Consider the following 204,286-nt stretch of genomic DNA (forward strand, 5'->3'; position numbering starts at 1 on the left):
TTACCCGCTGCCGATTTCACGTCATCATAGAAGCTTTCGACTTCCTGGTCATCATGACTGGATGTAGGGGTATAGACCTGTACGACCTTCCATTTGTACCTATTAAGTTTCACTACAAGACCTGCCACCCTCTCGTTAATGCTATAGAATTCCTGTATGTTACTAGCTATATCCTTATTAATCAGCAATCCGACTCCTAGTTCTCGTCTCTCCACTAAGCTCCGGTAGCACAGGACGTGTCTGCTTTTTAGCACTGTATATGCTTCTTTTAATTGGCCTCCTAACTTCAGTGAGCCCTATTATATCCCATTTACTGCCCTCTAATTCCTCTAATAGCACTGCTAGACTCGCCTGACTAGATAACGTTCTAGCGTTAAACGTTGCCAGGTTCATATTCGAATGGCGGCCTGTCCGGAGCCAGTGATTCTTAGCACCCTCTGCTGCGTTGCAGGTGTGACCGCCGCCGTGGTCAGTTGCTTCGCGGCTGCTGGGGACTGAGGGCCGGGGTTTGATTGTTGTATTCATATAGGAGGTTGTGGCCAAGTACTGCACCAGGGTGGCCAATCCTGCTCTGGTGAGAGAGTGCGTTACTGGTTCTGGTCACCGGGATCAGGCCGCACTCCAGGCCTGTTTGTGCAATTTTCTCAACACACGGTTTTTTTTTTATTTTCCGGTGGAGAATTGCGCGGCACCGGGATTTGAACCACGGTTCTCTTGCACGGGAGGCGGATACTCTACCGTCCCCGCAGGAGTTAAATTAAAAAATTAAATTATGGGGTTTTACGTGACAAAACCACTTTCTGATTATGAGGCACGCCGTAGTGGAGGACTCCGGAAATTTCGACCACCTGGGGTTCTTTAACGTGAACCTAATTCTAAGTACACGGGTGTTTTTGCATTTCGCTCCCATCGAAATGCGGCCGCCGTGGCCGGGATTCGATCCCGCGACCTCGTGCTCAGCATTCTAACACCATAGCCACTGAGCAACCACGGCGGGTCCTGCAGGAGTTGTGCGCCTCATTTCACCTACAGTGGTGCCCTATTTGATCAGTCAAGGTGGACCAATCTGAGCTTGGTTATACCGCACTGATGGCACTCGGCTAGAGAACCTGGTATTTATGACCTGCACATGTGTGGCCATATATAATTGACCATATATATCTTTTTTTTTTGAAGGAGGGTTCCCGTACAGTGATAAAATAAAGGAAAAGACATTAAAAATAAAAAAAAACATTTGGGGGGGAAAAAAGGAACATAAGTGGTGATTTGAACTCGTGACCCTTGGGTGTTGCCCGGAAAGATAGCTCAGTCGGTTGGTTCGTCAGGCCCCAGGTTACTTTCAAGCGCCATAGCTCCTGCTCCGAGCCTCATACTTACGTGGAAAGGGACTGACATTGTCCGCGATAGTCGCTTTTTGTTCCGAGTTGTTGGAAGGCATACTTTCTTGGAAAAATGGCCGCCCGAGGAAAAGAGCGAACTTGAGCGGCTTTAGAGAGACTAGGAAAACTGCCTTAAAATATTTAGACTTGAGGGAAAGCTTCGTTAACAAACTATAACACGGCAATCAGCACTCGAATACGACGAGAGAAATTATTGAGACGTGGAAAACTCCCTTGAAATAAATATGGTTTGCAAGACAAATGCTTGTAAGTATTGAATCTCTTAAAAGATGAGGGGGAATAAGCGCTCACCGAGAGGGCATCGTCCGCGCGAGACCACCACCAGGCACCTTACTGAGACGGGGAGGGCTCTGCGGCCGGAACAAAGCCTCCCTTCTCCGCCGGCCAAGAGGGGGAAACGCGCTTTCCGATCGCTCAAGGTTGCGCGGACCTAGTATAACTCTAGCGTCTAGGAAAAGCTTAAATAGGTGCGAGGGCGGCACGCATAGCGTGGGAAGCTAGCCGCCAGAATAACTATCTCAGGGACTGCTGGTGACGAGGGCGAAATACCTTCGTGTAATTATAATAACCCTAATATGACTATTTTCGAAATAAAACGAAACGGCCCAGAGGGCTATACTACGAGAGCTATGACTGATAATTTTCTGTGTATATATATATACATATATATATATATATTCATCTCATCTATGGGATCGCATGCGCGCGCTGTTGCTTTGTCTCTGCATGTAGTAGTTAAGAGAGCCAGTTTAAGGGCGGAGAAGAAGGAAGGAAAGGAAAGTCTCTGAAGCAAAATTGCAGCGCCGTTGTTTTAAAGCGCACCCGGGGTAGAGAAACGGAAGGCGATATAAGCGTGCGTGGCCATGATACGCACACGACAAACTGCCTTAAAATATTTAGACTTGAGGGAAAGCTTCGTTAACAAACGATAGCACAGCAATCAGCACTCGAATATAATTATAACCCTAATAATAATTGTAAATATTCATCTCATCTATGGGATCTAATGCGCGCGCTGTTGCTTTGTCTCTGCGTGTAGTAGTTAAGAGAGCCAGTTTAAAGGCGGAGAAGGAAGGAAAGGAAAGCAAAATTGCAGCGCCGTGGTTTTAAAGCGCACCCGTGGTAGAGAAACGAAAGGCGATATAAGCGTGCGTGGCCATGATACGCACAGGACAAACTGCCTTGAAATATTTAGACATGAGGGAAAGCTTCGTTAACAAACGATAGCACAGCAATCAGCACTCGAATATAATTATAACCCTAATAATAACTGTAAATATTCATCTCATCTATGGGATCTAATGCGCGCGCTGTTGCTTTGTCTATGCGTGTAGTAGTTAAGAGAGCCAGTTTAAGGGCTGAGAAGAAGGAAGGAAAGGAAAGTCTCTGAAGCAAAATTGCAGCGCCGTGGTTTTAAAGCGCAACCGTGGCAGAGAAACGGAAGGCGATATAAGCGTGCGTGGCCATGATACGCACAGGACAAACTGCCTTAAAATATTTAGACATGAGGGAAAGCTTCGTTAACAAACGATAGCACAGCAATCAGCACTCGAATATAATTATAACCCTATTAATAACTGTAAATATTCATCTCATCTATGGGATCTAATGCGCGCGCTGTTGCTTTGTCTCTGCGTGTAGTAGTTAAGAGAGCCAGTTTAAGGGCTGAGAAGAAGGAAGGAAAGGAAAGTCTCTGAAGCAAAATTGCAGCGCCGTGGTTTTAAAGCGCACCCGTGGTAGAGAAACGAAAGGCGATATAAGCGTGCGTGGCCATGATACGCACAGGACAAACTGCCTTAAAATATTTAGACATGAGGGAAAGCTTCGTTAACAAACGATAGCACAGCAATCAGCACTCGAATATAATTATAACCCTAATAATAACTGTAAATATTCATCTCATCTATGGGATCTAATGCGCGCGCTGTTGCTTTGTCTCTGCGTGTAGTAGTTAAGAGAGCCAGTTTAAGGGCTGAGAAGAAGGAAGGAAAGGAAAGTCTCTGAAGCAAAATTGCAGCGCCGTGGTTTTAAAGCGCAACCGTGGCAGAGAAACGGAAGGCGATATAAGCGTGCGTGGCCATGATACGCACACGACAAACTCTCTTCTCTTAGCGTCTGCTTATACACGTCACCTACAATATTTCGTGAGCGGGAAGACGGTGCGCAACAAGCCCTCATCCTTCTGGACTCACCTTCTCGCTCTCCGTCGCATTCACAGCGTACGGGGTGCATGGCGCACTAAGATCACAACAGAATCTTATCGCACTAGTACTTTACGCGGAACATCACGCCAAAGGTGGCGCCGACGGCGCAAGTTACCCTGGAGAGCTGCCACTAAAAGTATAACATTACGCAGTAGATCGCGAGCGCCATTTCTCCTTATATCTTTGAGTTCTGCGTTTTCAGGTATTCGAAAATGTGGCATTGTTTATTTGCCTCATTTACTTGTCTAATTCGGTCTTCTTTGAGAGCGTTTTAGTTATAATTGCGAAGTTTCGCTTTTAAAATTTTAATTTTGCGCGCGTGGCGCACCAGTAGCTTGTAGCGCCGCCTGGCGTCATTGCAAACAGACTTGTGACGTCATACATAAATACCGTTTGTTCTTCAAAAATGAAACCGTGAAATGTATATTACAAGCTAGTAGTTGTCATTATTTTTACTAATTAATATTTTGAGCTCATGCACTTTATTTTATTTAAAGCATTTGTTGCCTGTGGCTTGGATTGACTTGAAACGTATTAATGTACAATGCCACATGGTTGCGGAAAACAAATGTTCATACTCCTTTCACAAATAATAAATTTTGTCGTCTACTCCTTTAGTGGCAAAAAAATATTCCAGTTTTTTATTCTTAACGTAGCTCCTTGCGCCAAGTTTGTTACGAGTATTGTCGGCGTGACTACGGCGTCGCTGTCACTGCGACAATTCACTTTTTGATTGCGCGGAGACCGAAGAGTGACGGAGTGACTGTGTGGTTTTCTCTGAAACGTGTGTTCACGCTGCCTCTGTTTCGTGGCTTGCTTCTTGCCCGACCCCGAACGCCAGTGCATACACTGTCGTTTCCACTCTTCGTCGGTTGTATTTCCTCGCCTCGCACGAGCCCGCCGCGAAAATAACGGCGAGTGGATTGCCGGCGTGCCGACAAGACAACTGCATTGCTGCAACCTACATGACTTGGTAGTTTATTCACCGCTTCGAAAAGGACCGCGTCCATCGAATTTCGCTCGCACTAGCAGCGTTCTCGATATCAAAAGCATCATCGACACGATTCATCATCCTTGGCGACGATGTACAAAGGTTTGGAGGAACCGCTTTCTTTCTTGCAAAGTGTCACGGTCGAGCCTCTCGCGGGAGTTTCTCGGAAGCCGGTGACGTTTCGTACCGTTATTTTTCCCACAAAATACTCTTTCGACCTTCTGTTAATGTCGCCCCATGTAGGAGATTGAAATAGTGAACGAGTAATTTAATAACCTAACTACGTTGTAACTCAGGTGAGAATTCTGACGCTGGTTGACAATTCGTACTAATTGATCCGTTGTTTGGATCCTACGGAATCAACAACTGCAGTTAGTGCGTCCGCATAACAGTGCTGACGTAAGCATGAGGCAGCTCTAATCGATTGCGACGTTGCGGAATGTTTGCACGCTACTGCTCTTCAGGTAGGGGGCACCAAATGTACGAAGTTGGCGAACTGTTCGGATTGAAAATCGTGCGATGTCATGAAAACGCGATATTTACTGGCCTTGATGAATACCCGCAGTCATCAGAACTGTGACCAGCATGCGCGTTAGTTGTCACTATCAAGCACGAAACGTAACGGTTTCAATGACACCGCGTTGAGCACACAGTAGGTTTGGCTTGTCGGTAGTACTTTAGCCGTCTGCTTGCTTCGTGTGTTTGTGTCTCCGTCTGTTTTTAAATCTGGTCACCGTTTCAAGTCTTTGAAATTGACGACCATCTAATTATTGCATGACGTGTGTAGTTGAGAGTGCATTAAAGCCGACCTCATTGAAACTGACCCCATTAATCGATACGTGAAGTTACGAGCTCCACAAATGAAGCTTTTGTCTCTGTTTGCTCTGACGGCACACAAAATACGGCGCATGTATACAAAAGCAGCACCTCTTAGTGCGCTAAATGGCTTGTTAGAAAGCCAGCAAATTTTGATAAATGACCAAAAGAATGCTGTGTGTTGGACACGATCGAACAATGAAACAATCAGTGGTCATCACAACACCTGAGTAACGGCTCACTGCTGGCATTTTATGTGAACTTGTCAGGGACAACTCATTCATTGCCCTGATATGCAGACTTCGTGCACTTTAGGTGGGTGCAGTAAAGAAGTTGCCTAGAAGAGGGAAAGAAATGTTAATAATAAAATGCTAGAAAATTTTCTTGCACACCTTTGTCCAGTGTTTGAAGTACCATCATATCAGTAAATATTTCATTCATTGATATGTGTGTAATCTTTTCATTCATGCTAAACAGCAGGAGCAACCCAAAGCAAGGATTAAAAAAAAACTAAACAAGCAGGCTTGCTTGTGTTATCAGTTTTTGTTTACATATTGCATTCAGTACTCAGGCGTCAACCAGCTAACTCACTGACTGATATTTGGCTGGGAGGCAGTGCATAACACATGAAAACAAAGAAAGCACCACAACAGTCACTGCAACAAACTTTATTGCCTTGATTGTTTACTCTACATCGTGCAGCAATACCAGAAACAATTGCAGAAAAATGTTGTACTAGTACCGTCTCCGAGTGTAGAGCCGTGGCCAAGCTGGTAGTTAAAGGATCATAGAGGTCATCATTTGTTGCATGTTCAAGGAATTGAGGCATCATACTATGAGTCAGCGGCTATATAACAAAAATGCAACGCATGAATTTTGTGTTCCTCTTTAAAGTAGAATGAACGAGTATGCCTTGTCACTGACCATCAAAATGAGCAGCAGGGGACATCAGTGAACAACACTTTTCCTCAAGAGTATTTGCAATTTCTGTACGATAAACACTATTCATCGACAGTTAAAGGGTTAAGTAATCTGCACTAGTTCCAAACCAGGGATCAGGTTAGGAAACTTGTAGGCATAGGATGGTATCGGCTGACATAAGACATACATAGATAGAAGGCCGGGAGAGGCCTTCTATCTTCAGTTGACATAAAATAGTGTGGTGACGATGATGATTGACCGTGTTCACACTCTTGCACAAATCTGTTACAGTCAAGGTGAAATGGGGCAAGGAGACGTACCCCAATGTGGAGGTGGACACCCGTGAGGAGCCCATGCTGTTCAAGGCGCAGCTGTTTGCACTCACGGGCGTAGAACCTGACCGTCAGAAAGTGCTCGTCAAGGGCTCCGTGCTTAAGGTACAGTTGAAATCTAGCCCTTCACTCATAATAAAGCGACCTTTGCAGTAGCACTTACTGCTTATTCGGGGAGCAAAAAAAAAAAAAAAAAAAGAAAGCTTATGTCAATCGGATGCAATGTTGGAATCCAAGTGATGCCAGGCTTGTTTGAGTTAGCATGGTAGCAGCAGTAGCAGACGACACGACCACAGTGTCGTTGCCTGTAGCTGTTAGCTGTCTGCATCACAAGGATGAAGACGATGTACGGTGCTTGTTGCAAGAAAAAATTTTGATGAGAGGTGTGTGCAGAGAAGTACAAAACATAACTAAATACATTTAAAGCTTCGTACCTCTTGTGTCATAGGGCCACATGCGTCTTTGGGTATTGGTCAAGAATCCGCGCATACCCATCGACCCAAGTTGTTCACTAGGCCAGACAGTAGTCAGCAGCAAGAGGAGAGGGAGGGGAAACAGAAAGAGGAGGGAGTTAATATACAAAATAAAAGAAAGCATGAAATTTTACAAAGACTCAGGGAGTACAAAAACTGCGAAATACAGTCAAGCCTTAATGTAAAAGATAATGAAACATCAGATATAATCAACCAAATGCAGGAATCAGACAATGAAGCCGGATAAGCTACCATGGATACTATCCCCCTGTCCACTTTTTTCGGTGCAGTGGAATCTCATTAATCCGGACCTGCCTAATTCGAATTTTCGGTATATTCAAGCGTATGTTGTGGCCCTGTCACAGTGATGTGTATTCGAGTGTGTGCAAAGTCACAGTAATTTGAATACAAAAGTATTTCAATGGCTAATTTGAACGTGCTGTCCCGCCGACCGTGCTCTCAGTGGTGTGCCAAGTCATGCAGCGGCATTTCCGACCGAGCAGAATGCTACCGTTGTTTAAAATTTCAGCTCAAAAGAGCTAGTATTTTAGCTGGGGGAGTCGGGTATACTTGGTGCACCTATCAGTGGAACACTGATTATGGACATTTGACTATGGCGAAGCGTTTGTGTGGTTTATGCCACTCGCTTAGATTGTACTATTAATAGATGTTAGTGGCAAGCTTTACATGTTTTCTCACTCATTACATGTTGCAAAATGGGAAGAATTAATAATGACATAGGCTAGACACAAAGTGCTTTAATGTACCTTTTCACAGCAAGTTCTGTAGGTTTTCATGATGGCTGTGCTGCACAAAATGTAAATAATTCATGTGGCTATAAATTAGATGTAGATAAATTCCTAACGCAAGTTTTAAAAACAAAATCTGTACAGTCCTTGGGTTGTTATAAAGTACATGTTAAAAAACAATAAGATGCAACCAAATTAAGATTTGTCCAAATTAAATTTGCAACCAAATGAAAATTAAGAATTGTCTAGAATTATAAAAGTTTGAATTCTGAGGTTTATGTTCCAAAAAGTGTGGCCTTATTCCTAGGCATGCTGTAGAGGGAGACTGGATTAATTTTGACCGCCTTGGGTTCTTCAACACACGCACTTAAATCTAAGTACGAGGTCGTTCTTGCATTTTGTCCACGTCGAACTGTGGCAGCGAAGGCCTACCCATGACCTCGAGCAAAAGTAAAGGGGGAAGAAAAGTTGAGGAAAGTTATAAATGTATAGTAAAGTCATTTATGGCAAGATGGCAAAGAATAAAACACTCGTTAAAAAGAAGTTGCAGTCAGTTAACAGCTGTTTGCTGTGTCCCTTTTGCTGTTTCTGAATGGCTGCACAAGCTTAGAAATTTTTTAAAAGGCAGATACAGTGAGCACTGCAGGGTAGGACATGTCACACAGGTGGTACAGCGGCTCAGTACTTAGCAAAGGTTGCACAAACGTACACAGATGGCAACAGCTAGCTGCGTGTCTTGAAAGCAGCAAACTCCTCACAGAATGGCATTCTGATGGGATGCCTGCAAAAAGAGTTAAGACAGTGGCAACTGAGGAACACAACTAGCACTCTAGGAAGTGGCACAAATCGGCAACTACAACTGGCTTGTGTATGAAAAATGCACAGTATGCCCAGGCACACGCTTCGTGACGATGAATTGGGGACAACAGTTGTCTGGTGAATGAGTACCAGTCCCTTTTTGACAAGCACTTGCTGCGGCATTCTTAACCTGTCTCAACCTTAACTAGCCTCATCTTCAGTCTTTCTTAACCTGTTGCTGACTGTTGTTTAACTGCTGTTTACTGCTATGGGTCGCTACATTGTTGTCGTCGCATTGTACCTTTGCAGGACCATGACTGGGGAAATGTGCAGCTCAAAGATGTAAGCTCCTGCCTCCTGCCTTGTTTGTCTTCTCCTCTTCTTGCAGTCTGTCGTGTGTTTTGCGCTCCAGTTAACAGACTGCAAAACAAGTGTGTACGTCCTGTGTGAACAGATGCAATTTGTGGAGCACCTGCTGGTGATCGTGGCCAAATGATTTTACTCGACACGTCACTTAGAGATCGCGAGTACACAGGAGAGCCCACCTGCATCCTGTAGCAGCAAATCCGACTTCACTTGGCACTGGAGATCTTGATAACAGCATCATGCTAGGCTGCGGGCATCCAGAGCCGTAATTTTTTGCTGGCAACATGTTGTTCAATTAGGAGCTGTCCTCTGCTTTGCCAACGTTGTTCAGTACAGTCAAAACCACTTATAACGATATCGGGTTTAACAATATATCGGATATAACAACAAGCAGCCGATGCACTGTCAACTTTTGTATGTGCTCTGTCGTAAAATAAACCGCTTACTACAATGCTCCAATGCCGTGTTATCGGTCATAACAACTAAATATGGCTATTGGGCATGTGCGTGTGCTGAAAGGAAAAGAAAGTGAAATTCTCGAGAAAAAAACATTGCGAGCCACTTGTCACACCGGCCTGTGTGTTGCGCACCCCGCAAGACACTTTGTCGCCACTTTGTCGCATTAAAAAAAAAAGAATGCAAGCCGCTTTGCCAGACCTGCCTTTGTGCAGTGCACCCCGCATGGCATGCCTTCATCACATCGCATTGTCAGCCTCGCGCCCTTCCTCGTCTTCTTTCCACCCTTTCGCTGATGCCGGAGGGGGTGTAGAGAGAGGGGCGACAAAGGCAGGGTGCTGAGCGCGAAGGCAGATATGGCGAAGTGGCTTCTACGTCCTTTTTTTTTTTTCTATATTTTGCATTCCTTTTCTTTTCGGCGCAGACATCCAGTAGCCGGATTTAATTGGTATAACCAATAATGCGGCATGGGAACAGTGTAGTGAGCAGTTTATTTTACCATAGAAGACTGAAAAAGTTCACAGTCCAGGAACTACTCATTGTTAGTACGGGTATAGTTAAAATCAGCAATGCTTTAAGTGAGTTTCACTGTGCTTCTTTCTGTTTAATTAAAACGTGTGAATGTTTGCCCCCTCTGATTTTTCCGTGCCACCTGGTTATAACAATTCCCAATTATAACAGTTGGATTTCATTGGCACTTGAATAATGTTATAAGGGGTGTTGATTGGAAAGGCTTGAACTCATGTCAGCCATTCAGTGATGAGAGCTGGCTTCATCATCTAGAGATGTGAGGAAGAAGGCTCTTACGACCAGCATGTGGTGTCCTGCCTTTAAGCTGCCAGGATGCTTTTTCTTTTCTTTTATTCTGGAGGCTGTTGCGAAAAAAAATGCCATGCGCTTAAGCAGCATCACCAGCACCTTGCAGTAGCTAGCTGAACTCTATCTTGGATGCCAGCTTTCAGCCAAGCCTGAGATATCTTCACGCTACAATAAGCAGCATTTTAATTTGTGGAGGAAAGTTCTGTCAAGGTGAAGTATTTAAGTAGTGGGAGATTCATGCAGGCGTGAGGCTTGTGTGATGTTGCCCTGATGGTGTTGGGGCTATGTTCTGCGCTCGGAGTCCTAGGAGAGGGCAGCCGCCCCGGTTTGCCACTCCAAAATCCATCTGAGGAAGTGAAGGGTCGCATAATACCATAGGTTTTTCGGGAGTTTTACCGAATTTGCAGCCGATCCCGCGCAGGCGTTGTCACCAGCATCTTGACAAGCAACCGCAGATTGCCGAGGAAGGCGTTTGCCCTGCATTTGATGTTAATATGATGATTACAATGATGATGATGATGCTGATGATGATGATGCAAAAGGTTGAAGCATGCATCCACCCCCTCTGGCGTTCCTCCGGCCAACTGCAAAATACGGTGCCTTTCAATTTGCCAGGGTGCTGTGGTGCTGCTCATGGGCACCAAGGAAGCGCTGCCCTCGGAACCTGCCGAGAAGCCAGTCTTCATGGAGGACATGTCCGAGAGCGAGCTGGCCACTGCGGTAAGCCTTGCGCAGCACGTTACCTGTGTTTGGGGAAACCGCGGGAGGAAGCCAGAATTAGTTTGGCGACCAAATGTTTCCTAACCCCTTCAGGCGCCAAGTAATTCTGTTGATTGGCAGTTTAGTTTCACATTTCTTCAAACTCTAAATTACAGGCACACAGCCACAGAATAGATTAAGAACTTGCAATTTTTCTAGGAGTTCTTTTCAAGGTTAGAGAATGTAGACTCTATGCATACCTACCAAGTCTCCCAACTTTTTTGTAAAGTTGTGATATTACAAATGTTGTCAAGTTTTATGAAGAAGTGTTGAAGGATGAGGTGGCTAAATATTTGAAAGAACACATACAAAAGAGAAATAGCAATAGTACCTGTACATTCCCTTTGATGAGGGAGACAGCAGGTAAATTTTCAGATTTACTAATTAATTAATTTAATTTAATTAATTTCAGCCTTACTGAGTAGCCTAGCACCTATCACACCGTGCCTCGAAATAGCCGCAGCCTTCGCTGGTGCTTGGCAGCCTTTTTCAATTCGCAGTAATTGTTCTTCAGTGGCACAAACACTTGCTTACATGTCGAAACTCAACAACGAAGTGACTGTTTTCCATTTCACTAAACACAGCGCACCCGTCCGCCTAGCATCCACTCGGGACTATTCGGGAGTATTCCACGTGAGCCTGATCTTGTGTTATCGTCGCAGCTGGACCTGCCGGCAGGCCTGACGAACCTGGGCAACACATGTTACATGAACGCCACTGTCCAGTGCCTCCTCACCGTGCCAGAGCTCAAGGAGGCGCTCAAGAAGTGAGTACTGTTCCGTATACTCTGGCCTGCTGCTTTTTCTCCATTTGTGTAGTTGCAGTGAACGTCCAATTTTCCATACTCCCGAAGCACAATGAAAACGTCTGAAAAATCTGCCAGTCCCAAAAAACAAATGCATGCTTTTTACTATCGCTCGCTCCCTCGCTCCTGCTACCGCACTTCCTTACTACAGCATTTAAAGAGTTTTCGCTATCATTGAGTGAGACGTGTTCATGTCTACTTGTGCGTGCCTGACACCATGCTTGTTAATTTATTTAGTGAGTGAGTCTTCAAAAGTTTATACGGCAGATACAACTACTATCCTTACTTTTCGTATAGCTGTCTATTAATTTGCTATCATAATCGATGCTTCACCTTTCAGGCGAAACTGCAACTTTTTTTTATTTATCGCAACTTTAGTGCATTGGGAGTAAATCCTTAGTTTCTTCCAACTGAGAGAAAGTTGTATTTCTGTATGAAAGAATGAGGTGTGCGGTAATGTAAAGGACATTTCTTCTTTAAGTCACGGCAAATGGGTGCACGTTACAATCGAGAGCGCTTCTTTTTTTCTTTTTTTGTGGTCATGGAAAACGGGTGCGCGTTACAATCGAGGACACGTTATAATCGAGTAAATACAATAATGTGTCTCGGGGCTGTGGCCCCTTTCCACTCTTAGTATGCTTCATCTGAATACATTGTATATGCCTGACCGCGTAACACCGCTGTACTGTGGCGAAGCTGACTTTTAGAAACCGACTTTATGCTATGCTTCTGAGACTTTTGAATTGCTTTCTGCGCTTCAACGCTACTGGCAAGAATGGTGAAGGCGGAGTCGGTACCATTGCTGACAGCGGCGAATTGTTTTGGCGATAAACACAGCACCGAGCAGCACGAAGCTTTGTAACGAGTGTAACACGATGGCCGTGGTGGTTACGGCTGGCTACTGCTGCTAGAAGATTGTCATGCGAGAGTGTTGGTTTGAGGCGGCAAGATAATCAAAATGGCGGCGGTGGAGGCTTCAGCTGGTGGTTTCGGACATATAGTCACAGCAAAAAGTCGGGAAAATCAGACAATCAAGGGTTTCAGCATCTGAAATTTCTGGTGTCCTTATATATTGGATGAAGGAGTATGTGGCGGTATGCTAGAGGCATGTGAATTAGCAGGCATGTTCAAAAAATTGGGCGTCCGAAAAATCTGGTCGTTGACTCTATTTACCGTATCTTTATGTGTATAACCCACGCCAAAAATGCTAAATATTTAGCAGTAAAGTCAGCGTGCACATTATATGCGAATTCCACCTTTAGTTGTGGCTCGCGCTGCCATAAAGCCACATCTCAAGGCAAGGTTCTTTGCCATTCAAAATTTCGTTTTCTCCTAGATAGCCTTGCTCTCTCCACACCCCTGCGTGTTGAAGCTCCCTTCTCCCTTCTTTCATGGTAACCCAGTCTTCTCCTCTTTATGAGTTGCCACATTGTGCTTAACATCTTCAGGGGGGGTCATAGGGCAGGATAAGGCAAGTCGCGTGTTTTTCATTGCATTTCTGTGACAATGTCATCACTTTGAGGCTCAGTTCAGTTTTTTTCGTTGTCATTATATGTCAGATATGTATTAATTAGTCTTGATAAAGTTTGAAATACAACAAGTACCTCATCTTGTTCCTGCGAAAATTCCAGCCCAGAAACTACATTGAAAGCAGTTTGGAAATGATAGTTTTCTTAAAGGTTTTGTTGAGCCAAAAAGTGCAAACTGAGAAAAATTAGCTCGAAGATTTCAGAACATGCTATCTTATTTTAAGACCAAAAGTAATTAAAGTGCCCTGCTCCATAGGTTAGACCCTTCTCTTCAGTTCGACCCTGCTCTGCAGCAATTGCTTCAGATTGTCTTCGCTTTTTTTTTTTTTTTTTGGTCCCGGTTTAGAGCAGTTTAGCGCTCTTGTCTGCGCTCGCAAACAAGGGCACCGCAGCCAGAATTAAGCCTTTCCTTTTTTATTAGATTTTTCTTTGCAGTCTGCTTTACTCTCGATGGAAGGTCCCTTATGATTAAAATGTGTGAAAAACTATCTTTCTAATGTGGAACTTCGCTCCGTGTTCGGTTGAATAAAGTGTTCATGAGCGCTCTCGACGGCGAACGCGCGCCACTGTCTGGAGAACAGAATTCATTTTCTTCCTTTCCACAGCGCAGATTGCAACCCAGCTTAGCAATGAACTTCTTTATCCACAGTGAACAAAATTATAAAATGAGCTTTTCTGGTGGAAATCGCAGTTTTTCTCCCCGCATCCCCCTTGAGAGGAAACTTTCCCCCATATCGCTGCGTATGCTATGCACTGCAGTCACCAGAGTCGCCATTATCACTGGCAAGGATACGGCCTTGTGGGTGAAACATATTCATTTCATCATTTATTCAACTTTGAGGGCCCAAAGGCATTACATAAGGGGGCGTGTGCATCAAAGTTGTACAGCTTCATAAGAAAGTAACATAAGAAAGTGCACATTGATTGTAATAGGTACAAAAAAAGAGAGAATTACAAAAAAGAAGAAAACGGAACATATACACAGTACCAACGAGGCAATAAGTAAATATTAATAAGACAAGTGGGGTATTTAGGTGGTTATGTTGGCATTATCAAAATCGTTTAGTTTTTCGTGAAATGTTTTGCGGTCGCTGCATGAAACAATGTTATCCGGGAGTGCGTTCCGAAGTGTTGTGGCATGGGGGAAGAATGAGCTGCTCATCGCCGTTGTCCGGCACTTTATCGCCGCCAAGGGGCGACTATTAGACAAACAGGATGATGTTCTGAACGGGCATCTTAAGAGAGCATGTCCTGATTGGGTGAGATAAAAGAAAGTGTGATGAAGGCAAAGACGAGAAGTTACGCGCCGTGAAGCAAGCAATGGAAGAAGCAAAGTTTGTTTTAAGGTGGTTACGCTGATACGTCTTGAATATTGTGGCGTAATGAAGCGAGCAGCGCGGTTTTGTACAGCTTCTAAGCCATCGGTGAAGTAAGCTTGCGAGGGATGCCAGATGGATGATGCCTACTCAAGTTTGGTTCTCACATACGTTAAATATGCTAGTTTTTTTTATTTCGGTCGATGCTGATATTAAGTTACGTCGCAAATACCCTAGTGTGCGTGAAGCTTCACAGCAAATTGTTTGAATGTATTTCACCCATGAAAGTGATGGCTTCATGTGAATTCCTAGATATGTGTCAGTTCAAGTGTGGCCAATAGGAACAGAGTTAATGCGATAAGTGGGGTGTATGGCAGTGTGTTTGCACGTGAAGGATATTACTTTGCAATTAGTGAGGTTTAGAGGCATGTTGGGGGGGGGGGGTCATTTTTCGCACCAAGAAGCGATAGTGTCAAGGTCGTGTTGTAGGGCGATTGCGTCGTTAGATGTATGAGGGTGGTTATAAAGAACGCAATCGTCTGCAAAAAGCCACAGCTTCGTTGATATGTTAGGGGGAAGGTCATTTATGCAAATCAAAAACAATAGAAAAGATAAACCTGTGCCTTGGGGAATACCGAAAGTTACGCTGGTATTGTTACACTGAAAATTGTTAGCATAGGTAAACTGAATGCATCCTGTTAAAAAACTTTCAATCCATTTGACAATCTCGTGGTGGATACCAAGGGAGGACAATTTTGCAAGGAGATGGTTGTGAGACAGGCGATAAAAGGCCTTTGAAAAATCCAGGAATATTGCATCTATTTGAAGGTGATCGTCCATGTGTAGTAGTAGGTCGTGCGTAAATTCGGCTAGTTGAGTTTCGCAAGACAGACATTTACGAAAACCGTGTTGTAAAGGGTAAAAAAAATTGATTGATTCTAGGTAATTCATCAGGTTATATGCTATAATGTGCTTAAGGAGCTGAGAAAGAACACTGGTTAGAGAGATCGGATGGTAATTAGTAGGGTTATCGCACCTTCCTGCTTTAAAAATGGGAACTACCTTCGCTTTTTTCCAATCGTCGGGCATGTTTCCTGTGTTTAAGGATTGATTAAATATAAGGTACAAAAATTTAGTACAGGGAGTTATGGTGCTTTTAAGTAATTTGGTGTTTATGTCGTCACAGCGTGCTGAGGATGATATTGCGAGGAAACGCAGTCGGGGATCCACTTATAACGACCCCACACATAACTATTTATAGGTTATAACAATTACATCTTACTGTATTTATGGTTTTCCAACCCTGCCTATTACACCTAGATATTACAAACATTTTATTACAGATGTTTCATTGTGAATGAAGATGACGTCCCACTGTCACGCAAAGTTGCAAAGAGTTAGCGGTTGCTCCGTTATTATTGAGAGATCAAGGTTCGTCGATGCTTCGGTTAAGTTGCTGCTGATAGCAGTTCGCGATGGCATTTAGTTTTTGAACTGAGCACTTTTTCAGCCACAGCAACATTGAAAACGTAACTTCGCAACTCCCAACGCATGTGTAGCTGATGCTGCCGTCATGACAGCAAGACCTTTGCAAAATATTGGCGTGCTGCAGTAGTTTCCAATTGGAGCCGACTAGGACGCTTTGGTGTCACATGCAGAATCCACTTGTGTCCTACTGGCAGTAAGATATGCCACAAGCTCTCGAAGAAGAAACGGTGGCGGCATCGCTCGTAGTTTCGAAATGGCTCGTGATCTGAACCAGCCAGGTTCCGTTTTGAAGGCTACAACGCTGCACATCGTTCTTTAGGTTACCTTTGTAACGGAAACTTGCGGCTAGGTGCGGGAAAGTGCCGGAAACGAAAGTGAAGATGCAGAAAATCAAAATTTCCGACCAAAGTTGCGTGGAGCCGTAACTGCCAATGCCAGCTTCAGTGTCGTTAATCTTTCTGTGTTTTACAGGCTGAGTTCACTAGTAACAAACTACAGATACGACAGATACTTTTCATGGAACTTGTTTTAAGCGGGTTCGACTGTAGTGGAAATAAAACACGCACTGAGGAAGGACGCGACACAAGCGAGGACTTCAACAATGTGTTCTATTTGTGCTGTTTTCTTGCCATATTTTATTCAGAATGTTTCTACCTATAAGATAACTTAAGATGGCTGTGTCCTCTGCAACGCATGATTAATGTGCCTTCATGGAATCGAAAGCGAAAACTGCAGCTTGAAGATGCATGGCATATGAGGGTAATGAACACCTGAAGAAAAGGAAGCAACAGCTTCCTAATAGAAAGCGTTAGCAAATGCTTATGCAGAGAAGGCACAAGTGACCAGTGACAGTGACAGTCAGTCAGTAAATCCAACAGCTTTAGGAATGCTGCTAAAAGGTGAAGACCAAGAAATTTTTGGCATCAGAATTCAAAAATAAGAAAACGGCAATGTCACCTCTCGTAAGATGCAATGAGAGTTTGTTCTTTGGATCTACTTCGTGCACCAAAGGGTAATTTCGGTGTTTCAAATGGTAGAATACTAATGGAACACGTTGTACCATGTACGTAGCCCTTGAATATGCGAAGACCCATCCTTGAAAACCCTTGAACTTTTGTTTTCCAAGCCAGCATCAACTCTGAATACTAAAAGAAGCCACTCTTAGTGTGAGAGGCTTTTCTCATATATGAATGAAGACGCAAGAACGAAAGAGTTTCAGTTTCAGTTAAAGTTTCAGTATCAGCGCTGTGGCATGGATTTTAACAGCATATGCTCAGGCGTAGTTAATTTTGTTATTGGTAAAGGTGGACTATAGTGTATTCTAAAAGAACAAAAGACTGAAATTAGCAAGCTTCAAAAGCTTTTACCGAGCCATAACTGCCGAAACATGGGAAAAAGAAGCTTTTAAATCTGTGATGTCATACTGATGTTCCGATGCTATCATTTTGGTGCGAAATATTTGAAATTGAGCTTTGGCCTTTCGTTTTTCTTCTGTACTTAGTTTCGTATTTAGCAGGTATCACTGCTAAAGCTACACAAGTTGGGTGGTTATAAAAAGTTCATTCCATGTGTTTCGCACTGGAGTTCTTTTTGATCTACTATATCGTCTACCAAACAACTATATCTTTTACACAGTAGTCCTCATTAATTTGGATTTCACGGTGCGAAAAGAAATGTCCAAATTAATTGAATGCTGAATTATTGAGGGTATCAAGAAAACAAACAAAAACTTACTACATCAACATGCCTTTATTTATTGAATGAATCGGCAAATCCTCTTTCTATTTTGCACTAAAGCAGTGTGGAAGCTGCAGTTCTCGTCATCTCACGGCTGGTTAGCGCTCGCAACAGTGAAGTCCTTGCGACTTCCACCATAGCAGTCTTGGAGGCGTGTCTTGATCCAACACCAGCAAATATGCTTGCCAGTCGTCGCATGCTGCATTCACAGTTGTTGCCCCCAACCCTATTGTGATAAGCATGTTCACCCACCTGTCTGACAGCACGTGTGGCTTAGTGACGTTGGAAGCATACTGCATGCTTTTCATAGGCCATACATGCCGCAGTTGCCTGCTGCAGGCAGCACGATGGATCTGGTGGCATCGCATTCCGGTGTCGCTCAACAGTTCGATTTCGCTTTGATTTTTGTTTGCCCTCAACAGGAAAACAACTAAGTGCATCTTGGGTTAATCGGTTCCAAAAGCCTGAAAAGTTTCAGCAACGATTCTCGGGCTGCTGGCACCCATCCAGCTCAGCATGCATGGGCATCTCGTGCTGCAACGATTCTTGCAATGCTTCACTTTACGTAAAGGTCAACTACAGTTGACCAAGTTATTTATTGACTTTGGATTGTGTGTTTTCCCGGTTAGTACGTTTTTTTCTCACATATTTTTCCGATACGTATGAACGAGGTTCTTCTGTATACGAGTTCTCACTTCAGTGCTGACGCAGTTAGAGGTTAGAGGTCACGCAAGAAATTGAGCGCCTGATGTTGCATTGATAGATGGCGCCGGAGACCTAATGGATGCGCCTAAATGTTGTCCTGGCAGGTTCCAGGGGGAACTGTTCCTGATGCGGTCATCTGGCGTGAGCCCGCAGTCCGTGACTGCTGCCCTGCGCGACCTCCAAGGTCTCATGGAGCGGTCGGCCGTGGTGCCCCCCATCGTGCTGCTGCAGGTGTTGCACACGGCCTTCCCCCGGTTTGCCGAGAAGTCCGAACAGGGTGGCTTTGCCCAGCAGGTAAGCGGGAGCGAGGGGCTGTCATTCGGATATTTTGCCAGAGCACCTCTGTTGAAGCTCCTAGCAGTCCTTGAAACATCCCGGAAAAGCTAAAAAAATGAAATGATGTTTTCAAGGCTTTGAAAATCCTTCAGGGGTACCCGGCTCTTTGGGACCGGGAATCGGCCCAAAAAATCAAATTTTCAATTTATTACTTTCTGCATTCCTGATGCGTTTTGGCACCTATCTCTGAAATTTGGTTACAAAATACCTCATATTTCTTCCGTTGTTGCGATCTGAATCTGTGAGTCCTCAAGCATTGCCTTTTAAATTGGGGGAAAATTGTACCTGGTCCTGTTACGCATAACTTGGTAATGACGCACTCTGCCAGCGTCCTTTGGTATTATTCGAAAGCTCACGTTTGTGGCTTCTTTATTCATTGGTCGGCAACATTGTTAGTGCTGCAGTCACAGAAGAAATCAACAGCAAAATAAATGCACCGCACATGTGGCTATTGGCCAGTTTGAGCATGCGACCAAGTTTGCAAGTTATGATTGGCTTCGAGGAACATGAGCGATGAAACGACGAATACAGCCGCCGTGTTGTCTTGGTCTCTTGAGTGCGGCACTGGATGTGCTTGAACGTCCGACAAAGCTTCGTTCCGTGCACCGTTACAGACGGAAACGTGCAAGATGCAGGAAACTTCCAAAAGCGATTCTGCCGTCGCAGTCTGTACAGGATACCCGGCAGCTTGCTGCTGACGTTGTACCACCACCGAACACTGACACCTCGACTGCTCTACCGCATCACCCATCCCCACACGCCGGCTCCAGTCACAAAAGAATTGACACGACTGTCATAACTGGAGAGGAAGTGGATAACGTAAGAGTACATGGGCATGCTGGCCAAGGAGCAAGAGGTTTGGCGTTTTGTTGAAGATCCCACCGCTGGTAGTGCAGCAGCCTCTTTCGTGTAGCCCGCTGTTCTTTACATTGTCATCGAACTTGCAGCAGTGAACACTCTTCTCGGTGTTCTCATGCGCAATACTTGCGGTGGTTCTGTGAAACTTCCACAGAGTGAATGGGATTACGGTCTTGCGACAAAACTAACTGTATTTTGTGAGAACTGAAGAAGTTGCGTTGGGATGAAGCTCATGGAGAATTGAGAGCTCGAAAAAGTGTAATTCTTTTTGAGTGAATCCACTTGCAGCGCGCACTTTGTTGTTGACTGGCAACAGCCTAACGGCCAGGAATGATATATTTGCGGCTGTGGGGTTGTCCTGTCGAGGAATGCACAAAAAGAAAAAAATGTTTCAACAGCACCAGGAAATTGCACTGAAGCCTGCTGCCATGTAAGCAGCTAACACTACAATGAAAGGGTGCAAGGGTAAAGCAGCAATGATTTATGAAGATTTGTGCTTTTGACACAAGAACAACATTGCCATATGCTACGATGGCACATGGATGACACGGGGCCATTAGTCACACATTGGTGTTGGAGCTTTTTTCTGAACTTTTCTCGGGCTATGTGTTAGACTATAAAGTCTTGTCAAACTTTTGTTTGGGCTACAAGGTAGCTCCAAAGCCCAGCTCCAAGGGCCATGAAGTCTGGAAAGAAAGGCACCAATGCCAGACGAGTACCGAAAGCAAATCGGGGCAGCTGGAGGTGGAAGCAGGCCTCATTTTATTTCAAAGATACCTGCAGAAAAACAACCTCTGATACACAACCATCTTGTGCAGTGGTGTCGGTCGCACTTTTGCATATATCAAGCCAAGACCTATGGCGTTGTTGGCATGTCGAAAGGAGTACTGCATCAACCATGTGCAGGAGAGAATGGGTACTGCACTTTGGAACTTGGGGCACAAGCAAAAGACTGAAGATTGGCGAAGTCTTGGAGGCAAAGCTAGGCTGACGGCTGATCTGTTAACAAAACTGAGCTTGTACGATGAGCATGCTTTCAAAATGCGTAAAGGGGATGTGGACGTGATGCAGCGAGCTGTGATGGCAACTTGCTATCACGTCACATCCACAGACAAGTGCCCTTACCACAGTCTCCACCCAAGTGACGAGCAGTCCTGGTGCCGGCACAATGCTGCTACAGCCAGAGGAGAACTCACGCCAAAACAGAGGTACAACTTGCCCAAGGATGTAGCTGAAGGACTACTGGCTGTGTGCAAGTGCCTATCTGATAGAAGCCTGTTGGAAAGATGCCGCCGAGGGCCAACTCGGAACTCAAATGAGAGTTTTCACTCTGTGATCTGGAGTTTGGTTGCCAAAGAGAATCGTTCATCGCTGTTTGCTGTGGAAGCTGGAGGTGCTGAAGCTGCCCTCCGGTTCAACACTGGCAACCAGCATTGAGCAGCAGCAATCCTAGGGGGACTCAACATGAATTTGCCAAGAACTGGCTCTGGGAGAGCAGCAGGAAAGGACTTGTGGCATAGCATCAGCTATACTAAGAGGCATGCAGCTTTGCGTGCGCTGAAGAAGATGCACAAGACGAAAGCAGTGACATCATGCACTTCTGTTATTCACCTGGTGCCTTTCTTTCGATGTATCAGTTGCAAAATGTTTTCTGTTTTCTCAAAACCACAATTTTGATGATGATGATGACACCATGTTGGAGGTACAATGTCTCTGCTTCTACTTGTGCTATCACTGTTATTTTTGCTTTCTTTCTTCTTTTCCTTTTTTTTTTTTTGCCAGAAGGATACAGCTGTGGAGATTGCAAATTCACCAAATAACTTTGTTGCATTTATTAGAACATTTTTGAAAAATTATTCTTTTTTTTTTTGAGTAGTTAGGTGGATTTCTGTCTCTCAGCTTTGAATGCTCTCAGTTAGAACACAGTTCTTGCTAATTTGCACTCTTTGTTAGTTCCACATTATTTTCTTATGTCAGTTTTAATTGTGCCATGTAAAGTTTGTAAATAGCTCACATGCAAACTAGTCATGAAAAAAACTGATTTTTTTTTTTAATTTCTAGGAAGTTACTTGCTGTGCAATAAAACTGAATGTATATTTAAAATTAACACATTGAATACTAAACTCAGCAAGTTTCGTCAAAATCAATCAAGAACTAATAAGAAAGGTATTGAAGTGCAGGGTCTGTACACCAACAGCAAAGTCGATTACACTTGGTTACTGCTTTATTAGCTTTTTTTTTTTCAGGTTATTCTCCATTCAATAACAATGAATAAGCAACAAATAGAATAGTAACAAATAGCATAGTAACAGATAGATACTTTTGTTGTGTTAGCTCTTTATTGTGGCAGTAATCCTCCGGCATGAAGCAAGGGCCGCAAATGCGTAGATACTGGTGCCAATCGGATACTGACAGCCCGGACTGCTGCAGCCGCTTTGCTCGCCTGTCGCCTTTCAGAGCAACACAGTGTCGCGGCTTGACATGTCGCCAATTGCTCGGTTTGCAGTCCACAACACAGCAAGGGTGATTGGGGGTCCTCGCGAAAAGAAACCTCGAGAAGACTAATACTGAACATGCAGCTCGTGTCAGCATAGAGCAGGTTGCGACACAAGCAGACGACACTTGCCGTGTGCCGTAAGTGCTTGCGTGTGGTGATAAATTGTCGTTGCGTATTGTCTTTAAGTTACTTTTTTTATAGAAACAAATGAACCAATTTTCCAACTATTACAAACAACATTTTTTTCACCATGAAGTAGGATAAATTATCGATGAAGCAATGTGGGTAGCTGTTCGGATAGCTCGCCCGACTGACGTCATGCACACCTGCTACGTAGATGATGATGGGGTGACTGACAACTCGGGGGAGCGGCACCACTGTGAACGGTGGTGATGCACATATTTAAAGCCATGTAATAAATTACACGCTTTGCATGGAGCATTTGAATGTGTCACTAAATGATCAGAAGGACCTACCTTAACGACTCAGCACGTTTCTACAGTCAAAATTGTTTCCGTGTCTCTTCAAGGCCACATGTTGGAAGCTACCCAAATAGCCACCATTGAAACAGAGAGGGAAACGGGACACCGCTGGGCTTGAAACATGCAGATTTTTTTATTCATTGACGCAAGTGTGACGCAACTTTGCAGGATGCCAACGAGTGCTGGACAGAAGTGGTGCGAATGCTTCAGCAGAAGCTGCCGCCCATCGACCAGCCGGCCTCCGAGACCGCGCCCGCACCAGTGCACAAGTACACCAACTTTATCGACCAGTACTTCGGCGGCGTCTTCGACGTCACGTATCCTTGCCTCTACCCTCTTGCACACAGAGAGCAATTAGTTTATGCGATGTCGGACATTGCCCGAGGACCTTGGTAACAGCTGTGACGCTGGGTCTTGGTGCAGCAGATGGCATATTCAGGTGATGGGCCGTGGGTCAGGTGTAGGCCGGTACTGCCAGTGGTGCGGTACGTGTGCGCGTCAGGACCGCACGTTTCGTGGAGCAGCCAGACAGAAAAACAAGTGATGGCACTGGTAAGAGCGTTTGGTCCAGGTTTTGTTCAAGTCAGAATGTGCTGCTGGTTTCAGTATTGCAAATGTATGCGTTGCCGGAGAAAAGAACTGCATTTAGGAAGTTTTAGTTGCTTCAGAAAACTTTTTGTGCCAACAGATAACAGCACACTGCCGCAGCTTTCAACAGCGGTCTCATTAGGTGTGGTTAAGAACAGCCTCTCAGCATGTCACTGCCACCGCTTCACTTCACGACCTCATCCCTGTGTTAAAAAATGTTAAAAAATGCCCATACAAACTTTTGTCCCTGGGTGCATCCTTCATGTTTGCAACATGGCGTCAGAAGAGGTGGCTAGCAGCAGAAGCAACAATAGCTTAAGCTGGGAAACTTAGTTCATCTTGCTGATGGCATTCTAACAGGTTAAAAAAAGTTGAAAACCAACGAAGGCAATGTGAAAGTGCCAGTTATGTCATCTTTGTGTCTTTCCACCCTTTGTGCCATTACAATGCATTCGGCTACAACAGAGTCCACTGTGTCGCTCAAGAGCCACAGCAAAACAGGAAGTGTCAGGCTTTAATGTCTTATACTGCCTGTTCACATTCTCTCAGCTAATGAAACACTGGTCTCGCTAAAATAGGCAGGCTTGAAAAAGCTGTAACAACATTCCACAACTTGTATCGTACTTGCCTGATTCTAATGTTGCCTCCATGTGCACCCAAAATTTTGTGGGTTATAAGTTCAAAAAAAAAAAAAAAAGGTTTGTGCTCAAATCAAAAGTGTTGTCAACTTTTATTTTAAAAAAACAAACGAAAGAAATGTTGCCTGTCCCTGATTTGTATTATGAGAGACAAACATAATATGGGAAATTGATCTGACACGGCAGAAATTGTAACACATGGGCAATTTTCAAAACCAATTTATGAAGCAACCTTGAAATATCGAACCCCCATTAGGTAAAGGGACACTGTAGAGAAACTATACAGTTCAGAGAGGTAGAGGGTTCAACTAAAACTCTATTTTCACTTTTTCAGCACATACAGGAGGGAGGGCATCAATGTAGAGAAAAGAAAATTTAGGCCAAACCTCTCTTTCTAGAATTTCATTCATGCCCATTCTGCATCATTGATAAACCAGAAAGAGTTCGTAGCCAGCTAGCTGGCAATCACAGAAGCATTTAAGGACAAAAGTGTGGACATCCTTTGTCTTTTAGTGCTTGTGTGTTTGGCTTTGTTCTGGCTGGGCTGTGATTAATTATTGATTTACCCAGTCATTTGTTTTTATCAGAAACGGTTGTCGTGCATAAGTATGCTGTGACTCTCTCTTCAGTAGAGAGATTCCAGTAGAGAGTTGGCACTATGTCCCATGTGCTTCACTTGCCATCTTGTCTATGCCATTGTGTTATGCCAATGAGTGTTATGCCACGAACTGGTTCCCGCGTGCACTCTGGCGCATTCCCTGTGACTGTCACAGGGGACCATATTCTGTAAGGGCTCTTTTCCTCCAGTTGCATTCATTTATCGTCGTCCATCGGCTCACCTGATCGATGAATCGGCGAATCGCGTATATAGTGAAAATCGAAAAGCGTCATTGGAATGGAATTTGCAGAGTTGCTGGTTTTGCCATATTGTGTTCAACCTTGACGGCTAGGACCCGCATGATGGCACAGGCTAAAGTGCATGGAGTCCGAGGAGGAGCCCGAGACGCGGACCAAAGAGCACTTTCTCCAGTTGAGCTGCTTCATCTCTCAAGGTCAGCACAGAGGGCGCTATATTTTCTTGTCAAGGTAACACCAAGTAAACCGAGGAGGCTGTGTGTTTTAGCTTGCTCCAAGCAAGGAAACTGAAATGGTTCATGTCAAAGTTCTTTACTGGGCAGGTTTTATGCACCTTTTTGAATAGACGAGAAAGCAGCAAAAAATATGGGTATGCAAAATAAGTGGGCAGTACGAGTACTGGATCTTTTTTTTTTTTTTCTGCACCCTTTTTCGTAGGGCATGTTATGCTTAAATAATTGCGTACGGTCCTTCCTGAAGAAGAAGTATGCATGACCCCCTGTGAAACATGTCATCCATAGTTAACTGCTTGTAGTCCGTGGGCTGGTCTGTCCGTATCCCAAAAATTGACCCTCTAAGGGCCAGGAACCACCACTCTGTACATCCAGCAAAGTTGAAATTTTTCTAGCCATACCACGTCACAATTTATATCAAGAAAGGTGCAGTGTAGCTGCCTGACTAAAACAGCTACCATTACGGATAGAGGTACTTTGAATGTTTAGGGCTTATAGCAGAACCATAACAAGAACAAATACGAAAACGGCCTTTATGCTTGACGAGTGGGCGCGATTCACAGCTGCCACCACAGACAGACCTCCACTCATGCAGCACTTTGTTTCCATATGGATGACATGTGCGGCTCTGACGCCATCTTGTAGCCATGGTTGCTGCAGAGTAGTCTTACATGGTAATACACTTTCGTTCTTGCACTTGTGTCATGCGCTCCTCCGCTTTCTGCCTCGTGCTCTCTTCGCAGTCGCAGTCTTTCATCTCCTGCTATGCTTTGCGTTCGCTTTCATCCTTCGCTGTGCTCGTTCACTCGGCTACGAGGGACAATGCCGACGTTCGCCGCAGGAACGGCCGCCTGAGAGCTGCACTCTAAAATAATTGAGAGTATCGGACTGTCTTACTGTCAAAATGGTTGCACTCTTTTTCTGTGAAAAAAAGAAATGTTACGCTCACACATCTTTCATGGCCCAGCTTTCTTATGTGACGTGCTCCTTCCCTTCCACTTCTTTCCTTGTGCAAGCATCTGTTTGCTTGATTCCTGTTCATTTGCAAGTAGTTTTCAGCTCAGCTGACTACAGGCACACTTTATTAGCACGGTTCAGTACTTTGTTGGCACAGTAAACTTTATTAGTACAATTCGTAGTGATCTTTGAAGGCCTTGAATGCCTTTCAGTACCAAAGCACCACTTTCAAAGCCTTAAAGGCCCTTAAATGCTATGCAGAGCTTTGAAAATTCTATAATTTTTGTATGCTAAGCTTCAGATTTAAGAGGAAGCTTTAGCTCGGACCAAACTCTGATGCGGCCTATTCAAATACATGTAAAACGAAAAAAAAAACATTCTGAGATAACCCCTGAACTGATCCTAGTGAAATTTGTTGCGTTTGAGCGAGAAAGTTAAATTCTAGTGTCTGTTGGAAGCGGAATTTCGATTTAGGGCCTGCATTTTGTTAAGATATTCAAAAATTTGAAAGTTTGAAAAAAATAGAAGCACGAAGTTTACAAATTAATAGCTCTGCACCAATAAGAGATATTGCAGTTCTGTAAATGGCACCCATTAGATCATTAAAAGTGGACAAATTTTTTATGTCATCTTATATCTTACGTGAATTTCCTACGTTGTGTACAAGGGTTCTGCAACAGCTGTATTTTCATATTACTACATTTTTTTTTAGATTAATATGTAACATATGAATTTTGTCCGCTTTAGATGTGCTATTAGATGCAATTCACAGAATTGTGATATCATTTTTCATTGTCGAGTTACAGAGTTCTGAACTTCATAGCTTCGTTTTCTGAAAATTTTCTATCTTTGCCAATATTTAATAAAATATTGGCGACTGAAATAAAAAAATTTGAAACCAACAGTCACTAGATTTTAAGTTTTTCTTTTAAATGAAACAAGCCTTGCCAAATTTGGTACAGTGGTTGCTGAGAAAAACAAATTCTTCTTTTGCATGTATTTAGATAGGAGCACCCGAGCTAAAGCTTCCTCTTAATGCGACGACATGGCCATAAAGTTGATGCCATCCAAAAGTCAAGGCAGTCTACCTAGTCATCTTAGTAAGGGCTCTGTTCTAGGCACAGTCAAACTTGCTTTGCTCCAAATAGCTCACTGGGTGGTGGCGCCTGTTTTGATTGGCTCTAAATGCAGACATGGCAAAATTTAAGAATGACATGACAGAATTTGAGCATCTCCAGTAGCATCCCAGGATCGTAATTGCTGGTGTTGGTGCATTCACTAAGCCATTTGCCTTTTTTCGTTCACGTGCAATTAAATGCGTTTCTTTGTGGGAGGCACTGTTCTGTTTTGGTGCTGTGGAACATAATGACACTCATACTTTTTCAATTCTTAAGGAAACCCAGGATTCCTATTTTCCACAATTGCAATGAACCCTAAAACAACGTGTGCAGCACACTGGTTATTGTAACCACCTGCATGTAGCAGAATTTTTTATTCCTTACGGAATTTTTTATTTCGAACTAATAAAAATACCACACACACTTCATGCTTATGTTTTGACGTGAATATGTAAAGTATCAGTCCAATGATTATGTTTCTAGAGTAGGCTGCAAAAAAGAAAAGAAAGAGTATTGCATATTTGAGCAGACCAAAGGTGCATACATCAGATCATAGCTTTACACAGTTTCAAACCACTTCTGTTTGCTGTTTATTGTGCTCACTGAATGCTAGGCTGGTCAAAGCCCCACATCAAGCAACTCAAGCATTCAATAAAGCGAATAGGTTTTTATTGGCTCCCGTTTTGCCTGGTTGGGTGCCGGTGGCTGGGCACCTTTCCAGAGGGAAAGGGCGATCATTAGTAATGGAGGTGGGAGTAGAAGGGAACACTTGTTGATGGGTCCTCGCCACACTCCGCGATTGGCCCACGTCGGCACATCTGTCACAACTAATGTCACGGTTAAAAAAGTGAGTGTCGGTGCTGAGCTTAGGGAGAGGGCAGTTGCGGGGCTCTTTCATTGCCAAAGATACTATGGTCAGTAGTGGTGATGGGTCGCATTCCTCTGTCGCCTGGACATACAGTTGCAGGGTGCGTTCGCCGTCTAAGTCTGTTACCCGCGTCTTGTCAAGATACACCACATTATGCTATAGGCTTTGCTGTGCGCAATGTCAAAGAATGAGAATGTCATGCTCGGCAAACGAGTGCGGTGGACGCCCGTTGATGTCAGGCCAGGCTATTCGCTCACTTAAATAAACACCTGCGATGGTTTCTGCATGAATTTTAATTATTGAGTAGAGACGTTATACTGCACCTAAAAAATATACCATGTGGTCGGAATTAATTGCAAGTTAAAGAGCTAGCATTCCCACGTTTGTTAGCGTATCCAAAGCCCTACGCCCTGCTTGCATTCTTTTGTAAGTCCAGGCTTTTGTGTCCCCAACTTTGCTGGTGCCAAACCTAAATCTCCCGATTCTAGAGCCATCCAGAGCAGCGCCTCTCATGGTGTCATGCTGCTTTGGAAGCCAAATGCCAGCAGTGTTATGATTGGGGGTTCAATCCCATCGCTCATGATCCGTTGTCAAGATTGGAGTCCGGCATGAATTAGAAGGTAGCTGGCCCATGCCGTCGTCCAACTTATCTACGCTGAGGACGTTGATGAAGGGAAGGACTGCTTCGCATTGAGAACGAGGAATATGGGTTTATTTACGGTGTTTATAGCAGTCTAACATGACTGTTTGAGAAAGTACATCAGTCTAACATGACTGCTTGAGAGAGTGTCCTGAGCAGCCGCACAACAGTGGTCTTTAAACACTCAGTCCTCTCCCGATACAAGGTGACGCGAACGTTCGTTTATATCATAAGAAGCCAACAAACACTGACACCAAGGACAACATAGGGGAAATAACTTGTGCATAATAATAGAAATAAAGAAACGATAAAGTAACAGAAATTAAAGTGGATGAAAAAACAACTTGCCGCAGGTGGGAACCGAACCCACAACCTTCGCATTTCGCGTGCGATGCTCTACCAATTGAGCTACCACGGCATCGTTTTCCCATCCGCTTTCTTGGGTATTTATGTGTCCTAGTAGAACCCTGGGAGTGTTAGCCAGCGCCACCACTCACAGACCTTGGCGGCGGACGTGGAGGTTGTGGGTTCGGTTCCCACCTGCGGCAAGTTGTTTTTTCATCCACTTTAATTTCTGTTACTTTATCGTTTCTTTATTTCTATTATTATGCACAAGTTATTTCCCCTATGTTGTCCTTGGTGTCAGTGTTTGTTGGCTTCTTATGATATGACTAATAAAAATCGGGCCCCTCGGTTAGCCCCCTTTCTTCTCGTTCATTACATAACGAGGGTCTCGAATCCGGCAACATTGATGCCTTCAGGTAGCATATGTGGGTTTATTGACCAGTTGCCTTCACCCTAAAAGATCACGTTCTCGTGACGCCTGCGGCAAAAAAGACGTTCCACGTCCGCCGCCAAGGTCTGTGAGTGGTGGCGCTGGCTAACACTCCCAGGGTTCTACTAGGACACATAAATACCCAAGAAAGCGGATGGGAAAACGACGCCGTGGTAGCTCAATTGGTAGAGCATCGCACGCGAAATGCGAAGGTTGTGGGTGTGGTTCCCACCTGCAGCAAGTTGTTTTTTCATCCACTTTAATTTCTGTTACTTTATCGTTTCTTTATTTCTATTATTATGCACAAGTTATTTCCCCTATGTTGTCCTTGGTGTCAGTGTTTGTTGGCTTCTTATGATATGACTAATAAAAATCGGGCCCCTCGGTTAACCCCCTTTCCGAACGTTCGTTTAGTCATTTTAAACAGGCCGCCTCTCTCTGGGACGGGTTACACACACACATGCACACACGCATACACACAGGTGCGATGGTCCGGAGCCGACGTCAGAGGGCCTTCGTAGAACTCGGAGCCGTTCCGGGTAGCGCGTTGTCTTGTGTCTTGGTCGGTGCGTAGGAAGAACCCTGCGTCGGCATTCCCGCGTCAACTCCCCCACCCGTAGCAGATCAGGTCGGCGTTGTGCTGTTGCGCACGAAGCCTGTTTCGTCGAATGCATCCTAGCTGAAGCGACGGAGAGTGGAGGATGTGCGTATTGTTCATGACACAAAGTCGGCTTAGTCACGCCGTGGCTAGAGGTTGGCGGCGATGCTCCCGGGATGTTGCCTCCACAGTCGCAACTGGTTGGCAAAACTTGCACTGCAGCTGGCCGTTCTTAACAGCAGTCACTCTCCTTACTAGCATGTTTTTATATTTTGGTGCTCTGCAGATGTCTTCCTTCGTCATTTGGTTGAGAAAACTGCAATATATTTTTGCCACTCTACGTGTAGAAAGAAGGTTTGACCAAAGTGAAGGCCTCATCTCAGCTGAAAAATTAAAGAAAGCACTGAAAATGTTGCAGGCTGACCCCAAAACTGCTGTGTGTTTTAAATGAGCAAAATTGCAAGTTGTCTGCGGCGTGTCATTGTTGTCTCGGAGTCATTCTGGAATGGAGGTGGGGGGGTTGTCAATTGTCATTGGTGTTGTACTGCAACAGCTCGATACAAAAGTATTCATTTCATTTGTACTAATCTTACTGTAGTTACAGTTGAGCCTTGTTATAACGACATGTAAATACCTTCATTATACTTTATATTCGTGATAACCATATATTAGTTTCAAGCTGATATCGGCAAGAAACATGCTAGATTTACTTCGTAATATTCAATATTACGGAATATTACATCCATGTTTGTTGTTATGAAGGTTTGTCTGTATAAGCAATGACTACACTTTGCAGTGGTGTTGGAGACATTGAAATAGCGCGAAAGCCCTTCCAAGATTTGGTCACATGGCTATTATCATATGCTTGGCCATCTCACACTTGTCCTACGCTCCTTGTCCTTTCAGATGTCAAGTACATGATGGCTGGCCTTAAAAGTGTGAGTACGGTGACAGAATTTCTGTATGAATTTCAAGTACGTTTAATTTTGCCCGTCTCCTGACTTGCCATCTGTTCTCTTTTGACTTCACAGAAACTGTCTGAAACTATTAACAAGATGTCACCCACGTTGAACAAGGATTGTGAATACAAGAAAACGGTAAGCTTGGACAGCCCGGTTGTTTAATGTTTGTCACCAACATCAAAACATTGGTTTCTGGAGGCTTTTTGTGTTAAGACATTGTCTTTAGCCTGTGTTGTTCTTACAGTATAGATCATTTATAATGAGGTCACCAGAGATGCAAATTTTACTTTATATGTAGTACCACCCTACAAAAAAAAAAATATACAGTGAAATTTCAGTAATTCAAACCCGCTTAATTCAAACTTCTAGTTTACTTGAATTGATGCTGTGGTCCTATCAAAATTATGTGCATTTCACTCTGTAAGGATGCGCAGTAACTCGTAAGCATTTGTGATGATAATTCGAACATACCGCGGCACTTTGGACCCGGCAGTGAGGCTTCGCGCTGGCTGCTGCTTCCGTCTCCCGTTGCAAGGTGTGATGTTGTTAGGATCGTCACGTTGCAAAGCGTGTGACGCGAGGAAGATGGAGGAGACGGTGCATGATGAGCAAACACACAATTATATTAGACGGCACGTGAACACGAAAAAAATATCTTAACCTAGACCCACACATACAAGGTTGTTCGTAAGTAGGAAAAAATGCAGTCTCACGAGGTTGCGGTTAAGTCCGGAGTGTGGTGACACGTAGTCCTTGACGTGAAACGCTTGTTCGTCGAGTGATGACTGGCGTGGAATAGCAGACGCAGCAGCACGGGCAGGAAAAGGTGGACGGCCCACAGCTCCGTAGACGAGAACAGGCCACTCGGTCGCCCGGTCACTCGAACCTTGCGCGTAGAAGCGGGTTCCAAGATGCCGGCAGGCCGACCTGGGGCCTCGTGCAAGGCAACGACCCGAGGCGCTCCTCGTCTCGACGACGGACGCTCGCTCTCCCGAACCTCGCGTGTAGATGCGGGTTCGAGGCTGAGGCAGGCCGTTCCGGGGTCTCGTGCCGTGCAACGACCCGAGGCGTTCCCTGTCCCGAAGACTGACGCTCGGTCAGGTGAACCTCACCGGTAGATGTGGGTTCCGTAGGCCCGGTGGCCCTAGTCGCGCCGGCGTTCCAACGATCTCCGTTGCGCGAGACCCTTTTCACCCGCTGCACGAGCCTCCCTCGTCTTTCTTTTCCTCTTGTTGAGGCGGCCCGCAATGTCGTCTGCTCTTGCGCTCGGTAGTTTGCTCGGTACCGAACTTAGGTGTGCATAGCCCGCACCAAATATTCAAAAGATTTAACAGTAAAGTTGGTGCGTGGGTTATGGGATAATTTTACTTTCAAGTCAGGCTTCACAGCAGCATGCAAAGGGCTGCCGTGATATTAAAAGTCGAAGAGCGTTGTAATGCGCTTGTATGTTAAACCATAGCACACAACAAAAGCACATTTCCTGTGCCATCAAGCGCTGTTGTTGCCGTACACCAAGATGGTGACGGCATCCATATTGAGGATCGCATTGTTATTGCTACAAAAAGCCATGCTGATGCGCTTGTTGGTTTTTCTATTTTGCCTTCTCGAGAACGCTGTCATTTTTGCTCTCCGTGTGTCCTGCGTGTTTTGCGGTATATCTAGTAACATTAGCGAGTTGACCTATAACAGCCGAATTGGGCACTTATTAAAAACAGTGATTCTGCGGAGCCCCTGAACCAATGTTTCAGTCGTGGGATGGATCTGTCATGGCCAAGTTCAGAAGTGCAAGTGTTTCTGCCTAGGTCTTTTACCATTTTCGCACTCAGTACAACTCATGAGTCGTAACAATCTGCTAGTGGGGTGTGCCGACTGAAGAAGTAAACGTTTTGGAGAATTGATTGTCTATTAAGCACATTATATGCTTGAATCATTTCATACTGAACCGCTAACTGTTGTTATATTTTTCGGTTTGGGTTCCGTTTGGGCTTGGTTCCGGCTAAATTTATGGTTTGGTTTGATTTTCGGTTCGGGTTCAATTTGACACCCTAGTTTTAATACAACTGCAACTTGTGATAGTTGCATATTAAGTTATTTTTGAGGAAAGCATCTCAGATCAAAAACAATGGATGGCACTTTGAAACGTGCAAAATGAGACATGTACAACTTCACTTGCATAGCTTCCCCAGAGTGTCATGCTAAGTATGAGACGGGGTATGCAAGGCAAAAAAGAGATTGTAATGCAGATCAGGACTGTGTATTATGGCCATGACTATGCTTCCTCCGAGAAAGTAGTCTATCATTTGCTCAGTCGGAGAACGCACTCACACATTCCTTTGCTTCTGAATGTCCTATGCCTACCTTTCTTTTCTTTTTCTCTTTCTTTCTCTTTTTTCTTTCTTTGATTTGGTCACCATATGTAAGACAGCTTGGCAGCACCAGTCAGTGTAAAGCAGGTCTTTGAGCAATGAACTGAGTGCTTGCGCTTCCAGAGCACCATCAGCCGGCTTCCCGCATACCTGGCCGTCCAGTTTGTCCGTTTCTTCTACAAGGAGAAGGGAGCCGTCAATGCCAAGATCCTCAAGGTGAGCAACGCCCGCACATCTTCGCACTCGTCCTTGCGCAGCGTTTTCTCAATCCACTCGTCATTGCATCCGCTTGTTTCCCCGCCGCAGGATATCAAGTTCCCGCTCCAGCTGGACGTGTTCGAACTCTGCTCGGAGGAACTTCAGCAGAAGCTGGTCCCCATGCGGACCAAGTTCAAGGAGCTCGAGGACCGCAAGATGGATGTCGAGCAGAAGGTACGTGTTCAGAGCACTTTCTCTAACTCCCTCTTGCTTCGCAGCGATAGCCTTTGAGTCTTTACAGTGATAGCCATTCGGTCCTTACAGTGATAGCCATTGAGAGTCCACGCTTGCGCAAATAATGAAATCGATGTGCACTTAGTTGCACCATCCTGTTCCAAACCACCAGGATTGCACTAGCCTGCTCTACAAGACAAACTTTGATAGGAGCAGCTGAATTTGGTGGGGTATAGGGCTTCACTGGCAACCACACAACCTTAAAAAATTACGAGGTTTTAACTTTGCGAAACTGCACAGTCGATTGTGAGGGTCACCATAGTGGAGTGCTCCGGAGTAACTATGGCAACCTCTGAATCTTTAACACGCGCCCAAAGCACAGTGCGTGAGTGTTTCTGCCTTCCGCCCATATCAGAATGTGGCCAGGCATTGAACTTACGACCTTCTGCTTCTCACTGCAATGCCATAACCACTGTATCACCTTGGCTGGTCTCATAAGCACAGCCATAAACGTGTGGGGGTTAGAGTTTAGCCTACAAATCCAATCCATAATGGCCTCTTCCACATAAAGCAGGTAGTCAAATGCAAGAGTTGACGGACTGCAGAATTTCATAAAAGAATAAATACATTTGCAGCCTGGTATTTTTATTTGTAACCTGTACCTGTATATGGGGGGATCAAGATTTTTCTCCGTGGCTTCACTGGTTGTGGTCACAGACTGCTTGCAAATTCAACATATTCTCCGACCCCACACACTGTAGACATGGTCCACAAACCCCATGAGTTAGTCAGTGAGCTTGTAGCGACCTAAAATGGCTGTCAATTGACCAACTCCATTTTCATGAAGATGTGACTATTAAAATTTTTACTTGCTCCACCACAACAAGACTGGCATCAATTGCTATCATTTATTTCTTCCAATAAACGTTACAAAACTAAATTTTACAAAAGTTGATTGTCTGTATTATGCAGGTATTGTGGTACTTTACTAGAGATTTTCGTTCGAATACTAAATGCCAGTGCAGTTGTCTGTCTGTACTGCTTGTTAATCACCTCAAATGTTTGCTTTTGAAGGTTTATGACTGACAGTATCAACATAACCTGTCCTACTTGGGCACCATAGCTGCCTGCAGTGTAGTGGTAGCTGCCAGAGTGCTGTTCTAAATGAGTATGACATTTTTGACTTATTATTATTACTATTTACAATAAGTGAATTTTCAAACCCTCTGAACCAGTACTGGCAAGCATCAGAACACCCTAAATATAGTTTACACTATAACACTGTTTTCTATGAACCGATTTCACTTTCTGTACCCAGGAGGTGAGCACGTTATGACACTGCAGTACATTAGCTTGCTCTATTAAAGGGACACTAAAGGTTACTATTAAGTCAACGTGGACTGTTGAAATACCATCACAAAAACCTCGAGACGCTTGTTTCGTGCCAAGGAGAGACTTATTTTAGAGAAAATGCGTTCTGAAGCGTCCGCGTACCTCTAGCCCTCCGATCGAGGAGTACTGACATCATGGTCTCATAGTGACGTTGCGCCATCGGTGAGTAGAACGGCGTCCGCAGACGGCGCTACGGCTTTTCTGCGCAAAACGTGAACGCGTGGCCAGAAACAGAGCCAAGACAGCCGACAGCAGAGCCGACAGCAGAGCGAAAGCGGGAGTATGGTGGCTAGCAGAAGGAGAAACGAATTACGTCCCACATTACGTCCCACGGCACACGGAGAGTCCGTTTTCGTTAAACTATAGGCTGCGGCGAGCTCGCAGCGTGGTCGGTGTGGTCTGTGAGAAGCGACGAGCCTTTTCGCACTCGCAACAGGGCATAAAAATGTGCGAATCGACGCAAAGCTCGGCCTAGAAACGTGCTTCGTCACAGCCAGGGCTCAATACGACCCATGCTGGCACGACCCAGATGTCGTTTCCCGCACCGCCACCAGGCGCCGCTACTATACCTCAAACTCCAGCGCAAGACGCCCATAAGCTGGTACTTCAATCTATGACGCTAACTTCGACGCTCGTCGCAATGGACCCTGACACCGACAGATTGGCTCGCGATGGTGGGCTCAACTTCAGTGATTTGAGCACCGACGAGCGCGACCTGCTGCTGAGGGCTCGCACTGCCGGCGTCGTTGCGTACTACGACGGTGGCCTCGACACCGGCTCTCCGGAGCGGGAAAGCAATGAGGGCTTCCCACGACATCACATGGACGGGGCATTCTCGCTGCTTGTTCCAAATGAAAGTTTCGCGAGCCAGCAGGACCCTCACAGCACGACGCGATAACGAAACTACTGAAACTCCAAAGCGTGCGCGGCGCAGAGTCGAGCGCGCAGAGTCGAGCGAAAACGAAACCTTTCGAACACCCATATTACTGAAGGGTAACGTCAAAATGTTATTTTTTCTTAGAATCGAATAGACGTAGACAAGTAACATTTTTTTCCGTCTTATAATCGAATGAAATGATATTTTTAATACGAGTAGTTGAGTATTAGTAACACAAATTATGAGGAGTCCTTTCGTCATCGGGCTAGTACCGGAATGTCGCTGGGGGGTCTCAAATCGTGTCATACATTTACCTCAATTTCTCGGTTACTAAAGCTCGGTTCGCGATTATATTGACGCCTTAGACGTTCTAGAACATTGCTCTACCACTTTAACTTGAGTTTCTGGTAACCTTTAGTGTCCCTTTAAAGAAATAACTGATGCTGTCAAATGCAAACACAGCCAGAAGAAACCCACACAGCATGAGCGATGTTATCACACATAGCCTTATTGCTACACCATTGCTATCTTGTTGTCTTCTTGACATCATGATATTCTCCATGATGCCAGGGCTGGCATTTCAGGGTGGTTAGTAGCAAGTTAAAATATAAGAATTTTCCAACCTTCACTCTTGCTAAGTGCAGTCCCTGTAACAGCAAGAAGCATGTGGTAAAGTTTGTTCAACAGTACACAAAGCAAAGGAACTCCCTTAAGGTTTTATTACATGTGTTCACCACTTCATGTCATTGTTATTGTTATTGTCTAATATACCTGAGTGCTCACCACTTCTCTTATCATCATCATCCATCCCAGTACTTTCACTCCCCTTCCCTCTGCCCCAGTGCAGAGTAGCAGAATATAGAGCGCGCTAGCTCAGGTCGACTTCTCTGTCTTTCCTGTCAATAAATTCTATCTACCTACCATAAAGTTGATGGCATGGTGAAAGCATATAACTAAAGAGGAAATGGCATAGGTGCAGTTACAGTGACCATGTTTTTTAATATTCAAGTGCACTTGTGTGTTGGAGGTGGAGTTTTGTTTCAACCGGTGACCTGCTGCACATGTGACATGTAAACGTTTGTCGCCTCCTTTTCCCACCTGCTCTTGCAGCTCAAACTGCAGCACCCTGATGATGCAAACAAGCCACTCAAGGAGACCAAGCAGGAGCCGTTCTCCTTTCCAGATGGTGGGCACAAGCATGTTTTGAGCAGTATTTTGTGGGGAAATTCATTGGCTGTCTAATTCCTTTTTTTTTTTTTTTCTGCTGCCTTTATTCAAGGGTCTCTAAAGAGCACTGCTAGATCGCTTAGGCTGGTAGGATAGCCTTTCCAGAATCTATATTGTTACGGTGGGAAAAGAGAACAAGGTCGTTGATGGTGAAGAGGACGAAGTGGCAAGAGCCTCTTGGGATTCTCGGCAGCTGTTTATATATGCTTTATAAACACACCGTGTAAATAGTTTTATACCTGTGATATTTTGGTGGAGGTGTGGGGCATAAAACTATTCATTCCATACCTGTCAACTCTCCTAAATCTTCTGTAATGTTTACAAATTTGGACTCATTCTATGATTAGTGTCATTAGTACTCCGTTAAAACTTTTAAAGGAACACTAAAAAGAAAAAATTATTTAAACTGTACTAGTATACAACCCTTCTTCAATGGTGAAAAAGCCACTGTTACCGCAAAATGGGAATTGGTGAGCCAGGAAAGGCACAAAAAATGAATAGCTGAAGGCAAGGCCATCTTGAAGCTCCCACATCAACTCGCATTACTTCTTGTGTTTTTTACGGCACCTGCCCGCGCCTACTTAAATTTTCCTTGCTAGAGATGCACTACATTGTAGTATTCTAAAAAATCCAAAGACGGAACTCAGCCAGTTTCGAGAACCTTTACTGTGCCACAATCTGCTAAATGCGACAAATAGTTTAAATTCGTGACATCAATACTAGCGCTGAAGTTTCAGGGCAAGTTTGAGAACACGGAATCTTGGTGTTCATTATCTCTTCTAACAATTTACCCGTTGCCATGAAATTAATGAAAGTATAATTTTTAAAGGATATCTCATCAGTCTAAACTGATATATTGTTTGCCTTTAATGTCCTTTAATTAAGGGTATAGATGTAGAGTGTCTTGTTCAACACTATTTCAAAGAATTAGTGAGTCTGGAACAGTGCAGGGTGATAGCATAGGTTCTAATGCTGAGCATTCTCGGCCATACTGCACTCGCTCCAGTTTGATTGGAACGCAAGACAGAGTGTGGAGAGGTTCCAGCACATAATGAAGCCCTCTAGGAGGCCACACTTCGGAACAGTTCTTTTCTTTTTGCTCTGTTCATTCCTCATTATCTGCCACACCGATTTGTTGATTTCGGCAGCGTGGCAGTATGCGAGCCTATGATCTGGGGGACCAAGAAAAGAAAACATTGCAAATCTAGGCCCTATTTGCTTAAAGGGAAGCTGAAACGCTTTTCGAAAAAAATGAGTTCTCTGCGGCATTCTACAGTTTTGGGTCCCCTGAACATGAATATCTGGTTCAAAAGGGGCGGAAACAAACGCAAGCGGCTGTTTTTCCAAGAAAACGCGCACCAGCGCCTCAGGGCATCGCGCGAACGCCGCTGTTGCCCGTGATTGGTCGGGGCCGCTGTGACGTCACTCGCGGCAGTCGCCGGTCGACGCCGCCGTTTCAGAGCGTAGCACGCTGTTCTGTTCTGGCTTCATAGCTGAGTTGTAAGCATTATGGAACGTTCTCGCTGTCACGGACAGCTTATAATTTCGTCGTACATGTTCGAACCGACAGCCGATAAGGAAAATGATGGCGGCAACGACGATGTTGAGTGTGCCAACAACGAGAGCGATTTGTGCACCTTCTCACGCGTTGGAAATCTTAGCTGGTACATATGTTTTTTTTTTTTTTTTTTTTCATGTAGCTGCACATTTCAATGACGGGAGAAAAAATGCGCTAAAGTGTCACTGGGAACTTGCTGCTGGAAGAATGCCGAAGCACTAACTTCTCATTAGATTGTAAACACGGGTGCAATTACGCGATGTCAAACACCTTGCCGCTGCTTGTCTAAAGTTACGTGGTTTTTTGTGTGTTGGTACACGATCGCGAACATAAGTGCCGCGTTTGGCTACTTCAAACTCTTCAACATTATCTGCCTGTGTCACACTGGCTGCTTCAAACTCTTCGATTGGTGATGGTAGTAGAACAGGTTCATCAGGGGCTCGGTTCTCTAGGTGCTCTACTAGAACCTGAAAGAATGCAAGGCATGGATGTCATGAATTTCAGCAAATCATGCATATCAGCAAACATGACAATAGTTGCATTACTTCCAATAATTGAAATACTTTTTCAGTAATTTATGTGATGGATTAGTTGTCTAGTGATTTAGTAATGTAAATTATTTGGTGTCTGTATTTCATGGCTGAAGTAATTTATTAATTGCGTTAAATATGCACCAGTAAGTTGTGTACAGTGCCAGAACGTTGATAGTGTCGTTCGGTGTCGTGGAGGAACATGGGGCATGAAATGTTGGCAAGTGTGTGTTACCTTGAAGAAAGGTTGGCGTCCCTTTAAACTTTGCTTTTTGCTTCTTGTATGCATGAAAACTTTTTGGAAGCAATCGTAAAGTAATACCATTTTTGAAAGCAGTAATCGGTAATGTAATTCAAATTGATGATTGTAATAAGAAAGTAATGAGTAATGTAATATAATTGCTTTTAAATAATAATTTTGTCATGCCTGATACATAGCTAGTTGTCTAGGTGCAAAGGCAAGAAAACATTTTTTGTGCAGCAGCGATGCCTGTATTGGGCTAGACGACATCGAACGCAGACAAGTTCAATACCTCACAACGTTACTTCATTATTTGAGGCCGTTTGCCTTGCCACAAGCGTGGCTGTGCCGACGCTTGTTTTTTCGGCATTTCGCTGCTGGTAGCAAGCTGTGAGTGCGAAATCTACGGAACAAAGTTTTTACACGCCAAGTTCAACTACTGTATCGCGAGCATGAAAATATTACCGTAACACCTCATGTCGTGCGATTTGAACACGAATGCTGAACAGCTAAACCTGCGGGCACCGCGTGGTAGGACAAATAGCAAATATCACGTAATGCAGAAACGTACCCCTAGTCAGTTATTTCACCGTATCAAAACAGCACCGAACAAACAGCCGTAGTACAGTGTTGCGTGACACAGCGGAGGGGAAAAACAGAATGAAAACGGCAAGCTGTTTGCACGCATGTGCATATTCCCGGCTGTGCCTCCACCTCGCTTTGTCAAAGGCCGCTGTAAGGCGTTTGTTCGACACTCAGGTGATCATCTGTTTAAAACATTGCCCGTGTGCACATTAAAACTCTTACCTCACCCTTTCTCCTCTTGGCGAGGGCCGCTCTTGGAGGTGGCGAGGTGTTTGTCTTGTGGGAGAATATAGACGGAACAACGCCGGGCTTCAGTCACGCCGATTTAATTGGAATACCGATTGCCCGCATCGTTGTCAAGCTCCGATGATAACCACTGTCGCGGAAATGGTCCGAGCACAGCACAGTTGATTTCGTCGGCACGAAATTATCTCTCCTCACCGCACGGACCCACTGCACTGCAAGTTTCTTGTCCTTCGGGAATATGTGAAACACCACATCGTCTCGGCCGCCTGTGTTCGCTCAGCCGAATGTGCACAGAACGAGGGCAGGTTAGGCGCCCTTGGCTGTAGGCACTCACGCAAGACAGAAAGGAAGCACAGTTCACGAAAATCGCAAAAGAAAACAAACGTCAGCGGCGGCATATCTTTCGTAGCGTCGTTTAGTAAAGCGCAGGACGGGAAGAAACATGCCAGCACATGCCAGCACGCCGGTCCGGCAGTACGGTCCCCGCGAGTGGCATCACTCTCGCCGGTTCTCTCCTCTGGCAACCACCTCACTCGGCGCTCCGGGAAGCGACGGGGGCGTGTCCGTGGGGGGGGATTTAGAACGCTATTTCTGCCCCTTGTATTAACAAAAAAAAAATTTTTTCAGAACCGCAAATGAATAGGTCTGTTCTTCCCAACCCCAGCAAGTCATGGAAATTGAAAACTGCTTCAGCTTCCCTTTAAGTTAATCTCAAGCCCTTTACTGCGTGCATTCTTTGTAGCTCATCCGTGGATATGAGTTGTGAAATTCATGAGACAGTCAAATTTTGTATTAACTGCTTAGTGTAAATCTATAGACTGCTGTCTTGTGTTCATCTCTCGTAGAGGCTTTGTCGTATTGCGCTGATATTCATTAATCACGCACTCAGTCAGAGGTCCTCCTTGCCATGTTATGTGCAGACCCAGGCTCAAACAACAGCGGCTTCTACTCGCTCCAGGCTGTGCTCACGCACAAAGGCCGGTCCACGTCCAGCGGTCACTACGTCGCCTGGATCCGTAGGAAAGAAGGTGAGTCTTGTGGGCGGCATTGAGGTCATTGAGTTTTACTGGGCTTCATGCAATCAAGCAAAAGTGAATCAACACGGCCGCACGCGCTCAGCAGTAGCGTGCGGCCGTGTTGATTCACTTTTGCTTGATTGCATGAAGCCGAGTAAAACTCATTTTGACTCCTGTCATGATTCACAAAGGCGAGTCTCCTTGTCGGAATGTTGGCTCCAGGCTGAGGCTTCTCTTATTCCTCTACTATTGATTACATGATACTTCGTGCTGGGAGCAAATCAGTATATGCTGACAAATGACATAGGAAGACACATTCAGCGTGTGATTTGGTGCGTGAAACGGCTAACCATTGGTCTGTTATGGGGTAACAGAAGGTCCAGTCGTAGGCTTAGAGAGAGGACTAGGTGGTGTCATGAGATTAGGAAATTAGTAGCAGGCATAAGGTGGAGTTGCCTGATGCAAGACAATTGAAAATGACATCTCTGCTTCTACTCTGGCCCTGGTTGTGCACATCCTATCTTGGAGGTAATGTGTGGTGGGTTCGAAGGCTAGCCAACCTGGGACAGCTGATGGCTTTGTGTGCGCTGTGTTTTTGCGCACCTAGTTCGTGTTGAAGCAAGAGGCAGCATGAAGGGGAATTCGCTCGCTGCTGTTCTTCGTCGTGCCAGCGTTCTAACAGCAAGTGTCCACAGTCATAGAGTGAAATGTGTTCATGTTTGCCTGTGTGTATATGTGGCATCATGCTTGTTAATTTAGTTAGTAAGCGAAATTTTGCAGGCATTTATACAGCTGATGAAACTACTAACCTTACTGCATATACCTGTCTAATAGTTTACTATCGCAATCAATGCTTTGCCTTTGAGGCAAAACTGTGACTTTTTGATGGCTGCCTCATGTGAAGTGGCAAAAGCGGAAATGAAAGAATGCACTGTTGTTAGCTCTAACTTGCACAGGCCCTACTTGCCTATAATGTTCCATTTCTCTGTTTTCTCAAATTACTTATGTTGAGCATGAGAAGTGCTGTTTGCAACCGTGACTCATTTCTTTACAATAGACAGATGACAGAGTTCTAGTATCTTGAGCTGTCACTAGCTTGACTCCAGATAAGGGGTAAATGTGATAATTTTTTGAGGTGCAAAGCTTTTAATGAAATTTGTATTGCTAGTTGCATGATTTCTTCCGCAAATCAATTTTTTAGATTGGTATGCACAATCAAGCCTACCCTCATATTACCTCTGCTAGCCACCTTGAGGTGTCAGAATTGGGGCAGCAGCACTGATATTGTCATTTGGCGAGCTCTTCTTTAAAAAAACGTCTGTGCAAGGCTCTATTGCCGTGATCAATTGTGTTCGACTTATCTGGTAGCATAAAAGCTTTGACAGCAACGTAACATGTAACCAGGAGTCCAGAATATTTTTACTGCCAAGAAACTGTGCGATGTAAGAGCGTTTAGAATTGGTTTCAAGTTTAACACATTGTCTCATGGCGGCTACTCCTAGTACATGCAAATAAACTTTTTCCTGCATTGTTTTTCCCCACTTGCCATTTTGAATGGCACATTCAACAATTTTGCATTTGGGGCGCATTAACAAAAGAAATTCAAGCCAGCGACGCAGCTTACTGTGATTGCCGCAACTCACTGGGATAATGAAATGCACAGCTTGCCACTGTCAAAAAGTATGCTAAACGCTCGTACAATTAAACCCTGTGTCAACCAATAGCAGCGCTTCCTGTGTGCATGTTACAGAAGTAACGAATCACAACGCCAGTTTGTCCTCTTTTCGCATGCTTCTTTCATTTTTAGTTTTGCATGGCAAGATGAAGCACTGCTCCTGTCTGTAGCTCCAATCTCTCTTCTTTGCGATGGTACCAAGATGGCGATGTTGCGTCAATGGATAGCCACACAAATCCACAGTGCGATAGAACCTTCCGCACACTAGAAAGTGTGATTTTCTCAGCTTATGCTTAGATTTCTTTCTAACATTTTTCTACGCAGTAAGGGAACACGTGGCAATCACAGGGGCAAACAATCAGAAACTTCGATCAAATCTACCTTCCCCATTGCCGAGTCCTCCCTCGAAGGTGTGGGTGGTAAAACAGAATGGTGGGATGGTAAACTGAAGCAGTGGGCGGAATTTCCGCTCATTGCGTAGAGAACCCTGCTACGTTCTTACACAAAATTGAACTTTATTACATGCGACAGGGCGTAGGAGGAATCCAGAACCACCGCTTATGTCCGGCACGGTAGAAAAATCGCTTGACAGACTTGCCCCTTTAACAGATATTAGGCGGCGATAAGATTTCAAAGTCCACATTGATGCATGTTTTTGCTTTTCTATGCAGTTTAGAAGGTGCATAGTGACTTGCATGCATGCTTAAGCATTATTGGATTATCGTGGAGCATTGATCACGCTGTTGGGTCGTGTTTGTCACGCAGATGAGTGGTTCAAGTGTGACGATGACAAGGTGTCCGTGGTCACAACAGAGGAGATCCTCAAGCTATCTGGCGGAGGTAAGTGCAGGCCCCCCTTCAGAGTTCATCATTGTCAGCCTGCTGTAGTGTGCAGTGCTTGGAACAAGTTAAAGTTGTTCAACAAACAGCTGTGTTAAAGGGACATTACAGAGTAGAGGTGTGTGAATGCGAAATAGCAGATCTTTAAATTGAATGATCAAAATTTAATCAAGAAAAGAATGTTGAAAGTCGAATATCAAATGTCTCCAAAATTTTTACCAAATTGAATGCTTGCAAATTTTGGGAAAGCAAACACGATGCCGCACATCCTTGGGTGTCTCCTGGCATTGCATGGCAAGATTGTAGAAGAAAAGCAGTCCGTAACTTGGGTACAAAGTAATATATAGTACCGTCTACTCTTATTAAAGGGAACTTCAAGTTAGTGTTGCCAACACTAACTACAGCTCGGTTCTAGTATATATGAGGGTCTATAAAATATTTTTGTTTGTCAATAGAATCTCTGCTAAACAGAATCGAGCGCTTGTTTCCCTCTGAAGCTAAAGAATTAGAGGCATTAGGCTGTATTGAATACCCATGAGGTTCTCAGTTTAATAGTCAACCTGTGTTTTATCGCAGTCTTTGATGGCATAAGAAGTCTCGCTTTCAGGTATTTCTCCAGAATACAATACGGAAGGACTTTCCCATCTTTACGGCAGGTGGGTTATCATAAGGTCAAACTGCAGGACACGAAAACGTGGACTGCATATTACGTGACTCGATCACCGCTCCGCGCGCAGCCATCATTGGCGCTGTGCGGGTCGACAGCGGTCAGCAGCCCCGTTAAAGAACAGGCACCGTTTCATTGTAAGGATTGCCTTTAACTTGCCACTTGTCAAATATTCTGAAATTGAGAGGGTCACAGCAAGTTCACGTGACAGTCGCATACATGACTGCCCAGCTGCATACATTTGCACCGTCCACGCAAATGTATGCAGCTGGGCAGTCATTTCGTTATGGTCACATGACACTTTCGCACCTGCTGTGTATATCCAAAGCTCTCTTGGGACTGATTGCTCAAAGCTACGCAAACAGACTGATGTGTATCTACAAACAGCATCGGGAACGAGAGGCCACCGTACGGTGTGTCGCAAAGATGGTGACCGTGAGCGACTTTGTTGCGAACTCTGGACTCTGAACTCTGGACTCTGGACTTTCATATGCGATGCGATTCATCGGCTTTCCGAGTGTCGTGTGGCTGTTGCAAATAGATCTGTGTCGATTCAGCACAAAACTAACCTCAGTCGCCAATGCCCTGTGAAGCAGCGCCAAAGTAGACCTGATGGCTTAGGCAGTATAGTATGGCCATGATAAAAATTTGCCACTGGCCAATGTGTTAATGCGTCGCAAGTCGTCATAGAATTCTTGCCTCTAATATGTTCGTACAGGTGGCTCTTCAGTGATCAGTCCAGAGATCATGCTTACATGTCCAACACAATCTACATGCCTTCTGGCAGCTGATCAGCTCAATATTAGCACAAGCTTCCACGCTTTCTGTAACATGTGCTGCTTTTGTTGCTGTTCCCTCTGTCTGGCGTTGTATTATCATTGCAATCGGTCCTGTCGACATGGACTAACCTTGTATCGACAAAGGCGACTCTGGCTGACACACCGTCGTTCGGCCTGTTGTGGTGTTCAGGCGGGATACCGCAGTCACGGCCCAGTGGGTAGGACACCCAGCTCGGCTGCACGGGGTGCGTGTTTCGATCCCCACTGCCGGACACCCACCGGTTTATAAAACAGGTACAAGCAGTCTACCGGCCAGGCGTCCGGCTTTCCAGGGGTGTGGTGCTCGGGAGGTGTTCTTGAAAACCACTATGCTTGCTGTGCAAGAACTGAGACAAAGTCGCAAATAACTCTCAAATATTGCGATGCGGTATTTCCGCATTGGGCCAACGTTGAGGAGCATATGCACAAGAGCAGAAGAGCTCACAGAGCCAAATTCTGCAATCGTGTCAGCTGGGGCAGGTTGGCCCATACACTATGTGCTCAGTTCATCATCATCATCATGATTTTTATTTTCACCACTCGATACAAGGTGAAAAAGGGAGAGCCGGAAAAAAAGCCGAAAATTCTTCGGCTTGATAAAGCTCCGGTCTCCCAGATAGGCACGGTAGCGGCTGGTGTAGCAATACAATCACTCATAAAGTATGGATATAAGAGTATGTTTAAACAGAAATACATAGACATTTTCGTGTTATTACATAGAAACTAGTTATAATACAGCTGCGTCAAATAACTCCCAGTATACAATTACAATCTGTTATCTTGCATATTATTATTTAACACAGACTCAACAGACTCAGTCGCATATATCATAAGCATGCAAATGCAGTGCATACACACACACACATATATATACATATATACACATACACATATATACATACATACATATATATATACATATATACACATATATACACATACATACACATACATAAATAAATATAACAAATTTCACAGAAGTGTACAACAAACAGAGTAGAATTTGCACCAAGAACAATGAAATGAGGTGTATGAGGGGCTCCGTAGCGCACGCAAAATGCGGCACTGCGTGGGTCTCTATACCGAATATTCGAAAGATCGAATATCAGATATTCGATTCGCGAATCCAATTATTGGCACGTTCACTATCTATTTCAATTCAATGATATTCGAGTAATTGCAAACCCCCTATTAAAGAGTAAAATAATTTCAGTTGTATTAGTAGATTACCCTTCTACGATACCAGAAACACCACTCTTACTGTGATAAGAAGCTTGGTAATCCAGGAATGACGCAAAAGTGAGAGTTGGGTGGCAACACCGCCTCGAAGTTCCTGCACCAGTTCGTCCTGACATCACAGATTTTGACTACCTTTTCTCGAGCCTAGTCAGCTTTTTATCAACCATAGAATTTCTCACTACATTACCTAGAGGGCAATGTGGCGCTGCTGCGCTGTGGTATGCATGGGAATGCCGGTTTGTTGTGACTTCGGATTGGCATCGTTCTCGGAGAGACAGGACACCTTGAAGATGCACTTGGCAACCACCGTTCCATCCGTCACAATGATTCATTTTCTACTGAAACGGCACGTAAAAAGCTGTTTTAACTTGATTATTACGCAAAAACATGTTTTGTTTAACTATGAGAACGTGTTATTGCGTGTACGATTATATGTTGCATAAAAAGTATCAGCGGGCCGCTAAAGTTGGAGGACAGACGACAAGGTTCAAGCTCTCTTTGAAACAATTTGTCATCTGTTTTTGCTTTTGTACGCTTGGTCATGCATTGCAGGTAAGTAAAGATGTAATATGCATGAATGGAAACAATTCATGAAGATTTTACTTTGAGAACGCATTATTTGCGTAGCCATATCCACGTTTTAGACAAAGCCTATTACAACACCAGCCAACACGAGCCTCGCAGACACATATACCGTCATTCCCATGACGGCACGATGCCCCCTTAAGAAACTCCCATAGACGGTGGCGCCAGATTTCCCTCTAGGTGTTATAGTGAGAAACTCTTATGTTATCAGCTAAGACAGACTATGTTGCATTCTAAAAGAACCAAAGACTGGAGTTACCAAGATTCGAGGACCTTTACTGAGCCACAATTTGTGAAATATGGAAAAGTACTAGGGCTATCTTTTTTACCTACACTGGCTGCTCAAATGTAGCCAGTGTAGGAAGTCGCCATTTTATTTCAATCGATTTAAAAAAAGTATAGCTCCGTCGACCTACACGAAGCCATTTTTTATAGCAGAAGTGTAGAATGAAAACTACACTTCCCATACCGCAGGTTCGATGAATGTAAGTGGCAGTCGCCAGACCAGTGAAAGAAAGAGCTGGCTTGGGTTGCCCGTCTCCTCATCACAGTGCAGTTCCAGCCAGTCAGCGATGGCTGAAGTGGGTAGTCCATTGGACTCATGGAAGGAAATGTTATAAATTACCAGTGCTGACAGCACACAAACGCCTACTTTGTGTGGCTGGTTGCTACGGTATTGTTTTGAAGTGACATCTCTTTTAACAAAACCTGGGTTATTGTGCTTATGCACAATAACCAAGGTTGCATTGTGCAAAGAACCAAGCGAGTAGCAGACATCCACCACTTCCTCGAGCAGAGACATGCCTCAGGTTTATCACAGCAGCGCCTCAGGCGGCTGCTCAACAGAAAAGCTTCACGCTCCCTCATATATTCACTCGCCACTTTGAACTCTCCCAGTATTTTCTACTATACTCTGTTTTGTGGTGCGCAGTGATTATTCGTCAACCAAGCCTTTCGATGGGATTAGCATTCTTAGGATACTTCATGTACTTTCCGGTGTCATCTACCTATCTATCCATGTTTCTAACTGTTTTCCTGACAACTTGGGTCACTGTGTAGTCCGTGGTCTAATGGCTAGAGCTTCATGCTGCTGTGCTGAGGGAACCTGGCTATATACCAACCTTCAGACCTACCTACTTGGGTCACTGGGTATATGACACTGGGTATGTGACTCTGGGAATGCGCCGCTTTTCAGTGAGCTTTTAACACCAAGTTGAGTGATTGGTTATGTGCCACTCATCAATGAACCCATTGACGCCAATTCAGGTCAGTGGGCACGTGGTACTGTGTACGTGCTGTTCATCAGTGACAAAAAAAGATCCTTTATAATTTCTCCGGTGTTGGGCGGCATCGAACCCACATCAGTAATACGATGGACTTCTGTTGATTTGACTACAATCCTGACCGAAAGTCCTGGTTTGCGCCCATGCATTTCTATGGGCCCAAACTTTTTTTTCATTTTGATCCTATAATTGGCATTCACTGAATAATTCGAACTTGAACAATCAGCATGCACACGTCTGACTTCTATGGTGACCCCACTAGTGACCCCTTTAGTGGCAGCATGTCTCGGAGGTACTTAGGAGACAGTGAACACACATCTCCTGTCGAAAACGCCTATTTTCGGCTTGCCCTAGGAAAGTTTTCAAGCAATAACGGTGTCGCGTAATGTCTGTCTGATTACGATTTTAACGCACCCCTTCTTTCTTTCGTTTTTTTTTTTTTTTTCAGTTTGGACAGAAAATTTTCTGCATGGTGCAGTCAAATACAAAACCAAAACCGCCTTTGCAGCATTCGTATGCTTTGCCTCATAACACGGCTGCTGCGGCGAAGCTCACTTGGAAGTCAGTGCAGCGAAGCTGACTTTAGGCAACCGGCCACCATCTTTCAACACATATTAGACGTTTTACCATTTTTCGTTCTAAAAAGTCGGGTGCACATTAGATTTCTACTTTTGTTAGGAGCTTTAATGCCATTTGTACATCAATTTTGTACTTTGTATGCATATTAGCAGGCATACATTTGATGTGAAGGCATGTTAGAATCGGACAAAATGTTACCAAATAAATCGGTGTGTTTCGATGCTTTTTCTGCATCTTGCTTAATTCAACCCTCTGGGTAATTCAACCAATTCCGTCGGTCCCGTCAAGGTCAATAACGGAAGTCTACGGTATATTCAAACAATCTTGTAAGATTGTAAGTTGACACACATGCCACAGACAGACTTCCCGGTGCCGCTTCTAGATGGCGCAATGCGTCTAGCGGGAAGCACAAGAGAGGAGCCCGAATAGCACACATCCGCTTCATACATGACGCGTTTCAGCTTTGGTACAACAGTGCATCACTACATTGCTTTAATGCTAATCGCACTAACGTTGTCATTCTTCGTGAGATGCCTTCTGCTGGAACATTTTGTTCCACCACTCTCACTTCATCTTTATCATACTGTGCCCTCACAAAGGGCACTGGCTGATGTTTCCTTGACGAGACATTGGCTCACTATCAATATCAAAACATAACAAATATTTCTGGCTAACATTTCCAATTTGTGTAAAAAATACTGGGTATAATGAAGATATTTTTGGGTCAGATGCGACTCTGATACGATTAGGTTCAACTGCATGTGCATGGGTGGCCTGGACCTACCATCGCAAGCCCTTTCGATTGCGGTTTTATGTGAAGAGTCTTTTTTTTTTATGTCAGTAGTTTTTTTTCACTATGACTACAGTCTCTCCTAAAACCTGCATGTTCCAAGCCCATGCAGAGCTGTAAGTGTAAGACTTGTTATTTGTGTGTTTCTTCAGGTGACTGGCACACGGCGTACGTACTGCTATATGGACCCCGCATACTCGAAGTGGAAGCGGATTGATCTTCAAGCCGCTAGGGAATCCAACTTTCAAGATGCCTTTCCGCCGTCGCCACCTCCCAAAACACCAGTGCTGCCTGCCTGCTGCCTCTTCCTGCCCCCCAGTGTCACTCTGTCGTCTCCCTTTACTCCCAACCCCCTTTATTATTACCTCTTAAGCTGCGCTTTCCAAGACATCGTGAGAGACTGGAGCTTAGACTGTATAAATAAAAGCCACAGAAAGACAGTTTTGAATGCCCAGCATGCATGGCTGGCTTTTTACGACCAGTTTGACAGGAGAGAGTGAAAGATGGCTCGTGTGGCGTTGTGTCAGGGCAACGGGGGAAACTGGACTCTTTATTATTATTTTTTTTTTTACCGCCACCCAATGTGGTGTAATTGACTTAAAAAAAGAAATAAAAAGCTCAGCCTAAGGCTTTCAAGCCTTGCTATTGCTGAATCAAGGTGATGTATTCTTCTTTCTCGCTTTTCCGCCTTCGTTTTTTTTATGCATTCACTGTGTTGCGAGTTCTGCACGGTTTCGTGTTGAATATAGAACCTCATAGATAGGATCTCATTTCGTATAATTTCCTGGCACTGACATTCACTATTAAGAACACAAAAATTGACCCAATGCAGTTACTCTTCTTTTTGTCGGTTAATATGTTTTCGGAAAACACTGTCTTTCTGCACCAACGTTACGCACATCGGCAAACTGTGATTGTGATACGTTTTCCGCCTGTGAACAAAAAAGGGTGCAAGGCATGCACAAGTAGGTAAGTAGGCGCCCACAAAAAGTTCCACAGACATGCAGACAGGTGCCCATCACGGCAATTCCTCTGCAGCCCATGTCACGTGAAAATACTGACACGCATTCAGTTTCCTCTTCCTGTACTGGCAAATCTCCTTGCAGGTCGTCGCTTGTCGCATTCTCAGCTATGCAATAAGCTTCTTTACCTATCTCTTTCACAGTGTGCGTGGCGTAGTGCCGTTTGGAAGCATACCGCATGTAGTAGGTGATAACCTATGCAGACATGCTGCTGTTGTCTGCTGCAGACGGTGCGATGTGCATGTCATGTTTGGCTGCATGTCATGTCATGCTGGGGGCATCGCAGTCTCAAAACGCCACACAATTGGATAATGACAGCACACATATTGGGCTGCTCAGGCATCACCGGCTCAATGCCTGTCGGCGTTTCCTACTGTAAGGTTTCTTGCCGAGCGGGCGTATCAAAACTTCCCGCCAAGATACCCCTCCCAAACAAGCTGCTGACCCAGGCCGAATTCGAGGAGCGCAAACATAAGCGTGTTGAAGCTGCGAAAATGGCAATGCGTGTCACTGGCCGCTCAGGCCTCTCTCGCACGTCGGCGCCTCGTGCTGCAACGACTTGCGCAATGCTTTGCATTACGAAGATGTCGACTACTGTCGAGTCTGCCAAAGATTTTATTGACTTACCGGTGTGCCACCCCCTGGCTACACCACGGCAGCACAGCCTCCAGCTCACATTAGCTCCAAAATGACTGCTGTGGTTCTGCCCAGGAATGTGGGCTATTTAAAAAAAAAAAAACGAATACTCCACTCACAGACAGCTTTCTGTGGCAGTGGTGGCTAGGGGGGGAAATGCACATGAATAAGGACGTTTCTGAAAAAAAAAAAAGAGAAAGTTCCACATTCTTGTCTGCATTGGTTTAGGTTGGGGAAAAGAAACGTCTCGTCAACAACAGCTTAAAAAGGCCAAGTACACCTATTAGGGTTAAATTAGACTTATTTTTCCTGCTTTTATTTTCAGTGTTTGGATAAAATACGAAACCATCGCACGTGGAAACTTTGCTGATTAAATATCTTGCAAAAAATGCTAAATCAGCACAGCTTCCATGTGCAGCAGAAGTGCTGTCGGACGATGGCTTAAAACTTCGTGCAGAAGCTTCACCACTGTAGCTTTCCCTTGACCGACTCACGGCATCAGACTTGGCAGGTACATTATTTAGCTCATGGATGGTTAGTTCAGACTGCCGCTACTGCAATATCTTGTGAGGAGGGCCTTCTCACTTTTAATACAGGTATGGTGTTGCTATCTATAGTGAGCCAATAGTAAGGGCCACTAGCAAACGCAGCATTATAACAGGCTTGGCGATTTCAGCCACCATTTTTTTTTTTTTTCGAAGGTAGCACTCGTACTATTGATTCAGTCAGCAGACAGTATGACCAACAAAAAACTTGCAACTTCGTGGCAGTTCTGCATATGCTACAGTTCTGGCAATGAAATTTGCACAGGAATTGCAGAACTGAAATGTTTTGGCACTTTTTGGGTTTTTTGTTGGCAAAAGAATGTAGCACCCAGCCATAATTGCATGGTGTATCATGCCTTCAGCTGGGACAATCCCTATGCTTGTACTTCCTATTCCCATTCTTGCTGAAGCCCTGCTAAAGAAGCACACATAACACTAGAAAATTTCCTTCTAGAACAGGTTTTGCAAACTACAATGGCTATCAAGATCAGTAGGGTAGGTATGAAACAATGGGAGCAGCTTCCCCTTTTCTCTTCTGCCTTGTCACCGGCATGATGGCCTCAACTATTATGTCCTCATTTATCTGCAGAATGAATTTGGCCAGCTTTTAAAGTAGACAAAGAGGCCACAGAGTTGGGTGGTATAACTTCTATTAACAATATTTTTTTTTTCAATGAGTTGTGTGTTATAACAACCAAAGGAATCGCACCTTTGCAGTGCTCATTCCTGTGAGCAAGAAGTGTGATTTTTTTGCGTTTATTTACAAATTTATACACACTTGAGCACATGGCCATTTTACACGTGACAATGCTGTCAGAATACATCCCGTCGCTTGGGTTGGTCAGGATTGGCTGGCAGGCCTTGGATTTCGCGCAGCCCCTGAAAACACAAGATGTGATGAAGCAGTAATACTGTTTGTCCAAAAATGAAAAATGCTACACACCTGTCATAGAATTTAGCCTTTACTGAAATAAGTGTGGAGTAAAAGGAAGAAGAGATGATAAGCTGCAGCTGTCCTACAAAAGGGGATACATGAATAGGGCATACACTGCAAGGATGCAGGCTTTTCCACAAAATTTGGCTGTCCTACACAAGATGGCCGACTGCCAAGCTCGTAGCACCATCAAGTCGAAGGTAGGCTTCAAAATGGCTACCATGTATTAAGGAAGGGATGGTGGCAGAGGTGACGGTACGAGCTCCTGCTTTATCTCCACCTATAGGGCAACATCCAGCATCTTGTGTAGGTCAAACTACTAGATGTGCGGGGATGCGCATTTGCAGAATTTCGCATATCACCCATTGCCTAGCATTCATCTTTCACGGTCCTTTATTCATTTTCTACACTGTTGACGAGTGATGGAGTTTAGAGAGGCCCAGCAATGCAACCCAAGAAAGCTTGCGGGGCATCACCAATTGCATCATCACTATGTGGCAATTTGTCCACTTTGTGCAACAACCCAAAAAGCTTACGGGGCATCACCGATCGCATCATCACTATTTGGCAATTTTGTCCACTTTGTGCAACTGACGTGGTGAGGTGATTTCGCAAACTTCACGCAAAGGACATGTGAGTAGCCTGCTGCACAATGGTTCCCGGTTAATAATTTAATGTACAATTTTGCATTTTGCAAAATATCATGAGTACTGTGAAAAAACTACGATCTTCCGTTTTAGTTCTTTTAATTGTCATCCGATCATCACGACAACCACACTATCATCAAACGAAGCAGGGTTTGGCAACCATGGCGCACCGCTATGTAACTGACGTTACTAGTTGTTGTAGTTCACTCGAGTCATGGGTGAGTAAACCGTAGCATCCTTAGCTACAAAAATTTCAGTCAACGGTAACTTAGGTTTGTGTGTATTATATATCTCATAATTACACCTGCTCTTTCTTTCTTCGAATGCTAAAAGCAAACCTAAAGCAAAAGTGGCAGCCTTCAAAAAGTGTTGCAGGACTCCTTTAATTGAGGTTTACAGCTGCCCTTTGTCCAGGAACACAAGCACAGGAGCAATGATGAAAAAGCTAGGTGTGCATTACCGCACGCTACCCATATTTAACATGAATGTAATTTTCGTGTTTGATGTGAACAGCCTAAGAAGATATGTTAGGCCTGAGAACAAGTTGCATTTGCAATCGACACATATTGCAGTCTTTCCATTTAGCATAATGTGCTCACGAATTACTCTAAAAGGGTAGGTCAAAAATATGAAGTACCAAGCTCACAAGCAATGTACGTGAATGTTAGTTCATCCATTACTATTGGTAAGTAGTTACTCCGAAAACTTGGCAAAAAAAAATCGAGCTCACAAAATCTCCATGTGAAAGTAAGTTGGTCCCCTGCTATTGATAAAATATGCTAGAGGTATCGTGTCTGTTGAGAAACTTGCACATTTACACAGCTTGAGGGGCAGTGATTAGTGCAGAATGATTTGATAAAAAAGCAATAATGGGGGTAGCTTCTTACTTTTCCAAGCCTCTGTACTGACTGAATACCTTTATTCATATCATAAACTCAATGATAACAACTGTCGTATCACATATCTAAACCTCAAGAAATATAGCATCAATGTCGCAGCATGACCGAACATGCACTTTAAAAACAGAAAAATTACTATATTTCTAGCCCACGCTACATACAATAGACTTTGGGGTGTGACACAGTGGAATGCTTCGGAATAAATTCGACCCCCCAGGGAAAAATAATTTCAGCTATATTATTACCCTTCCACAGTATCAAGGAAAACACCACAAGAGGCACAGTAAGAAATAAAAACGAAATACCGTACAGGTGGAAACACCGCCTCAATGTTTCTGCACCTGCTTGCCACGATTCATCCATTTTGATGGCAACTGCTCGGGCCTAGTTAAAGTTTATCAGGAAGGATGTAGTTCATATTCTAGAAAAGGCAAAGACTGAATTCGGCAAGTTGCAGGAACTTCTACTGAATCACAACATCCTAAACACAGAAAAAAAACTTTAAATCTGTGAAATCGCACTAGTACCGGCACTGATGATGCAGTGCAAAGTTTAAGAAATGAAACTTTGATCTTCATGCTATTTTCCAAGAATCAACCTCTTATCGTAATATCAATGAAAACTGACGTTTGAAGAAAAAAAAAATTCCAGTATAAACTGCCAGTATAAACTGCCAGTATAATGCCAGTCAGTATAAGGTGATGTAGTGCTTCTCCTTAGTGTCCCTTTAAAATCTGCACTGAAATATTCACAAACTAGTGCTTTTGCGTCATGGTCGAAAAGATGTGCACTTGCAACTGGGTAAGCAACCTGTGACCTCGCGCATGGCAGCAACGTTGGCACACCACGGTGTGACTGTGGTTTCCATCAATGAAGGACAGCTTCGAGCTGTGCAGCTTAAATGACTGTAACCTCACTTGTCGACTAAAGACAGCGCGGTGCTTGATGCACACAACATGAATTCGTCAAACGAGTGAACCGTCCTATCATCTCTGACTTGTTGCTGCCTGTTCCATCACAGGAGAATATATTTACATCCTACTATGCAAATCTTGCTTAACAAAACTCCACAGTGTGTTGTCCTCAGCATTCGTTTGCAGCCAGATCCTGTCCTCGGAGGATATCAGCATCTTGGTCCAGTGCTTGTAACGCACTGCATTTCGTCCCTCGCATACCCATTGGTCGCCCTCGTCTGTCTGATGCAGCCTAACTTATCAATTTAGGCACTAGGGCCACGGCTAAAAACACTTCGATCGATCGAGTACTGACCTGCAAGACCATCTGGATGTGTGCTTTTATGTTGGCCGACTCCTTGGAGACCCGCTGCAGCTCGGCTTCAAGCACTGCTTCCCTGCGGCTCACAAACCACAGCGTCTCATCATGCGTCAGCTCCACAAAGAAGCCCATGCCGACTTGCACGAAGATTTTCGACACGTCTGGCCTGAAATGGGTTCACGCGACGCCCATTAGAATCCAAGTGGCAAATGTGTGCTGTAAGGTATACGAACACTGAGACGGGCACAGGTGCTGAACGGCAACTAAATCTTTGTTGCTGGTTTGTTGGTTCGTCAATCGAGTTTTACGCATCTGATTTTGATAACGATGACTCGATTCCATATTTTTTTTTGTTTCTTTGGGTGTCTGGTGATGTTGTGGCTGGATTCGTTGCCGTAATGTTTAAACACTTTGATGTGTCCCCTCACTGCTTTCCAGCCACTGCACATGCGCTTTAATCTAGCATATAGATAAGCGCCCGTCTCTAGAGGTGCGCTGCCTTTACAAAAACAATGGGCAGCGAACTAGTCCACCAACAGCTGCTCGCAACTACCTCGTATTGTTTGCACAGCAAGGATCACGTGTGACGTAACACATAAATGATATGCATCTACTTCGGAAGCATAGAGGGCCTTGTTCTTTTAAACTAACTTTACAAGAAGATTTCGAGCTCATCGCTGCATTATTTTTGCTCAAATGTCGCAAAGATATCGCTTTCTTTCTTTTTCTTTTCCGTATGGATCGTTAATCTGTTACACAAAAGACTGGCTTACGTACACGACGGCTTGGACGTAGAAGTTGCAGCCCAGATCAACCTGCGTCCGAAAGGTCTCCTTGTTCGCTGCGACTTCCTGCGGAGGTGGGTACAATAAGTGAGAGCTGCTACGAGAAAAGCCAGTCCCGTACGCTTGCAAAAGCTTGCCTGAATTCTTTCGACGACAGTCCGCAGTTGAAGCAGCTCGGCTAGTTTTGCGCAGATGCGATCGCGCTCCTCGAGGCATCTCCTGGATTTTAAAACAAACGCACATTGCTACAACGAAGCGTAACACAGCTGTCAACAACGAACCTCAGGTCCTCCTTTAGCACGTCGTTCAGGAAGGTTTCGTACTGCAGAACCTTCGAGCGAATGTCCGCCATAGAGCACCGTGTTGTGAATGCACAAGAAATCACACATCAACGAACGCAAGCACATTCATTCCCGCGAGTCTTGAATATCGCCGAGCAATCCTCAAAAGCTCGGATATTCTATATCACTTCAGTCACTCGCGCTACTTGAACAGCACCGAAAACGTGCGCACGAAAGCAAAACAGCATGTGAGTATAGAGGAATGATTGCGCTTTGAGTGCAAAGAGGAATGATAATAATGTCTCCAGTCTTTTCAATGAAACGGGAGGTAGGACGTGCCACCACATCAGAGCTTGCAATTCAAAATATGGTGCTACTTTAAGGTGATGGCACAAATTTAACTGCTTATCCGCTTATCCGCTGATTCGGTAAATATGCATACAAATTATCTTCTAAACTTTGTTTGATTTTGCTCTATCCCTGCTCCATTACTATTTCGGTTTCGGTTTCGACAGCAGCTCTCGAGTTTCGCGCACCATTTAACTGACTTTCTCGCGTATGGGCCGTAGTTTTCCTTTTTTTTCTGTGAGGGAAGTTTTGATGCCACATAATATTGTCACATGTAACCCTCACACAGGGCACATCCCGGACGGCCGTACGGCGCGATTAGCGGATTTCTTTTGCTTGGCGATAATGGGAACCCATTATCGGCGTTGCTCTTGTGCCTTCATGACAGGCGGAGCTAGACCTATAAGAAAGTAGTCGTTCAACTTCGACCTTCATTGTCTTTGCTTCTGAGACAATGCAGATAACTAAATTACCCTAGAACCAAAAATGAAGAAGTACGACGTGATGAAACCATGGCGTCCAGAAACGCAAGATGCTTTACGCTATATTTAAGTACGCCTGTACTAATATTGGTCTAGCAATGCCATTTCCGAGCGCGAGCAAAGGGCCACTAAACAAAGTATCTTAAAAAGTGAAGAACGAAATGTTTACCGTCGTTAGAAATTTGAGATCCGCCGTTTAATTTGAACAACCAATAACTCGAAGTCATTCACCAAGTTTTGACAAGGTATAATTACTGGAAGTCAAACATCTTTCCCCGTCCTAGCTCCCGCTACAACGAATCCTTCCTTTTAACAGCTCGACTTCCCTTACCCGACCAACACCTTACAATGTGTACTTGCCTTCTCTTTCACAATTTGGAGCGAGGGGAGGCGTTGAAGAGAGGCAGACCAAGGGTTGCCATTAGGGGGCAGGGGGGAAGGAGACTTATCGAAACACACAAAGAAAGAGAAGAGGAAGAGAGGGGAGTCCTCTCCACATCGGCCAGTGGCTGGAGAAAGGCATACAAACACTGCCTAGGCACGCATACCAGGGGCCCTATAACGTAAAACTATTCCAATACGTTTTTATTCCGATCTTCTGACGTCAAATCTGCGTAACCGCCGACTCAATCATCGGGTGGTGACCCGCAGGGTTGTCTGAACACACCAATCAAACGCTGTCCTAGATCATAGGAGGTCACTTTTGTTTGCTTGAAAAACGAATAACATTGCCTACATTGAGCGGCTTGTCGTATCTTATTGGCTGACAAGAGGCGAGCAGCACACTCAAGTGGAGAGGGATTCGATGGGGCCGAGCCACTGCACTGAAAATCGAATTTAAGAATGACACTACAACGGATCCTCAACAAAGATGCGTTGGTAGAACGAGGTCGTAAACATGCCGAAAGTGCTCGAAAACGTTACACGACCACGCAGAAAGCTTCATTATACGCAAATAAACCCATGCCCTCCGGCAGGTGCGAGTAGCCAGTGCCTGAGTCACGATGGAAGAATACTGAGTGATTGGCGGCTGCGATCTTTTATTCCTTTCAGAACGGGGCAGCCTGCGTTTATTCAGAAGAATATTCAGTTTTGTTCGGCATATTAATGCATCTTTAATGCGTACACGCCACTTTGACGCGGTGAGTTTCCGCGGTTTTGTGACGTCGGTTGACAGGCAGATGAAGTGGGTGCAGCCCGAAAACTCTTGACCAATAGCCGAGGGCTAATGTTGAAAAGGCGTCCAATCAGAAATAACAATTTTTCTTTCGTTCGGTCAAATCAAGCATGATCAGTGTGTACACGCCATATCAGATGGGGAACTATCGCGGTTTTCGGGACGTCGCGTGACAGACAGGCGAAGGGGGGGTGGTCCAAAAAAGTTTTCGACCAATCACGTAGGGCTGATTGCAGAATTGGAATAGAAAAGTTTGGAATAGCTTTACGTTATAGCGCCCCAGATGCCCTGTCGAAGTCGATCTCCTAGCTTGTAAAAACGTTAAGTCCGGGCTGCGGTTTCCCTTCTCCGGCTACTGTTCATAGTGTTAAGCCTCGAATATCAATGAAGTTTTTATTCAACGAAGGTGGCACGGTGACCTACTGAGTAATTGGGATTTGTGAGCCACTGAGGAAACCAGCTGCGACTTAATTCCCGAGTGATTCGTGAATTCATTCAAAGGAGACCGGATGTTTGGGCAACTAAAATTGCCGTATTGGGCACGTATAAGAAGCACTAAAGCTGCCATTTAAGGCGTATATAGGCACCAATTACTGTCCTCTAGGCATGTATAGGTTCCATTAATAAGAACTTTTGCTGTGCATCTGAGGATGAATTATGATTTTCCAAGCTACGCAGCCCACTAAACCCCTGTTTTGTAAAGTTCATTTTATTTTCTATATAAAACGGGATGATGCAGGTTGCATAGGTTACAAGTTTTACCTGAAATCTAGTGTGACTAAAAACCACATCAAAAGTTGTGAAAGCAAAGACAAAGGACCACCACCCCAAGGTTTTGAGGTTTCGATAGTGTCGTGTTTTTTGTTTGTTTGTTTTTTGTTTTGTCTTATGAGTATTATTTTGCATGAAGAAAAGGGACGCTCAACATCTACTGAAGTTGGTGGCAAGTACTTGTACTTCGGAACGTTGGATGATCCAACGCCCTCTGCAATTGCACAATGTTTGCCGATCAGAACCCTTGACAGTTATTTCAGTCCAGAAAGTCCGGGATTTTTATCCGAGAGAGATTGAAGTTTCGAACTAACTCTATCAGCAGCAGGTCCATTGGGGAGGGTGGTGACCCTTTTCTGAACCTTCCAGACCGTAGTTACGATCGAGCATTTAAGTTTTTCGGTGATGTCGGCTAAAAAAGAAAACTTTAAGTTGGTGCACAAGTGAGCCCGATCAGCTTCAGTATATCGCAGAGCAGATTAAGGTCTTCTCATAGCGATGCTCTCGTCTGCTGCAAAGCTGTTAAGAACTGCCTTTACACCAGAAAAATGTTCGCGGTAATAATCGGCTGCCTTAAGCCAAATTCCCCAGCGTGTGATAACAACACAAACAAAGTAAGCCTAGGATAAAAGAAAGAAAAAGGCATTTTGAAGGCTTTGCAAATTCAATAAATGCACAAACATCGAAATGAGGCATTTATAGGCGCAATAAAAACACCGGTAAAGGTTTTCTAGACCCAAAGTTCGTGCTTATAATATGCTACAGAGGTATATAACATAAGAACGTAAAAAAAAATCATGGGCATTTTTGTCTGAAGTTCCGGTCCGTGAATATAAGCCTCCTGAAGAAGTGGCAAGGTCTGCGCTTGAACTACTTCCTTTCCTCGCGTGCCTAGGTTATGCTAGAATTGTTGTATATGCTCTCTACGGGAGGCTCCCAAGAGGAACATATACAGTAAGTGTGGGTTATGCCAGAGGACAACACCGTGCAGCATATCTGACCTTCCGAATTTCCGTCTGCTATCTATAAGCCACGCTTGTAATCGTAGCCAAAAGCAACGTTGGGTCGAGGCGAAAGCAGAAGAAATATTTTCTTTGCGTTTGCAAAGCCAATATGCCTTCCGCTTTGGCGACAGGAGTCTGCTTTTTTTTTCGCAGCACCAGCATGCGTTTATTCGCTTTCGGTAATAACGGCATGAAAAAAGCCGGCCGATCCCATGCCCTTTGGGAATTGATGTTAAGCGAAGCAGTGTGCAGAAAGCCTACCAAGTTAACGAAACGACCATGAGAGCACCAAGATGTAGGCGGCTCTTTCATGACCTGCATGACACGCATCTCATAATATTGATGTCATGACCTATAATCTGTGTTCGTCATACACTCTTCTCATATTATGCCAATTTTAATACATACCAAGTTAACGAAACGACCATGAGAGCACCAAGACGTAGGTGGATAGATAGATAGATAGATAGATAGATAGATAGATAGATAGATAGATAGATAGATAGATAGATAGATAGATAGATAGATAGATAGATAGATAGATAGATAGATAGATAGATAGATAGATAGATAGATAGATAGATAGATAGATAGATAGATAGATAGATAATGTCAAAGTGGCAAGTGTTCGCCGAGAAATGCTTCGCAGTTAAAGTACGCTTGCCCTCTCTCCTGCTTGGAATGTTGGTTTGTAATGTCACAGAACGCGGAGCAGGCAGCGAAGAGGCAGCAAATTATTCCTATCTAGAGTTACTGTATGTGCTATATGCTACCTACAGTAGCATATACAGTAACTCTATTCCTATCATCATCCCAACGCCGCCTGGTGGAAGTTCTATATGAGCATTTACTACTGCTGTTAAAGAGTACTCACGGTTTCATATTTAAAACTACCGTACGCCCACTTCTAGAGTATGCTTGTGCGATATGGGACACTTGGCTTCGGAATCGCATAGATAAATTGGAAATAGTAAGAAATAGTAAGAAATAGTAAGAAAGTAAGAAAATAGTAAGTAAGTAAGCTACCGTATCGCCGTCGACAACATCATATGCGCAGCCTATAAAGCTGCAACCACCGTCCACCACGCACAGTGGGCTTCGCGGCTGTGCCACCACACAGACCGCTAAGCAGTTCATCCTGATCATGCAGGTTAGTAGTTGGTATCAAGCTCCTTCTAAAAAATCAAGTGATTACTTTTTGGTGGAGCTGCCAAGCCCACGGTGCTGCATTTTACTTATTTCTGAACGTATTGAAGTCATACGCGCCTTGCTACTGCTATCAGGGGACTTAGAGACAAACCCCGGTCCTGAAAAAGCCGTCCTCGACGAACTAAAAGAAGTGTCTACTGGCCAGGCCACACTAATATCCGAGATGCAGAGCCTCAAAACCCAGCTAACGAACACAAACTGCACTATTGCTAATCTAAGCACCCGCCTCACAGACTTAGAAAATCTCTGCAAAAATCTTTTAGCTCTCCGAACAGAAGTTGACGCCATTAGCGGTCAACTAAACCATCGTATGTGCGATATTGAAGAGCGCCTTGACGACCTCGAGAACCGTTCCCGGCGCAACAATTTAATATGCTACGGTCTTCCTGACACTAACCCGAAGGAAACATACGTTCAATAGGAGCAAATAATCATAAGCCACTGTCTTGAACGCTTTGGTCGTATACAGTCGAGCCCAAAGATATAGAGCGAGCACATCGACTAGGGCGTTACACCACTAACCGCAAACGACCCATCATAGTGAAGCTTTCATCCTTCAAAACTAAAGAATCTATCCTCTCAAACGGTCCAAAACTAAAAGGCACAAATTTCAGCATTGTGGAAGACTTCACGCGTTCAGTTCGAACCGCCCGAAAACAGCTCATTGCCTTTGCTAGGAGCAAATCCGTACCATTTTCATTACGTTACAAAACATTGCATATTGGAGCCCAGCGATATATCTTTGACACTGCACCAGGAATTGTCAAAGCCGTATCGTAGGGATCATGTCGCCGTCAGCAACCACGCCATCAGCACCATAAATGCGCAAGAGCGAATCTTTCATTTTCTGTACTTTATACTAACATACGTAGTTTTCTTCCCAAACGCGTGCTCCTGTCTAATCTAGTACAATCAACCGGCAGTAGTATACTGATACTAACAGAAACATGGCTCAATGACGACATTTCAGATACGGAGGCACTGGCTGACTTGCCGAACTTTAACGTTTTTCGCCACGACCGCAAAAATGCACGTGGCGGGGGCGTACTCATCGCCACTAACAAAGAACTGTCATGCTCTCTAATCATTACATCTTCACAACTGGAATCGCTATGGGTAATGTGTCGGGCCCCTCCCGAAGCAATAATACTTGGGGTATGCTACAGGCCCCCTCGAACTGATCCAGATTTTGCCCTCGAACTTATAATGAAATATTATCCCAGCTTACTAAAAAACGCCCCAATGCACACATCCTCCTTTATGGAGACTTCAACTTCCCTAGCGTTAATTGGCTCAATCAGGCTTCACCAACTTCAGGAAATACCGAAGCAAGCGAACTTATCAATGTTTGTCTCAACTTTGACCTCATCCAGCAAGTAACAGAACCGACGCGCGTCACTTGTGAATCCTCAAACATTCTAGACCTTGTACTAACGAATAACCCCGAAAGCTTGGAATATATCGCATATTTACGAGAAATCAGCGATCACAAAGTCATTCATACCGCTTTTAACTTCGTCCTTAACCTCGTTCGGCAGAACAATTCACTTGTACGATAAGGCTTAACTGTGAAGCAATTAATAATGAATTACCAGATTTTCTGCCTGTTTTCCAATGCAATTTCGGTTCCCGTTCCCTCAATGACAACTGGCTAGCGATTAAAGACAAAATTACTGACCTGACTAATAAATTCATTCCCACGGCGAGCTTTCTTGCCAATAAAAATAAACCATGGTTCTGTAAAAAATTTAAAAAGACTCGAAAATAAGAAAAAGCGCCTTTTTCGTACTGCGAAATGTGATGGAAGTCCGAGCGCATGGGACAGGTACTATTCTGCGGAAGACGCTTATTACGCTGCAATTCGGAAAGCGCAAGAAACATTTTTTCATAACGACTTAGCTAAAATTCTAAAAACTAACCCTAGAAAATTTTGGGAAGTCATAAACCCGCAACAAACACATGACGTCACACTTACAAGCGATAAAGACGAAATTATGAGCGACGCTGTTTGTGCTGACACTTTTAACATCGCGTTTTCATCCGTGTTCACTGAAGAAGCCGACTTGCCTCTTCCTACGCCACCTACTGCGACACTGCCAATGATGGCCCCTGTTGAAAATTTTGTCGTTGGCATTTCATCCCTCATTGACAAATTAAAACTTTCATCAACGGCTGGTGTCGACGATATTAACTCAAAACTGTTAAAAAATACTAAAGAAATTATTGCAGTGTATTTTTCGATGCTCTTCTCACTTTCACTTGAAACAGGAATCTTACCAGACGACTGGAAAGAGGGCAAGGTCATTCCAGTCCACAAATCAAGTAACAAACAATCCCCCCTAAATTACCGCCCCATTTCTCTAACAAGCGTCCCATGTAAAATTATGGAACACGTCATATACTCTCACATTATGCACTTCCTTGACACTAACAATTTTTTTCATCCTTCCCAGCACGGATTCCGTAAATCTTTATCTTGTGAAACCCAGCTTGCCATATTTCTTCATGATCTACACTCTAATCTCGACCTCAACCTTCAGACCGATGCAATCTTTCTCGACTTCGCAAAAGCATTCGATACAGTATCACACAAACGCCTTATACTAAAACTCTCCCAGCTGAATTTGCACCCTAACGTTTTCGCATGGATCGTAGCATTTCTCAACAAACGCTCCCAGTTTGTTTCAATTAAAAGTAGCCGCTCCAGCTCCCTCCCTGTAACATCCGGCGTCCCCCAAGGATCTGTACTCGCACCCCTCTTATTCCTCATATATATTAACGACCTGCCTGTACATGTATCCTCCCATATCCGTTTATTTGCCGACGACTGTGTCATCTATCGCACAATTACAAAGATTTCTGATCAAATTGCACTCCAACATGACCTTAACCTTGTACAACAGTGGTGTGATCTTTGGTTAATGAAGCTTAATCCTACTAAATGCAAGCTCGTTTCCTTTCATCGCAAACTTAATCCCCTATCATTGTCATACCTAATCTCCCACTCCACTGTCGAAAAAGTTCAAACATACAAATATCTAGGCGTCACCTTATCCTCTGACCTTTCATGGAACGCACACATCAGCAATATCATATCACCCGCGAACAGATCCCTCGGTTTCTTAAAGCGTCATTTGCGTCGCGCACCATCAGACATAAAACTTCTCGCGTACAAATCACTCATCAGATCGAAACAAGAATATGCAGCGCCCATCTGGAGCCCGCACCAGGCATACTTAAGAAACGAACTAGAATCTGTACAAAATCGTGCCACTAGGTTCATCCATTCTTCATATTCATGCGACATAAGCATATCATCCCTAAAACGTAAAACTGATCTTGCTAATCTTTCTGTGCGTCGCCACATCGCCAGTCTTTGTTTGCTCCACAAATTATTTCACAGTCCGCTCAATCAAGCACCGCGTATCATCCCACCGGCGCGCATATCCCCCCGTACGTCCCATCCTTACTCAATCGCACGCGCACGTGCTCGCACCACTACTTTTGCGGCCTCATTTTTTCTTCGCACAGCAGTGGACTGGAATGGCCTTCCCCGGAACATTGCAGCCATCACGTGTTCATCAACTTTTGCGGACAACTTAACTACATTTGTTTCTCATGAAGATCACTCTCTGTAAGCTTGATTTGTAAACCCACCCCTTATGTAATACCCCCTAACCGGGGTCTTTAAGGTAATAAAGTGATGTGCTGATGTGAAATTCAAGTCGTTACTTTGGAATTTACACGCCGAGTTTCAGCCTGTCTCTTGCTAAGGGCACTCTTGGCTCGGAGCTGCTCGCTAGGGCTTTAGGTGTACATTCAAAGATTGAGATTTCTACATAATATATATTGCACTATAAAGCTGGCATAAACCATGCGACACTTATACTTGTTTCAACCAATTTACGCGTCTTTGCGCAGCCACCACATGCTGAAAAGTGATGAAATTATATTGGAGAACAGATTTGTTAAAGAGAGAGAGAATAAACTTTTATTCTGAGCAAGCAAAGTGTGCGCCCTAGGTGGGCGGCCTCCTTATTCCAGGTAGCCGCGGGCCACGGCCATCTCTCGTGCCCGTTCGATCAGGCTTTTTTTTTTTAGATCTATAAAAGGTTGGAACCAACAGCCTAAGCCGAATGAGGTGTTGGCGTCATTATACTGCGATGTGTTTCGCGACTATTTGCTGTTAGTCACAACTGTTGCGGTCCGTTTTGACCAGCTTGTATTTATATATGATCGGAGGAGATAGGAGAAATTTAAATGTCGCGTCGCCATGGGATCGCGCAACGCTTACGTCACGAGCCCTGCCAAGCCTCTCTCTCTCTCTCTCTCTCAGGCCGGTGCGTTTCCAGTGGTGGTTATAGCTTCGCATTGGATGATTTCCCTAAGACACGTGTCAATAACCAGTGACGTTGCGGGGACTGCGTCTTGCGTAGAGGCGTCGATGCGTGTGCCCTTGATAATCACGCAGGAAGCGAGGCTCTCGAAGGACTCGCAGGTGTCGGAAGCTTTCGTTTGAAGTGTCACCCAAACAATGAAACGATTCTTTCCTTTGAGCGCTTGCTAACCTTACGTGAGGCCTCCTTACAGCAAAGGACCGATGGAGGAAGCAAGCGTACTATGACAGCTCCCTTCACCCGTCCTCACGTAAAAGGAGCGGTTGCCGCATGCCTGGGTTCGAGATTATCTCTTAAAAGCTTTACGCGAACACCATTATTCAATAAAAAGTGTTGTGTCGTCGCACAATCTTTAAATTGAAGAGCTAATATAGAGAAGCGTGGACGCTTTCTGCTAGTTTTGTTTACTAAACTTTAAAAAAGTAGCGCATTACAGTGCAAAACTTGATGTGCTCCATCAACGCTGGCACACCGGCGTCGTGCAACGCCTATAGCAACGCCTAGCAACGCTTTCATGCCGCACGCGTGACTGAAACGAACATGCCTGGCAAGACGTACCGTGCCATAGCCACCGTGCTCGCGCTTCTCCGCAGCTGGGCGACAGCGCGCATGCGCAAGCAAAGGTCCCGCGGTTAAGCAGTGAGGTGAAGCGCTCGTTCAGGGCCAGGAGCGGCGTAAGGACGCATGAAGGTAGCTTTGGAGCTACCTTATGCTGAGGAAGCACCAAGGAAGCCTTCACCGAGGGCCCCTCAGTAAGGAAGCTTTCAGAGTGACATAAGGTAGCCTCACCGCAATGAAGGCTTCCTTACTGAGGTAACGAAGACCCATTTAAGGTCTGCGTGGCCGTACTCGGGACCGCGAACGTCGTAGTCCACTGTAAAATCATTTTCACCATCAGAAGTGAATAATAAGGGTGCAAATCGTTGTATAACACGCACCCTAACGTCCTTTTTACGCCACCCCCAATAAAATAAAGGTATAATGGTGTGAGTTATAAACTAATATACAGCGTTATTCACTCTAAAGGTGTAAATTATTTTACAATGGGGACGGCGCCTTTACGTTGTTCCTCACCATGGCTGTGTGATAGTGCTGGCTGGTTAAGGGCGCTGGTGAGAACACATGGACACAGCTAGAACCTTTGGGCTAGTATGTAAACTTAGACCTGGTTTCCATGAAAACAAGCAACCATTTTCTTCCTCTCTCACTTGCAGTGATGTAACTTGTAGGGCACAAATGATGTCGTCAGTTCGAGTCCAGGCCGCGGCACGGATGCGACGACAGGGACAAAATAGAAGAAATCCCGTGTGCTGAGATCTTGGCGCGTTGTATTGCTGAGTTAAATTTCCAGAATACCAGAAATGCCATTCTTGGAGCGGAGTCGTGTAATAGATGGGCTCGAAGTTCTCGCGCTCGTTGCACATGAAACCATAAAATTTGGACATAAGTTTGGTCGGATTAAATTGCACCCGAAAGGAACCAAGAACAAGTTCTAGTAAATTTGGTAACTTCTTTTTTTGCCTGAACGAATAATTTCGAAAAAAATGCCCGAACATACGAGTACACTTCCAAATCCGTTACGTCATACTAACGTACCGGTGCGCTGTGTTTCGGTAGCCAAACTCAAGAATAAACATTTTGTTTTCTGTTTCGTCCGCTGTAATCAACTTAAGCCTTCCAAATGATGGTAGATCTAACCCAAAAACAGCACTTCAACATGAATGTATAAGAATCGTTGCTAAATTAAAGTCATTTTAAGCGGTCGAGATTGATATGAAGTTGCTCAGCTGCAGCGTATGTTCCTCATCAAAGCCTACAATTTATGTCGCAAAAAAAAAACATATATTAACTGCATAGTTCGACGTCACTCAATATGCGCAATTGAAATGCATAAATGCAAACACGCAAAATATAAGCAAGTCACACACAAACTATACTTTCAACCAGCACCACATTTATTTCACAAGTTGTACCTCGGTTAAGGCAATCATTCAAAGAAACATATACAAACTCTGTGAACGAAAATGTACGCGAGCTAGAAAAATACACGTCCGAAGAACACATCCGTGGTTTTCTTCTCGTTTTTTTTTTTTATGTTTTGCGAAAAGGCCGACGTGGAGGCTGATCAGCATTTCGACAAATTAGTCGTTGACTGCGAAGGCAGATTGCAGTCACTATACGAATAAGTGAAATCTTTAAGTGCCCCGGATCTCACCGTTTAGCCGTGATATCACTTCGTCATTCATTCACAGTGATCATGCATGCATGTCGCCGCCGCCATTTTCTTACGCCGGCAGATAACTGGGGCACAACTGTTCAGTGAAATAAATTACCCTCGTGCCATGATTAAAAAAGCAACACAAGATGGCGCCAACTATTAGTATGCGCTCTAATGACGGTGTTCTTGGAAGCTTGTTCCGCTGGACAGGACAGCTCAGCGAAGGCCTTTGCTGTGACGATGCGGACAAGGACCTCAGGAACGTGCGTTAGAAGCCAGAGAAAAGTGCGCTAATCCACAATATGTGCAACAGTTTTACGCTTGACAACGTGTACATACTTGTTCACTCCAATAACGTATACAACAATTGCGGTCAGAGTGGCCTGTCTATAGCACGCATCGCACACACAATACGGACACCGTATGAGGCTCCGTAAGCGACAATTAAATAATCATAGATCGGCCTTGTTTCGCGTCGTTCGATCCCTCACAGTCGTCAATTCCAGGTGAAATCGACCTGAAATGTAGTGGCAAGCTTTAAGGGCTTACGAACGACGGCTTCCCTTTTCGGTCGCCTAATTGCTGGCGATTCGTAGAGCTATGCGTACAATGTACGTTTGGACGCTATACATTAAAGGCCATAGCTTGTTGTTTCAAGTAACAGTGATAAAGGATTACAAAAATACAAAGGTTGTAAATAATCAGCAATGGCACATCACAGGCGTAACATTAAACCAGTTCTATACATCTATGAACATTCCATCAAAAGTTATATAGCAGACGACATACTTCTGGAACGGGTTCCACCTCCTGCGCTTGCTGTTGGCTCTGTCAACAACAGTACTCGTCGCGGAGGGAAACGATTGTATGCGTGTTGTGCACGCGCGCTGCTTGGACAACTGTTGTCGACGCCGGGAAGGCCAACGGGGCCCCGCATTAAAATACAGGGTGTCTCAGCGAACACTTTCAAAATTTTTAAAATCTTGCCTGTGGCAGACGGCACAATTCTATAGTCTGCAGTGTGGTCTACTCGAGGAGGACGCGGGCATTTCTTGCACAACAAATTGAAATGCGCATTCGACTAGTTAACAAACAATCACTAATTAAGTTTTTAACTGATTACCTTATGACACGTACTGCAATTTACAAATTCTAGCGGGTGAAACTGCCGGGCTCTTCCACTTGAAAGGAATTGTGAGGATGACACCATTTACGAGATATGCGCCGTCAAACTCGCGGTAAAAAATTCACTGCCGTTCCACTTACTTTCTTAACAAAACGTTGTTTTATGAATTGAAGCACAAACGTAACCGGAAGGTGAGTGCATTTCTCTGCAAAGTTCGCGAATAAATATTTCGAAACCTGTTGTCATCCTGAGAATTCGGTCCGAGTGGATCCGCCTCGAGAACTGCCCGGCTAGAATTTGCGAATTTCAATGAGTGCCGTAAGGTAATTGGTTAAAAACTTTATTTGTGAATAGCTGTTTGTTAGTCGATTATGCACTTCAATGTTTTGTGCAAGTAATGTCCGGGGCCTCTCCGAGTAGGCCAGCTCGTGGACTAGAATTGTGCCATCTGCCACATGCAATTTGAAAAGAACTGTGAAACTTTTCGCTCAAACATCCCATGTTCGAGCAGCACTGGAGGCCACTTAACGAGCTTATCTGCTGCGTGTGGTCTTTCTTTTGTCATTGTCTTTATAGCCCTAATTCAGATGGCGCGCTTGTCATTTTTCATGTTGTTCACGAACATCCGTCGTCCTTGTTCTTTTTTTCCACCGAGTGTGGTGCTCAATCCTACAGCCGGTAGCGAGGCATGAGGCGAGCCCAATATAGCATATATCTCTACAGAAAAGTCAACACATAAATTATCACAAACGTTTAATTGAAGTGTACCCACTAGAAACAGCTATACGTTCGTTATCTATTTTTTTGCTAGAGCCCGCCAAATGATTGCTCAAACTATTTAAGAGGTCGCATCAGTAATAAATCTGGCGCGTGTTTCGAAACGGCTCAGCACATACCTGTATACTATGCAGTGCTTGCTTTAACCACGTTAACCTGTACGCCCATTCGCGGCTCAAGTACGACATCCCATGGACTACATTTTGCTATGCGCGGTGGCACGAACATGGCTGTTGTCACGGTGCGCGTTATCTATTTTTTCTTCGATATGTAGCGCATATTGGCAGGGCCTGCAAACATGGCCGACGTGATGCGCGGTTAGACGCTAGTACAGTGCAGAGACATGTATACGAGAAAAACAGAAGCGTACATGCACACAGCGGTGTACATGCGTGGGCCCGCTCCAGTACGTTTCGTGTTGCTGCACTGTATTATGTACAAGACTAATAACTGTGCATCCCTAACAGACGCCAACTGTCCGGTGAGGCAGCTTTAGAGAATACCATTCGCTCCGCCCTGTTAGAAGAACACAAATCATGTAACCTCCGTATCCAATAATACCATATATTGCTCACGCGTGCGTTGATTATTATTATTTATTATTATAATTTTTTTCGCCTGACCGCTCTACCCAAATTATCGCTGTTTCTCACGTTATCGCTCGTCGCGAGACGCGCGTTTTGTTTGTATTTTTGAAAATTTTATTTGTAAAGACGTGCGGTCCAACGCCATACGAGGAATCTGTATACTTCTGACACTCTAGCAAACCGTACTCTCTCTATGGAAATTGTCAAATTCCGCCGTATTGTCCATTCCGCCATCTGTCAGCTCTGATTGGCTGACGGGCCTGCTGGGGCCCCTCTGATTGGCTCAAAACGCCAACATGGCGGAATTCGACGATGTACAGAATAACATCTCGTGTTACCCTCTCTGTCTTTGGCCGTTCTACTTCTCTCTCTCTCTCTCTGACATCCTACGCGGTACGACACGCCATCCAAAAACACAGCAGCTATAGGCTTCTATTATAACACAGGTTAGCCCATTCACCGCCATCGGAACGATCGATCTGCCAATAGCTGACGTCATGTGCAAGTTTGGAAGAACGCCACGCCACGTCAACGCGATCTTCGTCGGTAAAGTGCAACAGGTGTCGCCTATAGAGTGGGAGTCCGCTATATATATTTACTGAAGGCAACCAGCGAGGGACAAACGGTCATTTCAAGTACAGAATGTAGGGACCATCAAACGCGGTTACACGTACACTGTTCGCTGCAGCGTGCGTAATTCAATTGGCCACCAAATAGTCCTCGAGGGAAAAACAAACGCTTTACGAGCTCATTGTGATCCATCGAAGGCTGCGTTGTGTTTCCCGGCCTGCGGCTGATGGCCTCGCATTTGCTACGGGTACCTTTCCTCGCCAACTGTGCAGACAGTCGCCGCAAGCTTTAGCTCGGGTGCTCCTATCTAAATACATGTAAAAGGAGAATTCGTCTTTCTCGGCAACCACTGCACTAAATTTGACTGAGTTTGCAGCATTTAAAAGAAAAACTTAAAATCTGGTGACTGTTGGTTTCGAATTTTTGAGCTAGGCCGTCAATATTTTATAAAAAATTGACAAAAATTGCAAATTTTCAGAAAACGAAACTATAAAGTTTACAACTCTGTAACTCAACAAGAAAAAATGATATCGCAATTCTGTGAATTGTATCTGATAGCACATCTGAAGCGGACAAAATTGATATGTTACATATGAATCTCAAAAAATGTAGTAATATGTAATTACAACTTTTGCAGAACCCTCGTAAACAATGTAACAAATTCACGTAAGATGTAAAATGACATATAATATTTGTCCGCTTTGAATGATCTAATGGATGCCGTTTACAGAACCGCGATATCTGTTCTTGATGCAGAGCTATTAGTTTGTAAACTTCATGCTTCTATTTTTTTCAAACTTCTGAATTTTTGAAAATCTTTCTAACAAAATTCAAGCCCTAAATCAAAATTCTGCTTCCAACAGTCACTAGAATTTATCTTACTCTCTCAAATGCAACAAATTTCATCAAAATCGGTCCAGGGGTTATCTCAGAAAAACGTTTTTGCGTTTTTACATGTATTTGAATAGGCCGCGTCGGAGTTGGGCCCGAGCTAAAGCTTCCTCTTAAGGTCGTAAACACGTACACACTCCACGACGATTAGAACGACACTCACACACCTGCCGCCGAACGGTGCCAACAAGAATGGTCCGCTTACGTCCGCCTGCCACCATGGAGCGACACATAACCGAGCCTGCAAGCTTCACGCTTAGTTCCTTGCAAGCAGACCTTCCGCTATTTATCTTCTTTTTCTTGCTTCCTTGTCTCCGGTTTTCACGAATATCGGCCGTTTAACTTTTATTTTTTGGCCTGGGCATGGCGTTATAGTATTGTGTAGGTATACGTCTGGTGAACGCCCATAATTGACTCGCTATTTTACTTTATTTTCTGTTGAAGGTTCATTGTCGCTGACATAAACTAACTGGTTTTGACAGATAACTTTCGCTTGAAAGCGCATTCTCTGGTGTCCGTCTGTGATCACGATTCCGGCACACGTTCGCGAAACATCTGCGGGAAACACGGCTACTGTACCCGCGATGACCGCCAAGTTACGGCAAGGTCAACCACCAAGATTTTCATTTAATTCCACCGAGAAACGCGCATGGTGGGCTCGGGTGCGCTACACGCTCTTATACGCCAGGTTTTCGACAACGTTCCCGATCTCCCGTTTCCGTCCGCACATCACAACGAGGTAAAGCACTGTGCCGCACACGCCTACCGAATGTAGACCTCTCCTAATCCTCTGGGCTAGTACGCCCTCTTACAGGCACAATTCTTTTTCGATCCCCCTCGTTTGCGTCATTCAGAAGGAGCGAGCAAATGCCCGTACGCGTGTCCTAAGCTCGAGGAACATGACTCTGCCAGAGTCTTCCGCTTTCGGCCGCCAACCCCAGCGGGACACTGGGTCACGCGTGCGGCTCGTGAGCGACATCGGCTACCCGTTCCCGCACACCGGACGACCGCAGCATCGCACGCCACAAGTGGCCGCGGTCTCAAACGAACGATCGAGTCCTAGCCTCGGGCGCATCACTCAGTCCCTGAGCGGTTGCACGGCGGTGATCTTCTCGGTGACGGGCACCCTGAGGTCGTCCTCCTCTTCCTCCGGCGCTCCCCTGGATTCGCCCACGACGGGGGCGTACGGCTCCTCGTCCTGCCAGCGCGGGCACAGCGCGGCCAGCATCAACGCAGCGGCCAGGAGGGAGCCTCCGCTGCAGAACATGCAGAGGCCGGCCAGGCGCCACGGGTGCGGCCTCCGCACCAGGCTCGGCGGGGCGGCGTAGCCCACGCCCAACGCCGCGACGCCCAGCAGGAAGAGCAGCGCGCCCAGCCACACGGACACGCTCCAGGCGACGCGGGCGGACCGCCTCGACCCGTGGCGGCGGGACGACGACGAGCCGCCGTGGCCGTGGCCGTAGCCAGAGCCGCAGCCGGAGCCCCCGTGCGAGCCCTCGGGGCAGTCGGCGTAGAAGCGGTGCAGGTGGCAGCGGACGCCGAACAGCCGCCGGCTGCTCGACTTTCGCCGTCCGGGCGGCCGCACGGGGCAGGGGACGCTCACCTGTCGGGGACGCGCCGCGGTGCGGAAGTTGGGTTTTATTTTGTGTTATTTTATTACGTTCAAGATGCGTCACACAACTCTTTCTTTCCTTGAACAATGACAGACGACTAACTGAAATGTACCAAATATTCACACTGTGTAAACCTTCTGAAGTATTATCTATGTGTTCTGTGTTTTACCCTGCAATGTTTGTTCTCTCTCTCTCTTTCTTTTTGTTTTTGCCTACCCTGCTTGGGCCCGTATAGGACCTCCAGCGTGTAATAACTGAATAAATATACTGTGGTCTGAAAGACCGTGCAGGTGAGGTTACAGAGGCTCAGTTAACGTGTTATTGTTGTAAAATGTTCCCGAAAACGCCGACGTTTCTTAAAGCTGGCTTCTCCTCAGTAAGATTCACCGTGTGGAGAAGCTCGCTTTACCTATTCCCTTCATTTTAGGAGCGATAGGTGGCGCATTGAAAGTATCTATCTGGCGTGCGTGTATTGCAATTGAAAGCGTTTTGCAAGGCAACCGGGGAAGCGGTGCTGCAAAGCAGTAGCAATTAGACAAATTCGCACCAGCCGGGTCCAATTTGCGCTTTTCTAGATTCCGAAACCAACGCTGAAGTATTGCAGCACGATGCACAACGAACACTCTTGTAGGCGACTTCATAACGCATTCTCTCGTGACGCAGGATGCTATGAACGGTCCGCACTGATGACTCTGGATATGCCTGCGGCGTTTGGTGGTGGAATAGTGGTGCCACGAACGGGGGCGTACAACTGCCAGAAATAAGAGGCGCCATTTTGGACGAAGCGTGCAATATGAACACTATAATCCGACGAGCGCCACAATGTGATGCGATTATGACGTGCAGTTTTGCTGTTCAGGCTTGCGTAAATTTGAGATAACCGGCTCTAAAAAAAGCCTACCTTTCAATTTTCCTTCAGGTGATTATAAAGAGAGAGTGAGAGAGAGCGAGACCTGCGTATAAAGGAACTTCACGACGTCGCCGCTATTCATACACACTCTACAGGCTTTATAGAACGGACAACTAAAAAGGACCTTATCCTGGTCTTAAGTATCCTGAAAGGGGTATTCTGTACCTCAACAACTGCCGCCATTCCTCTCGCACAGCTCCTCGCCTCCTTTCAGTATGGCGTTCTATTCAAGTCGACCCTGTACGCCGAAGAAAGTATGCGCGAAAGAATGGGAGCCCTTACTGTCGTAAACTAAACATTTATTCAGTGCATAAGGAAGCGGAGAAGGAAAAGGGCAACACACGTTGCAAGGCCAGCGAATTAAGACCGCAATGGCGAGTCTTTGAAAAGGAGGCAAAAAAAAAAAAAGATACGAAACGATAGAGAGTATTCTTGGGACAAAGTCTTTCCTGACACACAGCCTTTGGAAAAAGAAGAAAGAAAAGAAAGAAAAAGAAACGCATCTGCGCGCCAGCACAAAGGGCTTTTCAGATAATCCGAACACGCCTTCGCACTGTTAGGTTTCGAAGGTCGATATCTCGGTCGTCAAGAGCTACCGTAGGCTTTTTCTCCCTCGGATGTCTCCTAAAGCGCCGCATTTTTCTTGCTCGCACGAGAAGATATGTGCGTCTTCGAGCGAACCCCCGTATAATCGATATAGTTTCACGGATTTCTTGCGGATTTACTACAAAGCGTAATGCTCATCTTCTGAACTTATGTCAGTCCAGCAGAAGAACACGTGCGTTAGGTGTGAGTTTGCCGCCTCAAAAGCACAGGCTCGATAAGACTGCATACATTCGTCACGTTGCCGATTGCAACGCATATCCTTCTGCACCGTAAACTAATTTACATCATTAAAAGTACATAAGGGTGTAAATCGGTCCATATCCCACACCCGTACAGCCAAAAAGGGTGTAAGAGTGCGAATTATAGATCGATTCACATCCTTTCGCACACTTAGTAGTGCAAATTGGTTTACAGTGTATATGAAGACAACGACACTGCATATCCGAATGTAGTAAGTGATGTGACGGTTGGTCAAGCCACAAAGTGTTAGACACTTTTTGTTCCACGGCTATTATCGTCGAAGGTAAATGATGAGAAAGGTCACATTCTAACGATGACGTCGCTGTCGAAACTTTACGCACGCGGCAATAGAGAGTGCACTTGGATATAGCAATGTGCCCTTTCTGGTTCAACACTTCACTACAAGGTGGGGCTACCAACCCGGTTGCTCACGTTTGCGTCTCTAGTAACCCCGGCATTCCACAAAGGGCAATACATTTAAGGGCACGTCAGAAGCTAAAGACGGCTAGGATGAACACCCGCTAAATGAAACTGTCGGCTCAACATGTTTCATAATTGCTATGGACGTATGGACGACGCTAAGGGGACTTGCATCATCCTCTCCGCTCCGCCACCCCCATTCTCGCAGTAGCGTAAAGAACCAATTCCGCCCACTACTCACACACCTGTGCCAATAATGAAACGCCCACGTGAGTTTTTGTAAAGAAAGGAAAGAGAAGAAAGAAGCAGAATCCATTGAAAAATGTATTTCCCAACCTAAAAATTTAAATAGTTTGCACTTGATTACTGCAATGTGGCCTTTGCCTTTAATCGTCATAGGGCACGTCTGCTCTCCCTCTCCTCCTTCTCCCCTCCCACCCACTGTGGCGGCGCTAAGACAATAATATATATATATATATGTGTGTGTGTGTGTGTGTGTGTGTGTGTGTGTGTGTGTGTGTGTGTGTGTGTGTGTGTGTGTGTGTGTGTGTGTGTGATGTTCTTTACTCCTAGAATTATTTCTCTGGACACTGTCCAAAATATATGGTTGCTCCACCGTTGAAAAATTTCTACTGGTTTCAAGGTCATTCTGTTGCTAAATTCATATGTTATTTTTTCATTCCTTTTACTCTCCTTCCCAAAGTTCCGTTCTCTTACAGTAGGAATCAAACGTCTTTCTGAATAGCATCTTACTGTTCCATCCCCCATAGTGGGTACGCGCCATCAATATAATAACAAACTAAAGCAAACTCACTTTGGTAAAGACAGTGGTATTTAGGTTGTCCCACGTAACTCCAGCCAAACTTTAAGAATATGCGAATGCCACTTGGCTGGACAGAGCCAAGGTAATGTTGTTTGTCGTCGCTTGGACATACTCATATTATTTATTGAATTGTGCCTAATTACACAATTCGCATAAATTAATTAACCAACTTCCCAAATATTACAATTAGATTAAAAGTATCAATAAGAAAATTGCAGAGCAACATGAAAAACTCCCGATACAGCTTTCCGTTTCTCAGTATGTGCTACATAAAAGTGTTTTTCCAAGCATGAAAGAAGCCCGCGAACGCACAAAAAAATGCCGCAAATTTAATCGAAATATAATATTTGAGAAATCGATTGGTTAATTAAGTAAGACCAATTATGTAACTAGGCGGAATGCAAAAAAAAAAAAGAATAATCTGAATATCTCCAAGCGACGGCAAACAACCTTATCTTAGCTCTGTCCAGCTAGGTGCGTGGCATTTGCGTACTTTTATTGCTTGGCTCAAGTTGCGTGGGTCACCCGGTATTCTTCCAGGATAAATGTCCGTGTGGTTTCGAAACACAACAAGCACGTCCGTTGCGTGTCGCGACGGAGCATAAAATTATAGCTTTATTTCATGCATTGTGTTATTTTTATTTAATGCTGCTGTTTGAATACCAACGAGCAAATCGACCGGCCCAGCGCGGTACAGCTGTCTTGGTCGACGGCCGAGCGCTCTTTGGTCTCAAGCGATTTGGCGGCGATCGATCCAGCGTTTATCGACTTGGGTACAGGTCGATATAGCGGGCCGGGCATGATGCATGCCGCACCGTGGCTTTCGCTGGTCGGACGGGAGACAGCGTCACTCTTTCACTTCCGGTTTAGCCACATCAAGCCATAGCCTCCTATATTTACGATCAAGCGAAGCGCGACCTTCGTGTCCGCGTTGTCGATGATAGTTTCGTATGAAGTCGGCCGCCGGCATCTAAGTGGCTGGAAGCTCGTTATGAGAATGAGTATGGAAATGAGCCAGCGAAATGTCTATGTCGAACAGCCCGATGGCGTTCCAGCGGTCTTAATACAGGGTCAATTAACGGGCACGTTTGACTCGTCGGGCAGGTGTGGTCAGGTAACTTCCAGCTATTTTGTTGATGGAAGCTCGCTGTAGTTTCGTTTTGTGCTTATTATTATTATTATTATTATTATTATTATTATTATTATTATTATTATTATTATTATTATTATTATTATTATTATTATTATTATTATTATTATTATTATTATTATTTCATTTATTATTATTATTTCATTTATTTATTTTCTTAATGCCAGCACATCGTTTGACGGCGAAGGAGCCTCGTAGAGTGCAACGGGTCAGCTCGCGATCGGTGGATACGACCGCTGGTGATCAAGGAGAAGCTCGAGCTGACCTGTAATAATGACCGTTACTGAGGTTTAACTTTCCTTATGCTGGGCACTCAGACTGTGAGTGACGCCGTAGTGAAAGGCCCTGGATTAGTTTTGACCGTTTGGGGTCCCTTAGCGTGCACTGGAAGGACGGTGGCATTTTCACACCCTCGAGCTCGTGCTCAGCTGTGTATAACGGAACCACTGTCCTCCCCCGCCCTGATTTTTCGACTCGAGCAGTTCCTCGATGCAAACAAAACTCGAGGGCTTGTCGGATTCACGGAGATTACTTAATTCTCACTCTTGGTTGCCTAGATTGTTTCGGTTCAACTCCGGATAGATGTCTTAAAATTTGTGACCTGTGCTAGCATGTGCAACGTACACCCCATGTACTACAATGAAAGAAGACGAGCCCGAATGGATGCCCTACGGCGAAGACGCGGGCAAGATATCCGGACGTCAGGTACACCGGCGCAGCCAAATGCCCGCAAAGAAACGCTTGCGCCCTCAGCGTCGTAGATTCCCAGGGGCGGAGCGTCTGCCACAGTCATCGCGCAAAACCCTGAGACTGCAAAAGAGGCGGCGATCACCCCAGCAACTACCGCGAGAATGGACGCAGCTGTCGTCTTTTTCCGATTCTGAAGCAGCTGTCAGGAACTACGCTAAGGATCGCGTGTCGACAGAAGCCCTGGAGGTACTGAAGCACTGCAGCGTTCCGATCCCCTATACGCATGCGTGACGTGGGTTCCTGGGTTCCGGGGTGACGAAGCGGCACATGTCGCGGGCCAAGGTCACGCCTGCCGGGCCAACCCTTCCTACTCTCGCGGCACCCGGTCTGCGTCAGCGGGCACAGAGACCGTGCCCATCACCTACTCAAGCGATCTTTCAACATCACAGGCTGGAACGCAGGGTGCACCCACTGACTTACCCAAAGCTCAACAAAGAATAAAGTACCATACTCAGAAGACCTTCAAAGTAACACTCACGCCCACCGAATACTCATGCACAGACTATACCCAATGCTACAAGGACACCACTGCCCAATGTGCGGCGTATCGGACACCCTGGCGCACCTGATCATCGAGTGCCCATGGCATCTAGTCACAGACGAATCGCCCCCACCGGAGGACTGTAACGCCAGACGAGAAAGCGAAGACCTTATAGGAACGTGAGAGGCCAAGCTCGTCTCCGAGGACCTGGAACAACAACGACGCCTGGTCGTTACGGCCAAGGAGGCAGTGAAGGCCAGGAGGTTCCTGGAATGAGGAGACCATCCCACCTAGAGTAGAACCGGGGCTCAGCCCAGTACACTGTTTCGAAAGTAAACGCTCATTGCTCCTCCTCGTGCCAAGGAAAAGCAGCTGCACAGAACATGCGCAGCTTCCTCGTTGTAAGTTCATTTGTACTGCCTCGCACAATTCTACAGTAGTCGTGGGCTCTACAGCGGATATATGTAGTATTAATGTTGTCATAAACGCAAGATAATCTTGATCGCTTCCGAATAACGGAAGATAATGACTTCTGTAGGTTGCGCCGCGCACGATCATACTCATAACTAATAAGGGCAATAACTTATTTCATATGGACCTGTCAATTAAAAAAAAAAAAGCGGTACACCTACTACACACAGCACACGTTCTCAAGAAACTGGTTTCTTCCAGCACCTCGAACGATCGAAATATTTGCAATTCACTCGCACACTCCCCTGCTTATTAAACAAATATTCAGACTTGCATTGACCTTACTTGTCTGACACGGGAAACGTTACAAAATATATTTCTCTCATTGACTCTCCACAATTAAGATTGTACGTTGAAGTGTTTTATGTGCTCTCTCTTTCCTTATTCTGCTGCTGCGGTATCCGATCGTGTTGCGTCATTTCGTCTGCATAATAAGTGATAGCAAAACAGTAAGCTTTATTATACGGTTATTTTTCTTCCAAAGTTTAGCGATCGCATATTTAGCATAATCAACAATGGCTTTCGCATGTGATTGCGTAGCCTCATTACAAAATCACGCCGTTTGTTGATTCTGCTTGTATTCTGAGGTTTATGTCATATAAAATGGAAGCTCAATTCCAGAATCACGCAGCATATAGTTTAGCGCTTGGCAATGCCGTTCCTCGTAAACGTGCATAGTCCGTGCTTATTATGCGCTGTTTCAACGCTATAACAAATGCGAAATGGCCCGAATTTCCGTTCTTCTGAACGAAATTATCTAGGCTCGAGGCGATCCCACGGTAACAAAGTTAATTATTGCTCGAGCGTCCTCCATGTTTGTCCAAACCAATTGCTCGTCGGTACACGGTTAGTTAGGCACCCCCGCCGCATGATTTAGTCGTGTCGACTGCGTGGCCGTGCTTATCGCGGCTGAGTGCCACGTGGGTTCGGAAAGACGACTGTCGAAGGACAAAGCGAGATCGATGTAAGCGCAGCGCAAAGATGGCGCTCATAAAATGGCTGTCCGGGAGTGTGGGGATTAGCCGAAGGATTAGCGAAAGTGCACGCTCCCGCTAATCCTCGCAGCGCGAAAAAAAAAAAAAAAATGGCCACGCGTGGCTTATGTTGCGGAGACGGCCATATGTGTTCGGTGGACTGGTGTATATAGACCTCTGTAAACGAAGAAGAAAAAGAAAAGAACTCGTGCCCACTGTTGTCGTGCCGGTGCTGTCACGGTTACAATATGGCTCTGTTGGGAAGCACAAGCTTTACTTAAAGTAACAACCTAAACAAATAACACTGAATAAGTTTACACAGCTCGAGGTTTCTTTCAAAGCTACTCTTATCTATTTCTCTGGAAAAGGTTGGCTACTATAGCGCAGAGAAACGAAATCCAAGGTGCCCACTTTTTTTTATTATTTCGCGCCAAAAACTTCGTGCCGGTATGCCATAGTGACGTCATGGATTTTAAATTGCTTTCTAGTATTTGGGCCTTTTCCCAGTGGAGTTAAGCGGCAATTATAGTGCGTGTGTGTGTGGGTGTGGGGGGGGGGGGGGGGGGTGCGTCTACTCAACCCTACTCGGATATGCATAAACATATGGTAGAATCTTTTCATTCTCACCTCTGCATTTGGATTTAGAAGGGTGAGCGGGCTTTTCTCGGTAAAAACGCAACACCCTTCTCTCCGTAGTCGCCATTCTGCCCACTAAGAATTCATTATAGTATATACTACCGACATGCTTTGCGGCAGCTGTAGCGCAGTGCAACTCGTGAAATTAGTTCCCAAGTAGCGCTTTCCATAACTGGCCGGTCGCCTTCGCTTAAATATACGTCGTACATCCCAATTAGTCGGCATGTGCTGTGACAAACAGTTTTCCAGCGTAAGAACTTTATTTAGAACCGAATATAAGGGCCTCAGATTGTCGAACTTTATTTAGAACCGAATATAAGGGCCTCAGATTGTCGAACTTTATTTAGAACCGAATTTAAGGGCCTCAGATTGTCGAATACAGCAGGCGACGCTGCTAGCTGATCCGTAGCCGACGCACTCGACCGCTGTGTATTAGACAAGCGTGATATTCGACTCGCTCGAAAACCCAGCGCGATCCCAGTACGACACCCTACCATGTCCTTCAGCCAACACGGAGCTACATACATTTCCCCTTTCCCCGGTACAGGGTAGCCATCCGGAGATATCCTCCGGATGCAACATCCCTGTCTTTCCTTTGACTCTCTCTCTCTCTCTCTCTCTCTCTCTACGCATCATAGACACATGCTGTTGACGCGTACCGAACTGCTGGCGGAAGATGACGACGATGATGAAAACTAATTATTTATACAGTGGCATCGCACCAATTAAATTAGAGTTGCCGCGATAGTCGCCTATAGCTCGTGTGAGCTACTTTGGTCGAGAAACGGCACCCTGCAGCAACAGCGCCATGGAGCCATGTATGTGGTGACCGGCGGTTATGTGGCGTGAAGCTGCGATCAACCGCACCACACTGGAAGCGCTGTTACGCCACTCGCCTCTTCTAGCATTCGTAAAAGAAAGTGTACAGTAGCGCTACCATGGTCTCCGAACCTATCGCCTCGATTCCACAAAAATACTTCGCGACGAATACCTCGCTGTTGAACAGTTTACGCCAGAAGTAGATTTCACGTTCGGGACACTGTCGGCCGTCGCACTGAAAATTCTGCCCGCGCCGATGAGACACAGCGTCGCAAGGTGTCCGCCACCGACACAGTTACTCGCGTCTATAAGTTTACTCTTCCCCAAGAACGCCCAAACACGCATGTTACAGTTGGTATTTGTTTACTTGACAACCGTGTCGGATTAAAGTCACTGTACGTTAACGTATGTAGATCTGGGATACATATCAAGTCAGGAGAAAGTAAAAAAAAGAATAGAGCAATTCATCGCCAGCGCACCATTGCCCCTACACGGTGCCTCCATTAGGCGTCCCTATGGAATACTTCGCCTCGTCGTGGCGGGAACGGGAGGTGCTGTTCTTTGTGCACTTCTCGAATGCCGGCCGGCCCGCGTGGCCTCTCCGGTTCCTGTTCCCGCAGCTCTGTCGTGCAAGCGAGCGCTCGTGCGTAGCACCGCCCACGCGTTGTGTTGCGCATACAGTATGCATGCACGCACCGCAGGTGACCCAGTGCTATGCATCAAAAGGAATCGAGGGGGCCGCGGTCTTCCCCACCAGTCCTATACATTATAAACACGATTTCCTTTCGCACAGAGGCGCCACACTTTCCGAATAGCGCGGGTATAACCGGCACTCTCACGCTAGAAATTATGATAACGTCCGCGCACACTCGACGTTTCGGTTTTGGTTGGGCTGCATGCCCGCTGCCATTGATGAATGGAATAAAATCCCGGACAACGTCGTTAATGAGGGTGAGAGGGAAACCGAGCAATTCAAAAGTCTATAGTTATTACTCATTACAAGTGTTAATATGCTTTATTCTGCATTGTGCTGTACGTATATTAATTGTTTTCTGTGTATTGTAACCTATTGTTTTCTTTGTTCTGGTTTGTAACCTTTTTCTTTCTATAGCTTTGTGCCTGCGTCTTTCTTGCACTTCTCGTTTTACGACATTCCTTTTGCATTCTTCGTTTCGCCTTGCGGCTCCTCACAAGCTGAAAGTCGTCATCGGAGAAGTCCTCACTGCTAGGCGAGTAGACACTGGTATCGTCGCGGTCGCTGTCGCTCTGGAGGCCTGTTCGCTTCCTAAAAGCTCAGCCACCACTGAAGTCCCCATCCCCAGCAGAGGCGCGGGGACGTCAAGTTGCATCCGTGCCACAATCCATGCCGGCTCCCCCGTGATATACACAAAGATCAGGTGAAAATAGCTGAGCTAGAAGAGCCTATACCTGTCTTCAAGCACGTCGACTATGGCACCAACTTCGAATACTTCAGCCAGTATGATTCTGTTTGTACCGGAAGTCGCTACCGACTCCTACCTGAGGCGACTCAACAGACAGTCTGTCTCGGTGCTTGAAGCAGTGACGCCAAATAAAGTCGCGGACGTCAGAGTCAATACACGAAAAAATGTATTGACTGTTGACGTTGTACATGAGGCTGCGCTGCGAACTTTGAGCGAACTTACGGAACTTGGCGGCATGAAGGTCCGCTCGTATATTCCTCTGGACAGTGACACCACTACTGGTGTCATCTAAGATGTGGACGTCTCCATCTCCAGCGCTGACCTGCCTATTCTAGTGAAGCCACCCATTGATGGCTTCGCCATAACTCACATGTCTCGACTTGGCGAATCCCGCTGTGTGAAGGTAAGTTTCAAGGGCGAATCTCTTCCCTCATACGTCAAGGTGGGCCACTTTAGGCACCCCGTGCGACCATTCATCCGAAGGCCACTCCAATGCCACTCCAATCGCTGGGCCACGTGAGCGCTGTGTGCGAGAACACGAGAGTTTGCTCGCGCTGCGCAGAGCCCCACGCTGCAGACTCCTGTGTAGCCACGGTTCTCAAATGCCCCAATTGCATTGGGTCCCATGATGCTACCTCAAAGGACTGTCCCAAAATGAAGAAAGAAAGGGAGGTCTTGACGCAAATGGCGAGTTGCGGCCCAGAAGCGACGCTCCCGACACCGCCGGACTTCAAAGAACACAGATGCCTCCGTGAAGAGCCCGCCACATCCGACAACTCCTCCTCCTCTGCCCGCTAGGCTTGGCGGAGTCGAGTCCAAGGTCGTGCCGCACACTACCAATACTGAAGCTTGGCCCGCGCTACCAAAGCGACAGCCCCCGCCACAGCTGAAGCCACAGCCAAAGAAAACACCGGAGCTACAGCCAATGGCACAGTTGAAGCCACAGTTGAAGCCACAGCCGGAGCCGCAGCCGGAGTCCCAGCCTAAACCACAGCCGGCGCCACGACCGATGTCACAGCCGGAGCCACAGTCACATCAAAGGATACAGCGCACCGGGGCCGAGTCCACAATGCCGGCTCCCGATAAATTGTCCGAAGAAGACCAGCAAGTGGTTTTGATGCTTCGGTCCCTCATAAATACCCTTCGTGTATTTCTCAGCAAGTTGCATACTCCGTTAGCAGCGAAGTGCATTGCAGTGCTAGATGCTCTTAATCCAGTGATTGCAACTCTCGAGTAAGCCCCATAGCTCACCCGCCGCCTCCTATTTGTGCAAGGACCACTGGCCCTTTGGTCGTCCCAGATGTGATCAACGTAGATCACCAGCTATGGAACTCCACTTTGTTGTCACGGTGCTTCACTGCACACAAAACCATCCACTTCCTTTCTCTTTTCTCCTTTCTATTCCCCCTTTCCCTTCCCACAGTGTAGGGTAGCATACCGGACGCTCGTCTGGTTGGCATCCCTGTCTTTCCTCTCTTTGATATCTCTCTCTTTTTTTTATTACTTGCTCCCTCCTTATGCGCGGATCCCTTTTAAGTTGTAAAAAATGCATGATGATGGTGTCAATCTTAAGTTAGGCCTCCTTACATCAGCGGCTCCTATTTAAATACATGGTAACGGAAAATTCGTTTTTTCTCGGTACCCACACCACCAAATTTCATGGGACTTGTTGCATCATTAGGAGCAAATATTAAAACCTGCAGACTGAGGCAATTGTATTTTTTTCTCATGTTGGTCATCGATTTCGTCAGAAAAATTCTTGAACATTTCCAAATATTAGAAAACTGCAATATCAAGTTTACAGCTCCGTATCTCAACATGGAAAGACAATATCCTTATTCTGTAACCTTCCGTCATTAAGACATCTAAAGGGACCAAATATGGTCATTATACACAACTCTGAAACGTACCACTAATTTGTCAGTGGGACTTTTGCAAAGCCTTCGTAAACGTTGCAGCAGTTTCGCGTAACCTGTGTACTCAAACACCACATCTGTCCCCAATTCACAACCATCATAAGAAAGACTGCTAATTCCATTAACGCCGCCAATCATCTTCAAAGAAAGAAAGCGCCGTCAACTTTTTCTTATTTTTTAAATTTCGCGCTGGAACCCCAGAGCGGGTACGTCACATAGTATGACGTCGCCATAACTTCAACGCCCCTTCTCGCATTTGGGCCGTTGCGGCTGAGCAAAAGTTCTTGAAACTTGCCAAGTTCAGTCCTTAGCTAGCACAGTGTATATAGTCCATCTTTACCGATAAGGAGATAACTAGGCTTGAGCAGACGACGTCAAACTTAGTGCCGTCACGGTAAGCTGTATGGTTGGGGTTACCTTCAATTGGCCTCGCCTCCAGTCTTTCGTTTTCCCGCGGAAGCACTTGTTTTCTCGAAGTTTTACGCAGACTTCAAGTTCGCGGGCACTATACGTCATCGCCCGGCAAGGCTCGACACAGGACAGCTCGCATATGTAATACGAGGCGACCATCTCTACCAACATTGCATGCGTACCAATTACCCGCTCCGTTCCCGACGTAATCACGCAGCGACATAATAAACACACCTTAATCAGCGCACTGGCATGCAAATGCAGTCAAGATTATATCTTCACGTCTATAGGTCTTGTCCATAAGCACTCTTCTTTTTTGAATGAATTGAGCTGAGGCACGGCTGACGCATGCTTTGTGTGATTTAACACTGTAGGCATCAGCGAGCTCGCGAGTGAGTTTATCGCTGTGTTTTGTTTAGTGCAGTGTAGTAGCTATTGGCAAACTATTGGCAAAATTAGCTATGTCGAAAGGAGACCTCGTGTGTTCGAAGGCACGGCAAAAATGGAGATTATACGGAGACACTATGCGAACGCGCCGCGGATGCTTATGTGTAGCTGTATATATGCAAATCGCCTCAAATTGAAAAAATAAAAAAGATAGCTCTGGAAGAATCAGTTGTCCGTGGGCTGCAAGTAGACCAAAGAGCTCTCTCCGTCGTAGCGAGCGTCTGCAACCCGCATCGGATGGACAATCGCTCTTCGATCGACTGATTCACCAGCCGTTTTCTTGAATTGGATCAGCAATGGCAGACTTATTTATAACCATCGCTGGCAGTTACGATGGTGTTGCTTCAGCTACGGTTCCGAACGTTATCAACAGACGCGCGTATTCCCCCATTTATATCTAAACCTCTTAAATACACAGAGCTTAGTCTGAACTGCCTCTTTCGGTGCTATTTCAATTGATCCAGTCAATATTACTCGAAAGATTTCCGTGTTATCTCACAGGTGCATCTGTACAAAGCGACGGTCAAGGCATTTCTGCAGCTTTCTTTTGCCTTTCGGTTGAAATACGAATGTGTTTTATCCAGCCTCATCAACAACTGTGGAGCTATAGCAGCGAGTGATATGTTGCAATGAAGTACGTGCAAGAAGAGCTAATCTCGCCGAAAACTGGCACCATCACCGACTCCCGCGCTGACCGTAGCAGACAGCAGAGCGGTGACGCTGAAGTTGTGCGTCCAGCATTATTGAGCCTGCTAATAAAAGTACACCTCGTGGGCCATACGGGGTCATCCCTTGACGACCATGCAATGGGCATCTTCGCACGTATACGTATCGCCGAAAAAAAAAAAGAAGAATGAAATAGGTAGTCGGCTGGCTGCAATTTGTGTCCACAAGGAACTGCGATTGCCCGGAAATTTCGCGTAGGCTCGATGACGCCCGTCTGTTGATTCGTCGCTATACCACGTCACTCAGTACCCAGGCTACATATACAGTGTGTTGCAGATGGAACGTTTCCGTCCCGCGTTCATGGTCACGGCTTGCGTCCTGCATTCCTTGAGCAGCGCACGTCCGTACTGCGGGGATGTGGTCTTCTAAATTGGCCTGCGGCGCCCGGACCGCGACGGATGTCTGCATGGGTCCCAGTGTTTGTGCATCGCGACGCCATCGGGCCCCTCTTTAGTTTATTCCAAGAGATACTCAGTTAGCGTCCCGTTCGTTGCGCATGTTTGCTTGCTTGTTTGTTTACGAGTGACGAGACCTGTAGCCATCATCTCTGCTGTGTATGAATCTTATACAAATTAGTGCGACCTGCATTGTTGTGTTTCTGTTCCTACTGACACAGTTCACTCATTGTCCTCGTCTTTCTTCAGCCCTCGTGTTCTGCATGTTATCTTCTTTCTTTCTTTGTTTGTTGTTTCTGATATTTATTTATTTTACTTCGCAATACCTCTAAATGCTCTCGAAAGGGTATTGGATGGCGGGGCGGGGGGCATATACATAAAGAATAAGGCGAGCTTAACGGGGACCAAAATGTTACACAATAAAACACAATACAAACAAAGCAAAGTGACAGGCGAAGATAATTCGTGGAAATAATTGCGCAGAAACCACCCATAATGATTGGCAGTTTAATCCACTAGCCCAACTCTTTGGGGAGGCCGTTCACTTTATTAAAGAACCACTAACCGGCACATGTGTAGCGGTTCCAGCTCCAATTCCAGCAGTCGCCAGAGGGGGAGAGGGCGGCGGGAGAGGCGGGTGACTGCCCTTCTCGAGCGCTCCACCCCAAGGCTCTCGAGCGACAGCATATGTGCATCGCTTAGCCCGCACGACTCGGTTATAACGCTTAACGCAAGACGTTACGAAGGCAGGTCTTCAAAGGAGCCGAGCTCGACCTTGGCACTGTCGGCCAGTTGCCCATCTTTCAGAACCTACGCAATGGCCTCAGATGCGTAATGGTTTCTTTAGGAAATCTCTGTTTCACCGTTACAAGTGCTCTAGCTGCGGTAGAATTCGTGAGTTTTGTGAGAACTAGGTTTGCATCGAAGATTATTTGTTTTAATCTGATATATTCGCTGTTGTCGTTCTATCGTTGACTATCGCACCCTTGGCATGAGCGGTGAAAGCCTGACCGCCGCCGATGATCAATCCACGAAGACGAAAGGAAGGCATTAGCTTAGAAAAAGGTTACAAAAAAGTGGCAAATATCATATATGGGCAAAGCTGCAATAACGTTTTAGAAAACAAATTAAATACAAAGTAGAGAACCATAACAACAAAACATGGCGATCAAAAATGAGAACAGTCACTAACAGATACATCTATATTTCCAAGGCACACACACACACGCACGCACACACACACACACACACACACGCACACACGCACACGCACGCACGCACACACGCACACGCACACACACACACGCACGCACGCACACGCACGCACGCACACACGCACACGCACACACGCACACGCACATACACACACACACGCGCGCGCGCGCGCGCACGCACACACAGCGACGAAAAATTTACAAAGATGGACTTACATTGCGGAAGTGTTTCGACGAAGTTAGTAAATACTTTCCAGAATCTTTTCCCCTCAGTACTAACATTAAAAAGTAGCACACTACATTTTAGGCCATTATGGTTTTTAAGAATATGAAATACCAATGGGACACTAAAAATAAATAACGAAAACAGTAAGCAGGGCCGCTCCATAGTGTTTACTATGCAGCTGTCATTACGCAATTGCTGATAGCCTAATGAACGGAAATAACGCGAAACGACCGCGCTTAGCGGCTGCAGCAGTTTCAATTCTTACGATTATTCATTTCCGCCACCCTGTACATGTTTCACGTTATGAGGTGGTTTGCCGCACAAAAAAATTAAAATATAATAATAATAATAATAATAATAATAATAATAATAATAATAATAATAATAATAATAATAAAGAAAGAATGAATGAAAGAAAGAAAAGTGTAACGGAAACGATGTTAACGCTGCAGACCGGCAACGAAATTGAGGCACTTACCTTGTGATTTGTTTTCAGCAGCAACCGCTCGCTCGGCGAGTCCATTCGGAACTGCAACAAGAAAAACAAAGCTAGAACTGCGAGTGATGTAATATGTCGTGTCGGGTCTAGAAATCACCAGCGCGCGTATTTGCGGCAACCACTTGTCGAACACGCACACACTTCTCTGTGCTGCAAAACTCATCGATCCCCGACGGAAGGCAAGCCCGCAGCCCTGGCCGATTAGGCGAATTACGAAGAGCCACAGTGCATGCTAGTGGGAAGCCACGCACGCCAGCCTTATTGAGTAGCACTGCTTCTCCGCAACAGCTTGCCCGCATGCAGCGAAGTCAACCTTCAAATATTCAGGGGCACCTTTCTCCTTACCGCGCTGTTTTCGGCCTCGCTTTCGTGCTTCGACGACGAGAAAAAAAACCACAGGATCTTGCATCGCGGACGCCTGCTGATTCGTATTGACATTCAGGCTATCCGCGACAATATATGCCGCCTACGCAATATCAACAGGCGATCGAAACCTTTACGCCGCGTCTGACAAGCACGGACAGACACTCGAGAGAATGCTCGGTTTTCCCCGTACGGCTCACGTTGAAAGACAATCAGTCCGAAGATTTCGGATTGGGCTTCTCCCGCAAACATCTGTGCCATGCTGATGAGTACTTCGTTCTTACCTTGGCGGTTGCCTAGGGCTTCCGCTCGCCCGGCCGCGATCCGAAGAGTTCGAGAGCAGTCATGTCGTGGCCGTGCGCCACTCCACTGAACGGCGCCCAGTGAGAGAGAGAGAGGAGAGAGAGATTAAAGAACTAAAGGGAAAAAACACGGGCGTATTAAGCTTCTAGGGCGCTCGTAGCGGCGGCGAAGGGAGTATAACGCCGCTGCGCCTCGGGATGCGGTTTTGTAGCCTTTTGACATTTTGCGCCTCCGCGTCGACCTCAGCGCTCCCCTGAAAGCTCATTAGCCCGAGGCCATTAGCATATTGAAGCAAAAGACGCAGTCTTTCGCTCATCTTCATTTCTTTATTGCTCTTTGGCTAATGTTGCCAATGAACGCGCGCATGGAAACGACGAAAAACGACGCTCTTCCACGCTGTCGTCGCGCGAGGTTTTTGATTTTGGAAGCTGCCGCGCTAAGGACGTCTGATATATTTTAGCTGTTCAGTCATTTTAAACAAAAGCGCAGAGTAGTCTAGCAAAATGTTTCCGGTTTCGTTTTCGACATATCACATTAGCAGTGGCGGCCGCACTGCTTGTCGGGCAACGCTGAGCGAGCCGCATCTCACCGACGCTCCGGATAATCGTCCGCTTTCTTGTTTGAGTGAATTACAAATACTTAAATAAAGGAACTTAATGCTTCACGTTTTGCAAGCAAATATTGCGGCTTAGTTTGAAAACGTTTAGTCATTCAGCTCTTGAGCGCTCAGATGAGAATTAGGCACTCTTACAGAACGAACTACTTCGCGACGCCATCTTGTTGCGGAGGGATACCCTCATCTGTCTTCGGCCTCGGCGACCAACCAGCGCCTCGCTAGCCTCGCCTAGCCGGACGGCGCTCTGTGTTTCCGTGCGGGCCGCAGCTCGGAGCTGCTAGCTTGGTGGTCTGTGTTGTAGTTGGGTGTAGTTTTGCCCGTGGCTGGCGCTTGTGCGTGTGTGTGTTCATGCTTGCCGTGTTTCATGTGTTCGTGCGTGCTGTATGTGCTGCGCTCCGTGAGCTACCGTGCCAGGCCTATCTAGCCATGGACGACGGTGTTGGCCCGTCGATGATGAACGCGGCGGGCACCGCGCCGTCGCGCTGACCGAGCGCGAGAGAAGCGGTCGGCTCTTGCACCTCTTCGTCGCCGTAATCGTCTGCTAGGGGAAACCGGGAGGGGACGCCATCATGGGAAGCTGCTTCAGCCGATCGGCGGGCTCCAAGTCGACGTCGAAGAAGGAGTCGGTGCAGGCACCCGTCGACCGGGGCGACGTCGCCTCGATCAATATCGGCCCGGTGACCACCCACGAACCCGTGTCGGGCCGACCCGTGCACCACATCGAGCTCGCGGGCGGCGGCGGAGGCGGCGGCATCGGTCGCAATGGTCCCACGGTGCCGATCGCGGTGCAGCCCGACGTCGAGACGTCGGCGGGGCCCGTCTCGGGTGCCAAGATATTCGTCGCGCTCTACGACTACGACGCGCGCACGGACGAGGACCTGAGCTTCAAGAAGGGCGAGCACCTCGAGATCCTCAACGACACCCAGGGTGACTGGTGGTTCGCCCGCTCCAAGTCGACCAAGCAGGAAGGCTACATTCCGTCCAACTATGTGGCCAAGCTCAAGTCCATCGAAGCCGAACCGTGAGTCGATCTTGTTTGCCGCCCGCTCGGGGTTTAGTTTGGTTGTTTGTTTATTGTTTTTCGCCTTATTCATCGTAGTCGTTTCCGTTCCGGGAGTTGCCCTGCAATTCGCGGAGAACTCTTGTCATCCCCCCTCCCCTGTCTACAGAGAAAAAAAAAAGTCATCGCACCCCCCCCCCCCCATTCTCTTTGTCTTTTCGGTTTTGTTTTGCGTCACTCGCTGTCGCTCCCCAATCGTCGTCGACTTCCGATATATATATAAATGTGTGTGTGTGTCTGTGTGCCTGTTTGCGGTGCTCGGTCGAGAGTCAAATCGAGCAATCGCGTTGGTTGCGGCCTGCGTTGGTGCCCGAGTTTGCCCGTTTCTGTCGCTGGCTGCCTGCTTTCGTTTCGAGGTCGTGTGCGGCCGGGTTTGTGCATTGCCGTCTGCCTCCTCCGCCACCTACTTTTCTTTTTCTTGTCTTCTCGTGAGTCGACCGCGTTCATTTTACTTGTCTCCTTCTTCGAAATTGTTTTCTTGCCTCGCTTCGGTCTTAGTACTTCGAGGGTTACCGCCGTGAAAGAAAGTTACCCGTAAAGTATGCACACTTGACTACGTTAACAGCGGTACTTACACGCGCCTAAGCAGCCTAAGTATTCCCTTCGTCGATTCCTTCGGGGACACCGGTCACGGCCTGTCAAATTTGGAATCCGCAGCACTTTTTTTTTTGTTCTTTTCCAGCACCTCCCACCCCATTTCCATTTTTCTAGTCGGCGGGTTTCCTTCGACTGTGGGATTACGCCACTCGCTGTGACGACCGCGGTTCCCCCCTCCCCCCCTTTTTTTTCTAAAATATTTGTTTGTTTGTTTGTCTGTCTGTCGTGGAGTTGCGCGGATTGCGTCAGGGGTCCCCGATGCCAAATATTGCGGGCTTTGACCCACAACCGAGTCTTTTCGGGTTTCCTCGCTTGCGGGTACGTAAACCGTTATCCCGTTGCTTTCTTTATAGACCGCTTTCTTAAATTCATTTTTATTTTATTTTTTTGCTTACGGTATGGGATTACAGTTGCCTTTGGGCACTTTATTTTCTCATTGGAAATTGGCGACGCTTTTGAGCATCAGACTACTGAAATATATATATATATTGCGGTCTCACATAATGGCTCAATAAACTGGCGTTTTCTTTTACTGTTTTTTTCTTAGAATAGAAACACACGTTAGACATTTTATATAGCAGATAGCGCAATTCCTTTCCATCAGCCGGATTACTTAAAAGGGCGAACGTTACCTGCGCAGCAATTCGCGGTGTTACCTTACCTAATTAAGTGCTCCACAAGTTAACTTACCAATTGTTCACTTTAGTGTGCACGCATCGATCGTGGAATTTAAGCCGTGAAACAATGAAGTTCCGTTTATCAGAAATTATGTAATTGTAGCTCGAATTCGTAAAAATACGTCCAACAAGTTTTGTCCCGAAATGCCTTGATGTTCCAGGTAACGCTCATCAGAACTGTGTAAACATGTATGTCTTATCTGCTTTGTAATGGGTAACTCCAATTGTTAAAAACATTCGCAGCAAATATATATATATATATATATATATATATATATATATATATATATATATATATATATTTCAATTTTAGAACACACTTGGAAGAGAGAAAAAAGAAGTCATACAGATCCAACGCATCTCTTGGAATCTATGCGAAGCAAAGCATTCGTGAAACGGTGTTAATCTAATGCCATAAGGTTCACCATTTCGTTCCTGCGTCTTTGGCTTAAAATAGAAACTGCCGTGAAGCGATTCTATCTTCGCAGTCACATTTCATTCAGACGATCTCACATTTGAAAGACTTGTATGATCAGAGAGACTTCCAACCGGGACTGGTGCCCATTGTTGACGAAGTGTATCGTCTTTTCGCTTCCATTTTGTGAACTGTTTATACTTTGATAATTTTACTGTCAAGTGTTTGTTTTTCGTGCTAGTAGACGCGGCTATGGCTGTTTTGGCTGCCGTGTACATAACTTGCGCACGCTTGTTTTTATCCCAGCTAGCTGAGCAGGGTTGGTGACTGAACATGTTCCTAGGGGTGGGCAGCGGAACCCGGACGAATGACAAAGGAAGTTGACGGTACGAGCGCTTTTTGTATGTCTTATGCAGGTAATAAATACCACGAAAGAAAAAAAAAAAAACGCGATTGTGGCCTAATGGGTAGAACATGGGGGTTGCGGTGCAAAGGAACCAATGCTTGATCCCACCATCGGACACGCAATGAATGTTTTTCTTTTTTTTTTTCTTTTCTTTTGGGGGGGGGGGTGGGGGGCGCTATTCGCAGAGACAGCAGCACTAAGCAGCCGACGGGTTGTGGGGTTGAGGGAGGGGGGCGGAGATCAGATATGTCTGGTCAGAAAACTTCCCCTTAGCACCACTCTGTTATTTTGCGGCCTGTACTCTCGTTTGTGTGGCGTTGGCGCGAAAATTTTGGACGGCGTTTTTATCTTGGGTGTAGCGGCGAAATTCCTGCTTTCGGTGAGTCTCGCGTCTATAACCTTCAGCGCTCGACATTTTTTTTCCTGTTTTTTTTTGCGACACCGATAAGGCGCTTCGGAAAGCGAAGTTATCGCAAGCTGCAGCGTGAGCTATCGATTTGCCGCCTCGCGCAAACGCAAACAGCGGCGTGAATAGCATATTTATCAGCGCGAGACCGGCCATACCGAGCGCTATGGTCTCCCGTATATATATATATATATATATATATATATATATATATATATATATATATATATATATATATATATATATATATATTTCCTAATCTTTAATTCTTTCAAGCAGTGTGTGTGTAATGTATCCGCTCCCGATTACTACAAACTCGTGGTATATAGAACCATGCGTGGACGTGATCTTGTGGCACGAAATCACTCCGACAGAAATGTCTCCTTCGAGTGAAGGGAAATGGACGCGTGGCTTAGGCATGCATCGCCAGTTGTCTTGATGTGGAATGCTTCTCTTCTCAGTCGAGCGCGCTGCGCTCATCATGGCAGTTTGACAAAATGGTGCGATCTTTGATTGTCGCGAGACTTTTGCAACAGCAAACAAGAGTGAGGCAAAGTCAAAAACTGCTGAAACAACGACTTTCCCGACTTGCGTCGTGGAGGAACGCGATGGTAGATCCCAGTGCGTACGTCCAGTGGAAAGTTTTTTAGCTCGTGTCTCAGATAAAAAAAAGAAAAAAAAAAGAACAGTTGAAAGATGAAAATGAAGAAAAGAAACTCACTTTCCCAGGAGCTCCAAGCGCGTCCAAAAGCAACAAAGAAGTCTCGAAAATTCTGTGTAAGGAGGGCACTGAAGGGAAACGCCAAATGAATTTCTACTAAGTAGTCGTCAAAAACTCTCGTCGTTCTCATTTCTTCCGCTCAAAAAATATTGGGCACTGGCGGAGAAAGTTGAAACAAAATGGACGCTAAAGAGCAGCCCCATAAGTCAGTTTAGAATGGCGAAATATTCGGTGAAGCTTCCCTTCTTGGCGGGATTTCGCCGGTAAATTTTGCGTCGGTAAAAGAAAAAAAAAAATGAAGGAAGAACCGCCACTAACTCTTGCCGAAAGTTGCGCGCGTGCACCAGGGACGCTCAACTTTTCGGCCTGACCCTCCGAGATATCGGGTGGCGTTCTCCTCACGTTCGCTAATCCAGAGGAGCCCGCGTGGTCTTCTTCCGTGCCATTTGAAGGCGTCTAATAAGCTGGAAACTAGACAACTACCAGTCCTGCAGCTTTGTCGAGGTTACTTCAATGACTTGCACTCGATAGCTTCACCACTGCTGTTTCGTAACAGACGTGAAATATCCTTGCATTCTTGGTTCGTAGAAAGTAGTGGAGCCATAGGTGATACGCAAAACCGGCAAGCGCGCTTCTCCGCTCAGTTAGCCAGGTGTAACCAAGATGGCGGAGGTCAGGCTGGAATCGTGATTAGAAGTTACCCACGTGGTGCGGGCTGGCGACGTCGCCCCTGCCTCCCTCTGTTCCATGCACCGTCCGGGCTTTCGAAACGCAGGTCTGATTTAAGCTGCAAGTCATCTTTGACTGTGTCGAAGACCTTTTAAGAGAGAAAAGAGTGTGCGCAAACACTATGTACACTGAATGCTGCGACCATCATTCTTGGCGAAAATCGCAGCTCCACGCTCAGCAGGGAAGCCACAAGTATACCCGCCGCGTTAGCTCGCTGGCTGTGGCGCGGTGCTCTCGAGCGGGAAGTCGCGGGTTCGATCCAGGTGTTGGCCGCCGCATTCCGATGCGGGCGGATGGAAAAAAAAAATAATAAACGTGTAGCGTGTATTGGGTGCACGTTTATGAACCCCAGGGGGTCAAAATTAATGCTACAAATCACACACGCACTCAGACACACGCACGCGCGCACACACACGCGCACACACACACACGCACACGCACGCACACACACACACACACACACACACAAACGCGCGCGCGCGCTTCTCTCCGGACTTTCGCGGTTCCCTCGCCGGTCGTGGCGTCAGCAGAGTCCAGCGCGTGACCTCACGAACGTCAAAAACTATCGGTTGGTCAGTTGAGGAGGCGCAGGGGGCGTTCGGTCATTGCGCTCTGCCGATTCCTTCGCAAAGCTTCCGTTCAGTCGACGTTGAGCCGAGGGGGTGATTAGGGGCGGACAAAAATTAATCCCAATTCACCCACTGCGGTGATGATCGCGTGTGGTGGCCTTGGCACCCGAAACCCGAGAATTCCTCGCCTCCCGAACCTGCGAACGTAATGCGCCGACTACGTTCATTTGCGGAGAGATAACGCGCGAGTAATTTGCGCGTAGAGAAATGTCGGCGTATCAATTCGACTCGAAGGTCGCACTCTCGCCGCGACCGCAGGAAGTGACCGGCGGAAGCGTGCTGGGCGTCAGCCCGTCACCTGTCAGCTGTCAGCTGTCACCTCACGCGACAGCTTGCTGGCCGAGGGGGCGTTCCACCCCCGATATCGCGCGTCGCCGCGCATTCCCGTCAGCTGTGGGTTGCCACCCGCGGATGAGCGTCCGCTTCGCGCTTTCATTACGCTCGGCGTCGGTTGTACAGGGAAGAGCACGCACGGTTAATGCCTTCTTCTGCACATACACCAGCACCAACCTGTGGGGCTGAGACTCGCCGGATGTGGAAGAAGCTTGCGAAGGAGCTAAGCGGGACCACGCAACGAGCGATGGAACGAGAAATGATGGAACGAAGGAAAAAAAAAAAAAGGAACAGCTAAGAGGCAGGACGACAGGAGGGGGTGGACTGGAAACCCGAACGTCGGTAGGGGACGGCCTAGCTGCCGGTGAAAAGGAAGTGGAGTGGCAGTGGTCGCTTAATGCGTGGATTTTGAGAACGCGCAGACGGACACACACGTTTGCATGATTTCTCTGTTGTGCCAGTGCATGTTGCTGCGACGTCAGCGTGTTCGCAAAATCAGCACGAACCAACAAGACCAATCTATTGCTTTTTCTGACAGTAATGCGTAGACCGGATAGTCGGGGATCTGCGAGTAGAGTAAATAAACGGGCGGAGGGAAGGAAAACGCAGCATAGAGGACGGAATGAGAGGTAATGGATAAGTGCGACGAGATGGGAAAATTCGCACGCATTGAATGCAGTTTGGCGCGGGACAGTGGTAATCGAAAATTGCTGGGAGAGGCGTTCGTACCGCAGCGGGGAGATGAAAGAGGCTGGTGGTGACGATCGCTGCGTTATACCGGTAGCCAGTGTATCTGAAACTTCCGAGGCCAACAGTGGATCCACAAAAGAAGCCGGAAAGCACCCACCGCGGCCGATTACAGTGTTCTGCGGTCTCATATTATTCGGTTTTACGTGCCATAACCACGCTCTGGTTTACGAGGCACGCCGAAGTGCACGCCTCCGGATTAATTTTTCACCGCCTGGGGTTATTTCACGTGCGCCAGATGCACGACGCAAGGGCGTTTTCTTTTTTTTTCTTTTTTTCTTTTTTCATATCTCCACCATCGTAACGCGGCCGGGATTTGATCCCGCGACCTCGTGCTTAGCAGCGCAACACCACGGCGATTAAGCGGCCACGGCGAGTATTTACTTTTTCGCGAAATAGGTCAAAACGCATCAGCGCGTGCGACTTGCTTGTGAACTGACTCGTGTTGTGTGCGGATGTCAGAAATTTTGTGTAGCAGATATACAAAAAGCCGGCAGATAGTCCGATAGCGGCGCGAAAGTTCGTTCGAGATAGTGGGCAGTAAAACTGGCTCGAAGCAGAGGAGGCGGATTAGATTACACGTAATTGTAAACATCGCTGGAAACTTTCAAATGATTTGGCCTAACTTGACAAAGCTCGAGCGACGCTGAAGGCAGCTGCAAGGAATTGGGGGCATTCAAAAAGACTTGCACCACAAAGTATGTTTCTTTTTCCTTTTTTTTTCTTTTGGGGGGATGGGTGGAAAAGGTTGGGGGGCAGCGTTATTTCTATCTGTTGCCGCACTACATCGGTTCAAGGACAAAAGGAACTGGTGCTGTTGTGGCCTCAAGGTGCGGATCATACCTACGGGGGGTATTGGCCTATGTATTATTATTATTATTATTATTATTATTATTATTATTATTATTATTAACTGTGTAAACGCATCGCATCACACGCGGAGTACGTACATTGCAGACGAGAGCCTAGTCCCGGTGGAGATGAGAACTACGTACTAGAGATAATAAAACAAGCGAGCAATTTGAATGAACTCATTAGGTGACGCACTCCCAGTAAAAGCTCGCTTGACATACTGCAGAATGACATCGCACCACTGTCGTCGACGCCAGCGGCGCACTCTGTCGGACGCATTAATTAACCTCAATGAGGACTGGCTGACACCCATCTGATATATACATCGAAATGCACTATGTCTGAGGTCGATCAAGGTCAACTGAGGTGACTTTTATATCATGGGAGTCTTGGTTGGTTTTTGTCGTTTAGGTCGCGGCATGAAATCCCTTGCCGCGGCGGCCGCAATCAGATGGTGGCGAAATGCAAAAGCGCCCGTGTGCTAAGATTTAGATGCACGCTAAGGAACCCCACGTGGTCAAAATTGATCTGGAACCCCCTGCTACGACGTGCCTCATAATGAGATCGTGGTTTTTGTCCACGTAAAACCCAACAATTCGTTTTTTATTTGTAATTTTCTGCTTTTAACGCGAACGCGCCGCACGAAGGGCAACGTAGAGTTGTCGATTCTCGATATGGCGAAAATACGATGTAGGTATGAAAATTGAAAGAAAGAGAGAAATAAGTAAAATAAACGGCGATGCTAAAAGCTATGACGCGCAGTCAAAGTACCACAATGCCATTGGTAACAATTATATTACGATAACAGTTCAGTGTATTGATTTAGACTTATATGACACGAGTGGGAGTCACCTTTACAAAACAAAATGTTGTCGATGTCTTACAAGTTTGTACTCGCGTCTCCGACTTAAATCTGATTTTTTCTTTTTTCCGGTCAGCGCGCTGAAAATGAGGTCTTACACGCGGTAATCTGATAAGATTTGTAAAAAACTTTTCTCCGCTGAGTTCACGCGCCGACGTTGAAGATGTCGGCATTGCGATCTCGGGCGCGGTTACACTGCGTGCTATCCCTGGTGTCGAACAGGAAAACTTGGGACCGATCACGAAAGGGCGCTGATCGAGTCCGGTGATTTCCTTCTTTTTTTTTCTCCTATTTTGCAAACCCAATGGCGTTTGCGTCCTTTGCCATAGCTATTTTGTATCGGCGTACACACCGCCTAAGCACGTGAACTCAAAGGCTAACGTTCTCGTTTATATAAGCTGTTAGCTGGCTGACCTTTGGCTTCAGTATATACCGGGTGTAATTTTTTTTAACAGCGTTTCTAAAAGTCGCCGTAATTAACAGAGTTTCGCCAAGTTCTTAACTTACGGCCGTTATCCCGAAATTAGGGCACATATAACGGTTTATTAATTGTTACCGGTGAAATTGCAAGGCATATTCACTCGGAACTCATTCTGAGAATGTCACCGGTTTCTAACGTATGCTGTTGTTCTGCTTACAAACAAACGAAGCGCCGCTTTACGCACTGAAGCCCAAGAATAGCCGGAACGCCGATGTATATTGTAGTGCACTTCCAGAATTAACTTCTCGAAATGGGTGTCTTCCGCAGAATTGGCGGCGAGTGGATACGTCTTGCGAACTCACCGACTGCAATTCGCAAATTTCGCAATACGTGCAAGTTACTAGTTAAATAGTCCATTAAGGAATGCTTATTATTATTATATTTAATTCGGGGATTACATCTTACGATTTCCCGTGAAAGTAACATCAGCCTCTTTGAGTAATGCATCTCAAGTACTCGAATCCTGCTGTTGTCCACGTGGCTCAAGCTATATTTAAAGATCTGTGTACTGTAAAAAAGGAAAAAAAAATCTTGACGCTCAGTATAGATGTTGAAATCGTAAGCACCTCTCCCTGGTTCGGGCCCTAATATAGATCAGCTGCCCTGATTTAGTCTTGGCCGTTTGGATATTCCGTTGGCAGGGTACGATAGGGGTACGGACGACGTTGGGCCTAAAACGCGAAATCGCTGGCGGCGCAAGTGGGAAAACGAGAGCATGGCGGCCGTTCCTTCGTTCCGCGAGGACCTATCCGTCGTCGTCTCCTTCTGCGAACTTTCTGTTCACTGAACAAGACAAATCAGTTCTGCGGAATCCCGCAAGGTGGTGGGGAAGTATCGCGAAAGGGAGGAAATATTGTCGTGTGCGCACACGTGTGTCAGTTTCGTTTATCCCTTCCCGTGGTGCGAGCGGTACGGCGCTGTAAACAGAACGCTGTCATGACGTCCTTGACGTTTCGAGCGACAACTGGTCCGTTGCCGGTTCTGAACGTGCGACGCCCACGACGGGGAGTCGTGCGAATGAGACTTGGGAAAAGTGTTCAGCTTGACGACCTGCCTCATCTTTTTCAAGTTAGGAAAAGTGTCCTAGTCGAAGTGCCGTGCTGTTCCTCCCGTGCGCCAAGCGCAACGCGACACCGCCGCGACACTTCGGGGCGTGCCACCACGTGATCGCCGTTGAGTCTCCGATGGCAGGCGCTCTCCTACGCTGGGGCACCGGGGGAGAGATCCGCCGCATTGTCCACCGTCTGCCGTCGCCATGGCGACGACGGGGTCCGGCGCTGACATTTTTTTGTCCCCGCACTGGCTTCGACCGCTCGAGTTTCTTCTGGTGCTGCGATCGCTTAGCTACCGCGAGAATGGGTGCGTTTTCCAGTGTTGGCCAGCATCGGAAGACGGTCTCATTTTGACTGCCATGGTATACGTAGGTGGCTTCGAGCTCGCCTGAATGGGAAGACGTCTGTGCGATGGAGTTTCGTACCATTGGTCTCTGCCACTTGACGCCATGCACCTCGCTTCGACCAGAACAACAACAACAACAAAAAAAAAATCCTTTGAAATAATCGCGTGTTATCGCAGTATTTTAAAGCGTTCAGTGTGCGAACCTACGAAAAACACAACGGAGAGCTTACATCAAGCGCATAAGCGTGACTTTTGTGTGCGTGTGTGCGTGTGTGCGCAGATGGTCTTCCCGTCTAGTTTCCAACCATTCCGCTCAGCCGCCATCATCTTTGAACAGCAAAGTAGACCGCATCATTTTTTTGTTTTTTTACTTCCGTGCTGTCTTCCCGAAACTGTCTCCTTTGCCGGCTTCGTCAGAATTTTAACGAGACTTAAGATACCCGCTGTCCGCTTAGTGGAATACTTATCCGCCTACGGCGAATATTGGCAACACAGCCAATGATAGACAGTGCGTGGATTTGTCGTAGCTTTTGCCCTTGTGGCTTTATATGGTAGCCATTATCTGCTTTTACTGGCTTAGCAATCGCAATCTGCTTTCAAGCGTACGAAGGCAATAAAATTGTGCGCACATGCACAGAAAAATATGCATTCTTGAAGTTTTCGACGCAGTAGTATCTTGTTGAAAAAGAATAGATTTCCAAAGACCAGAAAATCGTTTAAAGCGAGAAGGGCGAAAAAAGGCTAGGCAAATCCATGTGCCAACCGCTATGTCCATACACGTTGGCATGAAATTTACTAGCGCCAGATTTCCCGAATTTTGCACGCAGCGACGGTCTCTTGGAGTGTCGGAAGCCAATCTCGAAGGCCATGCATTTGAGTGACACAAGCGGTGGAATCGATCGCCGTCGCCGGAAACGCCGTCATGGTGGCCGTGCTTTGGAGACTACCCAAAATTCGCGAGGACTCTATTGGCTTCGACCGTGGCCTCCTTGATTTCCAACCACCAAAATGTGCGCCTGCGGAATTTCGGAGGCCACGCTTTGGCGAGGCACGCGAGGAGCTGCGTCGAGCAAGCAGGAAGGAGAGCCGAAGCGAATCGGATACGAAGGGTTGCGTCGACGACCGGCAATCGTCGAATGACGCCGGCAAACTTGGCATTGCGTGCGCTGGCAGCTCGCTTTTGGCAGCGTCAGAGTCACCCCGACGGAACGCCCGTGTATAGCCGAACAATCGACGCCCGGCTATAGTCGATGCGTGCCGAGAGGTTTCCTATCGCAGTGTATAGGTGCTATTCACTGCCATTGGCGACTGTCTGCGCCTCAGAAGCGGGGCGTGTTTCTGCTAACGTGATAGGTTGTAGTGTTTGCGGAAGCGGCAAGGAAACTGCGGAAGTGAGTGAGGTATGTGTCTGCCAGGGAAACAGACAAACCACTGTTGTTGCTCCTCGGGGAAATTTGAAACCGGCAGCGGCAGTGGTATGGCGATTGCCGCCGCTGCTCTAACCGAGGAAATTGACTGGCTCACTTCTCGGACTACAGATAGATTTCGAAGAAGAAAAAAAAAAAAAGCGTCTCGGGCGATCTTGATTTCCGGCTCTTCGACAGCGCGCAGTTTAGAAAGTGAAGCCGCCACGAGAGAGAGAGAGAGGGATGGAGGAAGGGCGTATTTTGTATGTCGTTCGCGGCTGGCAGTGTTTACAGAACTTCGGTCGGCAGGTGTTCAGGTTTTGACGATCCCGATAGAGCAGCAGCGCCTTGTATAGAAAGCGCTGCCAATTGTCGCGTTTGCCGATAGCTTTTGAACTTTTACTTGTGTGTTGTGCATTATTTTTAGTCTTTTCAAGCGCGGTTTTGTAGCGGGAGCGGGGAACACCCAGGTGACGTCAGTCGGGATGCATGGGGCCGGCCTCCTTTGTGACTGGAGTGTTGCGTACAGATGACGCGAGCGGTTGTCGAGCCAGTTCAGATGCGCGCTTACCAAGACGTTCGGAAAACCATGGCGCTGCGTATTGGGGCAGAATCAAATAAAAGTACAAGAAATAAGCGCCGCATTCGCCACCGTACTTCACTGAACCCGAGACGCCGCTCAGCTTACGCGACGCCGCGCTTTCCGGCGACACAGGGCGCGAAGCGTCATTGCCTCCGAGATCGGATGGCCGAAGCCCGTGCGCGCAACCGTCATCTCGGAGGCCACGACGCACGGACGCATTTTCGTCGCGCACCTGACGTAGTAATTAATGCAGGGATCCATCGCGTGCGTCCATCGCCCGTAACGGCCCCTTCTAATACTATACAAACATCTAGCATCACGCTAATAAAGATTTGCAAAACCGATCCATCGGACAGCTGCCGAGCATTACTCCGCCATTTTAACGCATTGTAAATTATACTTACCCCGGACGTCACGGCACGATACCTTGATATAAATTTTAGGAGCAACGCATCGGCCGACTATAAATTATTTGTCCATAACCATTCGGACATTTTTACTGCGTTGCGCATATCATCCATTTGCCCTTCATTGCTGGTAGCCTCCGAATTCTAATTTCTTTCTTGGTTAATTTTTGTTCTTGTTGTTGTAATTTTATTTGGAAAGCCCCTTTTCAGTTATTTTATAACTAGCGTTAAGCCCGGTACACCAACGGATCGTCCGGGCTCGCCCTCACATTTAATTTTATGTTATTTTATTCCCAATAGGAAAAAACACTTTTCAGTGAAAGTGCCAAAAAGGCTATATAGGTGACGTGTTCAGTTAGGTGTGCGCGCATGCGCATAGCGCGCGAGTGCGTAGCCAAGCCGTGTCGTCTCGACGCGTACACCTTCTAACGGCCTTCATTCAGAACGCCATTTGTCGTGGACACGCCACGATAACCGAGGCAACTTAACTCGCCGCCAGTCTGATGAGCCGAACGGAAGACGACAGAAAAAGCGACACCCCGTCAAGCAGCGCCGTGTGTCGCGCGCGACGGCGACGTATTACGCCGTCACTGGAATGCGGTTATGTAGTTCGCCCCGCTCGCACTCCTCCGCCTTCTATCGCCACCGCACTGACAAGGGTCTCTCTCTCTCTCTCTCTCTCTCGTTTCTCGCTTATTTTCTCGCCTTGGCTGGCGTTCAAAAATAGCGGCCGGAAGAGCCGGGCGAACCGACCGCTAGCTCCGAGAGAAACGGCAGGGACGTAAAAGACCGTTCGGGCGGGGGAAAAAAAAAAAGAAAGAAAGAAAAACGAGAAAAGCCGTCGTCGGTGCGGGTACGAGGACTGGTGTCTCTCTCTCTCTCCCTCCCTGTGTCGCTTTGTGTGTAGTACATACGTGTCTCTTCCTTGCACGCGAGAAAGAAACCGCTTTCCTTCTTCCCCTGTTTCTATATTCCGTTTTGTTGTTGTTTCGTCGTCATGTCCTTGGCGCACGTATTTGGAGATATCGGGATGTTGGCGCGGCCTGCTCGACTTGCTCGGTTCTTTCTTTTCTCTCGTTTTCTTTTTCTTCTTTCTTTTGCGGAGGCGAAGCGACGGCATGGCGTCGGTTTGTCACACGAAGGACCACCAAAGAGATTCGCGGAAGTAGTTTTGGACGGGCATTCTTTCCGATTTGTGCTTGCGTTGTTGCACTGATAGAAAAAAAGAAAAGAAAAAGAAAGCATGAGTTGGTTATTAGATGGGAAAATGAGCAGATTTTCATTTTTTCGCACCTACGTGGCAGTGGCACGTCACTTATTTCCAGGTCTTCTTAGTGCTTTTTTTTTTTTGGGCCGTTACATTGCAACGTAGGGAACATCAGCAAAAAAAAAAAAAAAAAAAAGAAAGAAACTCCCGTCGCATGTACCCTTTTGTGTGTGGGTCTTCCTGGCATGCCAAGACATGGCTCACGGCGAGGTGGATCTGTCGGATGCGACAAGTCTAACCTAGACTGCCGATCGACCTTAATTATCATCGAAGTGACAGGAGAGAGAGAAAGGGAATTTAAGAAATCTGAAAGACTTGATGTTCTCGACTTCTCTAGGCGGCTACTCTGTCCCTGAGAGTATGGGGGTGGATGGAGAAGGGGCGCCGACGAGGTTCTGGGGCCGCTTATCATTACGCCAGATGCTTCAGCGAAGAGTTCAGAGGAGTACGGCGACAGTCTATCCGAGGGTTGGATGGAATACACGCGTGTTTGGAAGTAGCCCGCTGGGGTCGAGAGAGTTCCCATCCGTGTTCCCGTCCCCCCCACCTTAATCTCTGACGTACTCCACCTCGCTCTCAGGGGCACCTCCCTCGCACCTTTGTCGTGGACTTCTCCAGACGCTGTCGTATGCTTCAGAACAAGCTTATTCCAATTAGGGCTACACCCTTATGCGCGCCCGCCAGTTCTGCGGCACAGAAATAAGCACGCCGACTACGGCGTCGATTCGTTGTTGTTTATTCGCAGCAGAAATATTAGCAAAAGTATATTGTTTCAACGCACCTGATTGTTAGGCCTAATTGTGATTCATTCCGGTACCAATAAGATGAAGAAGTGTATCGCACGCTAAAGCGACTCGTCGACGCGAAAATTACGCGGAAAGCCGAGGCAGGCTGATCGACAAATAACGAAGAACCTTAATGTGCTACTATGTGCTAACTTACGCAAGCAATTCAGTTAACCGGATGCAAAAAACAACGCCTTAATTGAAGGCACCCAACGCATACGTGTATACCCGACTAGAACTGCCAACGTCCATGCGAGTGAGCGTTCCTGCTGCGGTTGTTCTGGGCGCGATGCCTCTTTTCGTTTTTGGCGTTTCCCAAGGGTAGGGTAGCCGATCCGAAGTGACCACTGTTGTGCCCTCCCCACCGTTCCTTCTTCCTTGGCTCTCTCCCATACGAGGCGGTTTTCTGGGAAGTAGAAGGTACTTTTGTTGCCTTCGCACTAGGCTGCAGGTTAAGGAACCGTGCGCCGAGCTCCGACGTGATGCGAGACCGAGCTGAAATCGCGAGTAGGATTACATCCTTCCGCGTGCGCACATCGAATCCTTCCTTCCTTCCTTGCTTTAATCAATCAGTCAACTAGTCCATCAATCACTGGAGGAAGTGTAACCAAGGAATGCGTGGCGGCAGCTTCGAACGTTGTGGCAGAGAGCGTGGAGATCGCAGACACGCTTCATCGCGTAATAACGGAGCATACGGAATGGACAAGAACGAACGAAGCGCCTTCTGTTGGTAGTTATTTCCAATTTGATGATGATCATCCTATTAAACATGTACTAGTCGTGAACTAATTGGCTGCGGGGAACGCGGTAAATATCGTCCACGAATGGAACGGACCCGTAGGAAAAAAAACGTAAAACTGCAGGAACAAAAGAATATGAGCTGGAGTGTGCAGTTGCGGGTTGCACGTTTTGGTAAACTTGGAAAGCATTTTTTTAGCGCCAGCAGGTGGCTAAAAAAAAAAAAAAAGGGGGGGGGGGTGGCGTACGTAGCCTTCTCTCCTTCTTTGCCTTGTCTGCCTGCGCTAACGTGTGCTTTGTCTATAATTTCCGAAGAATAGCGCTTAACCGAGTAATCGGACCAGATGAACTGACGAATAGACGTTCTCGAATATTTGCGTTCCTTACCGTGCAGAGCAACGTGTTTGTGCTCATTATGCAAATAGTCCCCCCCCAAGTCGTGCTTTCCATTTCATCGTACGGAACGAACATCAGCGCACATTCAGCCGTAATGAATAAAGTAATCAAAGGATCTTGCACCGTTAGTTTGTCTGTTCAATCGCGCCTTGACACCTGCAAAATTGGAGTTGTCCGTTCGTTTCATTACGTTTCCCTTTTGCTTTGAATGTTGTGAGTTCCGTGGCCAGCGCAGCGTGACGTGTAAGCTCATCACCACCGCATGTTTTGACTGCTCGCATGAATCTTAAAGGGGAAGGGGTTTGAGAGGGGAGGGTCGATAAGGGGAGGGGCACACACGACTGGCCCTTGAAGCGCCGACGCCGAGACATGCTGTGAGCCCCGCACTGAGATGGGAACTGTTCTTGCAGGCGAGGCCCGACGCGCGATGTCCATTTCCACGTTGCCGGAAAGCGGCGTCAGGTGTGTCGGACGCCATATCCCGTTCTTGCTTTTGAACATTTGCCAGTTTCGTGACTTAACAGTGAGGCGGAGAGGCGACACGTAATGTATCCTCCCCACCCCGGATAATAGATTACAATTCGAAAACAGCGTAAAAATGGAAGTATTATGCTTTTTGGTAGACGGTTATAGGACGCGTTGAGGTCGGAAAGAATTCGACGCCCCCTTTGAAAAGAAGATTCTGCAGTGTTTGCTTTCTACTAGTACTAACATTTGGGGCAGGAACTTCGGTATATACCGCATTTACCGGTGTATAACTCGCACCTTTGTGCAAGGCCCCTTCCACCCCCCCTCCCTGCTTCCGCTCATACTTTTCGCGACTTTCGAATAAAGAACTGGCACCTGTGCATGAGACGCACTTATTTTAGCTCGGCTCGCCGTGATCAAACGCGATTATGCACGCTTGTACGCTCGTCGCGAAATGTCGGCCTCTCTCCATTTCAGGGCACTAAATTTCAGGCCACTAAATTTGTCCCCTCGGTCGTTCCACTGTTAAAACAAGATCCAATTTCTTTCAGAATGCCGCCGCACGCGGCTTCTGGTACTCGTGAAAAAAAAAAAAAAAAAAAAGCCGCGCTTATTCGTCGCGCCAGCGCACTTACCTTTGTGCATGTATAGGACGCACCGACGAAAATACTGAAAACAAAAGGGAGAAACGTCTTATACACCGGAAAATACTGTAATGAAAAAGCTTGAGAAGCTGTACGGACCGCGCTGCGGGTGACGGAAGAGACGGGAAGACAGCGGTGTACGCCATAGAGAGCAGCCGGGGGCGGCCAACAGTCTAGTTTACATGAGGAGGAAGAGATGGTGCTGAGCTGGGTCCATATTATACGTACAGAGTAGGTAGCTGGTGTTCTGTTATAGAGCAACTATAAATGGGCATCAGGGTTGTATGTTAGGGAAACTGGGTCGAGGACGACCGAGTTTCCCGAGATATATCAGAGAGTAGGCGGTGCGACGAGATTAGTAACTTTGCAGTTCAGATACCGAGTTGGCTGATACCCCCCGCGGTAGCTTCGCGGCTATGGTGCTGCACTGCTGAGCTCGAGGTCGCGGGTTCGGTCCCTGCGTGTCGGCCGTGTTTCAAGGGGGGGCGAAATGCAAAGAAAATCCTCGTCTATTTAGGTTTAGTCTACGTTAGAGAACCACAGGAGGTCAAAATTAAGCCGGAGCCATCCACTACGGTGTGCCTCGTAATCATATCGTGACTTCGGTACGGAAAACCCCAGTTTTCTCTCTCTCTTGGGTTTTCTTTTCTTTCTTTCTTTTTTTTTTTTTTTTGAGGTTGGCCGACGGAAGACACATAGTTTTGGGAGGTCTCTTGGAGAGGCCTTCATCCTGCCGTGGGCTTACACTTGACTGCTGCTGCTGCTGTTGATACAGCAGTTGTCGATTTTGTACAGCGAGGCCCAGCTGTATGTTAGTCGATGAGTGAAGGAAAGAATATTCCTTCACTCATCGGCTGGCGATGATGGATAAATGAAAAAAAAAAATGTGATGTTAAGAGAAATATATCAGTTTCAGCCGAGCGATTATGGTGCACTCCTCTCGGAGCGGTGTGGCCAACAAATTGCACGCAGCCGCTAAGCGGGAACGCCAATGCGCATGCGCAGGACGCTCACGCGGGCAGCGAGGGGTAAAACGGTGCCCTCGCTCGGCTACCGAGTCGATTGGATTGTTTGGCTTGCCTCACATGAGTTGTTCGTACCCACTGTTTGCGGATTGGCCAATTGAATCAATCCCACGAGTTCGAGTAGGCTGTGTCCAAAACGTGTCGTGCAAACGTGTTTCCGGCACGGCGATTGCTTCCGGCAGCTGCGGTCGGTAAAAGCGTAGCCTTCGAGATTGGTTCTTCGAGATTGGGTCTTGTTACTCGGCGGGAGCCGTCGCGCGGGCGCGCGGATTTGGCCGCCACCTAGCGGAGCGTTTCGGGGCGTCCGCTTGGCTTCTTCGCAGTTTTGCATCGAAGCTCACCGCGCGTCGCTCGAGCCTCTCTGGGCGACGCGCCTATCAGAAATACGAAATCAACCCAGTTCGGTGCAGCTGTGCGCTTTGCAGTGGCCGTGCGCGTGTAGGTGAGCGTGTAGCAACGACCAGCAAAATCTGTCTACCTCCCTACGGTTGTCGTCTGGCCGCGGCCGTTTGGATGCAGCCGCGTGGGTTGTTACAGCTGCGCACCCACTATGGGGGACTAGCCAAGAAATGGTTGAATCGTACCACGTTATAATGAGAAACAAGATTTTCGAGAGACTGATATACAGTAAAAATGCTCTTGAAAGTCGAAATCGTGCTAAAATGAGCGCAGCAACGGCAGTGAGTAACACTAATTGAAAAAGTACAAAATAAGAAAAGAGGCACGCATCCGTAGAGGCCAACCAAATACCGTCGAACGCCCCTGCAACGAAGTGACCTGTGTAACGAAGGGGGAATTCTGTCCCGGTGCTGTTGCGAGCTGTGCGCTTGCGCCACCTTTAGAGCGAAGTGACCTGTATAACGAAAGATTTTGGAGGCCCCGAGCACTTCGTTATAAAGGCGTTCCAGTGTAACCAAATTTAGCGGGACACTTGGTCGACTAAATAAGGAAATCCTGGACGTGGGAGCGAACGTTCACGTGGATGGATTCCGGAGCCGAGGGAGCAAACGAAAGACTTAATAGCTTCTGTGAAAGTCCATGTCAAGTCTGCGAAGAGTGGTTTATATTCAGGAACCTTTTTCTTGCAAGATTGAAGAGACAACAAGATGTAAGTAAGTGCTTGTTCACCAGTGCACAAAGAGCATGGATGATGGGGCATGCAAGCGCGACGTGTGCAAGCAAAAGTTCACGGAGAGAATGCGCCTACGTAAGTTCTTGAGGTAGACCGCGAGCATCCGCGTGTTGCAGAATTCGCTGTGATAAGGAAATACCAGGTGCTTACTGAACCAAATGCGAATGCTTCCATGCCGTCGCCGTAGTAGTAGTGATGGGTTATTTATTTTTACGTAACACAAAGAAAAGGAAGTTACTGCTTTTCAACCGATTACGTCACAGGGCTGGTCTGGCGCCTTGCCCCAGTGCCCATTCCGTGAAGAAGGTGGGCGAACGGTCACCTGGTTGTATTTTGCGGCCGTTTTTTCTTCGTCGAGGAACATTCCAGAATCGCTCTTCAGACAACTTGGCATAAATTTTTCCATTGCGGACATTATATCTCTGGGAGCCTCCTCTCTTGAACACTCTCACAGACATCCTTGCATAGCATGTGGAGGAATTTTTAGTTCTTTCAGGTAAGTTTCTCGATAAGTTCTTGGTGCGTTAATTTTTTTTCGTTCGTTTCTTCCCGATGCAAAACCATCCGAACCTTGGCCAATCCCCCCAGTGGACATGTGTCATCAGGGGAAAGTAGACGAAACGAAATTGCTGCGGTGTAACTGTCTAGCGAGTGAAATTTAACTTCTATGTTCTTGAGGCCGTATCTGTACCCGAGTTTCCCCACATGCATTGGGTAATGTGAACCATGATGCTTGAGGACAACAGCCGTATGCTGACACTTGAGCCGCGATCAGCGGTGGTTTCGAGCTGCCGCCACCACCGCTCGTCCTTCGTTGCTCTTCGATTATATAGCGGCGGCGCTTTTCCTTTTAACACGATAGCGTTAAGGAGCTCGTGTCGCAGAAAAGCCGGTGTCGTCGGCGTCGGCGTCCGCGTTGGCCGTGAGCGATAAATCACGGCAGGCACTTCATAAATAAAAAGCAACTTCCACGGTGGGCTGGGTGGGAATCGAACCAGGGTCTCCGGAGTGTGAGACGGGGACGTTACCACTGAGCCACGAGTTCGATGCTTCAAAGCGGTACAAAAGCGCCTATAGTGAACGCGGGTTGCCTTAGAAACGAGCTGTTTCTAAGGCTCAGGCGTGCGTCGCTTGCTCAGGCGCACATTTCGTTGTCGCGCCGAACGCTGCGTTGCTCGACGTTCACCGCGTCCGATGCGGGGCGCGTAGTCGCTGCGCCGTAGCCCATTGTCTTACACCCCTTGGCGGGTCGACGGGAACGCTATCGCGTTCCACTCTTGAAGGCGAAGCTTAAGCGTCCTCCAATTTTTTCTTTCTTTCTTTCTTTTTCTTTTTTCCAGCCGCAGTTTGGCACCACCGCAAGGCGTGGCTGTCCGTGCTCGAAGAGTGGGCACGACGCCGTTTGCCCCACTCGGTGCGTTCGGCCGGCGCCGTTATTATCGGTGCGCACGCGAGGAGGTTATTTATCGTGAACGGCGGGAAGACGAGAATCAATAAGCCCGGAGTTAATTTCTAATTCGTGCCGTCCGACCGGGCGGGCGGGCGACATCGACGAGTCGGCTCCGAGCTGTTTATGTGCACTTGTAAAACGACTTCGCAGCTTGCGACAGCGTCGCTCACTGAATATATACATGAAAGAGAGAGAGAGAGAGAGAGAGAGAGAGAGAGAGAGAGAGAGAGAGACTCGTATCAGTAGCTGCCCGACCGTTAGCCTTTATAGCGCGGTAAAATAAGTGAAAGGTATTTGGCCGCGAACCGCGCGGCATGTGTATAGGGCTTGTGGCGCTTCGGCCGGACGAATTGTGAAAACAGGTGTGTCGCCGCAACTTCTTTAGGAACACCGGGCGTCACACGTTTTGTTGCGTTTCGCCTGCGACACGTGGTTTTGCCGGCGCGACTGCGGCGGGGCGGCAGACATTTTGGCCCGATCGTCGTCGCCGCAACACTCATCGCCAGGTGTTTCCAGGCGCGACTGCGGCGATGCGACCGCCTAGGGATCATCCTCGCATTCCAGTCATTGTGCCCGAAACAGGCGATGCCAAAGCAGGGATCTCATTCCAGTCATTGTGCCCGAAACAGGCGATGCCAAAGCAGGGACCATCCTCTCATTACAGTCATTGTGTCCGACCGGCAGCGCCACGACAGGGTGCTACGAGATCGTGCTCGACATGGTGCTACGGCATCGCTACGACAGTGTGCGTCACCATTAGCCCATTGTACATTCACGTGCTCGTCTTTTGAGGGGTTCCTTCTTGCCCTCAACTGCGAGAGTATAAAAACAGCTGCCCCCGGACGCCAAAAGGAGGGCTCCGATTTCTTCTGTTGAGTGAAGTGCTCTCCCGTCTCTCTACTTCGGTCAACCTGACCGCCAACTCTTTGCGATGTTAAAATAAACAAGTTGTTTCGTTGTTACCAGTCGACTCATGCTTTGCCGGGACCTTCGGATGCTTCCAGTTGTACCCCAGGCCGCCAGGCCAACGCTACCCTTGGGGCTTGCGACCCAGGTACAACCACGGGCGTCAGCGCCGAGTTCCCAACAGATCGTACCAGCAGTCCGATCCAAACAGTTTGCAGTGCCAGTTTCTTGCGACTGCTTCCGGGCGAGTATAAACCTGTCGCGTTATCTGTCGCGCACATCTGGGCGCCCGCTTTTTTTTTTCTTTTTTTTTTTTACGGTCCGCCGCCGTCTCCTGTAATAGCGGGTCTTGCGCACCGGCTGCTCGCATAAACCCGTTGGCAATAAGGGAAACGTTGACTTCGGAACGGTGAGCGTGTTAATTGTCTCGTTCCTGCGTCCGAAGGAAACTTGCGCGTGCCTCAGACATCCGCGCCGTTTTGTTTCAGCCGAAACGTTTCGAGGCGGACTTCCACCCTTTGTGAAGGTACATTTGCTCCTGCTTTCTTAAGTATCACCCATTGCGAGAAGTAGCCTTTCTTTATTTATTGTTTTGTTTTAATACCCGATAATCGTTCCCTGGATAAATCTACCAAATTGTGCAGTGGGTTTGACACCACGTATTTTATTTATTTTCAACGTACTGCAGTCTTCAGCCGAAGACCAAGCATGCACGCAAGCAACACAAAAGCAAATAGTAGCACACACAAAAAGAAATGAGGTTAGCAAACTGCAAAGTGTCTGCGAAAAAAAAATTTTTTTTTCATTGTTAACTGCATCCAACCTACTCCGTTCTCATCATGAAATTTTACCACTGAGGAACAATTACGAAGACGCTTTTCATTATATATATATATATATATATATATATATATATATATATATATATATATATATATATATATATATATATAAATTCCATGTGCTCACTCCTGTCGCCAGCAAGCGACAACTCCTCGATTAATTTCTTCGCACAAAAAAGTTAACGCAAAAAAAGAAAGGAAATAAAGGGAAGACCCTTTGTCATTATTTGTTAGACTTTTTTTTCTTTTCTGCGCTTTCTTGTATGTCCTGGCTTGTAGAACTTCGCGGCACATTTGCTCCGATAACAAGCTGCTGTTTCTGTGTTATTCCTTTTTTCGTCTTTCTTTTAATGGTAACGCTCATTAAAATTCTGCTGTGGTAGACAGCGCAGTTCTGTCACGTGAGCTGTATTACTTGAAGAGGCGGGCATTACTTGCGCGGCAAATTGCAGTTCGATTGAATACATGATTCACATGTATTTCTTGTTAGTCGTTTGAATAAACTGATTTTTGAATTGAATTGAATTTGCGCCCTTCGTGGCTTCACAGCGTTTCACTAGAGCTAGCTGCCTATATATAGATACTTATTTCAGGGTACGTGTCCCAAATGTGAAGCCGAAGCCGAGCGGCAATGAAGCCACGTGCAATTAGCGGGAATCCCATAATCGGCACCGGTTTTCAGACGCACGCCTTCTAGAATACGTGTCGAAATCGCGCTGTTTCTTTTCTTTTTTTTTTTTTAGTAACGACTTCTCAGAGCCGCGAAAGCAAAAATGCAATGTAATGTACGCTTAGAGAGGAACATTATTTGAACCGTATTAGTACGCGACCCTTCTGAAGTATCAAAGCTCTTACCCTGAGAATAGGCATGGCAAGCGATTAAAAAATAATCCCGCCGACGGCGGCCGCACTGCGATGGGGACCAAATGCGAAAACACCCTTGTACTTAGACTTAGGTTGCACGTTAAAGAACCCCGGGTGGTCCAAGTTTCCGAAGTCCCCCACGCGCGGCGTGCCTCATAATAGGATCGTGGTTTTGGCACGTAAAACCCCATAATTTCATTTCAACGATTAAAAATAAAGACGTGTAGCGCCACCACCTTTAGGTTCTTGCACCAACTCGACGTGACGTCATCATGACGCCGTCTTGTCAGGCCTATCTTTTTTTTTTTTTTTTTCAGAGGTTAAGATCCGACTCCATTTGTACGTGTTCTAAGAGAAACAAAAAAGTTGAATGAGGCAACTTGAAAGAATTTTGATTGAGCGACAGCCTACCAACGTACGAAAAAAAAAAAGAAAAGGAACGTTTTTTTTTAGTTTTTTGTTACGTCACACTTCGGCGAAAAATTAAAGAAATGAAACTGCCTTCGCCCTCTTAGTGCATCTGCATCAGTCTCAATCGTTTCCGTCTAAGTGTCCACCTGTGATTCTCATGTGCGAGCATATGGAATCCTTTGAGGATTCCACGTTTATTGTCCTACTCGCGGCCATTCCTGCGCGGTTACAGTCGGGAGGCCGTTAACGTTCACCGATGGCCCTGCGAATACTTGACACAGAAACGGGACAAAAGAAAACAGCAACAACGACCGCGTGCGAATTTGCCGAGACGACGCTGCCACGTCGGGTCGATGTCGCCGTCGTCGTCCGATTCCATAGCTCGACGCTCAGGTGATGGCCTCTTTTAGGTCGCTCCTCCTCTGCCTGACACTCTCGGCGCCGCGCATGATCGAGGCCGGCCGGGGCGAGTGTCTGATGACTTTCGTACGTAATGCGCCGAGGCTCTCATTCGGGGCCGCGGTGCCGCGTGAAAAAAATAGAGAGAGAGAAAAAAAAAAGAAAGAAAGCTGGAACAATCGCAGTCGTTTCCGAACCGAACTCTGCACGACATGCCGGCCGCCCACGAGGACGGCGATGATGTGTCAGCGCGTCTGTGCTGCCCCCCGCCAAGTCGTCGCACGCCGATGTCGGGTTTATGGCTTCCCGGAATGACGACGGTGTGCTGGAAGCGACGGCAACGGCGCTATCGTCGGCACTGTAAACGTAGCAAGAATGGCTCCGCGGGTCGCGCCGGCGACTTCTATTTTTTCGAAACAGTGTCCGGCCGACCGATGGGCAGCTGGCGTGTGCACGTGTGCACAATAGCCTTCCTTCCGACCTCCTTTCTTTTTTTTTCGTGATTCTGATGGCAGCACGGTGCATTCCACTGTTGTCTCCACTGCTTCAGAGAGAGAGAGAGAGAGGGGAGAGTGGTTTCAAAGAGGAAGAGGTGCTGTTGCATTTGCTTGCCCAGCTCGGTGGGCGGCAGAGATGGAGAGAGGGAATGCCGCGGCGTTGATTGCGCGTTGGCGCGCGAAAAGCCCGCGCGTGCGTGTCCGTTGGGAGCGTCGCGGCGCGTCGGTCCGCACTTCCTCTCGCCACGGCCGCGCGCGGACGACGAAGTGGGAGAAAGGAGGGGGGGGGGGGGGGGACGAAGATGCGCCGATGGGCTGCGGTCACGCCGAGGGAACGAAAGTTTCGTGCCCTGTAATGGTGACGAGGCGCTCAGGGCGCGCGATCCTAAACTTCTTTTCTTTCTCTTGTGTTTTTTTTTTTTACATTTTCTTTCGCCCACTCTTCTTCCTCCTCTCGGTGCAGTTCGTCGTGCTGCGTGCAGAAAAAAAAAAAAAAAGACTCGCGGGTGTCGGCGGCGGCGAGTGTTGTTTGCCTCCTCCTCCTCCTCCTCGTTCGTACCTGCCGCACGAGGGGAGGGGGGGGGGGGGTCCTCTGGGGCTCCGCCGCTTCGTCGTGCAGGGAGAAAACGGACGAAGCTTCGCACTTCGTGCGTGTCCGAAGAGTTGCCCGCCTTTCTGGTCTGCGTGGTCGGGCGTTGTGTGTTTGTGCCTTACTACCTGCGTGCGTGCGTACGCGCGCGTGTCCAAGCTAGTTTGCCGCGCGCACACTCCGCCTGTGGCCAAGCTTTCTTTTTTTTTTTCTTGCCTCTTCTTCTTCATCCTTTTCCGCGCTCACCTGCTGTGCCTCCCTTCTCCCCCCGTTTTCTTTTTTCCACTGGCGTCGTTGTTGTTGCTGCTCCTCTCGTGCTTTGTTTGTTTTAACGCCGCCGCTCGTATGCCCCACATTTTCACCCTCGTCTGGAGAAGCGAGCTTCGAGGGAGAGTCGTCGGGCTGCTAGAGAAGCGGCGCATCGGGGTGACGGAGGTGGGTTCGGCGCGGTTGGCACCGGTCTGGAGAAATAAATCGCGCCGTTTCGCTCCCTGCTTTTGCCGCCGCCGGGACGGAACAGCGCGAGTCGGCGCACCAGCCCGAGCGATGCCGCCGCGTTTGTAATGTATTCCGCCGCCCCCGTTCTTTTCTCTCCGCTTCTGATCCCGCTTCGGGCGCCCGCAGAAAAGCCCGTCCTCCGTGCTCCAAGGAGAAACGCAAGGCAACCTGCTGGCGAGCCCAGATACGTGCCTGGCCTGCGCGCCGCGTGTATTTATTTTTTTATTTTTTCGCGATTGTGTTGCGGCTCTTTCTTTTTTTTTTTTCTCATTCCTGTACTACCTACCACGCATCCCTGATTCGGTTGTGCAGACGACGGATTGGAGCGCCTCTTTCTTGTCTCTTCTTTTTTCCGCTTTTCTTTCGGCTTTCTTCATCTCAACTCCCTCCCTCAATTTTTTTTTTACCCTTCTTGGTGCTCGCGAATGCGCGGTCTGTTCCACGGCCGCGACGCCGAAGGTCTCGGGAGCGAGTTGGTTGGTGGGCGTTCTTGTGAAACTTCCATTTCTTTTCTTGCCGTCTTCCTCGCTCCGAGGCGTACGTAACTTCGGATTCTGTCTTTTTTTTTTTTATCCGCATCCGAGTCTTCGATCGCTTTTCCCACGTTCGCAGAGTCCGTGCGTGCTCGAAGGGCTTCGCTCCTTGTTTCTCCGACGAGCCCGCAAAGTGCGAAGCGGGAGGCGTCTTCTTGCTTTGCTGCAATAAAGTGCATTTCTTTCTCTCGGTGCGCCGCCTGTGAAGAGTACAATAAAAAAAAAAAAAAGAGAGAAAGGCATTCTCGCAACTCTTCTTGCAGAAGTGCCTGTTGCGTCTCTCTTGTGCAGTGGCACGAGAAATGTGTTGCCGTAACGGCGCGTCGGCGTCTTCTTCGTGAAACCTTGGGCCACATACTCCTCGAGCCGAAACACGACAGCCCGGGGAGCATCGTCGCTTTTAAAGTCGCTTCGCATTAACGTCTGGTACGTTACCAACGCGAGAAAAGCCTAGTTTTCTTCTTTCTTCTTAATTCGCTCTAGGTGTAGATGGCAGCCCCAGCGTTTACGTCTTGGTAAATGTGTAAGCATCTCCTCGTGACCCTTTCGAGACAGAGCGAGACCATTTTCTTAGCTTTCGGCCTCCCGTCAAGTGCTGTACTGGTCGCTGGGGTGGTGCATATGAGAGGCAGTGGTACTACGTCGCTCCTACATGTTTGTGTGTCAACTCGAACCCGAGGTGTTCGTAACGAACCTCACAGCTGCTTTTTTCGTCGTCTGTCACCCTCCGCCGTGGTGGCTTAGCGCTGAGCCTGTGGCGTCGCATTGCTGAGCACGAGGTCGCGAGTTCGACTCCAAGCCGCGGGGATGGGATGCTGGAGGGATTTCGATGGGAGGCAAAAAAAAAAAAGGGGGGGGGGGTGCTCGTGCACCGTGCATTTGTCGCGGGTTAAAGAACCCCAACTGGTCAAAAAAATTAATCCGGAGTCCGCTGCTATGCGCCCTGCATCATAATCGTGGAACGTATCCTCGGACGATCCCTTTTGGCAATGGTGTAACTTTCTTGCGTGACGTAATTAGTGCTCAACCAGCTTTAATAAAGCGCGCACTGAAAGGGATAGCGCCGAAAGCGCGGCCCTCCGAGAATACGCCCCCCCCCCCCGCCCCCTTTCTTATGCGTTGCTTTTTAGCGCTTAAATACCCCAAAAGTTAAATGTTTTCTTTCGTCGTTTGTCACGACCCAACAGTCTGTAGATAGATTAAATCTCCGCAATTTTTTTCGCGAGCTAGCTGAGCCCAAGAGAATGTTAGAACACTTTTATGTAGTCGCTGCACGTGTATCCAGCTTTCCGTATATCTAGTATACGAATATTTCGCGTAACCGCGCCTTCGGGCCTAATTTTGAAAAAAAAAAAAAGAAAGAAAAGACGTATTGAAGACAATGCGTATCGTGATGTGCAGAGCGACCTTACACGAGGATCCAACGTTCCGCGTATTCTGCAGGCTGCGAATGCTCCCCCTTGATTGCGCAGAACCGCGTCGAGTCGCCGTTTCGAAACGTTCTCGGTGAAGCTTGCAAACTCAAAAAAAAAAAAAAAGAGAAAAGAAAAGAAAAGCGCTTTCCCCAAACGAAGCCCTCCTCTGTCGGCGCGGGCCTTACCTCCGTGACTGGCCGCGGGGCGCCTTGGATCGCGCTGTATGACTATAATTTTCAATTTTTTGTTTAGTTCGTTACGCTTCGCATATGACGAAATTTGGGGGGGGGGGGGGGGGGCTTCGCAACTTGCCGATCGATGCACGGCCCCGGGGCGCTCTTGCGTTGCGGAATAAGTTGCCGGTGAGAGAGAGAGAGAGAGAGACAGAGAGAGTGCTCTCCTCCAGATTGCCCATTTTCGTGGCGGCGTTGTATGGAAACTCTTTCCGCGGGCCGGTGATCAGCGTGCTTGGACGACATATTGCTACGCGCGGCGCAGCCGTATCCGGAATCGTCGTCTGCTCCGCGGCCGACTTTTTCTTGTTTTTTTCTTCTTTTGCCAACTGGCGGTGCGTACGTAGACGTTGCACGGGAGCGGCCTACAGGAGCGTGCAGTGGTGTGTAGCGCTCGTCGCTGCCGGTGGCGCTCTAGTATAGCTTCCCTACAATATGACGCGAGTTCGAAACTATAGCTCAGTCCCGTACCCAGACCCCGTACCTTGACGCGAGATTGGTGCAGCACCGATGATCGCTACCTCCCGACGACGATCGAGTACACGTAAAATTGAACAGGCCTCAGGCAGTCACGCTACGTTTACTGCAAAACGGGACGCACCCCACTCCGTATTTCATAAATAAAATTCCCCCGAAAGAGAAATTAGTAAAGAATGTAACGTGTGCGATGGCACACATCAGACACATGCTGGCGGGCTGTCCCGCGACTCTCGCCGACCCCGAAGAAAAATGGCTTTACTGGCACAAAATGATATCAAGCTCTTCATATCAAGATCAACTACGGGCTGTCCAGAGGGTCCACGATGACGCCACAAGGCTCGGCGTGGCGGTGCCGACGTGGACGCGGCCCGCCTCGGTCTGAAATGACTGGGCTTCAGGACACTAATAAAGTTTTGTGAATGAATGAATGTGGCGAAGGTATGGACTTCAAATCACTTCGCTGAAGGTTGCAAACGGGTCCTTTACCGTCCAACCCAACGACGAGAGCTCCATCCCTCTGGAGATTGTATAGGCGGCAATTATACGAAAATATTCTGTAATTGACACGTTTCAAATATTCCACGTCATTCATATGTGTCGGATATCTCATATTTGCCCGTAGTGTCCTGCAAGTGACTTAAGAGGCCTTACCACAAACCAAACTTCCCTAGATATTAGGTCTGGCTTATTCTTACAACGTGTTATGGAATGGAATGCAGGCTTACAGGATAACGGATGACAGGGGCAACGCTGGTCGCGACATCGTGTGAAGCTACCCCCCCCCCCAAAAAAAAAAGAAAAGAAACGCCTTGGAAACGTCTTTTTGTTGCGTTGGTACTCTTGCCGAAGGAAAAAAAAATAGGGGGGAAATGCGCGTTAACGGTTACATCGCTCCCGGTCGCTTTAAGCTGGCAGATAAGTGTACTATAATTAGTTACTGCAGTAATAGCTCTATGTCCCATCCGGTTGAGACACGGAAGTGGCACCGCCGACGTGTCTGTTCGTGTCTACGTCTCCGTTGGCTCGGGTGATCTGTGAATAATAATATACGCATACGAGACAAGCTGTAGCTGTCTAGTGCAGCGCTGTTAATACATGTGACTGGTACCGACCGACATCTCGTGGTGATTTATTGAACTGCAATGGCCTAAGAAACCTGTTTTTATTTGTTTCGTGTTGTTCTATTGAAGGAAAAGTAAAAAAAACAAGATAGACTATATATATATATATATATATATATATATATATATATATATATATATATATATATATATATATATATATATATATACGGGTGTAGTCATATTTGGCTGTTGCACTAACAATTTCTCACTATAGTGTGCAGTGAGGTCAAATAAATGTGGTCGTGAAGCACCGAGCGCATTCGTACGCAGCCAGTTTCATGCGCACTGATCGACTGCGTTAACGTCCGCTCGGTTGTCAGTGTGATAGAAAACGACAGCGTTAACAGTCCAAGATGGCGGTACTTGAGCGCTCCCCGTACAGTATAGCCTAATACCACACAAATGCATAGAGCTTTTCCTTGAATCGCACGATCTGTCACCTGACATACAGCATCGGTTTGGGCTGGCTTTTAGTACGACAACGCAGTTGAGTTTGCGCATGACATTTTCCATAACCTTGATCTTGGCAACCACGTTGACGCTATCTTTATGGACTTCTCTAAAGCATTTGACACAGTGTTACATTCAAAACTCCTTGCTAAACTTAACGCTGTACTAAATAATCCTCAACTAGTTCAATGGATTTCAAGCTTTCTCTCACTTCGTTCCCAGTTTGTCTCTTACAGCTCGACCGAGCTATTGATGTGACATCTGGAGTGCCCCAAGGCTCCGTTCTTGGGCCACTGCTTTTCTTTTCATTATTTACATAAATGGCTTGCCTCTTAACATCTAACATTCGTCTTTATGCCGATGATTGTGTTTTATAAGAAGTGATTAACTGTTGTAATGATCATTACCGCCTCCACGGGTGGTTTGCTAGGTTTTGCACTTAGTGCAACACCTGCCAAATGAACATTACCTTCCATAAAGCCGTCCTTATGTCCTTCTGTCAAAAATCTCCTCCTCCTCTTCATTACTCCTTCAATAACCGTGCTGTGTGTAGGGTACTGAGTATAAGTACCTCGGTGTCATTTTTACGCATAATGTGTCGTGGTCTAATCACGTTGATTACATTTGTAACAAAGCACTCAGGCTGCCTATGTCGCACACTATCCAACTCTCCCAAATATACTAAGCTACTGTTATATAAGTCGCTAATCCGTCTTGTTCTTGACTACGCATCTGTCGTTTGGAACCCTTATAAGCAGTGGGAGATTAACAGGCTAGAAGCAATTCAGGAAACAAAGAGACGCTGTAAGGTTTATATGTCACCGTTATGATCCTGACTTCTCACCCTCTTCAGCACTTCGTTCCTTCACTTTAACTTCGCTCTATTCGCGTCGTCGCATAGCATCGTTAGATTTCTTGCACAGCATCGTCATTTCTTCCGTTAGACTTAAAAAAAAAAAAGAACTATACTAACCTCGCGCCAGAGTCGTCGACGAGACGACGTCACAACTTAAGCTTGATGTCCCACATTTTGCACGCCACTAACATATTTAAATTCAGCTTTTTCCCTCGTTCCATACGAGACTGGAATTCTTTGTTTGGGTCTGTTCGCTCATGCCCATCCCGAGAGAGAGAGAGAGAGAGAGAGAGAGAGAGAGAGAGAGAGAGAGAGAGAGAGAGAGAGAGAGAGGGGGGGACAGAAAAGGCAGGGAGGTTAACCAGACGCACGTCCGGTTTGCTACCCTGCACTGGAGGAAGGGGTATCGGGATGAAGAGAGCGAGCACAGTTTCGCGCACAGTTGAAGGTTCGCACCGAGTCTACGTACGGTTGCTGAGACCTGGTCCACTTGCGCTATCTCAGCAGCGCTTTCGTGGCTTTCTGTGCCATCAACGCGTACGGCCATGGTCCAAGCAGCAGCGGCAGCAGCAAGGATTTTCATTATCGAAACAGGTCTAGAGTCCAGCTGGTTCAGTGCTGTCTGGAGAGCTTCACGCTCGACGTCGTATTGGGGACAGATGCATAGGATTGACGCGTGAGGGAACAACCGCGAGGTAATGACATCTTATTTGAAATCGAGAAAAAGAAATGGGCATGGGCAGGGCATGTAATGACGAGGGAAGATAACCGATGGTCATTAAGGGTTACGGACTGGATTCCAAGGGAAGGGAAGCGTAGCAGGGGGTGGAAGAAAGTTAGGTGGGCGGATGAGATTAAGAAGTTTGCAGGGACGACATGGCCACAATTAGCACATGGGCGTATCCCCCCTTCCAACGCAGAAGTTTTGTATCTGCCATCCAAAGTGAATGGTCCTAGCACACAACCCTGATCATTGTACTGTATTTCTCGGTGTATAATTTCCCTGTGTTAACCCACTCCTGGTATAGCGGTATGTACAAATAAATAAATAAATAAATAAATAAATAAATAAATAAATATTTCGTAATTATGTTGCTAGCGACACAAGGGGAGTGGGGAGAAGGGAGTTCGCACTCTGTCAGGCATTTATTGCCTTTATGTCTGCCTCCTAGGCAACTGTTTTCTGATGCCTAAGTAAAATACTTTGACTTTGACGTCTGTAGCTAAAACAGCACATGTCCCCGCTGTCATTGAAGTAATAGCCGTATGCGCCCTGACTGAACCGAACGCCGTAAGGCGACGACACAGCCGCCTGGCTGTTTTATGCTGTTGACGCCTGCGTCTCTGATATCGCGTTAACGGTAAAACGTATAGGGGGGACAAGACAAAACTTGATTGTGTGCATCGCAGTCTCACAAGCCACGAGACAACAGACGTGCGCTCTCTACTGTAGCGGAAAGGACTCCGATTGCGCAACACAACCGCTCTGGCGAATCCTCGCGTGGCGTATGCTGTTATCCCACCACGCGGCCGGCTGCTGCGCAAACAGTTATATGGGGGGAAAAACATAAAATAAGAAGGCTGATAGGGAGGATCAAGCGCACGGGTCCTTTCGCGGCCGCACTCGTAAAAAAAAAAAAAAAAAAAAAAAAAGAGAATGTTTATTGAGGTGCCTTCCTCTTTCACGCCTCGCGATTACGCCGAGGGCGCTCTTGTTTTCGGGCCTGAAATTGAGCGCCCCGCGTCCGTCGGCGGCACGCCTGTTCCAGTTTGTTTCTCTCTCTCTCTCTCTCTCTCTCTCTCTCTCTCTCTCTCTCTCTCTCTCTCTCTCTCTCATCTCGCTTAACTCGTGCCCGCGCGGTTTACGCACTTTCCCCGTGGTTATATATACAGTCTTCTTAGTTCTAAACAGGATCGTCAACTGTGTAGGGCTGGCTCGGCAAATCGAGGGGAGGGGGGCGGCGAAAGTGGGTTACCGCGCGTCTCGTTTTGCCGCACGACCACCGCCGCTGTTCCTCTCCCTTTAGTTATACGCGCGGGTTTTTGTTTGTTTGTTTTTATTTCGCCCTCGTTTGACGGCCGTCTTCCTCGTCGCGCTCGTCGTTGTTGTTGGCCGACAGAAACGGCTGGGCGTTGATTGCCGTCTTGCCCGTCTCCTCGCTGTCATTATATGCAGCACCCCGCGGCCGCTTAATAACGTCGCGAGTCCCCGGCGGCGAAGGAGAAGAAGCTTCCTCGTCCCGGCCAGTGGTTTAACTGGCCCGCAGCCTGTATGCGCCAAACGGCCTTTTTTTTTATTGACGCACTCTACTGCTTGAGCACGCTTATTTTTCCTGGCTAGGCGGTGGGTGCGTGTTTTTTGCTAGACTGCTGCGGTGCGGACTTGCTGCGCGATGGGAACTGGCGCCCAGCCTCGTTCCGATTGCGGTTGAGGCGTGGGTTTTGTTCTGTGGCGGAGTCGGAATTGAACGTCCTCCACCGACGCAGCTTCCGAAGAGTTATGACCGGGCGCCGTCGGAAAGCCCAGCCGGACAGCTTCGTCGGTGGAACCGGCGAAGCGTACGCAAACATGCGCTCCCGACGTGAGGGATAGTGCAGCAGTACTAAAGCTCGAACGCAGTGAAACGTTTGAAGGCACGCTAAAGATAAAAGACTTGGGATTAGTTCAAACTTGATCGAACGTTCTTGTATAGCTCAATTTTCGTTAAGTTTGCTCTACGAGGACGATTATTATAATAGGAAACGAATGCGAAAGGTTTAGAACTGAGGTTGAAGAGCCCGAATAAAACAAGGACATGAGCAAACAAAGACCACAGACATCGCTTGTCCGTAGTATTTGGTTCCTCGTGTCCATGTTTTATTCGCGCTGTTTAACCTCAGTTCTAAATATGAACCAACTAGCCCTCATCAACATCCTACTAATGCGAAACGTTAATCATTCGAATTTGGCGCCGAACCACCGCGCCGGTACGTCGAGGGGACGCAACGGATTGCGAACTATTTTCCTCGTATTTGGGCCGGTGTAGTTTGATAAAGGTTCCTGATACTTGCTAAGATCAGCCATTGACTCATTAAAAATACAGTGTAGTCATTATTCGCGGTAAAATGATATGGCTAGGACCGAGCAGGCGTCGTCAAACTTGGTGACGTCAGCGCGAGCTTGAGCACAAATTTCAAGGTAGCATCGCAGGCGTTGTTCGTGTTTGCTTGTTTTCAGGCTAATTAAGTCTGATCACGGTAACAGCGGATTATTTCTACCTTTTTTCTTGTGTGTTTCAGGAGGCTAATTGAAAAGTGCAGCTCAGATGACCTTTTCTCTTTAATGTCCGTTTAAAATGTGCGCCGAGAGCCCTATTTTTATTTTTTTTTCTGTGTCTGCGTGCGTTTGCGTATCCATACTGGTTTAGTAAACTGCGACTACGCTAGTACCACAGGCAGCCACAAGCAGTGACGAATAGGTAGTCTGCTGACAGTGGTAGACTTTTGTCTGGTAGACATAATCGTGACCCCTTTATAAAGTCTCGGGTAGGTTGGAGGCTAGAGCGGCAAACGAGACCCCTACGATTTATATGAGAACGCCCCCCCCCCCCCCCCCCTTCGTACAGCTTCGCTTGGCTTTGATGCATGAATCGGGCGGCGAGCGATCGAGGGAGTGCGACTCGCGGGCGGACATGGGCGCAACTCGTCCGGGCGGGCCATTCATCCTGGTCAAAATACGCGAGATCTGTCCGTCACACACACAGCCGTCGCGCTTGGGAGGGGTAAAAGCGGAGAAGGCGTGTGGATGGATGGATACCGTGGGCGGGCCCCCTTTGAAACCGGGTGGTGACTTGCGCCACCAAGCTCTTTTCCTTACTTTGCCGAATGTCGTTCCTATCCTATCGTTATTATTTTTTTTAACAGGCAAGAAATTTCCCGCATCAAACCTTCTGAACCATTATTGGGCACTTAGTTTTTTTTTTGTGCTTCTTTGTGGTCTCCTCCCCACGTTTCTGCAGCAAAAAAGAAAACAAAAACCTCCGAAAAGGGTCATCCGAGAACAACCGGGCGGTGGCGGTGTTGGAGTCGCTGGAGGACGCGGTGCACGCATGGCGACGTACGCCGGCGCTCCCGAATATGCGCCCCCCACTCCCGTTTATCTCTCGTCGTACGCCGGCTCTGCGTCGGACGGGTGCGGCTCGTTGCCTTCTGCGATGCCTCGGAAGAGAGAGAGAGAGAGTAATCGGGGGTTCGTCATCCACCCCCATCTCGGCCATCGCCCGGCGGACGCTCCTCGCGCGGGGCGGTGAGAGCTCCGAAAAAGGGGGCCGCGCCCCGGCGGTGGGCGTTCTCCACCTCACCTTGCAGTTTCGGGCATCGCGCCAGACAGCGCCATTTTGCTTCACCGTTGCTCTACGTCAGCGCGGTATGTTTCGTTTCGCGATTGAAAAGTGCTTAAAAATGCAGCCCGGAAGCACCGAGTGCGAGTGATGTGTGGGTGGGTGGGTGGCGCTAATGAGCTAAACACGCGCAGCCGTTCGCGTGAGTGTAACTTTCGCCTTACTTTCTCTCTTCCCTTCCCCTTTCTTTGCAACAAGGCGCGTTGACCGTGAACTTCCACCTGCTCGCCCAAAATTACGGCACAGTGCACTGCAGATATCCGTCTTCTCCATTGCCCCCGCCTTCTCTCACTACTTTCACCTGTTCTGCCCGCATTTTTTTACCGCAACCTCCGTGCTAACCGATTTTCAGGCGTCAGCCTTCGGCTAGGCAGTTTTGCTTTCAACTAGCTAGTAGCTGCGTTCGCGCGACCGGTTCCTGTCTAGTTGGCTTGTCGGGGTTTGAAACCCCGTCGTCTACGGTTTCACGCTAGCGCAGGTCCGGGGCCGTGCGACGGAGCGAGCTCCGAGGCGAGGTCGATCAACCCACCTGCAAAGAATAGGTAAACTCGACCGACCCCGCTCGGCAATCGGCCCGTAAACGGGGCCGGGTTAAGCTGGGTCGGCTCGACCTAAATCTCGATCTAATGCAAACTTAAGCCGCTGCAATGCACGCTCAGTGTCAAATGCAAATAACCACCCATGTGCGAAGTAAATGCCGCCGTAACTTCGGTGAGGGGGATAGAAGCCCTACCCCCCCCCCCCCCCAATCCCACTTAATTGTTCTGTATATCCGCTAGTTCCACGGGTAGTCGCAGTAGTGACCAATAAATAGTCTGCCGATAATAGTAGACTTTGGTCCTCGGACAATGCGGCCTTGTGCGGCTGAGTACAAGATCGCAGCGGCTGTATTGCGATGCGGGCTGTGGGGCGCTAGCTTTCGCGTACCGTGCTTTGTGTGCACGTTTAACAATGGGTTGATCAAGTTAACCAGGAACGTTCCACCCTAGTGTTTCCCATAGTCCATATGTCGCTTCGGCATGTCAAACTCCGCAAACCAGTTAGTCGCCATTCAAAGTCGAACCGCTTGCTTTATGTTGTCACGTGGTGGTGACGTTAAAGAACACGGTAGCAAATACTGCGAAAGACAAAACTAACTTTTTATTGGGCGAACCTGTGCCCACAAAAACAGGCTACACTTATAGCACAACGATAGCGGCGAACACGGTCGGCGATCGTCGAAAATCTGATCTGCGCGGGTCAAGCGCGTCGGCTTTTATAGATCAGTCGTCGAACGTTCCAGACTAATCGTTGGGACCCGCGTGCCTTCCACGAAGTTCTACACCATTCGCGTCACGCGATGAAATCAGATAACACAAGGTTCGGCGACAACAGACAGCCGGGTAGAAGCATCGATAACTTTCCAGAAACTCCGGATACATACGGGCGCGTCCCGCGCTGTGCGATTACATTTGTTAAGCGGCGAAACGTGGTCGGCCGATAAAGATAAGTACACGTGTCAATATCGACAATGTGGTTGCTTTCGTACTGCTAGAGTTAACAAATTAAAATAAATCATATCCCGCCTAACCTTTAAGTGCGCTGGAAAAGTCTCACGTCTGTCATTTGCGTAAAATTTTAACACTCTAACCCGGACTTGCGTTGTCTTTTCTTGCCTGCGTCATACATTTCATTCCACAATGACCACCAGTTCAGTGTTGATGTCCCCACGAGCCGCATCAACATGAACTTCGATTCCTTCGTTCCAAAATCAAGCATATGCAGCGTGGAACCACTTCTTCAGCATTCGTCGCCTCCACAAGCGATGTAAAACACGTTCGATGCTGCTGTTCCTTATTATTTTATGTTTTATATGTTTCGCTCGTTAGCTCCTTACATTATATTTGTGTATTTTTTGCAATCCCCTAGCCTCATCTGTGATGCTGCGGCCCTCGGAGTAAATAAATGAATTGAAATCGAGCAGCACAAAAAAAAAAAAAAAAACTTTCGCCAATATATAGTACGCCCAACTGTCTGACCTGCTCTAATGTCCGCGGTGTACCTGGGATTCTTGGGTCACTCTCATCAGAGCAGAGAGGTAACAAAGTAACGGTGCGCGGTTTGACTGAATTCTCTTTCATTCATAGGCGGCGTCGATGCGACAGCCGCTGTTTTCGTTTGTCGTTTGTTTCGTTTTCGAATGGTTGTCACTAGGCTAACCGTAGGAACAGTGACGTAAAATGTACAGTTAGTCAAATTAGAGCGTGACGGGTGATTAATCGTCAACGAGAGCCGGTATCAGACGCGATGTCACGTTTTCAAGATCACAGCACGCACGCTTGCCGCTGGTCGTTGTATGGCCTGGAAGTGAAACGTCTGGAATCAGGTTCAAAATTTTGTTTCAGTTCACAATAACGCCGATATCATCATCAGACGCCGTGGCTCTCTCTCTCTCTCTTTTTGCGTTATCACATGCGTAAAGGATCAACTTAGCATAAGGAATGGATTTTTTTTCTTCTCGACAATTTTTATGCACCTAAGCTGCATCGCGCGTGACGCGTGAATTTCACGCGAGAGAAAGACTGTTCCTGCAGTTGCAGCCTCCACTGAAACATTTCACGCCTCTCTCCCTCACAACTCTCGTGGTGCAGAGGAAACGAAAGAAGAGCACACACACGCGATGTTTTGCGAGCGCTTTGCTTGTCCGTCCGTCTGTACGGCGGGTTCGTTGGCCTCCCTCCCTTTCGCTGCGGTCGTTTCGCGCGCTCGACTTGGCTCGACGCTGCCTGAATGGCGGGGGCGCGATCGCTCGTCTTCGCGTCCTGCAGCGGCAGACCTCGCACTTCGGTTTTATGGGTAAACACGCCGGGCGTCCTCCTCCGCCTCCTTCGCGGGACACTGCGCGTCGCCGAGGGAGAGGAGGCAGTCGAAGGACCTCGCCGCCGCTTTCGCGTGTTTGACCATGGTTTGACGGCTACGGCGCATTCGGTGGGAGCGTGGAAAGGGTGCGACGCCGTCTCCCTCTCTCCTGTCCTTTGCGCACGCGGCGGGAAGGGCGTTGTAGACATCGGCTGTCCCGCTATCTTCGCGTCGTTCATCCCGGGCGAACTTGCCCGGCGAGTCTCCGGGACACGCTGTGTGCCGTTCCAGGGCAGACGCTCTTGATACACGCTTCCGCCCGCTTCAATGTGCATCCAATTCCAGGCATCCCGGGAAACGCCGTACAATGCCTTCGGGCAACCGCTGACTCTCGTTATTACCACAGTTGTCTTTTTTTTTGTATTTTTTGCTCTTTTTTATTACTTTCCGTTAAACCCCCAGGGCTCCGTAGAGGCTGGCACACTTTTATCTACTCCTGGATGATAGTGGTGATGGCTCGGTGCTTTTCTCTTTGTAGCGGACGGACATAAAGTTTGCGTCCCAGCGATGATAAGCGAGATAGCAGAACATTGGAAGCGAGCTTCACCCCGAGCCACCCATGGCGGCCTCTGGTGTGCAACTTGTGCGGACAGTTCTCGTCGGACGTGGAACAGATGTCGCAGGCCAAATTTCTCTTGCCTCGCCCTCTGTGACTGCTTTAATCAAACGGTTGACGCTTACTGCCTGTCGTTCAATGTCGGCCCAAGACGTTGAGCCAAACACTCCGTGCTCAAAGCCGAAACTCAGCCAGGAAGTATTTTTTTTTTTTGTGCGTTGCCTAAAGACATTCATCGATGTTCCGCTTAGTTACTGGAACTTATGTGAAACGAGATTGAGAGGGTAATAAAATACTTTATCTGAAAACGTGGTTATAGAATATCTCGGGATGCTTCGATATGTTTCGTGGGAGACCACTTGTTACGGCGTACCCGTGAATGTTATCTGGTCTGTGACCACACCCATTTCTTGCGCATTTCACTTTTCCGAGACGCCGGGGAAACCAGCTCACAATGCTTGTGTAATGCTTTCGAGTGTTGCGGGGGGTAATTTTACTGAGGAGGCCGTAATTAACCCACATGCCTTTGAATTTGGCGCGCACGCCAGCTATACAACGTGGTCCCTGTTTTTTCTGAAAACACGAACTCGCGGCGAAACTCTCGGCCATTTTAAGACAGCGGGCAAACATTGTACTTGGTTGTGCAAACACACTTATAATGCCACCCGCCGTGGTTGCTCAGTGGCTATGGTGTTGGGCTGCTGAGCACGAGGTCGCGGGATCGAATCCCGGCCACGGCGGCCGCATTTCGATGGGGGCGAAATGCGAAAACACCCGTGTGCTTAGATTTAGGTGCACGTTAAAGAACCCCAGGTGGTCAAAATTTCCGGAGTCCTCCACTACGCCGTGCCTCATAATCAGAAAGTGGTTTTGGCACGTAAAACCCCAAATGTTATTATTACACTTATAATGCCCTGCTGTGCTTGCGTGTAAGCAGGTTAGCGCAGAAGCCATAGTTATGACATTTTCGGCTTTTCATTTTCGAAATGAAGTCCTCCTGGACTTGAATCGCCCCCCCCCCCCCCCCCCCCCCCCCGAAATAAAAACGAAGAACAAAGATATTGGCACGCCTCAGACCGCCGTAAACAATTTAGAACGCGAACATTTATTTATCCATTCAAGAAAAAAAAATTGGAGGCTCGAACCGAAATAAATTCGTTGGGCAGGCGTTCGAGCCCCCTTTTACATGGCAGTTAAGATAGAGAAAACAGAAGCTTTACTTTAGAATACACATAACTAGCAATCATAGGGGTACATACACAAAACGCCTGATTTGATAAATGGTTTACGACGATAGCTTTCGTACGAACCCGGCTTCTATATCGTTTCTTTATTTTTTTAAATATATGGTTTAACGTGCCAAAACCACTTTCTGATTATGAGGCACGCCGTAGTGGAGGACTCCGGAAATTTCGACCACCTGGGGTTCTTTAACGTGCACCTAAATCTAAGCACACGGGTGTTTTCGCATTTCGCCCCCATCGAAATGCGGCCGCCGAGGCCGGGATTCGATCCCGCGACCTCGTGCGCAGCAGCCCAACACCGTAGCCACTGAGCAACCACGGTGGGTTATTTCGTTTCTCGGAATGTACGTGCGTCTAACGTCATGGTGGAGATGGTGATCACGTGGGAGCAGAACATCGCGACGTTTTGACGCTGGCTCCGCCTCGCTCGAGAAAACCCAGAAAAAGAAAAAAAAAGCAAAAACAAAGAAAGGAACGAAAACTGCTAGAAAGTGATGTTTTCAAACGAACTGACAAGAGCTCACATTGGCATTGTGGCCGCAAATCTACTGATGGTAAAGTTAGATCATTAATCACTACCATTTACTTTAACGATAGCAAAGAAAAAATAGTTGAGCTATATTTAGTAAATCAGCCTTGGCACAAAGAAAATAAAAAAAAGGTCTCACCCCGAGAGGAGGCGCGATAAGTCAAAAAGACTAGAGGCATGTGGCGACGCCGCCTTAAAGTTGACGCAGCTGCTGATTCTGACGACGTCGACTCGGTTATAGGTAATTCTTTACTTGTAAAGATGGGCTACGCTGTATTCTAAAGACTACTGGCTAAACTTGCCAAGTTTCGACAAGTTTTATCGCCCGCATAAAAAAAAAATTTTTTTTTTTAAAAGGTCGTGCCGTGACGTGAAGCAGAGATAGCGGCAGTGGCATTTAGGCGCGAAATTTAAATAAAAGAAAGTGTGGGCTTCATTTTTTTCTCCAGTATATAACTTATTACCGAGAAATTAACAAAAATAGCGTTTTCAAGGAATACTTCTTATTTTTCAGCCTGAAATGATTTAACTTTGACCTTCAGTGTGCCCTTTAACACGTGCACCAGGACACCTTGGAGTCACTGAAGGACACCTCGTCTTGGGCACAGCGAGCCCCGATGAGGCACCTGGGCTGCAGGATTAGTAAGCCGCTTTGGTCGCCGCCATTGAAGACGAGAGCGGCACGCGACGTGTCAGCGCGAACCGGTCGCAAAGCTCGTCGAACCGCGGGCACACGCCTGTTACGTGGCGCATCGAATCTCGTCGACAGGCCGACGAATATGTAGGCAAGTGGAACGCGGCTTCTCGCGCGCGGACCGGGGCGAGCGTGTCGGACAGGCTTAGTCCAGCCCGCTCTGTTCTCACCCCCCATTTGCCGGTGCCTTCTCTCTGGACAGCCCCTTCTCCGGATCGATCGCAGCGCCACCTAGCAGTGCAGAGGTAGCCCCCCCCCCCCCCCCCCCACACACACACACCTTTTAAAGCGAAGCTTTCTTGGTCGTCGAGGTGGGCCGCCGCTCTGCGCAGCTCAGACCTCGGAAACCAGACGTGGGCAGCCCAGCAAGCCCGTGAGGCGGCGTTGAGGCAGGGCCTTGACGTTCCCTCGTGGGAGACCTGAGCCCGGGTCGCGTTAAACGTTGCCGAACGTGCAAGAAAGTTGTATCCATCCATCCATTCTTTGTCTCTTCCTTCGACTTTCCCACTGCCGTAACGCCGGCCACGTCAGGACGTAACTGAGACGCACGCCACGAAAACGATGGCCGCGTCGGGACGGGATCGAGGCGTGGCCATGTCACAAAAACATAAAAGGCGTGCGCTGTCGGTGTTTCGTTTCGTGACATTTGTTTATGAGCTGTCATTCTCGAAATTCCGAGAAGTAACTCTGTAAAGAATCTAAGACAATGTTTGCGCCATAAAACACCACGCATCATCATCATCTAAGACAATGTATGCGCCACGTGGAGGGCCTGCGCGGTTGTGGTTCGGAATGACCATTGCGACGCTCCGCGGCGTCGACGCCGGATTTTCTGCGACACGGGGCCCTTAACGCTGTCGCGTTAGTGCGCGACAGGAGTGTCGTGCAAAGGAAAGGCGACCGGGGAAGCTCGTCTCAATGTTTACGCCGCGAGCACAACGCCCTCTGGACGCCGTAACCAGGCGTGACCACTCCCGAACGCTGTGCAGGAGCTGCCGCGCTTGTCTCCGGGCTCACAGCGACGACGCTAAAGGGAGGAAGTGGGGGAGAATATTAACGAGGGACTAGAGAGAGAGAGAGAGGAGGCAGTTTTGTGGAGCTACAACGCTACAACGCTACAACCCAGAATGGCGCCGAAGCATGCAGTTGGTGCCGACGAGGCGAAGGCTCGCATATAAAACGTCGAGCGGAGCAGGCAAGGTAACATTTCACATCCCGTCATGACTGTCGCATGCCGTCAGTATATCACCGCCAAATAACGCCAATGAACGCAAACAGCAGACAAAGCTCCGCATACATCGATTCCCAGAGCGCGTGGGATCTGCATATTTTTCCTTCCCTCCCTCCGCTATCGTTGTCAAAACAAGGTAGGTGCTAAGGAGTACCGTACTAACCCGCATCTAACTCGCACCGAGCTCCCCGTCTGTGTTTTTTTTTTTTTTTTTTTGTTGTTGTTGTTCTCGTGACAGCGCGACAAGCGTGGAGGCGTTTCGAAGCAGCAAGACGTGGAGCAGCAAGCAGAGACACGATCGAAGCAGCAAGACGTGGAGATGGCGCGGGCTGCGCCAAAACGTCGCGTACTCGAAAGGTGCCTTGTGGCTTACGAATAAACGAATTGCAACGTAGGAGGAGACCTCTGCGCGAGGTGTGAGCTCGTGCATGGCTGGAACCGCCTGGGTTTCCCAGTGCTCTGTGGCCCGAACAAATGGCCTTACACTCGGTGCACGTGCTGGGCATATTTGACACGCTCGTAGCTCGGGAGCCCACCTTCCACGTCGGTCTCGCCCGTCCCACTGTTCCTCGGCTTTCGCTGGACGAAATCTTGCCACGACATTAAAAAAAAAAAAAGAAAAGAAAGAACGGACATTTCGTATGAATACTTTATGAGTCAAGTCGATATGTTTTTTTTTTACTTAACTGTCCCTTTGAAAGGGTGCTGATGCAAAAAAAAAAATTGTCGGTATTCCTCGCAGTGCATCCCAGTGAGAAGATAGGCCAAAGTGGTAACCAAGGGAAGAACCACGACCTACTCTATTATACAGTAGGTCGTGGGAAGAACCTGGGAGCGAATCGGAACGTCTCCTAACACTTTCCTCCACACGAGTATTTCTGGCTCCCATATAGTGTTTTCCAATAAATATTGTTTTTCCTTTACTAATATTACTGAAGTGAAAGCTCGTATCATCATTCATCAGCGTTTGCCGTAAGTGCATGGAGGAAAACAAAAATAAAGAAAGAACAGCTCGAAGTCTGCGGGTTCGAGGCCGCATTTCGACGGGGGCGATATGCAAAAACGCTCGTGTAATTGGATTGAGATGGACGTTAAATAACATCCGGTTGCCTGAATTATTTCTCAGTCCCCCACTACGGCGTGCCTCATAGTCGGATCAGAGAGCGCCGGTGCGATCTCTGAGGCCACGCTCGCATCCGTTGTCATCCGCGTAAACACGGCGGTGCTTTTCTCAGCTCGTGCCCATCTGCCAGGCGTTCCGGCACGTCGTCGCAAGCGTTCGGCGTTGTAACGGCAGCGTGCTACTCGCTTTGAGCTTCTGTTTTGAAACCGCCTAACTGTTTCACCGTTGCGCGCGTTGAATTCACGTACCCGGCTGAGTGATCCGCTGGCGCGTGACCCCCCCTCCCCCCCCTCTTTCCGTTCGCCTTCCTCGTGTCTCGAATTCTTTGCTTCTTCCACACATCGTGTCGGAGTGCTTTAAAACGAGGGAATCGCGGGAGTCGGTACGTAGTGCAGGGACACACGCACGGCAGTCGGAAACGCGGCTAATAATGCAGGCGCTTTGGCGTCCCCGTATGTGTAACACTTCCCGGACCATTTCTTCTGTATGCGCGCTCACTTCCTCCGTCCCCCTGCGCGTTTAGATTTTCGGCGTCGCGAAAGAACACTTCCCGCGCGTGCGTACCCGCGCAATCTACCCCCGTTCGTGGCGAGTCGGGACCGTTGGTCGCCATGTTGGCGCACACCGCGGTGCCGGGTCGTGAGCGCGCGTTTTGCGAGGCCGTTGCCGCGCTCGTTGCGCTGCTTCCTTTGCGAAATAACTTTAGGCGCACGTTCTCCTTCCTCTTGGCTCGTCGGCGAAAGTGTCCCGTTGTAACTCTAGCGCGGTGGTGCTCTGACGACGGCTAGCGCAACCCCGCAGGCGCCTTTCTTCGTGCGTCTACGCATGGTCTATCGGCCGCGCATGGCCCGATAGACGAACCTTCCCATGCTGTGCCTTGAACAACCATATAATTGCTCCGCGAGATGCTAGGGAGGTAAGGGGCAGTGGGGGGGGGGGGGGGGGGAGGGGAGTTATGCTTACGAACTTTCCATGCAGAAACACTTCTGCGTTTGTCTGCGGCTGCTTATGAACGTTTAGCGTAAGTGCCATTTTGTACTTCCGGCAGTGGTTAGCAGATGCGAGCAAATGTGACTGTTACTTAGTGAAATTCGCACTGATGCAGCAGCAAAATTGACCCGCTGCTAGGCGTGCTTGCACACATTTGTGTGTGCCTTTGCCTTAATAATATTTGGGGTTTTACGTGCCAAAACTACTTTCTGATTATGAGGCACGCCGTAGTGAAGGACTCCGGAAATTTTGACCACCTGGGGTTCTTTAACGTGCACCTAAATCTAAGCACACGGGTGTTTTCGCATTTCGCCCCCATCGAAACGCGGCCGCCGTGGCCAGGATTCGATCCCGCGACCTCGTGCTCAGCAGCCCAACACCATAGCCACTGAGCAACCACGGCGGGTCGTGCCTTTGCCTTTCATCCCATCCTGTGTGTCACCCGGTGTGTGTGCCATCACCTTCCAAGTTAGACCTAGACCATTCAAGAAAGGCTTTGATTCAGTGGCATCATTTGCGGCTACATTGCAATTGCCATAATCTGCACAGTAAAATGACATTGTGTTCTTATGAGGCAGGAAAATAGGCATAATTTGTATGCAATAATGAATCCCGAAAAGGTTTAGCGAGACATTGCTGCTTGTGCTGCCTGTGTGATTCACACACACACACAGATTACTGCACACGCACTTGCCAGCCATCGCACCCCTGGCATGTCTCTCTTTACTGAATGGCCTTGTCGTGGGATTTGAAAGTCGAGAATGGGGCTGACAGATGGAGTAGCACATTGTGGTATAAAGGTTATAAACAGGGATAAGGTGTCTCAGAAAGGCTGGCCAACATTTCGATAGGAGAATCTATCTTCCTGAAAGGCTCGTGAAGGTAGGTCCTCCTCTCGAAACATTGGCCAGCCTTTCTGAGGCACCTTATCCCTGTTTATAACCTTAACACCACTTGTCATGCGATGAAATTCAAATTGGTATGCTGACAGCAGCAATGTTGCGACAGCAGAAAGTTTTAGTTGTGGGATGCAAGGCTCTCTCCTCTCCCACAGTGCTTGTACATTCGTGCTGCTTATTTGGAGTAGTGTTTTGCAACACTTCGAGTGGCCCACAGTGGCCTGCAATTATCGTCCATTGGTGCTACAGCAGACGTGTGTGAGTGGTATCATACCAGTAATGGAAAACTGGAAAATTCGATAAAATGGTACTATAACATTTGTTTGATAGCTTCATTTCATGTCGGCCACTTTGTGCATGTTTCAACAAAGATGCTTTGGTTTGATTAAAAGAAAGGTAAGGCGAAAGTGGGACAGCTGTCGCAAGAATCCATCTAATATCTGTTATGGAGAAACCTTTCATTACTTTGGTAAGGTGGTTGCCTTGCACCTCAGGGTGACAGCTACGTAAAGTGTCACACGAATGCAGCAACTAATTAGGCATCATATGACACCTAGTAATGTATGCTCTGCATTAAACTGTAAACTTCTATTTCTTTGGTCGGTGTCAGTTATTCTGTGCCATGATCATCTCTTAAAATGACAGAAAGCTGAGCTAGTTGGTAAGGATTCATTATGCAAAAAAGAGGTGAGGCGTGCAGACAGGACACAAGAGTAGAGAAGTGGACAACACGAACGCCGACTATCAACTGAAGGGAGCACTGAGGCGAAAAAAGAAAGAAGACACAAAACTCATCTGCGCAAGCTCAGAAATGGTATCACCACGTGTCAATCGGGTACATGTGTCGGTCTACGTGAGAGATAACTGTTCAGGCACTTAATCTCTTCCTTATGTAAGGTAATCGAAGGCTGACTCACGCACGCACTTCCACCGTTATAGATATGACAAGCCTCTACCATAAGACGCGTATCTTCATTCTTATGCCTGTACAATATCGCGCATTCATCTAACTCTGGCGTGCAGTTACAATGTTGGCAATGTAGGGAAAGATTAGAAGGCGATCCGCCGGTTAACGACCTTTTATGTTCCATTAGCTTTTGATTGATACACCACCCCGTTTGCCCTACGTAGAACTGGCTACAGCTAAGGGAAATTTTATTAACCACACCCATACGACAGTCAGTAAACCTGTTGTTCTTATTGTGCTTCACTGGACTTCTGTTCTTTTTTTGCCTTTTGCCTGCTCCTTTTTCCTCTGCACGGCAGCGCATATCTTACCTAGCTTATTGGGAGCAGTGAAAGCAACATTAACATCATATCTACTTGCAACTTTCTTAAGCCTGTGCGACACTGAATGAATGTACGGAATAGCCACTACTCTTTTTTTGATATTACTGCTTTCTGTAATCATGTCCGTCCCCCTCGAAACCGAGGGACGGATGTGAGTTTTGTGTCTTCTTTCTTTTTTCGCCTCAGTGCTCCCTTCAGTTGATAGTCGGCGTTCGTGTTGTCCGCTTCTCTACTCTTGTGTCCTGTGCCTCACCTCTTTTTTGCATGATCATCTCTGAGCACTCAAGTTTTCGCCAAAACCTAGATTTCATGTTCAGCTTCTTGCAAGATATTTATAACACATGCATGCACTACTGACCTGTGCTGCAAAAACTACACATGCCTGCATGCCTGAAAATAGCCTGTGCCTGAACTGTGGTAGGTTGCTTATTCTGTGAGGGATGGCTGTTGGCTGCAGCGGCTAGATGTCTTTTTTTAAATGTCTTTAAGCACTTGTGAATGGGCGTGAATACTCACAACACGGGGAGCGCTTGCTGTATCATAGTGGATGCATGAATGAGTGTTTATGATAGTTGTGTTAAGGTAAGTCTTCCTGATATCACTAGCACGCAGCTGTCCACTCTGTCTGGAGTGTGGCTGCTTCTGTAATACCATTATGGCCCACCATTAAGATAAAGCAAATAGTGGCAACTGTGCAGCGCTGCAAGGCCCTTTAGGCACTCGAAATACAGGACAGCTCTCTCTCTCTAACAAAAGTGGCTTAGTCTAAAGGGGGAGACGTTGGGGAGGTGGAATGGTTGATTGTCCCAATATTTTCTTCTGCCCCCCTGTCGTCCTCTTTTCCACCAAGGAGCATGAAGTTGTGTTTAGATCGGCCAAGCCTGGCTATTATGCAAAGTGGAGGTGTCTTGAAATTTGCGCTTCTCTTCATGTTCACTACACTCTCACTCACTCTCGCTAAGAACTGAACCAGGAAGGAATGGCGTAACAAGATCCAGACACTGATCTGAAGCTTCGGAAAGGAAGTCAGAACACATAAAGTGTTGTTCTTTACTGTGCCTGCACCTGGGAGCCCTTTGCTCTGGTGTGGTTTTTACACAACTGAGAAGGCCGAGAGACAGACAGACAGACAATGAACTTTTATTCAGGTCCTGAGGGACTAGCCGGTGGAGACCCGTTGGGGCCCCCGGCTCGCCGCAAGGCCGAAAGATGTTTTCATTTTTTTAAATTCATGTTTTTGTGATCGGTGTCTGCATTTTTTTTTTTATAGCGAAGCTGTCTGTGGGGGAGGGGGGGGCTAGGATCTGGAAAAAGATGTGTTCGAGATCATGACAAAAACAAATCATCATGTGGGCCATCCTGGTGATAGTGCAGAAAGGGTCTAAGCTCAATGGCACATACCCCTGTGCGCTCAGGGACCTGTAACAAGCCCTTGAACTGCCCTTGTCACACGTGGGGCACAAAGAGGTCACGGGCACAAGGGTAAGAACAGATGTTTTTGAAAAAAATGTTCTGTGCAACTTTTTGAAAAAGGACTGTTCAAAAGATTATTGGTGCCAACCGTGCAAACACGCTAATGCCCCTGCTCGCGCACGCGTTCGTGGTCCTCATCTCCTTCCACAGCTGGCTCCGCTGTGCAAAAAACTTTCACCATCAGCAATGGTTCGAGCGTCGTCGTCTTCCCCCGCTGGCAGCATTGCCGCTAATCATTACAGTGTACGATTTCACTTCTCTTCTGTCGAAAGGGGAGGCCGTGCTTACGGGGGCGCGAGCCATTCATTGCCTTATGCGATGGGCACGTTTAATAACAGAGGTGATACATGAATATGTGTGCATACACATATCGCCACGATGACCATAGATTAGGGCATTAAATGTGTTCACGCCTTTGTTCGATATTTTGGGTTGCCTCTGTGTCGTGCGCTAAACAACTTTGCTGGTCATTCACCTTCACAGAGTGAAATGGCTCATGAATTTTTTTTTTACCCAACTGTGCCGCCCTCTATGTTGGAAATCTGCATGAAGAGTGTAAATGAAGATGTCCAGAAAATAAATTTCGTTGGAACAAATGAGTTCAGTAAAAGGAAGAACAGTTTTAAGATAGCTAAGCTCTGTGAATATGAGGTGGCAGACCTGTCGCATGCACTGCTACTATGCTCAGTGTGAAATTCCACTGGCAGACTCGCGCGTTATCACTGGCATTCTTTCAGTTATCTCTGTCACGGTCCTTTCGTTACGCACGTCTGTCTGCTGAGTAATCGCTGCTATCACCTTTCTTCCCACATGACTGCTTTCTTTGATGAAACATTGCCCTTGGAGTGACACGCCACTTCAGATAGCAGCATCCGCTTGTGAGCATTTCGTTGGATATTAGATGTTCCCTAACCATACACTGAGCTGCGTTGCACGTTATGACGAGGATGTTAAATCCTACATAAAAGGTCTGAGACTCTCTGACCAATTAGGTGCTTATATTTGCAAATCTATAGTCTATAATTTTGAATAGGTGGGCATAGCTTCGTGATCACAGCTGATCTCGCGAGTTTTCTGCAATACAAACATTTTGGCTTTCTACAGGTCAATCAGCTCTGCATAAATGTGCTGCCAGCATGAATTAAAGGAGTCCTAACATATTATTGAAGTTTCTAAAATTGACCGTGTTAGTCTTGCATGTCAAAGGACCACACTTAGCGTGACCACATTTACTGTGGTGGTTGGGACACAGGGTTGACTTCTGTTTCATTCGACCCTTGTGGAGCTGCGAGGTTTGGTTGAATTAATGAATGATGGCAGAGTGAACAAATTAAAATATGGCAAATTAAAATATTTCTTATTGCCTGAAGTAGTGTGTAATGGCATTTTGTTTCTTGCTCTTGAAGCTCAACTAAAATCATCAGCCTCTATAAGATAACAATAACAGATCTTCCCACCTAGGGAAATGGTATAGCACTGTCAGCTCAACTTTTGCTTTGGAACTTGGGCCACTGGTTGGGGTCGAACGAACCGAAGCGGCAGTCTTTCGATATTGAATTAAACAACTTTTTCTTCCATAGCAACCCATGGTTTCTCGCTGGTACTTGCTAGTGCATTTGAATTGAGTGAAAGACCGTGTTAACTGAGGTTTAATTGACGGGAGTCGGCTGTACTAGTATTTTAATACAACACTAAAGTTGGTTTCGAAAGGCTGATCCTGGTGTCATCAGCATTAGTCATGGTCTGATGACACATCACAAAATTAGCCGACATTGTGTAGCAATAAGGCTAGGCATGATGACGATGCTCTTAAACAATCATAGCAGAATGCTGCCCGCATTTTATTTTTTGGCTGTGCTCATGTGCAGCAGCCAAAGCCATCATATGAACAGAGTCAGCCAGAGTATGATGATGTCATGACACATGCACATTCTTGGTAATGAAACCGAAGCTAGCTCACAGAAACAATTGTTGCGGCAAATAGTCGTAGAAGCAACTGTTAAAATAACTGTTATTGCATATGCGCACAACAGGAGCGTTGCTTCTTGTCTCGCCATCCAGGCGTTCGTTGCCTCTCGGCTTAACTGACAGTTCGCACCACTCATGTTCTTAAATGACAGCTCACACCACCGGTGCGTCTTAAATTGACACATCCTGCCCTGAATAAAGGCAGTTCCTCTTCTGTTCTTGACTCAGCTCGTTCCATATCCGAGTTCCTTCAAGCTCTTCCCATCATAACACTAACAAATGTTGTTTAGGGCACTGTGAGCTTTGTCAGCACTTTCTTTTTTTAATTACTGGTTGAGTGGCCGTTGAGCTTCAAAAAAGAAAAAAAGAGATTGCGTGTTTTTTGTGCAAGCACTTAAAACTGCTGAGGAAAGTCGAAGTAGCATTTCAAGAATACTGGGCCAATAAAAACCAATTCTGTGTTTATCTTTATTGTGTCCTATTAAGAAAAGAGTTCGTCACTAAATGCAGATCTGAGGTTGGTATTAGTTGACAAGGCAATAATCGGCTCAGGGCAATTCCTTCCCCAGCACATGACACCATTCCTCTAGCAAGGGGCACGACAGGAAGTGGGCATCTGATATGGCTCCCTTCCGGACGCGGGGCATTGGCCTGATAAACACGCCGTCAGTTGGCGCTGGACTTTGGCGATGCCTGCACCAAGCTTCCATTGAGATAGAGCCACTTAATTTCTCTTTCATTTGCCTGGCTACTGATGACAACTGGTTCATAGGAACAAATATTATAAATTATAGCATGCTTTGATATTTGCTGGTATTGTTCCTAAGGCTTAGAGGGTGAAACTTTTTCAGTCGTAGCGAGGGCCAATGTAGCAGCATAGCAGTCGACTGTACAAGCCAGAGCGAGTGTCAAAACATGGCAACGTCCTGCTCCCATGTGACCACGTTCTGCATCGTGACGCGACAGCACAGGAGGACGGAAACCGAAGGTGGCTGTAGAAAAGCTGTTATATTAAATTATTTATGGTGCTCCGAGGTTGCCAGCATTTTTTCTAGTGATTCAAAGTCTTGGGCTTTCATTTAATGCAAACATTGTACAGTCGAGAATGTGTCAGTACATCTTCAAAGGGGAAACTAAGGAGAAAAATTACAGCAGGCCCCTTAAGCTAAAAAAGATGCAGCAATGAACGATGATTGGGGCGGCTGCCTTGAACTTTCCGCACCAGCTCACTGTAACGTCATAGATTTTGATGGGATCTGCTCAGCCCGAGCTAATGTTTATCAGTAAAGATGGAGCACATTGTATTCTAAGGGAGTCAAAAATTGAACTTGAGAAAGTTTTGAGCGCTTTTACTGGAGCCAAATGCGACAACAGCGCCAAAAGACAGAGAAAGAGAGAATACATTGAAATCCATAACGTACATTGATTATGGTCATTGGGGGTTTTGGCAAAAAAACTAAAAAAAAAAAAGAACATCGAAAGCTAACCTTAATTTTTCATCAAACAATCAACCTAACACCGTAAGATTACAAAATATACTAAAGAAAAGCTTAAACAGCCCGAACTGATTTTAATTTGGTGGTTCTCTTCTGGGACCTTTTAAACAGGTAGTTTAAAGTTTAGCATAATTAAATGATGCAGTCTATATGTTTCATGGATTACAAGCCGTTTTGAACTCCACTTCCCCATGTGACCGGGAATCTTGTTTGCTTTCTCAACAGCATGTGCATATTTTATGCATTATGCTAGTGCAGTATGTAGTATCGCATAATTTTTTTTTCCTGTTAGCACACACACGAGCTGTATGGAGGTAAATTCTTTGATAAGCTTAATGGCATGGGGAGCTTTATTTAGTTTATCCTTTATTCATCGCACTAGCCTGTCAAATTCTGGCAGAACTAGCAGGTCTCCAAGGCTTCATGTATGCCTTAAAAGGACAGTCTGCTGGTTCACATCCTGAATATAATTAACTTGGCCAACTCCAGTTGGAATGTCGCCCACCTGAACTTGTGAAACAGATGTGTCTCAACCACACCTGCATCTCCTACTTGTACGCGATATGCAATTGGAGAAGTCCTTGTTTTTTCGATTGCCCAGCTGGAAGCAAGATTGTGTGTTCCGCAAATCAGAGGTTGCAATTTCCATTCTCCCCTCACCAGCTTGCCAACGAACACTGAAAGGAAAGGCGTAAGAGCCGTGCTATCTGTGCTTGACAGCCGAGTACAGTTCCTGCTTTGTGATGAAAGGTCTAGGGCATGCTTCCTCCAGAGGTCTTTTACGTTTGTTCCTCCAAGTGGGAGGAGGTTTGTTGCCACATCGTTGCTCCATTTGAAATACTCCACTTGTCTTTTTTTGTTGCGATTTGTGTCATGAGTGTGGGGCATGAACTTTTTCAGCACAAGGTGTTTGTTCTGTTGTGTGAGGTGCTTCTAGCAAGCAACCTCCTTTGAAAACGTTTTAAAGTGAACTGCTAGAAAATTTCGATTTGGATATGTTGGTTATTACTTAGTGGTACAGCATATGACTGGAGTAACTTTGACAAAGGAGCAGGTCTGGCAATAGTCTTAATTTGTAGAGCTATCCACCTTTGTTATGTGGAGTCTTAGCAGACAGTGCGGGCACCCAATGCCAAGCAGATGCAGTGCAGGTCCCCAAACTGTGCGCTCGTGCTAATGCTGCTGTCACACCTGTTTGCTTGTATGCCTATGTGGGCATTGATTCTCAATGTTCTGAATTCTGGTGATCTACAGTGAGAGGCAACGGCAGCGTATCTTTCAAGTTTCGGCATCAGAAAAGTTACACCTACATTTAAGATTTTTGGTCACTCGTATGTCAAAAATAAGATAGCACACAGAATCTTAAATCCACACTATCAGAAATAAAGCTTTTTATGTGGTCCCAAATTTTGTGGCTCTTGGCCTTTAAAAGTAACAGTACATGGAAAGAGGGATTTTATGCAGATTGAGGACTCTTTGTATATGCTGTGTAGTCTACACACTAGAGTACTAACGAGAAAAAAAAAGATGCCATGGGAAATTTCACATCGCATCCCGCATGCAGTAAAAAATCTGCAACACCAGAATTAATGATGTAGTTCTGTTATTTTCAGTTCTGTGCCCAAGGAGTGGCACTTGTGAGGTTGTCATATTGTCATGGATAAGCAATATATTTGAACATCCAAGCCCTTTATCTGCAAGAAAAGTTAGGAGAGAGATTTACAGAGTGAAGTATTTATGTTCAGAATGTATTCATTTATTAAGCTTGTTATTTTCTTAGCAAACTAGTAAGTAGCCCTGAGTAGACATTACTAAAATCTATGACATCAAGTTGGGGGATAATTTCAAGGGCGTGCTGTCATGTGCTATTCATCTTTTTCCTCTTGCATACCAACACTGTGCTAATCTCTTTGTAATTCAAGATCTGTAATATACCATTCTATTTTAGTTTAATCTCTCTTAAGCATTCTAATGTAGAAGATTAAGGTAACCTTCAATGGCCACAAATAGCAGCAGTTATCCTGAAAACATGCAGTATGCTCCACTATTAAAGGGAACATCTAAGTGGCAATAAATATAACTTGCACACTTCTATGTTCTTGAGATAAAAAGAATGGCTGTTACGAGACAGGCTGCCATTTATGCATTAAAAATGTGCATGCCATCATGTCATATTTGAGCCTTAAGTATCCAAACAACTGCTCTCAGTAATGGTGGGCCACGCTGCAGCTTGACTAACTTTAATATTTTGTGTTTGCCACTTCCTCACTTTTTTGCAAATTTCACAGCAACATTGCTTCTTTTGTTCCTTGCCTTTGAGTAAATGCATCTTCTTCTTACTTGGTTCATCTGGAAAACGTGTGAAAAAAAAAGAAATCATAATTTCATGTGGACTTGGCCGTCAGTGAAGTGAGCTGTTGCAGTGCTGTAGTTGTGTTTTACCACTGCAGGCAATAAAATGTGCAGACAAACCGGCAAGATAATTATACCAAGTTCATTGCATTGTGCTCAATGAAAAGAAAGAGGCAATCTTGTTGGAAAGTTTTGGCAAAAACAAAGCAGTGGTAAGCATAACATCTTCATTTAAGGTGTTTAATATAAACACGAATTTTGACATAATGCTGCACTACAAACACTCAAAGCTTGAATTAGGCTAGGACTGAGCTGGGAATTTATAATTTATTCATAGACCAGAAGTTGCTGCTAAAAGGGAGAAAACAAGGCAGAATAACAGATGTACCATATGTGAAAGTATGCACTGATGCTGCATTTCTATTTTGTTAAATACATGCCTGCACTGCAAAGACAAACGAAAACAGTGACGACATGAACCGGTTAGTCAGGTGCCAAGATCAAAGCTAGCATTTCTTAGTTTCAGCTAAAGCAAGTGCATGGTTGAAAGTGCCTAACATTTTTCTTGCCATGTCTTGGTTTAACTCGCCTGTGCCGGTTCAGCAAAAAAAGTGAAAGCAGTAGTTTGACAGGATTACGAAAGGAAAGGCAAATTAATTGCTATTCTAAGAGCAAGCTTGGGGAATTTATATATATATATATATAATATGTCTTTGAGAGGACAAATGAGTTTAACCAAGAAATTCCAAGAAAAATGTTAAGCACATTCAACCACATATATATATATATATATATATTGCACAATGTCCACCTGCTGGCTGGGTCACTGTATTAAATTGAATTTTTTTTAGACGAGCGGTTAATCATTATTTTTTGTGCGTGTGTGTTTGTGGTGATAAGAGGTGCATGGGATCAAGTTCTTGATGCTGCATTTTGCGTTGTGCTTGGCCTAGATGTTCTTTTGTAGTCTCCATATCCCATGCACCATACATTCTGTTGTAGGCATGCACTTTTTGTTTTTTCATTTCTCATGCATATTATCTTGCTGTTGCTCCTTTGAATGTGGAAACCTAGGCGATTGGGTGAGTTAACATTCATATTGAAACACAAACAGGGTTAAAAACGCTGGGAGAAGTTCACAGGACAGGACTGAATGACAAGTGGCATCTTCATTTGAAAAAAAAAACAGCAAATGAATGCAAAATGTTGATCCTGTGCACGCATACATTCAGGTGCCATTCAACCAACAGCATCTTCGAGCAAATATATATAGTGTCTGTTACTTTTGAGTGAAAGGCAGTTTTTGAGTTCTAGGTTGTGTTGTTCCAGGATAAGTCCATCGTTTCCACACCCCATGGCTTGAGATGCAGAAGTGCTGTCGGAGAAAGTAAACATTCCTGAAGGTCACTTCTCTTATCCAACTTCCCAAAAATAACAGCTTGATGCAAACGTGTAGGTTCTGTGTTCTGGTACGAAGGCCCTTTCATTTGAGCGAGTTGTTTTAAAGTGATGCAGTGTTTAGCCCCGTCAAGCCTCCTTTTGTCTGGAAGCTTGGCTGCCCAGGGCAACTAAATGAGAACTTCTTGACACAATAAGGCTCTGCACGGCTGAGCAGCAGACTCCTGGCCTTCTCTGGAACCATGTCAGGGACCACTTGACGGCTGCTCCCCTACACGCTTGGTTCCACTTCGTTGCAGTCGAGAGCGAGATTTGCTTGGTCACTGTCACGCTTGAGTGTTCGAAGGAGAAAAGAATAGAGGAAGGCTTTCTGGGTCTTATGCGATTCAACACTTGCTTCTTCTTTTGTGTGTGTTTTTTTTTCTTGAGGTAAAAGCCGTAGGAGTCCTCCTCTCTATGCTAGTGATGGCCACTCCTTTTCACTTATTGTTTTAAACGAACACTAAAAGAGTGACACAAGCTCTGTTTATGTTGAAGTACTCTTTCGATACCTTATTTGATCTTTAGTTGTCGGAAGAAGGTTGAACACTGATAGACAGAATGAAGGCTGAAGTTTTCCTTGTTAGTTCACATGTCCTAGCTGCCACACCAGCACGTGAGCGGAATGGTACTGCTTTTAGTATGTTTTTGCATATTCTAGGCTATTAGTGTTGCATTAAGTGTTCTGGAAACTTTTTGAGGTGACTCCTTGGTTCCTTTTAAATGACGTGCAATCATTATTTATTGATAAATCGTGGACTAGGCCCAAGGGTAAGCTGTAAAAATGTATGACCGCATGGCAAGCCAATGTGAGAAAGTCAAGGTGGCATGTCCACACACCCTTCATTGTTACATTTTTTTTTTTTTCTGACCTACCAAAGCCTTCTTCACTCACAGTAAGGCTACCTTGTTTGTGTCTGCGTATTCCAGAAGTCCAGTGTATATATATAAATCTACCTGACAAACCTCTGTAGCGCTGCTTTGAAAAGGAACAGGAAAATATATGCATACACATTGCTGCACTGAGTAAGAACTTAAAAAAATAAAAGATAAATGCAGCTCTGCAAGGCCAGAAGCTTTCTACAGAAAGTTACACGAGTATGTTGGAGGAGCCTAGATTTTGGAGTCTACTAGTCCACAAGAAGCGTCCATGAGCTGCACACACTGTCGCAGCATACTATTCCTCCTCTTTTGATATTTAGGGCAACATTTCATGCTTTCATTAAATCTTTTGTGCTTTCAATAACAATATCGTTATGAGCCAGTTATCCTCTGAAAGAGGCAGTTGCTATGGCCCCACTTGCTGTCTCTGTGTAAACAAACTCGTCTGTGAATGTGTCCCCGTAACAATGCAATAATGATAGATTCAGGTGTTAGAATAGGTACTCCTGTTGGTGCGTAGTGTCCAGACATGATCAATAGCCTGATTAGTACACCATCCGACACTTTCTCTGTATTTTCTGTGCACTTGCCAACACATTGGCTGTTGGCTAAATTTGCTTAGACATTAGGATTGGGCAGTGCCTCTGACAGTAGCAAAAATGAAGAAATATCACCACTGAAAGGGCAGTGGCGCTCTCTGGTGGCCAAGGACGACACCAATTGGCCAATACCTCAGTCTGCGAGATTGGGGGGTGTGGTAAAATCTTGGAGGTCGCACCGATCCAACGTCTCTTTTTTTTATTATGCTAATGTGTATAAAGTTATAGTAACAATAACGGATAAATAAATAGTGCCTGTGACCTTATATTGAGCCAGCATGCTAAGGCGCTTCATCCGGAACGATGTCACTGTAGCCGTTCTTGGGATCATAGTCGGTGCATGCCTCAGCTCAGTCCACTTGCTAACCTCTTCCATACCAATGCTGCAAGCGGCAGGTCGAGAGCATGTTTAGTGGCGTATAACTAATAATCTAGTCAGATGGCCCTAATGAAAGCATCCACTACTGTTCTACAGTGATACACGGATTTCAGTCATGAGTGTGTTAGGGAGCATGCTTTGCACTGTCTGGTGGTAGCATTGATAGGTGCACACATTGATCACATCCGAGTTTGCTTGATTTTGATCTCGAGCATAGCAGGCGTGAAGCTTTCCCTGTCTCTGTGGGGGCAGTCCGTGTGTCCACAATGAGACAAAATTAACGAGAAATGGACATATGGGAAGGCATGTTTACCTTCTTGCTTCCCTGGTAATCTATAAAACAGTTTACTACAACCATTTTGTTGTTGCAAGCACTCGTGGTTCACTAAACTAAGTTGGTCTCTTGCAGAAGATTTGCACTGACAAGTCTGAAACCAGAATTGTGCATCTTTTATACTTGTTAACTCAAAGCCATTGAATTACAATCATTACTTAGGTGTGCTCCTTTTTTAATGTGATGACGCATGATGATATGCTATGCAGCTTGTTTTGTTTCCCTGACATACACTTGAAGTAGCTAATTGTACAACCATTTTGCTGCTGCAGGCAGTTGTGGTTCACTGCACAATATTTGAATGTGTCACAAAACCTTATGTTGTGTGTTTTATGCTTGCTATCTCAAAGCCATTGAAGCGCAGTGACTACTGAGGCATTCTGTTGCTTTCATGCATGTCTTTGTTTCATATCAGACAGATTATTCAGCACTTTGCCTAGCTTAAAATTGTATTTCTGGATTCAATGACGAAAACATATTAACGATCGTAAGAAAGCTTGGCTCACGAATATTTGTAATAAAAGCTTTATAGTGTCATGAGGGACTAATAGTTTTGGCTTATTCACTATTTGTGCCATTTAATTTTCGGAATTCACCAAGAAAGTAGTTCAGTCTAACATATTGGAGGTCTTCGTATCGGCGGCTCTGTCTAGCGCATGGATACAGCCTGCTCTTGGGCAAAACCTTTCCTTAGCCTGTGGTAACCATCTTGCTCTGCTGCACCTAACTACCAACACAAGTTACATAGCCATTCCGACCAATCCAGCAACCCCTTTCCTACTGGTCTAAATCAGCAGCTACTTTGTTTTGTCTGATCAAGATCTTTCTTTCGTGGCTTGGTTTGTTGCGCTGCCTTTTACTCTCCCGGCTTAGAAACCTCGCAATGCTCCTGGCTCTCTCTTTTGCTTCTGTCGTGGTTTGTCTGTCTGTCTGTTTGGCTGTCGTCATTGGTGTATGGTTTGTGGTGACCTGTTCTGGCGTGCCTAGTGTTTGTGTGCGTGCAAGAGAGAGCCTTGCCCTTCTTTTTTCATTGCGTAACAATCTTCCTTGCCAGACGCTGACACCACAAATTTTTTTTCTCCCCACCCGCCCTCTTTCTCTCTCTTTCTAATCACACTTGAACTTGTCACGCGTTAAAGGGGCATAAGGTACGTATGTGCGGCATTCTCATCCTTCCTGTATGTGTGTGCGTGTGCGTATGTCTGTGAGCGCGTCTTCTTTTACCTGCACCGCCTGCACGATCGTGGCTCTGGGCACCAGAAGGCACCAGGCACCATTTCTGCATGCTACTGCAGCTGCCAGATTGTTATGCATGCAAGCATGCACTGCTTACACTCTTGCAAAATTGCACACCAAATTCACACCAGAGAACAGATATTGCTGTGTGCCAAAATTGCACCAGAAGGGGTGTGCAATTTTCAAGAGTGTACATGTCAGTACGTTGTAATTGGTGCTAACAGTGTTTTCCAGCAGGTGTCACTTTGATCCGTGCTTCTGCAATGCTTTTGATGTGAGCAAATGCTTACGCAAGACCATTGTAACAAGCGATGTTGTTACTCTTGCAAAGCACATTCTACCTGCTTTGTCTGGGCCACTAACGCATGCTTGAATACAATTCACACATTTGAGAGGTGGTAATTGTTCGATGTGTAGATAACAGGGAAAGGCATTGCATTGAGTGCATTTATAGGTGTGTTTTAGTGTGGGATACTTTACCACATAATCTGCAGTGTGCTGGCAATAACGACAGGTACAGCCAAAGCTTGTGAGGTAACAAGTTAACATGACGAAGAGGCCAAGAACCGTACGAGTAATGTAATGGAAAACGCTAGGCATAGCATTGATACAGGAAGGTGGCAGTATGGATTCAAAGGCGAATGCAACAACTGATATTCTGGCTAAGATTAAGAAGTGGTATTAGGCAAGTGATGTAATACATAGAGCAGGTAATTGCTGGGCTGCTGTACCTGTTTTGGTGCTGATGCTTTTTCACACTTTTTGTGTTCACGAGTGGTCAGGGTGCCAAGCATGAACACTCATGAACACAAAAAAATACAAAAAGGCATTAACATTTAAAAATGCTCTGTTGCAAAATAGTGGCCGTGGTCTGTTAGAATAACAGTAGGTGTCAGAAGAAGAGAAACAAAATCAAAGGCAGCAGGCATTTCAGTGGAATGATGTAGTTAGTAAATTTGTGGGCTTAAATTAGGTGGAGTCGACTTTTGTAAAACACAGTAACTGATGATTGCTACGAGTAGCCATTGCTCTTCAGCTGACATAAGTAGGCTGATGAGGATAATGATGAATGTATAGTGACTGCGTACACCGTAGTGCCTCACTGTATCATCATATAACCAGAGTACGATACATTCTAGTTCACTGTTCGGAGTTTGGGCTTCATTTCATGCTGCTGATGGCATACTGTCAGTGTTGCATGACATATAGTTTAGCTGCATTGTTTCTTCATTGTTATGTTGCACTTATGCTTAATTAGACTGTACAAGGAAATGGCATGCAAAAGAATCTGCGGTGGGTGGCATTCCCCGTCGAGAATCGTACCTCTTGTAGTTGGTGCGAGTAGTACACTGCACATTGCATTACCCATGTTGCCCTTCACTGCCTTGTGCACCGTAGGCGCTGTTGTCTTTTGTGATAAGAGGATGGATGCCAAGCATGACGCCTGCCTTGCAGTCTTTTGTGCTTGCTAGCCTGACCATTTAGTTGTTTGCTGCACGTATGTCTGCCAGTTTTTGGGCAACCCGAGCTTTGCCGCATCTTGTGAAGGGTACGCGAAAGAAAGAAAAGGTTGCGTCAAGCAAGATTGGCAGCAGATGACTTTACCCAAAAAATAGGCTACTTTAGCATTGAAAGAGTGTTTTGGTGTTCTATGGGAAATGATATATATATATTATAGAGAGAGAGAACAGGAAATCCAAGGAGGTTAACCTGCATCCATTTTGCTGCCCTACACAGGGGAACGGGGTTAAGGGGACAAGAAAAATGTAGAGAGAGTGGGAGGGAAACAATGTAAGCAGAATTACAACGGATAAAGAAAGCTGTGTTTTTAATATAGGAGAGGTGGACATGTAAATTTTGTTTTTGTAACAACCTTCCATGAAGGTCATAGTTAGCTTTAAAAGACTACTGATGCAGAAATTTTGTGTTCCTCCTTGCTTATTTAGAATTACGGCATGACACCTCAATTCATCAATACCAGCACAAATAATTGCAGCGCCATTTATGCGATTCAGTGAAAGCACATGCCAAGTACAGCGTAGCTCGAAGGGGGAAAAAGGAGGCTGTTCACATCACCGAAAGGGAAGTTGGCGGTCACATTGTATCACCAACAACTCAAGAGCGCTCCGCCTTGCACAATATTGTGGTCAAAGGCCATAAAATGACTGTGTCGATGAAAGCGGTCAAATTGGCACTTCCAATTGTGCACTTCTCTTGGAAGCACAAAGAAACCTGCTCTCCCCTCTGGTTCCTTCCCATGCTGAATGGACCCAGCCATTATAGCGTGTGTGTACATGTCAGTGGTGTCTAGCACCTTAAGACTACCACATCAGGTTTCGGTGGCAGGAATCATCTCCTCTCTGATGTCTGAAGCTGCACTGTATTTGGCATGAGTTTTGAAATGGTTGTACATTAAACTTTTCCGTGCTGTGAAACATTATGAAAATTGTACCAAATCTAACTGAATTCTTTTTTTGCTTACTTTGTAGAGATTTTTTTTTCCTGAACAAAGCGGTACCATCTTTTTTTTTTAATTCCGTAAGGTTTATTTATTTCCCGAATTGCGCAAAATAAAATAATGAAGAAGGCATCTCTGCATGACACTGGGGTCTTGCGGCACAGCGCTTTCAAAGCTTGATCTCTGTGAATAAAAAAAAAATAAAGTGAATACAAAAAGAAAATAATCTAAATGGTGCAAGACTCGTGTACATGAATGGTGGCTACATTTCTGCAGCTCCAAAGGCACAGTTAGTAGGTAGGGGAGACATACACAAGTTGTGGTGAGAACCTCCGGACCATCTACATAATCGTCATCGGCCAAGTCCTCAGAGGTAGAACACATCACTTTTTGTTTTGGAGCAAAGCAGAGAACTTCCTTTGGCACACACTTTCATTCCGATGTAGCAGGAAGGCAGCAATGCTTTTGCGCAGTTGTCAGAGGAGGCCACAATAAAGAGAAAGGAGAACCACAATGGCACGCAATGGACAAGTGCTGCCATCTAGTGTTAAAATTTGCAGCTGGATTCAATTTGACAACTATAGTTATCAGCTCACTTCGTATGAGGCATTTTTGTTCATGGCGACTATACTCGTCAAAGGATTAAGAGATAAAAGGAAAGGATTAAGAGATAATGTAATTAATTACCAGTTGTGCTCCTGAGAAATTAAACTTTTATAGCGTAATTACTGGGTTAACAGCTACGTAACAAAGAAATAAAATTTTCCGTCAGTACTTGAATAACGACCTAAAGCGTGATGACTGGGCTGTGATAAATGCCATAGCAGAGTTCCCATGTTTGTCTTTGCCACTTTATGCCTTTTCAACAGGCACTAAAATCTTCATACCTGACCCTTTCTGCACCTTGCCCCTGCTGTAACACGCCTAGTGTAAGTGGCAATTGAGCCTTGGACCTTGGACTCGGCACTGTAAAGCCATAGTCGTTGACTCGAGTCACTGTACAGGGTGACATTGCACATTGTTGCAGCAGGTTGAGGCCCATTAACTGTTGATTGTTGGGCAGCGAAGATATTATTAAAAAGAAAAGGTAGTAGTAGAAGGTAAGCATCGCAACACTTCTTGTGGGCCTTTCCTGCAGCAAAATAACCTTGTCCGAGTGTGGACCACTAAGTGTGGGACAGCATTTAGTGACACCATTGGTGCTGCAGTTTGTCCATGAACGATGCGTAGAGCAGGGTGGTCCAAATTTCAGTTGCGGTTATCTTTGCCGATAATTTGGCCTATCCTGATGGACAAGTGTTGAGGGGCTCGCCAGGGTTTTGCTTTACTTTCAGCTGCATGTATGTGTAGCGGGAAGCAAAGTGAAATGGCTGATGTAAATGGCAACCAAAGAATTGTTTCTCCATCTGGGTTTGAAGTTCCCATACATCTAGACTAATCCATTTTCGACTCTTTGTTTTGCTCTGACTTCTGATAAATGTATAGATCTTGTCTGTTAGCTGTGCTGCATTACTAACATCCGAAAGTTTAAGTGATGCCTTCAAGTGAGTGATGTCATCTGCGGGAGACTGCTGCTGCTGATGCACATAATCTGGCAGGTTCCTGCCTACAACATGCAAGCCGGCTGAAGTTGCGGAAAGTCAGCACAAGAGCTGAAAGCCACGCTTGTTCATCAATCAATCAATCAATCAATCAATCAATCAATCAATCAATCAATCAATCAATCAATCAATCAATCAATCAATCAATCAATCAATCAATCAATAAATCAATCAATCAATAAATCAATCACCAACAAGATAATTGGAGGACACACAGGAAAAAGCAGCCAGCAGTGGCATGAGTGTCTGCAAGCGCTACACAAGGCAACATATTCAGGAACTTGTTGCGTTCTCTTCATTTGGTTGAAAGTAAACGAAGTACAGGAACCAAAAAAAGACAACTATTCACACTGCTATGTTGCAGAGACGAAGTTTGAAGTGATGACAGAAAGTTCGAATAATAAAGCTAGAGCACATATACTTAACAGATTTGCACACTGGTACAAAATTATTGTGAACTTGTTTGCCAAGAAACATTCCTATCAACATTACACAGGCAGACGAAAGGTGGTATGTCATGACTTCCTAATATAATAACAAATACAGTGTAAAAATGCTGGGTAGAGAGTTGGTCCTCATTCAAAGTTGCGTACAGCGCCGATGATGGGACAATAGGCAAGATATGGAATTAAGACAGATGCGCTGTCCTGTTTTTACTTCCTGCATCTTGTCCTGTCATCTGTGCTGTTCAAGAGGCTTCAGATCACTGCTCCTACTCCACACATGCAGCCTGCATATTGTATTAAATTTGATTGCACGAGAAAATCGACATTGGTTGCTTTTAATGTTGGCATTCTTTTAGAAACTTTCCTGTTTTCAAGCTATTATTAAGGTGGCCGCAATAATGTCACCAACCTGTAAAAAACGTATAGTAGTCTGGAGCTATATATTTTGTTACAAACAAACATGAATTCAACAGACTTTCTTACAAAAATTACGAGAGGGAACTCTTACACTTGTATTTACTTCTGTAATGTTCATCTCTTAAGATCGGACAATGAGGCTCAAGTGAGTTTATAATGAAAAGAGCTGTTGTTCTTCCGCTGACAATGTGAGGATTTGAAACTGGAGCGAGTGTTTCCAAGTGGGTTTCAGATAAAACAGGGTGATGCATTTCGTTGACTGCAGTTATGCGTACGCTAGCTTCAACACTGAAAATTGATGAGCTGTGTATAGTTACTGGAACCGCCAAAAACGTATATTGTGTCTAACAGAGACTGCAGTAGATATCAAAGCTTGGCACACCTGCTTCTAGAAAGTGAGCTTCTGTCAGGGAAGTTTGGAGTTTCTGTGCCTACAATAGCTTTAATTATGTAATGACTGAATGAGGGTAATTGTGAGTAAAATAAATCAATTACACACAACACTGCAGCACTGAAACTCGGTTGTCAAGATATTCTTGGACATAGCTGGTACAACGTTGCCTTAGTTTCCAGGTGGCCTGAATTAAATTTTAACAGTCGATGCAGTTATTCGATTACAATGCGAGGTTCTTTTCCAGAATCTTTAGCCTCGAAGTCACCCCCCGCCACATACGCGAATTTTGCTGAGCGATTTGCACCGTATAGTGTGGCTTTATGGCAGCGCGTGCCACGATGCCGTGAAGCCAGACTACAAGGCGATATTTTCTTTTCTTGGGTCCTCCAACTGGCACCCTCGCCTTATAATCGTGATCGCCTTGTAATCGAATAAATACGGTGTTCTGAGACTAGTCATGCGATCATAGTTGGTGTTTCTGGCCGTGATATCTGCAACCTTATGGAGGAATACTACATATGTGGGTTTTGCAAATATCAGCCATTTGCATTTGCTCTCAAATTCATACTTCAGTGGTGGAGCAGCTGCGCCAATTGCACCAAATTGCACCAGGAGTGGTTATTCACGTCATCCTGTTGTAACATGGCATTTTAGCAGAAAGTTGCGCCATGCCTGTGCCAAATTAAGCATCGTAACAAAAGCCTCTTTCCGTTGCTGCTGCCTTTGTAACATAACCGAAACTAAAACCTAAAGCATGACACTTAAGTGATCATCATAATTCTGGATATCAACGGCACGGCCATCGCCATAGGTATAGCCGATACTGTCAGTTCTCCTCTCAGTATTTGCGTTTTTTTGTTGAATTTCTCGTTGGTGGACGTTCCAATGTACTACTGCTGTAGGGTAGTTTGGTTTGTGTTGTTTATGCTTCTGTTGGTGTTCCTCGTACCAGTGAGGTGCGGAGCTCGCTCAAGGAAAATCGGATAATGTCTGGCTGCACACTGTTCGCGGTGCCACTTGTAAAAAATATCTCTGAATATGTGTGCTCTACCGCTAACAAATAAATTATGGATAGAAACCTCCCTTGCAGCACCCCACGATTAGAGGGGCAGGTTTCATGGTTGCAGTTTACTTGGCCTTTACATGTCTTAGCTTTTACGTATTTACTATATTTCAGGTAAAGTTGAGACAATATCTGGTATGTATATGTAGCAGCAGTGTGTGAAAGAAGGTGTAGATAAAGAATAAAGATAGTGTTCGGGTGACCACAGCTGTCTATGTCTGCAACCTCCTGCTCGTGTCACATAAGTCGACGGGATGAAGAACTGACAGCCACCTCTTGCATGCCACGCTTTGAATCCCGAGTGCACAGCTCCCCCTTTGACACTGACCAGCACCATGACCGCGTCACCGCAAGCCTTGGACATACCCAAGTATACCAGATCGGCAAACGATGAGCCGGTGGAAGACTGGTTTCGGCGCTTCGAGCTCCATGCATCCTCTGCATCATGGTTGGAATGGGATATGGTCGCCAACTTCAATGATTACGTCATCGGTGTGGCATTTCTCTTCTACCACATGCACATCTTTGAAAACAATGAATCGGTGGGAGAAAGTCAAGGAAGACATGATCCGTCGATCTAAAGTAAACGCTACAGATTCCTTCACTATCCAACAACTGGAGACATTGCAACTGGGTCATCACAGCCACCCACAGTCTCCACATAGCAATCATTATCAGTGCCAACCAAAGCCACACATGACTAGATTGTCACCAACTTTCTCATGTAGTAATCCTCCATAAAAGACAAAACAGAATCACACGCCTACTACGATTTCACCATGCACAGTGGACAAAGTAAAGCCTCTGTTCACTGAGCAATATCCAAGTCTATTTCCTTCAAGACCAAACCTTCTATCAGGTTTCACTTCTGTGCAGGAATTTCCACTATGTGCGTCTTCTTCACACTGTCATACTCCTGCCATCGCTAATGCGTCAGATGTGTTCAGTGCGTCTTGTATGTGCGACCCACCGCCTGGTTTCAAGTCACGTGACTCTTCTATGAAACTGATTCCACAGCCCATGCTTCACGGAATCGCTTCATTCGCAAATGAAAGCTCAACTTTTATAGAAACAGACCTACCACTGGAAGCACGTGGAGCAGCCACATCCACTGCGTTTCGTTTACCTGGGACTTCAGGCTGCATGGATGCAATCAACAGAACGAGTCAAATTAAGCCGTATTATTTTCCACCAGGACACCACAATCAAACTACCAGCTCTGTTTGTTCACTTCGCAACATAGAGCATTTTCCTTCATCAGCGGTGGATGAATAGCTTACACATGGAGTTCAAACTGCTTTGCATATTTCCCGCTTTTTCGCACACACTAGACCTCAACAAACTGCTGACATTGCAGAAGCATCGAGGGCACCAGATGTCACACATTCCTGACTAACAGAAGCATCCTCTCAGATGATGGATGGCAGCCCTAGAAGTGGCTTCTAAAGAACCTCACAGATTGATCTCTTCATCAGAGAAGTCACGCGAAAGCAAGCACTGTGTCAGTTGCCTGCCGCTGGCGACACAAAATTTATTCCAGAAGGCTTACTCCAGAAGCAGTTCTTCATCATCAGCTATCGCAGTCACGCCAGAAAGGCCTAAATCAGTCACTCCAAGACCAGCCTCAACTACCTCAATGACGACTTCGACATAGACGACGATAGTGAGCGTCGCTGAAAGCACAGTTTCGACAAGGAAAACGTTGATGCTCAAGGCAACTGTGCTCACAGCAACTAAACCTATGGTGAACTCAACTAAGATGCTTTGCAAGAAAAAAAACGTTGCCGAGTAGGCCTTCAGCATCGCCTATCAATGCTGCTCCCACCCCAAGAATTCCTGCGACAGCGTTGTGCACAACAACGAAAGGGACACAGGCACTTTCCCGGCATACCAGACCAACAGAGACGTCGCTTCGACAACTCAGTCCACCAAACGTTCGAGCAGGAGAGACTGCATGTCTGCAAGTCGCCATAATATCTGAGTTCCTATGGGTGCCATGTGTACAGGATTTCCTTCATCAGGTTATGCATATGTCATCTGGAACACAACAGCCAGCCTCGGCCACCTGAGCTCTGCTGGACGTCGTCAGACTGCCGCAACATTTCTTGGTGTAATGTGTTTAAAGCCAGAACAACGTAGTAACTGCACCTTCTCATGTTTTTATTATCCTCTCCTTGCTCCTTCTCATGTTGTTTGTTGCGCACGCTTTCTTGAGGGGAGGGTGAATGTGTAGTGGAGGACAGAAGGACTGTGCACGAAAGAAGGGGTAGATGAAAAATAGAGCTAGTGTTCTAGTGACCATGTCTGTCAATGTCCGCAACCTCCTCCTTGTGTCACATACATGTGTCTCTATATATTGGCCCCTACAAAGTCATAAAGCAGACCTTGCTGGTGAACTATTGCGTTACGCCTGCTGATGCCCCAACTGAGCGACGCTGCCGCGGAACAGAGATCGTGCATGTTTCCTGCCTGAAGCCCTTTCATCTTCGTTCCACTGTCTAATGCAGCCAGGCTGGCTGCTTCCGCCCATGAGGGAAATTAGTGTAAGCATTTATGCGGACTTCATCTTCATCTGTACAAAGTCATCGTCAATCATCGGCTCGTGTTCATTTTTGCGTCGGCGCAAATTTTTCTTCTTGGAATAAAGCGTCGTCTCGACCGTGGTATTTCAGTATGTTGAACACTGAGCCAAGAATTGCTTGTTGCTGTGCCAAGTCAAACTTTTGCCTGTGCAATTACCTGTGCCAAAAAGGCAAATGGCTGTTCCACCACTCATGGTTTAGTCCTACTGCACTGCTTCTTCAACCACCATAATTTATATCAGTGTAATTATGTGCACTGCAAGGAATCTCAAATTAAGCCTGTGTTTCTGAGTGAGCTCTTTATTTGCTCTCATTACACATTTTCATGAATGGCCGATCGAGGTGAAAACTTGTGTACAGGAGAAGTTCCTGCATTCAGCTGGTGTTCTGCATGAGTGAGCAGCGTATTGGGCAAGGAAAAAGGACACAAATGAGGTGCTGAATCACGGCAACAAATTTACTACTTGGTGCATAACTGTGCATTGAAGTCGACCAAAATATGAAGCTACAAATAAGGCAACAAGTGCTGAGGTTATGAAATGCATAATCAGACTACCTGTACAGCAGGCATAAGACATGACTTTTGTGCAGCAGACAACAATGGAAGCCATTAAATAATGCCACGCCGAGACCAAAGGCGAGCAGTGAACTGATCCTGTGCTACTTGATTAATGAGAACTGATGACGATGATGAGCAGAACTGGATGCAACACCTCGCTCATGTCAAGCAGTGCTTGTGCTGCGAGTTCAAGTTGGAATTTATTGAATTATTACTCTGCATACAACATGCGCATGCAGTTGTAATGCATTAGCGGGTCCCAGTGTCAAAGCTTTCTCGGTTATCTACCATTAACTGTGCATACAAATAAGCAACTTATGCAGCAGCCAATGTCAGCACATATGCTAAAAGCTAACAAAGAACTGGATACATTAGATGCACCTTCACAGCCAAGGTACCAGCAGCAAAAGAGAGCAGCAAAGGATTACATTACATGTAGAAAACTTTCAGGCAGACGCAATGTTTTTAATAGTTAATTGTAACACAGTAAACAGCAAGTTATAACTCCTGCGAAACACATTCATGCACATTGTTTGCACATAGTCAAGAAACAGAATCGTTGCTCACACGTTATGTATTTACAGTGAAGTACTGCAACAAAGACCACCTGTTTTCTAGAAGAGTTGGGACAGCAGCTAGAAGATGTCGAAGGAGTGCATTAGGAAAAAGTGTGGATTATGAAATTAGCAAGAGCAAGTGATTTTTTACGTTACTGAGTTTGTGCTTAAGGCAGCCTCCTCCTTTTTGGTGCAGTTGGTACTTTGGCAAGATCAAGCGCATTGAGGCCGAGAAGAAGCTGCTGCTGCCTGAGAACGAGCACGGGGCCTTCCTGGTGCGAGACAGCGAGAGCCGCCGCAATGACTTCTCTCTTTCAGGTAGGCAGCCACATACTCTTGCCTCTTTCTCCCCAGTGACAGACAGCATTCTGTAATCATAGCAGTTCAGTTTCTAGGTGTGTTCTGGGTACGTGGCATGAAAAGGGTTAAACAGCCTGTAGTCAGCCTCGCACTCACATGCTTTGTAGCCCGCACTTTTGACGGGCAGTGTACATTTTCTGCTATGTGGCAAAGCATTAACTACTACAGAGGAAAGCTGCAGGCATTCCTTTAAGCGTCATAATTCCAGCGTTCACCCTGTTGCCTTCTTAAACTCTGTCTGCATAATTCTTGTGCTGGCTTGGCATATCTTTGGAACATCTAAACATCTGATGTGCAGTTCGGGACGGTGACACGGTGAAGCACTACCGAATTCGGCAGTTGGATGAGGGTGGCTTTTTCATCGCCCGGCGGACAACATTCCGCACTTTGTTGGAGCTTGTGGACCACTATGCCAATGAGGCCGATGGTCTCTGCGTCAACCTGCGCAAGCCCTGTGTTCAGGTGAGCCCTCCTGCATCCTTGACTATCCATTTTCTTTATTCGCAAATTCTTCAGTTTCCTCAAGCATGTTGGGAAGAGCCTCGTTTTTGAGCTACGTGCTGTCAGCTTTAAAAACGCCATTACTATTCCCACAAATTGTCAACTCGGCTCCATGGCTGATGCACCTTGTGAAATGAGAGGGTAGGATTTGTATGAAATCGCCAAATATAATTTTAGTCCTTGGCTACGTGTGGAACCTCTTGTTTTGAAGAGTGCCATTTGAAAATGTGCAACATAAGAGTTTACATTCTGCACTCTTTATTAAAAGCAAGGGGCATTGCATATTTGGGTGTTTATTGCTTTCTGGTATCATCATTTTGAACATATGTTCTTTGTTACAGGTAATTGGTTGCGGCTGCTGATGTTTCTTTAAGATGTTGACTTCATGCTCTCACATATTCATGTCTACCAAAGTGTTAAAGTTCATGTGCCTTCTTAGAAAGACATGTCAATAGAAATTTTCAGTCTAGTTTCTCAGTGCTGTTAAAAGCTTGTCCATTACAAAATGACCTGCTCATAGTTAAGTATGCCTGCCCTGCTTTATTTGGGGTAGTAAAGGGAGTGGTATGTGTGATAAAAGGGCCCAAACTGAGACATTTTTACATGCCTGACATGTTTGTTTACCACATGTTTCATAACCTTGGTAAACTCTTGTAGCTGTTGTGAAAAAGCAATGGGAGCACACAGGGAAAGTCTAAGAAAACAACGCCAATCCTATGTGGTAACTTGTTTCAAATTGTGGTCAAGATTGAACTACCAGTATCAAGTAGCTCAGTTAGCTGTTCACCAAATTTTTACACTCTGATCAATATTATGGGGCCAGATTGTGCACTCACGAGTACCAGCACAGATGACACAACACAAGCCCATTACTGTTTCTGTCTTCACCTTCAAGTACAATAAAGCCATTTGTCGGCTGCTTCATGCTAAATTATGATGCATGATATGTGTGAACAGAGCAGCCCTATGAATAGTTTAGAAACATGTTTTACATATTTGCTGTTCATTGAGAGGGAAGATTCTTTCCTTTCTTAAATCAACCTTTCAGGTTTTGACTTAATACAGTCAACCCTATCAGATAGGTTCGGTAGTCAAACGAAGTCATATTGAACGCAAAAATAGCTTTCCTATATACAGTATGTGTTGTAAGCATATAACTGTTGCACACTGATATCAGTGACACATATTTGAGATTTACGTCTTTATAGCTTATAATTTGTTATATATCCATGTGTATTATATTGAGGTTTGACTGCAGTGGCAGTCAACCAAGCCTTGTCAGCTGCAAGAAAATTAGTTAAGCAGATACTGTAGTAAGTGAGCATCACTCGTGGCTGTGGCTGTGGCTGCTGCATTTGGCTGCCGAGCACAAGCTCAGAGGTCCAGCAGACCACTTTCTCTATGAGTTTCACTATGCCACTGCCGTTACAAAGCGTGCCGGTAGCAGCAGCCCATAGTGGGCTGTGAACGGCTTTTGCGGTGAGAGGGGTGTTGTGTTTGAACCATGACAAACCCACTTAGCCAACAACACCAAAAGGCAGGGAGGTGAGAATAAGTTTCTGCAGTAAGAGTGATGTTGAGGAGACACACACACACACACACACCTCTACTGCCCCCTAAAATTCACTAGAGAAATCCAAATTGGCCATTGGCATTGCCCTCGACATTCCCCTCCATGTCGCCTTGAACAAAAGTACAGCGGGAATGTGGAGAGGACCACTGTTATGACGGTGCTGGCAGGGCCCTCCCGCACGTGCTCCGAAAGTGGGGAAATCGGTTTAGTCTCTGCCGCTGTGTCTACATTTTCCAGCAAGGGCAAAATGACACAACGTTCAAGTGCTCCGATTTCAGTGATGAAAATTTATCAATAATAAGAACCCTAGATGATAGAAAACAATTCAGAACCACCCCGTTCTTCTCCTCAAACTCTGTAGTGTCCCTCACGGCAAAGCTGGGACAATTAAATGGTCCTCGATGTTCGTATATTGTCAGCAAACTGAAGCTGCTGCTGTTTGACTTAAAGCAAAGGAATTAAAGCAGTTGCTGTGGTGATTATCCTGTCACATCCCAGCAAGATTACATTCCTGTTTTTATGTACTGTGTGTGTTTATCTTTCTGTAATCTAGGCATACCACCTTGCAAGTGCAAGACTTTGTCTCAGATTGACTTGTTTGTTCTGGGTCTAGTCATGGCGTGCCGAGGTGCTTGCAGTGTTGGAAAATGCCGTTGAGCCTTCTTTCTCCTTTCAGTGCTGCGCCTCCTGTTACCACTCTCCGCTCATTTTCTCTCTCTCTCCTCTCCGAACAGGGGACCCTCTATCGAGGCGTCTTGCAGGTAGTCTTTCCATTTACAATTGGCTTTCCTCACCGCTCTGTGTTTGCGCATCGTCTGCTGCGCTTGGCGCATGCCAGCACCATCAAGAAGCCTTCCCATAGATCCCAGTAGCTTGCATGAATCGCCTTGTCTTCTCATTGGCCTCGAAGCACACGTTTGACTCTCTGCCGCTTTCTCTCTCTCTCTCACTGCCATTGCGGCACGCTGCTTCACGCCTTTACTAACTTCACTGTGTTGTCTGTTTGCCTGAAGCTCGTCGAGGCAACTTCACTTGACTGCCTTCTCACTTCCCTGACGGCAAGTAGGGCTTTTGAGAGGGGTCTTCTGAAGCGTGCGAGTAGTTTAAGACTTTTTTAATGTCTCACACAGTTAATTTCCAAGAAAGAAGCAAGGAAATGAAGGTCTGCTAATAAGAGGCCACTGTCGAGGTCATCGTGGACAAGCACCCAGTGAAGCCAGTGAAATGGCTTGGGTTTCAGTCTTTTGTTACCCAACAAACTTAAATATTGTGGTAGCTCGTTTTGTTAGCTCCTGGTTGATCTTTCTGATTTGCATTGGCTCTTGTCCTGTTTTGTGCCTTACTCTGGATATTAGAGATATTCTCGTGTGTTATTTCATGGGCACAGCAATTCCTGAAATAGAAATTTCATTTTCTCTCTTCCTTTTCTTTCTGCGCAAACTTTTCAGCTAGATTGACGTGCAGTTAATAACTCGCTGGACCTAATATAGTTGGGAAATTGCAGTGCTACAATTTTTTTTCCCAAAACTTTATTTTGCAGTACTTTAGCCCTGTCCTGATAAGCATCAGTTTGTAACTTCATCGTTGTTTCAAGATTCTTGGGAGGTCATATTTGCCGTTCTGTTACTTAGAACCCATTTGTATTTATGCTGCATCACTTCGTTGTGAGCTTGCTGTGCACATGGTGGTTCTTGGGATGGCAGTGAGCTGTTGCTAGATTTAATTTTAAACCATCACATAACAAACACTAATTCAGCAAACCATTAAATATGTCAACATAGGTATTTTATAAGTTCGTGGGGCCAAGGCGTAGACATTTTACCTGCATAGCAAAACCAACGAAGAATGCAAGTTTGTGCACAAGCAGTTAAACCTTCATAACGAAATCGACAAGACACAAGAAATATTTCGTTAAATTCAAAACGTCGTCAAATTTAAAACACTGATGTAAATAATTTAACATAATGTTCAAGAGAAAAACATATATACAGTTTCCCCCTGCATTCGCTTTGTCAGACTAAGGAATTGTGGACCAGACTGCACAGAGTAGTCAACGCACACTTCGACTCACCTGCAACGGAGATGCTGGCGCCATCTAGTAGAGCCCAGGTTAAGCTGAGTGCCGTCCACTGCAATCTTGCAGGGAGCTTGATAAAAGGAAAACGGCCCCTCTCAAACTGGTTTGTAATGTCTCTGCCTTAGCCGTACATGAATAAATTTCAGGGTATCTTGAAGACGCCAGGTTTATCGTGACCTGTTCCTTTATTAATATTTTCTTCAAAAACCTTGCAAAATAAGACAGGTGATTGCGTTATTTATTTGCTTTCAGGTTTTGTATGCATTAGTGCAGGCTTGATGTGCGGGTGAATTGAAAGCACTTCATCCAATAAAAAAAAGATAAGGAACGTTTGTCAGGTCGGTTTTGTGGAATCAAAATATGACTGTAGTTCCAGATAAGCTTTACTTTTTTATATCTGTGTCTGCAGCTTTGAACTATATTTGCCATTTGCACATGCCCTGTGTAGCAGTGTGGTGTACTTACCCGTGGTAGGGAGTGGACGCTAGGGTGCTTGACCTTGCGCTGTCACCTGGCCGCTGCAGTCTGCACTGCGTGCCTAATATTGCCGAGAACAAAAGATGAGGATACATATGGCGACAAGTTGTTTGCAATTTTCGCACTGGCTTGGTAACTAATAGTGCTTAAAACTGTGTCAAGAAATGTAACAGTGCATAAAGACAGATAAAAGGAGATTATTGCCATGATCCTGTAAAGTCCCTCAGTTGACAGCCACCTGTCTTTAACAGCCACTCTAACAGCCACTTTAACTATAGCATTATAGTTGGTTATAATGGGCCACATAGCCCAGCCATATGTTTCAGCCGTATGTTCTTGCTTTTTAGCTGTCTTTGTGTGCTGTCATCACTCTCTTCAATTTAAAAGCAAAGCTCGTTTGAAACTGGTCTATGGCACTGCGCCTGCTCATCTTGACCAGCTGATCAAGAAAAAGGTATTACATGAAGCTGAGACGAGGCTAACTAAAACAACTGAATTTGTTGCATGAAGACGGCAAAACAGATTCTCACTAATGCATTCATTGCCAGTGCATTTTTCCGGTTAATTAATAACCTCACTGACGCCCAGTGCCTATTGTCCGAACGGCATGTTCACGTCAACTGTTTTAGGTTGTTCTATGTTCCATTCCCACACTCTCGTCAAAATCATAATCAAGAGTTTTAGTGTGGCCACTTTGTGAGCTGGCACAGAGGAAGCTTTACAAGCGCACTCGCTATTCGAGCATGGCTGCTTTCTTTTTCTTTAATTACACAGCCCACCTTTTTGTGAACTGTCCTCTTACATTGCACTCGTTATGGACGTTTTCACACTTGCACCCTGTCGTCGGTCCCGTCTCATCTTGGGAGCACCTCCATTGTTGTGGATGCTCTAAACAATGTGCTTATTTTGTTATAGAACAAGTGAAATCAACTCCTGCTGAAGTTTTTGTCTTTAGACTACACCTGTGTGTGCTAACCGCATGTTGTTGCGTCTGGTCCTGCATCGTTTTGTGAGCTGCTCGTCCACTTTGAGATGCGTGAAATGAGCTGGTTTTGCAGGTTTGCACCGTTTGGTGGGGCAGACACCAAGCATGGTCTCAGAAATATCAGAACGCTGTTATGGTGTGTTTTTGTCGTTAGAAAGCAGTGCTATAGGCATTGACGAACATAAAAGGAACATGAGCACAGATGTTAATTTTGGTTGATTATATTTGATTCAGTGATTAATTGGTTTTAATATTCCAAGGCAACACCGACTGTGAGGGACAACGTAACGCCCTGTTTCGGATTAATTTTGACCACGGAGGGCGCCTTTATGTGCATCATAGGCACAGCAGATGAGCATTTTCTGCATATTGGCACCAGCGGAATGCGACTGACGCAGCTGGGAGTCAAACCCATAGCATTGTCTTTGTGTTCCTTCATCCCCCCCCCCCCCCACCTGAAGCATTGCTTTCTAAAGACAAATGTGTACGAACTTGTTAGGCTTTTTTAGATTTGTAACAGCATACTCGGCTGAAGAAGTCACTGTTTGAATCTTAACAGATTGAGAAATGCTCAGATTATGACATGACAATTACTTATTGACCCCTTTCGCGGTGATGCTGTGGGCACTGCCATGTTTTATCATGTGGTGACGCATCCATTGCTTGCCTCAACTGTCTTGGAGACATTGCCTCCACGATTACAGTGGGTGTGTATGGTGCCAGTGCGGCTTAGCAAACCTCTGTTCCGGAAGATATCGTAGACGGTGACTGGGTGGACGACCTGAAAGTGTTAAAGAACATGCTGAAGCGCTTCGGAAGCTGATTAAGCTATGACCAAATTGTGCGAGCAGCGTATATGGGTGCTTGCTTTAAAAGAGACGCTAAATATGTATTCCAAGCTATCCAAACTTTCTGCTCTTGAATTGAATGAGGATTAATGTGTTTTGCTCTTCGTTGTTTATTTGGCAAATATTTTGAAGCAGCGGCTTGTCACATTTCTTACTTCCTCGGTGCGTCACTATCTTATTATTTTCAGCCTAATCACTTGTGGGTGTGCTCACTTCCGATAGACTGTTCTTGCTGCGTGCAAGACTAGAAACGTAGCTGTATTGTACCTTGTACATAATACCTTGTGGCAAAGATGTATTATCGTTAGTAACTTGCTTACCCTTGTGGACCGTCACGAAACATTCACCTTCGACCATTCGTGCGCTATCAGTGTAGTCCGTCATTTATTGTACATATATGGTGCACATATATTCAAGTGTGCGCCCATTCACTTATTGACACGTTGGCGATAGAGTAGGCCTAAGATTCCGTGCCAGTTGGAGTAGATGTGTGTAGATACTGTGCGCGAAACTTACTATGACAGGAAGCGACGCTGTTTCCTTTGTCATTGTTTAACGAGCGGCACTCACTCTTGCCGACGTTCCTGGGCTGAAGCACTTTCTTTGAAGGTTAGCGATACAATGCTGGTGGATGAGCAAATTTCTGCATGCTCGAATAAAGCTGTACATCTCGAAGTGCCGATAACATGTACGGACGGTTGCAGCAATGGTCCACGAACTTGTCCACGCAGATTCATTCCATTCCCTAATATGCCAGTCGCTATTCTTGCAGCCAATTACTGCACAGGTCTCCAATCCACATGATTATATCCAGCATGATTGAAGTGCAGTGCGTTAGCAAAAACTGAGTTGCATTTTCGACAGCTGAACATACAGAAACAAGGTGGAAGCTCTAATGGGTTCGCATTTGTGCGCTGCTGCTGAGGCGACAGGGGGCGCACCGCCGGAAGAACTATCTCGTTTCGCTAGAACAAACTGCTCCGCAAAAAGGGTCAATAGGATTCTGTCCCTTGGCGCTTTTCCTTTAGCAGTATTAGCAGCCTAAAAGGACATCAAAGGCACACAACCAGCTTCTGAATATCTTTCAGAATCTTTATCTCTGCCAGGAGGCCACTTTGTAGTGGAGGGTATTGGATTGATATTGGAGTGTTGTCCATGCGCATCAAGTTGTTTAAACTTGGGCATGACACTTAGTATTGGGCAACCGCCAATAATATTGCAAAACTCATTATACAGTATAAAGCAGGTAACAGTGGGGTAGCTTACATATACTTTTTTGTTTGATCATGATTTTGTAAGGCAGGCTTCCCATCTGACAGGATCTACTCTTTAGCAAAGGGCTGCGAAATGTGCGACCGCAATTCGATGCACTGGTAGCGTTGGTGCTTTGAAGATTGTTTCCCTAGCGCTTTGCAATCAGCGCCCTGAGCCGTGTTTGCCGTGTCTGCTGCAGGTGGAGAAGCCGATGACCAGTGGCCTGTCGCATTCTACGCGCGACCAATGGGAGATTGAACGGAGCTCGCTTAAGTTCGTCCGCAAGCTCGGCCAGGGACAGTTTGGCGAGGTCTGGGAAGGCCTGTGGAACAACACCACGCCCGTCGCCATCAAGACGCTCAAGCCAGGGACAATGGACCCGAAGGTTCGTGCGCTGTTCCTTTATTGGCCAGAGTTTTAGGCAGTTTGCCGGCATTCTTTAGGGGGCATCTGCCTTCTGTCTATTTATGACCTCACTCGAGGAGGTAAGTGCAGGGTTGGTGTGGTTTGTGCAATTCTCTTTCTATTCTGTAAGTTCTTAGTTGCTCTGTGCACAAAGGACATAGTATGGGGTATTGCTGAAAAACAAAAGGGCATTTATTGCACCTTTCGTACAATAAACCTAGCCAAATGACATAACGAATGGGACATGCCAATGGAACACGCTGACTAATGTTCACCCCTGCAAGGGGGCCACTGCCTAAATCGTTCATGGGTGAAATCTCACGAATGTCTCCTACAGCCAGAGAGGAGGAGACAAGTTCCTTTTGTGCTGGAGAATCCACGCTGTCAGGTGGCGCTAGACTTGGAACACTCGCACCATCTTCCATACTACTGCGCTAGCGGAGATGTCAGATTTCTGCATACGTGAGGGACGTGCAGTGAAAACAGAATCGGGGGATGCAAGAAAGCCAAGCATCCCCACAAGGCATTGTTGATAGTGTGGCAACTTATTATCATCAATGAGTCTTCGATGACTTGCCATTGGAAAAGGCAAATTAGGAGGGGTAAAAAAGAATTGGTGTAGGAAGTTGCATAATTCAGGCTTGCCGTCTGGTCTCGTCCAATGTTTGCATTGTGAGAGAGCTTTGGAATGCGGTGCCAGTAATAATAATTGGAAGAATAAGAACACCGTGGTTGCTGCCCACAGGCAAGCTTGAATCTGGGCTCTGTGCCTGGCACATCACTTTTTTGAAAGCCTCCCATGGCTACTCCCATCCAGGTGACAGTTCTTGCCTTACACCATATCTAACCAGATTCCCGAGTGCTTGAGGAAATTGTGATGTTAGTAAGCAACAACTGATGATCTAGGCTATCAATTTGTCATTGCACACAAATTGCAAGGACTGAATGATATGTCACTGCTGTTTACTGCTGCCTATTTGGACAGTCTTCTGCAGTGTTCACTGAGGAGTTTGAATAGCAGCGCAAAACTACAAGGCCTTATCATTTATGAATCCTGTAGAACCCACTTGCTTTTATACTCCATTTCATGCACAACGGGCAACAGTGTAAGAGTTTTGCGAGTAATGTGGCCACAGAGGTCTCACTGTGTGCGCTTCCCAATGCGGTTGTATTTGATCTGCAGCCTTTTTTTTTTTACAAAATACCCACTTTGTATACACTTGAATTCAGTTAATGTGGCCATGATGGGACCGATGAGGTTGATCAAGTTATCTGATGGATCAAATTAAACAAGTTACAGAAAAATGCCAAAATGCACTGTCAACTCATTTGGCAGTAGATTTTCCCAATCCTAACACAGCTCCAAGCCAGATGTGCCTTTCCCTTCTACGCGTCTAAAGTTGAAAACTTATGTATAACTGACACTAAAGCTCCTAAACAAAGTATAAATCGAACGTGAACCCGTTATTTTAGCAAGAAAAAATTTGATATCTAATGGTGGCTGGTTTTTCTTAAAGTCAGCTTCGCCGCATGGTTTTTGAAGTCTGCTTTGCCGCAGTACAGTTGCGCTGTGCGGCAAAGCATACAAACATTGCAAACACAGTTTTGATTTTCCATCCGATTGCACAGTATGGGCGATTTTCGGCCTAATTTTCTCACAAAGAAAGACAGATACATATTAGAATCGGGTAAATACCATAATCAGACATTGTGAGCTGCCGTTACTGCTTACAAATCTTCCAAGAGCAGGCTGAAAATAGGCGTTTTCAATGGCATGTCTCAGCTCTGCAGAGACATGCTGCCCCTAAAGAGGTCACCATGTCTCAGCTCTGCAGAGACATGCTGCCCCTAAAGAGGTCACCATAGGGCTCATGCTTATGCATGCTCACTGGCCAAGTTCAGGTTATCTGGCACAGGCCAATTTTAGTATCAAAGTAACGAAACTTCTGGCCCATAGGAATGCATAAGCGTTGACTGAGACCTTCAGTCAGGATGAAATTAACTGAAAAATCAAATTAAATGGAGTCGGATAAATGGATGTCTGCTGTATTACAACTGCTACTTGTGGCATAAAAAGCCAGCAAACAATGATACTAAGGACAACATAGGGGAAATTACTTGTACTTACTAATTGAGTTAAAGAAATGATAAATCAATGGAAATGAAAGTGAATGAAAAAACAACTTGCCGCAGTTGAGGAATGATCCCACATCTTTGCATTACGCATGCGATGCTCTACCAATTGAGCTACCGCGGCGCCATTCTCCCATCCACTTTCTTGAGTATTTATGTTTTATTACTAGAACTAACCCTGGGAGTGTTAACCAGCGCCACCACTCACAAACCTTGACGGCGGATGTGGAACATCCTTTCTGCCGCATGCATCACGAGCATGTGATCTTTTTGGGTGAAGGCGACTGGTCAGTAAACCCGCGCATGCTACCTGAAGGCATCAATGTTGCAAGATTCAAGACTTGCGTTATGTAATTAACAAGCAGGAAGGGGTTCACCGAGGGGCCCGATTTTTATTAATCATATATTATAAGAAGCCAACAAACAATGATACCAAGGACAACATAGGGGAAATTACTTGTTACTTTACTGCTACTGGTTAATTACTGCTACTTGTAGACGCAATTTTATGTCAGATCACATACAGGGTATGTCCGAAAAGCAATGTTAATGAGTCGATTAAAAAAAATTATTGATCAGATGAATACGACACATTGAAAGGTTTCAAAATAGGCTCCTCTTGCGTCGATACATCGCTTCCAGCGAGATTTCCAGGCATCAAAGGCATCATGGTAGGCCTCCTCTGGAAGGCCCTTTAGATCCTTGGTGCAAGCCTTTTTGACTTTATCAACTGTCCCAAAATGATGTCATTTAAGAGGAGTTTTCAAGCTCAGAAACAAAAAGAAGTCCGGGGGGGCCACGTCAGGCCTGTAGGGCGGCTGGGGAACCGTTGGCACCTTTGAATCAACCAGAAAGCGGGTCTTGAGGCAGGTGGTGTGGACTGGCGCTTTGTCATGAAGTTCCCAATCTTCCGCAATGTCAGGCCGGATACGATGAACCCTTTATTTGAGTCTCTTGAGCACTTCCACGAAAAATTTGGTGTTGACAGTTGTACCATGTGGTACAAACTCATGGTGGACCAGCCCCCTGATGTCAAAGAACACTGTGAGCGTGGTCTTGATATTTGACTTTCTCATTCTGGCCTTCTTGGGCTGAGGGAACACTGAGCTGGGACACTCAGCATTTTGTTGTTTTATTTCAGGGTTGTATTCAAACACCCAAGACTAGTCACCTGTGGTGACATTGTCTAAAAAGTGAGGGTCACTTTCACATAAGTCCCAAAGTTCCTGGCACATTTTTTGTCATCTGTTAGCAATTTGGGCACAATCTTTGCACACCCTTTTTGCATCTGCAGATTATTCATCAAAATCTTGTGAATGTGCCACTAAATGGACATTCAAACGGCGGTCTGAGTTCAAAAGGTCTCTCACATGTGTCACATTTTCATTGGTGATGGTCGTTGACTGCCGTCGAGCATGGGCTTCATTGCTCACCTCTTCACTACCTTTTAAAAGGCCTTGTGCCACCGGTGGACTCGACGTACCGACAAACAGTTGTCACCAAAGGTTGTCTTTATCATTGAAAAAGTTGCTTCCACTGTGGACTTGCCGAGTTTCACACAAAACTTCATGGCAATCCCTTGTTCCAACAAGCGCTGTATTATGGCTTGCTCGGGAAATTGAAAACGAATTTCACGGAAAAGCCTGTCCTTACTCTCCAGATGGTAGCAGACGACAGAGTGGCCAGGCATGCGTAAGCTAACTTGCCACTCCACCAATCCCAACTGGTCCTAGTGCACTGCGACTTGTAGTTGCTTCACAATGTATTCACTGACATTACTTTTTGGACGAGCTCTGTATTACTTGCACACGTTTGCGCTTACAGCATAGACAACAGACTACATTTTGGGTCACGAGGGTAGGTTAGGGTAGGGTAGGTGGCTGCTGGTTGCACAAACTTGTCACTTCACTCACTTGGTGGTAGATAGGATCAGATATCCGACACCTTTTGTGTAACAAGTACGTCATATTTCGTGACGTGTGGGCATGAGACTTAATTTCGCATAGAATCGCAGTACATACTTATGTAACTATCTTTCATATGTTCCACACTATTTTTTTTGTTCTCAGGCCTGAGCAGCGAGAGAATTCTCTCTAGCCTTTTTAGCGTTGCCTGCTATGTATGAAAAGGAGTATAGTGTCCTTGAGTTTCAAGTCGTCGATGGATTCACTTCCGCCTTACGAACGGCTGTTCTCCTGCTTAGCTTACTTCGCAGTACAACTGCCCTGAAAAGGCAGCAACGCCGAGCCCAGTCCCCAGACAAACACAAAATTTTTCTTCAGCTATGAAGCTTTATTTCTGACAAACCTGTATGAGCTTCATTTGCAGCTTAGTGCTGGTTTTGGGTGGACGGCAGCTCCCTTTTTCATATAATACTCTTCGCCTTAAAGATTTCAGTGGAACCGGTTTCGTTTTTCGCTGAGGTGATGCGAACGCTGTGCTTTCTTTTCCTGTAACGACACAAGTGGCGCACCGGGTGGAGCATAGTTGTTCGAATGAGGCCCGCGCCTTGCGGAAGACAATGGAAGACAGTGAGGATTTCTAAAGGCTACACTATGTTCGCTGTATGTTATTCTACTTGAGGCAGTGTGTGTCTGTGCTATTTCCTCGTTTTCATGCTCTTTATGCTGTGCCAAGTTTGTCAAGCAAACCTAGGCACTCACTTGTCCAAGAAAAAGCATACCTGCTGAATCTTTTATAAGCGTTATAAATTCAGGATTATTTTACTATTTTATGAATAATAGGTATCGCTTGCAAAGAAAGTTTAGGTAGCCGGTGTCCGACCACAGCCTGGAAGATGGTGAAAGGACACAGGAGGGGTACTTGCTTGAAGCATAGCGTATTCAGCCAACTTATCTGTAGCAAGAAAAATTGGCAGCTGCAGAGTCGCTGAAGAAGTCAGCGTGACCAATATAAGCAATGTATTGCTCATCAGTCTTTGCTGTTACAAATTTGCTGCACCTTGTGGGCTGCTTCTAAATGTAAATCACCGTTAAGCCCTCAACTGCTGATGACAAATTAACTTGTCATGACAAGGGTTGCATTACCTTGTAATTCTGAGACACAAATAGTTAATACACAACTTATGTTGCTATTCTGTTTGACAAAAGCAGCAGAAGTGATATAGGCATTCCTGGTATAGTACTTTGTAGAAAAAAATTGCAAGAAAATGCAGGTATAAAAAAATAATGCACTCTTTTCATCAGTTTTTGTGCAATTTGTCATAGTATATAAGAGGCTAGTAAAGTGTGTTTGTATCCCACTAAACATGTGTGCTGAGGGAAAACCCTTTAAAGCTGTGTACTGTGCATTCCCTTCACTTTCCTCCTCTCTGGTACCGTGGCAGGAGTTTTAAGAGTTTTTTAAAGTTCGCAGGTTGGCACGCAGTGCAAACGAAATCTTTGTCATCTCTGAGGGCGTGACAATCGTGCTTGCGCAGGACTTCCTGGCAGAGGCGCAGATCATGAAGAAGTTGCGTCACCAGAAGTTGGTGCAGCTGTACGCGGTGTGCACCCTGGAAGAGCCCATCTACATCATCACCGAGCTGATGAAGCACGGCTCGCTGCTCGAGTTCCTGCAGGGCAAGGGCCGCTCGCTGCAGCTGCCCCAGCTCATCGACATGGCCGCACAGATTGCAGCCGGCATGGCCTACCTCGAGGCGCAGAACTACATCCACCGCGACCTAGCCGCGCGCAACATCCTCGTCGGGGATGCCAACGTGGTCAAGATAGCGGACTTCGGTCTCGCGCGGCTCATCAAAGGTGGGCGTGAGTGGGCCGCTTTCCTCCTCTCTCTCTCCTCACCTCTTCTTCTCTGCTGCTGCCAACTGCGGCCGCCGGGCTCACAAGGCACGACTCCTCCTGTTCGTCCCCCCGCTCTCTCTCTCTCTCTCTCGCACTTTTCCGGCTCGGCCTCCCACCTTCGTGGTGCTCGTCTCAGCACGCTAAGATGCGTCGTGCGCACATCTGTAGACGTTGGGGACGAGGACGGCGGTCCCATCATACCATTTGTCCTCCCAGGTTGTACAGTTCTTCTCCCATGGGAGGACAGTTTGAAGAAAAGAAAAATGATAATTCCATACCTGCCAAATCTCCAGAATTCGTTGCTAAGCTTACACATTTGTGCTTGTCCTACGATTTCACCAGTGTTGCAGCAAGTGTTACAAAAAATAGCTTCTGTTTGCAGAGATGGTTTAAAGGTGTAAAAGGATGGGTTGAGCAAGATGGAAGAAAAAGATTTGAGTAAGCTGTATCAAGTACGCAGCCACAGCAGGGTACATGAAAAATTTTGTGTGTGCTACAGACGGCGTATGGGTACTAGGCTACAGATATGACATAGCCAAATGCATAAGTTACATTTATTCACGCATTGGAAAGGTTACATATCTAACTTATAGCTAGCGGAGGTGTTCCAGTTTAATTTTGTAATCGTGCTCACTCCCTACTTGTAGTGCACCTGCTTGTTTTTGCAGAGGGTGTTTGCGCACTACGGTGAAAAAAAAATGACCCCCTTACCGGTGGTACTCGAAACTGCCCTGCACCGCTCGATCCTGCCGCACTCGTTGATGGTTGGGGGTCATGTGCTTGCCTCAGTCTCCTACCCTTGCACTTGCTATGGAGATGGGCATGTTCCACTGTGGTCGAAGGGGGTTACGTATCCCTATTGTCTTGCTGCCCAAGTCTTCGTTCTATTTTTGGACATAACTGAGCAAAGGTGAAATTTCCGCAATGAAGGAGATATTTGCAGGCCTCATAACTCCCGACAAGCACAGATTTGAATTTGATATATTATGCCTACTATGGCTGAGTCAGCTCTCTCAAAAGCGGCCACTCCTGCTCAGATAAACAAACGTACTGTCAAGCTATGCCTTCCTGAACACTGAGTTAGAAGCTAGATTTAGCTTTGATTTTTGTCATGCTTGGCATGACAATGGTGCCATTTGTGCACCCGATACATGCATGATTTAGTAATGGCTTCTCTCCTCTACTATGCAGTCACACCAAAGTAATGTGCATGGATAGTGCGGTTGCAAAGATATAAGCGACAATGCTACACAGTGAACTCTCACTTGAGCAAACTTCAAGAGACCCAAGGAAATAGTTCACTTAACTAGAATACTAACTAACTAACTAACTAACTACTAGAACTAGAATACGGAACAGCATAGGGCACAGCAGACGTAGAGTCAAAAGTGTGAAATGCAATTTATGGAGTTACGTACATCAGTATATACAAAGTTCGTGACAGTTACGTTGCAGCCTATCTCATATTAAAAAAAAAAGAAATCTGTAATTTTCATTTGTACTAGTGCTCTTAAAGCACAAAAAGTGACAAAGCTGTCCAGAGAGTCTTTTTTTGTGCGCTTCCTCTGGCATAGCTTGTTGCTGAGACATGAAGTCGCGCAACTTTCCAACGCATCCTACAGCCTTGGCTAGAATTACAGGATTTCATCTGCCTCTGCCGTTGCATCTTCCTCGTCGCACTCTTCTTCTTCAGGACAAACACTGGAAACAATTTCCAGATCTGATAGTTCAGCACAGGTAACCAGCCGACTGTCACACTGCACATGGCCGCTGCTGGGGCTGGCGGGCATCGGCTACGCCAGCACTGCGGAGCGCAAAACTTCGTTGAACAGATTTCAGAAATGAGCCCGGGTCCACTGATCAAGTTCGCTCAACTGAAATATTCACTATTCAGAAATTGATTTAACTGAAAAATGTTTGCATTGAATGCATAGGAAAACTGTCAGAGATTTTATCAAGGATAGCCCTTACCGCACAAGGTGCCACCAACACCGTTCCAAACTTCTGCACCTCGTGCGCTTGAAGCCCAATGTCAGCGAGTGACTGCACGACGCATGTACGACGGATGTACGATGCATCTACTACGGATGTAGACGGACTTGCCTTTTCGCCAAGCGAACTTTATTGCTTAGCATCGGGGCGATGCTCTTTTAGAGAGGGGGAAAATGATGCATGTTCTATGTAGACATGTAGACGACAATGAGGATATGTGCTTTAACGGACTGCGTGTAGAGGGACGGGGGGAATTTAGAGATGAAGAAGATGTCTTCGGTTGGGTAGTTTTTCAACAGGCTGTTCCACCATCTTGCTCGAGGTGTTGTCTCTTGTTCGTGTTCAACCGCGGCACTTCATTATTCTGAAATATTCGGTAAACCGACATTCATACAACTGAGAGTTTACTGTAAGATGTTTTGTTACATTGGTTTTGGCAAGTGACCCCCTCTCATCATTTTAATACGTTTCACATGTGTAAAATGCATTTAATAAATTGCATTGGTACAGTTAAACCTCGATATAACAAACTTCAATACAACGAGATTCTCAATATAACGAAGTATTAAACTTTTCATAACCACTTGTTCATAGAACACCATGTATTTAAAACCTAAATATAATGAAACGTGTTTGTATGCGATTTAAATATAACAAGAGTTTGCTTCCGCCGCAAGGGAATGCCGATTCAATAAATGGAAGCTTCGGCAGACTCTGATGGTCAAATGATTGAAGTGCAAGCAGCTGCTTGCAAACACACCTCTCAAATCTGATGTGGCAGGACAAGAGCGACCCCTAAAATGGAGCTGCATCATGTTCCATATGAAGTCCAAGTGCGATAAGAGCCTATCTTGCCCCTCGCACTTTGTGCTTTAGGTGCGAGTGAAAGTGTGCGAGGGTGAGACAAGAAAGATGGTGGCTTAAAGAGTGTCGCTTTCCCACGCATGCAAAGGGAAAGAGGGGGAGGGGAGTGAGCTCACGGTAATGCGATCAAGTACGCGTGAGGGGCGGGGGTACAGTGTATTAGTAGGGGGTAGTGTGTTCAGGGAGGGCACGTGGCTGAGGCTCCTTTCGTAGACATCACCAGGTGGCACCACTTCACCATGGGCTGTATGGAAACCACGATGTCCGCCCCCCTCCCCCCCCCTGACACAACACAGGGTCTGCAAGAAGGGCTCATTGTTCTGATTACACTTGTGAATGTTTGTAGCTTAATTCTTTTTTTATTCAAGGTCCCCACATGCTCTGAGGTGGGGTAATGCTTGAGGGGGTCTAAGAAAGGCTAAACATATTGAAAACGAGAGTGAGCCAACTCGTTTCATAAAATTTGGCACTATAAAATCAAGTGTTATACAATAGTTAGCCGTAGAAGTCACAAGTGTTGTTTATACATTGTTAGGCTGCAGAAAATCAACAACTGTGGAAATGCGCATGTGATCCTTACAATTACGTGTCACGCATGGAAAAATTTATCAGTGAAAACCTATTCCTTCGTATGTAGATATCGCTCAAACAACTTATGGACATTCTATAAAGAGACTGGCTACTTAATTTCTAAAACTCCCAGGATCAATACTCGATTGCAGATAGCAAAACTAATTAATAAAAATGATTATTTATCTAATTACACAATTATATAGGTAACATGAGTAATGCAAACCTACAGTTTAATTAGCTGATTGATTGGTTACTCAGTCAATTAATTGATCGACTGATTAATTTGTTGTAATTCGATTGATTAAGTTGACATGCATCTCGGCCGTGGCTGTGCATGGCTTTAACCGCGGCTGAGCGCACACACAGCTGCGCACCCTGCTTGAGAGGTAATCTGCCACATATGCAAAGAGTGGGCCTGCCGAGATGGCGTGGCATCATGTAAGCAGTCTTCCCGCACATTTAGTATTGAAGGTTGTGTAATCGAGAGTTTCGGTGACCCGTTGGAGCCAGAGCCAGTGGGGAGCAGACGCTTCGTCTGCTCCCCCACTGCAGGCGCTTTTCATGTGCCATCACGTGGCTGCACCGTGCAGGCCATTCATGTTTGCACCGTGCAGACCGTTCATGTTTGCACCGTGCAGACCGTTCATGTTTGCACGTCCGTTCATCCCGCGAAACGCACAAGCCCACCCGCGAAACGCACAAGCCCAGTCCGCTCGCACTTGCGTTTACCCGAATACCAGACATGCGAAACACTATTGTGGTAGTATCCTCTGGCTTAAAGTAGTGATGGGCGCAAACACGCAAATCCTCGCGCCAATCGGATGCCGACAGTCTGATGCGCTGTAGCCACTTCGCTTGTCTGCTGTCTTGCAGAGGGACACGATGTTGCAGTTTGACATGTTGCCAGTTGCTACCTTTGCTGCCCACAGCGTAATGAGGAAGAACCATGTTGCTCGTGAAAAGAAAGATTGAGACCAACACTGACCACAGAGCTCTCGTCAACACGGAGCACATTGTAACACAAGCAGTTGACAGTTGCTGCGTGCCGGAAGTCTTGAGTGCAGTGATAAATTGTCCTTGTGCATTCTCTTTCTGTTACTTTCTTTCTTACGGAAACAAATTAACTAACATTTCAAGTGTTACAAACAACATTTGTCCGCCATGAAGTTGGAAAAATTATTGATGACACGCCCTACTGGCGTCATATACTCACCTTGCATCACATGGTCAGGGGCAGCTGAAAACTCAGCCGAGTGGCACGCTGCGATCGGCAGCGATGTACATTTTTATAGCCTTATAATAAATTACATATTTATGTGGAGCACTTAGATGTGTCAATTAATGAGCGGTAGGACCTGCCCTAATGACACAGTATGTTTGTGCAAAATTGTCAAAATCATTTCAGGGACCCTTTAAAATGTTGTGTTACTCACTGAGCTCTATTGTTGCGCTGTTTGCAGAGGATGAGTACGAGGCTCGTGTAGGGGCTCGCTTCCCCATCAAGTGGACGGCCCCTGAGGCGGCCAACTACTCCAAGTTCTCAATCAAATCGGATGTCTGGTCTTTCGGTATTCTGCTCACCGAGCTGGTCACCTATGGACGCATTCCTTACCCAGGCATGACCAACGCCGAGGTTCTTCACCAGGTAAGCAGGAGCGGAGGGGTGGGGTGTTTTGTGGCTTTTTTGGTGCAATATCATCTGACTAAACATCACTCAATCAAGCAGTCAATTTTTATTATTATTACATTTGAGGTTAATTACAGCATAGAAAATATACAGACGTTCCCAGAGTACAAGGCTGTAATGGTACCCTCAGGACAATGTGACATCACTTGAACATGCTATTCAGATGAACAGACATATAATGTGCCCTACTGAATTGTCACTGCCTCCCACTGAGCTAAAGCTTCAGTCCAGTAAACATCACTCAGTGCACATAGCTGTACTGATCGTTTCCTTGACAGAGCCCCGCCTCTTTTTGCTCAAGATTGCATATTTTGTGCCCTGTGTTAGTGGTAAAGCAAAAGCGAGTGCAGTGGTGTACCTTTCAAGGAAGCAACATGATTAACTGACATTGTTGTTTGGTTACAGAAAATGGTTGTCCTTGCATAGTGGCTCCCTGTCCTGTCCACTTTCCATGTGTGTTTCAAAACCTTTCCTCCTTCATGCCTTGCGAAGGAAAGGGGAAGGAAACACCGATTTTGTGTTTTTGAGGGTTTACCACAAGAGAGTGAGGGATGGATGACAGAAAGACAGGGAATTTTACCAGGCTTTGTCAAGTTTTCTACCTTGCATGCGGAGAGAAGTAGTAGTGAAGCAGAGAAAACACGAGTCGAAGATAATCCACACGCACTATGAAAGGGTCACATTACGAAAAAGACATTAAGAGAAAAAAAAGATAGAGCTGGGTAGGCCTTGTAATGCGTAGGGCAGATAACCAGTGGACCGTTAGAATTACAGAATGGGTGTCAACAAAAGGGAAGCACAGTCGAGGACAGCAGAAAATTGGGTAGGGTGAATGAGACACGCTCGTTTGTGAGCTAGTTGGTGTGTCGCTTCGCAGATGGCAGCACTTTGCAGGTAATTTCTTCTTCTTTAACCATCGTTTCGCATTTCATTGGGGAGGGGGGGGGGGCAACTTCTATTTCAATAAATGGCGTCCGGTGGAGGCGACACGTGTGTTGCTGGTCTGTCATTGCAGAAAAGGAGCCTTCCGACGTCGTCCAACTCTTTGGATGATAATTATTGAGACACCAAAGTTTACTTCGTTTCTGGAAGTAAAAGCGATAGCAATGACTTTAAAATTAGTGATTCATCAGATGAAGAAGCCTGCTCAGAAGACACTGTTGCCGCCCTTGTGCCATTAGACATCAAACATTCATTCAAGACACTATTGCCAGCACATGGCCTGGTGCCCAGTATGCCCCCCCCCCCCCCTCACCCCGGCTGTACCACTGGCTTCCATCCTGCATCCTTAAGAGGAGCAGCCTGATGCTCTCTCTACCTATACCCCAGTTCTTTCCTCGTAACAGGTAGTGCTTTAGACACTGTGTCATAGTGTACCGGCTTTGGGATCGGTTCAGGTTGTAACAGAAAAGGTTGTAACGCTTCTTCAATGGAGTACAAGAAAATCGGGCATTCTGACATTGCTGTCATACTATCGTCATCTTTCTGCTATTGTCACGCACATGCTCACTCACGCAAACAGTTGCTCGCTCTACACAAACGTATTTGTCCACCTGGTAATGCTTTGCAAATTTCCAAGTAATGCTGGATAACCAGCTACTTGCAAAATGCTTCACACAACACCTTTACTGTGCAGGGAATCTGCATAACTTTTTTCCCACTTTGCCAACCACATTTCATGCGCAATTTTCTTTTGTACCTTGTGTGTGGTAAATAAAATCAATCAAATCGAATCTTTACCCCTTAGGTTGAGCACGGCTACCGGATGCCCTGCCCTCCAGGCTGTCCTCCGGCGCTGTACGAGATCATGCTGGAGACATGGCACAAGGACCCAATGAAGCGGCCTACTTTTGAGACTCTGCAGTGGAAGCTCGAGGACTTCTTTACCATGGAGGGTTCGGAGTACAAGGAGGCCGCCATGGCCTACTGACGTTCCGGTGGCGGGCTATGCTGCCAGCCACAGGCGATAACCACGCCGCCCATTTACTGAGAGACATGCTGGAGAGAGAGAGAAAGGCGCGACATGCGCGACTCCCGCCACTGGCCTTGCTGCAACTGCCATTCCGTTTTCACGGTGCATCTGGGCAGACTGTTCCGCTGTCACCGCGCGGTGCTGACAGTGACCCCTGCTGGCCACACTCGCAGACACGTACCACCTCTGTAGGTGGTCCTTCGTAGCGAGAACGTCAAGTCCTGTTCCAACTGCTGCAACCGACAGGGGCTCCATAGGCTGACTGGTCCACAGGTCAGGATATCCTTCAAGTTCCTGCAGTGCCGGCGAGACAGCGGACAATCAGCGCTGCTTCCAGATGCATGCCTGAAGCTTAACTGAAGCAACGGACACACCGGTGGGGTTTGTCTGCACTGGAGCCGCTTATTGCACCACGAGTTTTGGGGCAACAGCAAGGCATCTGGGAGTGACCACCTTCCTGTGTCCAGATGTGGACACAGGACATCTTCTCCAGATGTCCACAGGCCTGCCAACTGCCTCGGACAACTAGTACCCTCCTGTTTTCTTTCAACCAGCCAGGCTTCGTGTCATCTCCCTGGCCTTGCTTGTGCCCTCGAGGGCATATTCTTTACCGTGCTTATTGCACAACCACTGCTCTGGTGCCTCTCTACACCTACCAAGGAATTCCTCTTTCTTTTTCTTAATATTATGGCGTTTCAAAACAGAGCTATGTTTTCAACGTGCAACCTTCACAAGCCATGGTGGCTTTTGTTGCTGAAACCTGGACATAGCTGAGCACACATTGCTAGGAATTGACAGCTCCTCTGTCAGCTCCCTACATCTACTTCTGCAGCGGCATGGCATTGCTTATGACAGTGGGGGGTGCGACATTCTCCCCGAGCTACTTGCATTATTTACTTTTATGTAAACCTTTTATTGGCTTGGGGATAACATACGATTACAGTAAGGGCACAGCGTATTGTGGTTCCCCTTGACAGTTTATGCAGTCTCATAAATAAAGCGAGTGCAAATATCTTATTCTTCTTGCGTGGTAATCTCTTTTTGTCCTGCTTGAATTATTTTAGTAGTCGTAAGCTGTTGTTTTAGTATTTGGAAAGAAAGGCAGAAGTGCTGATTCAAACCTTCTCGGTATCTCCTGTCACGGTCACAGGTTTATCTCCGCTCAGTTGGCCAGATTTCTCTTTTGCAAGCTAAGCTTTCCATGTATCAAGGCACAAACCTGTTCCGATTTCCATTGCAACTGTTTCCCAGCGTAGCAGTGTTCAGAGTAAGTGAACTTTGCTGGCACAGATTTGTAAGCAGACCAGCTCGCCTTCGCCTCTGAAACTGCCTTCAGTGTGCACCAGCCTTGCATGGTTCAGTGAAATCTGGATCTAATAAACACAGACAGAATGAACTATCAGAGGTAACAAAAGTAATGTAAAAAACTGCCAATTTTTCCCCGCCAGTAGTGTATGCATATAATGAATGTCAGATATATTGCGTTGTAGTATGCGGTTTCGTTATGACGAGGCTCAACGGTAAAGTCACTTAAGGCGTGCAGTGTTGTTGAGAGACACCCGAGCAATGGTTGAAGTGTTTGCAAGTAATGCGGCTGTGCTGCCAAGCTTTCCTCTTCCCCGGCCTCTGTCTCTCTGGATGCGTCAGTGCATGGTACGGCCTTCTTCAGTGCTGCCACCAACTCCCCTACTCTAGTCGTCCCCCAGGAAGAGGACGAAAATGAGAGATGTCTCTCTCTCTCCTTCACCCGTCAGCGTCACGACAGCGGTGATGTTCCATGTGCGTTCTGGAGAGTGGGGCCCGGACCCCCCCTGACGGCCACGGCTGTGACCTCCGGTGCCGCTGCCGTTGCCATTCGCTGCCATACATTCATCAGTGAGCTGCGACAAACTGACGTGTGCCCGGCTGACCACTTTCGTCGCTGGCGTGCTGAAGTGCGCAAACTTGTGTGTGCGTTGTGTGCTCCGAACCAATGTGAACATGAGTTGCAATTGTGTGTGTGTGCGAGTTGCGTTTTCGCATTACTTCTGTGTGCTAGCGCTTTTTAAGTGATGCCTTATCTCTTGCAACAGGTCTGCTTGCGTATTTTTTATTTTTATTTTTACAATAGCAGGCTTTGCGAGGTCAGCCTTTGTTTGAAGAGATGTGACACAGTGGAGTTTATTTGTTTTGTTCTTCGTTCCCTGGACAAAAATGACTTACAAACTAGGGCTCCCACGGACCGTTTTAGAAGCACGTACCGCTTTTGGTTTAGTCGTGCATTTTTAAAACTTTGCTTTGCTTCAATTTGTGCTAAATCTTTTTTTTTTCTTCTGGCAGAAAATGCTTTGTGAAGACGGCAGCCTACCGTCGAGGCTTACGGGCCCGTCACTTTGCCGTAGGCTCTATCTATGTGCGTAGCTGTTTGACTATTTTTGTATTCTCTAGGGCTCATCATGACGGCATCCCTGCGCTTTGATGTGGAGCGTAGCGTGTAAACCTTCTTCGTAGCGTTGTGGTCGTCCACATGCACGACTCACTTGGTGTCCTAGTTCTGCGGGGGCGTCTGCACTTGAAGATCGGACTTCTGCTCGCCCATGACTTGCGGGACTGCTTAGCAGTGGTGCTGTTGCGTTTATTCCTTTTCTGTAACCTTCCTATTAAGATACTTAGTGCCTGTCACAGGAGAGGCTGACTACTTGGAAACTCGTGCAACGGAAGTGCGTGTTGTGTCCCTTTATATTCACATGGAAGGAAGCGGCATGCGGAACTGCAGGCACCTGACAAGTGCGATCATTCAAAGATAGCGAGTGATACATTTGCACGTGGAACTGAACTGGGTTTATGAATTTGACAAAATGTGCTGCATTATTGAGGAATTCACTTTGCCATGTCGTCATGATCTTGCACGCTATGTATTCGTAAGATCTGAAGGGACTGTGAAGAGAGAAATCATTCCATCCGTATTAGTAAATTACCCTTCTACAATAAATAATAAGAAAGCCATCCTTACCGTCAGCTGAGGTAAGCCAGAAAGGCCGCGAAAGCAGAAGACAGGTGGCGACACCACCTTGAAGTTCCCGCACTAGCTGATTGTGACATCATAGATTTTGATAGTGTCTGCTCGAACCTGGTTAATCGTTTGTCTGCAAAAATATACTGCGTAAAGGCGATAAAGATTGCACCTGGCAAGTTTTGTGAACTTTTATTGAGCCAGCGAGGCCCAAGTATGAAAAAGTAATTTGAAATCCATGACATCGCGCTGACGCACCGGTGCCAGTGTATTGGCACGAAATAAAAAGATATTGAACTTTGACCTTCCTTTTCTCTTTTAATAACTGGCCTATTATCACAAAATTAATGGAAATAGAGTTTTCGAAGAATATGTTGTCGCTCTAAAGCCGTTTGTTGTTTCTCTTTAGTGACCCCGTAAAGGTGACTGCCACTGAGGTCACGTCGGGACACTTTTGTCCGGGGGGCAGCTATGCTAAGGCTGCTCTGCGTGATCAACTATGCCAACCGAGATCTCCATGGTGTTGCCTGTGGTTCCATCGTCTTTCCTTTCCAACACAGCCTTCGATCTCTCATCGATGACATCATTTTTAATTGGTGAACACCATTTGCTGCTCTCTTTTTGTGGACCGTATTGTCATGGATCCTACATTTCTCAAGACTTCCTCTCACTGATGCCTGTGTTTGGTGCTTCTCCTATATTTTTTAAACTGGAAAAACGTTCTCCAAAGGTGCATTCTAATCGGTGAAGTTGGTAAGATCTGCTAATCATAGGCAGAGCTGACTGTTCGCAGGGGAAGTGTCCGTATCTCGTATCAGGTTGGGCTGGTACTACTACTACTTTTTTTAGGATGTTTTTCTTTTAGCGATGTCATGGCTCATTGTTCTTTCAAGCAACCCTCACTTGTTAATGGTTGCGACATAAAAACCATCCTTCGGTTCTCATCTTCTGAAAGTGTGTCACGTGATGTGACGTGTCCGTGGCCGAGTGGTTTCACTTTTACTCCTTGACACTGCCACGGCCTTCTTTCTTTTTAGGCAGCCTGTGAGTCGAGTCACCTTCATAAATGTAGGCAGTCTACTGGAAAACATGCATATCTTCAAGGCAAGCTCTGGCCATATCACTTAAGAAGAGACTGGACAGTGCTTTAGCTTTTTGTACGCAACAGCCGTCGGAGCCGACTTGCAGCAGCACTGTTGCCTGCTGGCGCTCTGAAATGTGCTGTCTGCAGTGTAACATTTCTTGTCAGCTGCATTCGTGTGTAAAAATATTTTTATCGTTTTTGTGCGTATTGCCCAGAAGCCGTTTGGATGTGCAACCAGATGTTAGTACAGTGTACTGAACTGAACTATTGCACTGTGACTCAGGCCTGTTTGCTTTCATTGGACAGCAGTTGCTCCCAATCTCTTGTTAACTGGCAGGGAAATGGGCATGCTGTGGACTGGTCTATACAAAATGTGCACAAAATGAGATGTTTTGTTTTTATAGCGACTTTTATTAACTACAGCCTTCTGTCTCGGGCTGCCAAATGTGAAAGGCTCTGCAGTCGTCTTGCCTGCCTGGCATTGTTGTGACTAATCCTCAAGCTGCAAAACAGCTTTGCAAATGTGTCAGGCATAGTGCAAGTTGCTTTGACTGAGTGTTGCCATTTTTCTAATGTGAAATTTAGTTCCTCAGTTAGCAATTAAGGGCAAAATTTAGGAGCCCAGAAATTTAACAGTGCGTTCTGGCCTAGCAACGTGAACAAAATGATTGCCCAAGACTTTCACTGTAGCATTTCTTGTTGGCCTAAATTAATGATAACTAAAGGAGCGCTAGATCGATGAAAGATGGGAGCAGGAAGGCGACAGCATGAGTGCTTAGCGTATAACACGGGAAAGAGTAATGAAACTGAGGAGGATAGACTGCTGGGCGAGCTGGTAATGAACGATAAGTAAAGGAGCGCTAGAAAGATGGAACACGAAGAACAAAACGGAGCACTCATGTTATCGCCTTCTTGTTACTGTCTTTCGTCGATCTAGCGCTCCTTCATTTGTCAGCAGTATATCCTTCTTACCTAAATGACAATGGAGTTTTGAATTTCCACTTGCATGGTTCCTTACGGAGTATGTGCTAGAAAAACTGAACTTAATTTCTGTTTGGGAGCTTGTGGAAGTTTGGATGAGGTGATGTCAAACCTGCTTACACAAGGCTAATGAAATTAAAGGTCGCTAGAAGAGTTTTAGCTTGAGGGCAGCCATTCTCTTAAATGGCTTGCAGGAGATGTACATGAGTGATCACATGTACACACAAGCACCACAACCGACTATTCAAAACAATGTGCCGCAGAAAATAATACAAACTTGCCTAAATGTCCTTCTGAGGGTGCCCATATTTTGTGCAGGCATCATTAAGAAAGGAAGATGGTAGCTTAAAGGTCGGGATGAAAAATATTGTCTCTGTGCATACAACCATGTCGCTTCTGCCATCTTCTCACCTGCCAGGCAAAAGCCTTCTTGAAACAATAATGTGGCGGATGCTGTTTTCATTTGCACAGTTGAAGAAATGTCTGTTGCTTATGGCCTCTGTGCAAAATCTGTGCTGCACTGATGCATGTTCCTTACAATGTTTCAAGCAGTTCAAACTCTAGTGCACCTTTAATAGGCGTGCAAGTTTAATTATTTCTGACTGTGCTTGCTTGTTCCTCTTGTGAAGAATGTTTATAGTGTTTATCAAACTGGACGTGTCTATTGTTCTTGTTTGCTTTACAGTACGAGTTTGTGCATGTGATCTACGTAGCAAGAAAGAAAGTGAAAGACCAGCCTTGCTTAAATACGAAAACAAAGGCTGCATTGAGAATCGCAGAGCTGACAGTTGACAGAAGGGGGGTGGGGGGGGTGGAAGGGTTTAACTTTTGTAATAAAATTTTGTTTCAGTCTGCAACATTCTTGCGTGATTTGTCTGTGGTGACTCAAATATACACCACATACATCAGTTTTAGTGCTGTTTGTTTCCGTACAACTTTGAGAATTCGCGTTGTAAATGGTGGCAGGATACCGAGAGGAAAGACCTCCACAAGCCGTAATTTTAGCCATGGTGACTAAGTAGCTGACACCTGTCAGTCAGCCACTGTAGCTTTGTTCGGCAACCTGCACAAATAATTAATATTTCCAAAGTATTAAGCATCAAGAGATCGTCCCATTTCATACTCTGAAGACAGCTATATTGGAGTCAGTATGAAGATCTAGTTACTTGTCGTTTTGTTTTCTTTCGATTTAATTCTTTTCCTCGTAAATTGTGAAAGGCAAAAGGTAATCTGCTGTTGTTGGCAGACAGACCACAGTAGTAGCACTGTAAGCTAAGGACATATGTATGTCTCGCGTTCCTTGGCCACTTGTCTGAACCTGGAAAAGCATCTTGTTTTATTGCCAAACTTCATTCTGGTGCGTGCACTCACTCAAGTCCTTTTTGTGAAGTGGCTGGTGTTAACCAGAAAAAGAAACTTGCATTAAACTACTTCAGTTCCCACAGCACACCACAGTGAGAGGCCTGCTACAATTGAGAAAACCTTGAGAGCAACACTGTTCTTATTTGTTTATTATGAACACTACAATCTCCGTTCTGGATTTTAATAGGGTGGGAATGAGTCGGATACATGATCATTACACAGAGTTCGCATAGAAAATACAACAAATGCACTCGTGAGGTGTTTGGCAAACAAGAAAACAAGGTGAAATTTTGTGACATAATAAACACAAACATTACACGTGCGTAAAAAAAAATTGGGTTTGCTAAATTTGAGGCATATGGCAGTCATACCAACAACCTCGACATTAACTTTGATAAAGCAGGTTGCAATACCTGCTCATTAGTTAATCAATTCTGATACCTGAGCGTTCTTGAAAAGAAAACAGTATTTACAACAATTACCATGCATTTGGTATGGCGCTAGAGTTGGGCCATACCGTTGTCCTGTATTGTAATCTGAGGAAAAAGAAATAACTGGATCCATTCTAAGATGGCCTGTTAATGCCTGATACAAGAATTTTAAGGGTGAGTAACGATTTCCGTTTGATGAAGCTTGCAAGTGTGTTGTTGTTATCGGGTCGTTTACTGATCTGCGGTCATAGCAATAGTAAATAAAGAGCCGCTCCATTTTGAATCTTTTCTAGCTTTTCAATGCATATTACTTTTCGTGACTGGGTCCCATATAATAGCTCCGTAGGTAAAATAACCATGTAAAGCCAACAGAGATTGATGCCAAGGAAAGCAGTGGGGGAAATTGGCTGGGGTTGAAACTGAAATGCAGAAAATCATGAAGAAAAGGGAAAATGAAAGTCCACAAAAAGATAACATGCCACCGGTGGGATCCGAACCTACAACATTTTGCACCACGGTCACTATCTTGGGTATTTATGTATGCTAGATCTAGCCCTGGCAGTGTTAGCCAGCGTCACTCGCAGCCGAGGTGGGTAGATGTGGATTTTACTTTTCTTACCCGATGGCGTCGCGTGGTAGGCAAACTTCGGGTGAATGCACGTGGCTAATAAACCCACATATGCTATACCTAGCTGGTTGCATCAAGGCTACCAGGCAGTGCAACGCACACGTAACGCGGAGGTCGTGGGTTTGGATCCCACCGGCGGCGTGCTAACTTTTCGTCCACTTCCATTTTCTTTTTACAGCGAAGCTGTCTATGGGTAGGATCTGGAAAAGTGTCCGAGATGTTGGCAAAACTAAATCATCATGTGGGCCGATCCTGCGGTGATAGTGCACAAAGGGTCCAAGCTCAATGGCACACGCCCCTGTGGGCTTGGGGACCTGTAACGCGCCCTTGAACTATCTTGTCACACGTGGGACCCAGAGAGGTCCCAGGCAAAAGGGTAAGAACAAATTAACGTTCTTGAAAAAAAAAATGTCTTTTAGAACTTTATCAAAAAGGGCTTAACAAATTGTTGCCACCAATCGCGCAAACGCGCTAGTGCCATTGCTGACGCATTCGTCGTCGTCGTCGTCTTCCACAGAAGGCTCCGTTGCCGCTTAATCATTCCAGCGTAGAATTTCACTTCCGTCATCGGGTAGGCCGTGTTTACAGGGTTATGAGCCATTGCTTAACCCATTAGCACCCAGCGTACTTTTAAAAGTTCAGCGCCATTTTCATGTGTAAATAATTAAAGACAAAACACACAGTGTCCCTTAGCACGCTGTTTTGCTAAGAAGCGTCCTGCGAAGACGGCAGCATTGTGGTTCTTTCGTCACCTGCATAATGTTCGATCTATTCTACTAGTGTTTGGAAAGATTAAAAGAAGAAGAGAAAGTCCACCGGGGATATCTTTCCGTCCCCTTTTCCCTTTCCCCAGTGTAGGGTAGCCAACCGGGCTCAGTCCTAGTTAACCTCCCTACCTTTCCTTATCATTTGCTCTCTCTCTCTCTCTCTCTCTCTCTCTCTCTACTAGTGTTTGGTCTGTTCATCGCCAAACTTGGAAAAGTGGTCAACATAGCAGGTGCTGCTCTACATGCAGCTTCTTTATTTTTTGTGAAGCACAGCGTACACTTGTCGATGCTGAAAGTTTTTGGGTAAGTTTTAGAAAAGAAGGGTGTAGACAATGAACGCCTGGCATTCCAAATACCGTCGCAAGAAAATGGATGCAGGTGCACTTTGTAAAGAACTCTGGGCCTGTGTGTTTGCTAGAGGGCTGTGCTTGATCTCGAAGCACACACGATGGTTTTTTTACCTGTATTTCCTCAAAATATTTTTTGCTGGCTACAAGAACTTCAGAGAGTGTTGCAGGAAAGAAATGTATTTAGAATTACATCAACATTGCTATTATTCTTTCTGGTTCCTTTCTTGGTGCCGACAAAGATGATGATGCTCTTGTCAGTCATTAAAATAGCGAGCAGTGTTAGAGTAAATTCAGGTGAATATAAACCACTCAGATATCATATGAAGAATATTTAAAAAGAAAGATGATTCATGCATCCTTTATTACAAATTGGGAAATGAGTGGGAGGGAACAATAAACAATAAAGACTATGCATATTCCTATGCCAACCAAGATGAGTTATGCAATAAAAGTAGGGCTACCCAGATTGGTGAACCAGACGTAGACCCAACCTATCGAAGTGACAGAAAATTCTAACGAAAATGACACCTAGCAATCACACAACAGGATTGTAATGCAAGAACCAACTGTCATTGGAGGAGGTGTCACCAGTTTCTTGATATGTTTCAATTACCACAAGTAGATGCCGAGTGTTTTAGATTTGAATGCCTGCATTCATCACCAATTATCGCGTCTAGATCTGCGTCAATAATATATTTGCGTTGCTCGCACCTCTGAAGCAGCAGCAAAGCCTTTCCTTGTTATGTGATGAAGTCGTGTTACACACTTGATAAGTAAACACACCTCCATAACCAACACTATTTCCCACTAAAATGCTACTTTTTCTACCAGAAGGTTCTGTGGGCTTGCACAAAATTTCGTTTGACTCTTCGCTGCAAGCCTTTTTGTTCTTGGAAGCTCCAAGATACAGCAAATACATTTCGTGAGCTACACCAGGTTTTGCTCCCATAAAGGCCCAGCATACTTTATAAAGCGCCACTCGCAAAACTTTCACAATGTATTTACAGTGTGAAAAGGTCGTCTGACACGAAAAATCAACAATATGTTAACTGGTAGATTTTTCTTGGCCCTTAATAGGTTCAGAGGATATGAGCCATTCGTTGTCTCACGTGACAGACACATTTAATAACAGAGGTGATACGCGAATATGTGTGCCTATCTATACTGCCACGATGACCACAGGTTAGGACAATATGTCTGTACCTTTGTTCATTATTCTGGGTTACTTATGTGTCGTGCGCTAAACAGTTTCGCTGGTCACCCACCTTCAGAGAGTGGAATGGCACTGTTTTTTTTTCCTCATTATTTTCTACGCTTCAATTTCAACCAGGGCTAATTTTCCCTATGCTTTCCTTGGCTTTACATGGTTGTGATTAGATAACATGCGAGCCGACGAACTGCTGGAGTAGATAATTTCGGTGCTCTACGAAGGAAGAATGGCTTACGCCGGGTGCTGTTGCCCTACACCCGACCAATGTATTTATTCTGCCCGAGAAGGCTTATTATCGAAGGTCCTAACTACTTATATTCTGTCACTTCGGCAAGAATGGGGGAACACTATTACAGCTAATTTTCATTTGCACAGTCTTTTGAATATTCAGAGACATTTTGCCATTTTTCACACTATGAGACAACCTTCTCCAATGCACACTCTAATTAATAATTCGTCGGTACTCTTCGCACTTGCATATCTTTTTGATGTGCCTCTCAACAAAGCATGCGTGAAGTACACAGTAGGACGTTATAAAGTTGGCCTGCTGGCATTTCAAAAGTTCTGTAGCAACCGCATACAAAAAGATTTATTTTTATAAGTCACTGCACGCAAAGGGCCAACAGCATTTGTTGAAAACACAAAAAATGACTTGGCTGATTCGACTACATTGGGATTTTTCAGGACAAACAAGCAACTTGTTCGCACTGCCATGAGAAAACTAGCGATTGTCGTGAGAAATGTACGAGAGTTTGCAAAGAAGTATTTTTCAATCAAAATACACCCTTTGAGGAGTGTATTTCTCTAGTGTCCTATGTGTACGACTGTACTCGAAACCGGCACTTGCAAATAAATTTTCTATCAATAAACTGCTGCTACTTTATTTTAAAGCTTCTGAAACAATGTTTATGAGAACTTTTTTTTAATTTCTAGCTTGTCAAAGTTTAGGCACATATGGGTTAAGGAAGTGAACCCTGTTGCCTCTTCGTGGCCCGACTAAGATGGCGGTGGCCTGGCTTCACTTTGAAGACATGATCTCCACTCCAGAAATTTTTTGTGTAACCTCCTTGGTTCACACAGTGGTTCCAACGAACAGTGACATTGAAACTGTGAACGCGGACGGTATTACGACTAATGCATCCGGCACCTGGCGGCACCTCCGGTGGGAGACCGACTGCGAGGCGTCTCTAACCAAGAGACAGCGCGCGACCTGATCCATGCTAGTCTAGCCACCCTATCCATGCCACATTTGCTGCTCCTAGCCCACTCAACAATGCAGAGATAGCAGGCTCTGTGTCCTTTAACTGCCGTTCCTTTTTCGCCGCAGTCCTAAGAGCGCAGTGGTGCAATAAACTAGTTACCATTCCGTGCACCATCGATGCTCGTCGCCTTCAACGCCACTTGTGGCGCTCATCATCATCATCATCGTCATCATCACGAGGCGTGTGTTGTGACAATGCCGGCTCGAGCTCGAGCCGACCGCTAAACCCTCGGGTCGCTGTCGCGCCCCTCGAACGAAACCAAATTTTTTTTCGAAAATTGATCCAAAGTTGTTCTATTCGATTCACCTCCGGAACTATTCGATGCGCATTCGATTTAGGTCAGAAAGTTACCAGCCGCGCCACCTTCCCACAGCCTCTTGCGCAAGAGCGGAGGAAAAAAAAAAAGGAATTTGCTACTTTGTAGGAGCGATTGACTGTCGATGTGAATCAGTGACGATATTCACTTCGTTCGAGGAATAAGGAAGTCAACTTATCAACGTGTACTGCTTCAACACAAGCGGTGACGTCGAACGCGTGTATATACCGTGAAAATACAATCTGTAACATACATGTAGCATACAGAATCATGCAAAATCGCATAAATATCGCATGTGGCACTAAAATATACCAGCTATATTAAAAAAGCTGTGTCACCTACTTATTCTTTTATTCTAAAGAATCCAACCAACCCACTAAGAACGACTTCTCGGCAAGCTCCCACGCTCGAGGCCCGGGAGCGTACGTTGGATTGATGACCCAAAATTCAAGTTATGCTGGCAAAGTGGTCTAACCGCGTCGCGGCCACATGGCCTCCACGCTCGCTCCTCTGCCAGGGTCTCAATAACTAAAACGTCTCTAACAAACTTGACTTCTCTGTTTCTCTCTATTCTAAAGAACAGCGCAACACTTTATTTTAAAGAAATTTCATCCCAGGATGGCGAGCAAGGCGTCACATGCCATTCGACGCGGCAGTCCAGAGTAGTCCACCAAGAGCAAGTGGCGGTGGACTCCATCCGGCGTCACTGGAGCGCGAGTTCTCGGGCCCCTCTTCAGTCTCGATTGTGTCCTGCTGCCCTATCACCGCCTCATCCGGTATATGTGCTGCACAGCAAACACGCAAACGTCAAATCATACACAAAGAGAAGGGCATTTATCTTTCTCTAAAACGTCTAAACAAGGCTTCTCCTAGTTTGCTATACCTTAAAGACAGACACATTAGTTCGGCGAACAAGGGCTTGTCAATTTCAGCCATGTATATTTAAAAATTTAAACGTGCGCGTCCTAAAGAATATTCGCGAATATGTTTGCAGTTGTAGAAGCTCTACTGCATGCTTCCCTAACGTTAGTAAAAGGATGACACTAAGTACGAAGCTCGCAAACATTTATCGTCAGCAGCAGCCTATTTTTATGTCCATTGCCCCAGGACAGAGGTCTCTCCAAGCAATCTCCAACTACCGCTGTCTTGCGCGAGCTGACTCCATGTTATGCCAGCAAATTTCATAATTTCATCACACCACCTAATTCTCTGGCATCCTAGACTGTACTTACCGGTCCTACTCTTGGGTCTGAAAAGATCGCCAGGGGAAATAAATGTGGATCTTCTACAAGTGTGTTAGTCGAGACATCAGAGATCCTCAATGGGATGGTCTTATGTTTAGCCGTCGCTAACGTCTTCATTTATTTGCACGCAGTATGCTATTACAATGGGCGTGTCCGCGCAGTCACATAAACAATGCAAGAGTTGAAACGGCAGAAAAATTTACGCGGATCTGCAGGCACTGTGGGAATCGATGTAAGCAAACCTCTCTGCCATTTGCTTTATTTGATGGTAATTAGCAGCGATGTTGACGGCGAATGTTGAATTTCTTCAGCGTTTAGTGGAATACGAGAGTGGCGAGTAGACCTTAGCTTGCTTGCACCACTGCTGCTTCTATGTGCAGTACGCGAAACACACAGATATGTGTTTGCTTTGCTGCAATGCAGTGTTGCGCGCAATTGTTCATGACCTCCGAGAAGGTTAGCATTGAGATTACCTCATACGGCACACCGCATCGTGACCGAGCCGTTAAGCTGCTAAAACATTCGCATTATCAGACACGCCGTTGTGGCAGATTCCAGAAAATTTTAACCTCCTGGGGTTCTTTCAAGCGCAGTAAACCTAAGCACAAGGGTGTTTTTTTTGTATTTTGCCCCCGTCGAAATGCGGCTACCACACAGAAGTGATTTGACGTGCGGCCGCTTCCGCAGTGTCGCCTACACTGTTAAATAATTTACACCCTTAAAAATAAACAAGAACGTAAATCGGTGTATAATTAACACCCTTACACCCTTTTTAGGTGAAAGGGTGTAAGTTATAGACTAAATTACACCTTTTTTTGCTTTTCAAGTGTGTACACATGCTTACAGTGCGGATGACCTAGACGCTACGTAAGGAGCTGTCTGACTGTTCACGAATCCTAGTAACCTTACTGCGACTGTGTCGGTGCGGCAACTGCGCATGCGCGAACTCTGTCCCGCTCTACCGTCGCTGCTGCGTTGCCATGCCGTCTGAGGCGCTCAGTTCTTTCGCCGTTCTGTGTTTCTTTTTTTTTTAGTTCCCCGCGTTTGCATTGTTCGTTGAATCAGCATCGTGAGAAAACAAACGTATTTGCGGAATTTACGCACTCCTAGCGTTTTAGTGTACTCATTCATACATTCAAGGGCTCGGTTCAGCCACTTACCCATTCTTTGACGTAGATAGCAAATTCAAGGACCACAAATTTTGAGTCCAGAGAGCATGCACGTCGATAATGCGCACCAGCCCGGACAGGTTCCTGCAGAAGCAGTCGAATAATTCAAATAAGAAAACGGGACGACAATTCGCTCGGTCAGTTGTGCCAGGAAATCATTCATTTGCGTGCACCCGAATTCCGCACCGCACCGGTCGGACGTTGCTTCTCGGACCACACGATTCGAGATAGACGGACGGCGCAATTTTAATGTTCCACGAGCGTTCGAAGCGAGTAACACGGTTCGAAGCTTTGCACCCACAACCTCTGTCGCCCTTGCGTTCTTGCCTCTATAGTAAACGTCTGACGTGACGTGACCACGAACGGGTATAGCAGTGCAAATCTCAAGCCGGGGCAATTTTCTTTGTAAAGTCGTCGGTAGGGGCTGATGCAGAAGGCGCAGAATCAACATCAGTTGAAGACGGCGCAACAGATAGAGCGGAAATGTGGCACTCGTGCGTCGGTGACAATGTGGCAAGAGACACGCCTCGAGGAAGTACTTGTGGGCACTGTCCGAAATTTAGGATGGGAAGACATGTCTGATTGTCCGCAACAGAAACGACGGTGTGCGGGAAGGAGACATTGTGAGAAAGCAGGACTGAAGTCGCGGAACTAAGGACACAGCCTCCGTCAGGTACAGGTGGGCAGGCTAAGACAGGGATGCAGGTTGCTGCAAGAGATGGCAGACGTATAAAATCCGCGGAACAAAGCTGAGTTGGAGCTTGAGCAGGAAGGTCAATGGGAACAGGTAGGGGTAGGTCAAGTTGTACAACACCGGCGGAACAGTCAATCAGAGCAGAATGGGCGGCTCCGAGGATCACATTGTGACGGCAACGTTAGAGCACACTAAACAAAACGGACGTGTGGCGACCGGCGACACTGACACGAGCAGTACACATTCCAAGCACAGCCGGAGTTCCACCGTCGGCGACCTGGAGCAGCCGAGTCGGAGCAATATTTCTCGTCGAGTTTGGCCGTGCAACTAACGCATGCTGATACCGTTCGTTAGAGGAACCACGCAGATGGCACGGTTTTCCAACAGAAGACACACATTTTTGAACGAATACGAAGAGGTGTCTGCATCAACCTTTGCCTTAAAGACCGGAGCGAGCGCACTGTTAGGTTCTGGAAACGCCAGTGACCACTCAGGCGAGGACAACGTTTACAGATGCTCGTTATTAATAAAGGGAAAATCAGACATCCACCCGTTCGTAGCAATTGCTACAAAGGAAACCCATACGGGTTCTTCAGAAGAAAAGCCTCATAGCCTCTTTTCAGAGGCTCTGAGGCTTTTCTTTCAAGGAACCCGTATGGGTTTTCTTTGTAGCAATTGCTACGAACGGGTGGATGTCTGATTTTCCCTGTATTAATTCTCTCCACCTTGCGGATTTCCGCAGAACTACTACGTCAGATATGCTCGTTATATATACTCTCATTGAAGTCTGCAGAGGCGAGTCCCGTAAGCGTCGATCCTCCTTTTATGCGATATGAAAGCTGTTTCCGGAAGAGATCTCCAACGCTCCGCGGCATGAACTGTGTGATGCGGATAAACACCTCATCTTGCCGTGACATAAGTCAGCCGAACTTGGGCTTTTGTAATCGCGCAGTTGCACAGAACTATCGTCAATTGCCGCATAATCGGCTGCGCACAAAAAGCGTTACATCATAGTTATCCACGGGCACCCGTTGGAGTGCAGCTACAGGGGTCTAAGTTCGCATAATTTTCGCGTACATTGGTTTACATATGTCCTCGACGAATGTAGCACATCACCCAACTTACATGCACGCTTATATAAGTAGTTATTTCCTGTTCAAAACGCGACATCGAGTTAGAACGCCCACGCGAGCCGTACTGTTGCCCTTTTCAGATGTCAGCAACTATATCCAAGCAATAGAGTTCTGCTTTTCATTGTAAAAATTTAAAGGCTAGTACATCAGCTAGATCTCCCTGGTGCACTCAAGTATTGTAAGACACTGTAAAATTTAACCCCGCAATCCGAATGTGGTTCAAATGTTTTAAACGTCCTTCTTGTTCCAGTTGCACGCCTATTAGTAAATTTCTATTAATTAGGCAAATATGGATTTAGATTTCTCGCGCTAGTGACGTCCGCCACTTCGAACAATCCACCCCAAGGAAAATAATTTTGCTATCTACCACAGGCAATTTTCGAAAAATTCTGCAAAACCTAAAGATTGTCACCCCGCACGTAAGAAAATTCAGAGTAACGCAGTGACTAAATAAACGTACTACCTTAGTTAAATCTGTTTTTACAAGTTTATAAGTTATAATTCACTTAGTAACTTGTAACTAAGTTCATACTGAAAAGTAAAGCAAAAAAAGAAAAGTAAAGTAAGTAAACTCTAATCACGGGCAATCACGGGCAATAACGAGTCCTGGGCAAAAAGGAGTGAAAGAAATGCTTAGTGTTTCAAATGTCAGTACCAACTTTGTGGCTGTGATCGATGCGATGGGACCGGTAATAGTACTTTCAACTCGTGAAACTCTAATCACGGGCAATCACTTTTCAAAATGACCACTTACACCGAAATAACTGGCAACAAAATTATACGGTCAACTTATCAGATTTAAACGCGCGGCAATGTGCGTAAATGTGCTAAGCACGAGGTCGCGGGATCGAATCCCGGCCATGGCGGCCGCATTTCGATGGGCGCGAAATGCAAAACCACCCGTGTACTTCGTATTTAGGTGCACGTTAAGGAACCCCAGGTGGTCCAAATTTCCGAAGTCCCCCACTATACGGCCTGCCTCATAAGCAGATCGTAGTTTTGGCACGTAAAACCCCATAATTTACCTTTTAAGCGTAAATGTCTGGTCTAAAATGAAGCCGCTACCACACCTTCCCCCTTCCCACACTATAAGCTGATTTACACCCTTTAAATGGTGAATTTCATGCTGTCACATTTTAATGCACCCATGTTTTCTTTTTAATCTTGAGAAAGTCGCACTTCATTCCAGATGTTTATAATCGAATTTCAACGGTGAATTCAGGCAATATTGTTACGTGTGGAAAGACACAGACGAAAGAGGCTATTTACAGGCTATTTACACTGGAGCCAGGCAGCCAGGCTAACACTCGCTCGCGCCAAGCGCACCGACCAGCTTCATCGTCGTGTTGGAATCTCAGCGCTGACACCCGTTGTTGCACCTGGGTCGCAAGCCCCAAGGGTAGCGTTGGCCTGGCGGCCTGGGGCACAACTGGAAGCATCCGATGGTCCCGGCAAAGCATGAGTCGACTGGTAACAGAACAACTTGTTTATTCTAGCATCGCAAAAGAGCGGCCGGTCAGGTCGGCCGAAGTGGAGAGACGGGAGAGCACGTAACTCAACTGAAGAAATCGGAGCCTCTCTCTTGGCGTCCGGGGGCAGCTGCTTTTATACTCTCGCAGTTGAGGGCAAGAAGGAACGCCTCGATAGAGGCGCACGTGACGGCGCCGCTCGGGCACGTTGGGACGAGTAGGTGACGCATCCGCCGGGCCGGCGCCGATCAGACCTCCTCGCTTCACAGTTGGGGGAGCTCCTCTCCCCGGCTGCCGCGCTTTGACAAGCGTGGGCACCAACATGCACACACACACACGCGCGCACACGAAGACACGTGGCATTGGAACATGCCTGGACGTGCTTGGCGGGGAGGCGTAGCGGCGGCGCCGAACGGGCCAAAATGTCCGCCGCTTTGAACGAAGCCCCGGCGTCCGCTGCATCCGCGCCGGCTATACCGCGCGTCGTAGGCGAAACGTAACAGTCGTTCCCGCGGCGGCTCGCCTCTTGAGCATCTCTCGATGATATCGTAATAACATCGAAACCAACGCCGCAGGAGCGCAGAAAAAGGCGGCCCCGCGACTGAAACGCCCCGTGAGTTCAAGTGCGAGGAAGTTCGAAGCCGCACGTCTCGACTGCCGTCTTCTTCTTCTTCTTCTTCTTCGTGATTTGAGGAGAGGGAAAATACGCTCAGTTCTGCAGCCCATATGGGAGCACGGCGCAGCGTAATGGGGAATGGGGGCGGGGAAAGAAAGATGAGAGGGTAGAGGGGGAAAGGGAGAGTAGGCTTCAGGCAGCAGACGTCAGCATCATCCAGGGGCGATGGCCGGCGCTCGGGCAGAGGCCGTGTGAGGCCGAAGTCTATTGGCGATCTAGAAGCCCGTTTGTGTAAACATATTCAAGCAGGCTTGCCAGAGCTGGGAGGTGGTAGCGGGCCGGGAAGAGCAGGTGTGTCTCTGACGTAGCCGGAAGTCCATACCGTCGGTAGGTGGCAGTGACTGGAGCGCGTTCCTGGGCTAATGCAGGACAGGTACAGAGTAGGTGCTCAAGGGTCTCGGCGTCACCGCACCCTCTGCAGGCCGGCGAGGCGATGCGTCCCTTGGCATGGAGCCTAGCTGCCGTCCACACGGAGCCCGTGCGCAGACGAAGGAGTGTAGAACGGTCCCGTCGCGAGAGGCCGTTCTCAGGGAGGAGTTTTGGGGCGCGGTTGGTAGCTACCCTACTATCTGGATGGCTGGATGTGAGCAGCTGTTTGAGTCTCTGCCTGGAGAAGTCCGATGCTGCGACTGCTCTGGTGAGTGGAACGGTCGGGTGGTGGGCGGCCTTAGCAAGCACATCCGCCTCCTCGTTTCCAGCGATCCCTACGTGGGAAGGCAGCCAGTGGAAGGAGATGGCTACCCCCACTGCAGAGAGGGCCGAGACTTTTGCTCTCAGGAGGGTCTCAGTGACTCCGTGTCGGTGGTGATCGGAGAGTGCCTGGAGAGCCGGTCGCGAGTCACTTAGTACCGCCACTGGTTTTGTCGGGGGATCCTCAGCCAGGAGGTCTGCAGCCAGGTGGAGTCCCGCCAGCTCAGCTGCTGTAGAGCTCGCGCGAAAAGGAAGTCGGCACTGCCTGCTCCTGCCCTCAGATGGGATGGTACATGCCGCCGCTGCGGAGCCGTTGGAGAGCACGGAGCCATCCGTGTACACGAGCAGCCTGCCGTCCAGCTCTTCCAGGAGTTTGCCAGTAGCTGCCTGTTGTAGTGCTGCTGCTGGCGTCCGGCGCTTTGATGCTCCATTCAGGGATAGGTGCACCTCTGGAGGCTTCTCGTGTGGCGGAGGTGTGACCATGGGCACTGGTCGTTGTACAATCAGCTCTTCGTAGAGCTGACAGAGGGCCCCCATGCGAGATAGTGGCTGGCTCCGCAGTCGGCAGAGCAGAGCCCCACCATCTGGAGCACGGTGCAGACGGTCAATGTGCCCAAGGGCACGTTGGAGCATGTGCAGCGACAGTGGCCATTCGCCAGCCTCGGCCAGTGTGGCAGCAATTCGAGAGTGCTTGGGGAGACCGAGGATGCTCCTAACTGCACTCCTGTGCAGTCTCTCGAGTTGTTGCTTCCTGGCTGGAGATAGTAGAACCAGCGGCAGGGCATATAGCAGGATGGATGTGGCCGCCGCTTGGTTCATCCGCAGCGCCCACTTGACGGTGCAGCCCCGACCACGCTGCTGCATCTTGCTCACTGCCCCCTGGACTCTTCGGACTTTGGAGGTGACAGCCTTGACAGCAGGAATCCAGGAGAGCCGATGATCAATGGTTAGGCCTAAATACGTGACCTGCCGCTTCCATGGGACGGTGGTGTTTGCAATGCGCAGCTGTTTCACGTGGAGGCGTGTGGAGGCTAGCGGGTGTACCAGTAGTGCCTCTGTTTTTGCCGGGGACACGGAGAGGCCAATGCCACCGAGGAAGGAAATGACCGCTTCTGATGCCCTCTGTAGAGAGCCCGGATGGCAGCGATGCTTCTCCTGGGTCCTCGTATCCACAGCGCCACATCATCTGCGTAGATAGCGCAGCAGACTGGGTAGCGGCTGTCAGCCGGTAGTGCTGCTGCGAGTCCTGCCAGTGCCAGGTTGGAAGAGGAAAGGGCTCAGCACTGATCCCTGCGGGACACCGGAGGTGATGTCTCTGGGATCGCTGAGCACCTTGCCTACCCGTACACGAAAACTCCGGCCCACCAGGAAGGCAGAGATGAAACCCCGGAGACATCCGGTGACACCTAAACAGTCCAGTGCAGCCTCGATCACCTCGTGCGGCAGCCGGTCAAAGGCACTCGATCTGGACGTCCAGGAGCAGCAGCATGGCGACGTCCCCACTGCCCCTGGCATCCTCCAGGGTGGCTACCACATCTGCGATGGAGTCCGCCGTTGAGCGCTTTTGCCTGAAGCCAGACTGCTGTTCTGCAAAGTACTTCTGCTGGGCAGCTATCCATTCGAGCCGTGATAGGGCCATCTTCTCCATCAGCTTGCATGCTGCAGAGGTAAGGGAGACTGGCCTGTAGGAGGAGAGCGAAGTCGCAGGCTTCCGTCGCTTCAGCATAGGCACCACCACAGCCGTCAGCCAGCTCTCAGGCAAGATCCCGGTGCTCCAGTAGGAGTTGAAATGCTCCAGGAGTCGTACCCGTTGTGGCTCTGCAAGGTTACGCAGCATCTGACAGGTTATGCCGTCGGCTCCCGGAGCACTCCGTCGTCGTGTGAGAGCTAGCGCCGACTGGAGCTCGTGCATGCGGAGAGGCTCGCTGCATAGGGCGGAGATCTGTGTTGCCACCCACTCTGGATGGTGGCAGGGAGGGAGGCAGCGTCTTGTGGCGACCGTCGAGGGCAGGATCTGCGGGACTGGAGACCTCTCAGCAAACCGGTCGGCTAGACGCTCGACCAGGGCCCGTTTGCTGATGCCCATGAGGACGGCCACGGTTAAGGACTGGCGTTGCGCGCTTGGAGCACCCATCAGTGACCTTAACAGGCGCCAAGCTCGAGCACCATCTGGATTGCGACTGATGGTGGAGCAGAGGCTCTCCCAGCTTTGCCGTCTGCGTCGTCGGGCGTGGCGGCGGCAGACAGCATCCACGCGGCGGTAGGCCGTCCATTGTTCCGGAAGCATGGTGCGCCGGGCCCTGCGTTCCACACGGCGCCGAGCAGCTCGCAGTTCTAGATGGCGTATATCCGGAACTGGTTTGCCCTCTGGGACAGTAGAGCGTATGGTAGCGGCATTGGCGCACTCCGCGATCATCTGCAACAGATCCCCGTCGTTGTCCGCCTGCCGGCAGAGCTCACGGAAGGCCTTCCAGTTGACTGTGAGGCATTCTCTGCTCCTGGGGGACTTGCCTCGAAAAGGAGTCAGGGGCAGGGGCAGATGGTCGGAACCCCAGGTGTCAGGAAGCGTCTCCCAGCTGAACCGGCAGTCCTCTGTGGTCAGGCTCAGGTCGATTGCCGTCTGTGACTGCCGTCGTGGCAGCTACTGATATTGGCCTCGAGCTCCACCACTGGAAAAGCTGGCGCCACCGTCGGCGTGACGTGCTAGGAGGGATCACGTGGACATAGCGTCCGCGTCGGCTGCTTCGCGAGCGCCGAAGCGAGCTGAAAACGAGAGTTTAAATTCCCTCGTACGCTGCGGTCCTCATTTAGTTGCGAGATTCTCCCGCTTCGAGTGTCTCCTTCACAACGCTTGAAAGCACCACAATAGGTAGTGGTTGCATTTGAAGGCGCGCAACATGGTAGGCTACTCCTCGGTGCCGCAGTGCCGGAGGTACGCAACGGAGCCCGGTGTCAGCCTTATTCACACGTAGCCCCAGGACAAGAAGCTGCGTGAAGCTTGGCTCGCGAAACATAAAACCGGCAAACAGTCATCGGCTACAACTCGGCTATGCAACGCGAGGAAGATTCTGCTACGGCGCCGGGTTTGTGATGTTCGGAAAACGCGCACTGAGACTCTCGCTCGAGTCCGCTGCCCGACTAATGTCATGACGGTTTGGTCTATGAACTTGCCGATGCTATAGATACTGGCAAGTTCAGTGGAGTGGAAAGGCAGCGGTAAGAAGCACATTTAAAAAAAGCATGGCATATGGTCATGTTTGTGTTATGAATTAATGCACTAGATTACAAAAAAGAAGCAGCGGGAAATCGCACGCTGAGAACACCGATAAACATACAGTGTGACGAAACTCGAGAAATAATATTGAAACGTCCAAGCATTTAGAAGAGGAAAAAGAAAGATTGAATCGTCGCGACGACACATCACAGTCCCCGTCGAAGTCCCTACAATGAAATTATTTTTGAACAGCTCTGATAGCGCCCACGCAACAATGGTTGCTTGTATACTGTCAAATGCTCATATTCCGCTGCCTAAAGCTCATGGCACGGAGCGAAAACGCGCAAGCGGTGAAAGCGAAACAGTGCGCGGAAAAGCATGCAGACGCGCAGTCGGTCGCTTCGAATCTGTGCGATCGCTGCATTGAGGCTTCATTCTATTACGCTCCATTTAGTTATACAAACACTATAAGAACATATTTCAGATAGTTTGCTCTCAGCGTTTACCTACCTTTCACGCAAGAAGCCGGTTCGGGAGACTCCATCGCGGCGACAGCGCGCAGTGGCGTTCACTGTACGTATTCGGTAAAGAGATAGCGTCTGTAAACGATTCTGTGCTTTCAGTTTGCCCGTGGTTATTATTTATACAGTAACAAACTTCTCTCGTTTCGAAAGTACTTGCAGAAATGTCCGGGAGAGCTCGTGCGTGGTGTTTTCAGTGAGCGCTGACAGCAAAACCTATGAGGAGCGCGCCACGTGATCCCTCATACTACGCCAGCCAGGCGCTTCCGATAGATGGCGACTCCGTAACTCCTCGCCGCCAATACGTCACGCTTTGCCTGGCAAGCATGTGCGGCTGTGCGTCGGGTCAATACATTTTCGGCGGCGTGATATCATTCGAAACTTCGTCCCGCACCACTTCACGTGGCGTTGCCGTCCGAGGCGCTGCGGGACGCGCTCAGTCTCGATATTGCCTCGATTCAGCTTTGAAATTTGAAAACGAATATTTCGAATTAGCTGAGCGGCGCTTTTCAATTTTTCTTTTTTTTAAAATGGGTGTGCGTCGAAATGTCACTGCCTCCAATGTTTCCGTTTAGACAACTGCCCCCAAGGCGCAAAGAAAAAGTTGATAAATTTCTGTTAATTAGGTAAGAATTTTAAACTAAATTATGGGGTTTTACGAGCCGTAACCACGACCTGATTATGAGGCACGCCGTAACGGAGTGACTCCGGAAACTTGGACCACCTGGGGTTCTTTAACGTGCACCCTCTATTAATGCCTTCACG

At 46.5% G+C, this 204,286-nt stretch overlaps 4 protein-coding genes across 7 annotated transcripts; 2 read left to right on the forward strand and 2 right to left on the reverse strand.

Moving 5' to 3' along the window:
- Positions 1–4,265: 4,265 nt before the first annotated feature.
- Positions 4,266–50,455, forward strand: Usp14 (ubiquitin specific protease 14). The gene is made up of 16 exons (XM_075704442.1): positions 4,266–4,697; positions 6,624–6,769; positions 8,994–9,026; positions 10,941–11,045; positions 11,747–11,850; positions 18,769–18,958; positions 23,006–23,154; positions 25,033–25,115; positions 31,014–31,045; positions 31,139–31,204; positions 33,559–33,651; positions 33,742–33,867; positions 37,247–37,322; positions 41,444–41,551; positions 43,980–44,054; positions 50,168–50,455. The coding sequence occupies exons 1-16, from the start codon at positions 4,688–4,690 to the stop codon at positions 50,230–50,232; spliced, it is 1,461 nt and encodes a 486-aa protein (XP_075560557.1). The 5' UTR covers positions 4,266–4,687; the 3' UTR covers positions 50,233–50,455.
- Positions 50,456–52,848: 2,393 nt separating this feature from the next.
- On the reverse strand, positions 52,849–57,296 carry Uxt (Uxt prefoldin-like subunit). Its single transcript, XM_075704443.1, has 5 exons — positions 57,040–57,296; positions 56,896–56,977; positions 56,751–56,824; positions 55,968–56,139; positions 52,849–53,097 (listed from the first exon to the last, which is right to left on the reverse strand). The coding sequence occupies exons 1-5, from the start codon at positions 57,108–57,110 to the stop codon at positions 53,032–53,034; spliced, it is 465 nt and encodes a 154-aa protein (XP_075560558.1). The 5' UTR covers positions 57,111–57,296; the 3' UTR covers positions 52,849–53,031.
- An 11,080-nt stretch (positions 57,297–68,376) lies between these two features.
- On the reverse strand, positions 68,377–90,752 carry LOC142592780 (neurensin-1-like). Its single transcript, XM_075704448.1, has 3 exons — positions 90,413–90,752; positions 89,745–89,795; positions 68,377–74,199 (listed from the first exon to the last, which is right to left on the reverse strand). Exons 2-3 carry the CDS (start codon positions 89,787–89,789, stop codon positions 73,675–73,677), a joined length of 570 nt encoding a protein of 189 aa, XP_075560563.1. The 5' UTR covers positions 89,790–89,795; positions 90,413–90,752; the 3' UTR covers positions 68,377–73,674.
- A 509-nt stretch (positions 90,753–91,261) lies between these two features.
- Src42A (Tyrosine-protein kinase Src42A) lies at positions 91,262–187,210 on the forward strand. Of its 4 annotated transcripts, none has more exons than XM_075704444.1 (8): positions 91,262–92,068; positions 160,021–160,142; positions 160,483–160,646; positions 162,993–163,019; positions 168,099–168,284; positions 173,877–174,204; positions 179,130–179,314; positions 181,104–187,210. In XM_075704444.1, the coding sequence occupies exons 1-8, from the start codon at positions 91,617–91,619 to the stop codon at positions 181,284–181,286; spliced, it is 1,647 nt and encodes a 548-aa protein (XP_075560559.1). In that variant the 5' UTR covers positions 91,262–91,616; the 3' UTR covers positions 181,287–187,210. The 4 variants fall into 4 exon arrangements, with proteins under 4 accessions (XP_075560559.1, XP_075560560.1, XP_075560561.1 ...); XM_075704445.1 differs by having other exon boundaries at positions 173,877–174,198; positions 181,104–187,209; XM_075704446.1 differs by lacking the exon at positions 162,993–163,019 and having other exon boundaries at positions 91,263–92,068; positions 181,104–187,209.
- The last annotated feature ends 17,076 nt before the right edge of the window (positions 187,211–204,286 follow it).

This window comes from Dermacentor variabilis, chromosome 9 (assembly GCF_050947875.1).
Source record: "Dermacentor variabilis isolate Ectoservices chromosome 9, ASM5094787v1, whole genome shotgun sequence".
Classification (NCBI taxonomy): domain Eukaryota; kingdom Metazoa; phylum Arthropoda; class Arachnida; order Ixodida; family Ixodidae; genus Dermacentor; species Dermacentor variabilis.

Bases quoted from the DNA above. Each gene is read 5' to 3' on its own strand.
- Usp14 (XM_075704442.1), top strand. The intron at 6,770-8,993 runs GTACAGTTGAAA...GTACCTTTGCAG, and splicing joins TCAAGGGCTCCGTGCTTAAG to GACCATGACTGGGGAAATGT. The intron at 23,155-25,032 runs GTATCCTTGCCT...ATGATGGCACAG, and splicing joins GGCGGCGTCTTCGACGTCAC to GCTAAAGTGCATGGAGTCCG.
- Uxt (XM_075704443.1), bottom strand. From the start codon at position 57,110: ATGGCGGACATTCGCTCGAAGGTTCTGCAGTACGAAACCTTCCTGAAC. The intron at 56,140-56,750 runs GTACGTAAGCCA...AACCCATTTCAG, and splicing joins TTCTACGTCCAAGCCGTCGT to GCCAGACGTGTCGAAAATCT. The intron at 53,098-55,967 runs GTCAGTACTCGA...TTGTGTTTTCAG, and splicing joins ACATCCAGATGGTCTTGCAG to GGGCTGCGCGAAATCCAAGG.
- LOC142592780 (XM_075704448.1), bottom strand. From the start codon at position 89,789: ATGGACTCGCCGAGCGAGCGGTTGCTGCTGAAAACAAATCACAAG. The intron at 74,200-89,744 runs GTAAGTGCCTCA...CGTCCCCGACAG, and splicing joins TGCTGAAAACAAATCACAAG to GTGAGCGTCCCCTGCCCCGT.
- Src42A (XM_075704444.1), top strand. From the start codon at position 91,617: ATGGGAAGCTGCTTCAGCCGATCGGCGGGCTCCAAGTCGACGTCGAAG. The intron at 160,143-160,482 runs GTAGGCAGCCAC...TCTGATGTGCAG, and splicing joins CAATGACTTCTCTCTTTCAG to TTCGGGACGGTGACACGGTG. The intron at 160,647-162,992 runs GTGAGCCCTCCT...CTCTCCGAACAG, and splicing joins TGCGCAAGCCCTGTGTTCAG to GGGACCCTCTATCGAGGCGT.